At 39.0% G+C, this 288,358-nt stretch overlaps 1 protein-coding gene and 1 pseudogene across 2 annotated transcripts; both read right to left on the bottom strand.

Annotated features, from left to right (window-relative positions):
• Positions 1-14,136: 14,136 nt before the first annotated feature.
• LOC113262982 (L-lactate dehydrogenase B chain-like) lies at positions 14,137-15,106 on the bottom strand (annotated as a pseudogene).
• Positions 15,107-98,922: 83,816 nt separating this feature from the next.
• On the bottom strand, positions 98,923-236,286 carry KCNK2 (potassium two pore domain channel subfamily K member 2). 2 transcript variants are annotated; one of them, XM_057315548.1, is made up of 8 exons: positions 236,047-236,286; positions 232,765-233,075; positions 199,403-199,520; positions 162,197-162,357; positions 159,190-159,376; positions 136,603-136,742; positions 100,817-101,168; positions 98,923-100,304 (listed from the first exon to the last, which is right to left on the bottom strand). In XM_057315548.1, the coding sequence occupies exons 1-7, from the start codon at positions 236,090-236,092 to the stop codon at positions 100,851-100,853; spliced, it is 1,281 nt and encodes a 426-aa protein (XP_057171531.1). In that variant the 5' UTR covers positions 236,093-236,286; the 3' UTR covers positions 98,923-100,304; positions 100,817-100,850. The 2 variants fall into 2 exon arrangements, with proteins under 2 accessions (XP_057171531.1, XP_057171530.1); XM_057315547.1 differs by having other exon boundaries at positions 98,923-101,168.
• Between the last annotated feature and the right edge of the window lie 52,072 nt (positions 236,287-288,358).

Here is a 288,358-nt window from a genome sequence, read left to right on the forward strand (position 1 = left end):
GCAGAAACCAACCTGAGGTGAAGGGAAGGGAAAGAATGCAGAAATCAACCTGAGGTGAAGGGAAGGGAAAGACTGCAGAAACCAACCTGAGGTGAAGGGAAGGGAAAGAATGCAGAAATCAACCTGAGGTGAAGGGAAGGGAAAGAATGCAGAAATCAACCTGAGGTGAAGGGAAGGGAAAGACTGCAGAAACCAACCTGAGGTGAAGAGAAGGGAAAGAATGCAGAAACCAACCTGAGGTGAAGGGAAGGGATAGGTACATCAAGCTGTTGAAGTAAGAAAAATTATAAGTGCTTTATGATAAAGTAGAAAGATATATCTCAGTCAAGACATGGGGCAGGGCAAAATTTCCCACTGTAGACACACATTAGAATCATCTTGAGAGCTTTAAAAAAAAAATACCAATGCCTGGGCCCAGCCCTACACCTAGATAAACCAGATTGGGGACGATATTTTTATGAAGTTTCGCCGCTGACTCTGATGTGTTGCCAGAGCCACCAGGGTAGGAAAATGAAAGGAACACAAAAACGGGAGGGTTTGGAATGAAAGAATAAGCAACTCCTTCCTCAAATGGAAGGCTAAAAATGGGCCTGTCTTAATCTTGAGAGAAGGACTGAAATTCCTCTCTTGATTTTATAGGATCTCATATACTTCCTCACCAAAGAGCAAACCCGGAAGGTTTCCAGCATCTGAACAGGCCCTATGGGGCCACAGGGGACAGTTGGTTCTCCAGCACTTTGGGAGAAGAGCACCCCAAAGCCACCACCTCTTCTATTCACAATGGTATGATTCTTTTCCACCTTACAGGCATTTCCCCCATTGCCTTTTTTTTTTTTTTAAGATTTTATTTTTAAGTAATCTCTACACCCAACAGAGGCACAAGCTCACATCCCCGAGATCGAGAGTCGCATGTTCTACCAATTGAGCCAGCCGGGCACCCCTCTGTTCTAACATCCTTAGCACAGATGCAGGATTTTCATACAAGGAAGCGGCAGCCATAGCATTTCTCTGGTATTCTGCTTAGAACCTCATTCAGAGATCTTTTTTTTTTTTTTAAAGATTTTATTTATTTATTCGACAGAGATCGAGACAGCCAGCGAGAGAGGGAACACAAGCAGGGGGAGTGGGAGAGGAAGAAGCAGGCTCATAGCAGAGGAGCCTGATGTGGGGCTCGATCCCATAACACCGGGATCACGCCCTGAGCCGAAGGCAGACGCTTAACCGCTGTGCCACCCAGGCGCCCCCAGAGATCATTTTTGCTGTGTTGTGGCATGCGTTGCCTTTAGCTTTGCTGAAGAAAAAGTTTTCATTCATCAACTATTTATTGAGTGCGGACTATGTGCGGTACTGTTCTAGATGCTGAGGATATAGCACTGAAGAAAATACACAAAATTGTTATCCTGTAGTACTTACATTCTATTTATTCACTTACTGATTTGATCGACACAGGCAGTGCTTTTAAAGAGGTTTATATACTTCGTAGCTACCTTGAGAAAAATCCCTCAGGAGTTGCTCCTAAATAGTTTATGTTTTATTTTTCCTTTTTGAGATCAGAAAACTTAGTTTTGCTCCTTGATCAAAAAATAGAACAAAACAGTGTTCCCTTGTGAGGCGTGGACAGGAGCCACTGCACGGTTGCCTTCCATCCGTCCAGAGGCAGTAAGTCCGCAAGCCGAAGGAGCAAACCAGGTCCGCTCAGGCTGACTTGTGTCATTTCAAATATTTAGACAGGCCTTTCAGGGGGAATGAATTTCCACAGAGGAATTTTCCTAGAAATGTCATCGCTTTAAATTATACTTATATGCACTAGGCAAGAACTTGTTAAATAGCTAACAGACTTAGAAAAAAATTCTGGACCTAGTGCAGTTAAATGTGAACAGGCATCTTTTGAAGAAGGGTGATACCGTGTCTTAGCTACAGCAGGGGAACGCTTTGACAGAGAAATGGGGAAAATTAAGCATCTGAGATTCAGGGTTTTAAAACCTCTATGAAGGATAGTCCTCTTACTGGCTCGCAGCTGGAACGTTAGACCTGCTCCACTCAAATCCGTGGAAATCGACAGTCACGTCCGTTATGGACAAGGCACACCGTGCAGCAGGACAACCCCATTATAAAGGCGAGTTGACCGGAGCAACTCCTCTGTTGGTTCAAAACCCTTTTGGGAACTTCCCAGGTGTAATCTGAGGCTGGTCTCTACCCAGCGTGCAGGGAGAGACAGAAGAGAGAGGCAGGGCAAGACTCCAGCGTGGGAAGTGGCGGTTTTAATGAGCAGAGGGAACTTACGCACTAGGCTTGTCTTGGGCGGCAGTAAAACTAATGGATTCCGGCACCCACCTGCCCGATCTTGACAGTTTATAAAGAGGCCCTAACTGTACTCAGTCACATGTACCATGCGGTTTTCAACACCACATCACTATCTCAAGGCTGTGTCCTTGGAGCAGTTTCTGGAGCGGGAAAGACAAGGGGGACCCACATTCCCAGGATGAGGTGACGAGCCTCCAGCTGCCTGGGTCCAGATCATGAGGCAAACTACAGGTATATGTTTTTGATGATGTTCCCCAATATTCACACAGCAGTCCAAGTAGCAAGGGTGAGGACATGATTCTATAGGAAGAAACCAAGGATGTCACTGCTGCTGCCGCCACATGGTTGGTTCCTTATGATGGGGGAGGGTAACGATGTTAGAAGTCTGGGTGAGGTGGGAATTGTTCTGGAGAGAAAGTGTAACCTCAGTGTAACCACTATGGCAGCTTTGTGGAATGAGGGAGAATTGAGCTCAGAATAATACAGTGAGCTACAGATGGTGAAAAGTTTGAAGAGAGAAAAGACAGCAGGAAGAATAGTGGAAATAGTGCCACTATAAATGCCTTGAACTCGGGAGTCTTATTTATCTTTGTGGTCTTGCACAGTACAGAGCACAAATGCTCAGTTAAAATTTGCAGAATTGAAGGCAAAGTGAAAAGCCACAGCTATAGCGAAAGGAGCAAGAGCTGAAACGAGCTGGGTTCTTAAGATGGCATGGCATTTCTGCAGCTGGATATTTGGACATTAGAGTGAATGGCAAGCCTATGAAACATAAGTTGGGGGGAAGGGAGAGCTCAAGTCCTGGAGCGCAGGGAGAGGGAGGGAGGGGAGAGGCTGACATGTGGATACAGTCAGAGGACAGAAATAAGTAAAAAAAAAAAGTGACAGAAAGAGAGGGAAGTTGCACCATCTTATATTTAATTGATGAGAATTCAAGTACATGCATTCATTTAAAAAAGAAAAAAGAACAGTGTGGAAATTTCAGTCTTCCATTCAGCTCAAAGAGCAAAAGCTCTGAAGTGAGCCTGAGCAGGAAGCATGATCTCTCTTCAGATCTATTTTTTGGTGTCAGTTATTGCCTCTCGTAGTGCGAGTATCTTGCCAATCTTGGAGCATTTGTACAGCTTAAAAATACAAATTTTTTTCATACAACATGGCTCCTACTTCATCTGGTACCAAAGCTTAAAAAAGCCAATTGTGTTGGACCTGTCAAGAGAATGGCAGGATGGTTTTCAAGATGGTGCCATCCTAATGACCTTTGAGGGTAATTTAGAATATGTACACTTTTGGTCTTATTTCCTAGCCTAACTCCCCCTCCCCCACTTATGACATAGCTTGCCTGTGGTTCAGAAGTAAAACACCAACTTAATCTCCATGGTTAGAGTTCTCCTATCAAAAGATTTTCTTCTCTGATCTCCCAGAGAACCCTGAACACATCATCTAAATATTTGTCTGTGTTTCAAAGAAGATTCTAGGCCCTTTGAGTTGGAGGCCATATTTTATTTATCCTTCTCGTCCAGATATTTAGAGCAGTTTGGGGCACATAACAGGTACTTAAGGTATATTTGTTAAATGAATTAGTGAATAATGAATGACTGACTAAAACCAAAATGATGACTCTAATGAGCTTTTGTTGTTGTTTTTTAGTAAATTTTCATGTTTAATTTACCCACGGTATGATTGATTTTTCCTAAACAAATTCTTTGTTACTAAGATTTTAAATAAGTAGTCCTGTGGTATATTATTATAGAAGAATTAATGATTTAAATCCAGAAAGATCCATGTAAGCAGTTAGTCAAAATGCTGGCTTGCAATCACTAGGCTGAAAAATAAAGCCCCGAGGACCAGCTACGCAAAAGCCTCAACGCTAGGGACTCTCATATTAATAGCATCTGAAGAGCAGCACATTGTTTAAAAAGTACCTGTATTGGCTCTGCCTGCCCATTACCTACAGGTTACAACTTTGGAGATGCTTTATAAAAACTAGAGCTTCAATAGGAATGAAAAGTCAGAGTATCCTTTGCAGAAGACCCAGGATAGAGAAAGAGCTCAATCCTCATTTCTGTCTTCCATGTTTCCAGCCTGGGAAAGTACAGGCCAATTCAGAGAACACCAACTGCTGTAATGCCCTCTGGGGTAACTCTCGTGTATAGTGTGGTATGGTATGATGTAGTATGGTATAATATAGTATCCGTTTTCTTTCTAAATTAAGTGGAGGCAGGCGCTATTCAATCTTCTCTCATGGTCAGTATGTTTATGAAGTTAAGATTTTGACAAATTAGATAAATCAGGTAAAGTGCATTAGCTGTTTTTGTCTTTAGTGTGTCTTCTTTCTCAATATGGTTCATCAACATACCTAGCAGTGAAATGGCAGGAAAAAAAAAAAGTGAAGTTAGAGGTTTGGACTGATTTCCTTATTGGAAGCAATAAAAATGGGTATGGGTGTCCATTGCACACAAGACAAATAGGGGTAAGTTCTTCAGTAAAAGTGGAAAGCAAATAAGGAAATTCTTCAAGGAGTTGTGGATATCTTGAGGGAATACACCTAGAATCCATAACAAAAATTTAAGCAATTATAAGACGACGTATTCACGAATCAAAACAACACAGTATGATTCAAGTACGTGAGTATCAGGAGGCTTCCTAGTCAACACCTACTTGGAGAGATTTAGTAATGAAAGGCCTTGCTGGTAGAGACGGCCTATGGATCTTATTGTGAAGAGGTCGGGGCATGCATTAGGGAAGAAGGGCGGCATTATTTGGCTAACTAGAGGTATTTTGTGCACAAAGGCACAGAGAGGCACATTGCACACAGAAGGTGACCATTCACTGGAATGGAATATGTTGGGAAACAAGAAGAGATTGGATCCCATAGACATGTCACTGGGAAGACATTCCTCCTGAATTAGATTAATAATAGATATAAACCTTGAGGTAAATTTCAGGCATCGCTTAGTCATTTGGAAAAATAGAAGAGATTTTCTAAGCCAGAAAGAGCTCCTGCATTTCTTACGCCTGGCACTGTTCTATCCTTCCTGACTTTTACGCCACAGTTCAATGACTTCATTTCACAGTCCAATCCGTTTTGATTTTCTTGCCCTTTTCAAAGCACCATAATGGTTTTCCCTTACAGCTGCCTTGAGGAGAGACTGTACCTCCCATTACCAGGGCTCTGCCAGCCCTTGCGTCTCCTCACTGCAATCACACCCTCTGCAAAATAAGCAAACAGATGCCCTGGCTCTTTTGGAATAAACACATGTCAGAGACAGAACCATTATCAACTGCTCCAAAATTGCATTTTCACCTGCTTCTGTGGAGTGTGTTCTTCTTAGTTAGGAGGAAATTATTCTGAATGTTGTTTAGAGGCTGTCACCAGAACTAGTCTTTCCTTTCCTTTCCTTCCGCCCCGATGATCTCATTCATTACTTTACCAAGAATTCACCCCTCATAATTGAAAAGGTTACTGATCTCATCCTGTCTGCTTTCAATACGAGTGAGCAAGAGTCATTGTAGCTCAGACGTGAGGCCACGGCAAGGCCGTGGCTCCAACGCTCTTAGGTTGCTTGCTGGGTGCCCTAGAATATGCTCTCTCTGTGGTATTGTTGGGAATCAGGGCCATTCTCTTCACCAGAGGATTCTGAGTCGCAGCCTCCTACGTCATTACAGAGCATGCTGTTGGGGGAGGAAGGGAGCAGAGGATGGAAAATGTGGACTGGAAGAGCACTGAGCTGCACTCAGGCTCCTCCTCGTCCCCAAGTAGCCCCTGAAGCTTAACGAATTTTTAACTGAAATTCAGACAAACTGGATTGTACGCTTAGACAAGTCCCTTTATTTGTCCTTTCTAACGTGCTTCATGAAGATGTTGCTTTCTGATGATGAAAGTATCTTGTCCTATTGAAAATAAAGATGTTTCTTTATTTTTATAAAGAACAGATCTCTGTGAAAATATTATCTTCTCAGTGTGCTTGTCCAGAAATAACTGGCTTACCAGGATAATAGGAAATTATAAATATGGGTGGTAAAGTCAATCACTGTAATTGATTTTGTTGTATGTCTGTTATGTTATTATTATGTTTCATAATCAATTATAATTAGAAGCATATAATGAAGTCAACTGTAGCCATCGGGAAAACTGTACAGTATGAGACCCCAAAACAAGAAGAGCTGTAGCCATTTCTACTGTATGGCTTTCAAAATGCATATGGGAAATTGTTGATAAGGAATTCCTGGGGAAGGAAGAGGGCTGTGTCTTTGATTTTTAAGAACCTGAGTCCAAGAGATTTGGGCTTTTAGAGGTTCAGTGTGCTGTAGTACATTTGTAATGCGGATGATTTAAGGTTCTAGAAAAATGATTTCTCATGCATTTATTTTGAAGCAAGTGACGGGAATCTACCAGTCTGGTGAGAAAAATCATCCAAACTGTCTTTCGAGATGTGCCTCTTGCACCATCCTGGAGAATCCATACCAACTGGACATTGTCTTGTCTTTAGACAAAAATACATCTTCAAGTTCAAATTCGTGAGCTGGAAGAATAGGTTTATTGTCTTTGATGGAGCTACCCGCTGGGGACTTTCATTCTTAGGAGTCACTTGAGAGAGATCCTAAAGATACTTTTGAAATTAGATGAAAAACTTGCCTCTTACCTGCTTCTGCCTCAGGCCAAGGGAATCGGTTTGATCCGTTTGAATGCCCCCATCCTTGCTTATTCGCCTTGGAATGTCACTTTGAATTACTTCTTCACAAAAATAAATAAAATCTTTTATTAGTTTATTTTGCCTTATTCTACATTTACTCTTACATTTTATTGGTCATTTATTCTTAGATTTTATTTATCTGTCCTTCTGTATTGTTTCAGTTACTTTTATTGGTAATGTAGTTTTCTTGCTTTTTTATTTTGTACAATAATACTTTATATTATTTAACATTTTTATCTTCATTGTTCTTTGCTATTCTAATTTTTATTTTATTTTTTCCACATTACATTTTTCCTATTTTTATTTTGGCTTCTTTGATCTTGCCATTTTATATTTCTATTAGGCTTTCTTAGCTCATGTACTTATTTAATTTTAATAGTTTCTTTAATAATTAAGCAGGAAATAAAAGTAGGGACTTCTATTATTCCACATGTGACACTGCACTAACAATCTAAAATTATTGTTTTAACTGGTTGCCTGTCAGCCTAACAACTAATCAGACTAGCTCAGCAGGTATATATAAGTCTCACTTTTTTTTTTTAGATTTATTTATTTATTATTTATTTTATTTTATTTTATTTTATTTTATTTTATTTTATGACTTATTTATTTATTAGAGAGAGGGGGAGAGAGAGCAGGGGAGGGGCAGAGGGAGAGAGAAACTCCAGCAGACTCCAGCAATTCGGCAAGGAGCCTGACCTGGGGCTTGACCCCAGGACCCCACACCTCCACGACCTGAGCTGAAACCAACAGTTGACGCTTAACTAACTCGGCCACCTAGGGGCCCCTGTAGTCTCACTTTTTAAATTCATTTCTCAGAAATAACTATTTGAGGTAATTGAGCACTTGGAAGTTAAAAAAAAATGATGACAACCCAAATTATGATTTTCATTAAGTAATTGTTTTGGTGTATTGTTGTTTGCTTAGTACCATTATTCACACTGAAAAATAAATTTCAGTTTTGGAAATGTTTGAACATAATGGAATCACCCAAATAATTTGAGCCTATTATAATGATCTATTTCACTTAAAATAAGCCCTCCTTATGGAATTGTCAGCATGATAAAGTAGGGAAAAATAGTTGCATTGTTAACAAAATTATAATATTTAAGGATTTTCCACAATATTTAAAAATGGTTAATCTTATAGAAAGTCATGGAAACTATGTAGATAAGTTTCTTACTGGAGGTATTGAGGAAAAGCTTATGAACCAATTAAAAAAATAAGGACCAGCTCATCAAATTATCTCTAGTCTGCCTACATTATATATCCAGGAGGAAGAGGAGGAGATGAAGGACGACAGAAGGAAGGAAGGAAGGAAGGAAGGAAGGAAGGAAGGAAGGAAGGAAGGAGAAAAAGAAGGGAAAAAAGAGAGGAAGAGAAAGGAAGGGGAGGGAGGGAAGGAAGGGGGGAAAAGAGGTGGGAGAGAAAGAGAAAATCTAGATGTTATAAAACATAATTATACCAATTGCCAATGTCTTGTTACATCCGCCTCCTGCTTTTCTGCTGCTCATTTTAGATAACCTTACTGTTTAGGTACTTTCCCTTAGGATGCGTATGGTTGATAAGGGGTATGATCTTTATGACCCATCTAGAGACTAACCCTTGACCATTGCCAGCTTTCCATGGGATTCTGCTTGGCTTGCTCTTATTTGGGAAGTTATGAGGCTGAACTTGGGTTTTTAAAACATTTTAACAAGCAAAATCCTCACTGCCTGCCTGTATGAAGATCATTCTTCTTATAGTGCTTCCTACCTTCCTTAGCCCCACTATTGTTGCCCATCCTTCTTATCCATAAGAAGGCTCTTGTGTTTTTTTCACCATTCTCTTATTTTCCCCCAGGGTCCGGTTAGAAGAGTGAGGGTCTGATTATTATTGTCTGAAGAATTCTGTCTTAGGGTGACAGAATGAATAATTCTTAGAAATCTGATAAATGAATACAGAGTTACCCTTGATTTATGGTGTACTTTAAATCAAAATATATTCGACATCTAACACTAAATATGACTGGTGTGTCTTTCACTCTTCCTTTTCTAAGATGAAGTCCTTGAAACACTGTTTTGTGGGTACCTGTGCTCTTCTTCCACATCTTCTTAAGAGGAAATAAGATATAAAGCATTCGGTGGAGAAATAAGTGTAAGCCCCACTCCCCTCATCCCAGTCATACCGACTAGAACAGAGTTTTACATGAAATAATAGACTAAAAAGTGAAAACCTTAGTTTGGTAATTTGCCAGCATGTAAACAAAACAGATGGCTGGGCTGAATGAGTTTAATGAAACTGCTATGTATACTATGATACCATCTTTGTTTCTACCATTCTACTTTGAATGGATTTAAGTAGTTTGTACCTAATTTTAATTTATGTGGCTTTCTTTAAAGAATGCTTAATGAAATCTCACTCCATTCCTAGCCCCATAAAATTATTTTTGCTAAGGCTTTCTCAAATGAAGGCTATTGATATAGAAGGCTCCGATCTGCTGTTAATGGATGTCAAAGAGCTCCATTGATTGATTGGTTTTCTCATGTTTGCCAGATTGAAGTCTCTAGTGTCAGAGATGGCACTTGCGTGGATATCATATAATGATGTCGAATAATAATTTTATATATACATATAGCATTTTTCACTTATAAAATATTTATTTCACTCTGACAAAAGTCTTGGAATCAGCAGAGAATGTACTATTTCATTTGACAAGGGAGAAAGCAGACTAATAAGCACAAGGCTAGAGGTCCCTTGACCCTCATCTTTATTTGAATAAAACTTGGTATTTCCCTGCTAGTGTCTGCCCCATACTGTGGGTGTTCCTCAGAGACTTTAAGTTCCCCAAATGGACTTACTAGGAGAGAGTAGCCTATTCTATATAATAACAAAGATGGGGTAGCTGGGTGATGGACATTGAGGAGGACGTGTGATGTCATGAGCACTGGGGATATAAAACTGATGAATCACAGGGTGTACCTTTGAAACCAATAATACATTATATGTTAATTGAATTTAAATAAAATGTTTAAGAAAATTAAAAAAATAACAAAGATGACAAGCTCCAACATTCAATTAATAACTCAGAAAGCGTTTACTAGCTAAGGAGCAGGCAGTGGAAGTCGTTCTACAGAGAATAGTCAATTTGTTTTCTAAAGAACTGTACATACTTAGATTTACAAATAAATTTTGAGGTTCTCTAATCCAACATTCCTGGATATGCAAGAATACTCTCAAAAACTTTGCAGACAAATATTCAGTCTGTTGAATCTTGAAGTGATAGGGAGACTATTATATCCGAGGCAAACAGATTTATTGGACATTTTGTATATTAGAAAATTCTTCCTTAGTGAGCTGACACAGCCTTCTTGTAACTTTGATCTGGGCTCTTTCCTATAGAAGCACACAGAATAAGTTTAAACCATGTCATAAATGAGCCCTTCAAATATTTCTTAGAGTTTAAAAAAGTCATACTTCATAAGAGTTTTTTAACAGGTTTTTTGAGGTATGATTGGTATACAAAAGAAACTGGGCATATTTCCTAATTTCAAAATCTATTACAAAACTACGATAATCAAAACAGCATGGTACTGGCAAAAAGACATACAGACTGATGGGACAGAATAGAGAGCTCCCAAATAAATCCACCCGTGCATAGTGAACTGGTCTTTGACAAGGACAGTCTCTTCAACAAATGATGTTGGGAAAACTGGATGTTTACATGCAAAAGAATGAAATTAGACCTTTATCTTACACAACACAAAAATCAACTCAAAATGGATTAAAGAGTTAAACCTAAGACCTGAACTGTAAAACGCCTAGAAGAAAACAGGAAAAAGGCTTCTTGATATTGGCCTTGGCAATGTTTTCTTGGATATGACACCAAAAGCATAGGCAACAAAAGCAAAAATAAAGTGGGGCTTCACAGGAGTTTTAATGTTCCTTTAGCCAAACAGGAAATTGAAAAAATGATGGATCTTGTTTAGGGTAACCCAGCTATTGAAAGATTTGGGAGCAAGAACCCAGTTCTCCAGATGTTCTTTTTGTTATTTTTATATTATTTGTCTTCACCAAGAAGTCTCTGGATAAGTGGGTTGCTATCCTGTTCACCTAAAAGATTTTATATAGCAACATATATTAACTGAAATCTACAGAGACAAGTGAACAAAAAAAAATCAACATTAATAGTTCAAAGTCACTATATAACAGTGGGGAATAAAGTAACATGCAGATAAAAATATATAACAGTGGGCAATGAAGGGATCTGAATTCTGATCTGTTTTACCACCTAAAATCAGTTTAATAATTAATATAAGCATATCATTTCATGTTCCATTAACTATGTTTTGTGTTTTACTTAACCTTATGAAATTAGAAATCATAAATTTCTTTTTTGATACCCCACTCATAGAAAGAGATGAATCAATCCAGATATAATTGTGAACCATAACCTTGGTGTTTTAATATGTTACTTTGTATTTCTGGACTCCATTCCCTTAGTAGTAAGATAAAAGTATCCTACTTCAAATTAGTGATCTCTCTTTTCTACTAATTTTGGACCATCAGATTCTAATATTCTATGAGATGTTTATGCAGGCCGGATATAGTCTGGAAAATAAGATTTTACTATGGTTGAATGGAGGAACCAACTCTCTATTTCTCTTTGTATTTCCTATAGGTCTTCACATACTTATGAACAAGGTGCTCAATATGAAATGTTAATTGGCTAATGGAAGATTAAATAATCCAACTGAGGAAAATGTTTTATAAAATTATAGTAATTTTTTCGGAAAATTTAACGAAAGCTGAAATAAAGCCAGTTACCTTGCTTGCACTGTCATGGACTTATTTGATGCTTTACTGGTTTCATTCATTGAACCAGCCTTTATCGATATCCTATTTCTGGTAAACATGGAGGTAGATGTACTACCCAGATCCCATTCAGGGAAGGACTTAATGACCCAGCTGTCAGCTCTTTGGGGGTTTACTTTTCCTGAAGAGAGTTGCATGGCCTGATTCACATTCTTCCTGGGGCAGCTCACATCCAGTGACAGATTATGGTAGGGTAGAAGGGCTCAACCGGTTAATAGACAGTGGTATGTGTTGCAGGGAGAGACGGGTGTGGATCTGGGAAAAATCAGTTGTTTATCTTACTGTGAGTAAAGTGTCCATTTTGAGGGAAATGAGTTGTTGCACTTAAATGATTAACATATAATTAATTCCACATTGTATCTTCTTTTGAATAAAAACAATTGCTGTTATACCATGAATATTTTAATGTAACTAGATAGTCTGCATAACAGATTTATGGCTTAAATTCAACCATCCTACTTCAACTTCTAGACTCTGCTGCCATTTTAGCTCTGTTATAGGCTACTCTGTAAGCAAACCCTCGAGTTGTTGGTCTTTTCTATCCTTTTCCTCACTCCATTGGAGTTTAATGGACCTGGATACTGGTGAGCTTCACAGAGTTCCAGAAAATTTCAAAAAATGGTTGCATCCACTTGTACCTGGTAAGGGGTGTAGGAAGTACTTCTCCAATCACATTGCTGGGCAGTCTTTCCCAAACACCTTATGGGAGGCCAGGATGTCATCTGTTTCCTTTTCAACCAGGTTATTCTGGCACACAGTTTGCCCTAGTACTGATGTCTGAGGGTGAGTTTTGACGAAATCTTGACACTAGGAACTGATCGTTATTGCAGATACCTGTAATTCTCAGAGGGCCACATCTCCCCTTCCTTTTCTTTCTTCAGATTCTAAAGAAACTCTTGTATTACCCAGTTTGGTCATTAAAAACTCTGAACTCTCTCAGTGGCTACAACCATCATTACCCCTCTGCGAGATGAAAAAAGGCAAAACAACAACAATAAAACACTCAACAAAGCCTTCTATCACTAACCAAAGGGCCAGAAAATTGGCAGCCTTATAAAACAGAACGTTTTTAGAATATAACCACTCTATTCTAAACTAGATCACAGATCTTATCCCCACCCCACCCAGATCAGCAAAGGCTAAATGGGAACCTAGACTTCTACACTCACTGGGCTATTAGGAGAGTCGCCAAACCACACTCCTCCTGCCACGGGGGTAGTGTCCTAAAAAACTGGGCAGGGAGCAGGGAGCAGTATCCTCACAGGACACTAACAAGTCTCAACCCTCGGGCCAGTGGAGACCACATGGGGAGCCTGGACTTCCACCTTCACCCTGAAGTAATGAGGTGTCCTCTTCCTGCCCTCCCCAGGTTGATATCAGAAGAGATACTTGACCTGTCCCTGCCCCTGCCTCTGCTACTCAGCACTGTGGTCACACTCCATACCTTGATATTATCAGTTCTGTAAACTTTCCTTACATTCAATTTCATATATTCTATCCTCAGACCACCAGCTTCTACTTTTCTCTCAGCCCTTCCAAAAGCAAAACCTCAAATACCCTTTCATTCACCAGCACTTCAATTCATTGATTTAAACGCCTTTCCATTGGCTTCCATCCCCTTGACATTCTTTCTTCTTGCTCATCCACTTTGCATTCCATGGTTAAACATTATAATCCCTTCCTTGACTATAGCTTTAATTCTTTTGCTCCTCTCAGGTTTGTTGTTCTTGTTTGGTGAACCACAGCATGGGTTAAATAGAACCTCTGCTTACTCCATGCTTTGACCCACATAGCTGAGTATGAGTAGAAAAAACATACAGCCATCCTGAATGGTTATCCTTTAGATTCATGACCATGAATCTAATGACTGCGAGAAATTCATAAATGCTGCCTCCTGGCAATAATGCTACATTTCTTTCCCTCCCTCTCTCCCTCCTTCTTTCTTTCTTTCTTTCTTTCTTTCTTTCTTTCTTTCTTTCTTTCTTTCTTTCTTTCTTTCTTCCTTCCTTCCTTCCTTCCTTCCTTCCTTCCTTCCTTCCTTCCTTCCTTCCTTTCTTTCTTTCTTTCTTTCTTTCTTTCTTTCTTTCTTTCTTTCTTTCTTTCTTTCTTTCACACTATGATAGTTAATTTTATTTGTTCAAGGGCTCATATTGCAAGCATTAAACCAAGTATGGGCTTTGATTCTATGAGCCCAGATTCACATATTTAGGAAGATAAACTGTGATCCACGTATATGGATGAAAAACTAAAGGCTCATAGTTAATCACATTGTAGTTTTAAATATCTACAGCCGAGAAGCCAGAAGTCACCTGTCTTTTAGATCTTTCTGGATGTCCCATAAGGTATCTGCTCTTTTCTTGAGCTGAGGAACCTCATCATCCTTTAGCTTCTGGTTGATAACACTGGTTAATCCCTGAGCAATCAGGATACATGGAAGGCTCAGGAAGACTTCGTTCTCCATGCCATGCATTCCCTTCACCATCATTGACACTGGATGAATCCTGGATAGATTTTTCAACATGGCTTTAATAGGATCAACTACACTTAATCCAGTAGTCCAGTTGGTATATCCTTTTAGCTTGATGACTTCACACACACTTTCAAGCACCATGTTATGCATTTCCTTCCAATTTGCACTGTTGTTGTCTGTTCCTGTTTCTAGTTTCAATTCCTGGAGAGAAACACCTACCGCATTCACTCTACTCTACACAGCCACACTTGAGTCGCCATGTTCTCCCAAAATCCATCCATGGCAGCTGCTGGGACGAATGCCAATTTTTTCAGCCATAAAATAGTGAAATCTAGCAGGATCCAGACTACACTCACTTCCAGTCACACAGTGCTTAAATCACTAAGTCCACTTAGTTTCCAGGTAGCATATCTGAGAATATCTACTGGGTTGGAAACCACAATTATGATACAATCAGGACTGTACTTGACTATCTGAGGAATAATGAACTTGAAGACATTTACATTCCTCTGCACCAGATCGAGCTGGCTCTCTACCTCTGGCTGGTGGACTCCTGCAGTCACCACCATAATCTTAGAGTTGGCAGTCATCGAGTAATCTTTATCTGCCACAATTTTAGGTGTTTGAAGAAATAAGCTCCTATGTTGCATATCCATCATTTCTCCTTTGAGTTTATCTTCCAAAACCTCCACAAGGGCAAGTTCATCAGCCAGAGACTTTCCCAGAATGCTGATGACACATGCCATACCAACTTGTCCAACACCCGTGATAGTGATTTTATTGTTTGGGATGGTTGCCTATTTTTCAGCAACTGGTGCGATCAGTTTTTCCTTTAAGAGTTGCCATTGTGCCCAGAGAGAAACTGCTGTAAGTGTCACGTGAAGAAGACAGTGTCAGCTTCGTGCCAGTAATGCTACATTTCTTTAGTTCACTCATTCTTAGTGGCGGTTATCTTGTTCCAAGCAAGCAAAAATCGATTCTGGGAGGAGAAGAGTGTAAAAAAGTGGGGAAAAGAAAGTATGAGAAGCATTGGTCTATCCCATTCACTTTCACACTTTTCTGGAGATGACTTCTGACCTTTCTCTTTTGTCCTTCTGGATAAGCATTTGCTTTCAGGCTCTTTTACTGGCTGTCCTTTCCTGCCTGGCATGCTCGCTCCTGTAGATGTCCATGGCTCACTCCTTCTGTGTAAATCATCCTATTTTAAATCGCAATCTGTAATTCTCTCCCCAGCACTTCACATCCCTCCTGCCTTGCTCTGTTTTTTCCATAGCGCTAAGTGCCCTAGTCTATAATTTACTGATATATTATGTTTATTATTTATTGTCCCATCTTCCTTTTCTAAAGTATGAACTTCATGAGAATGAAGATTTTTGTTTGTTGTTTTTTTTCAGTGATATCTCAAGTATGTAGAGTAGTGCCTGGCATATGGAAGATGCCCAATGACCAAATAAATGAATTTCAGAAGTACTTCTCTAAAAAGAACATATAAACTTTGCACTTCCCGGCTCAACTCTTTCAATAGATTTCTGGTACCTACAAGATAAAGGCCAAAATTCACAGCATAATATTTGAGGTTCCTTATGAAGAGAAATCTTCTCTCTTTATTTTTTTAAAATTTATCTCTGTTCCTTTGCAAGATGCAGGATTGTATTACCTAGACACCCATTTGAACAAGGGTTTTCCAAGCGTAGATAGCTGTTGCAGCTCTAACCAAACCATATGGGACATGTGCCCTAGAGGAAATATGGTTACTTTTAACAGAGGAAGGAAAGGGGTTACTTGCAAGGCAAAAATGGCACATATTTGCTATGTGCTGTGATCATGGCCAAAGTTAGAGACAGAATTCTTTTGGGCTGATCTTAAGAATCTAGGCATTCAAGTCATTCATGTCCATTGAAATACAAGGTAGATTTCAAGTGGCTTGAAATGAAACTGAGGGAAAGTTCGCTCTTATAGTTTAATCAAGCACAGCACAACAGAGAAAATTGATGACACAATTGGGTTAGTGTTAACAAGACAGATGTTTGACTCCTTGAGTGAATGCAGTTTCTATCTTGTTGAGCTCTAGTGAATAAAAACAAAGAGAAATAGAACAAAATTTAAATATATAAATCACCTTGGTATCAGGCTTCTCTCTTGATTTATTGGCAAAGGAGTGTGATATATAAGCAGAAAGAGGGCTAAATATGGCAAAGAATAGTGTAAGAGCAGAAACAAAATTGGAGAAATAAAGGCATGAATGATAATTATGTGAGATTCAATCTGCTTACTTAATGAAAGTAATAACCACCTAAATAATATTCATCTGACTGATGATTGGGTCATAGTTTAGCCAGAATGTTAAATAGCATACTGTCATATATTTATGTTTATATATTTGATATATAATTAAATATGAATGAAAAAATGAAAGAGAAAATAATACCAGGAAGGCAATATCACACTAGTATTTAATCCTGTAAAACTCTACACACTGGCTATAGTGGAATCACAAATTTGACTCATGGCCTACTAGAAGTCTAGGATAAAAGGGAAATGGAATCCATTATACATCTCTTTGTGCCCCATTATTCAGAAGAAACATAAGCATTTATAACACTGTCACAAAAGCAAATCACCCAATCAACAGAGCCTATGTGATAGAGTAGTCAACATCCTTAGTGAGAGCACCCTTAAACACTCCATGTGACGGCAAAATTGTCTGCCTGTAGCCCAAGACTCACTCCGTGCCAGATAAGCTGACAACATCATGTCAAAACATAAATCTGTTGGAGTAATTAAATGGCAGTACAAATGTTGTAGGGCTGTGCAAAGCTGAGGAATAAGGAAATGCACCTGTGATCTCTTCAACAATCAGATAGAATCAGGGTAAAAGACCTAAGTGAAATAAGTCTTCTCAAATTACGTTCTCTTAAAAGAAGCCTGTGATAAGATGAATGTTTCTTCTTAGGATAACTTGGATCCTTAGATTGACTTTTTTTTTTTAAAAAAAAAAGCAAACATAAGATCATCTGAAAGAAGTAATCCTAGAAATTACTACAGAATCCTACAGAAAGTCATTTTTTTTAGGAAGAAAATAGCACACACTAACTTCTAACATCATCTTCTTCTCAATTTCTTCTAAGCATAAGTCAAGTTAAAGAAAGCAAAGATTAAAATAATCACTAGCTGTAAAGCAGGGATGAGAGTCAAAATATTTAACAGTCTGGCAGCGGCATGGACCAATCAGAACAGATGCTTGATGCAACCTCTTGTACTGGGATAGGATTTTGGGTGCCTGGGCCTCCTCCTGTGCAGGACATTCACCTTTTAGTTACTAGGTGGTGGTGGCAAAGGGCCAGCATGAAAGGACCCAGAACAGTAGCTGTTTTCCAGTGAGTATCTGAGTATTTAATATTTTAACACTGGCTCTTGAAGAAATGGCTGATTCTAGGTCTGGGGCATACAAGATGATGCCTGGAAGCATTCTGTAGTGCAGAGAGGAGAGAAGAGCTAATAAACAAAAAACAAAGCAGGCAAATGGAAAAACACAATAATAGTATGTCAAAGAGACAAATGAACCAACAGAAAGAGGTCTCAATGGCCAAAGCTGGGGCAATTTGAACAACAAAATAAAATAGTACTAGATTATAAAATATATATATATATATATATATATATATATATATATATATATATAAAATAAAATATCCATGAGTCCATGCTGATATAAATAAATGCTTATAAGCAAATAGATAAGAAACTGTAGATAAATATCTCTCACAGATAATTTCTAAATAATTTAGGGAGAGATTCCACATGTGAGGTGGACTATAACTCCCCAAATTTTAAGTATGACCTGCATATGGTAACTTCCTTTCCAAGAGAACAGCATGGAAGGGGTGGGAGAGTAACTTTATAGTGGGAAAATCTGATCCTCGTCAAATACTAATTTAGTCAGACAATCAACAACAACAGAGAAAAATTGTATTGATAGTATGATACCCTTGATACAATATGATGAGAACAGCATTTGCCTGTGTCGTCTTCCTCCCCAAAACCCATACTTTCGGTCTAATCATGAGAAAAACATCAGACAAATCCTAATTGAGGGACATTCTACAAAGCACATAACAGCACACCTCAAAACTATTGGAGTCATCAAAAATAAGAGAAATCTAAGACACTGTCACAGCAAAGAGAGCGCTAAAGAGACATGATGACTAAATTTAATGTGGTACCTTAACAAGGACATTAGGTGACAACCAAGGAAATCTTAGTAAGTATGGACTTTAGTTAATAATAATGTATCAATATTGGTTCATTAGCTGTGACAAATACTAATACTAATAGAAGTTGTTAATCATAGACAATAGGATTTAGAATATATGGGAACTCCGTAGTATCTTCACAACTTTTCTGGAAGTAAAAAACTACTCCAAGTAAGATTTATTTTTTCTTTATACTGAGATGTAATTCATATGCCATAATATCTACAACCTGGATTTAGTATATTCACAAAATTTTGCAACCATCACCACCATCTAATTTCAGAACATTTTTGAAACCAGAGAGAGAGACCCTGCCTTATCCATTAGCAGTCCTGTATGCACTCCTCCAACTCCCGGCGACAACTAATTTACTTTGTGTTTCTAAGAATTTGTCTATTCTGGACATTTTGTATTAAGAAATTCATCAATATGTGGTCTTTTGGTCTGGCTTTTCGTATAGCATAAAGTTGACAAGGTTCAACCATGTTGTAACTGGTATCAGTGCTTCATTCCTTTTTTATGGCCAAGTAATATTCTGTGGCATTCTATACCTTATTTTGCTTATCTGTCATCAATTGATGGATATTTGGATTGTTTTCACTTATTAACTATTATAAATAATGCTCTGAATATTCTTGTACACGTTTTGAATGCTCTTGATGATATACTTAGGCGGAGAGTTGCTGGGTCATATGGTAACTCTATGTTTAACATTTTGAGGAACTGCCAATCCATCTCCAAAAGTGGTGCACCATTTTACATTCCTACCAGCAAGGTGTAAGAGTTCCAATTTCTCCAGATCTTTACCAACACTTGTTATCATCCATCTTTTGGTTATAATTGGTGGGTGTGATGTGTTATCTCGTCGTTTTGATTTACTTTTCCCTAATGAATAATAATGTTAAGTATCTTTTCATGTGCTTATTAGCCATTGGTATATCTTCTTTGGAAAAATATCTACTCAATCCCTTTGCCTATTTCAAAAATTAAGTTGTTTGTCTTTCTGATGTTGAGTTTCAAAATTTCTTTATTCTATTCTTTTCTTTTTTTTTAAGTGTGAACAGTGCAGGGGTGGGTTAGAGAGAGAGGGAGAGAATCTTATGCCGACTCCTTGTTGAGTGTAGACCTGGATGTGGGGCTAAATCTTAGGACCCTGAGATTGTGACCTGAGACAGAAATCAAGAGTTGGATGTTTAACTGACTGAGCCACCCAGGAACCCCTATATATTCTTTACATCTTTGCCCAGTTCTTCATTTTTCTTGACTCTTGTGCATTAGAAAAAGCAGGTACCCCTCCCAGTCTTCACAGACTGGCCTTGTACTAGAGAAAGCTTTACCAATTAGCTCAACCAGAGATTCTGGGAAACTCTCAACCAGAGATTCTGGGAAACCCATGTTCTAGTCCAGCCCACTTTCTTTGTTCTTTGCAACTGCCAGGCATCTAGGGTATGCCAAGTTCTATCATTGCACCAGGACAACCAAGACTAAAGTCAATTCCTTGGGCATTTCTCGGGAAATTGCATTATGGACATTCACTCTAATTCTTTCCCTCTCTGGGAAGAAGCTGGGATCTGGGTTTTTTCATTCACTCACTCTGTGCTGAACTTGGAGGGGAGGTACTACAGTGAATGCCATCCCGAATCTCCAACCCTGTTCTTACTAGTTTCTGTACAGCAAGATTATGCCAGGTATCATCAGCACTCCAAGGCAGGCAAGTCAGAAGCCAGTCCTTTGGGTAGCCCCCAGAAGAGTTGTGGCATTAGACAGCAGAGCAACTCTTGCACTCCCCTGGAAGAAGCAGTCAGCTGTGGTTTTTGTCTGCTCACTCTTTGATGAGCCGGGGGAAGCAGCTATCTGTTCTCTCTCGGGCACTTAGACTGTGGCGGACTGTTTGAGATCCAAGATTGGCAAAACAGAAGACAGTCCCCTGGAGAATACCCTTAGAAAAATTGGGGCACTGGATACTCGCACCAATTCCTTCCCTCCCCTGGCAGAAGCTGGGAGTTAAGGGATCTCTGCCTAATTGTATGTTGCTGTGCCAGGGGTAGATATTCTGGTAAGATGTTCTGAATCTCCCTACCAGCTTTGATGAGTCTGGTTTCGTATTCCACTCAGGATGCCGAAGGCTATCAATTAGTTTCTGGATTTCCCTCAAGGGGAATTTTTCCATGCATTGCCGTTGAATTGATGTGTTTATGTAGGAAGAAGGGTCTAGGTCTTCCTATTCCACCATCTTTCTAATATCACTCCCTGTAGTTTTCTTTTCTTGTGATATTTTTATCTGACTTTGGTACCAGGGTAATGTTGGCTCCATACAAAGAAGTAGGAAGTTTCACCTCTCTTCTATTTTTTGTGAAGAGTTTGGAAAAGATGTGTTAATTCTTTTTAAAAATGTTTAGTAGAATTCAGCAGGGAAACCATCTGGTCCTGGGCTTTTCTGTTTGGGGGGATTTTTTTTTTTTTAATTCCTGGTTAAATCTCTTTGCTTATACTAGGTCTGTTCAAATTTTCTGTTTCTTCTAAATAACTTTATAGTTTGTGTGTTTCTGGGAATTTATCCCTTTCATCTAGGTTATCTCATTTGTTGGCATGCAGTTGTTCATAGTATTTTCTTATAATCCTTTTTATTTCTATAAGATCTTTAGTAATGACCTATTTCATTTTCTGAATTTAAAAGTTTGGGTCTTTTTTTTTCTTGTTCAGTCTTGTGACATTTTTGTCAAGTTCGTTGATCTTTTCAAAGAACCAACTTTGGTTTTGTTAATTCTATTTTTTATGTTTATTTCCTTTAATCTGCATTTTAATATTTATAATCTCCAACCTTCTCGTGCTGGGTTTAGTTTGCTCTTCTTTTTCTAGTTCTGTAAAGGAAATAGTCAACAAAACCAAAAGACATCCGACAGAATGGGAGAAGATATTTGTAAATGTCTTATCAAATAAAGGGCTAGTATTCAAAATCTATGGAGAACTTATTAAACTCAGCACCCAAAGAACAAATAATCCAATCAAGAAATGGGCAGAAGGCATAAACAGAATTTTCTTGAAAGAAGCCATACAAATGGGCAACAGACACATGAAAAAATGCTCAACGTGACTCAGCATCAGGGAAATACAAATCAAAACCACAGTGAGATACCACCTCACACGAGTCAGAATGGCTAAAATTAACAATGCAGGAAACGACAGATGTTGGCAAGGATGCGGTGAAAGGGGAAACCTCTTACATTGTTGGTGGGAACGCAAGCTGGTGTAGCCACTCTGGAAAACAGTATGGAGTTCCTCAAAAAGTTGAAAATACAGCTACCCTATGACCCAGCAATTGCACTACTAGGTATTTACCCCAAAGATACAAATGTAGTGATCTGAAAGGGTACCTGGGGTGCCCGATGTTTATAGCAGCGAAGTCCACAATAGCCAAACTATGGAAAGAGCCTAGATGTCCATCAACAGATGAATGGATAAAGATGAAGTATACACACACACACACACACACACACACACACACACACAATGGAATATTACTGAGCCATCAAAAAATGAAATCTTGCCATTTGCAATGATGTGGATAGAATTAGAGGGTATTATGCTAAGGGAAATAAGTCAGTCAGAGAAAGAAAATTGAATGATTTCACTCATATGGAGTGAAGAAACAAAACAGAGGATCATAGGGGAGGGGAGGGAAAAATAAAACAAGATGAAATCAGAGAGAGAGACAAGCCATAAGAGACTCTTAATCATAGGAAGCAAACTGAGGGTTGCTGGAGGGGAGGGGGGGTGAGAGGAGGGGGTTACTGGGTGATGGACTTTAACGAGGGCATGTGATATGATGAGCACTGGGTGTTATGTGAGACTGATGAATCACTGACCTCTACCTCTGAAACTAATAATACACTATATGTTAATTAATTGAATTTAAATTAAAAAACCCCTTTAAATAAAGAAAACCGGAAACAATCCAAATAAATACCCATCAGCAGGTGCATGTAAAAGTGAGTTGCATAACCCTACAGTGGAATATTACTCAGTAATCCAAAGGAATAAACTTGGACCACAGAGGATATTTAGGGCAGTGAAACGACTCTGAAGTATACTGTAGTGGTAGATACATGTCATTATATATTTGTCTGAACCCTTAGAAGGTACAACACTGTCAGTGAACCCTAAAGTAAATGGATTCTGGAGGATAAAGATGTGTCAGTATTGCTTCATCAGTTGTAACAAATGTGCCACTGTGGTGCTGGGTGTTGATTGTGGGGGAGGCTATGCATGTGTGTGGGGTGCAGGTATATGATAAATCTCTGTACCTTCTGCTCAGTTTTGCTGTGAACCTAAAATTCTAAAAAACAAAAGGTTTCTTTTTTAAAGGAAAAAAATTTTGTGTATTCTAAGTAGTGTATTGTTGGATCTTTTTTTTTTTTAATGATTCTGCTAATCTCTGTCTTTTAGTTGATGTGTTTAATTCATTGACATTTAGTTTAAATTACTGGTAAGGTAAGATTTACATCTGCTATTTTTGTTTTCTATACATCTTATGTCTTTCTAATTCCTTTGCCATTTCTCTTACTACATTTTTTTCAGTTACCTTCTTAGTGGTTACCCTGGAATTTACAATTGGCAATTTGTAACAATCCATGTAGGATTAACACCAATTTAATTTCAATATCATACAAAATCTCTACTCCTATATAGGTCCATTTTTCCCTTCTCTTTTGGATTTTTGTCATATTAATTACATCTTTACACATGGTGTACTTATCAACACAGATTTATAATTATTGCTTTATGAAGTGGTCTTTTAAATCAGATTAGAAAACAAGAGTAACAGAAAATACATTTATACTCTATTTTACATTAACCTACATTGTTACCTTTCCTATGGTCTTTATTTCTTCCTTTTTTATTTGAGTTAGTGTCTCATGTCTTTTTATATCTGACTAAAGGACTCTAGTATTTCTTGGAGGGAAGGTCTACTCGTGACAAACTTCTCAGTTTTTGTTTATCTGGGAATGCCTCAATTTTTCCATTTTTGGAGGAGAGTGTTTCTGAATATAGAGGTCATTGCTGGCAGAGTTACCTCTTTTCTTTCAGCATTGTAATTATACCATAGCACTGTCTTCTGTTATCTGTTGTTTCTTTTCTTTTTTTAAAGATTTTATTTATTTGACAGAGACAGACAGCGAGAGAGGGAACACAAGCAGGGGGAGTGTGAGAGGGAGAAGCAGGCTTCCCGCTGAGCAGGGAGCCTGATGTGGGGCTCGATCCCAGGACCCTGATATCATGACCTGAGCTGAAGCCAGATGCTTAACGATTGAACCACCCAGGCGCCCCTGATATCTGTTGTTTCTGATGAGATATTGTCTACTAATCTTATAGAAGCACTTTCTGTGATGAGTCACTCCTTTTTTGATGCTTTCAAGATTCTCTTTGTCCCTGTCTTTTAACAGATTAATTGTGATATGTCTTAGTGAGGATCTCCTTCAGTCTATCCTTTTTAGAATTTATTGAGCTGCTTAGATGTGCAGATCAATTTTTTTCATTGTTTGTGATGTGTAAATAATTTGGCCATTATTCAATCAAATATTCTTTCTTCTCCTTTTTTTCTCTCCTCTCCTTCTGAGAGTCGTGTCATTTGTATGTTGGTATGAATGGTATTGTCCCACAGGACTCTGGCTCTGTTTCTTTTTCTTCCTGTTTGCTTAGACTGAATAAAATCAATCTACTTTCACTTTGTCTGATTCTTCCCACTGCTCAAATAAACTGTTGAGCCCGTCTTGCAAATTTTTCGTTTTAGTTATTATATATTTCAATTCTAGAATTCGTTTTTTTATAATTTCTATTTTTTATTGCTATTTCATATTTAGTGAGACATAGTTCTCTCACTTCCATTTAGTTTTTTAGACTTTTTTTTTCTTTGAGATGTTTAAAAAACAGCTTATTTAAAGTCTTTGCCTATTAAACCCAAAGTCTTGGCTACCTTGAGGACAGTTTCTATTTACTACTCCCCCACCTTGTATGGATAATACTTCTTGTTTCTTTACCTATTTCTTTGTTGTTGTTGTTGAAAACTGAACATTTTGTTTATTTTTATTTTTTAAAAAATTTATTTGAAGAGCTAGAGACAGCCAGCGAGAGAGGGAACACAAGCAGGGGGAGTGGGAGAGGAAGAAGCAGGCTCATAGCGGAGGAGCCTGATGTGGGGCTCGATCCCATAACGCCGGGATCACGCCCTGAGCCGAAGGTAGACGCTTAATGACTGCGCCACTCAGGCACCCCCAAAAAGTGAACATTTTAAATAATATAATGTGGTAACTCTGGGAATCAGTTTCTCCTTCCTTACCAAGTTTTTTAAATTTTTGGTATATTGTTTCTTTGGTGAATTTTCTGAACTAATTCTGTAAAATCTGTATTTTGTCATGTGTGGCCAATGAAGTCTCTGCTTAGTTAGCTAACTAGTCAGCTAATGACTAGACAACTGTTCTTAAACACTTGGAATAAGTAAGTCTCCCAGGTTTAGCAAAAGTCACTGTGTACATGTTTGGAAATGCTTTCAGTCACTTGGGAGTTGAGAACTCTGTATTAACCTTTACATCCTGCTTGTGCAGAGCCTCAAGTTCAGCCAGAAGTGAGAATTAAGGCTTCTAGATTCCCAGGAATATGTCAGAGTTTTTAAAACCCCATTTGGACAGCTTATTGTGCTTTTCATTTTAGGCTTTTTGGTTAGCCTTTTAAAAATTTCTCTGTTATCTACCACTTTGGGCAGCAGTGATGTTAAACAATTGCCACTGATTATTTTCAGCAAATGCCCCAGAGAATAGACTGTTTACAGTAGGAAAGGTCCAAGTCCAGTCCAATAAAGACAAGACTTGTGAGACAAGAGGGTTGAGAGGGCTCTTCCAGGGAATGACCAGATAGATCAATTAATGACAGTTCTCTCCAAATGAGGCTTTCAGCGGGATCCAACCCCATTATTCCTCCTCCAGTGGCTGTAAGGCTGCTGATTTTCACTGTGATTTTCCAGTGTTGGTTTTCAAATACACTTCTGGAAGTTTTCATAGTAATAGGGGAAGCTAAAATCTGATAAAGCTCACTGATTTACCAATAGTTAGCCTTTTAAAAAAAATAAATGCTTCCCAGGTACCTTCAAGCCTTTGGTTAATTTCTAGAGTTCTGAAAATGTTGATTTTGACAATGTTTGCCAGTGATCTCATGACTTTTATGGAGGACAAGCTTTTTGAACTATTTTACTCTACTAGTACCAATGATATCACCCCAAGAAATTCATTTTTTAAAATATCTTAACACTTGGTTTGGCCATACAATGTTTTACAGCTGAATATCAGCCTGATTCTTTTAAAAAATTTATTTATTTATTTATTTTAGAAAGAGGGTGTGTATGTGTGAACAGGGGGAGGGGCAGGGGGAGAAGGAGAGAAGCAGACTCCCTGCTGAGCACGGAGCCTGAGGTGGGACTCAAACCAGGGTCCCTGAGACCTGACCAGAAACCAGGAGTCAACTGAACCACGCAGGTGCCCCTAGTATCAGCCTGATTCCTAAGCACAGTTGGCACAGTTTACCAACTGTGAACTAATCTAAACATTATTTTTCTCCATATCCAGAGAAGAGATTGATAACTTTCTTTTAACTCTAGTGTTGTCTGGAGATCTTTAGTAAATGTCTGGCCCTAAGCCGCACAGCTGGAAGGTGTTAATTATTTCCTTAACATCTTCCAGTTAGTGTGTAAAATTCAGCTGCTTTTATTTTTTCTGCTGAGATTACCCTTGACCCACTAGTCATAGCATCAAACAGAATTTCTATTGCTCTCTCTCTATCACACACCACTCCGGCTTCATTATATAAAGGCCCTATTCCTGATTTAGTACTAAATCACTTGTTTAAACCTGTTCTCAAAATCGCTTCATATTAAAAAATGCATCTTTAAAGAAGCCAGTCTGCTTGTATCACAATTTTAAAAAGTTCTCCAAACCAAGAACCATATCAAACATGGCTGCACATATTTTGCTGTTGTAATTTCAGTAGGTTTTATGCAGGAAAGTGAGAAACTGGGAAAGAAAACAGGGAAGGTGCAAAACTACTTAAAGCAGTGCATTTCAGCCCTGGCAATACCTTAGAATATACTGGAGAGTTTAAAAAATAGTCATACCTGGTCTCCTCCCCAGAGCAATTATATCAGAATCTCTGAGAATTGGAACCACACATTTGTATTTATTGAAAGCTTCCCAGGTGATTCTGAAATTCTATCAGGAATGAAAGCCACTAGCATAAAGCATGTGCTGAAGTACATTGCTACTCCTTGTCTCCTTTACAAAAATAGTTGGGAAACCCCAGCACTAGAAGATCTGCCCTTGAGACACTTGGAATATGGAGAGGAAGGATTACATTGCAGCAAATGGCCTGAGAAACTGCAAGTTTGCAGACAGAACTAGAAACGAAAGCACACTCTGAATATCTCTGTGTAATGTGTATGGAAATTAGTTACCAAGTTAGAAGACAGAGTCCTGGGTTCTATGCAACAACTAACACGTACTGAATATTTACCTGTGCCAGTCTCTATCTTGTAGTAACTAGCTTGGGTAAGTTATTGAACTAGATCTTGGGTAAGTTATTTGTAATTTCTGGATATGGGCATCTTCCAGTAGGCAAAGTTTTTAACTTAATAAGTATTTTGCCAAGTTCTACTATGATTATGTTCTTTCTGCTTTGGAGGTTTCAAATATAATTTCCTTTATAAAGAGGTAATGCTAGAAAAATAGGTTTTGTTTTTTTAATGCCCTTAGTTAAAAAAATAAAAGTCTGAAGCAAAAGTGTTCCCAATTGGGGGAAAAAAAAAGTTCAGCTGTCTATAAAATTTGGAAGTCTGGGAACCACTCATTTGGAAAATAATATCTGTATTTGATGACTAGCTTAAGGAACACTGATCTAAATTACTCAACACCAGTGTTTGTAAAATCTTATTTTGAAATGTGAAAAGTGAAATACCTTTATTTTTCCCATCATGGCTTATTGAAGAGGTGCATTTAGGATTTCCCTTGAATTTTTTATTTACAATTTTATTTTATTTTTATCAACTTTTGCACTAGAGCTTACTAAGAGAATAATAGTTTTATCTAGCACTGCTAATAGCAAATTTAATTTGTTTCCAAAAGATTTTTGCCTCTTGAGATCAAGCTAAATGAAAAAAAAATTACACATTTTCTTTGGAAAGCTCTAGCTTTTCAGCTGGAAATCTTATATTGATGAGCTGTTAACCTTTATCCTGTATCATTAACAATCATTTGAAAACATTATAATCATTTTCATAATTGAGGCAGAATACTCCAGCTGTGTCATTGTGTCATTTGGAGTCCCTGTATGAAGAAATCATCAAGTCTTTAAAGAATAGGTCCCCAGAGGGATGTGGGAGTGATTGAATCTGTTTTTTTTATTCTTTGTCCATATTCTTTTTCTCTAAGTGGGCCTATTTTAGTTTCAAAGATGCAGACTCCAAAGACCAAAGAATGTATGGTGTTTCCAAAAGTAATACCAATGGTTTTTCTCCCCTAACTCCTCTCTATTCTGTGTGCCAGTCTTGTCTGTCTAAGCAAAGCAAGGAATTAAAACATTGTCCTGTGTCTTCAATATATATACAGGGCAAAACTGGATGAATGAGATCTCAAACTTTAATGCTTAATCATGAAATCATCCGAGTAAACTTCAGAGATTAAAAAAATTCTTCATAACTAGAACAGCTGGTACAGAGTAAGTGCTCAATCAATATGAAAGAATGCATGAGTAGTCGTCAGATAATTCAATAGGTACCCAATGCCTTTGTACTCTTAATTGTTGCATAAAAACTTAAAGAACATTTCTCCAGTCCTGTATCTCTCCTGTGCATCTCAAGAATGGTTCATTTCTATGTGAGATAAACCACTTATCAAAACATTTCTATTGAGTTTTTCATATTTATTCAGAGGAGATAATTGTGTAAAGATATAGAAAGGAACCATTAATTCTTACTAAAAAATAGGAGCTCTGGCCAAGTCCATACACATGCCCAAATAGCCTAGTTTACCAGAGATGACAGTGTTACAAAAAATAGTATCATATCCCAGGTCTCCTGATTTCCAATACAGAGCAAATATTTGGACCTTAAAGCCTCTCCTTCAACTTGTACATTATTATTTTGTCATTTGGGTAGCTAGATGAGCAGATCAAATCATTTGTTTTGAAGATCAACCTGTTGAGAGTTAGTAAGAGTTATTTGTAAGCACATGTGTCTTTTGTCATGTTACTCACTGTATCTGAAATTGCAGTTTACTCATCTGGAAATAAGAATACATCTGTTCGTATGGAGGTTCCTCAAAAAGTTGAAAATAGAGCTACCATACGACACAGCAGTTACACTACTAGGTATTTACTCCAAAGATACAAATGTAGTGATCCGAAGGGGCACCTGCACCCCAGTGTTTATAGCAGCAATGTCCACAATAGCCAAACTATGGAAAGAGCTCAGATGTCCATCAACAGATTAATGGATACAGAAGATGTGGTATGTATGTATACATATATATGTATATGTATACACACACACACACACACACACACACACACACACACACACACACACACACTGGAATACTACTCAGCCATCAAAAACCTGAAATCTTGCCATTTGCAACAATGTGGTAGAACTAGAGGGTATTGTGCTATGCAAAATAAGTCAATCAGAGAAAGGCAATTATCATATGATCTCACTCATATGTGGAATTTAAAAATAAAACAGAGGATCATAGGGGAAGGGAGGGAAAAAAATAAAACAAGATGAAATCAGAGAGGGAGACAAACCATAAGAGACTCTTAATCATAGGAAACAAACTGAGGGTTGCTGGAGGGGAAGGGGATGGAGGGATGGGGCAGCTGGGTGATGGACTTTAAGGAGGGCATGTGATGTAACGAGTACTGGGTATTATATATGACTGTGAATCACTGAACTCTACCTCTGAAACTGATAATACACTATGTTGATTGAACTTAAAAAAAGAATACTTCTCTTCAATGCTGCTAAATATTAGTCTTTGATATATGTTATCTCTCATATCAAACACACTCAGAGTTCATTGATTTTCCATTTTTTCTCATCAGTGGCAATCTCGATACTATACTCATTGTAATAATAAAGTCATGACTTACTGAATGTGATAAAGAATTCTGGGAGGGGATGGAGCACTTGCTGTACTTAACAGCAAAATGTGAAATAGCTGCTATTTTGAAATTTGGCAGCAAATATTTCATAGAAATGAATTCCATGTCCAATCCATCAACATGTTCTATATATTCAACTCACGAAAGCTGTCCCAAATCTCTCCACTTCCCTCTGTACACCTTACTAGAGCCCTACACCAAGTACCCATCATCTCTGACTTGGAGCATTCTAACTGTAGCATCTACTTGTCCTCGCTTCCAATCTTGCCTACTCCTTTGGTATCTGTTACTCAATGCAGTATCCACAATGTTTTTTTGTAAACCATAGAACAGTTATCCAACACTGAAAATTTTCATTAGAATAAAATTCCCACTTTTTGCCGTGGCAACGAGCCCGCTTCATTCTCTGGCTTCATGTTCGTATTTGTTTCCTGGGCATGCCAAATGACAAGAAGCGTGGTGGTTTAAAACAACAGGGCTATGTTCCCTCACAGTTCTGGAGACTCAATGTCCAAGTCAGGGTGTCTGCAAAGCCACGCTCCTTCTGCAGAATGGAAGAATTCTTTTTTGCCCTTACCAGCTTCTTGTGGCCCCAGACATTCCTTGGTTAGTGGCAGCGTGACTCCAATTTCTGTCATCTTTATCTTTACAAGGCCTTCTCTCTGTGTGTACATCTTTCTCTATCTCTTACAAGTTCAGGCTCATGGATTTAGGGACTACTCTATTTCAGTATGCTCTCTTCTTGATCTTTACCTTAATTATATCTACAGAGACCCTGTTTCTAAATAAGGTACCATTGTGAGACTCTAGGCAGACACGAATTGGGCGGAGGGCACACTTCAACTCACTACAATCTTGTGGCTTGTTCCCTTTCAGTCATTACATTGTAGCTGCCTTGACCTACCCACTTCACTCACTCCCCAGGGCTTCTATATATCCCCTTTTCTCCTCCTGGAACATCTGTATCCCTGAAATTAGCATGGTTAGCTTCTTACCAGTTAGCTTAAATATCACCCCTTCAGAGAGACTTTGCTTGCCCTTGGCTCAGGAAATAAAATAACACAAGTTACTTGCTATTCCATTACTTTGTTTTATTTTCTTTGTTACAATTATGACTTTCTGAAGTTATCTTTTTAATTTTTTTATTAATCTGCTCTCCTTGCTTATTTTTAATCTTATACCATTAGATTCCAACAGAATATAAAATCCATGAGAACAGAAACTGTACTTACATTTTTCATTATTATATCTCCTGTATACATCTCAGTAATAGAAACATAGTAGCACTCAATAAATGTTTGTTGAAGGAATGAACAAGTAGGAGAAAGGGTATGAATTAGGGGTTAATTGACCAAGATCCTGGCCCGCCCTCTGTCACTAGCTAGCTATGTGACCTCGGATGCCACAAATAATCTTTATATTTTCAATTTCTCCATTTATTAAGTGAGAGAGTTGATTACTGAATAGTTTTCTGGTTAGAAGACTCTTTTACTACAACTTTCAATAGGTGCTTGACCAAATTTTCATCAAAGAGACAAAGTTTGCAAATAGAAATGTCCATATACTTTGAATAAAGCCTGTCCTGTGGCTAAATTAGCAAATTAATTGGAGAACTCTAAGTTTCAATATGATTTTGGGAAAGCAATCTTTTTTCCTTAACAGTTAGTTCTTTCTAAATGTAGTCATCGATTCTATTTTCTATCTTGTCAATTGGCTCTTGAGCATATTTCAGATGGTTTTGATCTCATGTAATAGCCTGGGTCAGAGACTCCATTGTTCTGGAGGTCGGGTTTTGATTTGCTTAAGCACACCATGTTAGAAAATTTCTGATGGCTGCAAAGTGGTGATGACAATAAGATTACTAACATGCTCACAAGTTCAAAAGAAGATAAAATTTGAATTTTCTTTTAATTCATTTACTTTAAGAGCAATTCAGATGAATAAATGACTTCTAAATATGCCTTCTAGAAGTTTTTTGGGTTTGTTTGTTTGTTTGTGTGAGAATTCTACACAATGAATCCTGCCTGAGTACAAATTCTGAAAATGTTTTCTAGAGAAGAATAGAAAGAAGATATTTTCAGCTTTAAGCTGACCTTTTCCTGGAACAAAACATCAAAAACAATAATACCTCAATACAAAGAAACATCAGCTTTCACTGGTGATTCCCACGTCTGCCGTTGTGCTTATTATCTGACTAACAGAACACATTTTGTTTCAGCCTCTGAGAGGATATAATATGTAGCCCCAAACACATGAGAACTGACCCTAAATCCAAATGTGTCCTGTATTCAGAGCAACTGCTACCCTTTTGGCTATCTCTGAGATGTATGTATTTGGAAAGTTTTTCTTTGAAATTTTCATCCCAACAATAACAGTTTATAAATATGATGCTTCAGATCCCTATTATAAGAGCATGCAGTTATTCAAGCTACGTATAAATAGTTTGACTTGCAATAAACCATTCATAGTCCTTAACCCAGTTCCTCTTTGGCCAATAGGGGTCAGCTGGATATTAGCCAAGATGCAAGGGTGGTATGTGATCAGACAACCACACCTCTCTCTGGGAGAAGTTGATGCAGACACACGTTTTCAGTTGTTCTCAGCCATCAGATAGCTGTTGATATCTTTTAACAGGATAACTAGAAATGAAGGACAAAGTTATATACAGACCTACTATTTCCAAAAGGCCTGTTCTCTGGCAGCTAGCATGGTGAATTTTCAAGTACTTTATTCTGAAAAGAAACATTCATTTCCTATGTCATTTATTTAATGATAAAAAGTATTCTTCATGAAGTGAGAACCATGAGAGAAGGAACATACAATTGCATATACTGAGTATATAGTTGAAACAAAACATGGTGTGGAAGGGAGGAAAAGATCCAAGGCATCTAAATCATAAAACTGTAACCCTATCTGCATTGGGGCCCCTCACCTCCCTCCTCATTTCTTCCTGTTTTCTATTTCTTGCCTTTCTTCCTTTCCTTTTTCTTCTTCTACATAGCTAAAGATTTTTGCCTACCCCTTATTATTTACTTGGGATATTTTTCTGGAAGTAAAATGACTGGGTCAAAGGAAAAACATGAACTTATAAAAATTTCTAGTAATCGATATTTACTAGTCTGGTTGGCAGCATCTGTGTTTATCAGCAATTGCATTCATACAGGAATCCTTCCTATATGGAAACTATATTAATAACAAAACAACTATTGAGAATTGTTAGGGATCTAACATAGTCAAGGCATTGTGGTAATACAAACAGTCTGAGAGGAATTTTGATCTGGAAAGTTCTGAATCAAGAGATGAGAATAGTACACAGAAAAAATTAGGAAAGTGCAGTGTTGACTTACCCGCACAGTCTTCTAACTCTGAAGATACAGAGATACTTCTATGCTTGGTGGAGGTGAAGTTCTGGTTAGCCTTTCTGTTATTATCATATTAAACTATAAAATTGCTCATAGCTAAGTGGGAGATCTTCATATCTGTATTTTCCCAGTAGTCAGAGTCATTAACCCTGATATTGACTCTCTATCCCACGGAACAAAGCACTCTAGACTGAATTTATCAGCTTTGCCCCACTTTTCCTCTGGAGATTTTCTGACGGGAAGGAATACAGTTCTCAAACCTTCGATCTCAGCTTTTGCCTCAGTTTTTTTCTCTCTTCCCAGTCTTCTTTGCAAGAACATTGAATATTGCTCTTCTAAATATGTTGCCTCCTTTCTACCTTTCCAGCCTCTGCTTCCCTATTTTTCTAATTATTGTCAACATGAAGACATTATATAATCAGGTACCACCACACATAGTAAAATATCATATTCACTGTAGATATGAAAAAAAAAAAAAACAACCCAGGACAAATCTGTGAAGGTTGGAATCATCTTGGAAAGCTTAACGAAAATCATGAGTCTGTCTCGATTCGGGTCTGATACAGAGATAATTCTTAAGAGCATTTAAGCAACTAAAAGCAATGAAAATTAAAGTAAATTGAGGGGGGTTATTAAAGGAGTGCTGCAAGTTTAGCACCTTGAACATTCTGCCTACTTTCGTCTCAAGATTGAGGAGCTGAAATTAAACGGCATGTACACTGTATCTACAGTGAAGCCGTAGGTACACCTATAATAAAGATAAAGATATAGATAGCGTTGATTCATTCAAATTCATTTTAAATCCATGCACAATTTGACTGATTAATACGTACACAAAATGTAATAAGCAATCTAGTCAAAATGTTGAAAAAGGCCAGTTTAATGCACAGACATAATCTTAATTTCTCAAGGGTCAGAGTTCTCATTTTTTCATATATAGTACACAAAATGCTTAACCTGCTTTTACGATTCTCAATACTACAGTAATCTCATGTAAGTATACAGAGTATGTTGTATTTTCAGATTGGCCACTGATAGTTCAAACAGATTTTTAAATTATTTTGCCTTTATTTTAATGTAAATTTTTACTGCCAGCTTGAGAGAATATTTGTTTTAGAAACAATTTGAAGTTGGAATCCTTGATTGCTTTTAACGTTTTTGGTCAGTTTCTTGGAAGTTTAATTTACATATAATAAAATTTATCAATTGTGGGGCGCCTGGGTGGCACAGCGGTTAAGCATATGCCTTCGGCTCAGGGCGTGATCCCGGCGTCATGGGATCGAGCCCCACATCAGGCTCCTCCGCTATGAGCCTGCTTCTTCCTCTCCCACTCCCCCTACTTGTGTTCCCTTTCTCGCTGGCTGTCTCTATCTCTGTCAAATAAATAAATAAAATCTTTAAAAAAAATAAAATTTATCAATTGTAAGCCTATAAATTGATGATTTTTAACAAACATACACCGTTGTATAACTACTGCCATAATTATTATATAAAGCATATCAAAAACTTTCCTTACAGTTTTTTTTTACGCAATCTTCTTAACACCTGCCAGTGACCAGTAATTTGCTTTCCATCATTCTAGTTTTGTGTTTTCTAGAATTTTATATAAATGAAATCATATGGCATGGGTTCTTTTATGATTGAATTCCTTTGCTGAACATTATGATTATGATGTTTATTCAGGCTGTGGTGTGTGTCAGTAGCATACTCTTCTTTCTATTGCACGAAGACATGAAAAGTAAGACCACAGAAAGATGTAAAAAAAAAAAAATTCTTTCTGATGACAATAAGTATTTTGGAATGGCTATACTAAGGAGTCCCAAAGAGTTAACTTATCACCCTACTTGCAACTAAATCATTGACAGAGAAATGAGCTCATTGGTATGGCAAGGAAATCACCAGAAAATTAATCGAGCCTAAACAAATTCATCTTAACTCCTATGACTCCTCCAGCATAGACATGTTTGTTTTTTTGGCACTGAATTAATTTGAAAAAGTCTCTGGTGCTTCCAGTATGTGTATGTTTTACTTCTAAAGTAGTTAAACAGCTTTTAAGAAATTCTTCCCTTGAACTGAATGACAATGTTCTTCTTGGGAATAATAACATAAACTTCATTCACCTTTTTCATTGTTTATCCCGCTGTTCTTGTTAATTAGCAGAGACATCTGTGCTTACCTACACTGTATTTTTCCTTGTACCATAATCTTTTTGCTGCTAATGACTTAACCCACAGTGATGATATACGCCTGGACTTTATAGAGAATGAAATTGTGAGTAAAGGTGCGCAAACACTATTAAAGCACAAACAAATATAAAAAGTTCTTACAATGAGGAAAAAATAGACAAGCTTCAAGTGTTCAGTAACCTTTTAGTTTCCTTTCTTAAGCTTAGCAACCAAGGCTGCTATACTTCAATGCTTCTTCCATGTTGTAGAGTAGAAGAAGAAAATATTTAGTTTTTTTATTTTTTGATGTGTGGTTTGGTTTTTATTGAGAAATATATTTTACAGAGAATGATGCATAGATAATATAAATGTATTGATTAAAGAATAATAGTAGAACAAATACCCATATTCTAACCACCCAGTTTCAGAAATAGAACATTATAATTCCTCTGTGTATCTCAATCCTGTGACATTCCCTTGTTTTCATTAGAGATTAGGGATGCATGTATATTCCTAAACAATACATTGCCTTTTACTCTCTTGGCCCTTTATATAAGTCTAAGCATCAACACGAATGAATCTCACAGACCAGTATTGAGCACAGAATAAAAATTACATCACAAAAAGATAATCACTATGTGATTCTACTTATATAGTGGGCCAAATAGTATTTAGTTTTGTTTCATATTACTAAGGCTATTATAAAATCCAGTTCCTCTCACTGAGAAAAACATGTGCTACTAAAAAGCCAGTGGATAAATTTAAAATGGAATTATACATTCAAATATACCAAAAGAAGGTAGGAAATGGAGGAACAGAGAAAGGAAAAAACAGAGGGACAAAGAGACATAATTCCAAACAAGTAATAAAATGGCAGACATAATTCCAAACATATCAATTTATTACATTAAACATTAATGGACTAAACATTCAAAAGGCAGATACAATCAGAATAGTTAAAACTGAAAAACTCCAGGGTGCCTGGGTGGCTCAGTCTGTTAAGTGTCTGTCTTTGGCTCAGGTCATGATCCTAGGGTCCTGGAATTGAGCTCCATGTTGGGTTTCCTGCTCAGAGGGGGGTCTGCTTCTCACTCTCACTCTGCCCCCCACTTGTGCTTGCTCTCTCTCTCTCTCAAATAAACTTTAAAATTCTTAAAAAAAAAAAACCTGAAAAATGCCATATAGTAAAAGTAAATGGTTGGAAAAACAATATGCCATACAAATATTAAGCATAAGAAGGTTAGAGTAGCCATATTAATATCTGAAAAAATAGGTTTTAAGACAGAGTATTACCAGAGATAAATAGGAATAATTCATAATGATAAAAATGTCAGTTCATCAGGAAGACATCTAGTCATAAACATGTATGCACCAAATAAGAGAACTTCAAAATACATGAAGCAGAAATTGATAAAATTAAATGGAGATCAGACAATTTTACAGTTACAGTTGAAGAGTTTAATGTCATTGGCCTGTAATGGATGAGACAACTAGACGAAAATTTAGTAAAGACATGGATTTTAACAACAGTACTAAACACTTTGATTTAATTGGTATTTATAGAGTTCTGTAACTATGGAATACATACTTTTTAAAAGTACATGTGGCATATATATCTATTTATTATAGAACATATGCTGGGATTGAAATGAAATAGAGTAAAATCTCTATTCAAAGCAGAATTAAGTAGAAATCTGTCTATCTATTCACACACACACACACACACACACACACACACACACCAAACTTTGACATAAACTCATTAGTGTTAAAAAATTCCCAGCAACTAATGACTGAAGAACTTTCTCAATCTGATGATGTGTATTTACAAAAAACCTATAGTTATAATCTTAATTAATGATAAAATATTGAATATTTCTCCCTTATGAGAGAGAACACAGCAAGAATTCTCACTCTCACCAGTTCTAGTCAACATTACACTAAAGCTTGACATTAATTTACCATGATTGATTTGAATCTATCTGAGCATATCATCACCACTCACAAGTTTTCGAGCCCAAAATGTAGTTGTTCTCCTTGATTGCTCTCTTTATTTCACCACCTCCACAACATTAATTTACCCGTAAGTGATTTAAATCTGTCTGCAAAATATTTCCATTCTTCTCCACCTGCACTGCTATGTCGTAGGTTAAGCCACCACCATCTCTTGCCTTGACTTAAAATAGTCTTCTCACTATTCTCCTAGTTCCCACTCTTGCATCGCCTATAATTCTCAACATAGCACCCAGGGAGGTCCTTTAAAAACTTTCATCAGACATTCTCTCTCTTGGACTTAGAATCACCCAATTTCTTACTTAGTGAACATTTCCTATGAAGGAGTAATTCATTTGCAGTGTAGGAAGGGACCAAATAGCTCTCGGAAGACATCAAATTATATAAAATGAACCATTTAGTTGAACTCAAGACATTGAAGCAACCTGCTAAAATGACCTGTTTTATGTGTATGAATAGCAATGTGGGGTTATGTGAGGTAACCAGTAGAATAGCTTTTTCTGCTGTCTCTTTTGGGATTTGGGATTGGATGGGGTGGTGGGGGTGGGTGTTGTATTACTACCACTGAAAGTAGCTTCAAACTCTGAAACAATACATTTGAAAAGCCCATTTTTTTCTTGGCAGCTCCCAAGTTAGAGAGTGTGGGTGGCAGTTGATTTCCCATTTTCACTTGGTGCCAAATTCCTCCAGGTTCGATTTGACCAAAATAGCAGGTAACTAACTTCAGTTGAATGATAAGAAGCTTAGCTGAGGAGGAAGGAGAAGAGGGAAGGATAGAGGTACCATTGACTTGGTGTGTTTTTGTTTTTGTTTTGTGGCAAATGTAGATGTCAAAATATTTATTTGACTAAATGTTTTATTTTTAGTGTTCTTAGTATTGGTGGTGCTTTTGTTAGATTCACTTACCTCTGGGATCTTGTGGGAAGCTGTTGGCTCCAATTTACTTCTTTGCAGCGTAAGTTCAAGGGTGATAGGTCATTATGTCATAGAGCAGAAGACATTCTGGTTGAATCACTTTTTATGTTGTGACAGTGAGAAAAGTGCCATGCAGGGATATTCATCATCCAGGAGATGCCATTATAAGAGATGGAAATAATAATAATAATAATAATAATAATAATAATAATAATAATAAATAAGTCAGTGAATTGATTGCAGAAATGGCACCAATTTTTTCACTACTTACAAACTTGCCCTTTGGTAGTGCCGTCCCAAAATGAATCATATGACTTATTTGGATCAACGGGATAGGCTCCAGCCAGAAGCTGACAGCTGACTACAAACACACAAGTGACTTAGATTGGCAGAATTGCAGAGCTGACCCCCAACCTAAATTGTTGATCCGTAAAACTTTGCATGATGCTAAATAGATGGTTCGGCCTCTAATTTTGGGAGTCGTTTGTTATGCAGCAAAAACTAGCTATTACACTAAGGCAATGATAACAGATCCATTCTAAGTACCAGAAAAGAAAACAAGATCCGTAGAATATTTTATCTACTATTGTAAAGCATCAAATTAGTAGCCATTCTCAAAACTGGAATCAAGAATTATCTCTAGGAACATTTCAAGTGCTTGAGTATTATTGTACACTCTTCTGTAGGAGAGGTCAGTAAACACGTCTTTATTGACTGTGTTTGACGCAGAGGAGCTGGGATAGTTTCAAGGTTGTTTTGCTAAAGTGCCTTTGTTCTTTTAAAGTTTAGTGAAAGGCTATTTGCCATGAGACTCTTTCCATTGTGGTCTCATTCTTATATGTCTTATTTTCCATAAAAGTATTAAAAAGACTCCCTAGGAGGGGAACCTGGGTGGCTCAGTTGGTTAAGCATCTGACTTTGGCTCAGGTCATGATCTTGGGGTCCTGAGATTAAGCCCCGTTGTGGGCTCCCTGCTTGGCAGGGAGTCTACTTCTCCCTCTCCTTCTGCCCCTCTGCTCATGCTCTCCCCCCCCCAAATAAATGAATAAAATCTTTAAAAAGAAGACTCCCTAGGAGACTTCACTACAGATTACAGAGATGGCCTCTACTGAGAGGAAGAAATGTTGAATTATAGCTTACTGTAATATTTATGAAGGACCATCATATTTTTTTTGTAAATTTAAGAAGCTAGGTTTGAGGTTATAGAGATAATTGGAGGCCAAAAAGTAGACTTTATTGCCTCTTTGAAATTTCAAGTACCTTGAAGCATGCCTTCTAGCAACACAGCAAAGCAAGGGCTGCTAAGAGAAAACCATGGCTGACAGACCAGCCTGGCACCCAGTAAAAAGAAATCCACAAAAGGGAAATAATATTTCTGAGGAATAATCTCCATGAGTCCAAGTAGTTATTTTGTTTTTTTTCAGTGAAATAAAATACAATAAAAAGCTATAAAAGGGTTTTAAAACTCATCTAATGCAGTCACACCCAAGAGAGCTGTTGTAGGCGTGAGATACTGTACATAGTACGTTTTACACGGTGCACAGAAGATAATCCAGAAATGACAGGTATTCGTCATTAACCCAAAACATAGAGTCTATAATATCAAAATAGTGGAAGGCAATGCCATGTAAAACACAGAACTGAATGTATGTGGGCTCATGAGACTTTTCATCCACATCTGCAAACACTGACGGGATAAAGTAAAATGTGTGAGGAAGTGCATTACTTATTCAATCCGGCAGCTGTCTGGATGATGACTAATACGAGACAGGAAATAGTACAACTGTCTTAGAGTCAACCTTTCTGTGGAGGGATTCTTCAAATCCAAACTTATGTTCAAAAGTTTCAGTTTTCAGAGATACGAAAATGACCCAAATCCCTTCCATCCTTCTCACATGCCACAAAAATTTGGTTCGTACCAATCACTCAGATGCTTTTCTAAGCCTCATGTGGGAAGGGAGTGATAGACATTCAGGAGCAATGCCTCTTACCCTGTCCTTTAACAACGAGCGTTTCATTTTACTGTCCGTTATTCTCCGGGTGAGTTTTGTTTTGCCAAACAATTTCTCAGTTTTTTGCTTTGTTTCTTTGCTTTTTGCTGTTGTTTTGTTTTGGTAATGCAGAATAGAAAGAATGGACAAAAGAGAATGGGCCACAATAGAGCTTATCCTTGTTTGCTTGCTGGATCTGATCTAAAGCTTGCTTAGTTTCGTATGTATTGAAAGGCTGGAAAGAAGGACAGAAGACAGGAAAGTTGTGGGTAGTCTAAAGAACTGGAGAGAATTTGGGGGCGTTTGCCCATGTTGAAAGGATGCAAAGTACCAAAGAAACTTGTTTAGCAGAGGGTTCAGGAATTGAGGGGAGATCAAATATTTTTTGAAAAGTGTCACTATGTTTTATAAGTTGGATATTTTTTATTTTCTTTGGGGGATGCAAGGACATTTGGGATTCCTTTTCATTTACATGAAATTGTGCCTCTTTGAAAATTACTTTACACAGTGACTGAGATACCCTGTACAATAAGGGTAGTTTTTGAGAGGCAACAAATAGGAAATGCCTTTAATTCTTTCTCCACGATAACTATTTTTAACCCATTTCTGCTGACTTTTATCTTACCATATTAATGACCCCTTAGGCTGATTCCATAGATTTCTACTCACTTACCGTTATTAAAAAAGTCTAGGCCAATTTTAGTCATGCTTAACATTTCCAACCTTATATCTACTTTAGGGTTAATTTTTCTCTTTTCTTTTGACATTTAGTTTCTAAAGAACGGGAGAATTAATTAGGAGGAAAAAAGTTGTATCAGATTCCAGCAGAAAACAGTTACCATACACAAAGTAGGATAATTAAAAGAGAGTTTATTCACAAGAGATATTTACAAAGGTGGGTTTAGGGAAACCCAAAAGGATAATGCTGTAGCATTGGGCTTCTTGGCATCTAAGCCCTTACTATACCTGTAGGGACAAAGGTCAGGTGTAGGCACTATGGTATGGTAGGAAAGAGTCAGTTAAAGAGTAAGGACCTGTGTAGCAATGACCCATGTGAAAGACATAGTTTGTTGAGCCTTATAGAAAGGGAGCTCTAACTTTACTTTTCTGTCTTCCTCCAGTCTCTTGCCAAAGACCCAACTGATCAAACCCACTGCAAGTCAGGTGTCAGTCAAGTATCCTGGTCAGAAAAGAGAATGAAAATGTGAAAAAAGGATCTTGACAAAACAACAAACAAACAAACAAACCAGAACAATACATATATATATATATATATATATATATATATATATATATATGAAGATATTTATCTATCATCTATCTATTCTCCATCAACATCTGCTTTTGTCCTTCATCTAAGTGAAAAATTCATGTCTCCAGCACAGAAAAAGCAAAAGTTTCTCTAGCTACCAAAACAGTGAGGGGTTGAATCAACAAAGTCTTAATCAAGCTGAAACCTAAATCTTAGTTGCCGCTAGCATTTTTCATAAAAGGAAGCATGAAAAAAAAAGAGAGAAAGAAAACAATCAAGTAATTAACATAGACGTGAAGTCTATGCCTTTGTACTTGGTCATGAAACCTAAGATGATAATTATTGTTGCCAACTTCCCCCACCCATTCTATATTTCTCTTGCCTTCTACCAGCCCCTCAGCTAGTGTGTCGTTCATTCATCGTTGAGTACTTGGTTGTCTTGTTTTTAGTGAATTTTTGAGTTTTTTCATTGAACAGACTATTGGGTAAGGGAATAATAAAAGGAAGACAGTTTAATTCTTTGAGTCCTAAACACAGCTTTCCTTGACTTCATTACACAACAGCACCCTGATTTCTTTCAGTGAGTGAGCTCAAATTCCAACCGTTAACTGTTGGTTCAACTTCATAAGGAGCCCCAAATGGCCAGACGTTCTCAGTTGCAAATATTTTAGGAATACGACTGTTTCCTGGTAACACTCCCTTGGATACTAGCAACTCCAAGTCTACCAAACCTCAGTGGATTAAAACACTTTGGTTATAACTTTCTTCTTGTAGTTCATTGTGGTTATTTCACCTGTTTTATCTTGGCAAGCACCTTCACCTATCTGAGAGGTCATTATTCCCATTGAGATCGGTGAACCTAACGCAGAGTAGCATCTTTCTCTGTCATTTCTAGTCTTCAGAGAAGAGCTAACACAGTGTGTGTCAAAGATATGTCGATATCTCACAAATACGTTTCATAATGCTGAATCTCTTCTCCAGGCTCACTTAGATGCTATGGTTGGGAGTGGCTGAACAAGTTGCACATAAAAGGTTCATTCAATGTATTCCTACTTCCTGAAGGCTCTGGACTTTTTTCTTTCTATAGTATGCAAGGAAAATGCTGGCAATTTCACCTCAAGAAGTGTAGGCCCTAACCGAGTCCATATTTTTATTATTTAACCCAGCAAACTGTTAACCTACTCCTTGGAGTTCAACATAAGTTAATTCTGAAACTCAGGTGGAAGGGACATATGACAATGAATCTGTCCCAGATAATTCTTTTGTTTGGTCTCCATTGGCTTAACACCATTGAAATTCCCTTTCACACACGCTCCTCAGGTACTTGCTGATACAGACTAATAATGTCTTATACTCATATTGATGTAAAGATTGTCTCCTTCCAGAATAGGTCTGTCACTCAGTCCAGGCTATGTCCTAATAGGTTAGAGGCAATGAAAGGTGGCAGGATGCGTCCAGACAAGAATAGGCATCAACTTGAGAACTAAGCATTAAAATATTACTTTTTCCAGAGGACAGTGGGGAGAGGATTTTTTCCCCCGGCAAAGGATGCTAAGAGGAATTTTGAAGTTTAAATTTTCCAGTCTCAACTTCCGGTCAAGATGGGGTAATGGGATTGTCCAGCTAAAAAAACTGCACAAAATTATGAAACAATGGTTTTCAGATATTGTATATCAAGAAGCAGCTGGGATTGTTGCCAGGAATAATGGAGTGTCCCTGAGAGTTGAGAAGCAAATAAAGTGAGTCCTATGATTGCCAAGCTTACTGCCTAGAGAATGTTTCCAGGCCATAGTGTAGGAAGTATAGGAGGAAGAGCATAGTAGCCTCTCAGAGATGAGAAGAAGGAGCTAGAAGCAGAGGAGAACAAGTCAGGTAAAGTATTCAGAGTAGAGTACTGGAGACGAGAGTGCTGCATAGATCAATAACTCCAGAAATCTTCAGAAGCCTCCTTGAATTAAATTAAAATTGATTTAGTAGTGATCAGTACATGCAGGTAAGGAAACCACCCAAGGTTAAGAGGAAGACATGCTGATAATAAAATTTTCCAGCTTTCGTATGTCTTAATCTTTATTTTGTCTTTGTTTTTTGAAAGGTATTTTTGCTGGGTAAGGAATTCTAGATTAACAGGTTTATTTTTTCTTTTTGTGTCTTTTTTTAATTTTTAAAAATTTTTAAAGATTTTATTTATTTGAGAGAGAGAGAGAGTGCACAAGTGGGGGAAAGGGCAAAGGGAGAGGGAAAAGCAGACTCCTCACTGGGCAGGGAGCCTGATGTGGGGCTTGATCTGGGGACTCCAGAATCATGACCTGAGCTGAATGCAGATCCTTAACTGACTGAGCCACCAAGGTGCCCCTCTTTTTGTGTCTTCTGATTTGTATTGTTTCTAATGAGAATTCTGCTGTCATCCTTATCTCTGTTCTTGTGCACGGGATGCTTCTCTTTTCTGTCTGCTTTAACATTTCTTCCTTCCTTCCTTCCTTCCTTCCTTCCTTCCTTCCTTCCTTCCTTCCTTCCTTCCTTTCTTTCTTTCTTTCTTTCTTTCTTTCTTTCTTTCTTTCTTTCTTTCTTTCTTTCTCCCTCTCTCCCTCTCTCTCTCTCCCTCCCCCACCCTTCTTTCCTTCCTTCCTCCTCCCTTCCTTCCTTCCTTCCTTCCTTCCTTCCTTCCTTCCTCCCTCCCTCCCTCCCTCCCTCCCTCCCTCCCTCCCTTCCAGAGAGTGCATTTGTGAGCAGGGAGGTGGAGAGGATGGGGCAGAGGGAGAGAATCTTAAGCAGGCTCCATGCTCAGTGTGGAGCCTGACATGGGGCTCAATCTCAGGACCGTGAAATCATGACCTGAGCCAAAATCAGGAGTCAGATGTTTAACTGACTGAGGCACCCAGGAGTCCCTACAATTTTTTTCTTAATCACTAACTTTAAGCAATTTTATTATACTATGTTGGTGTAATCTTTTTCTTCTAATTCTTCTTCTTGTGCTTAGGGTTTGCTTGGCTTCTTGGATTGTGGATTTATAGTTTGCATCAAGTACAGAAATTTTTTAGCCATTATTTCTTCAAATATTTTTTTCTTTCCCACCTCCTGCATTGAGGACTCCCTTAAACAAGCATATTTTGCTACTAAGGTTGTGCTCTTTGATGCTCTGTTAATCTTTTCAGTCTTATTTACTCTCTTAACTTTGGATAATCGCTCTGACTACCTCTACACATTCACTACTTTTTTTTTCTCTTACGAGGCTTACTCTGCAGTTGGTCCCACTTGGTGTACTCTTCATATCTGACATTTTTGTTTTCATCCTTAGAAGTTTGTTTGGACCTTTTATATCTTCCATGTTTTTGCTTAACTTGTTGAGTCTTTCTTCTAGCTTCTTGAACATACAGAAAATGGATATCATTTACTGTTTTAATATCCTTGTATCTCAGTTCTATTATTTGTGTTGTTCTGGGGTAAATTTCAGTTGGTTGGCTTTTCTTCTTATTGAGTTTTTTCAAGAGTTATAACTACACGTCTATTAAAATGGCAAAAATTTTGGGGTGCCTGTGTGGCGCAGTCTGTTAAGCATCTGACTCTTGGTTTCAGCTCAGGTCGTGACCTCAGGATTGTGAGATTGAGCCCTGCGTCCAGCTACACGCCCAGCACAGTCTGCTTGTGACTCTCTCTCTCCCTCTGTCCCTTCGCCCTGCTCTCTCTCTCTCAAATAAATAAATCTTTAAAAAGTGGCAGAAATTTTAAAATGTGAATCATTCCAAGGTTTGGTGAGGATATGGAGCCACTGGAACTCTTATATAATCCTTGTGGTAATATAAAATAGTGTATCCACTATGTAAAATGGTTTTTCAGTTTTTTAAAAAAGTTAAACATATATCTACTGCATAACCCTGATATCCTATCCTAGTTATTTACCCCAAAGGATAAAAACTTATGTCTACACATTGACTCATACACAAATGTTCGTAACAGCTTTATTTATGTATGAGGCAAAAACTGGAAACAACTCAAATATTTATTACCAAGTTAAAGGATAAACAAAATATGTTATATTCACACAATGGAATACTACTACAATGGAATACTATAATAATACTACAGTGGATTACTGGAAATAAAAATGAATGTTACACACAACCACATAGATAGGTGTCAAAACAGTTATGCCTAGTTTAAGAAGTCAGACAAATAAAAGTACATACTGAGTACATAGAAGTCAATTTATATAAAATTATAGAAAATAAAAACTGATCTAAATAGTAACAAATAGTTCAGTGGTTTGCATGGGGACGAGGCAGGGAAGGAAGTTGCGAGTGGGAGGGATTATAAACTTTTGCAGATGGTGGCTATGTTAATTATCTTGATTGTGATGATAGTTTCCTGTGTGTCTGTGAATGTGTGTGTGTATATATATGTTAAAATATATCAAGTTGTACAATTCAAATATGTGGAGTTTATGAAATCAGATCTCAAAGCTCCTTAAAATGTAAAAAAAAAAAAAAAAAAGCAAAAACGACAAAAAATTACAACGAATTTCTCTACCCCATTCGTTTCTGCCCAAGTGTCTCCATCCAGTGATGATTCTCAATCCTTCCTCACCTCTCATACTACTGTAAGAGAGACGTAACAGGGTTGATGCTGTACTTTATCCATTACAATCAGACCTGACTTTGATCTCAGTCATATCTGTCCTGTGAATGCCAGGGATGATGAACTCTTTGAAAGCCATCATAAAGGCCTTCTGGTTCTACTCATATATTCTTGATTGTGTGTTAATGGTTTTTAATTTCTCCTTTTCCCTGATAAACACACTCAATGCGGCTTTAAATGGAAGATTGGTGTCCCCACAATCTGTTGCCATAGAAAGCACGTGCCATAGCCATTAGTTTTTCTTACACTCTTTTATCTATTTGCATTTAATCTAATGTTACATTAGAAATAATTTGAGTAATTGGGAAGATTATCTGGCAATCAAGACTCCTGGGTAAGTTACTGTAATAATTGCTTAGTCCAGCTATGTTTTGAGGTGTTCACTTGATCAGTGACATTTTCACATATCTGGGGGCGCTAAATTGCTAAAATCAGAGTTCCATTTTTAAAGAATTTAATAAAAGACAAAAAGTGAAAAGTTGACCTAATTGCAAGATCTTTTCCTTATTTATCCTGAATTAGTTGATTGCGGCAGAGGGGTCAAATAATTTAGAATTAACATTCATAAACTATCTGGAAATTCTGAAGAGCTCGGCCTATGAAAATAAGTTAAATGCCAGCACAGAAGGTAAGTGAAACAAAACATTTAAGTAAATAAATGTAATTACATCTTAAGAGTCATTCCCAGCTCACTTCCAAGGCAGAATGATTCTAGACAATATGGATCATGAGATGATTCAGGCAATGTCTTAGATGTTACTTCCATAGGCAAATATGGGGCTCCTTTTAAGGATTGTTACAATAAGTTCACCTGGAGGTGAATGTCAGGAGGAAGCTTATTGCTTTCCAGAGTAATGAAAATAGAAATTCAAATTCCAGATGTTTCTGGAAAACCAGATAATGATCACAGATTTTGTGCTTCCGAAAGTGTTGTTCAGCCTCTGGTTTTGTGCTTTGCTTTTAAAACAGACATCCATGTGTTCAAACATACAACCTTAGCAATTGGCCCCAGATCAAAAGGAAGTATTTTCATTAGCATGTGTTCTCATTTAAGGCAAAGATTTGGCCATCACCTTCATGCTATGAGAATTCTCAAGGTGCCTAGAATTTCGTCGGGAATATAATAGGTTTTCAATAAATAATTATAGTTGATAAGGATGGCTGGCTGAGCAGAAAGATAGTTCTTGGATTTACACTTGAGGACTCCTGGATAATCTAAGCGGCCGTGCTGACTCTTTGTGTCTTCTGTATTGTGTGCTCCTGATGCTCCGGTTTTTGTGAGGTTCACTCATCTTCCTGCTGCAAAGGAACTTCAGTCACTTCTAAGTCCTTAGCACCAATTTAGTTCATCATTATGTCTGTAATCCCAGGAAAGTCTAATAATGGTCACCCATCCCTCTTTCTACTTCCTTCCTATCAAATCTCATTTAATTCATATGCCTCTACAGTTCCTACTGCTTATTGCTCATACTTGTAGTCAAGCATTTTCATTTTCTTGCCCACTTAGCATTTTCAGTTTGATCTTATAGTTCCCGTTATGAGTCGTCTAACTCACTAGATGGGCCATAGTGGAGGCAGTTGCATTACAATCTTGGCCTTTATAACCTGCTACAGCTTTTATTATCCATTTGATTTCAATTTAGCAACATGTTCCTTGAATTCCTTGGTCATTTCTTGACTTCTCTTAGATTTGGGTCTGTGACTCTTCACTCCTCCTCCATCTACTTTCTTTATCCTGACATTTCTCAGGCTACCATTTACTAGCCATATGTCTTGGGAAAGCCACTGTCACCTGTATAGCTTCATCAGTAAAACGGGGACAATGATACCACCTATTTCATAGACTTGTTTTGAGGATTAAATGAGTCAATATATGTAAAAATCATAGGAAGTTGCTTGTTACAGAGAGCTATATACATATTAACTCTATGTAAAAATATTTAAAACTTATAAATTAACATATGCGTATGTATGCTATGTATACCAGTACACACATGTATGTATGTGTGTGTGTATCTGTCTGTCCATCTCTTATGTAGCTCCCTCCTTGAACATGCAATTTTTTCCCATTCTTTTTCCTTTTTGCATTTTAGTTTGGGAAGTTTCTCCTAACATATCTTCAAGCTCCCTGATTCTTTTTTTTTTTTCTTTTTTTTTTTTTAGATTTTATTTATTTATGTGACAGAGAGACAGCCAGCGAGAGAGGGAACACAGCAGGCGAGTGAGAGAGGAAGAAGCAGGCTCCCAGCACAGGAGCCCGATGTGGGACTTGATCCCGGAACGCCGGGATCACGCCCTGAGCCGAAGGCAGACGCTTAACAACTGCGCTACCCAGGCGCCCCTCCCTGATTCTTTTCTTGTACATAAATAGTCTAGTGATGAGCCCAGTAAAGGCATTTTTCATTTTAGTTACAGTGTTTTCAATTTCCAGCTTTTCCTTTTGATTCTTTCTTAGAGTTTCCATCTCTCTACTTCCATTACCTGTCTGGTCTTGCATGTTGTCTACTTCTTCCATTAAAGCCTTTGACATATTAATTATAGTCATCTTAAATTCCCTTCCTGTCTGATAACACCAAAATTTTTGTCATATCTGAGTCTGGATCTGATGCTTCCTTTGTTTCTTCATATTGTGTTTTTATTTGCCATTTATCATGTTTCGCAATTTTTTACTGGAAGCGGGACATGATTTATTCATCTGATAGATAATAGAAATTGAGGTCAATAGTTCATTAATGTGAGCTTTCATGTTAATCTAGCTAGGAATTGGGCTGTTTAATTTTGCTGTAGCTATAGGTGTCCAAGTTTTTAAATTTCTCTGGTGTCCTCGTGTTTTATTTCTCCTGTTGTCTTTGGGCTTCTCTAATAACTCTTCCTTACAAGGAGGTGATGTCTTGCTGCTCTTTTAGTTGTAAGTCCATTGTTATCACACTGGAGCCCCACTGATGTGGTGTAAAATATTGGAGAGGGGGAAAGTATTCTGGTTTCTAACCTTGTGATTCAATTTTAGTCTTTCAGTGGGCCTGTGTCCTGCGCTGTGACCTTCAGAAGCTTTTCTTATATCTCCCTCTACCTTGGAAGAGACAGAAAGGCTAGTGGGGACTGGAATGGAGGGATTACACTTTCCTCAGGTGGGATAAGGCTCTGGTAGTCTTTTCCTCTGAATTGTAGACCTTGGTTATGGAGAATGCTGTGAGCATTTTTCAAATATGAGGTTACTTTCCCCCTCTCCTGCCAGAAATATAGGGAATTTTTTGGCTCTTCACTATGAGACCCTGATGTGTTTCTCGGATTATAAAACCCATGAAAATGTGGGGAGCCCCCTAAGACTGTGGTCCCCAGGGGTCTCTCATTCTCACACTAGCTTCTCATTCTCAGCCCTAATAATTTGACAAACTTAAGGTGTTTCTGCCAGTTTATGTCTCCTGCAGCTTTTGTTCCGGGTAAGTAGCTCTTAGTGATGATGCTCCGTATCCTCTTGTCTCTCCAGATGTCAGGGTGGCAGTTTGCCCTGTGACCTTACTTCTCTGATGGGCCCATTGATTTTCAGTTTGTTAACTGTTTTCTAATTGTAAGGACAGGAGTGACAACTTCCTAGCGCTCTATGTGTCAGGGTTTGATAAATGAGAATCCCATGTCAACAGAGCTTTGAAGGCTCCCTCCTTCCCCTTGATCTCAAGCTTTGTGTTTGAGTACTTTGTGATCCCTCTTCAATGGTAATGTCATAGTCAGTTCAACATAGGTCTCCTTGTGTTGTTTTCATGGTAAATATTTACTGAATATCCGCTGCATGCCAGGCACTGTTCTAGGTTATGGAGGCAGTGTGAACAAACAGGTGAGATCATCTACTTTTCTCTTTAGCCAGAATTAATTCCTGCATAATTCTGTTCTTTCTGCCTCCTTCAGGTTAAGATCATGCCACACTGTCACTAGAATATATCATTTGTTCCTACCATCTCCTTCCACCATGGGATTTCCTTTCTTGTATTCTTCACATCCTACCCAGACTTTATGGCTCAATTCCAAAACCTGCATTCTCCAAAGAGAGATAACTTTTCTATTCATAGCGACCTTTTTCTCCTTTGAATTCATACCACTTTGTGTTTATTTATACCATATCAGTGAAGGTAAGAAAGAGGGATGTCTATTGAGGACTTAATAATATAAAACTCTGTACTGGGAGTTACCTTTTTAAAATATATATATTTTGGTGTTCATATAATTTTTATTTATTTTTTATTTTTCTTAAAGATTTATTTATTTATTTTAGAGAGAGAGAGAAAGAGTGCAAGTGGGGAGAGGGGCAGAGGGAGAAAGAGAGAGAGAGAGAGAGAGAGAGAGAGAGGGAAAGAATCCCAAGCAGACTCCCCCGCTGAGCATGGAGCCGAACTCAGGGCTTGATCCCACAACCCTGAGATCACGAGTGACCCAAAACCAAAAGTTAGATGCTCAACTGATTGATCCACCCAGGTGCCCCCGGTTTTAACATAATTTTTAAACAATTAGGAAGCAAAAACCTGGTTGTCTTGTCCTTATTCATTTATCAGTTGAGGTCTTTCATTAGTGCAGAGGAGACAATGGAGTGCCAGTGAAGAATCCAGTCATATCCATCAAGTACAACCTGTAAAGACCAAAGGCAAGAGCAAAGACTTGATCTAGTAGGTCCTATGTTGCATGCTGATGGCCATAAAAGGGGCATGGCCAGTTTCTCAGGCTCACTTGATTTCTCCACAAGCATGAGCCTTTCATTTTTCTTTGAGAGCATGTACTTTTTCAGAGATCAAGATCTATACTTATTAAATCTTCTCATACATTTCCCAGTCCTTTGCCATATAGAATAAGCACTTGATGATTTAGCTATCAGTGGATATCTGAAAGTATGGATTATGTTGCAATCAATTATTTCATTTGTAAGACAATTTATGCATCTGCACTAAGCAACTCTCTCTTGTTAAAAATAACTGCATGTTTTGCAGGCATTTCTATAAATACATCCGATTTTATAATTCTTCCTGTAAATAACCAATGTGGTTTCTGCACTATTGACCACGGAGACACATATGTGTCCTGTACCATTGGCTTGAATTTGCCAAGAAATGTTCTTGATGAATGTGTGGAATGCCCTTTTTCCAGAGTCAAACATCTGGTTTTGGCACCAGTTTTCAGGCCAGCCTCATGCTCAGCACAAAAATGGAATGTACTGGATTTGCTTGGGTAGAAGTTGCTCACGCAACCCACATTTCCAAATGCCAAGTCTATTGCAAAATTCATTTAAGCTGATTTTAGGTGTGACATGGAATCAAGAACAATACTTTTTGCTTGCCCTCGATTTTTGCTAGTGTTACCATCCCCGCTTCATTGTATTACAAGTTTCTGTGTTACAAGGGAAGACCTGATTTACCAGCACTATCAAATAAGGGATAACCAGCAACTTCCACATCAACAATCAGGAGAACACCTGCAGACTTCAAAAATTGTAGCAGCAGTAAAGTTTGTGTTATTGTTAACCTGTGTTCAGATATGAAAATGGAAAAGGCAACATTTGGGGTTTGGGCTTAACTGTACTATATAATAGACAACTGTTCAGTTAAATCCTCACATTCTGACCACTTCGGCTTTTGCTATATTATAGTGCTGAACTGTGAGTCTCTGGAGGGGACTCTAACATTTCCTAAAGCTCCTGTCATATCCATTAGTGTCATCTTTTCTTTTTTCAACAAATATTTATTGAGGACTGTGTGTCAGTCACTATGGCGGATGCTAAAGATAGAGCCATGAACAGAATAAAGCCCTACAAAGATTGAGCAGAAGCAGGTAGAGACAATAAAAAATAAATGAACAGATAAATATGTAATAAATAAGTAATGTGACTTGAAATACAGCGAGAGGATAGTGACAGATGGGCTGACATCTGAGCACACACCTGAATCAAGTGAGGGAGTGAGCCAGTTGTGTAAATGATCTGAGAGAAGCCCGGTCTGTTTGGAGAAAGGGAGAGGGCGGAGCAAATGCTCTGAGGCAGAAGCTTGTCCAACCTGTTCCACCAGCCTGTTCCACCCGGAGGGCAGTGTGGCTGTAGCAGAGTGGGCAGGGGCAAAGGTGGTAGTAAGTGGTGGTGAGACCCTTGTAGATCATAGTAAGGACTTGGATTGTTCCTGTGTCTGATGGGAAGATATCGGGGACTACATCCCTAGAGCCTAGCAGAGTCAGTCTCATGGTAAATGTTTGTTGAATGATAATAATCAGGAAAAGATGGAAACACAATTACATATTGTATTCTATTCAGCAATCAATAAAGACTTCAGCAGGACAAAGTGAATAGGATAGTACTATCTCATTTTTGCCCTACATCTTCTCCGTCTATTTTTGAATATGTTTTTGATTTTCCCTACTTTTAGTAATGTTCACTGTCTGAATAGTCACATTAAATTCTTTCATCAGCTGCAACAGTGCGATAAGATTTCATCTGCATCACTCTGGCTGACTTGCTACGGAAGGGCGTGGACTATGTTGCCATGTGTGCCTTGACGCTGGCTTGTGGTTTGAGCTCATTATTCCTTGTCATTCTCTAGGACACAGCAGAAGCTTTCTGGAGTTAAAGAGAGAACAGGTTGTGTGATTTCCCCTTGCCCAAACCAGAGTGTTTGCCTGTTTCATTCATGTAATAAAAATTGTTTTTCAAGTTTTCATTCCATCCTGGGTCTCTAAGACAGAGCAGGCAGCCAAAATATATCCTGACATTCCTACCCAACCTGGAGAGTAAAAAAGCATTGGCTTAGAATTTAGACAGACGAGGCTGTATTTCTGAGGCTTGGCTCTAGTGTGTGGGGGGAGACAGTAAGTGGGGGGCTCTGCAGTTGCATGCTGCACTCACCACTTCTGTGATTTGGGGAAATTTGCTTACACTTTCTGTGCTTCAGCTTCCCCACTGGTAGAACATGGAAGATAAAAAAGTATTTTCTTTATGGAATTGATGTAATGATTAATGAGTTAATGCTATATATAGAAAGTGCTTAGAGCAAGCACAAAATAATCGTTATGGCTATAATTATATTCACTGCGTGCCTATAGAAATTGTTTAATGTCTGTGGCCCTCACCTGAAAATTAGGGATTATTGATCCCTACCCTACAGGTCAATAACAGAAACAAATGAGATAAGATATGTAAAACCAACCAGAATTTACCTCTGGATTGGGCTAGGGTCATTTCTAACTTACTCCTAGAAGAAAGTGGTAGACCCCAGAACAAAATCAGGGCTCTGCCCTCAAGGAAGAAAGGAGAATAGGAGGCAGAGTTGACATAGTTTTCTGCTATAAATGATCAACAAACCTTGTAAAACTACGTGTACTATCCTCTAAAATGAGCTCATGATAAGATCCTCTGGTTTTAGGAGTTCAAAACACTGGCTCACTGCTTGGACAGTAGCTATATGCATGTTTCTCACCCCAGACTATTACATAAGAGATGGTTCCAAAGCCTTGAATATTTTCAAAGCAACCCTGCCTTTTTACATACCCAGAGATAACCAGAAGTTGCAAAGGATCTCCCGTGAACATTTCAAGAGTTCAGGGTCAGAAACTTTTCTTTTGCCAGCTGAGTTGGATTTTGCCCTCAAACCAAGTTTCCACATTCCAGGATGCCAATGGAATGTAGGATGGCCAATGTAGAAGGTAGAATTTGTTCTCAAGCCTTTCCTTTTTGCATCTGTAGTAATACTGTTAGTACTTTAGGAGGACAGGAAAATGCTAGCTTTGCTCCTTGTTTATTAAATACAGCCTGCCATAAACTCATTTTCCTCAGAGCTGTATTTGATTTTCATCTGTGTTGGTGCCTCAAATAAATGTCTGGTAGGACCAGCTGGGGAGGATTTGATACCAACAGGAATCACTTTCTAAACAAGGAGTTGAATGTGAGGAGCAATGAAAAAAGGTTAGAAACTAAATAGCAGGGAATTCTTTTTTGTGGAGTGCAAGTTGTACCATCAGCACTGACCATGCACTGGGTACAAGAACATATTTAGTAAGGGAGTGACCAGGAAAAAGAACAAGCAAGAGAGAGCACCTCTAGTTGAAATTTACATTATAGAATCTTTTACAAAAATTGTTAAGATACTGAAGAAAGCCTTAAAGAAGTGTGTGTGTTTTTTTTAAAGATTTTATTTATTTATGTGACAGAGAGACAGCCAGCGAGAGAGGGAACACAAGCAGGGGGAGTGGGAGAGGAAGAAGCAGGCTCATAGCAGAGGAGCCTGGTGTGGGGCTCGATCCCAGAACGCCAGGATCACGCCCTGAGCCGAAGGCAGACGCTTAACACCTGTGCCACCCAGGCGCCCAAGAAGTGTGTTTTAATACTTAATACTCAAGTAGAGGTTATTAATACCTAATACTTGCTTATATAGGCTTAATTTCTATAAATGGAGAAACTCATTTTTCCTTATCTAATATAGTCTTCCTTATCTAATATAATCTTCCTTCTGCTATCAACATTTTAATGTCTTTTAAATAACCATTATTCATTACCAGATGCAATTATCCTTTCTCCCTTATCCCTTTCAGCCTTTCTACAGTATTGGATTTACTCATTCTTTCTCTTTACAAAACTGGCAGCTCAGATGAGTAGGAAAGTTCTGGAGGAAAGTCCTATGCCTGGGAAACATAAATGGTAGAGGGAACCAGGCATAGGGATTGTGCCCCATGGGTCACATGATACTGACCTCTCTTATTTTACTTTTCCTGTCTTTCTTGAGGGTTATTCTTTATCCCCTAATCTGTCTCATCTTCCCTCTTCCGTGACGTAATAGTAGGCCATCCACTGTCCCTTCTCTTTGATAATTTCATTCACTTTTCTGATTTCAGATTAATATATCTCGTCCCAACCGCACACCTAAGTTATAGTTTTGCATTCTAAACCACGAGTCAAATATCTTCACTGAGCTACTGTAATGTCACCAGCATCACCAGCAAGGTGAACTTTCCTTTTTCATCAAAGCCAAACCTTCTGATTCCCTCTTTTGTTGTTGTTGTTGGTCTCATCTTCTCAGTTACCAGTCTTGAAACCTAGCTAATCTTGGAATATACCTTTATCCTTACTTTCATGCAAGATCCTGCTGAATCCTAGACATTCTGACTTTTCCACCTCTCTCCTATCCATTTCCTCCTCCATTCCCAAAGCTATTACCCTTGTTCAGACCCTTACTTCTCACATAGTCTATTATTCCAGCTTCCAATTGCTTTCCTTTCCATTAGGTCCTATATAGCACTGTCATAGTAAATCTCCTAAAGTATATTTCTGATCCTTTCCACTACTGTGCAGAAATCTTCCCTGTTTCTTCATCACTACTGTTGATACTTGAGTCCAGGCCATCATCAATTCCTTGCCTGGATTACTGCAAGAGACTTTTTACAGATTATTCCATCTCCATTTACCCGGACTCTTAGTCAAGTTGGTAACCTGTGACCAGAGTGAGTGTTTCTAGAACCAAATGTGAACTCACTATTTCCTGCTTATGGTTCTCTATTTCCTTAACATAGTTTTAACATAGTCTTTCAAGATTTAGCCCCTATTTTTATCTCTGATCTCACCTCTTGCTATCAGTTGCCAACCCCTCCACTCCTCCAACCCTCTTAGGTTACAGAACAGAGAAGTAACTAATAGCAGATGTTTCCTCTTATCAGACAGGGCCGCTCTTGTGGGTAGGCACCAGTTTACTCTTTAGCAATTGGCTTGAAGCCACTGTGTAAACAAAGCCCGATGCTTTGTTTCCATGATTCCAGAAACCACGTTGGTTGAAAGTGAAAAATTCAGTCAATCATCTGGAGGTATCCCAAATATCCAGATGTTTGGCATCATGTAGACAAAAAAGCCAGATGATTTGAAAAGAAATTTTCACTTTTCCAGTTAGAATATGCTACAGTGTCTAGAAGTTATCTAAGGGGAAAACATGTCCAAATGACTTTCTTGAGAAAACGAGTTCCAGGTGGAATTAAAAACACCAGAATGTGAAGGAGGAGTGAGGACTGTGGTTACTGTACTTGTAAGACTCTAAAGATGATAAAACCATCTGAATTGTTATAAATTGTTTTTTTTTTTTTTAAAGATTTTATTTATTTATTTGACAGAGATAGAGACAGCCAGCGAGAGAGGGAACACAAGCAGGGGGAGTGGGAGAGGAAGAAGCAGGCTCATACCGGAGGAGCCTGATGTGGGGCTCAATCCCATAACGCCGGGATCACGCCCTGAGCCGAAGGCAGACGCTTAACCGCTGTGCCACTCAGGCGCCCCGAATTGTTATAAATTGTTAACAATAATCTGCCTTCTTACTGGTTGATGCTCCCAGCTTTCCCTGCGGCGATGGCTTCCATGTCAACAGCCTCCACAAATACTCCGGCGTGCCTACATATATCCCTCTAAAATGACCTGAGTGTCTTTTAGGTACAAGACTTTTAGGTACAACTTTTAGTTACCTGAAAGGATTAGCATTATATTAAGGCTATTGTGACTGCATCTCTACCTCATGGGCAAGACAGCATGAAGTGTTGAAGAAAGACTGACCCAATGACAAAATTAATAATATTGGTTTGGAGTCTTCTGAAGAAGAACAATAAAAAATGATTTAACTTACCTGTCAAATTAATAGTAAAGCAGGAAGGTGGGCATCAACTACCCTGAGTGCTATAGGGAAGAGGCTTAAGAATGGTAGCAAGAGCATTCATCCAGTGCAAGAAACACCAGGAAGTTAAATGCTAACAACCCCAAGAAGAACCAATGAAAATAGTTTAGAATTTGTGTCTGAGCCTATTAAAGATGACGTTTATTTAAAATTGAAGTGTTCAGTCTACTACTGAAGCCCTTACACATACTACAGTATTTGTTAATGATTTAACTTTACACAAATATACCGTTTTTTTTTTTTTAAGATTTTATTTATTTATTTATTTATTTATTTATTTATTTATTTATTTGAGAGAGAGCACACACAGGTAGGGGAAGGGAGAGGGACAAGCAGACTCCATGCTGAATACGGGGCCTGACATGGGGCTCAATCTCATGACCCTGAGATGAGCCAAAATCAAGAGTCAGAGCTTAACCAACTGAGCCACCTAGGTGCTCTAAATACACACTGTTAAGAGAGTTTGTTGTAACCATTTGCGGCCTGGATAACCCTTGGTTAAAAAAGGCTGCTGTCTTAGATCCGTGCTCTCCAGGCAATGTGTGCACAATCACTCAATGTTTATGAAAAAGATTCCATTGCAAAATTTATCACCAGTTGGTTGAAGTTCATGGAGAGAATATCTTCATCAAGCAACAAATGGATGGGACACTTCTTGAGGAGGAGACTGGTAATTTACATAATGTAAGAGATCAGCAAACATGGAGGAGCCTATATTACGGTTGAGCAGCCGTGATAACAACAACAATGACAAAAACTCATCGCAAAGTAGAATCTAAGCAGAAAAGTGGCAACTCATTACTTTTCCCCCTACTATATAAATGCTTTATCCTGTTAGGTTGTATAGGAAGTCACATCATTGTGTTATTTAAATGAATGTAATACTTATTTCCTTCATAGGAAAATTGGTTGAACGAAATTATCTTGTGTGTTCCTTGCACCAATTGCATTTGTAGTAACATAAGTCATATGTGCTCTGGCATTCACCTGGCTAGTAACAGGGGCCTGGATCCGAGGATGTTCTGATGTTCCTTCAGCTCTGCAATGCCTGATTACGGTGGAGGATTGGCAGATCTGCCTGATCTATGTATAGGAAAGAGCTAGGCCTCCTGGAAACAGAAACCTTGTTTTTAAAATCTTTACAGCCCTAGGTCTTGAAGAATTTTATAAATGTTAAGAAACAATATGTGGCTCTGTTTCTACGAGGCAGATGAAGGTCTTTTTATTATTTTAGAGGGAAGGCAGAAGTTGACGACTTCCTGTGGGTATAAGTTATTCTTTGGGAATCAGGATGTAACTCAGAGCCATGTTAATTTCCATAGATACATACATCCTGTCCACTCACGCACATGCATAGGAGTAATTAAGGTTTTGAGTGGAAAACTCTTTACCACATGGGATGCAAATATGTTGAGACCAACTATATGGAATACACACTCCAACATTTGGTTGTGATTAGCCCCAACTAGTATACAATAAAAATATATTCAAAAGAATGAGGGTGCGTGCTGAGCAGAAGACTGATAGTTCTTTAAAGTTCTGTTCTATTATTAAGTTTCTTCTGCTTTCATATTAAACTTCAGTTAAATAGTCTCATTGGTTCACTGGAGTAGATTTCCATTCAAAACGAACATTTGTCAACAGATGCATTTATAAACAGCTGTGGTTTTCTTTGGGTATATACAGTGTCATTATCCAGACCATCTGGCCATTCTCCTGATGGTGTTTCTTATTTGAGCTTTCACTCTGACAATTTATTATTTTTAATCTGCTTGATTTCTTCAGAGAGAACTTTTCCTTCTCTCACACTTCAAATGGAACAATAACAAAAGAAGTAAACTGATAAATTAAAAAGGTTAGGGGAGGTGAATAGACCTTTCCAAAGGTCACTGCATGACCTAGTTCTTCTTTTTTCTCTTTTTGCTATACAGCAGCCTGATTAGAGAGAAAGGTCAATTTAAAAATATCAATGCTACATTAATATTTTTAAGAGAAATTGTTTTCAAATATAAATATTTTCTGAGATTTGTTTGCTTGATTTATTTTTTCTTTAACTTTAGAAACGTTGGCACTTCTCAAATGACTAAGAAACAACAGCTTTAGTTTTCCAGGACTAATTATGCAAGCCCTTGCTTTTCTTTTCTTTCTTTCTTCTATGTTTTTTTTAAGTTTTTAAATTTGAGTACAGTTGAAAAATGTTACATTAGTTTCAGGTGTACAGCATAGCGATTGGACAAGTTCATATGTTATGCTGTCTCACCGCGAATGTAGCAGCCATCTGTTAGCATCCAAAACTATTACAATATCATTGACTATATTTATTATGCTGTGTCTTTTATTCCCATGACATGTTCATTCCATTACTGGAAGCCTATATCTCCCTCTCCCCTTCACCCGTTTTACCCCTGCCCTGACCCATTTCCAGTCTGGCAACCACCAGTTTGTTTTCTGTATTTATAGGTCTGATTCCACATTTATTTTTCTTACCAACATGTTTGGTCAGACTGATGATGGAAAAAAAGAGAATAAATGTGTTTGCTTTAAAAGCTCCATCCATGAACAGCATAGAAACCTAAAAGTATGTATCCTTTTCTTTTTTTTTTTTTTAAAGATTTTATTTATTTATTTGACAGAGATAGAGACAGCCAGTGAGAGAGGGAACACAAGCAGGGGGAGTGGGAGAGGAAGAAGCAGGCTCATAGCGGAGGAGCCTGATGAGGGGCTCGATCCCATAACGCCGGGATCACGCCCTGAGCCGAAGGCAGACGCTTAATCGCTGTGCCACCCAGGCGCCCCAGTATGTATCCTTTTCTTATTCAAATATAAGAAGTAAATTTTTAAAAATACAGGAAGGCATAAAGAAGAGGTATTTTAGGTTAATGTGAACCAGATATGTAACAAGCATATTTGTAGTCAAAGAACAATGTAGAAAAATTATAACTCACATCCTTAATAATTCTTTTATTATGGATATATAAATTATTAAACTTTGATATTAAAGTAATATATAAAATTTTATGCGAAATTATATTGGAAAACACAATGTTGAATGGGAAATAAAAACTCAAGGTGAGGACTGTGTCTATCAATGACCTAGGAAACACAAGATGGCTAGCCTAGTGTAAAAAAAAATGCAAATAACATTTATCCTCTATAATGTCAGTGAAAAATGTTCTGAATTAGAAAAAAATGGCAAAAGTTTATTTAAAAGGATAAATTGTTTTTTAAATTGATGTTATGGAAGAAATAGAGAAAAGAGAACATATTTAAAGGTAAATAAACTTTGTGTTTATGACATATGCATTCAAAGAACCAAATGCTTTGTTACCCCTAAGTTATGTAAATATGAGTATTCTTAAATTAGTTGTTAAATAAATATTTTAGGAGGCAAAGACAATGTCATAAGAAATAAATAGGGGAGTGTTGAACTTATTGGTAATTCTTTCAGAGCTTCCTGAGAGTAATTTAAATGCTGGAAAATTTGAGCGCTTTCTTGTGAATAATATGTTGTATAAGACTTATGACAGTGATCACCAATGGCTGCTAAAATCACAAAGAGACAACCAGACATTACATATGTCATAATGGAGCACAACACCACCTATGAAGCAGTCTTGTCTAAAAGGAAATTATACCTGACACTGATGAAACCATTCCATCTATTTAACATTTTACAGGACGTGGAGGAAAGAGACACATGTAAAATGACACCCATGAGGATGCAATCAGCAAAATGTAGATAAAGGGAAAATATAGGACAAAATATAGTCTCTTCAACAAAAAGTTGAAAGGAAAAAAAAATAGATTGAAGAAGTACCCATAGATTAAACGTTGTTTAGGAAATATGAAATATTTCATCATCAAATAATACGTCAATTGTGATGTATGGACTTTTTTTGGATTTAGAAGCAAAAAGGAAACTATAATAAAATGATAAGATAATTTGGGTATACAAGATTATGAGGGGATTTTAATTTTATTAAATGCAATAATGGTATTGTGATTATATTTTTTAAGAGAGTCCATATGTTTTAGAGATGTGTACGGAACTATATGATGTCTAGAATATTCTTTAAAATTATTTGGGGTGAGGGCTAAGTGAATAGGGAAGAGATAAAACAAGATTGGTCAGAAGTTGATAATTGTTAAAAGCAGAAAATGGGTTCCGTATTTAACATTCTGTCTGTTTTTATATATGGAAGACATTTTTCTTCACAATAAAATATTTTATACAAAAGAACAACTTGTCATATAAGTGAAATACTGTTACATGATTTTCAACAGCATAAAATAATGTAATAATATGCAATTATCCAAACAACATTACAGTGTTATTTTAAAGACCTTATAGGGACAGAATTTGCTCTTTTCCTTAGAAAACCAGTGCATGACTTGCTGGAATCACACTACTTTGAAATAATGACAAATTCGAAAAATGTAAAAAATAAAATTGTTTTGTTGTTATTGGTATAAAAGAATCAAAAGAAAGTTAACAAAAGATAGCGATAAGGAGCCAATAGTAATTTAATTATCTTCTATTCAGACAATAGATTTTAAATGGAAGAAAAACTTTTCACTCACTAGGGATATAACTCCGCACATCACTGAATTATTCTCTTCTGGTAAGGCTCTCTCCTGATACAAAAGAAAATCATGAGCTAAAGAAATGACCTGCAATCTTTTCAGGTCTCCAAAATGTTTTCATTTAGGCTGTGATATTGTGATTTATAATATGAAATATATATGTGGTCTTGCTCCTGTTTCTGGCATAGGAGCTCCTAAAACCCTTGACATTTTCTCAGTGGTGAGAGTAACCAAGTTGTCTTTTGCTGTGTTAATAAGGTGGGTTTTGGGAAGCACGTCAGGATTGGGGGGGGGGGTTGATAGGGGAAACAACGAAATGATCAGATGGTTGGAACTCTCAGTCTCACCCCAACCTCCCTCAGGGGTGGGAAGGGAAGCTGGAGGTTAAGTTATCACCAATGGTAGATGACTGAATCAAGCGTACGTATGTCATGATGCCTCCATAAAAACCTAAAAGGACTAGATTCAGAGAGCTTCTGGGCTAGTGAACCTGTGGAGATTTGGGAAGAGTTGGTGTACCTGGAGAGGATGTGGAAGCTCCTCGCCCTTTCTCCACCCTTGCTCTATGCATCTCTTTCATCTGGCTGTTCTCGAGTTATAGCCAATTATAGTTATAATCAACCAGTAATCTAGCAAATAAACTGGTTTCCTGAGTTCTGTCAGCCACTCTAGCAAATTAACTGAACTCAAAGAGGAACCTCTGATTTATAACCAGTCAGGCAGAGGTGCAAGTAAGAACCTGGGCTTGCGATTGGCATCTGAAATGGAGAGCAGTCTTACGGGACTATCTCCAGGCAGATAGTGTCAGAATTGAGTTGAATTGTAGGACACCCAGCTGGTGCTGGAGAATTTCTTGGTGGTGTGGGAAACCTCTCCCCTCCTTGGAGTTGGAGTCACAAACATTACTCCTTGAATTTCTTTTCTAACTCCTCCCCTGTTCTATCAGTGGCATCGCGATTCTCTTAGTACCGCAGACTTGAAACAGTGCGCTTATTTTGGATCCTTTCTTTTTTCCTTTTCTTTTGCAATCAGTTAACAAGTCCTGATGAATCTTGTGTGTCATGTGTTGCCCTCTCCCAACCTTACTTTCCAAACCTCACACCTGAGTTCTGCTTAATAGCTGAATCCTCACAGTGATAATATAGTCTTCCTAAATCGTGAATTTCACCACATCATCCTATACTCCAGAACCTCCAATGGTACGTTGTTGTTTGATGTCAAGCTTGTCTTTACCTGGCAATCCACATTCTCCTAAATTTGTCCCCCAATAATGCATAGATATTGCTTCTTTCACCCTACAGTGAAGTTTTGCCCTGTATTCTAGCTTTACTGTTCAACCCTCTTCACTCCGTTCTTGAAGCCTGCCTTATATAACCACCTGTCTGCTAACTGTTGGCTTTGGATACTGGGGGCACTGTCAAGGGATTTATGGATTAAATAAAACCTAAGGAGCTTCAAAGAAATTTGCCTTTAAGATAAAGCAGAAGAAATTCAAAACAAAATTGTTTTCCTTATGTACTAACCAGAATCTCAGTAAATTATATAGAATCTCAGAGTCAAAAGAGAACATACATTGTCATACTCCAACCCCTTCCCAAAGCCAAAGTCTTCTTTAAAGGAGTCTCCTGGCTTATGTTCTCTCTTTTCCATGGAAATTCCTTCCAGCCTTTAGCAGCTTTCACTTCTAGAAAATTCTTTCTTATATCAAACTTTCTCTCTCCTCAGTTACATCCATTGATTCTGTTTACAGCTCTGGACCTTTAAAGATAAAAACCCAGTCTCCCTCCTTATGATAACACTTCAAATGTTGTATGATAGTATTAATTTGTCTACTCCTTCCTAAGCTGTAAATTTCCAATTTAAAAAACTGTGTTTGAAAGAACACGTTTTTAAGCCCCACAGAGGCTGTTGATTGAGTCTTCCTTCTGTCGCTCACTACCTATGAGAGCTCTCTTCTGTCAGGTGCCTGTGCTCCTGTTAGATGCCTGCCTCTTCTCTTAGAATCGGTGGCTGTGTCCTATGCATCCTTGTATTCCCACTACATTGCCCCAGTAATTAGGACTATCATTTTTATTTATTTTTAAACAAATAATATGTTAATGAGCTCCTGAGGGTGGAGCCTTTATGATGAGATTAATTCTCTTATAAAAAGAGACACCAGAGAGCTTGCTCTCTCTCTTGCCCCACCACGTGAGGATTCAGCAAGAAGGTGGCTTCTACGAGACAGGAAGAGCACCCTCACTAGAAATCAACTATGCTGGCCCCTGGATCTTGGGTTTCTAGGCTAGAACTGCGAGGAGATAAGTTTCTGTTGTTTGAGCCGCCAAAAGTCTGTGATACTTTGTTATGGCGGCCCGAGGTGACCAAGACACAAAGTGTTTTAAATGAAATTTTTCGATGAATTAAGCCATTTCTACTCACAACACTCTCAGAATTTTTCTGCAAATGAAAAAGACTCAGTTTGACTTTTTAAAGACAATTGTACTGGAACTTTGGACATTATGAAGGCATAACCCGATTCTTAGATTTTATTGTGTATCATTGCAGATTTAGCCTGTTCGACCATAACAAGATGCCTCTAAATGGCTTTTGATGCACTGCACAAACTCATCAACAGAGAGAAAATAGTGGAAAAACACACAGCCCTTCTCCTTTATTCTGTAAGAAAATCCTTGAGATTCAGAACAGTGCCCAGAATCATAACTAATTAAATTGGACACGCCATTCTTGGAGTCTCTCATTTGAAATGCCACATATGCTCCCCTGAACTATGGCTGTATCTTGATAGGACATGATAGGAAGCTAAGTTGTGTAAAAGATTCTGAGGGCTTAGGAGGATGCCGATTGGCAGAGAACCAAACAAAGCCATTCTCTGAGTCAGTCAGATGTTCAGATTTCCAGTAAAGGTCCCACAAACAGCTAACCCGAGTGCATTGACAGTCAACTCCAGAACAACAGCTCCTCTGTTTTCCAAAGCAGTACTGTGTACAGTCGATAAACAAGCTGTCCAAGACTTCGTGCATCTGGATGACACAGTTGCAAAGTTAATTCTGGTCAGAGAAAACTACACCCCTGGTTTTAATTTGGGTGGAATTTTGATCGGAGAAAGAATCCTGTTGTGGGCATTTCAAATGTTTCTATGGAGACGTGCAACAACGCTGTAAGCTGCCAAACATAGACAGTGTTGATAGGTGACATGAACACTTGGAGTGAAGTCTAGGAGAGTGTGAAGGCTTTATCTTACGAGGTGTTTCACTCTGTGGACCAGCAGCCTGGGACACTCGCCATCACAGTACAGGCTTGGGATTTCAAGATTCATATTACAGAACTAACTATCTTCTTTTTACATGTTTTCCTAAAATTTAGGTAGGCTGGTACCAAGTGAATGATGCTTGAGCAGTCCTGCCTTATAGGACTGTGCTGTTTCTCACTCTTTGAAAAGAGCAACAGGCAGTGTCAAAGTAGTTAAGGGCTCCTAGCTCCTTCACTTGGAGTATTTAGGACATTAGACCTGTCTACTTAATTCTTCTCGTATTTCTGGTATTATTGAGGTCCATGTAGACCCGATGTCTCCAGGCAGTGATATCAGAGAACCAAACATCTCTTCCCATCCCAGTTCTTTTGTAAGTGAAAAATACGCATATTTTAATGACAGGACTCATTGGAGAATATTTGTAAGTGTGGAGAAAGAGGAAAGTGAGTAACTTTCATAACATGCATAAGTGAACCGGTACAAAAGTCAGATTCTTTCTATCATGCTCATAATCTTCCCTACTTTTCCCCTGAGTAGACTATGGTCAACTGCATAATACAGCTGCCTTCTGTTCTGTTGTTGCAGTGGACCCTTGATAATTTCCATCTGCAGTCAGGACCACCTCCGAAGCCTATTCAGTTCAGATTACCACCCGCAGAAGAGTCCTAGGAGCCTTCAACACTCAGCTGTCAGGGGTCACCCTGAACACCTACCTTAGCAGCTTTCATCGCCATTATGGCGGAGGGAGCCTTCCACTTCATGCGGATAGGCTAAATGTTTTCATAACTTGGGCTCAAGATGTTGCCTTTTTACATCTGAGTAAAGCCAACAGAGAACATTCAAAGTTATAAGTAGATGCATTTGAGAAACTAGTCATTTTTATAAGAGTTGAAAATTTGGCCAAAGAATTAACCACAACCACCACAAGTAATGATAGATCCCAATATTAAATGTATATAGATCTTGTTCAATGAAATTTTACCTGCACTTGTATGGACACAACAATCACCTTTTAGGTCAATATTTCATACTCTTCAAGTGTATTGATTCATATCATCTTAGTAACAACTTTGTAAACAATATGGAACGAGAGTGGTGCCAATTTTGTAGTTATAGAATCTGAGAGAAATTAAATGACTAATATGAAGTCTCCTTGATTGGGGGATTAAAATTAAAACCCAGATTTCAGTTTTAAGACCCACGTGCTTTCCTCTATACAGTGTCTACCTCTGAACCTTGCCACCTAATGAAAACATTCACGTGGGTTAATGCATGGTATCCGTTGCTATTTAAAGATTAAGGATCAGGAATCCTAAATATTAAGGATTATGAATATGAACTCATAATAATGATGATGCACTTGTGACACATTTTTTTCAATGTCATCGTAACTGTCTTGGAGCTCTACTTGTCTTAACTATACTGTAAGCAGAAGGACTGGCTCCATCCCCATCAGGGGAATATGGAGGCCTATGGATTTTAGAGTGAGTCAGGAGGCAAAATCTGCTGTTAATCTCCTATCAACCTGTGACTCTCTTCTAATAACTGGATTGCTGAATAAGCTACACTCATGACACTGCCCATGTTCCGAATCTCTTTCCTCTTGCTCAGTTTCTCCTCTTCTTCAGTGTCAAGCACTTTAGTTCCTTCTGTTTGTGGAAATTTTCTTGTCCTGGTTGGCCCTATATCTTTAAGCAGCACTCATCAGCCATGTCTAGGCACTTCTACTCTTGAGGCGAGACTTCCTTGATGCCTACATTCATCCGCATGCTGGGATCAGGAGGGCTACCTGGTAGAGATATCATGACTTTGGTGTTGGAACATGATGGGTCTGAATCTCTTTGCTTTTAGCCATTAGCTTCAATCTCTACGACTCTGTGAAGTATGTACTCAGTTCCCAGTTTATAAATTATAAAACCAAGGCAAGTCACTTCACTTCCTGAAGTGTCAGTTTCCTAGTTTATAAAATGCAACTGTTACTGTTGTTACTTAACTAGGGCCTCTCCAGTGTTGACCAGAGATTGAACTGCCCTCCATCATGGCTTTTCAGGCTTGGTGGATTCTCTACAGATTCTGGAGCATTTGTCAAGGCTCCAGGCCCCTTTTTAGGTGGTCAGCTCTACTTTATGACAATCTGGGCTTCCAAACACCCCAGGGACAAATATACAGTGACAAAGCAAAGTATAGCAGTTTAGATGAGCACTTTCTTTTTTTTTTTTTTTAAAGATTTTATTTATTTATTCGACAGAGATAGAGACAGCCAGCAAGAGAGGGAACACAAGCAGGGGGAGTGGGAAAGGAAGAAGCAGGCTCATAGTGGAGGAGCCTGATGTGGGGCTCGATCCCATAACGTCGGGATCACGCCCTGAGCCGAAGGCAGACGCTTAACCGCTGTGCCACCCAGGCGCCCCTAGATGAGCACTTTCTTGGCGTAAGGCTAAAACAGTAAGCACATGTTATATGCTGTGAAATCTAAAACGATGATCTACTGTAGTTCAGATTTCCATATTTTATTGTCCCTCTTTGCACCTGCTACAGTCACGTGTTTGCTTTATCTTGCCTTATTTTCCTTCCTAGTATTTATCAGTCATTGCTGTCTGGCATTATGGTGCAGCTCTGTTTGCTTAATGTCAGGCTACCCCTCAGGAACAAAGGCTCCTCCTCATGAAAGGAGGGTTACCTCTTTTTTCCTTGGCACATAGAGGAGTGCTTGGCACACAATGATTCCTCAATAATATTTGTTAATGAAGAAGGGAGGAAGGAAAGTAGGAATGAGCATGCTTGAGGGAAGGTTAGAAAAATAAGAATTTTAACAATTTTGATAATGGTGGTATATAAGATTTATCGAGGGCTTACTCAGTGTCTTATTCTTCTTTTAAGAAATTGATAGGTGTTAATCAATCTCATGATACCAATACATATTAAGGGATAGGTAAGACTGGGAAACTGAGACCCAAAGAGTTTAGGTCACCAGTCCACGGTCACACAGCTCATGATAAATCTTCAGACCCAGGCAGTTCACCTCCAGATTTCATGCTCTTGATCTCCTTGATACATTGCCTCTTTTTTGGAGCATATAATTGATGCACGGAATAAAAAAAAAAATAAGACTGAACATTTATTGTGTTAAAGCAATGACATAAGAGACTCAAAGAAGGCTCTCAGTAATTGTTATTGAATTCTATAAACTCAAAAAATACTTCTTATTTGGACGAATTTATGATGAACACTTAAGATGAAAGGGCTTGGAGAGAGAGAAGGATCAGGCTGGATCACACATTTCTTGTTCCAACTCACTGTAGATTAATAAATTGCAAACAATTGGGAGGACATCCTCATGCAGCTCTGAGGGTGTTTCAAGGAAGCTTCCCATCTGGAATCTGTGCTGATTCTTTTCATATTGTATTTCCCTAAGGATGACTCACAGGAAATTGAGGTTTCAGAAATATGTTGTGTTTTTTTTTTATGGCATTTCTCTGCCTTCACTGCAGACATTTTAAAGATAAGTGATTTTGTGGTTGTGCTTTTTTCCATTAAGTTGAAGGAAAGAAACTCGCTTTGTTGATTCTTTTCTACAACTTCTCTAATCTTAATAACATTTACACTTATGTCATGATAATGATGGTGATGATAGTCCTGTTGACTCTGGTACAAATATTCCAGTAAATGAGGGTAAAAAGAGAGCAGAAAAAAAAAAAACCTGGACAACAGATAAAATTGTAGTCAAAACCAGTTGTTGGATAACAATTTTGTGATGTTGTGAGGGGCATGAAGACGCATGCAATCACTCCGGCCTCAAAGAGTACATAGTGTGTTGGACGAGTCAGAGGTGGACCAGATGTCTCCAGCAGGGGCTTGGGGTGGGGGTCAGGGGAAATGTTAGGTGTGAAACAGACACAAAGTGCAATGATCACACATCCGCTGGGAAATGATTAATTTCGACTGGAGGATCATTACTGCCTTATGGAATGGTGGTATTTGAAATAGGTCTGGAAAGATTGCATAGACTTTCTTTAAAAAAACACCATGAAGAGTAAAGAAGAAGTTTGTAAAGGTGGAGATGTGGGGGGAGTATGTAGGGGAATGCAGCCATCTCAGGAGGCTTTTCCTTTTTTTCCTCCCTCTCATGCTGTTTCCCTCTCTCTACTGCTTCTCTTCCTTCCTTTCTTCCTCTCCCTCGCTCCCTCCCTTCGTTCTAATACCTTGCATACCACTAAGTGTGTAATGGGCCAGAGTAGAAATTCACAAACCTCTTCCCAGTACCCAGAGCAATGCCTGATGCATGTGATTCTCAGTACATGTCATTGAAAAATAAATGGGTATACTGTATACAAATGGGAGCTCAGATAGGCAAACAATTCTAATGTGCAGATTAAGGAAAAGCTTTTGTGGTAGATCACCTCACGAAAGTCAATTAAAAAAATTATGAGTATGAACATGAGTGATCCATCATGGAACTGCAAGAGAGATAAACGAATGAACAAAAATTCACCGAGTAGGGTTGGTTTTCTGACTCTCTCTCTCTCCTAATAGACTCTGAGAAGTCTAGAACAGGAGCCATGTCTTTATCATTCAATAGGCATTTTATTTAGTACCTGTGATGTATCAACCACTGTGTTAAGTATCATGGTATAAAAATGAAAGATACGGTTCTTGCCAATGCTGTGCTTACAATTGATGAGGAAGAAAGATAATGTAAGCGTATCCTACTGCTGATCACTAGAGAGTATCTGCCGCCAGGCCCCGTGCGAGGCAGTGCAAATACATTATTTATGTGGTGTACCCACGCTCTAGGGAGAGTATTATCTCTGTTTAGAGATGAGGATTGAAAGTTTAGATAGGCTAAAGCAACTTGCCTAAGGCCACGTAGCTGTGTTAAGTGGAAGAGTTGAGATTAAAACTTCCAGACTCCAAAGCCTCTGCTCTTAGCTGTTCATGATACAGCTTTAGGGGTTGAGAACAGTCACTTCCTGTGTTGAGTCTAAATAATGGATTAGGAATTTATAAAGAAGGGAAGGAAAGAAGAGGACCTCTGAGGCAATAGAACAAGTGGTTTATTAAGGCTCAGAGTTTTGAGACGAAGGGTTGGAAGCTATGGTTAGCGAGATAGAAATGCACTTAGAAGCAGCCCTGCGTACTGGGGCTCACGAGTGTTTCACCCTCCTGGCTGCACATTAGAATCACCTGCAGAATGTTTAAAGAATATAAAAGCCCGGGCCCCTGCCCAGACCCGTTCAGATGAAGTCTCTAGTGGTAGGGGCAGGCATCTGTATTTTTTTAATGTTCCTCTGGTGATCCTGGCCCAGGGTTGGGGGCTTATCACCGGGCTGAAGTGATAGGAACCACTGAGGGAGTCCAAGCAGGGTGGTGTGCTGACGGATTAGAGTCCTGGAGCAGAGGCAGGAAGATCATTTAGAAGCAGGCTAATGAGTAATGACAAAGGCCTAAATAAAGTCAGGGGCAAAAGGGAAGGAAGTGCGGAAAGATACATGAGAGGCGATCAGGGAGCAAGGAGGACGCATAAGTTTCAGCCTCGCTCCGGCGGGCTGCATGAGAGTGGGGCGTGACTCTTCAATATCTAGCTGGGGTGACTGTGGGAAAGTTAATGGCCTTTACTGAAATGGCAAACACAGGAGGAAGGACAGGAATGGGGGAAAGATGGTGAAGCCCAAAGCTCACGGATGAGACTGAGACGGGAGGGTTAGAGAAGTGGTAGACAAGCCAGGGGAAGAAGAGCAAGTTGTGAGTCGTTCCAAATGCCCCTGGAATAAGGAACAGGATTTTATTGAATTCGTTGAAAACAGAATGTGAGACTGATGTGGGTTTTTCTGCCTATGTCTACCTTCTAAACAGATTCCTGCTTTGGATTTATAAAGCAAAAGAGCAGAACTAGAAGAGGACTCGGCTGGTTTTAGCTCCAATCTCACCCTTCTACCCTCTGCTTTGTGGTCCTGGGGCTGCCAGTTGTTCCCTATTAGGCTCTGCCAGTGAGGGGCGCTAGAGGGAGCCTGCCAGGCTGCAGGAGAGGCCGGCAACCGCCAGCAACTTTATTCTTCCCCAGGGCGGTAACTGTGAATATCGCTTTAGAATTGTTTCTTCTCTCTGCAGGAACAGTTTCTTTGCTTCCTGTAGCTGCAGCTGAAACCAGTTTGTAGTTCTTCCTATACTTGCAGAACCAGCTTCCTCGTGGCTCCCCCCAGAGACCCCCAGCAAGAATTGTCTGGTGTCTCCTCACCAGAGACCTGGGTCCCAAGCCCACAAGGCCCTTTCTCTGAGCTTAGATACACAAGCACTAGCCAAGCGGCATCTTTTCCTCAAATATCTGTGTTTCAGCTCCACAGAGCCCCATCTCAGTTCTAATAATTGTAACCACTTTCCTTTGTTGCCTTAATCCAAGGGGTGGTAGCTGTTTTCCGCAGTTGATGTCCTTGATACCTTCAAGTTCTTTTGTTATGCTTTCCATTACCTATTTAAGAACCTTATAACTAGTTAACAATTTTTTTTAAAGATTTTATTTATTTGTTTGACAGGAGGAGAGACACAGCCAGCAAGAGGGGAAACACAAGCAGGGGGAGTGGGAGAGGAAGAAGCAGACTCCCAGTAGGGAGCCCGATGCGGGGCTTGATCCCAGGACCCTGGGATCATGCCCTGAGCTGAAGGCAGACGCTTAAAGACTGAGCCACCCAGGCGCCCCATAGTTAACAATTTTTTATATTAAATTTTCATGGTTCAAATAGGTACTGTGGTGTCTGTCTCCTGAATGAGCCCTTACTTATAGAGAAATTGGTTTCCAGGGGTCATTTCAGGACACAGATCCTCAAAATTATTTGGGGATTAGTTTAGTCATGTTCTTGAGCTTAAATGCAATATTGATCTCCTTTCCAATGGGGAATGGGATTCTAAAACCCATGGCATGTAGCCTCATTACAGTTAATCAAGTTACTGCCTGTGATTGATTTTGATGAAGTATTTACTGAAACAAGTGCCTTGGGGACTCAAGTGGCTACTGCACTTAATGATGGTGGGAAAAGGGTGCCTAGAAGGATGGTGGGATGGCGTGGATTTTGATGGGTGCATTAGAGTGCTTACAGAACAGAAATGATGAACAAGTCTTTATAATTTTAGCTCAAGTCATGGTCAGAGAACCACAAAGCTTCCATGGTAACCCTAAATCAATCTGGGTTTTTTTGTTTTGTTTTTGTAGTCACAGGACCAATATTTCAAAAATCAAACTCAGAATATTATGTGTGCAGAATTATGGTATGTGTTGGACTCATAGTCTCACCAAGTCTCTCATGAGAAAGTTGGGGCCTTGATTAGGAAGGATTAAGGACTCAAACTTGAAATGGATACATCAAGTTTCAATCAGGTGAAGCTTAGAATCTTAGACCCAAGTCATTCCGAGCCTGCCTTGTCAGTAGAAGCTGGTTGCCTCTGTGTCTGAAAAGGCAAGCCTTCCCTTGCTTGAAAACTTGCAAACATTAACTAGGGGATGTTGCCGTGCAAGTGGACCACATTTCACTCAGGATTAACCTCCATCATCTCTTGTTGCCCCTAGGCTTTGCCAATAGAGGGCGCCAGAGGTAGGTTATAAAACTGGAGAGAGACTTGGAAGACCTTGGGTCTTTCCTGTTTCCTGTGGGCTGTCTGCTCCTCATCCCTGTGAGAGTCACCCTAGCAAGACTTCATCCCAGGGTGGGAGTTTCTTCCTAGGAACTCAGTAGCTGAACTCAGTTTGCAATTCTCTCAAGACTTTGAGGTTTTTTTCAAGATCATACCTTCCCTCAGAAACCCCAGCACCTGCCAAGCAGCACCTCCTCCTTAGAGGTGAGAGTTTCAGCTACATGGGCTCCTTCTTTCAGTCTCTAAGTTTTAAAAATCCCACCATCATCTGTTTTCTTTGTCAGTGCTGAGAGTAGTGACTTCTTGTGGTTGCTGTCTCTATGATATTATAAAGTTCTCTTTTTATACTTTCATTTTCTTAGTTATCAACTTTATTCCTAGTTAACAATTTATGTTAAATTCTCTCTGTTCTTGTTTTTCTCTCTTGGCTAGACTTTTAATATGAAACCATAGAAAGGCTACGTTGAATTCTATTAGGAAGGGCGGGGAACCATTGAAAGGAAAAGAAAGAAAAAAAAATAAGAGAAGCAGAGAAAGGGAAAGAACCATATTGGGAGAGATTGGGAGAGTTGGAAGAGAGAAAGAACTGAGGGAGGGTGAGGGGTGGATATCATACTGTGGAAAAAAGGTATTTGAGGAAGTAGGTGGGTATATCGCTTTGCTGCATGGTATGATCTGAAATCCTCCCTTTGTCCTTTCACACAAGGCTGCAGTAAAGATTTAATTAAATTGGTTTACAATTTATTTTGGACGTTTGGATATGTACTTCTGAATGCAACACTCAGCTGAGGCCAAACCCAGATAATACAGCTTTATAATGGTTACGTTCGGAGCTACGAGGTGGCTGTTGGACCCCAGGTCTAGTATTTGCAACATCCCAGACACAATAATGATCCCAGACCTGAGCCAAGAGGGAACTTTCACCATTACTCTTTGGCTCTTGGACTTGTGGTGCAGGGGAGCAAGAACTAACTCAACATGAAATGGGATGGTCCCCTGAATGCTAGTGGCATATTGCAAAGGCTGAATTATTGCAAGTCAGGGGTTACATGACCTGCTAATGGTGAAGAGAGAATTCAACTTGTCTAGTGTGAGTTCAGTAAATTGAACATATCTTGAAAGTCTGATGTAAATTTCCTGGTTAGTTTTTCACCCAGGTTTAACTGATTTATCTGTTTCTTGAGAAGTTAATCCTCTCTGGAGGGGAAGAAAAGATTTGTGGCAAACATGTTTTGACTAGGTGATTTCAAGATTTTTCCCTGTTCTACCATCTGAAAATAGATCTCCTTGATCTGTACAGGTAGCCTAGACTATGGTATGGATCAAACTTTGGATTCACTGGTAGAGGATGGTTGTTAGTAAAATATGACAAATGGAGACATACAACACAGGATGTAAATAAAAGATTGACAAGTTACAATGGGCATAACATGAGGTTAGAAAAATACTAGAGTTTCAGTACAGTGTTTTGATGTCCAACATTAGGAATTTCTGCATCTTCAAAGTCATAAAAAAATATTTCAGTGGTGGTTGGCCTGACCATCTTTGGAAGAGCCCATGACTGAATGGAGAGTCCATAATTACAAATCAAATTAGATGGAAATGGTCTACAAGTTTTTTCTGGCATAAAGGAATTTTGGAGAGAGACATGTAACAGGAAGCTGGTCATTGCGGCCTGCCCTGTGGAACGTACCCAGCAGGACGAGATATTCTGACTGGAGTTACCAACAGAATTACATGGGATGGGGGAGGAATATTTCTCCAAAGAAAGTTGGGATGCTGACATCAGAGTAAGAGTGGAAAATGTTCAGGACACACAAAAGTAATGGATAGCCACTGCAAAATGGCATTAAAATAATTATGGGAGTCTCCCTTAATTTCACTGGGAGAGAAATTTACAGAACATTTAATTCAGTTAGTACTATGGATTAAGAAAATACATTTCTTGTCCTGTGTTCTCAGTTCTGACATTTCCTGGGAAATAGTGTATTCCTGGAAGTAACTTTAGACCAAACAGAACCTAGCCTAGGGTTAACTGTAAATAGTTAAGAGTTTCAAGTGTTAATTTTGGAATAAACTAGAAGGAATATAATTATTAGAATTTTATTTAGACTTTGAATTAAATTAAAGCAATCTACAGATTCAATGCAATCCCAATAAGATACCAACAGTATTTTCCACAGCAACAGAATAAACAATACTAAAATTTGTATGGGAACACAAAAGAACCCAAATAGCCAAAGCCATCTTGACAAAGAAGAATAAAGCTGGAGGTACCAATTTCAGATTTCAAGATATGCTACAAAGCTGTAGTAATCAGAACAGCATGGTATTGGCACAAAAATAGACACATAGATGATTAGAACAGAATAGAAAGCTCAGAAATGAACCCATACTATATGGTCAGTTAATCTAGGACAAAGGAGATACAAATATGCAATGGAGTGAAAAACAGTCTCTTCAATAAAATGGTGCTGAGAAAACTGGACACCTACATGCAAAATAATAAAACTGGACTAGTTTCTTACACCATACACAAAAGTAAACTCAAAACGGACCAAAGTCCTAAATGTGAGACCTGAAACCATAAAAATCCTAGAAGAGAACACAGGCAGTAATTTCTTTGAAATTGGCTGTAACAACATTTCTCTAAATATGTCTCCTAAGGCAAGGAAAAGAAAAGCAAAAATAAACTCTTGGGACTGTATAAAAATAAAAAGCCTCTGCTCAGCAAAGAAAACCATCAACAAAGCAAAAAGGCAAACTTCTGAATGGAAGAAGATATTTGCAAATGATATATCCAATAAGGGGTTAATATCCAAAATATATACATAATTATACAACTTCAACACCAAAAACACCAAGCAACCCAATTAAAAATGGGCAGAGGACCTGCAGATATTTTTCCACAGAAGATGTCCAGATGGCCAACAGACACATGAAAAGATGCTCAATGTCACTCATCATTAGGGAAATGCAAATCAAAACCACAATGAGATATCACTTCACACTTGTCAGAATGGCTAAAATCAAAAAGACAAGAAATGGCAAGTGTTGGCGAGGATGTGGAGAAAAAGGAACCCTCACGCACTGTTGGCAGGAACGTAAACTGGTGCAGCTACTGTGGAAAACAGTATGGAGTTTCTTCAAAAAATTAAAAATAGAAATACCATATGATTCTATAATTCCACTACTGGGTATTTACCCAAAGAAAATGATAATGCTAATTCAAAAAGATATATGCACCCCTATGTTTATTGCAGCGTTATTTACAATAGCCAAGATAAGGAATCAACCTAAGTATCCCCTGATAGATGAATGGATAAAGAAGATGTGGGGTGTGTGTGTGTGTGTGTATGTGTGTGTTTTACACAGCCATAAAAAAGGATGAAATCTTGCCATTTCAGACAACGTAGATGGACTCAGAGGGTATTATGCTAAGTGAGATAAGTCAGAGAAAGACCGATGCTATACGATTTCACTCATAGGTGGAATCTAAAAAAACAAAACAAATGAATAAATGAACACAAAGCAAAATCAGACCTATAAATACAGAGAAAAATCTGATGGTTGCCAGAGAGAAAGGAACCTAGGGGAGAGGCAAAATGGATGAAGGGGAGGGAGAGATACATGCTTCCAGTCATGGAAAGAATAAGTCATGGGAATACAAGGAAGGAATAAAAGTTACAGTATAGGAAATATAGTTAATGGTGGTGTCATAGCATTGTATGGTGACAGATGGCAGCTACACATGTGGGGAGCATAGCATAATATATAGAGAAGTTGAATGACTATGTCATACACCTGAAACTAATATAACATTGTTGTGTCAATTATACTTAAATAGAAAATTAAAAAATAAGTAGGAAAAGTAATATTTTAAAAAATTCATACACCTCCAGACCTTACAAGAAAAACTCATAAAGTTGTTCAGAATCGCTTAAAATCAAGCAATTTCTGTGATGAGGCACTCCAACTAAATGGCATGACTCCTGGCAGGGCAGAAAATACCCAGCAGCTAGTGACAATCCTTGAGGATTTGTACACCTTTGGTTTTTTTGTTTTTTTAAAGATTTTATTTATTTATTTGACAGAGAGAGAGACAGCCAGCTAGAGAGGGAACACAAGCAGGGGGAGTGGGAGAGGAAGAAGCAGGCTCCCAGCGGAGGAGCCCGATGTGGGGCTTGATCCCAGAACGCCGGGATCACACCCTGAGCCGAAGGCAGACGCTTAATGACTGAGCCACCCAGGTGCCCCGGATTTGGAAACCTTTGGAAAGAGTAAATGTGAAACAAATTAGAGAGGAAACCAAGGGAACAGTAGCTTGCTCACTTTCCACACTCAGACCTCAAGGTAAATATAATTTGGAAAAGAGAATTCATCTGCAAATCCGGGCTGAGAATATGCTAACCAAAGCCTGCTGAGGTCCTCCAAAGTGCTGAAGATGAGTGGTTATTTATAAATACAATAAATTGACAGGAGAATGTTATACTAATATCACCTATGGCAGAATCAATTATAGAAAACTGGAAATCCTGGCATCTTAATAGAACCAGTGAAGGACAGACCTTTAAAAAACCTGTCTCATTATGCTTCCTCTTCCGTCTCTTCTTCGAGATTGTAATACTAAAAAGGTCTAAATTTTAGATAAATCTATAATACACACACATACACACAATTAATGAAGAACAAAAACTGAGAAATAAAATTCTTATTAACCTATGAGTAGATATCCTGTATAAAGTTGATTCTTATCTGAACCCATGCTCAAACTCTGTATTTTGTTTGGAAAGCAGGCAGTGGTGAAAGGAACACATTCTATAGTTCAAGGACCCTTGGGATAGAATATCAGTTTTCTCAGTTATTATGTGTATTATCTTAAGTAAACTATTTGATATAACTAAGAGACATACTTTCCTTACATGTAAAAAGGAGACTAATAAAATCCACTTTCTTGGATTCTTGGGATTATTAAATGCCAATATTTATAAAGCCCCGGATGATGTGTTTGGTTTTTTTAAAAGATTTTATTTTTAGGTAATCTTTACATCCAACATGGGGCTCGAACTCACAACCCCAAGATCAAGAGTCGCATGCTTCACCCACTGAGCCAGCCATGCACCACCCCGCCGCCACCCAATGGTGTCTTATACGTAATAAGTGTCCAATAAAATTTAGTGCCTTTCTCTGGGTACAGAGGGAAACAAACAAATAAATACAGCCCAATGTCCCCAGGCAGCTGATTTACAAAGTTTTACAGCTGATCAAAGGGGTAAGATTTTATGTCTGCAATTTATTTTTTATTTTTTATTTTTTATTTTTTTAATGATTTTTTATTATATTATGTTAGTCACCATACAGTACATCCCCGGTTTCCGTTGTAAGCCTCGATGATTCATTAGTTGTGTATAACACCCAGTGCACCATGCAATACGTGCCCTCCTTACTACCCATCACCGGTCTATCCCATTCCCCCACCCCCCTCCCCTCTGAAGCCCTCAGTTTGTTTCTCATAGTCCATAGTCTCTCATGTTTCATTCCCCCTTCTGATTACCCCCCCTTTCTTTATCCCTTTCTTCCCCTACCAATCATCCTAGTTCTTATGTTCCATAGATGAGAGAAATCATATGATAGTTGTCTTTCTCTGCTTGACTTATTTCACTTAGCATTATCTCCTCCAGTGCTGTCCATGTTGTAGCAAATGTTGAGAACTCGTTCTTTCTGATAGCTGAGTAATATTCCATTGTATATATGGACCACAACTTCTTAATCCAGTCATCTGTTGAAGGGCATCTCGGTTCCTTCCACAATTTAGCTATTGTGGACATTGCTGCTATGAACATTGGGGTGCATATGGCCCTTCTCTTCACTATGTCTGTATCTTTGGGGTAAATACCCAGTAGTGCAATGGCTGGATCATAGGGTAGCTCAATTTTTTACTTTTTAAGGGACCTCCACACTGTTTTCCAGAGTGGCTGTACCAACTTGCATTCCCACCAACAATGTAGGAGGGATCCCCTTTCTCCACATCCTCTCCAACAATTGTTGTTTCTTGCCTTGTCTATTTTTGCCATTCTAACTAGCGTAAGGTGGTATCTCAGTGTGGTTTTGACTTGAATTTCCTTGATGGCTAATGATTTTGAACATTTTTTCATGTGTCTGTTAGCCATTTGTATGTCTTCATTGGAAAAGTGTCTGTTCATATCTTCTGCCCATTTTTTGATTTGTTTATTTGTTTCTCGTGTATTGAGTTTGAGAAGTTCTTTGTAGATCTTGGATACCAGTCCTTTATCTGTAGTGTCATTTGCAAATATATTCTCCCATTCCGTGGGCTGCCTCTTAGTTTTTCTGACTGTTTCCTTGGCTGTGCAGAAACTTTTAATCTTGATGAAGTCCCATAAATTCATTTTATCTTTTGTTTCTCTTGCCTTTGGGGATGTGTCATGAAAAAGGTTGCTTTGGCCGATGTCGTAGAGGTTGTTGCCTATGTTCTCCTCTAGAATTTTGATGGATTCCTGTCTCACATCGAGGTCTTTCATCCATTTGGAGTTTATTTTTGTGTATGGTGTGAGATAGTGGTCAAGTTTCATTCTTTTGCATGTAGCTGTCCAATTTTCCCAGCACCATTTATTGAAGAGACTGTCTTTTTCCCACCGGATGTTTTTTCCTGCTTTATCAAATATTAGTTGCCCAAAGAGCTGAGGGTCCATTTCTGGGCTCTCTATTCTGTTCCATTGGTCTATGTGTCTGTTTTTGTGCCAGTACCATGCTGTCTTTGTGATCACAGCTTTGTAGTACAGCTCGAAATCCGGCATTGTGATGCCCCCAGCTTTGTTTTTCCTTTTCAACAGTTCCTTGGAGATTCGGGGCCTTTTCTGTTTCCATACAAATTTAAGGACTGTTTGTTCCAGTTCTTTGAAAAATGTCCTTGGTATTTTGATCGGGATAGCATTGAAAGTGTAGATTGCTCTGGGTAGCATGGACATTTTAACTATGTTAATTCTTCCGATCCATGAGCATGGAATATCTTTCCATCTTTTTATGTCTTCCTCAATGTCTTTTAAGAGTGATTTATAGTTTCTAGAATATAGGTCCTTTACATCTCTGGTTAAGTTAATTCCAAGGTAACGTATGGTTTTTGGTGCTATTGTAAATGGGATGGATTCCCTAATTTCTCTTTCTTCGGTCTCGTTATTCGTGTATAGAAATGCAACTGATTTCTGAGCATTTATTTTGTATCCTGCCACGTTACTGAATTGCTCTATAACTTCTAATAGTTTGGGAGTGGCTTCTTTTGGGTTTTCCATATAGAGTATCATGTCATCTGCAAAGAGAGACATTTTGACTTCTTCTTTGCCAATTTGAATACCTTTGATCCCTTTTTGTCGTCTGAATGCTGTTGCAAGGACTTCTAGTACTATGTTGAATAATAGTGGCGAGAGTGGGCATCCTTGTCGAGTTCCTGATCTTAAGGGAAAGGCTTCCAGCTTTTCCCCATTGAGAATAATATTTGCAGTAGGCTTTTCATAGATGGCTTTTATGAGATTGAGAAATGTACCTTCTATTCCTACATTCTGAAGGGTTTTAATCAGGAAAGGATGCTGTATTTTGTCAAATGCTTTTTCGGCATCGATTGAGAGGATCATATGGTTCCTGAGTCTTTTCTTGTTGATATGATGTATCATGCTGATTGATTTGCGAATATTGAACCACGCTTGCATCCCAGGTATGAATCCCACTTGATCGTGATGGATAATCCTTTTAATGTACTGTTGGATTCTATTAGCAAGTATCTTGTTGAGGATTTTGGCGTCCATATTCATTAGGGAAATCGGTCTGTAATTCTCCTTTTTGATGGGGTCTTTGCCTGGTTTGGGGATCAAGGTAATATTGGCCTCATAGAATGAGTTTGGTAGCTTTCCTTCTGTTTCTATTTTTTGAAATAGCTTTAGGAGAATAGGTATTATTTCTTCTTTGAATGTTTGGTAGAATTCCCCAGGAAAACCGTCCGGGCCTGGAGTTTTGTTATTTGGAAGGTTGTTTATCACTGACTCAATTTCTTCATAATTAATTGGCCTGTTTAAGGAATCAATTTCTTCCGGTTTCAATCTTGGTAGTTTATAGGTTTCCAGGAAGGATTCCATCTCTTCCAGATTGCTTAGTTTATTGGCATATAGCTGTTGATGAAAATTTCTAATAATCCTTCCAATTTCAATGGTGTTCGTTGTGACCTCTCCTTTTTCATTCATAATTTTAATAATCTGGGTCCTTTCTCTTTTCTTTTGGATAAGTCTTGCCAGTGGTCTGTCAATTTTATTGATTCTCTCCAAGAACCAGCTTCTAGTCCTGTTGATCTGCTCTACTGTACTTCTGGTTTCTGCTTGATTGATTTCAGCTCTAATTTTGGTCAACTGCTTCCTCGTGCGTGGATTAGGCCTGTCCCTCTGTTGCTGTTCCAGCTTCTTGAGGTGAGAATATAAAAACTGCATTTTAGATTTTTCTATTCTTTTGAGTGAGGCTTGGATGGCTATGTATTTCCCCCTTAGGACTGCCTTTGCAGTATCCCATAGGTTTTGGACTGTTGTATTTTCATTCTCATTGGTCTCCATAAATTGTTTAATTTGATTTTTGATTTCCTGGTTTATCGAGTCATTCCTGAGCAGGATGGTTCTTAGTCTCCAAGTGTTTGAGTTTCTTCCAAATTTTTCCTTGTGGTTGAGTTCCAATTTCAGAGCGTTGTGGTCTGAGAATATGCAGGGGATAATTTCAATCTTTTGGTATCGGTTGAGACCTGTTTTGTGTCCCAGAACATGGTCTATTCTTGAGAATGTTCCATGGGCATTAGAATAGAATGAGTATTCTTTGGTTCTGGGGTGTAGTGTTCTATATATATCTATGAGGTCCAACTCATCGAGTATGGCATTCAAAGCCTTTGATTCTTTGCTTAGTTTTTGCCAGGGTGTTCTGTCTATTTCTGATAGTGGAGTGTTGAGGTCCCCTACTATTAATGTATTTTTATTTATATGTCTCTTTATTCTGGTTAAGAGTTGGCTTGTGTATCTTGCTGTTCCCCTGTTGGGGGCATATATATTTATAATTGTCATATCCACTTGTTGAATACTTCCCTTAAGAATAATATAGTGCCCTTCTGCGTCTCTAACTATAGTCTGTAGTTTAAAATCCAATTTATCTGATATGAGAATTGCTACCCCAGCTTTCTTTTGAGGTCCATTTGCGTGAAAGATGGTACTCCATCCCCTTACTCTCAGTCTGAATGCATCTTTGGGTTTGAAATGAGTCTCTTGTAGACAGCAAATGGATGGGTCATTTCTTTTTATCCAATCTGCAACCCTGTGGCGTTTTATGGGATGGTTCAAACCATTTACATTAAGACTGATTACTGAGAGATATGATTTTAATGTTGCCATGTTGCCAGTAAAGTCTTTGTTTGTATTGGCTGTGACTTTCTGTTCTGTATCACTCTTGGGGCCTTTTTACTTTTATAGAACCCCCCGTAATATCTCCTGTAGGGCTGGTTTCGTGGTTACAAAATTGGTTAGTGACTGGCGATTCTGAAATGTCTTTATTTCTCCATCAATTCTGAATGACAGCCTTGCTGGATAAAGGATCCTTGGCTGCATGTTGTTCTCTGAAAGAGCTTTAAATATGCTCCCCCAACACTTTCTCTCATTCCAGGTCTGTGTAGACAGGTCTGACGTAATTCTGATGCTTTTGCCTTGGTACGTGAGAAATTTCTTTGCCCTGGCCGCTTTCAATACTGTATCCTTGCATCTAATATTTGCGAATTGCACTATGACGTGACGTGGCGTAGGTTTGTCATGGTTGAGCTTGGGAGGGGTCCTCTCTGCCTCTTGGACACGAATGTTTGTTTCCCTTGCTAGATTAGGGAAGTTTTCAGCTATAATTTGTTCAAATATCTCTTCTAGACCTCCGTTTTTCTCCACCCCCTCGGGGATGCCGATGATTCTGACATTGGATCGTTTCATTGAGTCAGTAATCTCCCGTAACCTACATTCGTGGGCGTGGATTTTTTTAAGACCATCTTCTATTTTCATTTTTTCCTCTATTAACCCATCCTCCAATTCACTAACCCTTTCCTCTGCTTCGGTGACCCTGGCCGTCAGAGCCTCTAGTTTTGCCTGCATTTGGCTCATAGAATTTTTAATTTCTGTCAGATTCGCTCTCATTTCTGTCCTTAGGGATTCTATATTCTCAGTAACCTTTTCGTTAATAGTTTTTTCAATCTACTCATCATTTTGACCATCGTTACTCTGAATTCCATTTCTGATAATTTGGTTACATCCATATCCATTATTTCTGTGGCAGAGGCCACAGAATCACTGTCTTTTCTTTGCTGGGGGGGGCTTCTCCTTCTTGTCATTCTGATGAAGAGAGGTTGCGGGGTTTCCAGAGCCCAAATTATTGACTGGGTCCCAGGCCGTGCCCCTTGTTTTATAGGGATCTTAGGGACGTGGGCTTCTTCTTTAAAGATTTTATTTATTTATTTATGTGGCAGCCAACCAGCGAGAGAGGGAACAGAAGCAGGGGAGTGGGAGAGGAAGAAGCAGGCTCCCAGCGGAGGAGCCCGATGAGGGACTCCTTTCCGGAACGCTGGGATCACGGCCTAAGCCGAAGGCAGGCGCTCAATGACTGCGCCACCCCGGCGCCTCGGGTTGTGGGCTTCTTGATTTTTCAGCCTGCCTTCTGTGTTCTGGGGGAGGGGCCTGCCGCGCCGATACTCAGGCAACCCTGTTTGGGTAGAGTCTCGGCGTCCCCTGCGAGGGGGGATGGGGATGGGCACTCCCTGAGCCGGTATTTCCAGGCTTTTGTTCTCTGGCAGCTTTCCCTGGCGGTTTGCTGTGCCTCTTCTGAGAGTCAGAGCAGCAGCGGCCGAATTTCAGCCTCTGTCACGGAACAGAAGGATTGCGGCCCGTTCTCTACTAATGTTCTGGCCACTTTAACTCTGTTTCTGTTGGTGCTGCTCAACCCTGCAGCGTCCCGGGATGTGCGCCCCACACCCGGCGTCCCAGCCCTCACTTCCAGGGCCGGCGCGTCTCTGTCCTTTGTGTTTCTAACGCCGCCAGCCGCCCCGCGCGCGCTCCGGAAGCTCCCGGTCTCAGTCTGGATCCAGTGAGCGCACCGGGATTCCGGTGTTCCGCAAGATGCCTGGTGGCGCGCGCACCCGGCTCACGTCTCAGTCTGCTGTTTTGCGGGTGCCGACCACGAGCCCCGCCCGCTCCCCCGTGCAAGTGGCTACCGCTTCCCGGCGCCCGAACACGGCGGCTCCCTCCCCCTTCCGTTTATCTTCCGATATCTGTGCACAGTTTCATGGCTCCCCGCTTCGTACCTCAATACTCAGCGCTGGAGATGTTCATTTGTAGAGATCCAGATGCGTCTTCCTGCGTCTCAGGCTGGTTCCGTGGTTGTTCAGGCTGGTCTGGTACCTATCCAGCTCGACTCGGAGGACCGGCTGAAAACGGTGTCTCCTACTCCTCCGCCATCTTAACTCCTCTCTCTATGTCTGCAATTTAGTATGAAAACTCTTTTTGTGTGAATTTGAGTCTTGGTTACAATTTTATTTTTTTATTGTTATGTGTCTTTTACTGTGAGCTTTGTCAATATTTTTGGAATAGAATTTAGATTTGGAATATAAAACACAAGGAGAATAACAATCAAAATACATTTTCTACAAAGTTGCTAACGCACTTCAGTATAGTTGCTAATGCTGCTCTCTGCGGGAAATACAAAGTTTCAAAATGCAAGCAACTTGCAACTTGTAAGCAAAGCAAATGTCTCACTGTAGAGACTAAATAACATGTAGCTGCACTATGCGTACTGTGGGAAAATTATATTTTATTAATTACGAGCTAACTAGTCATCCCACCTCCGTTCAGTAGTGGTTAAAGTCTCTCATCTGTTTTTGTTCTTGCTCGTATTTATGCCCTGAGAGCCAGTTGGTTACTTGGTTCTAGGAGTCTTTCTTGACTCTAAATTTGTAATCTGCTTTGGAGCCGTTGCATTTAGAATTGCCCTGGAGACAGGTAAATAATTACTGCACGGGAAATTAGAGGAACAACTAACTCTGGCACTTGGCAGTGTGCCAGCAGGCTTTCTGAAGCTTTGCTATAGGTCAGTGACAGCTGAGACGTGCCAAACATGTGTACGGTCGCCACTGAATGAAATGCCACTCAAAAGAAAACAAATGTCATGGCACCTTTTGTCCCAGACATTAATGACCAGAGTGGCCTGGATTTTTCTCTCACAGCCTTGAATGGAAAGATCTTGCTGGCCTGAAACGGGGTTGAAATGAAAATAATTGAGTTCTTCTCTTTCGATACTCATTCCTTCCACTGGAGACGTGAGTCTTTGCCACGGTTCATCTCTGGATGGCTGAGTTGATTGGTATGCCCTTGGACATTTTCATTTCCATTCCTACTTCTTGGCATGATAGATAGATTGTAATGGCTCAGGAGTTTACAAAAGAAGGCATAATAGTATCAGATTTTTTTTTCTTATAGGGATTATTCGGATGCAGCTCTGTATTTGCAAGATAAGAAAAGTGAAGTTTCTCTTGCTTGCTGTTGCACGGTAGGAGCTGGATTAGGACTAGAACCCAGACTAGGACACAATTTCCATATATATATATACACACACATATATATACCTGATGTTGGAGGATGTGTGTGTGTGCGTGTGTGTGTGTATATATATACGTATATATATATATACGTATATATATATATTCTGGTTCAGGAAACAACTACCTTGATTACCTTTTCACTAGATCCACATAACAGATTCATCTTTAGCCAATTACAAAGTCTGGGGGTTGACTTATTGTGTGCGAAGAGCCCAAACATGTTCTCACTTCCATTCTGTGTCCTAAAATACATTTGAGGGGCGCCTGGGTGGTACAGCGGTTAAGCGTCTGCCTTCGGCTCAGGGCGTGATCCTGGCGTTCTGGGATCGAGCCCCACATCAGGCTCCTCCGCTGGGAGCCTGCTCTTCCTCTCCCACTCCCCCTGCTTGTGTTCCCTCTCTCGCTGGCTGTCTCTATCTCTGTGGAATAAATAAATAAAATCTTTAAAAAAAAATACATTTGAATCCCTCAAGCACTCAAAATACTTCCTAGGTAAGAAGCCTTTTCCAACCCTTTGGTGTGCAGAGATACTCATCAGTCAAAAGCTGTGTAAGGTGTCAGCCTGCTGAGCCACTTATGAATGTGCCTTTACTTGCATGACATAAAAAGTATGGACCACACAGTAGCAAAGAAAAACTGCTGCATAATTTAGATGTTACTTCAATTGCCTTTTACTTTGCAGAAAATACTCAGTCATATTTTTTCAGAAATTCAAGGATCTTCCTACTCTGGCCTCAGATATAGCTGGAGTCTAGAAGAGATTCTGTCTCTTCCCCATGGACCATTGCTAGAGTACGTTTCTATGGGGGGAGGTTGGGTTGCAGGTGACAGTGAGTTTGGGAGGAAGCAGATCACACTGAGCTGCTCCCCAAACACACATTCTCCCTCCTACTATGTATGGCTGCTCTGGTAGCCCCCATGCTGATGACACGTGATGAAACAGACATGGGGAAAAAGGAAAGGATGGTCTCAGAGCTAAAGGCTGAGGTTGAAAACTGAGCTCCTTCTTGACCTAGGGCAGGATTAAGGAAGTGGCAGTTAAGCTTCACTACGGTCTATGTTGAGTGGTCCTTATAGGTCTAGAAGGGCTGTCCTCCAACATCAGGTCTACAGTCTGTTAAAAGAGTAGGAATCCTGGCTCAGGACAGAGCTGATATTTCCCCGTGGATGGTTCCCCTGAAAAAGGAAAAGTGTTGCTGGCACCCACTGAGACTGTAACTTACTATAGGAACCCTGTGACTTTAGGCAGTAGGGGTGTCTGGGATGCAGCTTAGCATAGCAGGGAAAAAATGTCTGCTGTGGAATCTCACAGATTTGCCTTTGGTGGTGGTTCTCCTAGTACCATTGGGGCATTACAGAATCATTACTAGCATAACAGTAGCTATTAGAATGACCAGAATGTCATCCTGGGTGAGAAGGGGCAAGACTCCGCAGATACCCAGGCTGTGGCTCACCAGGGAACCTGAGCTGTGGAATCGGATGCTTATTTATACACTGGACTGTTTGAGAAAATATTCAGCCCAACAGGCATTTGAGGACAACCCGCTTTGGGTGCAGACCCCTTCCAAATCTCTCAAGTAGAACAAAAATTAAAAACGCGTGTCACAACCTTTCCCTTCAATTCATTTTTAGAGTCTTCTAGATCAGCTTCTCTTTCCCTCCTCTACTTCCTTCACCTGCCTGCCTCCCTCCCTCCTCCCCCCTGCCCAAACACACATTCCATATGTAAACAGCTTACGTCACATCACTGTGCGTTATGAGTAGACAAAGTAAAACAAAAACAAAGCACCTGTCTTCAGAGAACTATGATTCAACCAACACCGTAAGAAACATTGTATATGAATTCCCAAGTAGAGAAAAATATGTTCTATGTGAGAGGGTTAGAAGATATTCCTATCTCCCGCCATCACAGGACATATGTCAATAGACCAATATTGTCTCCGGTCTTTTTCCTTTCATCTTTGTATACCTCAGATATAAACATCTTTTATTCCCAGTGATCAATGACTTACAGAAAATCCAATCAATCTTGACTCTGTTCTTTAGACACGGTTTGAGGGGTATGATACGCATACTCTGCCCCTAAGGGCACCCCGGAGCGTACTGATAGGCATGTCTCCTTTCACTTTAGGATGGAGTCACTAACATTTATGCTAATTTTTAGCGTGCCAACTTTTCCATTCAATAGCCTTGGGTCAGCCTCAGGTTTCCCCCTAAGATTTCAGAAAGATTTAAGGAAGCCTTGTACCTCCAGAACTCAGTGAGCAGAGATGACTTGTTCCAGTTGTTTTGATCAAATGAACTGTTAGATTTACCTCTTACTCTTATTTCAACATTTTTTAGAGAGTGTGACCTAAGCCAGACTTTTGTAGTCGCTCTCATGTCGTTTATTAAATATAATGACATAATTGCAGTATGCTGTACAGCTGTAATGAACAGACAGGTATTGAAAGGGGAAAAGAGTTAAAGCACTGAGAAGCTCTGAGGTTTAAATGAGTTCAGCACAAGGACAAAAATCGATATAATTTTAAAAGTTTGTTTTAGCTTCTGAATAAGGCCCCTGGCCCTTTCGTTATGACACTGTAGGAGGAAACAAATATTGAAGTCCGGGTTAGCCCAAAGCAAAATCAAAAGGAGACTGATGAACCATTGGCATTTTCCTTCCATGATCAAATTTACCGGTGCCCTGTTGTTTTCCCCCATAAGTTGAAATTCGTGCTGCCCCAGGGTCATCCCCTAGGGTGGTCTCCCACGCTGGGCAGCCCCCATTCTCTGAACCTGAATTACTTTCTAGGCTTTGACAGAATTTCCGCCTGCTCTCCCTTTCCCTTAGGATCTTACTGTGTTCTTTAATGAACTTTTAAAGTGTTAGTAGGTTACTATATATATTTCTTCCTGCTCCACCCAATAATTTTTATTTTCTTATATATTTAAGAAAAATTATATATTATATAAATAAATATTTTTATTTATAAATTATATAAATCATAAATAAATTATATAAATATATATTTATATATTATAAATTATGAATTTGTATAATTTAAATATCTAAATTATATAAATAATTTTATTATATCATAAAATTATATATAAATATATATAATTTATATATTTCATATAAAATCATATATGTTATATATATTTTATATATACATATGTATGTATATATAATATCTATATATTAAAAGTACAACATACAATATATGTTTTCACATGGCATGTTTTTTCATATATGCTTATTGCTATAATCTCTGGGTATATGAAATATTGCTAAATAATGATTTTTATATGTAACACTAGCGTCTATACACCTCTATGCATTTCCCATATATTTGCAATGTTTTAATATTTAACATAATGACATCCTATTGGACTGACGTCTTCTGCTGTAATCTCTGAGAACTCACTGTTTCTAGTTTCTTAATAACCGAAATGTCGTGAAGATTCAACTTTAAGCCTCAGCTGAAATTTAGATAGATCTAGGTAGATAGATCTAGTCCCGCTAACTGATGTTCTGTGCCCAACACAAGCCTGTCTGGATGGGGACCTAGAAGGGAGGTAGGGTCCGATGATTTTAGTCTAGCAAAAAAATGTCAGGACCAGAAAGGAATACTGATACGAGATCGGCATGGTGGCAGCCACTCACAAGCTACACATGGTCCAACCACAGCTACATGTCCATATATAGGGAGCAAAAGGCTGTAAGTAAAAACTAACATAAGTTTTAAAGATTTCAATTTCTCAGTAAGCTATTGAAATCACGAAGCAAAATTGCTTTGGGGTATACTGCTTGTTGTCACCAGTAATGGCATGGCTTAAGCAATGGAGAAGTCACAGATACTGGAGGATTTCCTGAGAGCAGTAGTGGTGATACCTATGGGAGATGGCGGTCTCTGGTGAGAAGCACAAAGCAAGAGTGATGCCCACTGGGAGACTGGTTTGTGGCTACATGGAGACACCTCCGGGACTCCTGGAAGTACCTGGGGAAAGAGCATTTGCCAGAAGGTAAGGAAAAGATGCCCCAAGAATTTCAGGTTCTTAATAATGATGTGACTCCAGTAGTTCCTGTGATCTAATGATGACTGGGGAATTTGGTTACGTAATCAACACTTCTAAAGCATCTTTGTATTTACAGATTTTTTTCCTCCTCTCTAAAATTATTTCCTTGGGACAATATCCCAGAAGTAAGAAGAATTTAAAAGCACTGGGGTAATATTTATGTGTCTTTTGAAAATATCTTTTATTTCTAATGGGGTTTCAAGCACAGTTCCTTTAGGAGAACATTTGGGGGCAAATGAGACTCCTGAAACCACTAATATTTCAGGCTGTCTCAATGTTCATATTCTCCATTCTCAAAGGGCTGGCACTAATTAAAGTCTCCCCTTATTAATTTTAATTGATGAAAGAAAGAAAGAAATATGGCTTCTGAGTAGATGTAATTGGATATGCTGTAGTTATACCAACTTATTTGAGATGATTACATCTAACCTAGTTTCAGAGTTAGACATATATATAGATATGTTTAAAAGGTAAAGAAAGATTTCTTGGTGTATTTCATTTACGGTCAGCATCACCCCCTGGCTATTCCAGAAACTTCCCTGCCTCTGGGTCAGTCCTGTCATGTTCAGTTTTTTTCTTTTCTGATAATCCAGTCTCTTGGGATCTGAATGGTAAACAATTTCTTTTTTTGTAACTGGGCAACAAGATTGAATAGAATGTATTTACCTACAGAAATGATTCTTGGCAGCAGAAGCAAAAGTATAAAGAGTCACACAGATTCTCACTCAGATGCCCTTTAAAAACAATAATGAAAAAATGTATATTTTCTTTTATGCTTGATATTTTTTAAAAATAGGGCATCATTTCTATCCCTGTTTCCACAGTGAGGTGCAGGTATGATTTATTGCCTTTGCCACCATGCTTCTGTTTCACTAAAACTGTGAAAATTCGTCACTTGTGAAGAACCAATGCAACCCATAGTTCTAATAGCCAATTCTCCTTTCATACTTTTAAAGTACATAGAATGGATTATGAATTATCTGAGAAGTAATGATCCATCCCCAAATTATTAGCTCACATAGTCAAAAAGCTTAAACTCCTATCTGAAACCCAAAATGATTTTTTAAAATATGCAGGCAAGTTTGGTTGGTTTAATAGGCCGTATCGGTGTCTAACAGATCTGTTCATCAGTGTACCTTCTACTTCCATCTTGAAAGTTCCTATACTTACAAATTCTCAACAACTGTCCAAGGGAATGCTCCCAGGGGCCATAATCATCACTTTATCCTTCCCACAATGGTTATCATTTTATATTGAAGCTAGGGAAATCCTTTTGTCTGAATAAAAGTGTCTCCAACCATAACAGACTATCCACAGAATGAGCATTGTAAATGTTATGCAACGAGTAGCATTTTTTAAAGCATTTGTATAACTTTTTTCAGGACTGTTAGTTAACTAACTTCTCTCTAAAAATGTCCAAGATATATTTGCCAGCTTAGAAAAGAAGAAAGCAAAGATGATACTTTGTTGACTTACCAATTTATATACGTAACCTATGTATGTTTTCATTGTCTATATTTCCTTGAGTGAAAATCAAGAGCATACCCCAGCATTTCCCCAATTATCTTCCATTCCATAAGATTATTAGCCATAGCAATAAGTAAGAGAAACTTCTGCAGTGAAAATAGAGAACATGATGGGTTAAACCATACGTGGTGATTCAAAGATGTCCACACGTTGTTTGATGCTCCCTTCAAAGTGCAGAGCCTAGTTGCCCTCCCTTTGTTAGCCTGACTTAGTGATTTACTTCTAGCAAATAGAATAAAAGTGGAAGTGACTGTGTGTGACTTCACAAGCTAGATTATAAGAAGCACTGTGGCTTCCTGCTTGCTTTCTCTTTCTCAGATCACTCAGTCTGCGGGAAGCCAGCTGCCATGTCATGAAGACACTTGGAAGTGCTGTGAAGCAGTGTCTGTGGTAAGGAACTGAGGCCTCCCGCCAACAAGCGTTTGAGTGAGCCATCTTTGACATAGATCTCCCTGCCCCAGTCAAGCCTTCATATGATTGCAGCTCTGGCCAATGGCTTGACTGTAAACCCATGAAAGACCCTGGGCCAGACCACCCAGCGAATCATTCCCAGATTCCCAATCTTTCGAAACTCTGTGAGAAAACAAATGTCTGTTTCAAGTTGCTAAATTTGGAGGTAATTAACTAATACAGATTCTTTACTGTAAGACTTCTCAAAGCCATTAGCTTGCTGGTGCTTGCTGTGGGTCTGCAAACTTTTTGACCACAAAACATTCTTTTGTTTCCCAAAGAATACCAAAGGGTAGCGCTTAACTAAGTTTTTTTTTTTTTTTTTAAGATTTTATTTATTTGACACAGAGAGAGAGATAGCCAGCGAGAGAAGGAACATAAGCAGGGGGAGTGGGAGAGGAAGAAGCAGGCTCCCAGTGAAGGAGCCTGATATGGGGCTCGATCCCGGAACCCTGGAATCACGCCCTGAGCCAAAGGCAGACGCTTATGGACTGAGCCACCATTAACTAAGTATTTTTGAGAAAGGCTGACCTAGAGCTTTGATTCCTCGCAGTCACATTAACAAGAGATCAGATCCATCTAGTTAAGTAACAATGTCAGAGCAGTCAACTTAAAGAAATTTTGAAAAAGCCCTGAGACACGCGGTTAAGTTGGGTGCAGAAGTCAAAAGCATTCCAAGTCTTTGATCTTCGGTGCATTTCCTGCAGTGTGCAGAGGGCACCGCTATGATTACATGGCAGAAAATGATCAAGTTCTGATGAAATATTTTTCTGCGAAGAGCCATTGCCAAAATAATTCATGAAAATTGGAATACCTCATTGTAATGTTGGTCATGTTCCATAGCTGATTGTAAGAAATTATCAAACTGCAAATGTTAAGCAGCCTTTAAAATTCAGCCATGTCATGGGAACAGCATTCACAAATTAATAGGAAATGTATTTTTTAATTCCTACATTGAAACGCCAAGAGCCTTATTTTGCTGAAGGAAATTGCTACTTGGATTCAGATGAGATAAGACCTTTTCAAGGGAGACTATATACCATTGCAGCAGGCTTCCTCAGAGAACACACTCGGAAAAGCTCAAGGAGGATTTACAGGACTCTCAGGGTAAAGGGGTTTTGAGAAAGTCTTATTCCCTAGGCCACTAGCCTCCCAAATGCAGACCTAATTAATGCAGGCTTGCAGCAGGCATAGCATGGAAGGACTTAGTATCTGACCACTTACCTTGGTTACAGTGGCTGCCCACAGACGGGCAATGTAAGAATTGTAGACCACAATGTCAAAAATGGCTTTAATTCTCCTTAATCTACACCTGATCATGGAAGGTCTCTGTTCAGCACTGAATCAGGTCAAGTTAACTCAGGAGAAATTTCAGGCAACTTAGCTCTTCTCATTCACTGGTTTCATTCCTTTGGTTTGAACAAATGCTCCATCTGTACCAATTCTTTTACAGCATTCCCCAGTGTTTGAGAATTTCTCAACTGCTTACATTTAATGAAGTGTCCACCTGTTTCTTTTCTTGGAGTATGTGATTTCCTTTTGGTTGCCATTACTGAACTCTTTACTACAATATATACAATGTGGGTAGAGGTCACTAATGCTTCCAAACATCCCACAGTGTGTAGAACAGCCCCACAACAAAGAATTATCCAGTCTAAAATATCAGTAGCACAGAGGCTGAGAGACCGATCTAGTTGGAAGTCATACTGTTATGTTTTCCCTAGGGGTGAGTTGTATTTAGCTGTTAATCACTCTCCCTGAATCACAGTTAGTATGTGTTCGAACTTCCCTAATTCAGCTCTTTTATGACTGGTTTACCCAGCTCGCTTCACCTTGCAACCTCTGTACCTATTTCAGGAGCTTCTCGAGTGATGGGACTCAGAAATTTGCCTTTTAAAATCCAATTTTTCTGGTTATTCTTAGAGATAACTGAAGTTTGTAAAAACATTTCTGCTATGGAAATTTAACATATTACCAAGGCAGATACCCGAAAGATGTGCACGAGTCATATTATTTTGACCTATGCCGAAGAGGGACCTTCACTAAACTAACATCAGTGCTCTCCCATTATCTTATATCTAGAACTAATATGAAGAACAGTCATGGAATCCACTGCAACATTTTTGTAGGGATATTGTGTTCCGTTTCTCCTGCATCTCTCCCTCTTACCTTATGCAGCCCCAAATAAAACTTTCACTTTTAGAACTCAGCCCTAGAAAGGCTTTGTTTTCATGAGACATGGATATACTTTCTCATCGTGGACAGTGAGAACCAAGTCATTAATAAGGGTTTCCTTTTCACTTGGGCTGCCTAGAAACTGGGAGCCACTAAGTGGCTCCGAGTCCTCACCTCTGTATTAAAATTCTTGCGTTTAATTTCTCCTTACCCTGGATCTGACCTTCTATGCCAATAGAGAACTTCGAAAGTTGTCATGAAAACCGAGTCTGAGACAGGGATTCAGGCGCATGTGCTATTTAGGAGTGTGCCCTCTAGAGAAAGGGAGAGAGGGAAGCAGGAGAGGGCAGGGGAAGGTGCTAAGCAAGAATGTGGTCTCAGCTGGAGACTAGCCTCAACGTGGCCCCACAGAGAGCTCTGGAGTATAAGCTGCAGCACGGACTTAGTCCCACCTTTTGCGATCCACCTGTCCGTTCTTAGCTGGGTGTTGCCCACATTGTGGTGGGGTTGGTGCTGGGTAACCTCCCAGTGGTGCCTTCTGATCTGCAGAAGGTTACTCTCTAGAAAAGGAGGCAGTGGTGAGCTGTTAGCATCTAACACTCAGAGCATCGGGACATGGGGCCACCAGCCTGGTAAATGGGAATCTGGCTCAGGCACCAACAGTTGTCATGTCTGTTTTCGTTTGTATTTTTGTATTTTAATCCATGTATTCATTTTATTTCTCCTTTTCAAGATAAGAGGATATCCTGGCAACACATGTTAAAATTAGCAGAACCAAACGAAGTAGTGTAGGCATGGCTAAAATAAAGTACAAACATATATGCTTTGCTGATGAACACCATTTACCATAAGGAAAAGGATTAATGTAGTACTAAGCCGAAAATAATGCTTGATTAACGTTTAGATTGGAAAGGTTCTAAGACCTTCTTACATAATTCATATGAGAGGGTTTTCTGACCTGCGATGAACTACCCCTAATATGTCATTCCAAACCGGGTTAGCATTTGGAAGGCCTTTTACTTAACGCCATTAACTATGGGGAGTAACTTCAGCTTCTCACTATTAATATGCAGCACGTCTCACGTTACTGATTCCCACATTCATTTCTCTACCTGGGATGCCTGACCCGAGAGCACTGGAATATTCTAATTGCCCGCTGGGGGTTTTCACTTTGGTGACCCCACAGATACAAACATCAGTCTCCCCGTTGAAACTTCTCCCTCTTTCTCCTAGCCCCGTATTCCTCATCCTGGGCAAAGCTGGTGGGTGCAGCTGCATCTCCCAGTGCCCCTCACATGGTTTAGACCAGAATCCCTTCCTCAGGGGCCACTGCAGATTCCTCCAACTTCCTGCCCTGCATCCCAGCTCTACCCCACACCATTGCCAGAGCGAGCATCCTAAAAGTACAGATCGAGCCACATCACTCCCTATTTTAAAGCTTGAAATGTCTTTCCAGCGCCAGATCCAAAATTCTCAACTAGGCATTGCCGTGCCTTCTGAGGAGTCTGGCTCCAGGCTAAATCCTGTGTGTCGTCCTTTGGGCCCAACCACGGGCAGATTCAAACTGCTGCCTGGCGGCCAGTGTTGGGGAAGCTGCCCTTCCCACAACCAGCCCACTGTGATTCTCCCAAGGGAGTAGCAGGCAAGGACTCAGAAGCAGGCACCTCCGTCTGGAGGCCTCCTGACTGGGGCCTCAGTTGAGCCCTTTCTCCACCCTGACTCAGTAGCTTCCCACTGTAGCCCTTCCCTCTTCCTTAGGCGGCCTCCCAAGTCCATGAAAAGGCAAGAGCCTTATGGTTAGGGTCTCCAGCATGGAGAAGCTTCCCTCTCTCTATGCTCTGTGCCCTCTCTGACCCATGGACTGCTATCTCCCAGACAGGAGACATTTCTTTGGCTTAGTATTTCCAGTAATTGGCCCAACAAAGGCTCTTGAAGAATGTTAACTCGGTAAACCATGAGCAGGGTAATATTTTGTTTGTACATACAACATAATCATTGAAGAGATTCATACACTTGGCTAATCTACTGGTATATATTTGGACTTTGGCAATATTAAACTTTCTCAATGCATGTGTAAACTCTGAATTTCTGCACCTGACTGACCGAGAAACAGGATGGGTTAATTAAATGTATTGACAGTATCTTGATGCTTTATCTTTCCAACTCTGACATACTTGGGCGATGATAAAATTTGAATCTGGACCAGACATTGCCACTGATGCTCATTTAAAAATTTGTTTTATAAAAATCATGAATAGAGGCTGGTGTCAATAATACTAAAATGGATAAAATATTTTTTAAAAAGTAGAAAGTAGGATAAAAATCAACTATATGCTACTCCCTATGAATTGTACAGTGTAAGAAGAAATACCATCTGCAAAAGTCAAGCATCAACTACATGAAAACCAATGTTTATTCTGTGAGTTAATTTCAAAATTATACCATGTAAGTGACTAATATTCTCTATTGGATATAGTTCAAAATGTGCCCAATAATGGATTTCTTCCCAGACTGCTTATAAATTTAAGCATGAGAAAGCTGAATTTCATTTGGCAAAGAGAAAAAAATGTGTATTTGGCTTTCTACTAATAAGAGGCATCCATTTACTAGTATTGGCAAACATGTTTTACAATTAATTTCTAAACAAATTTTCAAGATTAAATTATAACTGAGTTTTGATGGTATCTATTGTGAGCCAAAATTTGGAAATGAAAATAATGAAACCCTTGCTTATAAAGAGTAAGTGTATGGCAAACTGAAAGTCTCTCTGGTTGAAGAATTGGCTTTGATTTTTCTTCTATACAATGAGTAACTAGTACCAGCTTGTAAGTAAATAGGAGAAATCGCCGCAACCTGTGCCCCATTTACTACTAACCCAGTGGAAGAGGAGAGATGTTGGTGGAGCTAGGAAAACTTGGGATACTTAGACACAAGTATACATCAGAATGTTACCATTAAACCCCTGTTTTTATGTTATTTGTTCACCATGAATTTTTGGAGCGCCGATTACGTGTACTTGGCTAGGATCTGGAAATAAAATAGCGGGTAGCACAAATGAATTCTAGTTGGGAAGACAGATAAGTAAGAATAATGATGAATATCTAATCGTAAAACGAAGGAAAAGAATAGGATTTTATACGGTATATTATACTGTATAAATTGGTGTCAGGGAAGGCTTATCAGAGGAGGTAATACTTGAGCTGGGTTCTGAAGGATGAGTAAAAGCTTGGTAGGTGAAAAAGACTGAGATGTAAAAGGAGAGCAAGCATTCTAGGCAAAGGGAACAACAGCAGTGTAATGTGGTCAAAGAAATCCAGTGGGGCTGGGATACAGAGAAGTAGGGAGTGGTACAAGATGACTTTGAAGATGATGGCTTACAATAGACCGTAAGAAAGCCTTATAGGCCAGGTGAGGGATTCTGGTCTTCTATAAAATTGAAAGACAATTAGTGGATTTAAACTGGAGAGTAACATAATCAGATTTGCATATTAAAAAGACCACTCTACCATCAATGACAGGAGCAGAGAATGATGCAAAAGCTGTCGTACAAGGGGACTTATATGGCGATCCCTTGGATAAAGGTAGTGGCTGTGTACAAATTCAAGACATTCAGGATGCAAGTCTGTAGGGCTTTGGTGAAAGGTGGGTGTGGAGTTGAAGGGAAGAGGACATCAAGGATGATGCCCAACCAGATGGATGGTGGTGCCAATTGTTGAAATAGGTGACACCAGGGGGGCCAGGTCTGGGGAAAGATCAGGAGAGTCTTGGATATGTTGAAATGCCTTTGAGAAGTGGAGATATCCAAAGGGAACTGGCTAGATGCTTATGTGGCTTGGAAAGAAACCCGAGCCTAAGAGTGCAAAAGAGAAAGAATAAAGACGAGGCAGTAGGAAATACTTTGGAAAGGAATGACAGACAAGAAAAAAACATTGTAAATTGAGATAAGCATGACATAGTGAAAATATTTTCTAGTACTAATACTAGGGAAAAAATCAATGGTTTTATGAATATTAGAGTAAAAACTGAAGTTTAGTGAACAAATGGTGTTGAGTCAAACAAAAGAGCAGAGTCAAAACTCCTGGTGCTTGGAACTAATCCCTGTCTTTTGGGAAGGCATAGTTGAGATCTGGGTGGGGAAGTGTCATGTGTGAAACGAAAGCTGGATAGACCTTTGTGGTAAGGCGGGATGAAGGAAGCACATGGAGGTTATGAAGATTTCCCCTTAAGAAAACCGTAAAATTGAGTTACCCTCAGAAGTCCCCATTAAAAGTAACCAGGTTCCATCCTGGAACTAATACCTGAGCATGGGCAAGACCAGTAAGTTTCCCTATAAAAGGATGTTTACGTCAACTCATGCTGGAGCAAAATCATATATTAATTTTAATGGAATTATGAGTATTCAAATAGAGACATCTTTTACTTTATACAAAAGCAAATTTATACTCGTACTTTAATAAGGAATGCAAACCACAAATAAGTCATGATTTTACTAGAACAGCAAATATTTTTTTAAAAAAGAAAAACCATATAAGTTGATCTAGGTCTGTAGTTCTTAGGCATAAATAGCTATCTCCAGTCTTCAGAATGGCTGAATTTGTTTTTTGTTTTTGTTTTTTTTGTTTGTTTGTGTTTTTTGGTTGTTTTTCTTTTTATTTTTTCTTTTCTTTTTTTTTTTTTTTTTTTGGTATTCCATCTAAAATTTCCCTTAGTCTGCTTGAAACTCTAGCCTTAAGAATAAAAAAATTCTACAGATTTTTTTACACAAAGTGAGGTGGGATTTAGTCTTTCTTGTATGTCACATGTTCCTTAGAATTTGAGGAAGAAACAAAGCCCTACATACACACTGCTTCTGATTTATTGACGGTTAAGAAACAAATTATTCAGTTCTCTCTTGGCTTTAGAAGTTTCATGTCCTCCTGTATTACAAAAGTGGAATACTATTGAAAAAAGGGTGGGTGACATTAACCAGGTAGCAAAATATATAGATTTGAATAAGAAACTGAAAGAACTCCAAAATAATCACTTTTACATTTAATAGCTATAATGTAGAGGATTCTTGTCTAGAATCCATGTCTAAGATTTCATATCAGAGGGTTCCTGAGCCTTGCTTGTTCTAGTACTTAATTTTTTTTTCAGATATTCTTCAGGGCAAAACTGCTCGTTCTTAAAACTGGCCCTGTGAAAAAATAAATTCACTAGAAAATTCTAGACTATGTCAAAATCCGTATCAAGGTTCTCTCCAGTCAGTAAACACATCAAAGCTTGAGGAAATAAAATTGATATAATACACAGTTTTTCTTAGATTTTCCCCAATTTTGAGGATAATGTTGGGAACCAGGTTTAGGATATTTACTGAGCATCAAGGTGCTTGGGGATGAATCAATACATTATGCAAGATATTGATAATGTATGTTGTTCAAATATTTGGGGCATGAGGTCTAGGAGATGAGTTGGCAACTGACTTCTTTGGGCTTCGACACTGCCAAGATGTTTGATTATTTTTTTGTAAGGGAAAAAATATTTAGGTGCCTGTGTTTGGCGTTCAGATTATTTCAGTGTCAAGAGAAGGTCTAACAATGATAAAATAAGACATTACTATGTCATAATGTAATAGAAACAATCTTGAATTTACATGCTGTTTAAAATATCGTATTTCCAAAGGGAAATGTCAGGATATTTACTTTTGATTAACAGTCACCAAGAAGAACATTCTGCACATATTTAACAAGGGTAGTAATACTGCATCAAAAATATTTCTTGAATATTGTGAACGAAGGAGCCACGGGAAACTCAGCATGAAAAGTGACATACTAGAGTTCTCGGCTAGAATCCCATCTCCATTCTCAGCAGCAAGCAGGAGACTCAGAAAATGCTGACTTTAATTACAAACTTTATTTGTCAATACAATTCACAGTTTATACATGGTGCATTCCACCATATGAACTTTCAGAACAGTTACTGAGGAAATGGGTGTAGCTTTCTTTCTAAAAGAGCCTGACTTGCTAAAATTTTGGTTAGAATTTTTTCAGTTTATAAAAGTACCTTCAACAAGTTAACTGAATATTTACATTTCTAGCTTAAATTTTAATTTTGGAAAATAAGCATTTATTTAGATATGGTTTTTTTAAGATCCTCGGTTTATTTTCTAAGACCCTAATCTGAATGCCACTTATTCAGATATTTCCACCACCCTTGCCCCCCAAAGAAAAGAAATGTTTTGCAATTGTATTTGGGGCAGTCATCTTCATTCTGCATTTGAAAAATTACATATACAACGTACAGCAGATCTAAGTATGAAAATAAAGGAGAGTAGCAATCTACTAGGTGCCATTAATGAATTTCTTCTGAATCTTGGAAACATCCAAAGAGTTACAGGATATAAAATTCAACTAAAAAGGGTTATCAGCCTTTTCTATCTTAAAAAAAAAACTCTCAAGATTTAAATTGTGCTAGAAGAGCTTTTTCTCTAATGTCAAAGATGAATTATGCCTGCAATCTGCATTTTTTTTTCCATGTGCAATATCACAGTGATCCCAGTTTCAGCTTCTCTCATGCTCTGTCACAGCTCCAGAGGGACACCACACAAGGTGAGGCGGTGCCCAACTCCGACTACAGCATCACCTCCCCTGTCTGGCAAAAGTCACCCGGGGAAAGGAAATCGGATAAGCCTTCTACACCAAAAAGCAAATAGGTGCTGGCAGTATGATGTTTATTAGCAAATGGTCAAACACATTATTGTGCTATCTTCTTTTCCTCAGAACAGTAAGTCACACCAATTGTCTCAAATCACCTCCAATAATATCCGTGTTTAACAGCTTCCTTCTGTCAGATCATATATATATATTTTTTTCTTCTGCTTCCACCTTTCAAAATGTGTAGTTATGAATAAATGATAACTTCCAAATACTGCCAGGAAAAAAAGGGACTCTTTGGAGCAGCCAACGTTACCGGGCTGGAAATAATTACACTGTGGATGTGTACCATTGGTACCTGAGTCAAATAAATACTCAGAGGGGCCATCTGTGCCCTCATTTCTTTGCAGTGCCTTTAACGCTAGAATTTCTGAGTGTTGCTTCAATGTCCATCTAATTTGGCATCTATTCCTTCTTCGGGCATCATCACTTCAGTTTACACACTGTTCCCAGCAAGGTATGGTATTCAAACGGGAGTTGTGGGATAAAGGGCTGCAGAGGTGAGCCTAGGGGTGGGGCGGGGAAGGAGAAAGCACACATTAGCTAGAGAGGGTCTGTTTCTTCGGAAGATAAGGCACGGACAGAAAATTTCTTAGGTAAAAGGCTGCGTAAGAATCTCTTGCCATTTACAAAACGAAACGTTGTCATCCATGAATGGTCCATATCTAGGCTCAGATAGGTAGACCCTGAAAAGTTAAGGACTGATCCCTCGAAGCTACATCATTACCAGAAACAATTATAATTCATTCTGAGGCCTTATGGCACATTACGAAAAGAGGGAGGAAAACAGTCTGGGCACAAAAAGGCATCAGACATTGCTTGTTTTTCCACTTGTCAAAGAAAGTGGACCGCCCAACAAGCATCATCAAAAAGATAGAGTGCTGGCTCAGAATTCCAAATTCTCTTGATGGTAGATGGCCATGATGGGTGTATCTATTTTTTTTCCCCCTTGGGAGCTCATGCACAATTTAAAAAATGCTACCAGCAACAGTCATAAAGGGCATAGAGAAGTCCTCACCTATGGCTACGCCTAAGGCTCTTCAAAGAGAGGGTTATTTCATGTTCTCGATAACAGCAATTTCCTCGCCTGCACAGTGTGGCGTCAATCCATTCAAATAGATACTCTCAGTTTTCAGTAAGGGAGGCAAGACGTCCCTCTCGCTGGCTAGGTGATTCACGGACAGGGTCCTCCTGCACGGAGTCAGCTCTTGGTTGTGGTTCCCGGCGAGCTCCGCGGACAGCTTCCGTTTAATGGAGGTGGCGCGTTGGAACTTGTCGTAGATCTCCACGCTCAGGCGCCTCCTGGTCTCCTTGAACTCGGCCGTCACGTTGGCCGTCCACTCAGCGGCATGGGCTCTGAACTCTCCCACCTGGAGCGTCACGCGGACAAAACACAAAAGAGACACCCACATGACAGTCAGCATTTTGTGTGCTTTATCTTCGGATCGTTTTATGGTCGTGCTGTAAACAAGAAGATGGTAGCCCTTTGTGATACGGGAGGTCTGAGAATTGGTGGAACTCGGCCCGTTGTGCAGGGTGACACTCCGCTTTCTATGGACAGGGCTCTAAAAACTGATCTGTGAACTCGCAGCTCTCTGACCCGGACTGTATTAGCGGCACGAGATGTGCTTATTTTGCACACGGATCCTGCCATCGAAACTTCTGCAGCTGTAAAATGGCAATCTCTAACCTTTTTCAACGTTCTGTTTTTTGTTTTTTGTTTTTATCCGTAATTTCAAGAAAAGGCAGGGAGACACAGTAGGAGCAGCAAGCCTGAGTCAAAGCCTGGAATGTGAACCCAGGTGACCCAGTTGGTTCTGGAAGCCATGCTGTGTGCTCGGGAGGCAAACACAGGTTTGAGAGAGCGGAAGCGGTGTGTGCAAGAGCTCTGTATCCGACCCCACAATGGTCAGCGGGGAATTCTCTGTTTACTAAATAAGCAGTAAAATATTTTGTTTCTGCTTTCAGGGAAAGCAAAGGAATGAGAACTGGCAAGCCCACTTGGAGGCCCGTTTGGAGAGTAAGTCCAAGGAATAGTTTCTCAATGAATGTTTGTGGAATCAGTGAAGTTACTCAACCTGTCGAGGCCGCCACTTCCTCGGGTGTAGAACAGGCGTCTTAGGGCACACACGTCTTCTCCGTATACTAACTGTACTTTCTGCCTCCTCCATTTTGATTATCATTAATATCCTTACAAAAATGGTCTTACGTTAAACACTGTTTTGCAAATGGCTCTCCCCCACCCGGCTTAGCCAATTTGAGTCATTTTTCCCTATTACCATCCATTATTCTACCTCATAGTCTCTACTAGCAGCTGATAAAACAGAGGGGATGTAGGACAGCCTCCAGTTCCAACTCTATCACTCACAGCCTGTGAGCCCACTGGTGAGCAGGTTTACCTTTTCTGAGCTTCAGATCGCTTATCTATAAAATAAGGATAATAATAATCTATTTCACAAGAGAAACAAGTGATATGTGTGTGTGTGTGTGTGTATCGTTAAAATATAAAGGACTACCCAATGACTAATTATGACAATGAGGCTTGTGATGCTATAGCTTGCCAAGGGTACTTTGAGAGCTTAAAGGAGAATACCAGATATAGACTAAGTGACACAGAACTGAAAACATGGGACATTTCCCCCTGCAATATAATTCACAGGTTCTAAGCATCCAGTAGCACCATGGTCTGAGGTCTCTTTGCAGCTCTCCCCAGAAATGCAATGGATTACTTAATCCCTGAATTATATGGATCTTTAAGTCATGAGGTGCTTGGGACATGTTGAGGGCATACATAAAAGATGCAGCTGAACAGGGGCGCCTGGGTGGCTCAGGTCATGATCTCAGGGTCCTGGGATCAAGCCCTGTGTCAGGCTCCCTGCTCAGTGAGGAGCCTTCTTCTCCCTTCACCCCTCCCCCACACTCATTCTCTCTCTCTCTCTCTCAAATAAATAAAATCTTAAAAAAAAAAAAAAAAAAGATGCAGCTGAACATTCCTGGCCAGATACACTGGGTGATGGAGTTCATCAGTCAGAGGAAGGCCAAGGCAAGAGTATTTATGTTTACCTTCTACTCATCATTATAACTGGAATAATATTTTAAAATATAATGATGCATTCAGTGTGGAACTCAATAAGCATTACTCATAATAAAAAGGAGTCTCATTATTAACACAGGTCTAGGTCATGGGATTGTGTAAAATTCTCTATGTATGTATATATGCCTACTATGCTAGGTGTCGCTCTTTTTAAAAATGTTAACTCGATGAGGATGATTCTGTTATTTCCCCCATTTCACTGAGGCTAGGAAGTTAAAAAAACTTAAGATCCAGTAAATATGTAGCGAAGCCAGATTCAAACTTGGATGTCTAGCTCCACCCTATTATTCTGCCTGGCCAGTACAATCTTATTAATTCTAAGGACTAAACATCTTTTGGAAGAGCACAGGGCAAATTCACATTGTATGGAAATCCACTCTGTAGCAGGTTATACTGCGGTGAGGACAGACTGCCATAATTTCCTAAAGATACTGGGACAACAAAAGTTTTTCCAGTATCTGCGAAAGAGCTACTTATCTAAACCAACAGTGGTATCCATTCCCTCTCTATTGTGCCCTGATCTTTCTACTATTCCTCATGATACTAGATTTAGGGAACAAAGCCATTCAAACTCAAAGCTTAAAAACGAGGGGGGAAACCAAGAGAAAAATAAAAGAGAGTCCCTCAAAAACCAACCTAAGGCTGTCAAAACAAAGAATTCCTTATTCTTGTTCCTTAAAAAAAAAAAAAAATCCTGACCTTATAGAATTGTCCACAGCAATGTATTCGTTATTGATGAAAGAACAGTGTCCTAAAGTACAGACCCATTTCTGTTAAAGAGGATAAAATTGCATATTCAAACTCTGAAGGTGCTTTTTTGTTTTCAACGAAATTAGAACATCACATTTATGTAAGTCCAGCTTTCCTTGATTGAAATGTTAATGCTTGTGGCGCTCTGGATAATTACAGTTACCCCTTATGCACTAGAACATTTTTGTTTCACTGGATTTTTATTAAAAAAAATCTTTCAATAACTTAAATAGTATCTCATCTCCCTAAAACTAAGCAATCTATACCACTTAGTAACAAAGCGGAGGACCAAAAATGAGCAAAAATAGCACCTGAAGGATCACGGCTAATATTCCTGAAGCTCATACACTTGACTCAGGGAACAGGTCTACCACCCCCGCCCCCAGTTCCATGAATTCTTAACTTTTGCACAGTGCGCACAGGTCTCGTGAGCTGATTTACAAGAAAAAGAAGACAGTGAGGGGCGCCTGGGTGGCCCAGCGGTTAAGCGTCTGCCTTCGGCTCAGGGCGTGATCCCGGCGTTCTGGGATCGAGCCCCACATCAGGCTCCTCCGCTATGAGCCTGCTTCTTCCTCTCCCACTCCCTCTGCTTGTGTTCCCTCTCTCGCTGGCTGTCTCTATCCTGTCGAATAAATAAATAAAATCTTTAAAAAAAAAATAGACAATGAAGAGACAATGGAAGTCACTTGCCCTCTAACCTCGAAAGGAGCTGTTCTCATCCTTGTGACTAAATCCAGCCATGGTTCTCTGTCCCTATTCTGCCTGATCGTCACAGCTGCTAATGGTTTTGCTGACTCTCCTCCCTCCCTCCCTCCCTCCCTCCCTCCCTCCCTCCCTCCCTCCCTCCCAAGCTTTGGTCCTAGTTACCAAGTCAGAGCCCTCTCAAGGTGTTGCTTTACCATTCAGGCTAATTCTTCTCAGTCAGCTTGGAGGCTCCCTTTCTCTTAGCCTCTTCTTGACTAGCTTTGTTCCGCAAGGTTCTATGCTTCTAATATCCTTCCAATGGATGACTCCCAAATCCATATTTCTAGGTCTAATCTCCCTACTGAATTCTGTATCTGTATAACTGACTTGGTGAACACCTTCACTTTAGATGACTTCCAAGCATCTCGAACTCAGCCCGTCTCCAAATGAAATCCTCTAACTCCTCAAACCTGTTCTTACCTAACTTCTTATCACAGTGAACAGCACCATTAACCACTACGTTTCCCAAGCTGAACTTCAATATAATCTGTTCTTCCTCTTCCTCAATCAGATCAGGCTCGAGTCTTGCTGACTTACACCTCCTTTTCTCTCAATTCCTTTCACTTCTCTCCATTCCCGTTGTCAAAACTGTGGTCCTGTCCTCCTAACCAGTCTTGCTGACTTAGCCCAGCTCCCTCCACAGGCGTTATCCACACAGCAGCCAGAATGTGCTTTAATAAACACATTATCGACCAGGCACTTTCCCTTGAATAAAATCATTCAATTGATTCCCGTTTCACTTAAGATGAAGTCCAAACTCTTTAAAGTGGCTCATATGGTCTAGGGTTTACCTGTTTCAGCCTCAATCCTAAGCACAATCGTTCTCAAAGGCTACTCTTGGGGGCCATTCTGAACATTGATTTCCTTGAACATGCCACTCATTCTTTAGCCTTTATTCGTTCACTGCTCATTATTTTCTCTGTTCAGAATACTGTTCCCCAGTCCTTCTTAGTGCCTCCTGCATTTCCTACCCATCCTAAACTAGACTTCTTCACGGAGCCACTCCCTGCCCCCCCCACCCCCCGACTATGTCAGGGTCATTCCAGCGGTCTGTACATCCCTAGCATTACTGTCAGCACAATGTATTACAACTAATGGTTTAATTGCCCTCCTGGCTTCATGGCAATAGAGAGGATAAGTCTGCCATGTCTTGTTCAGCTTTCCCAGAGCTTAGAAGAGTGTACATAGTTGGAATTCAGTATTTGTTGGATAAATGAATGAATGGATGGTAGAAAAATCAAACATGTTTGGGAAACATGCTCCAATAAGAAGAGTGTACTGTGCCTCTTGGTTGACTCTGATGGGAGAAGCCTGTTCCTTTCAGGAGAGCGATGCAGCTGGGTCTCTTCATAGTTAAGGTTCAAAGTATGTTTCCTCAAACTTTTTAGTCTTTGTAAAATCGCCTCACCATTCTAAGAAGTCTGTGATGCCACTAATATCTTCAACATGAAGAAAATCATGCCCGTTATAACAATCATTTAAATCAATTTCCTTCCCCCCACTCACCCCCTAACCTTTGTCATTCTCACCACTTTGCATGACAATACTTGACTAGGCCACCCCACAACCTAGGCTTCACCATCCTTGTGGAATGTAACCTTTAAACTTAAAGAATGCTTTTACATTAGAAGAATCACCAACATCTTTGTCAGCAACTATGAACACTTTTGAAGCATCTACAGATTTCTAAGGTAGCAAAGTCTCATGATTACAGAGGTATTTGCCTCCTCGGGAGCAGTTTCAAGTCCTACAGTTCAGGTCCTCTAAAGCATCTCAACTAATACCGAGGAGGCCCTTAGAATGGTAGCAACATAATTTAAAACCAAGCACTTGCCATATATTTCAATGCTTTTAGAGCAATTTTCCTAAATCACTTAAGGTTGATAGGATGGCCTAAGAAAGATGGAAGTTCACTATTCTAGAAACTGGTAATTTATGAAGTTCACAGGAGGCTCATTTGTAACCATAAAGAATATTTATCATCCCATTGACTCCAACCAACCAACAACAAGGCAGATTCTTTGAGGGTAAAGATTACTGGCTAACTTCTTAGCAAGCTCAGCCTTTCTACTCACCCAATTCCACACTGCAGCATTTAGGACAGTGCTTTGGATAGAGTGACTGAATAAAGTTTAGTTTCCCAACCTGGATAGTAAGCTTAATGACAGAGACTATGCATCCTATTTATTTCTTCTCATAAAAGTACCCAACAGGGTAATTTGAACAAACTAGACTCTTGCATACTTTCTGACTGACTAGTGAGAAGTCTGTGACCAGTGACTGACACAGCCCTCTTCCCATAGGAACACTCTCAGGGGCTCTCATCTAAACCTGCTATTTGCATAAGTTCTTTATCAGTGTGTGTGGGTACAGCCTGAAGAGAAAGCAATTTATCAACCAATTTTACTAATCACTAAAATGTTCATAGCCTTTGATAAAAGTCAATTAATCCATAGAAATTTATTCTGGGCAAGAATTTTCACCAAAGGAAAAAATACGTATGAAGAAATTCTCTGAGGGGCGCCTGGGTGGCACAGCGGTTAAGCGTCTGCCTTCAGCTCAGGGCGTGATCCCGGCGATCTGGGATCGAGCCCCACATCAGGCTCTTCTGCTATGAGCCTGCTTCTTCCTCTCCCACTCCCCCTGCTTGTGTTCCCTCTCTCGCTGGCTGTCTCTATCTCTGTCGAATAAATAAATAAAATCTTAAAAAAAAAAAAAAGAAATTCTCTGAACCCTATATATATTTTTAATGTTTTTAAAATTTATTTAAGTAATCTCTACAGCCAACATGGGGTTTGAACTCCTGATCCTGAGATCAAGAGTTGCATGTTCTTCCGACTGAGCCAGGCTGATGCCCCTGAACCATATTTTTAATAGCATAATATTGAGATTAATAAAGGCCATTTAAGAAGACAGTGTTTACGAGAAGTCCTCAGCTATAGAAACTCTTTTCTCCTATGATGATATGTTAAAGTGATAAAGAAAAAAATTATATGTTTATTTTGATTACAACTGTGCAAAATAATGAATGTATTAGGCAAGGGTAGTAAAAGTAACAGTATACAAAAATGGAAACTGTAGATTTCAACAATCACGTATGGAATACCTATTACGGACCAGGTCCTGGGCTTCACGCTTTCTTGAGTTGCGGAAATTTTTGAGCAGTTGTTTTCCTTCTACATCTCGCCTTACTGATGTTACTGTGCTACCCGTGCGGTTTCAGTGTGCAGCATACCCAGCCCTGAATACAGCTTGTGAGGACAGAGCTCTCTCTGGAATGCTTTTTATTTGCTTGACAAATGCATCAGAAGTGGATTGCAATTGCCACTGGGAATTTTTCTTATCCAGATATCAAAGTGGAAGAAAAAAATAAACCTTGAAGGAATCTTTAATGTTGCAAAGAAATAAAAAAATGACTGAGAATCAATAAGAAGAAAAGGCAGCCCACAGAATGGGAGAAGATATTTGCGAATCCTATTATCTGATAAGGGGTTAATATCCAAAATACATAAAGAACTCATACAACTCAATAGCAAAAAACTAAATAATCCAATTAAAATAATAGGCAGAGTATCTGTACAGACATTTTTCTTTTTTTTTAAAGACTTACTTAGAGAGCATGGGGCGGGGAGGGACAGATAGAGAGAGTCTCAAGCAGACTCCCTGCTGAGTGGGGAACCCGATGTGGGGCTTGATCTCACAACCCTGAGATCATGACCTTAGTGAAATCAAAACCGACTGAGCCATCCAGGCGCCCCTGAATAAACTTTTCCAAAGAAGACATATGGATGGCCAACATGTACATGAGGTGTTCAACGACATTCATTGTCGGGAAAATGCAACTCAAAACGAAAATGACATAGACCCTCAATTGTTAGAATGGCTAGTACCAAGAAGATAAGAAATAACAGGTATTAACAAGATGTGAAGAAAAGGGAACCTTGTGCACTTTTGGTGGGAATATAAGTTGCTGCAACCACTGTGGAAAACAGTATGGCGGGTCCACAAAAACTTAAAAATAGAACTAGCATATGATGTAGCAATTCCACTTCTCAGTATTTATCCAAAGAAAATGAAACCACTTACTCAAAAAGATACCGGCACCTCCATGATCACTGCAGCATTATTTACAACAGCCAAGGCATGGAAACAACCTAAGTGGTCATCAGTGGATTAATGGATAAAGAAGCTGTGATACACACGTGCACACACACAGAATGGAATATTATTCAGCCATAAAAAATGAAATCTTGCCATTTGCAACAACATGGGTGGGACCTGAGGGTATCATGCTAACTGAAATAAGTCAGAGAAAGACAAATATCATATGATCATATGATCTCACATGTGGAATCTAAAACACAAACACACACCCCAAGCTCATAGATACAGAGAAGAGATTGATGGTTGCTGGAGGCAGGGAGTTGGGGGTGGGCAAAATGGGTGAAAGGAGTTAAAAGGTACAAAATTCCAAATAAGTACCAACTTAGAAATGTCATGGGGGTGTAATTACACCATGGCAACCATAATTAGTTACACTGTATTGCATATTTGAAAGCTGAAAAGAAACTAGATGTTAAAAGTTCTCATAGATTAAAAGAAAATTCTGTAACTATGTGTGGTGATGGATATTAACTAGACCTGTGGTGATCATTTTGCAATATATATAAATATTGAATCATTATTTAGTACACATAAAAGTAATGTCATGTTGTATGTCAATTATACTTTAATGAAGAAATTTAAAAATTCCAAAAAAAAAAAAAACCGACTGAGAATGTTTGAGTCATTATTTTTGAATCTTTACCTCGTTTACTAAAGTATAATCCATTTTACTTTACTGTACATCTGGGTGTGATGACTTTCATATTTGTTAATAATTTTGCTTCTGAAAGCTTCCTTGTCTCTACCTCAGGTCAATTGTCACCAGAGTAAGTCATTTCCTTGTAATAGAAAGTGTAATGACCTAAAGAGAATTTTCAGTATTCTCATTTTAAATTACAGGTCTTTTAAATGTCTTTATCAACTGCATTTCTAAGGTTATTTTCCTTCAAGCAATTCTGCAAAATGCTAGCCACATTTTTTTCCCAAGAGAGCAAAGCTGATTTATGAAGGGCAGTAACTCCTTACACTTTCTTCTCCCTTCCGATCTGTTTCCGAGCCATGCTTCTGGGACAGGAAGACACAATCCTAACCTGACCTCTGATAAGAGAACAGATTCCAGGGTTCATGTCATCTAAGTATCCTCTCGACATGGCAAAAGTCAGTGTCTCCCCACCAGCTGGAGTTACCTGAAAAATTGCTGTTGAATTTTAGCTAATATGCAAGGGGCTCTACAACTTTCAACCATGCTGTTTCATGACTTCATTTTTTTGTTTTGTTTTGGGGGGGTTGGTAAAATTCAACAATCACCAAGAGGTTAAATATTATTTCATTTTAATCTGCTTAATTTATCAAATGAACTTGTGAAATTCCTCAAATTTAGAATAATTCTAACCTGAATTATTTACCTTAACTCTCCATTTGACCAAACAAGTCTTTCACCCTTCCATACATTTCTATTAAATCAGAAAACCCAGCATTCTCTGTTCCAACTTTTCACCCAGAGTCATAACTATCCTACTTCCACCTACCCATGAGCTTTGAAATTCTACAACATTCTTTATAGAGTTTTGGTTTTCAGATCATTAATAGATGACTAATAATAAAAGAATTTGCTAATATTCTAAATTGTCCAGTTCCAAAGACTGAATAGCTCAGCAACATTTTTTCCAATTACTTGCAGGCAGCTACTTTAGAGTGGAAATTTGTGGTATAATTTAGAAATTTGGCAACAGTGACTCCACCACTAGTCCTTTGTGGTACGATTACAATTTAGATTTTCTTTCCCTCAAATTTCTTTCCACCAGTCATTTCCCTTGAATGACTCCCTTCCACTCTCAGTTCACGGACATGGCCAGGTCTTGCAGTCCTACAATCTCTGCTAGTCAGTTTCTCCCTACAGACCTTACCCTACCTTATCTCTATTTTTCTATTCTAACTGGCGTTTTCTTCTCGTGTATACTCAATTGACTATGAACAATAATCACTCATTATAGGTAAGCCAGTCCCTTTCGTAGACTCATAACTAGATGAGAAATTTCTGTCTGAAACTCTGTGAGGTTTTTGTAAGATATTTTCTAATTAACAAAAGCTAACTCAAGTACTGGGTAGTACTTGGAAGAACTTCAGCTTTTCTTTAAAAAAACATTTTTTTAATGTGCAGATCTAACCTTTAAAGTTTTTATTTAAATTCTAGTTAACATAACAGTGTAACAATAGTTTCAGGTGTACAATATAGAGATTCAATCCTCACAAGTGCCCTCCTTCATCCCTATCACCTATTTTACCCATCTGCCCACCCACCTCCCTCCTGACAACCATGAGTTTGTTCTCTATAGTTAAGAGTCTGTTTCTCGGTTTGACTCACTCTCTCTTCATTCCCCTTGGCTCATTTGTTTTATTTCTTGAATTCCATATATAAGTGAAATCATATGGTATTTGTCTTTGACTTATTTCACTTAGCATAATACTCTCTAGGTCCATCCATGTTGTTGCAAATGGCAAGATAGCATTCTTTTTTATGGCTGAGTAATATTCCACTGTAGCATTTTTGACATGGGCAGAATAATATGGATAGAGAAACTTCTCCTTAAGGGATTTTTTAAAAAGAAGATATTATTTTTCTTTTCTTTCATTCTTTCTTTGAGAGAGAGGGGCAAGCGCAAATTGGGGAGGAGCAGAGGGAGAGGGACAAGCAGACTCTGCACTGAGCGCTGAGCCTGCGGGGCTTGATCTTGAGACCCTGAGACCAAGACCTGAACTGAAATCAAGAGGTGGGTGCTTAACTGACTGAGCCGCCCAGGCGCCCCCTGAAGGGATGTCTTCTAAAGAATCTAAAGCAAAGCTGACCATTTAGGATTGAATGGCCATTAAGCAATTTTCTTCACCAGGAATAAAACCAAAGAGATTTGTCTTGTCTTTGTCCAATGCATTATCCTGTCCCTTTTACAGTGGGATGTTAACTTCTTGTTCTCGGTGCTCAAATACTTACAGACCTTAATGACATAAGGAAAGTTACATACAAAAAGCAGGTAGCCACGTTGAAAGCATTCCTCTGGTTAAATGTGTAAACATAATCTGAAGCCTACTTTGCATTCCAGTTTCAGAGGTTGCCTAGACTATAATTCCTGACAATTATTACTAATTCATTTTCTGAAGTATTGACATTTCATTGTATTGTTGAACTGCACTGTTAAAAAGAACAATTCAAAGTATTCTCTTTACCGACCAGGTTAAAAAAAAAAAAAACACAACTAAAAGGATTGCTAAGTGTCACATTATCTTGACAGAATAGTACATGATGTTTTTCTCTGGTTTTCAGGAAAGTGTATGTAATATTCATAAGGCCTCTTTGAACTACTTTTTTTAGTGATTTCTCCACTTCTTAATACCACACATATTAACATAATTGTGCAAAGATTAAGTACAATAGTTTTAATAAAACAATGTCAAGGAAAATAACAATACTAATATTATTACCATGATTTTCAATATCTTTCCTGTAAAAATTTGCAAGTATTATATATAATGTTAACTGCTTTAATGATAAGGTAGGGCTGCAAAATCAGACACTTGTACAGTAGACTCAACTTAGGTGTGACATATTGTTAGTGAATCACTGAACATTCTTTTTTTTAAAATTATTTATTTATTTGATAGAGAACGGGGAGAGGAACAGAGAGGGAGGGAGAGCAGGCTCCCTGCCGAGCAGAGAACCAGATGTGGGGCTTGATCCCAGGACCCTGGCAGCATGACCTGAGCCGAAGGCAGACGCTTAATCGACTGAGCCACCCAAGTGCCCCTATCACTGAACATTCTTGAAATTCTCCCCTCAGGTCTGGTATTAGAGTTACTTTAACAATCTGTATTATGGAGCTCATCCAACTTACAGAACATCTTATTGTACTTTAAAGATAGGGATATCAAAATTCATAAAACAATATGAAATAATCTGTGTACCTTTTATAAAATTTCGCATATTCATGACTGAGTTATAGTAGGTAGATATTCATCTGACAGCGCAATGTGGAAACTCTATGATAGGCTGATGGGGGGGTAGTGCTGTGTTTGTTGCTTTTCTTAAAGGTACAGAGCTGTGTGACAAATACCAGTCGAAAGTAATAACTGAACGAAGGCTGATGAAACTTGATAAGCATTCTCCACAAAACATTCATTATATATTTAATAAAATCAAAACAGGGGCGCCTGGGTGGCTCAGTCCCTTAAGCCTCTGACTCTTGGTTTCGGCTCAGGTCATGATCTTGTGGTCTTGGGATCCAGCCCTGCATCAGGCTCCATGCACGGTGTGGAGTCTGCTTTGGATTCTCTCTCTCCCTCTCCAATAAATACATAAATACATAAATAATCTTAAAAAAAATAAAATCAAAACATTTGATGATGTTTCAAAACTCTTTCAAGGAACCTGGATTTAAATGTAGCTCACTTATAAGAAAAGGGCAGTTTATGGTCATATGGCACTCTGAGACCTGTGCACTAAAAAAATGCGTTTGCTTCCTTTCATCTTCTGTTTTTAGAAACTGTGTTTCTAAATACCATTATCCGCTAAAAGAAACCATGGCTCCTTGAAGACATGAATGATTCTGAGGTCGGGTAGAGAAATTTTAAGTTGACCCTGGAACATATTATTGTGCTAGAAAGTAAAGAATTGCTCAAAGAATAATGGGGATACACCAAAAGGCACAGAAGACAGCTTGTGGGGGCTCCCACTGGCCAAGTCTGGGACTACTTGAGGAGCAAGATAAATGATGTTTGTAACAGATTATAGCTCATTGATTATAGCACACTGATGTACATACATACAAACATATATGCATACATAAATGTGTGTGTGTGTGTGTGTGTGTGTGTGTGTGTGTGTGTGTGGATGAAGGGGACAACCATAATATCTCAAAGTACTTCCCCGCAAAACATGTATTAATTACATGGGGGAAGGGGTGCCTGGTGGCTGAGTTGGTGAAGTGTCTGCCTTCAGCTCAGGTCATGATCTCTGGGTCCTGGGATCGAGCCCTGCATCGGACTCCCTGCTCAGTGGGGAGTCGGCTTCTCTCTTTCCCTCTCGTGCTCTCTCTTGCTCTCTCTCTCAAATAAACACATAAAATCTTTAAAAAACTGATTAGGGAAAGGAGTAACTTTATAGTGGAGAAGCCTGACAGAAACTACTTTTTGTGATCTTAGTTAGCATTCAGATAATGGGACAAATCAACATTGTGTGCCATCTAAGAGGGTGGAATGAAAAGAGCTTTCTCGTGCGTTATTTGGACTGATTGGGTATCAGTGGGTATCACTGACTGTGATATCTGTATTTCACTGGTACACTGGAAAAGATCGATCATCATTGTAGCTGAATGTCAGTGTTTAAGTTCACTGAAAATTATATCCTTTAAAACCGTTTCACCTAAAATGAAGAATTTTAGATTTCAACATAAAAATATGTGTGGACAGACTTCACTTTTCAAAATGCTTTCAGGGAGTTCACACACAAAAAGGGTGAAGACCACTGCTCTGAACCAGTGTTTCAGCTCTGGAGTTGGTCAGCCTGCCCACCCCCTTCTCTCACTCCTTTACTCTCCCCTTCATCTTTTCCTCTTCCTCTATCCCAGAGTTCTGCGAAGAGAACGTAAATATTTTGGTACTCTTTCACATGATTGATTTAGGACATGTCACCCAACCATGAGCTTCAGGGACCATGTGGAACTCTTGCAACTGTATATACACTATGAGGATTTGTGCATTTTTTTTAGTGGGGAAAGGGATCAGAGCTCTTCACAAACTCAAAGAGCACGTGACCCAGAAAAGGTTATGAACCCCTGCTATGTGAAATAAGTTCAACGATGATGTTAAAGTGGAAGACCACTCCTATGTTTTGTAAGTTTCATTTTATGTACTATTTATCTCAACTGCTAACCCAGCAGAGGCACCTTGTAGGCACTTAACAGAGCTTCCTCAAATAAATGTCCCAGGAGCCAGAGGAATTTGGGGATGTCACAAGGAGGTTGGCAGATAACAGACAAGAGGATGGTCGAGAGTATTATGGGAGAATGCCATCAATTTCAGACATTAAGTGTCATGATACAAAGGCCCATTGGGATGTGTTAGGAGAAAACCTATTGCCCTCATAAGCACTTACTGGGTGAGACAGACACGTAATTTCACAAGTAAATACATAATTGTAAATCATGATTAAGTATAGTTAAGCCAAAGTAAGGAATATCAGGAAAGCATATAAAGAGGAGGAAGAATTAGAATGGTGGGGTCAGGTGGACGTCCAGAGGGATGTGACATTTGACTTCAGATCAGAACGATCTCTGTAGTCAGCAAGGTGATGAACCTGGAGAAGAGCAGTCAAAGCCAGGGCAGAGCACGTGGGGTGGGGTGGGAAGGGAAGGGAAGGAAGGGAAGGGAAGGGAAGGGAAGGGACACGTGGGGAAAAGAGCTTGGTGCAATCAGAGAACCGAAAGAAGGCCCATATGGCTCGATTCTAATGAAGCTGTAAGATGAGGCTTGAGAGGCAGGCAGGGCCCAAATTATGCATGACCACAGAAGTCATGTTAATTCAAAGATCTTGAATTTATTCTCAGAGCAATGCAAGACAACTGAAGAATGTGAAGCAGAGAAAAACAATGTCAGGTTGGGGTTTTGGTTTCTGTGCATGCACCACATATGTTGACAAAAGTCCTGAGAGTGCAGAGACAAGAACAGGACTTCAACTTTTATTTATTTTTGTTAGGCTGCTACTAATATTTATGGAATGGCACTGGGGTCCTCCCTTGGTCCCGTGGACCTTGGAGGAATGACAAGGAAAGGGCGGCTTTCGGGGCGCCTGGGTGGCTCAGTCGTTAAGCATCTGCCTTCGGCTCAGGGTGTGATCCCGGCGTTCTGGGATCAAGCCCCACATCAGGCTCCTCCGCTATGAGCCTGCTTCTTCCTCTCCCACTCCCCTGCTTGTGTTCCCTCTCTCGCTGGCTGTCTCTATCTCTGTCAAATAAATAAATAAAATTAAAAAAAAAAAAAAGGGCGGGTTTCGACGATGGGTAGGTTAGCAGGGCTGCCTCACTTCATTGTCATCAGTGTATTCTGGTGTATTCGAATTTACAGGTTATGGGCTGTCAGCAATGTGGTTACTTTTATAAACTCAAAATCTTTACATAGAATTTCTGTAGTACTGAGTAATAAGATGGGATGTAACCATGAAAATCTTACGCATGGACATACAGTTGCCTCATGGTATAACACTTAAAGATCACCTATGCATTTTTCTTTCTTAAAATTTGATGAGCCACTCTGGGATGACCAGTGTTTCTAGTGGATGTCACAGGGCAGATATTTTGAAATCAACCCATGTACTCTACCCCTTTAAGGGATATAGGATATATATAAAATATAAAAATATTTAAAAATTTTTAAATATGTACAATGGAAGAAGAATTTTTTTTTAAAGCTTTATTTATTTTAGAGAGAGAGAAAGAGAGGGCACATGAGCAGGGTAAAGGGCAGAAGGGGAGGGAGAGGGAAAGGGAAAGAATCCCGAGCAGATTCCCCATATGGGGCTCAGAGTTCTATCTCACACCCCTGAGATCATGACCTGAACAGAAACCAAGAGTTGGGCACTTAACCGACAGAGCCACCCAGGTGGCTCCCAGGAGAGTTTTAAAAAAAATAGGTGTTTAGAAATGTCATCATTGTTATATGGGATGCCACTTATCAAATCACGTGTCTTAATACTTCAGTAAACTTGGAAGAAGGTCTTTACAAGCTGTTGAAAAGTCTTCCAAACAAAGCATTTCAGTGGATATTCAACATGGACTAGCCTTAAAAATAGCCATCTTTACTGATGTTAAATGGTTATTTCCTAGCTCAAGAAAGCACAATCTGTGAAACGACACAGAAAAGTGAGTAGTGTTCAACAGGCAAAATAAAAAAAAGTCCTCCTTTCATTTGGATCTGTCTATATGAATTAGCTTTTCCAGACACAACAGCCATTAAATCAAGAACCAAAATAAACTGCACTGTGAAGTAGAATTGGAAATTACTATAATGTGGTGTTAAATCCAAGATCTCAAAAAGTAATGGAACATTCAAATTGTACTGTTCTCATTATTAATAATTTTTAGTGAAAGCAAATTTTTTTTATTATCAGTGAACACAAAGCATTTTTAAATGGCTTCATTTTCATCTTTTAACATTTCTACCTTTGCATGTGTCTTAAATAATATCTAATATATTGGTACAGGAACATGGTAGTACGTATACGTAACTTATAAATAAACATGCACACAGTAGAGGCACACGCTCGATTTTTTTTTTTTCAAATAATGACTCATGATAAAACTTTTGGAGACCACTGGAGAAAGGAAATGGATCACTGGGAGATGGTGAGGGAAGGCAGATATCTAGGTAGGATGCTGCGGTGGGGGTTCAGGCAGGCTAATGTGGTCACTTTGGAGCTAAAGAGACAGAAGAGGGAAGCACTGATGTGCTTTGATGATATATTCCTAGCAGTTGTGATGTATGAGCCATGGCGGTGGGAAATAATAAAGTATCCAGAGTGACTGAAAAGACTTTGGCATGAGCAAAAGAATAGGTTTTAAGTAAGATCTAGTGTGAACTGGAACATGAGAGACGACGGATATTTTGGGGACTGGGGATATCACAATCCCATGTGGGTCATGTTAAATTTGAGATGGTAAAATAGGTAGTTAATTAATCATAAAGTATCCCTTGCACTGCAGCTCCTTCCACCATATTGGGGGAATCCCAACCTCCGTGAATGACTCACTGAGCACACCAGCCTCGCCAACATCTACCTCGACCATTTCCAGCTCTGTAACCTTTGCTGCTGGTGAGCACCCATTCACCTGTCCCTTTCCTGGACCTCATCTCTGACCATAATTCCAATCTCTCTAGATATTTACTCTCTGACCATCATTATTCTAAACTGTGACTTCCCTGAGCCTCATAGACTCTTGGTCCATTAACGTCTTAGCCCATTAGTCCCCCTCGACTCCTCCTTATACTCTCCCACCCCCCCAAACCCCCTCAAACAATATTCGTGTACATACTTTGATGGCCATGTATTGTACTGTGGCTACTGGTTTTTGTCTGTCATGTTTCCTACTGGACACTGGTCATTGAAGCCTGAGAGAGTGTCTAACTGTGTCATCGTTTTATTTCCAGATCCAATCTCTGCCTGAAGCACAGTGGCTGCCCCAGAGAGCTTTAAAAAACGAAACAGTGCAGAGAGTATTAATTGCTTTTTCTTTAAGCTATTTATCCTCAATTTATGAAAATATTTAAATCACACATATCAGTCTTATTCAGTAGGTAAGCTGAAGGTGATTGTTTTAAAATTTAAACCCATTAAATTAATTTTGAATGGAAGAACATTGGAAATTTTATTCCAAGCAGTGCCAGATATGTATTTTTTCCTATGAATAGTCAAAGGAAAAAGTTATTTAGGTTTCTGGGGTAAACCAGTCTCTAATCAGGTATATTACCAGAATCACTTTCAGTGTAACTTATAGGTGAATGGCTGGAGAGTTACAGAGCCTGAAAAAGAAGATTAGACTTCAGTATCGTGAAGGCCATACAGGAAAGACCCACAGCTAACACCATCCTCAATGGGGAAAAACTGAGGGATTTCCCTTTATGGTCAGTAACAAGACAGCCATGTCCACCATCACCACTGTTATTCAGCATAGCACTGGAAGTCCCAGCCTCAGCAATCAGAAAACAGAAAGAAATAAAAGGCATCCAAACCAGTAAGGAAGAAGTCAAACTTTCACTGTTCATAGATGACATGATACTCTATGTAGAAAACCTGAAAGAATCCACCAAAAAACTGCTAGAACTGATATACAAATTCAGTAAAGCTGCAGGATAGAAAATCAACATACAGATATCTGCTGAATTTCTGTACACCAATAATGAAGCAGCAGAAAGAAAAATCAAGGAATCAATCCCATTTACAATTGCACCAAAACCCATAAGATACCTAGAAATAAACCTAACCAAAAAGGTAAAAGATTTGCACTCTGAAAACTACAGAACACTTATGAAAGAAATTGAAGATGACATAAAGAAATGGAAAAATATTCCATGCTCATGGATTAGAAGAACAAATATTATTAAAATGTCTATACTACCCAAAGCAATCTACACATTTAAAGCAATCCCTATCAAAATACCAACAACATTTTTCACAGAGCTAGGACAAACCATCCTAAAATTTGTATGGAACCACAAAAGACCCTGAACAGCCAAAGTAATCTTGAAAAAGAAAAGCAAAGCTGGAGATATCGCAATTCTGGACTTCGAGTTATAAAGTTACAGTAATAAAAACAGTATGGTACTGACACAAAAACAGACCCATAGATCAGTGGAACAGAAGAGAAGACCCAGGAATGGACTCACAACAATATGGCCAACTAATCTTCAACAAAGCAGGAAAGAATATCCAAGGGAAAAAAGACAGTCTCTTCAACAAATGGTGTTGGGAAAACTGGACAGCTACATGCAGAAGAATGAAACTAGACCACTTCCTTACACCATACACAAAAATAAATTCAGAATGGATGAAAGACCTAAATATCAGACAGGAAACCATCAAAATCCTAGAGGAGAACACAGGCAGCAAGCTCTTTGATATGGGCCATAGCAACTTCTTACTGGATATGTCTCCAGAAGCAAGGGCAACAAAAGCAAAACTGAACTAGTGGGACTTGATCAAGATCAAAAGCTGCTTCTGCACAGCAAAGGAAACATCAACAAAACTAAAAGGCAGCCTACGGGATGGGAGAAGATATTTGAAATGACATATCTGGTAAAGAGCTAGTATCCGAAATTTACAAAGAACTTATCAAACTCAACACCCAAACAAATAATCCAGTTAAGAAATAGGGAGAAGACATGAATAGACATTTTTCCAAAGAAGACGTACAGATGGCCAACAGACACATGAAAAGATTCTCAACATCATTCATTATGAGGGAAATACAAATCCAAAGTGCAATGAGGTATCACCTCACACCTGTCAGAATGGGGAAAATTAACAACACAGGAAACAACAGACGTTGGTGAAGCTGCAGAGAAAGGGGAACCCTCTTACACTGCTGGTGGGAATATAAATTGGTGCAGCCATTCTAGAAAACAGTATGGAGGTTCTGCAAAAAGTTAAAAATAGAACTACACTATGACCCAGCAATTGCACTTCCAGATATTTACCCAAAGGCTACAAAATTACTGATTCAAAGGGGCACATGCAACTTGATGTTTATAGTGGCATTATCAGTAATAGCCAAATTATGGAGAGAGCCCAAATGTCCATCAACTGATGAATGAATAAAGAAGATGTAGTATAAATATATAATGGTATATTACTCAGCCATCAAAAAGAATGAAATCTTGCCAATTGCAATGACCTGGATGGAGGAAGAGAGTATTACGCTAAGCAAAATAAGTCAATCAGAAAAAGACAAATACCATATGATTTCACTCATATACAGAATTTGAGAAACAAAACAGATGAATGTAGGGAAGGGAAATAAAAACAGAGAGGGAGACAAGCCATAAAAGACTCTTAACTATGGAAAACAAACTGAGGGTTGCCGGAGGAGTGGTGGGTAGGAGATGGGCTGAATGGGTGATGGTGTCAAGGAGGGCACTTGTTGTGATGAGCGATGGGTGTTGTATGTAAGTGATGAATCACTAAATTTTACTACTGACGTCAATATTACACTATATGTTAACTAAGTAGAATTTAAATAAAAACTTGAAACACATACACATATAAAAGAAGATGAAAAGTGAGTAACAAGAAGTGAGAAAAGCACAAATCTTCATGTTGGCATTATTTTCAGGGGTTAATAAATTTTTCTCTGAGTATATGCTCTATTTGTTAAAAAATCTTTATCATATTTAAGCAATGCAAAATGGAATGTGAGAAAATATTCAATACGGTCTAAGTGGAACCAGGAAAGTAATATTTCCAACATTTTTTCCAAAGGAGATATTGCTTCCACAAATTTCTCTCATAAACTCTCCTAGGGATAATTGCATGGCTTTGTGTGGTTGACATTTATGGAAATCCTCTGAAAAAAATGATGTAGAGCTCTTCACTTTGACACATCAGACAAAAGGCAGAGGTATCAACAGAAATATGGAACTCAAAGATATTCTCCAAGAATCCCTTCAGGCAAGAGAAAGAGTAATTTACACATTTGTGTAATGTGGAATAAACACTCTGAATTTACATATTTATTTCATTGTCCTGCAATTTGCCTTTTACTCTTCTCCATTCTAAAGCGTTGAAACGATATTAAGGACACTACATTTTTAGAAGGAAAAACACAATCTATACCATTAGCACAGAAGAAGCAGCTTTGTTTGAAAACAGGTCACTGATAGAGATTCTTAGTCTTTATTCCGTCATATAGTCTACAGTCCACATTCTGATCTTAGTCCACAGCTGTGCTGACCACTCCACGGACAGCCACCATTCTGACTATTGGGCACTTCGAACATGGCCAATCTGATTTGAGATACGCCGTAAGTGTTAAATACGTACTTGATAATGAAATTATTTTGCAGACAACATAAAATACCTCATTTACAGATCAAAAGGATACAAGTTTGTATATATTGGGTCAAATAAAATATGTTATTAAAATTTCATCTTTTCCTTTTTACTTTTTTAGTGAGCCTATTAGCACACTTCACGTTACACACATGGCTTGCATTTGTGCTTTGCGTTATATTTCTATTGGACAGCGCCGTCCATAGAAAGCCCTTTCATTACCATCTTTAAACTTTAGCCATCAGGGAAATTCAAATCAAAACCACACTGAGGTACCATCTTACGCCAGTTAGAATGGCAAAAATTGACAAGGCAAGAAACAGTTGTTGGAGAGGATGTGGAGAAAGGGGATCCCTCTTACCCTGTTGGTGGAAATGCAAGTGGGTACAGCCACTCTGGAAAACAGTGTGGAGGTCCCTTTAAAAATTTAAAAATAGAGCTACCCTATGATCCAGCGATTGCACTACTGGGTGTTTACCCCAAAGATACAGACGTAGTGAAGAGAAGGGCCATATGCACCCCAATGTTCATAGCAGCATTGTCCACAATAGCTAAATCGTGGAAGGAGCCGAGATGCCCTTCAACAGATGACTGGATTAAAAAGATGTGGTCCATATATACAATGGAATATGATTCAGCTATCAAAAAGAACAATTTCACAACATTTGCTGCAACATGGACGGCACTGGAGGAGATAATGCTAAGTGAAATAAGTCAAGCAGAGAAAGACAATTATCATATGGTTTCTCTCATCTATGGAACATAAGAACTAGGAAGATTGGTAGGAGAAGAAAGGGATAAAGAAGGGGGGGTAATCAGAAGGGGGAATGAAGCATGAGAGACTATGGACTATGAGAAACAAACTGAGGGCTACAGAGGGGAGGGTGGTGGGGGAATGGGATAGACTGGTGATGGGTAGTAAGGAGGGCACGTATTGCATGGTGCACTGGGTGTTATACGCAACTAATGAATCATGGAACTTTACATCAAAAACCAGGGATGTACTGTATGGTGACTAATATAATAAAAAATATTATTATAATAAAAAATATAAATAAATAAAAAAATAAACTGGGTTACAAAGAATCATGCCTTTATTCTTAAATGAATGTGTAAAGCAAACATTTAGGAAAAAAAAGTGACCATGTTGTTTTGGGACATAATGCAGGATTAGAATTCTTTCCTTCACTCTCTGTTTCAGCCAAAGGAGCAGAGGGTCTAATAGTGCAGTGCTCACTACACATGAGGCAAGCGCTCCCAGCTGCCTTTCCCAAGCCCAATCTAGCGTTGCCAAATTAGCTCTACAGAATGCTGTTCACTGCGCAGGGCATGCTCTGTCTTACAAGCATGACACCGTATTTCAGTTGATGCAGCCAAACCGTAATGAGGCTACATAAGAAACAGGAGGAACAGACAGAACATAAAAGAAAAGGCAATGGAAATATTGAGGGCATGACAAAAAGGCGTGGCGAGCCTCTCATCCCAGAAGAGTGCAGGGGCTCACCCTGAGTATTGTGCATAGAGATCAGAAGTCTGTCAGCCTGTCCCCCCCGGCGTATCCACTGATGGCTTACGGATTTAGAATTTAGGGAAAAACCACACCACTGAATGCAAAAATAAAATATAGGAAGCACTCATTGTGAAAGGAAAGTCGAAGAGCTTGACTTTAATATCTTTTCAACAAATGCTTCTAAAGAGTACATGGTACTTCTAAAGGTAGCACATTGGGCACAAACCCCACTTGCCCGTGGCAGTCAGAGCTGTCCAGAGCATTTACTCGTACTCCATAAAGAGTAAGGAACTCTACCAAGAAAAAATGAAGTGGAACCCATTCTCTTCCACCGCTTATCTCCTGGGGCAGGCTGATTTCAGATACAGCGTGTATGATACCACCTTATGCGTTCAAGAGCACAATTTTTTAAAAAAGATTTTATTTATTTATTTGACAGAGAGAGAGAGACAGCCAGCGAGAAAGGGAACATAAGCAGGGGGAGTGGGAGAGGAAGAAGCAGGCTCCCAGCGGAGGAGCCTGATGTGGGGCTCGATCCCAGAACGCGGAATCATAACCTGAGCCAAAGGCAGACGCTTAATGACTGAGCCACCCAGGTGCCCCTCAAGAGCACAATTTGACCCATTTTTGTTGGTATCCATTTAACAGAGCTGTGTTATAATGGGTCTCTATTATACCTTGGTCTGGTTCTTTTATAAAGCCTGTATTACATCAAGCACTAAAGGGGCAAGGAATATTCAAGAAGGTTGAGAAACAGCAGAGGAAGAGCAACAACAAATCCAAATGCCTCTCCAGGCACCTTGCCAGCATTTGATTTGATATTGACTAAGGAAGCCTTGTTCCATTACCACTGACATTAAACGAAAGCTCAGAGAAGAGGGGCGGGGATGGAACTTTTTGCCTGGGTCTGATCTTAACATCTTGCGGGCTAATAACAGAGCTGTTAAAGGCTTTAATTATTCCCAAGTCCTCCTCTCACTAGCTTCTTACCTGCAGATGTAAAGTTGTTTTCTTGTGCATTTTAAATAATGGAAGTTGGGAACTTCCAGGAAAACTTCCATTTTTCTTTAGTTTAAAAATCTCTTCAAATTGTCAGATTGTCCAACAGGGGACAAGCCATACATATGATTTCTTTGTGAGACAAAATACCCAGCTACCTGAGAGCTTAGTAAAGGCAAGAAAACCATGCTACTCATGGATGCCAAATGTGGACAAATGGGATGCATCTGTAATAGTAAGCAGGGTCAAACAGCAATGACACAGGTATCTACATTTCAAGTTGTTTCTGGGTCAGCTGGCAGTGAAATTAGGATGCATGCAAAGACCCACAAATAGACAACAGGAGAAATAGGTTAAACAGAGAACATTCATTAAATATTAAATTCTAGAACTTTGACATTGCCCAAGAACTTTTGGAACATTCTTGGGTTCTGTGATTTCAACCTACAGAACTTACACTTTTGATCATAGGATTTATTTGGCAAGGTAGGGGTTCCTGAAGCAACTTCAGATTTGTATTTCTACATTTCCTCTATTGTAAGGAAGTATTTTATAAGACCCAGCTTTAACGTATGATTATTTAACAGTAACCAACATTTATGATAATGCCGTACTTGCACTTATAAAATTGGGGGGACTCTTTTGTATGGTCAATCTGCTTATTTAAATAAGGATCTTTTGGGGTGCCTGGGTGGCACAGCGGTTAAGCGTCTGCCTTCGGCTCAGGGCGTGATCCCGGCGTTACGGGATCGAGCCCCACATCAGGCTCCTCCGCTGTGAGCCTGCTTCTTCCTCTCCCACTCCCTCTGCTTGTGTTCCCTCTCGCTGGCTGTCTCTATCTCTGTCAAATAAATAAATAAAATCTTTAAAATAAATAAATAAATAAATAAGAAGGATCTTCTGACTTGCCATTTTTTCATTAAGCTTCCTACAGAAACCCATTAATAATGGCATCACCCTTCCACTTCATGCAAAGACTATGCGAATCCTGTGAGCTTTCCCACCGGTCAAATGCAGGGTAACGGAGCCTTTGTCTACCTTGGATATAAAACTCTGTAAAGCATTTTTGAAGCCAGCCTCCATCTTGTCACTTCAGATGAAAGAATGAACATGAAAGGTCATATAGTCCCCAGGTATGGCCGGACTGGCCAAGGAGCAAGTCAGAATGCAGCCCCACTAGCTTACAAGTAGTTAATTCATACTACCCTAAAGATATAATCGCCCAATGTACCTAATGAAATCGCAAACATAAAGAATAAAGATATCTTTTAGATTCCAAGTCTCTTGGGAGGGAAAAGACCTCTTGGGGACCAGGTGAAGCAGCACAAGGACACCTGCTAGCATGACCTCATGGGTCGCCAATCAACGGTGCCCGCCTTCTCAGGAGACCCCTGCCTCAAATTTTGCCTTTAATAACTCTCCCTTGCAAGCCATCAGGGAGTTCAGGACTTTTGAGCATTAGCTCCCCATCTTCTTGGGTGATGCCTAACCAGCAAACAGCCCATCTTTCTCCTCTGCAAAAGCTTGGCGTCAGTGGCTATGACCTGCTGGGTGCTGGGCTGGTGAACGCTGCTTTGGTTTGGTTACATTTTCACTTTTTGATAGGCTTTCCACTACAGGTCATCTCAAAGCCAGGAACACTTTTCTTCCAGTCAACTAGGCCAAATATTTCCCTCTCAAATTATAAAAACTACAAAATATTTTATTTTACATGTAGTCATGAATGAAGCACAAATATAAAATATCTAATTTAGCATGTAAGTGCCAGAAATGGTATCAGTGTTCTGAGGATTTTTTTTTTTTTAAGAAGGAGAGAGAAAGCATGAGTCAGGGTGGGGGGTGAGGAGTAGGGGGTAGGGGCAGGGGGAGAGAGAGAATCTTAAGCAGGCTCCACACTCAGCCTGGAGCCTGACTCAGGGCTTAATCTCACGACCCTGAGATTATGACCTGAGCCCAAATCAAGAGTCAGATGCTTAACTAACGGAGCCACCCAGGCGCCCCTGTTCTGAGGCTGGTTCAGTGTCTAAAATTGTTGAGGGGAGGAGAGGTGGTACTACTTCCTTCCCACAGCTGCTCGTTCAGAATTCCCAGGTGGATCAAATCGAATCTCAGGTAAACCATTTCCAATAAAGAATATTCTTACTAGTTCTAATGGGAGAAGAAAATCTGTGCTATTTGAAATTAACAACTATTTTGAAGACAACATTTTTGAGCAAAAGTTTTCTAATTAAAAAAACAGACCCTAGATTATTTAGCATGATGCATTAGAGGTAACTATGTTTTCCAATTAGAGATCTTGGAAAACATACCAATTCCTCTTTTAGAACACCATATTAAATCAATTTCATGTTAAGAAAACAATTTCTCTAAGCAGTCTCTTCACTTTATCCAGTACCATTATTATGTGTATTGTTCTCTAGAAATGGGTCAGCTATGCACAAATCTCCCTTCCTGCCTGCATTTTTCTTCACTCATGCATACATTTCACTTTTCAAATAAAATAAGTGACCTTCAGATCAGCAACTTTGCAATTTTACATAGCATAGAAAATTTAAAAATATTAAAGTCTTCTGGAAAAAGTTCCTGGTGCTTAAAATAAAATCAACTGCCTATAAGCAATATTTCACATGGGCAGGGGTGGGAGTGGAGGGTACTCGCGAAGGTAGCCGCAGGGAATAATAAGGACCAATTATTTTTAAATAAAACAACAATAAAGGTATTCAAATTGCCAAGAAGCTTCCTGTCATAACACCATCACATCAGGAATAAAAATGAAATTTTCCTGACATTTGATTGCAGCTAGCGACTAACTTTTGAACTAGCTTCTAGCTTGATGGTATCAAACTTTGTACTTTGTACTGTATCTTACAAAGTAAGATATCTTACAGTCATTGCTCAAGTTTTTAAAATTGAAATATGAATAGTTTTAGTTCATTGAAACTTCTAAGTAACTTATATGTCAAGCTATTTAATCATGAAGTTATTCATCCTTTAAATATTAATTATAATTTATTTGTATCTGTAAGCAATAATAGAATGAATAAAAGTAACCAAAATAAGTACACTTTGGTTCTACTGAAAATGTAAAAAATGAACTAAATTAAAATAGCATTTCTGACTTGACAGGAAAAACTAGCCCATTCCCCTTTTATCACTGAAGAAGTACAAGACACGCATTTATTGAGTGTCTATTATATTCCAAGGATTGCTTTACCTGATTCTGATGAAATAAAAAAAATTCCTTTTCTTATGAACAAGACCTTCTAGGATGACAATCGGGCAATAAACAAAGAAATCTAATCAATGAGTACATCACGTAGAATGTTAGAAGTTGGTAAATATGATGAAAAAATATAGCAAGGCAAGGAGAATCAAGAGTCCTGGGGTAGAGCAGTTTCAATTTTAAAAAGGATGGTCAAGGTGTAGGTCACAAAATGGTATGTGATAAAAAGGTGAATGTTCTCTCCCAAGTCCTGGTTACTGCAGCGGCACTTTTAATGTGTAAAAGGAGAAAGACCACTAAAGCCAAAGATGAAAAAAATCATCGAACAAGTTCTTATGTTAAGTGAACCTATCAAGCATTACTGTAATATTGCTTTCTCTTCAATATGTGATGGTACAGGAAAGATCTTGAACGGAGGGGCAGTCTTGCAGGGATTATTTTAAAGGAGTGAAAAGCTATAATATTTGCAATTTTGATCGTTTATTTTAATGGGGAAGACTTTTCTCCCTTAAAGTTGTTTTCAGAATGGCAAGTTGTTTTCATGACTAAACACTGCAGTTGTTTTACAAAAAAAAAAAAAAAAAAAAAAGGCTTGGGGTGCCTGGGTAGCTCAGTCGGTTAAGCCTCCAACTTCGGTTCTGGTCACGATCTCAGGGTCCTGGGATCGAGCCCTGTGTCAGACTCCAAGCTCACTGAGGGTCCTGCGTGAGGATTCTCTCTCCCTCTCCCTCTGCCCCTCCCCTTGCTTGTGCTCACACGTGTATGCGTGCTTTCTCTCTCTCTCTCTCAAACAAATAAATAAAATCTTAAAAAAAAAAAAAAAAAGACTTGGAAATATCAGTAAGTTGGGGCGCCTGGGTGGCTCAGTCTTTAAGTGCGCATATGCACACACACGTTATCATTCAATGGAAGCCATTCTTTGGGTTCAAATCAAGTTTAGGCAGGAAGAACTAAATTCCTTTACTACAATTAGGGTGCCATCCACTGAACACTACACAAATCACCACACTTTATTGCAAAAGAGGATCAAATAATCCCTGATTAAACTTCAAAGTGGGCCCCCTACTCAGCTCCAACCAACCACAAACAAACATTCTTTTAGGAAGAGCCATCTAAGAAGAGGAACTAAAAACAAATTTATTTTGTTGATCCATCTTTGAAAACACACTTGCTGTGTTCTCAGCAAACACACGCTTGATGTTTTGTAAAATTTGATTGATTTTAGCTCTGAATACAGGCAAGCACAATCCTTTGGTTTGACGAAGAAAGTCCAAAAACAATTTTGAAAGCAAAGTTCATCGTGACCACTTTTCCTAACACAAATTCTCAGAACAGATGCTGGTATCAAAACAGTCAAAAGAGGTAACATTATATCTTGATGCATTAAATCCCCATAATATGCTCTCTAGCGAAAGAAAATAAAATTACTTATAAAGTGCTTTGAGGCAAAAACTATTAAGTTATTTTCCTATTATGTACAAATGAATAGAAAAAAAATTACTCTGAATTTCCATTACGAGATGACATTCTGTGAAATACCTGGAGCAAAAAGAAGTCACAATTTAAAAACAGTGAGGGTTCAATCTAAAAGAGAAAAGAAGAGAAAGGAATCTTCCTGCATGTGTGGTTGTTTTGTTTTTGTCTTTTGTTTTTTTTTTAAGTAACAGTTGAGCTACTCTTTGCCGGTTTAATAAAAGGAAAAATACTTAAAATAAAGTCTACCTCAGTCCATACATCAAGACACCAGAAAATTTGCAGCTCTAATTCAAGAAGAAAATTAAGATCATGCTAATGTGGGTAGATTTAAGGAACATTTAAAGCAGAACCTAGTTTTCAAGTCCATAGAGCATCCAAAATACTTGAAATCCTTGCACTCACTTTTCCCTAGACTTTTCATATGGACTCTGGGTTTGTGATTAAATTCTAGCAATATACATAACCTTAATGTTTTCTCGTTTACCTTTTCTTTTATGTTTACTTTTTATTTCAACCAGATGAGGTGTTTAGAGATATAAGCATTCATAGCATTTCCAAATAATATATGATGATATCTAGGTGATAGTTTTAGTTTTTGTCTTTGCATTCTTTGATTTGGGATAGTAATTTGATACTAATTTCTTCAGAAACCCAGGAGGAAAAGAACAAGCATCTAGTAAGCACTTAGCCACATCCCACTCTCTACCCACTGAATCTTTATAAAGCGGTCTCATAAAGGAGGTTAAATCTCACTTTATAAGAACATGGAGACTCAGACAGATTAGGTATTTTGGTGAAGTTTGGTAAATAGTTAAGATGGTATTAAACCTCAGTTCTAGGGGCTCCAAAGCCCATGCACTTTTTAGAAATCGTACAAATCATTTCCATTCATTTAAAAGAATGTTAAAACTTTAGATTTCAAGAGATCACTGACTTGTACCACAACACAATCAGTGACCAAATGAAATTCACAAAGCCCTTTGCTATAGCTACATAGTAACAGACTGGCCAGATTTGGGTACTGATTTGTCATGTGTTGATATTACCTACGTAGAAAATAATAATAATTAAAAAATAGCAATAACAATAATACATACCTAACTCTTTTAGGCACTTGGGAGGCAGCATAGCAAAAATAAATAAATAACTAAAAATTAAAAAAAAAAAAGACCGCTTAGCAAAAAGGTTGGGCCACGGCTGTAGTCACGCCATCTGGGTTGATTACTGATTCTACCACTTCCTAGCTTTATAACCTTAAGCAAGTCATCTTCCCTCCCTATGCTTCAGTTTCCTTATTAGCAATTATTATTTAACAACTGAGCACTTTGCCTCATTTATTAAAAAAGAAATAAAGTATATTCTAGAAGAAAAGTACTTCCATTTTTACTACTCTCAAATCCTATTTTGTTTTTAGCATATATTTTGACTGGTAAGAACTTCCTAACACTGGACCTGCAAAAGGTTCATAGAATGCAATATAATCCTGGGATGATCTAGAGACAGAATTTGGGGTCTTGATTCTACAGAAATGGCTGTCCACAAAATTCATTTAGAAATTCAGACACATACTGGTTGGTGTGCAAAAGTTACTGTTGCCTCAAAGCCTAATTTAAGTTTTACATTGTTATTTGTTCTTTTATTTATCTTTATTCTCCTTTCCAAATTCCTATTTACTAATACCAAATAGGTAATAACTTGTCCAGCGGAGGCTGGACCTGGAACGAGAAGGACCTTTCTCCTCGGCACAACCAAGCAGAGTCAAATACAGACCAGCAGAGAAACCTCAAAGTCTGGTTACACTGAGCTTTTCCCTACAGCAGTGAGGGACACCTCCCTCCCCACGGGATAGAAAAGAAGGGCCCTTTTTATATGCCTTATTCTAAGTAATACATCGTGATACCACCTGCCTCGATTTTATTTTATTCTTACCCTTTAGCCAAAGAATTACATGCACTGAAATATAAACCTGCGAAGTCTTCTGATCACTGTATATCGCGCCCACAGTCCTGCTTCAGTTATTCCCAACTACTTCAGCATCTCAACAGAGAACAAGAAAAATATGCCGAGAAAAAATCTGAACTGAACAGTAATGCCCCCCCACTCCACCCATGTTGGAAATCAAAGCAAAAACTACAAAGTCTGGTAAGATGTTTGAAGGTTAAAGAAAGGTGGGAAGGGAGGGAGGGTGGGAGGGCGGAGAAGAGAAAGGAAAAAAGTAAAAGCAGGCTATTTTAGGAACTAATCAAAGACTAAGTGCCTTCCTAGTCAAAACTCCTTTTTCCATCTCTAGAAGAGAAGTAAAAGCCAACTTTACAAAGACCAGTTAGGAAATGCACCACCTATGGAATCCTCCCAATAAAGACTTCAGCCTCAAATTAGCACCAACGAAGTTACTCCCAGAACCGAATGCAGCACTCATCATATAGTACTTAGGACGTGTTTTTGAAATGAATGATTTAGGAATGAATTAGATGTTAAATAATCTCCCAGGTGGTCTCCACACCTCCAGTTTCTTCCCGGTCCTGCCAATCTGACACTGCCATTCCACAGCTCACCTCCCACCCCCTCACCGTCCATACTCACCACGTATGCATGCCCAGCAGTACCCAGGATCAGGGCTGCTAACACGGCTCAACCCCACGCAGCACCACGCACACAGCTTTCTGGCTCTTGTGCTCCAAGGGCTCCTATATCCATAAAAAAACCACTGACAGTTGGCCTTGGGAATTGTGCTTGATGTGCCCAAAGAACCATGTTAGAATATAGCCACTGCATGGCACAATCCCAGGAGGCAATGTTTACCCTTTTTTCCCTACAGGGGTGGCACCCCTGGAGCACAACCTCATAGGGAATTCTAGTGACTTCTCTGTTTAATGTTCAATTCCTTTTCTTCCTCACTGTCTTTAGCTAATCTGATCCATCACTTCAATTATCCTGTCTTCAAAACCTCAACTCCTTTGTCCTTCCAACAGACCCTACTGTGAATCAATGTATTTGAATACATCATTTGCTGAATAGTCCTTTAAAGTCTCTGCGTTCCAACCCCGACCCCTTAAATGAAGGTCTTACGCCAGGTTCCATTTTTAGCTCTATTGTTGACTTCCTTGACAAATCTCGATTAGGTGAATTTATCTGTACTCACAACTTACACTGTCATTTATGTGGTGATGACCCCCCCAAACTATTTCTCCAGCTCCCATCCTTCTAACTTTGTTTACACTTAGCCACCTGATATCCAACACATTGTTCCATCGCAACATGTCCAAAATGACATCTTCATTCCTCCCTCAGAAGCTCTCATTTTCCCGAGTTTTGTAATTCCACCCAAAGCCAGAACCATGGATGCCATCCTTCTTTTCTCTTTTCTGCCCAAAGCTAATGGGCTACCAAGTCCTATTCCTTCTGTCCCCCATATAATTTTGAACCCATACCTTCATCTCCATCCCACTGCCACCATAGAGCCTTGATTCTGTGGTACCTGGATTCCTGCACTAATCTCTCCCGAATGACTGCCCTGCATCCAGCTTTGTTTCTAATCCCATCTTCCTCGCTGTTGACAAGGTCATTCATTCCACTTACTTACAATCCTTCAATGGCTCCCTAAGGTTTTCAGAACAAAGTCTAACCTGTTTCAAAGGGCATATGAGCCTTTCCTAGTCAAAGCCCTTCTTCCGTAAGAAATAACAGCAAGTGGTCTGCAACTACCTTTCCAGGACTCAGGCTGCAAACGCTCTTTAACTGCCCAACCTGGACAGGAAAAAGGGCTGCCAAATCCCAGTTCTTTCACAGAAGGGAGGCCTCACTGTCCCGAAAGAGGTTTGGGAAAGACCAAATGCTGCCACCAGATATGCAGCAGAAGAAAACCATCTTCCTCCATATTCTCAGGTCCCCTGGGGCAAACTAGTTCCAGGCACAGTCTTGCAAGCCTTCTGGCACCACAGCTTCCCAACCAAAGGCAGTTTTCTGACTATGACGTAAGGCCAACCTGCTAACATGAGCACCTCCCTTAGCACGAACTCCACTGGAGAGTAATACAACACAGGGTGTTAGTAAAGACGTGATGCTTGGCTGTCCACTCACTGTGGCCAGCTGCAGCCCACGTGGTCAGACAACACTGGCATGCTGGGGAGGGGGGCCGTGAGGGTGTTCGTCTCCCATACGGACAGGAACACTCCAGACACGGGAACGTATACACCAATCAATACAGGAACTATGCAGAAATCACAGGCTTTTCAAACGCAAGGCCTGTAAACAGTAGAAAACGATGCATAATAAGGAGGCACTATTCTGTGCTTGCTTCAAAATTTCCCTTCTGACTTTTGTGGTCACATCTTCTTTTTATTACACCTGTCTCAGATAGTGGTTTTATTGTATTATCCAGAATACCTAAGTAATCTTTATTTTCTAAATGGAAACATCATTTCCTCAGAAGAGGGTACATGGCTTAATAGGAAGAGATAATTAGTCATACCAATTCCTCTCGTTGAACATGTGCCTACTCTCCATTAAACTTTTAAAAATAATGAGACAAATAAACACTTTTACAGAAACTCATGTGTCTCCATGGAAAAAGGATTGAGGTCATTATTTCCCTTGAGGAATGCAGATCAACTATAATTATATGCGACATTTTGAAACAATGCAGTGTTGTTTCAACTAAACCATTTCTTGTGCAAATATTTCAGGTGGATTAGCTATACCAACATATTTTATTTCAGCATGTTCGAAGACGATTTTTCCTTATTTCTAACAATATTTTTATTAAAATTAGTCCTCATTGGAAACAAAATATACCTTAGCATTAAAATAACCCAGAAATAAGGCCACATATGATTAGGTGTATATATTTATACTCAGCTGATATGGTTTAAGAACACATGTTTTTAAATTCGTAACCGGTATTATTAGGCAAAATATTTCATTCAGGGAAAACGTGTTTTAATATTATCACTTGCAAATTTAATGCTATATATTATTTTGTATATTCTATATTACATTTTTAATAGAATTTCAAGTTATCAAAAATACGTAGCATTTTTATTCATCAAGACTGAAAACTAGATAGAAGCTTGTTGCTTCTGAACATGGAGGAGGTTTGTAAAGGTTGCAGTATCCGGAATGGTTTAGGGACAGAAGGTAAGGAATATGCAGTGAACAGTCACCCGGCATGCACGGTCCATCAACTAGAATGTATTTAGTTGTATTTTATTTAATTATGCCCCTTTGTGAATTATTTCAAAATAAAACAATCAAATAATTCTTCCATCACTGTAGACATTTTTGTAGTATTTCTGTTTATAAAAACTTTGTCTCTGATCAACTATAAGTTGTCCCTTTCTTTCTTCACATTCCTCTTTTGAACCTGTAACTCAATTCTGTCATTTCCCTAAACTGCATTATAAATAAATTAGAAAACACACATCTGCTCAAACTGGCGGCTCCATTTTAATTGGCTCAACGGTCCAGAGCAGCTGCAGCCGCAGCTCCAGGAGGGCTCGCGGTAACTTTTGCTCGTGGCCTTTACTCACACGAGCTTTCTACAGACACTGTCACCAGAAACCACATGTGACTCTGAAGGTTGGGGAAAGCTCAATGACTAATAGTAAGAAGAAAAAAATGTTTACTGCTTTTCAGGGTTTAAAAGCATGAAAACACAGCGAGGTGGATCTCATACTTCTGTTTGAGAATCATGAAGATCGCGCATAGAAAGGCACATGAACTTGTTTTTCATGGTAAATAAGGCAGGTAATGTAGAAATTTCATTTTATTTCAAAGGATGGTGTTATGGCCCAAAATGTGTCCCCTAAAGATGCGTAAGTTGAAGCCCTAAACGCCCAATTTGACTGTCTTTGGAGATGGGCCTTTAAGGAGGTAATTAAGGTTAAATGTGGTCATAAGGGTGCATCCCTGAGTCAAAAGGGCTGATTGATGTCCTTACAAGAAGAGGAAGAGCCACCATAATTCTCTCTCCAGGCAGGTGCACAGAGAAAAGGCCACGTAAAGACACGGGGAGAAGGCAGGATCCATAAGCTGAGGAGAGACATCTGACCAGAAACCAGCCCTGCCGGCACCTTGACTATGAACTTCCAGCCTCCAGAACTGCGAGAAAATAAATGGCTGTTGTTTAAGCCCCTCAGTCAATGGTATTCTGTTATGGCAGCCTGAGCAGACTGAGGTGGGTTGTTATCTGATTACTGTGGAGAAGAGTGTTAATGCTTTCTACCAGCCAGTCCTATCACAGAAAGCACTGCTTTTTAATAGCACAGGTTTTAAACTTTGATCAAATGATCTTTACCAGGGTCATAAAAATAAAATTTCCCACTGTTCTTAGTGGCTTTCACACTTTTTGACTGTGATCCACAATATTCTTAGTATTTATATATATGTATGTATGTGTATAACACATAGAGTATTTATAATATGGGTAGGTGTCTTTCACAAAACTTTTCCTATCTAACTGTAGAAGATATGTGCTGTTCAATTCTATTTTATTTGCAAAATAAATGCTTGTCAGAATCAGGCCCATAAATACAGAGAACAAACTGGGGGTTGCCAGAGGGAAGGGGGGCAAGGACATGGGCACAATGGGGGAAGGGGAGTGGGAGGTACAGGCTTCCAGCTATGAAATGCGTAAGTCCACAGGGATAAAAGGTACACCATAGGGAATCTAGTCAATAATATTGTAGTAGCGTTGTATGGTGGCAAAGAGTAGCTACACTTGTATAGAAATGTTAAATCACTATGCTATACACCCGAATCTAATGTAACATTGTGTGTCAACTATACACAAATTTCAAAAGTTAATTAAAAAATAAACACCTGTGTATGGTTTTAAAATCCATTTAAAAGCCAGTTAATAGCTAGATGTTTGAGTTTTCTTTTTAGCTATGTTATCCAAAACATTTCCTTGTTACAATTTTCTTTCTTCCCTTAGCATTTCAAGATCCTTAAAAGTACACCAAAGTTAAAACAATTACAATATTCTCTCTCTCTCTCTCTCTCTCTCTCTCTCTCACACACACACACACACACACACACACACACACACGTCTAACTAAGATGGAGGTGAATCATTTGGGGTCCTGTTCAAGCAGAACTTTTCACATGATTTAAACCAGACTATTAAGCACATTGTCTTGCTGATTTGTTTTATTATAAAAGATTTTGGTTTTATGGTGCAACTAAGATATAGATTAATGCATACAGACTATGTGAATTCCTAATTGAGAAATATGATACCCGTGAAGGCAAGTGCTGGACAATTCACGTTCTAATTACTAAGGCACCTCGGGTACTGATAAATTCTATGACTGGATGAGTTTCAAAGAAAGTATTTATTTGTAGAGAGAAGCTAATTTTATCATTTCCTATGTTATTCTATTTCTTTCGGGTTTATGTTTAAAAAACCATGCTTGCTGTGTCAAAGATTTTGACACCGGTGTCCCCTGGCATATGAACACCACCAGATAATGAAATGGAGAGATAATCAGAGGAAGACAATAGGTATAAATAGTGCAGATTTGTTCTCTGAAAAAATTGGTAAAGTTGGCTAACACCAAGAAACCAAAAATACAGAATTCATCATAAAACACTAATCGGTCACACTTAACTGATAATACTTCTGGGCCTGTAAATATGAAATCCAAATGTAGTTTCCAAAGCATAAAATTTCAAGAACAAGATTGAAATTTTAAATTTTCCGAAACGTCATGGGTCAAAATTCTAATGTTCATTTCTATATGTATAGTTATATAAAATGGGTAAAACAGTATGTTTTTGAACACCTGAAATCTGTACCCAGGGAACTTGGCCATAATGCATACAGCTTTGGGCACATATGTATACATACTTGTGTGTACACGCACACATGTATAGGGACATAAGAAAGAAGGAAATAATTCAATATAGTAAAAAAAATTCAATATTATATGATCCATTCACTTTTCTATGTTATTGACATTCTGACATAAGTATTTTCTATTGTATTTCTCTTTATGGAATAACATTTACCTTGTGCCCTTAAGGAAAAAAAAAAAAAAAGAAATGAAACAGAAGAAAAAGGAAGAAGAAATAGGAAAATATTTTAAATTACATCTTTTTTCATTATAAATTAGCCTCAGCACCTAGTACATAGGGATGTTTAGCAAGTATCTGTTAACTGAATTACACTTAACATAGAGTAAATTCGCACCAAACATAAATATTAAAAATCTTAAATAACATGTATTTTAAAAAATAAATGTCAGAAAGATGAAAAATAACTTTTACTGAATTAGCTAAATAGGAGTGTTTTTTGCACACTCCTTAATTCTTACCTCTTCCTTTGTCTTTTTTGATATCACTCGGAGCCAGTCTCCAATCATACTCAGGACAGCAGCAAAGTAAGCAAGCCCCACGAGGATCCAAAACCATACGACAGGCTTATAGAAGTCCAGATACTCAATATCGGATCCACCTGGGTAGGAAATTAAGCAGAACAAAATAACTTCATATTCATGTGAAAGTGAACCATACGGATATTTGCTAAAACTATCAACTGAATTGTGGCTTACACAACAGAAATCTTGTCAATTGATGCACATTATTTTCTTCATATGGGATTCTTTCCTGTCCTTACCTATTTTTCAAGGACCAGTCATTAGGCTCTTTTTTTTTTTTTTTCAAGTTTTTATTTTAATTCCAGTTAGTTAACATCCAAGTGTTACATTCAGTCAACTAGGTTCTTCTTAATGAGATCTTTCATTACATCTCCAGGTCATAACGATTTTCCTTTGCTCTAGGTCTCTTTTCTGTTTATTATAATCTGCCTCAACTAGTCTAGTGCTTAAGTATTCCACGTGTACTAGTTTCTCTTTCCACCTCTACTATAACAAGTAGAAGACAGAAATGACACTTTTTTGGGTGTGCATTTAACTTAACACATTTACATTACTGCCAATCAATTCATTACCCAATCAATTAAAAGTCAGCCCAGACAGAAAGTGGTTCTTATTCTAAAATCACCAATACAATGGACTGATAACAAATGCCTGAGACAATGCCTTGGTGGGCTAATCAAACAAACAGTAATTTGCAGATGATGCTGCCATTCATTATTCTCTGACTTTTCAGAGGAATTCCCACATATGTCACATATTTAAATCCTTGGCTCTCAAGAAAAAATTAGCAAAGGAGCTCTTCTGCTTTACTCTAACCTTTGTTGCTTCTCCATCCATTTGATGCAGAAACTTCACATATGAGAATCTGACTACATTTCAACACATCTCTTCTTCAGCACATATTAATGGGGCACTTAGTAATTCCCAAACACTGCAACAGTCACTTCTCTTTGGAAGAGAGAGAAACAAGTCTCTCTCTTGAGAAATTCATAATTTACCCTGAGAAAGCCTCACACAGATAATTATTCATAATGGGGTAGATCAAGTGACAGCAAAAAAAAGAATTAAAAAAAGTACTTATGAGAGGACATGGAAAAAAATGATTTTTTTTTTACTTCTGGAAGGTGAAAAGTGAGAAGGAGAAAGGGAGTCTTCAGTAATGAAAATCAAAACAGAGAAAAATTCAGTATAAAAATATATGACATATTCACAGGACTTTTGGTAGCTAAGGCTACATATGGATGCGGGCCAGGGTGTAGATGGGTAGAAAAGAAGAATCTAGAAAAAATGAGTTGTGTCAGTTTGTAAAAACTTGCTCCTGACACAATGGGACATGGGTGAAGTTTATAGGTGATACGTCTTCTACTCATGTTTGACCCTATGCATGGAAAGATCCAGCAGCAGAGAAGAAAGGTTGACAGGAAAGTCCCATGAGAAACTTTTGTTCTGAACTAGCCAAGAGTTTACTGTGCCTGCGTTAGGGCTGGAATGGAAAGAAAAGGCAGTAGAAGTAGCATCATCAAGGAAGGGCTCTAGGATGACCAGCGGCCCTCTGTTGGGAGATGGTACCAGCAACTGAACAGGAAACACAGGCGAAGGAACAGGGAATTAAAAAAAAAAAAAAAAAAAGAAGAAGAAGAAGGGCTGGCTGGCTCAGTCAGAAGTACACTGACTCTTTTTTTTTTTTTTTTTTTTTTTGCTTATCTCCACAATATTTCCTTTCATTTTTTTTTTTTTATGATTTTTTATTATATTATGTGAGTCACCATACAGTACATCCCCGGTTTCCGATGTAAGGCTCGATGATTCATTAGTTGTGTATAACACCCAGTGCACCATGCAATACGTGCCCTCCTTACTACCCATCACCGGTCTATCCCATTCCCCCACCCCCCTCCCCTCTGAAGTCCTCAGTTTGTTTCTCATAGTCCATAGTCTCTCATGTTTCATTCCCCCTTCTGATTACCCCCCCTTTCTTTATCCCTTTCTTCCCCTACTGATCATCCTAGTTCTTATGTTCCATAGATGAGAGAAACCATATGATAATTGTCTTTCTCTGCTTGACTTATTTCACTTAGCATTATCTCCTCCAGTGCTGTCCATGTTGTAGCAAATGTTGAGAACTCGTTCTTTCTGATAGCTGAGTAATATTCCATTGTATATATGGACCACAACTTCTTAATCCAGTCATCTGTTGAAGGGCATCTCGGCTCCTTCCACGATTTAGCTATTGTGGACATTGCTGCTATGAACATTGGGGTGCATATGGCCCTTCTCTTCACTACGTCTGTATCTTTGGGGTAAATACCCAGTAGTGCAATGGCTGGATCACAGGGTAGCTCAATTTTTAACTTTTTAAGGGACCTCCACACTGCTTTCCAGAGTGGCTGTACCAACTTGCATTCCCACCAACAATGTAGGAGGGATCCCCTTTCTCCACATCCTCTCCAACAATTGTTGTTTCTTGCCTTGTCTATTTTTGCCATTCTAACTGGCGTAAGGTGGTATCTCAGTGTGGTTTTGATTTGAATTTCCCTGATGGCTAATGATTTTGAACATTTTTTCATGTGTCTGTTAGCCATTTGTATGTCTTCATTGGAAAAGTGTCTGTTCATATCTTCTGCCCATTTTTTGATTTGTTTATTTGTTTCTCGTGTATTGAGTTTGAGAAGTTCTTTGTAGATCTTGGATACCAGTCCTTTATCTGTAGTGTCATTTGCAAATATATTCTCCCATTCCGTGGGCTGCCTCTTAGTTTTTCTGACTGTTTCCTTGGCTGTGCAGAAACTTTTAATCTTGATGAAGTCCCATAAATTCATTTTATCTTTTGTTTCTCTTGCCTTTGGGGATGTGTCATGAAAAAGGTTGCTTTGGCCGATGTCGTAGAGGTTGTTGCCTATGTTCTCCTCTAGAATTTTGATGGATTCCTGTCTCACATTGAGGTCTTTCATCCATTTGGAGTTTATTTTTGAGTACACTGACTCTTGATCTCGGGTTATGAGTTCGAGCCCCACTTTGGGTGCAGAGATTAATAAATAAAATAAACTTTAAAAAAAGTAATTCAAACTGGTACATGGTAGGTTTGAAGTGCTTGAGATACCAGCAGGGGGAGGAACGCAGCAGGATCCTTAAATACAGATCTAACGCGTAACAGGGCAGAGCAGGAGAGAAGGGTTGTAGAAAGAATGACACAGACACGGGATGCTGAGAGGGGTCATGGATGTACTCAATTCACAAAAAATCCAATCCGTACATTCGGAAGAATTGCTAATAAATAGCAAGTATACATTAAAGTCAGACCTAAAATACTAAACGTAACATGACTATAAATTAGACTTTGAGTTGCCTGCAATGACATTTTCAAATATCAAAGGGTCAGAGTAAAAAGAGAACATTTTTCTATCAGGCAAGTAATAGGAATAGATACAGGTTCAGCTTGCTTTTGGGACAAAAAATAATTTTAAAAACACAGTTTCCGAAGTAAATAATGTTACTTTCAAAATACTGTAGAAATTTTACCTTGTATAGAATTTTTAAAAGTATCATTTCTGGGAAGGATTGTGGAGGCCAAATGCATCTCGTGATGGTTAAGACTTGGCCCAGGGGGGAAAGCAGCTCTACAAATTCACAGAAGTGACTTAAGAAGTGTGTGTGGAAACTTGTTATATGATAGGCTCACTAGTGAATTCCATTTTTCAAATGTTTCCATTTCAATGAAACCAAAATGACATTTTTTTCCAAGTACTTTCTCTTTCAAAACCAGAAAATCTTCATCCAAATAGTTGTGACTCACTTAACACATAAATTCACCAACATGTTGATTTTAAAAGTTAGTTCATACAAGATGACTTTTTATAAGTCTTCTTTCTTATAAACAGGATGTCACAGTTTTAAAAGAGTAAATTAGCTTAATCACCGAAAGGTCTATATTTGGGTAAAATGTTCATGCCACAAGTTTCAGTGGATTCTAAGCCTGAGCGTGGGGGTGGGGAATGTTTCCCCTTCTGCACTGCCGCTCTTAGGGTAAAAGAACAGCCGTCAAAGGATTTGGGAAAAACTAATGTGCACAGCAATGTTGTCCAACTACTCACAAGTCCTATTCACTTTCTGATAGCCAAGATTTATGGAATTAATTTCTACCTCATTTCATTCACTTGATCCAAGAATCCAAATTAAAATATCTCTTATATTAAGATAACTCACTTAAAAGGAGCTGTTAGTCTTATTTTTAAATCTGAAAATGTCAACAAAAATCTTTTTGGCAGTTGTAAGCATCAATTTTAATCTAGCTAAATTTGGGAAATCTGACCATGGGTGGGTCTCTCGCTGATTAAGAACCTAGGGTAATTCCTCTGTCCTGACTCACTGCCTGTGCCCCCACCCCCACCTCCACTCGGCTACTCTGTCATTTTCCCCTCCTTCCACAGACTCCTGAGATGCAGCCTGCAGGATGCTACGATCCACTTTCCCCTCCTAGGTTCCTCACCTGGTTGGCAGGATCAGTCACCTCACAGCTGTTTCTTGCTACTGAAAATAAGCACCAAGTCCTTTCCATTTTCAGACCTTTCTAGCTAATCCTTATAGGGGAGCAGACCAGTGGCAATAAAAATAGCAAAGAGGGGTGGAGATACAAGAGTTTCAGGAATCTTACAAACTGTTCCAAATAGTAATTAAAATAAATCCCTTCCCGCCATTTTTCTCTGGATTTCTCCTTAGTGCTAAAATAAGGAGATCAGTCAGAATCTAATTTGATCTAGCAGATTAAACTTCTAAAAATAAAGCTCAGGAAAGGTTTATTATTATTATTATTACTATTATTATCACTTACGGCATTATTGCTAGGAACCCATTTTAGCAATAGTGGGTTTCCTAAACAGTTGCTTGGAACGATCCTTCTATCTAGAATTAACAAAGCCATCGCCTACCTGGCCCCAAAGAATCACTATTTAGGGGGCAGAACAACCCATGAAGCTATAGCAGGCACATACAAGTTTTTTTGTTTTTGTTTTTTTCTTAAGATTTTATTTATTCGACAGAGAGAGAGACAGCCAGTGAGAGAGGGAACACAAGCAGGGGGAGTGGGAGAGGAAGAAGCAGGCTCCCAGCGGAGGAGCCTGATGTGGGGCTCGATCCCAGAACGCCAGGATCACGCCCTGAGCTGAAGGCAGACACTTAACGACTGCGCCACCCAGGCGCCCCACATCCAAGTTTTTTAAACAAAGGTCCTGCTAGTCCTATTTAGCCCAGTCTATGCTCATGTCAGCTGATTTCCAAAATATTCAAAATCTGACTGAGAGAGAAGAGCGAAAAGTAAGACTTCCTGATCGTCCACCTAAATGAAATCATTCCATCCTAAAGCCCTGGGAGGCAAGTGTTGAGGGTCGTTGTATTCCCACTCCTCACATTTCCATTGACAGGCCGCTCACTATAGATTTAAGCCACATCTCCGGCTGCCTTTATCAGTAACTAAGCTGGTAACTCAATTGCCATCCCTCTCCTAGTCTGTTCAGAACTCAGGAGTAAACGACCGTTTTTGTATTGGCTCCTAGAAATCCCAACAGTAAGTAGCTCCACTTACAAGAGAAGTCACAGTCTCAGTAGGTAAAAGAGCATGTGTCAGGCCACACAGGAAAGGAGGCAGCAGACTAGAATTCAAACCCAGGGCTCCCTGGCTCCAAAACACAGGCTTTTTCCTCATTGACCAGGTTGTCTACACCCCCAAGATCTCAGCTGCTGTCCTTCCTATCATTTATCCACCAGCCCTTTGTGTCCATACTGCCTGGCAGACCCTTAGCTAGGGCTAGGAACACTAAGTCAGACAAGGTGTGCCTGTTCCCCTCCATCCCCTCAATGGTTATACCTAGAACCCAGGTGGGTCTGAAGGTAAGTACTGTTGGATAAGGGACAGATGGGGCTAGGTAGGGAGAGATAGGTAGGGGGCCATGGGATCAGGCTCACAAAATTCAAAATGTGGGAGATGAAAGGAAACCAGAGATAAAGGAACAAACCAGACCGTCCTGTCCTAGGCGTCACAGGTGAGGTCTTGTTATAACAGCTACTTGTGACCAACCAAGAATTACCGGACCCCAAAAAGGGAGTAAGCCATTGACGGTGTTATCACTAGTCCTTTCTCAATGGTGATATCAATAGAGATGTGAAACAGATTTAAGTTCCCTGGCTAGCTTTCTATAAAAGACCATCTCTAAAAGCCCTTGGTGGCAACGCTGTCGGGCACCTCTCACTCCTGAGAACATTTTTTCTGTATCCTTGCTTAATAAACTTCTTTCACTTTACTCATTCTCTGTTGTCCGCAAGATTCATTCTTCATCAACTCCGTGAGACAAGAACCTAGCTTTCCCACATCATTTTGGTGCCGAAACCCAGGATCACTCCCATCGAAGGGTCAGTAAAAGTGGACTCATCTTTTCTTTCCTGGGAGAAGTCTCTTCTTTATATGACCCCTTTTAACAAACAACAAAACCAGGCACCTGTCGGCCAGTTAAAGTCCAATAGCACAGCTGTTGGTCTTAAGTCTCAGGTCTTAAGTCTTCCAGATAGGCTTCTGGAGACAGGTTTGGTCAATCCCCCTTTCTCAAAAGAAGGGAATGTTGGCCTAACCCTACCCCGCTCTGCTTTCTGTTCATTGGCTTTTCTTAAACGGCTTTCTCTCACCTCAGGGGCTTTGCCTCAAGTCCTTCCAATCTCGGATGATCAGTATGCCCTTTTAATCAGGGATTCATTTCAGGAAGAGTGTTGCCTAGGTAGATGTAAGACTTTTTCATTTAAAAGTGTCTTTTGTGAGAACTTGGTTCAGGATGGACAGGAAAAGTGCCCAAGGGGTAAGGAGAGAAAGCTTAATTGAAATTGGCTTATAATAGGCCTGACTCTTAAGGCACCATGGGGCTAGGAATGCGAGTGAATTTACAGGACCAAACAGTGAGGGCTCAATCCAGAGAGCTTCAAAGAATGGGGTCATTACAAAGATTCCCTACTTTGTTTAAGGGTCATAGGGAGCACATGTAAGGACTGGCAATCCAGAGCTCTGAACCTGCCCTTTGACCATGGGTGACCTTGGGGTCTCCAAGACACGTAAAAGGATAGAGATCCCGCTCTGGGGGTCACACCCCAGGGAAGCCTAATCTGGAAGCAGCACATGCCTCCCACTAAGAGACCCTAACTGTTTCGCTCACATTCTTAGCCTTCTAAAAATAATATCGAAGTTGGATTTCTGGTGGGGGTGGAGGCGGGGGGGGGGGGGGAGGTAATCCAGAGGAGAAAAGGAGGGTCAGGGGACAGAGAGGTAAGAGTGGCTACTCCTGCCGGCCTGAGCCCTACTCAACCCAAGATGCTAGGCCACTCTTTCACCTTGGGTAGGAAACCATGGGACTCCTTGGTTCACAAGGGAGAGCTGGTATGGCTTCATTGTCACCTCTCCGTAGCACGGACAGGGTAACTCCTACCGGGATCACAAAATGGGAAACAAACCATCCTCTGAGGGGACTTCTTGGGATTGGGTAGTGCAAAATTGGGTAATTTCCCCTCATAAAACTTTTCTAGTGTTTTCTATGGGTTGAACACGGCGGGTTCTTCAAGGCAAGGTAAAATAAGGCATGGCCACAGTGGGATCTATCAGTTAGATCTCTTCTGCAGGAAACAGGGCGAATAGACGGAGGTACCCCAGGTCCACCCAGGCTTTCAGGGCTCTCAATCAGGACCCAGACCTAAGGGCCTCTTGCAGAACGTGTTTGGTGGTAACCAGACCAGTAAGCTCCCTTCTGACATACTGGATAATTGTCTAAATAGGCCTCTAATAAACATAGGTTGCTGGAGGAAACACAGGCCCTCCGTAGCAAAGGGGACACTGACTCTTACTCTCTCTCTCTCTCACTGTTCCTCCTGACAGATGTGGGGCCTTCTCCCTCACTCATTTCCCAGGTTAATGGCTATAAGTGGAGCCAACTGTGGTTAGTCTACCTCAGGATGGGGACTTTCAGGAATATTCCGAAGCAGCTGACCAAACTCCCTTTGTTTTGGGGAAATTCTCTGTCTTCTCTGGCCTGACATGGACTGCCTATTCCCCCTTGTTGGTGGAAAAACATGGCGTTTACTCATCTGTCCAAGTGGGTGAGCTTCAGAACTGGGGACCCTTTTTCTCTGCCTTCTGGCTGCGCTTGGCCTCTCCTGTCTACCCCTCCTCCCCACCTGTTTCTGCACCACCTTGGGTGTGTTCTGCATGCACTGCTCACGTCAGATTTCCCCACCAGTGTCTCGGGTAAAATTGACAATGGGGAACAAACGGACTGACTTTTAAAAATGGGCCCAGGTGGAACATAACTTGGTATTTAAACGAATTTAAGTTTGTTGGTTTAATTAAAATAGACATGTCTTTAAAGTTATCAACATCAAATATGAAACTTCTATTCCACCAAAATCTATTGAAGGCCAAATAAGTTCATGTTGTCTCTGCTGCAATTTGTTTGCAAAAAGATGACTTAAAATGATGCTTATTTGTCTGTCTCAAAGTTATCATGGGTAATTGTTAAGGTAATTGTTTTCAAAGTCTTTAGTAACCTGAAACTTTAGAAGTTTTGTTAGGATGACAAATGGGATTAAATTCATTGACCGTCTAGGTCTTTCTCAAATAGGATAAGGTACTAAATCATTGATTACTGGAGTACGTTTGTGCTTTTAACTGCTTATTGCTAAGAAATTAAGGATATTTAAGTCTGTTGGTAAGCATGCTCTGTGCCTAACTGATTCACAGATTTGCCATCTAAAGGTTTGGTGTGTCAGTTCACAACCGGTTACTACTTAGTTTCTGAAGACTAAGGTTTCTAAGAATGCAAAATTCTGCTAAACGTAATTAAGGCTGATGGGAATAAGGGAAATAACTCTGTATGTAGAAAAGTAGGAGATGTGTACGAAAGATATAAGGAATGGGAATAAATTTTGTTGAAGGTAAAAGAAGGTAATTTTGTCCTAAATGAGACTGTTTGTTTGGAGAGAAATGGCTTGGGACAAAATCTGAATGCAAAGGAAAGTTGCAGAAGGTTTGCGAAGGGTAATTTTTGGAAAGGAATTTTAAATGTGGTCAGGATGGAATAAGATTGAAATAAATGGATTTTAAAGTATACTCGTATAAGATTAAAAGTCTGCTTTCTCTCAGTTCAAAAGATGGTTTTCTTGAATTAATTTATCTGCTCTTACAAAAATAAACAGTTGTTTTCTCTTTGCCTGTCCAGAAAAACCAGTTTCTATGTTTTGCCTCTATCAGGTTTTTGGGGCTCCCTAATCCTGTTTAAGCACGTGCTTTAAAACTTCCTACGGTTTACTTTTCCAAGATGGAAACTGTAAATGAAGTCTCTTTAACTCACTAGGCCTTTTATGTGGTGTGTTAAGTTACTCCAGAAGTAACTTATGTTTAACTTATTGTTAAATAATAAGCCTTAGGTTATGTTGTTCGAGTAAATGCTGTAACTATTCTAGAGATGATACGCAGTTCTTCAAGTTTTACTATGTTTTAATCTTTTACCGTATCCACTCTGATTTCTTGTCATTTATAATTGCTCTTACTCTCTTGCAAAAAGAGGTCCATCTTCAAGGAGATTCATATAAAGGATTTTTAGGACAAAGACAGGTATTCGATACCTTTAAGATTAAAACAGAAATGGGTAAGAATTTCTAGAACTAAGGCTGAATTCAAACTGAACAAGAATTAGTAACATGGGACTAAATGAACTAGAAGCTGATTATAGTTTTGTGACTCTTTTTTGGAACACTGCTGGTTCTCTAATGTTTGCTTTCCCAGATTAAGGAAACTTTCTCTTAAGATATCTATGACTTACAAAAGTGTGATAAAGTACTCATGTGTAAACAACAGCATTAAAGCATTTAACATTTCTCTCTACCTAAACCCTCTGAAATTCAAAAGGTCTCAATAAGCTTTCTTCCATGATAACACAGTCATTTGCATAAGTCAATAAGAATCTGTTCTTCTTGTAACAGGACACCATTGGAAACATTGGTTATTTTACCAAGGCTTTGACTGGAATGTCAGATTTGAGACAGACATGCATAGACTCAGATATGAGCAAACAGTTCTAAGGAACTAAGATTGGCTTTATGAAACCTGGAGCTATAAAGCCCCTTGGAAATGTTGGCCTGATACCTTGCTTACGGAGTTCCCAGCAGTCTCACCAGGTGAGTAAAGACTGTCACTTCCTGGCAGGTGCAGGAACTCAGGATATACTGGGGACCTCATGAAGAGGAATCTACCCCATCTACAGGGATTGCAGGCATGTCTGATGACAAGCACTTGGGTTGGCTTCTGGCCTGGAGAGGCTACTAAAAGTTCAACCTAGAGATTCCTTATAAAAGTTTCAGCAAAGCAGATTCTAAAAGATAACTCTATTTGATCTTTCATTATCATTGCTGAGCTTATGTAAATAATTAGGCCAAGTTTGTTAAAACCGGACTTGTTTTGTAAACATAGTAGTCCCGATTTGGCTACCTCTGATTAAAAATGAGGTGAGGTCTTGTAATAACAGCTACTCATAACCAACCAAGAATTACCGGACCCCAAAAAGGAGGTAAGCCATTGAAGGTGTTATTACTAGTCATTGCTCAATGGTGATATCAATAGAGATGTGAAACAGATTTAAGTTCCCTGGCTAGCTTTCTATAAAAGACCATCCCTAAAAGCCCTTGGTGGCAATGCTGTTGGGACCCCTCACTCCTGAGAGCTTTTTTTTCTGTATCCTTGCTTAATAAACTTGTATCGCTTTACTCACTCTCTTGTCCGCAAGATTCGTTCTTCATCAACTCCGTGAGACAAGAACCTAGCTCTCCCGCTTCACTATTTTATCAGGAGCCTCTGCACCTTGCTTCTGCCCTCATTCCAACAGTTTCTAGTGGTTGGCCCTATTCTGCTCCAAAGAACTTGAGTATGCGATGCCCTCTCCCACTTTTAATTTTCTTTCCCTGAGATGCTTCTGAACCACAGAATATTTATAAGGAAAAAAAAAAAAAAGAAGATATATTCTGGATTTAAAGAATCCTCTAGCTATTCTGAACTAAAATCATTAATGCCATGCCCCCCTCTGGTTTAAAATATTTGTGTTATAGAATATAGATACAGACATAGAACTTTGTTCTAAAGAAAATGGGCATCGATGAGGGAGCAGAAGGCAAGCCGAGGACAAAGCTGAAACTAACACCCCGCAACCCCCTCCCCCCACCATGGGATGTAAGTGACATTCCTCAGGCACTCCTGGCTGCCCTAAAGGACAAAGAAATAGTTAACCTATAGATATCACAATCCTGCAAGACTTAAGTCTCCCTCAGTTTACAAATGTCTTTAGCAGTTTACAAGAACGAAGCATTTCTATCAATAACCTAGCTTCCGGAAGGGAATGTAGATACAATTAAATGTCCTTATAATCTGCAGCCTCCAGGAAGTTCCCAACCATCTTAATGTTAATGCCTTGCTAGAGGGAAAAACAACCTTAACTTGACATTCGCCTCTGGTATCCTGCGAATCTTCTTTAACATATGAAACTATTTTCTCAACCTCCTTTTTTCCTCACCTTCCCCAACCCCATGGTATATAACAGCCACCTCTCACAACCCTGGGGCAGCAGCCCTTTCTGCCCACGGGTCCTGTCCCTGTGTTTTAATAAACCACCAATTTTGCACCAAAGATGCCTCAAGAATTTTTTCTTGGTCATCGGCTCTGGACTCCATCCCACTGAACCTCACCTATAGTCCACAACCTCATCAGGTATCATTTCTTTATATTGGTCTTTAAGTATTTTAGATATCAAATATTGATTTTTTTGTGTTTAGCTTTACTTTTATTAAATAAAGCTATCCTGCTTTAATATAAAGGGGGGAACTTATTTTCTGCTTTATCATGCTTCTCTTTGTTATAGTAAAGCAATTTAGCTGAATGAAGAGTGTTCTCAGGGCTTCAAGACCTAAGAGGCTCTTTCGTAATGTTGCAAATTCTGCTTTCTTTCTTACAAATGGAAGGTATGACTTCAGTATTAAACCATAGCTCACCTACAAAACCAAACTTCTCATATGCTATTAAGTCAGGAAAAACAAAAGACAAAAATATGGTAACTAAAGCTCTCTAGCATTTGAACCTGTATTTTTGGGATTTTTAATTTCAGCATTCAAGATGTCCATTTCCTGCTAGGTACTTGGTCTAAATTTAGGAAAACAGCCTTTAGAAGAGTAGGAGTTTCATGGTCACAAAGAAAGATCAACACATTGTCACTCACTCATCCTTTACAAGGGTGGAAACCTATAGTATTTAAGATGTGCATAATTGTTATACCTAGAAATGACTGTTAAGAGTCTCAATATAGAGCCATTTGGAGCCTTTTTCATTACATTTAGTAAAATTTACTGCCTGTCTCACTAAGCCGCAACTATGAATCACTGAAAGTTTTCCTTCTCATTTTTTTCTGCACGTTTCCACAATGCTTCTATATATCCATTTCTGAATCTGAAAAGTTAAATAATTTCTTGGTTTGTCCCCGGATCCTAAGACTTCTGGGCCATTTGGATCAAATCCCATTTAATTAATCATGCAGACACTATCCATTCTCTTGTGAGTTCTCTGAGAGTCACTGGCTGAATCAGGGGGTGGCCAGACTCCGCGGTGTTTTCCTGTATTATAAAACAGAATGACTAGCAGGAAGAGAAGAAAAGTTCCCTGTTGAATTTAATTTTTGCTCCCGGATTTCAAACGTTCTGTCCCAAAGGAAAAGGAGCTAGAGCAGTGATTATCACTAAGTGCTAAACAGACTATCTAATACACGGTATGTGTTGGCTAAATATCTGAATAAACAGAAGAATGATGAATACAATACATCTCCCCGGGAGTCACATAAACCGTCCCTTTCTGCTAAAAGCGATTTTTCTGAGACATTGGGGTGGTGGTGGTGGTGGTGACCTCATTAGAGGTGGTGACCTCATTAGAGGTGGTGACTTCAGTAGACCTCACTCCTCATCAGCTACTTTTTTTCTTAACTGCTGAATTCCTGGCAAATGTTTACAGTTATTGATCAGTTCAATAACAGCAAGTTTAAGAACTGGCCGCTGACACAGTTGCAAAAGCTTTAGGCAACATCAGAAACTGTTTTCTAGAGGGTCTCTGCTAGAACTGTTTGGAACAAAAAACCTGCCATGATTTTCCAACAGAGATTTATATGTTTTCATGATAAAATTCCCCTCCATTAAGCAAGCTCTAAGCACTCCACCGAATGAGTCATGGTTTCAGTTATAAGGAAAAGCAGTAGTTTGGTCACTAAAAACTTCATTTCCGATAATGACTTTGAAAACATAATTCCAAGAAAGCTTAATGCTTAATATGAGATATACAAATATGTTCTTCCCAAGTTAAAAAAAAATATGATGACAAATGATTATACAACTGCGAAAATTAGAAAATTTAGTAAAGGTAAAAGTAGCAGAAGAATTTTACCTTGTAAAGTCCTAAATTGTATTTTCTGTATAGAGGGGCAGAAGGCACTAAGCATAAAGCCTGATTAACTCAGTCAGCTTTGGTCGGGGAGGAAGACCTTCCTCTGCCCTATGGGCCTTCTAGCTGGACTTAGAATGAAATTGACATGAGACAGATTCAACAGAGGAAAATCAAATTTAATAGGTGTGGGCAGAGAACCCATACAAATATGAAATTCCAAAGACAATGAAGCAACATGAAGCTTTTATGAGCAAGGAGAGGGGTAGGGGTGTGAGGACACAAAGGGGAGGTAGGCCATTACCAGAAAGGTGAGAGAAGATATTTGGAAAAGCAAAGGTTGCTGTATTATGCAGGTAAGTTTCTTAGGTAAAAGGGAGTCTCTGTTAAGCTCTCTTCCTGGTGTAGACTCTCCTTTCCAGTGTATTCAGGCAGCTGTGGGGGAGGTAGAGAGCTTTTCCTGCATCTGTTGGGTTTTGATTACTTCTCACTCGAAATAATCCTTGTGCCAAGGTGGCCCATCTTGGGGGCAGCCTGCCCTTGTCCCCTACACCTTCAATAACTACCTGTGAGATATGGAAAATTGTCATCATTCCACTAAATATACTGAATTTTGATGATCCAAATTCCGAGAAGATACATTTGGATGGCTAAATAAATATATGCTCTGATGGAAAATGTATTTTCATAAGATCAACCATGAGGATTTCTTAGAACATCTAAATTTTTGGCTAAAATTTTTGGTTTTTATTAGAATAGGTAAGGGGAGGACACTGCTTTGTGAAACTATAAATTTTCATCCAGCTTTCACTCATTCAAATGATGCCTTATGAACAAACCTGGTTAATGAAAAGGGGTGTTTTTTGAGGACTTTTTTAGGCAGCTTCTAAACAAAATGTGGAAATGTTTTTCTTGGCTTGCATGACCCACTCCTACCCTAAGAGCATATATTAAGGAGATACTAGCCTTGGAAAAGAATTTTAAATTGCATTAAATTTGGTAATTATTTGATTTCTCCCCAGATTTGAAGAATTACCATTAAAAAAAAAAATCATGGACTTGGAAGACTAGTCATAGATGCAAGGCTGAATAAATAGAATTCAACCTGTCACACATTTCCACATAATTAATATCACTGCTTAGCTTTTAACGAAGCGCTGATTCAGCTCTCGGTCTACAAGGTAAGCATGACTTAACAACTTACCACCAGACTTCTCGTCAAATGTAAAACAAAATGGTAAAAGTTAAGACACAGAACACAGGAAATTAACAGTTAATTCTCAAGTATATTTTTTACCATTAACTTTAACTTATCTGTGTACTTTGACTATAAATTACGGGCACTGCTAAAATCAAGTAAATGGACACTTTGCTAAATAATTGACTTTGTCTCTTCTCACCTTTTAGGAAGGGTTACTGTGTGCGAGCACTAGTCTTAGTAATAGGGGTCTGTTCATTCATGTGTAAAGTAAGTGTGGGAGTACCCTGTGGCCTCCTGGGTCCTTTTTAGTTCTAGAACATCCAGAGCTAGTGAAAGAACAAAAAAGTCCCACTAAAACACCTTCCTTGCATAAATATAATTATAAAATTAAAATTTGCCAGGTCTTTTCTTGCAGAAAAACTATTAAGTGCTAAATTCCTACTTTCAGTCACATACACAATGAGACCTGAACACTGTCTGTCTTCGCTAGTGATTTGTAAATGCTTTTGATTCAATATCACAACAGAGAAAAGGTTTTGCACACACAAATTTAAGTGCGTGTTTATTTATGAATTAGAAATCTGTTATGCTTGGGGCGCATGGATGGCTCAGACTCTTGATAGTTGCTCAGCTCATGATCTCATGGTGATGAGATTGAGCCCCACGTTAGGCTCTTTGCTGAGTGTGGAGCCTGCTTAGATTCTCTAAGATTCTCTCTTTCCATCTCCCTCTGCCCCTCCTTCCCACTCATTCTCTCTCTCTCAATTTAAAAAAAAAAATCGATTATGCTCTTATATATTGTATCATGAACACTATGACATATAAAGAGGAAAAAGTAAGGAATGAGGCTTAAAAGTACATGGAAACAGGAGTTGTCCTATTTGCCTCCCATGGCAGAAAATATACCTGGTGTGGACTTTCTTGCTTATACACTAGAGACGAGCTGTTTCAGAGTTCTGGTCTAAAACACCACATCTTTCTTTGTTGCTTTTGAAATACTTCTAATAATCACACCAAGATGATAACTTGTATCCTAAACATTTATACAGCCCTTGCTGAAATTTACTTATTTTCCTTTAGTAACATCAGTTTGAAGAGTATGTTCTTTAATTGGTCTTCAGAAGAGTTCAATACCACAAGGTGATTGAACCTTCATCCTATTCAGAGAAGGGCTGGCAGGTGTGAGAAGGGCATCAGATGGTGAGTCGCGTTACAGGAGGTGTATCTTTGTGTTCTTGCGAAATTTACAGCTCAAGAGAAAGGCGAGAAGATTCAAGTTGGAGCAATGCCTCCTGCTTTTCCTTGGCGAAAATACCAAAATTAAGTGAGAATACTATCTGTAGTGACATGGAACTTCAAAGGGGTATGTTCTGCAAAGTAAACAACTGGTATTTCCCTGATGGGAGACTTGCCTTTGCTCAACAGCTGACTTTTGCTGCACAGCCACAAGGTACCCAGAAAAAAAAAACTACGTGTACTCTATTGAATTAAGTGAGGCAATTCTTTTCCCGGATCCTTAAAAAAAGAACTCAAGATTTTTGTTTTTCCAAAGACTCTTGCAAAGAGTACACATGTCCTACCAGCCTTTGCTGCTCCTTCCAAAACCGCTCCCTGGGCACAAGGACCTGGTATGTAAGGATTCTTCTCTAATTTATCTTTCTCGGCATTTGTCACTTTAATCCCATCACATTCCTTTGCTAATTTTTAGCAAGGCATATTTCTAGTGCTTTTTATTACTTCCTCTGCAAAATAAAAATAAAATCACAGTAACGGATTTAGCAAGGGGCGCAAAAGAATAAAATCCTAGTAATAATAAAGATGTTTATTAGATGACAGTGTCACACAAATATCATTTTGTGACCATGTTCCCCTGTGGTGCTCTGCCACGACTCTGAAATCGGGGTCCCCACTCATACACACAAGACGTTCTCCCTGAACTGCACTTCTAACAGAGTGGCTATGAAGAGACCCACTTGATCTAACCAGTTTCAAAGTGTGGATCTCTTAAGATTTGTTTAAAAAAAGAAAGGATGGGGCGCCTGGGTGGCTCAGTTGGTTGAGGCTCCAACCCCTGATTTTGGCTCAGGTCGTGATCTGAGGGTCATGAGGGGTTGCGAGATGGAGCCCCTCTCAGGGAGTCTGCCTGAAATTCTCTCTCTCCCTCTCCCTCTGTCCATCCCCCCACTTGTGCACGTGCTCACTCTCTCCCTCTCTCTAAATAAATAAATAAAATCTTTTTTTAAAAAGTATTTTTTTCATCTTCTATGAAACCACAAAGTAAAAATATTTGTTCTTTTTTTTTTAAGCCATTTTATACTGTGGCCACAAATACAACATTATTTTAGGATTCCACCCACTTTTTTTTTTTTAATTTATAATCTTTGTTTTTTTTTTTTTTGTTTGTTTGTTTTTTATGAGACCAGGACACATACTGGACTGACAGAATTTGTTAATTTCTTAAAATAACAGGTGCACTGTATTGTATTACTGAAATCTGGTAGGAGTAGAACTTAAATGTTCTTACCACTGCTCACTCCCTCAAAAGATAAATATGTGAAGGGATGGATATGTTAATGTGTTAATTAACTAGACAGTGGGAATCCTTTTATAATGTTTACTTATATCAAATCACCATGGTGTATGCTTTTAATATCTTATAATTTTATTTTCAATTACATCTCAACAAAGCTGAAAAATAAATAAATAAGCAAATAAAATGTTGCACTACTATTAAAAATTAAAATAACATATGCAATGCAAGGCTGTTGGCCTCAGACTCCTCACGAAATACCTATAAATTCCACAGCTGCTATAAGACCTTATTAATGATATTTATAAAGTGGTGCAAGAGGCCAAGGTTAACATATCAACAAGTCTAAATCTTGTTATCATCTCACTGTGGCTTACTTTCTCCTGCATTAATGCACTTTCCACTTCTACTTAAGCCAATCATATACCTTCACAGGTAGAAAAATGGGTGTTTTAGAGCAGAAGTTTGTCTTCTTATAAAGAGCTACAAATAGAGAGCAGTTCCAAGATGGCGGAGGAGCAGGAGCCCTAAAGTTCATCTGGTCCCAGGAATTCAGCTAGAGAGCTACCAAACCATTCTGAATACCTATGAACGCAACTGGAGAATGAAGAAAAGAGTAGCAGAAACTCTATGAACAGAAAAGCGACTATTTTCTGCAAGGAGGAGAAAACATGGCAGAGGAGTAGGGGACCCCTTTCTCAGCTGGTCCCCTGAGTAGAGCTGGATAGGTACCAGACCATCCTGAAAACCCACAGAATCAGCCTGAGACATAGGAAGATACATCTGGATCTCTACAAACGAACATCTCCAGCACTGAATATTGAGGTACAAAGCGGGGAGCCATGAATTCACGCACAGATATCAGAAGATAAATGGAAGGGGGAGGGAGCTGATGTGCTTGGGCTCTGGGAAGCAGTAGCCACCTGCACTGGGGAGCAGCCGGACTCGTGGACCGGCACCGGTGGGAGGGCAGACTGAGACCCTGGGCCTGGGAATGCACGTGTGACCAGACTGAAAACCAGAGCTCTGGAGCGCTCACTGGAACTGGACTAAAACCGGGAGCTCGGGACTTCATCAAGATAAAAAGCTTCTGCACAGCCCATAAAACAGTCAAAAAAACTAAGAGGCAGCCCACAGAATGGGAGAAGATATTTGCAATTGACACTACAGATAAAAGACTGGTATCCAAGATCTACAAAGAACTCTCAAACTCAATACATGGGAAACAAATAATCAAATCCAAAAATGGGCAGAAGATATGAACAGACACTTTTCCAATGAAGACATACAAATGGCTAACAGACACATGAAAAAATGTTCAACATCATTAGCCATCAGGGAAATTCAAATCAAAACCACATTGAGATACCACCTTACGCCAGTTAGAATGGCAAAAATTGACAAGGCAGGAAACAACAAATGTTGGAGAGGATGTGGAGAAAGGGGATCCCTCTTACCCTGTTGGTGGGAATGCAAGTTGGTACAGCAACTCTGGAAAACAGTGTGGAGGTCCCTTAAAAAGTTAAAAATTGAGCTACCCTATGATCCAGCCATTGCACTACTGGGTATTTACCCCAAAGATACAGATGTACTGAAGAGAAGGGCCATATGCATCCCAATGTTCATAGCAGCATTGTCCACAATAGCTAAATTGTGGAAGGAGCCGAGATACCCTTCAACAGATGACTGGATTAAGAAGATGTGGTCCATGTATACAATGGAATATTACTCAGCCATCAGAAAGAACGATTACCCAACATTTGCAGCAACATGGACGGGACTGGAGGAGATTATGTTAAGTGAAATAAGTCAAGCAGAGAAAGACAATTATCATATGGTTTCACTCATTTATGGAACATAAGAAGTAGGAAGATCGGTAGGAGAAGGAAGGGAAGAAGAAAGGGGGGGTAAACAGAAGGGGGAATGAACCATGAGAGACTGTGGATTCTGGGAAACAAACTGAGGTCTTCAGAGGGGTGGGGGGTGGGGGAATGGGATAGGCCGGTGATGGGTATTAAGGAGGACACATATTGCATGGTGCACTGGGTGTTATATGCAAATAATGAATCATGGAACTTTGCATCAAAAACTGGGGATGTAGGGGTGCCTGGGTGGCTCAGTTGTTAAGCATCTGCCTTTGGCCTAGGGAAAGCTGGGGGCATCAGAATGCCGGATTTTAAGCTGTACTACAAAGCTGTGATCAAAAAGACAGCATGATACTGGCACAAAAACAGACACATAGACCAATGGAACAGAACAGAGAACCCAGAAATGGACCCTCAGCTCTTTGGGCAACTAATATTTGATAAAGCAGGAAAAAACATCCGGTGGAAAAAAGTCTCTTCAATAAATGGTGCTGGGAAAATTGGACAGCTACATGCAAAAGAATGAAACTTGACCACTCTCTCACACCATACACAAAGATAAACTCCAAATGGATGAAAGACCTCGATGTGAGACAGGAATCCATCAAAATTCTAGAGGAGAATATAGGCAGCAACCTCTCCGACATCGGCCAAAGCAACCTTTTTCATGACACATCCCCAAAGGCAAGAGAAACAAAAGATAAAATGAACTTATGGGACTTCATCAAGATAAAAAGCTTCTGCACAGCCAAGGAAACAGTCAAAAAAACTAAGAGGCAGCCCACGGAATGGGAGAAGAGTTTTGCAAATGACACTACAGATAAAAGACTGGTATCCAAGATCTACAAAGAACTTCTCAAACTCAATACACGAGAAACAAATAAACAAATCAAAAAATGGGCAGAAGATATGAACAGACACTTTTCCAATGAAGACATACAAATGGCTAACAGACACATGAAAAAATGTTCAAAATCATTAGCCATCAGGGAAATTCAAATCAAAACCACACTGAGATACCACCTTATGCCAGTTAGAATGGCAAAAATAGACAAGGCAAGAAACAACAATTGTTGGAGAGGATGTGGAGAAAGGGGATCCCTCCTACATTGTTGGTGGGAATGCAAGTTGGTACAGCCACTCTGGAAAGCAGTGTGGAGGTCCCTTAAAAAGTTAAAAATTGAGCTACCCTATGATCCAGCAATTGCACTACTGGGTGTTTACCCCAAAGATACAGACGTAGTGAAGAGAAGGGCCATATGCACCCCAATGTTCATAGCAGCAATGTCCACAATAGCTAAATCGTGGAAGGAGCCGAGATGCCCTTCAACAGATGACTGGATTAAGAAGTTGTGGTCCATATATACAATGGAATATTACTCAGCTATCAAAAAGAACGAATTCTCAACATTTGCTGCAACATGGACGGCACTGGAGGAGATAATGCTAAGTGAAATAAGTCAAGCAGAGAAAGACAACTATCATATGATTTCTCTCATCTATGGAACATAAGAACTAGGATGATTGGTAGGGGAAGAAAGGGATAAAGAAAGGAGGGGTAATCAGAAGGGGGAATGAAACATGAGAGACTATGGACTATGAGAAACAAACTGAGGGCCTCAGAGGGGAGGGGGTTGGGGGAATGGGATAGACCGGTGATGGGTAGTAAGGAGGGCATGTATTGCATGGTGCACTGGGTGTTATACGCAACTAATGAATCCTCGAGCTTTACATCGGAAACCGGGGATGTACTGTATGGTGACTAACATAATATAATAAAAAATCATAAAAAAAAAAACAACTGGGGATATACTGTATGTTGACTAATATAACAAAATAAAAATTATATAAAAAAAAGAGCTACAAATATCTGAGATTTTTCTCTCTACACTTTGCTAATTAGAAAACTAGAGGATCTCCAGCAGAGTGATGTATCCCCCCCTTCGGGGGCCTCCATCCAGTCCAGAGCTGTGTGCACAGGATTTTTGACCAAAAGCAAAGCTTCCTGTATGAAAACATGCCCGTCTTCAAGGGGAGTATGGGCTTTGCCAGATTAAACCATAATTAACAAATCAATAGAAACAGATGAACTCTCAGCCTTCTCTGAGATTTTATAGAACTGCGCAAAATATTTTTTCTCTGAAAACATTTAAGAACTTTGGGACAAGAAAGAACAGTGAACAGCTAAAAAGTATAAAAGCTAAATTAGGCTGGTGAGTTTATCCTGCGAAGTTCAAGGGCACATTCCTACTAGAGTGTTTAGCATGTTTTTCTAATACTTGAAATTGGTTTTTCTAAAAAAGAAGGGTTTAGATTTTCAGGAGCTGGTCAAAATGATCCATGATAGAACACCATCACACTTACTTTTACCACCATTATTATAATTTATTTAAAATTGGAATCAGAACAATACTAATAATTGGATAACTGAAATGGTAAAGAGGGAGTTAAAGTAACATGAAGTTAAGACCCAAGAAATACAACAAAAAAGCAAAGTGCAATTGTAATAACGTGTAGAAGAGAAAAATATCAAAAAACATGAGTAAAACGTGTGGATACTGGTTAATGTAAAAAATACTGTCCTGAGAACTGAAAATTAAATGAAGTAAATATCTTAGAGAAAAGAAGGTTTTAAGTAGCTTAGAACATCTTCTAAGTTTGCAGGTGTTTTTCAAACTGAGATATGAAAACACCTAAGTAAAAAGAGCAAAGATAAACTCGAATTTGTCTAACAGTAAAAGAAAAATAAATAAATACATAAAAAATAAAAATTAGAGGCAGATTGTCTGGTTTCTGAAATTAGGGTGGGAATATACGATTCTAAACAAACAGCAACTTAATTTTCTTTCCTAGAATGAAAATAAATGTTCAACTGCACCCTTCTGCTTCCCTCCACTGTCACAGAATGCTTTTTTTTTGTCTCTCTGTTACTGTTACAGATTAAGCGGTCTCCCAAAATTGTATGCTCAAGTCCTAATCCCGAGCACCTCAGAGCATGTGAAGATGTAATTAGTTCATCTGGACTCATACTGGAGTAGAGTGGGCTTTTTGTCCAGTATGATTGGTGTCCGTATAAGAAAAGGGAAATCCAGACACAGTGACAGAGACACAGAGAGAAGGAACGCCATGTGATGTCGTAGCAGGGATGAGAGTAATGGAGCAGGGTGGGCAAGGGCGGATGGCCTCCTCTACACGCTGGAAGAGGCAAGGAGGGATTTCACTTAGAGTGTCAGAGGGACCATGTTCCTACTGTTCCCTTGATGTTTGAAATTCTGCGAGGCAATGAATCTCTCTTGTTTAAAGCCACCCAGTCTGGGGGCACTTTGCCCATGACAGCAGCCCTGGGAAACTAAGACAGACACTGTGTTGTGCTGTGTTAGAAAAGTCTAACTAAAGGGCACGGGTTAGGTGAGTAGGGTCAGTGCCAGGAAAAACTTACCTGCAACATAGTCGCCAAATCCAATGGTTGTTAAAGTGATGACCACGAAATAAATGGCGTCTAGGGCACTCCAGCCTTCTATGTGCTTGAATATGATCGCGGGCAAGGCAACAAAGAGTACACAGCCAAACAGTATAAATATGATCGTCGAGATGATGCGAATCTTGGTCTGACTAACATTCCACTTCTAAGGATGAGAGTGAAGAGAGGAGGAGAGAGAGACACTGATTGAGATTTATTGATTATTGGCATAGTTAGTACACTGTTCTCAGAAAATGAGCAGGTGAGGATGTTATTTTTTTCCCTTTTATAATTAATTTTCAATTATCTTATAAAAATTGGGTATAACACAAAGAACTCAAAACAATCAATGCTAATGATGGTGCTACTTTACTCTTACACAGTTTTACAACAGGCAAAATGCTTTCAAAATAAATTACATTTGCTCTGAGAATACAATTTCAGATGTACATCACTCTTCGTTTACCTGAATTACTTTTGAAATATTTTTATTCTATAGGCATACTACTGATTATGGGCCAAACATAATCTAGAAATACATGAAAATAGACAAAATTGAACCATGGACTAAATAGTTTAATAACTGATAAAATTATTAATTTTATGAAAAATTTCCCCCTCACTCCTGTGTTTTCCTATCATCTTCCAACTGATTAAACTGAAATACTAATAGACTTAAAGTCCACAGTGGATTTCCCTGTGAACCAGATGAATTGTCTCTCTGTTCTATGGCCTTAAACTGTACAACTAAATAAATCAAACATGACACGTAGGCAAGGATGAATCTTCAACACTCTTACACTACAGCTGTCTTTCACCCTCTTCTCTTTTCAAGAATCTCTACAGTATCCCATATTACGTTTGTACATACAGCAGTTTATCTCCAGATCTTCATTTGAGGCTAATCACTGTATATTTTTCATCTGTAACTGGATCTGTCCTATCTGCTATGAAAATTATAGGTCACATCCCCACCATAAAAAAACCATGAGTTTTAGAACTTGAACATTTCCCAGAGATAAAGATCTATGAAACCATAGAATGGAAAGTGAAAAAAAAAAAGTTTCTAGTCTACCATCCTTATCACATATGTGAAATTTAAATGAATTCATGTCTGTAAAGTTCTCACATTATTGTTTAGTACTAAGCATGGAATCATGACCACTGAATGGATTCACCACAAGGGTACAGGATGTGTTTAAGCACCGACATAGATGCAGCATGGAAAGCATTACCTGGCATCCAGTAAGCACCCCAAAATTTGTTGAATAAAATAAAACAAATGAATAAACAAACAAAAAGCAGAATCAGAACTATAGATACAGAGAACAAACTGAGGGTTACCCAAGGGGAGGGGGAAGGGGGAATTGGGCAAAATGGGTGAAGGGAAGAAGGAGATACAGGCTTCCAGTTATGAAATGAGTAAGTCAAGGGAATAAAAGCACAATGTAGGAAAAACAGTCAATGATATTGTAATAGCAATGCAATGGGGCAAATGGTACCTACACTTGTGGTGAGCATAGCATAATGCATAAGCTTGTCAAATCGCTAAGTTTTGTACACCTGAAACTAATTTAACATTGCGTGTCAACTATACTCAGATTAAAAAAAAAATTAAGCAAAAAAAATTTGTTGAATGGATGAACAATTCAGCATTGCCCTCTTAATTCCCTCTTAATTAATATAAATATAAGATACTTTTAATATCAATATAAGAAAAGTATAATACCCAGAATAGGATGAAACTTGTATTTTAGAATAATCATACCTACACCATTCCAATTGTAGAAATATCTGAGAATGAACTTGGAACTTAAAAACAAAACATAACTAATGCTAAGAAGTGGAACTATAAAGTGAAATACCAATACTCAGTAGTCTTATTTCATCAATAGAATTAAATGTAAAATACTTAATTGAAATGTTTGTGAAAAGATGAAAAGATTATTGAAGAGTAAGTAAAATGTATTTGTAATACTGGTGACGGTAGTAACATATCCTTTATAATCCCACCCACTCATGCAACTATTTTCTTGGTAAGTTTCTTCAGGAATAGAAGCTTGTAATCATAGTGGTATCACTACTATTTTTCATTTACCATTCTAGTAAAAGCGTTTTCATTTTACTTATTTTTTTTCTATTGAGTATACTATAGCCATGAACATCTTTGTGTGTATTACTTTTGGTCCTACTGAATTACATCCCTTGGATAAGTTTCTATCAATGACATCACTGAATTAAGTTACATGATCACCTTTATCGTGTTTGCTAAATAGGATGTCCTTCACAAATGAACAAGGTACCAAAGCAAATTTTAAATTAGAAAATATTGTCAGCTATTTACTAGCTATGTTAAGCTTTTACTTATTTATTTATTTATTTTAGATTTTATTTACTTATTTATTTGAGAGAGAAAGAAAGAGTGCATGCACGTAAGTGCGGGGGGAGGCAGCAGGGGAGGGAGAGGAAGAGGGAGAGAATCTTAAGCAGATTCTGTTCTGAGGGAGGAACCCAACTAGGGGCTCCATTTTAGGACCCTGAGATCATGACCTGAGCCGAAACCAAGAGTTGGACGCTTAACTGACTGAGCCACCCAGGCGCCTCAAGCTTTTGCTTATTATCTCTTAACTTTTAAAGTGATGTCTCCATTGTCAGTACCATTATTCACATTATATAAATGACAAAATGGAGATTTCAGGGTAAAATAACTAGCTTAAGAGAATACAGCAAGACAAGACGTCTGGAATTGGAGCTTGGTTTGTCAGATTTCTACTTCATTTCTGCATATTTTTTGGTTTTTCCCATGTATTAATTTACTCATTCAAATTAAGTATGAAAATAACTATGAAGTGAGTTACATGCTAATAAAGGTACATATAAGAGGTTATGGAAAACCCAATAACTTGATTATCTGTACCTGAGACGATAGAAAAGTTTAATTAAAAAAATTAAAAAACATGTGTAGCTAAAATGCTATTATACTTACAATAAACGTATCTTCCACTTTTGCAATTCCTTTTCCAAATATGGTCCCTAGTTGATCACCAACTCCAGCCAACAAAAAACCAAAAAGGGGAATTCCCAGTAAGGCATAGATGATACAGAATATCTTTCCCCCTTCTGTGCGCGGTGAGATATTTCCAAATCCTAAATACAAAAAAAAAAAAAAAATTGTTTTCAGTTGTTTACAAACGAGTAATAGTTTAAAACATATGACCTCGTTAAAAAGAAAACGAAACAAACTGAAAGAGGGCTTGAGCTATTTCCATTTTGACCTCAAACCTTCTGCTTGGGTTCTTCTTTCCAGCCTGGGGCTTGGCGCAGGCAGGAGACGGACACTACCTGCCTGAAACCATACCCGCGCCAGCAAGACCCTGCCCGTAACTGACTCCAAGACAATGATTGGTTGAACTTCCACTGGCTCCCTGTGAAGGCCTACCCGCCTTTGCCCCACGATTTCCTATGTAAACCTGGAAGTATTATTGGCTTTTTTTTTTAATAATAATATTTTTTATTATATTATGTTAGTTACTGTACAGTACATCCCTATTTTTTGATGTAAAGTTCCATGATTCATTAGTTGCGTATAACACCCAGTGCACCATGCAATATTGGCCTTTTGGAGACAGTCTTTGAGACGCTAGTCTGCTGTCTTCCCGGTGTTGACCTCACTGAAATATATTCCTTTCTAGCTTCACCACCACTTGTTTCTCTGCCTTCGGATTTTGTCAGCGGCAAGTGTCTGAGCGCGGTCTGTTTGGGACCCCTGGAGCCAGGTGCTCTCCCCTGTGCCCCAGCTATAAAACCATAGGCCCAAAATGACACCACTTAGGCTGAATCCCCAAACTGGGGATTAACAACTAATCTAATTGCAGTTTCAACTTCACCCAGAAATGTAGTCTCAGTCTTAACCTTAACCAGTCAGGAATTTTCCTATTAGAGGCAAAGTGTCCGCCACATTGGCCCTCTCCATCACCCCCTCCCCCAAAGGAAGATGAGGCGATCTGTCTGAGAAGACCTATTCTTCCCTCTCAGGGAAATCTACCTTGCCCTGAAAATCCTTTTCTTTTTTTCTTGCCCCCACCCTTGTTCTATAAAATTGTTGCGTGTTGTACAATTCCTCTGAGCTCCCCTCTGCTTGCTAGATGGGATGCTGCCTGATTCATGAATCACTTAATAAAGCCAATTAGATTTTCATATTTACTCAGTTAACTTTTGTTTTTTAACAACCTCGAGGGTAATTCAGAAATTCCCCAATATTAAAAGATATTAATCACAGATTTCAACTAGATAAGAATCCTTTTAAAATATATTTTAATACACAATACTTTAATAAGCAAACATTCCAATAATCTACAAAATACAGCTAATGTTCCATTTAAAATAGATGATGAAAACCAAGGGGGTAACACAGCAATAAAGCCAATATTTTCATTAAATTTCCTTCTGTCTCTCTATACTGATAATACTGTAAAATATAGAGCTCTCATTGTCATTTATGGAAAAGAGCATACTTTCTTAATTTAAGAGAATTTAAATATGCTAACGTTATTTAAAGATTAAAGTTTAATATAACAACTTTAAAAATCCTGTTTTCATTCAAGCACATACCAAAAAGTAAAAACTAAAACCTTGAAATTATTAAACTTTTTTAAAGTTCTGAGGATTTAGAAGGTATTTTTGCCACCCCAAGATATGTCTCTTTGGCGCACTGATTATTTTAAGGTGGTTATTTTTAAGAAACTGAGGATACATGAAAAACTTTGAAAACCAAATATAGGAAACCAAATATAGGTCACCCTTTTGCAGGAGACATTTACAAGGTAGAAGGGAAATCTCCATTTGGAAGGGTGCCCTCTCAGTACACCAGGGAGGTGGGGAGGTGAATAAATCTCTAGAAAATGTTATTTGTGGAGAACGCATAGACTGAAATCTGCCTAACAACTTCACTTCTTCGCTGTGCTTTCCCTGCTAACCTCCCAAACTGAGAAGTTGTAGTCACAGCTTTATTCTGGAGGCGGACTGGAAACAGCTACTGTACAAGTTAAGATGAGTGGTTCCATAGAACTTTGATTAATTTACAGGCTTTCGGCCATGGGCTCACTTCTGCTTCTAATTTTGGTGACTTCAGGAAGTTCCCTTAGAAAAATTTTCCTTTTAGAATCCTATGTTTTGCTTGTACCCGGGATGTGGGCTCCTTACTCTGAATTTCATTGTCATCTGAATCCATACACTTCATATCATCCCCAAATCCATTCCTATTATGGTTTCCTCAACACCTTCCCTGCCTTCAACGCACTATGGACTCCCCCTCCCCATTAATTTCATGTTTTCTGTCATCTCAATGCAACTTTTTGGTGAGGGGAGATACGTGCATGTTTATATCAAACAGCTTATAAGATAAATTCATGTTTATATCAGATGGAATTAGATGTCTGGATTTACCAATGTCTTTTAGAATGTTAAATACTGATCATCTAATAAAAAGTCCACAGATTTATAGTAAGGTATACAAACATCATGGCTTTCAAAAGCATTTACTTTAAAGTCTAAAATTAACTGATTAAAAGAAAGCGTCTGCCTTCGGCTCAGGTCATGATCCCAGGGTCCTGGGTTTGAGCCCCGCATCAGGCTCCCGGCTCAGCGAGGAGCCTGCTTCTACCTCTCCCTCTCCCTCTGTTCCTCCCCCCTGCTTGTGCTCTCTCTCAAATAAATAAATAAATAAAAATAAAGATAAATACTCTGTAAGAGTTTGGCAATATATTACAGCCCTTCCTGGATTCATGACTCAAGAGATACGTGGCCTTCAGTAAATTATATCCTCATTTGGTAAAGGGTATATTGCTATTATTATCTACTTTGTTGAGTTAGGTATCACAGGAAAGGTGCCCAGGAAATTTTTCCATATATGTGCTCAGTATATGTTAGGTGCTATAATAATAATTATTATAATTACTATTAATCATACTATTGGTAGAAGTAAAGATTAGCAGATCAATGTATTTAGCCTGGTCAGTACGCAAACTATTTAACAGATAGATTAATGGGGTCATGATTACACAGTGCTTTCCACTATGTTCTATCAAACTGTGGATGCCATTCTTTAGACCGAGCACTGGTAAAATAGCATGCATAGAGGAAAGCAACTTTTCACATATGGTGTCTACACATTTAACTCATTTGCCTCCCATCTGTTCTTACCTACTAATGCCTTGGAGTGCTGAACACCACAGCACCATGTGCAAAGGATACATCCAAGGCAGGTGGGAAAAGGGCCCAGAAATCTTGTATGAAGGTAATTTTAAGGGAAAACTTTAAAGTTGAACTATTTGGGACAGTGCACCATTTCTGAATGCTATCCAAGAATGGAACTCAACAATCCCAGCCCTGTCTTGTATTCTTAACATCAATAACCAGAGTCGCAAGAACAAGAAGGCTATGCTAAGTCAGCAGGGTGGACTCTTTTGACATAGGTTCTTTGATTATTCCAGACAGTCCTGCTAAGATCCAACAATGTTCTTTATTGCCTCTCCAGATGAATAACGACGTGGTCTGAGGTAGGGCTCAATTCTGAGTCAACCTATTCCATCCCATTTTCTCTTTTTGATTAAGAGGACAAAGGTCTCCAGAATTATATCCATAAGAAGTAACCTACCACCAGGAAGGACCAGAGATGAAAAATAAGGTACACTGTTAGTGAGCCCTCTTGCTCAACTGTAGACTCCAACAGTTAGAACCAGAAATAGAACCAGAAATAGACAAGACAGCTTAACTCATGCTCTAACTAAAATCCATTGTGCTTAGTTCTTACCACACTTTTTAAACATTCCAACCACCAGACCACAAAGCAATGATAGCAATGGAATGCCTAGAAGACTTCACCCACAAGTCCCCTTCCCTGCCCATGACCATGGGCTGAACACCTACTGACCCTCACCCATGATCACACACTCTCTGCCTGCTCTCTTGCACGTAACCCCCTGCCCCTAATCTTTCCTTATAAAACTCTAGGTGTCCATCTTACTGTGGAGAGGTCAGTTGTTACGACTTGAACTTGCCACCTCCTCTGGCTGCCGGCACCTGAAATAAATTTCTGCCTTTCTCTTTTCCAAACCCTCATCTCTTGAGTTATTGGCTTCTCTTATGATGAGTTTATCTGAGTTTGTTGGGTGGCAGTGTTGACAAACCCAGTCAGGAGCTTTGCTTCTGATTTGTCCAGGCCCCTGGGGAGTCCTTGGGACAGAGCAGTGGGCTGGGGCAGCACACCAGAGCTCGCCCATTCATTTCCCGAGTTAGCAGCTGTGATAGATGGAGAGATAATAATACAACTTTTTAAAAAATTCTGACTGTGGCATTGCTATAAATAGGCTCTAATGTTCAAAAAATAAAAGTCTAGCTGTCAGAGAGCTCAATTTGATCTGCTCCACACAAGTTAAAGGGGCATAAGAAACAAAGGCTTCAAGTTTTCATCCATCATCGACTCAGAATCAGCCTGGAGGCCACTGGAACATCTTCAGAAAAGCTGAGAGAGGATTTCCTCAGAAAGCCTGTTTACCTCACCAATGCAATGACCCAAGATCCAAAGAGAATTCGAGATATAAGGAAAGCCAATCTACCTTTCATTGATCAAAAACTTGGAGACCGGTGCCTTGTGGTATCTCCGTATTTCGTTTTTACTACGTCCAAGTCAAGGTTAGCAGAAGAGAGACCAGGGGAGTAGGAATGAAGGATCCTGATATAACTCTTCTCTGAGCGTCTTTCTGTTTTGCCTTCCAAATATGTCTTTAATTATCATTACACTGAGCATTATGAGGAATCTATGCCTCCTAGGTGACATCCCTCATGCACTCACCACTTCTCGTGGACAGACACACAGTGACCCAGCAGTTCTCGGACATAAAGGAAATGCCTACAGCTCCCCAAAATCTCCCTGGGTGAGAGAATGAAATGGCTGTTCAGAGGATGGTTCCTTATGCTTTCTCCCCTCTCTTCCCTGAGTAAAATAAGAGGAGACTTCCCTCCACAGATTTACCACATGTTTTGACCAACCAATGGGCATTGGTTAAATGACTTGGTACTATCAATGGATTTATGAAAGGTATCCATTGATTCTAAGCAGTATGCTAAGCTTTTAAAATAGTAATCCTTGTGATTGTCTGAATTTCCTGACTCTTTTCCTGGTCAGTTAGCAGCATCTTCATTGCCTCAGGGCAAAATGGATTGTTAAAGCAAGAAGAAAAGGGAAAAGAAACAGTATTAAGTTTTGTTTTTCTTTTAAGTCCTAAATTAAGGTGTTCGCAAGCAAAATGTATCCCCTGAGGAGAGCAGAGGTCAGTTTATGGCATAACATACGCAAAATAAGAGAGTAAAAGGAGTGCCTTCCAAAGAGCTTGAGGGAATAGACAAGACTGACCAGGGATGGGGCATCACTTTGGAGGAGGTGGGGTTAGGCAGAAACCAGAGGACAGGACCTTGGGGTGGGGGAGTATACTGGAGCTCACTTGAGAGATCAACTATTAAATCTTCAGGAGTTTTACAAGTCAGCTAACTTCACATTAGTAGCCTGGAATCAGCTATAGGAGGAATATTTATGCCACATAAATTGGCAAGCACTATAATTTAGGGCCACCCCCTCCCGCCGCCTAGTATTTACCAATATGCGACAGAATAAAATACAGTGAAATTTAAGAGACTGTATGTAGTCTGTGCCAGAGATCTGGAGGGAAGCCAGGCTGACGCCTGTGAGCCAACCCTTGATATTTATGTGAGGACATCACTAGAACAGCTATCACTGCTGCTTCACATTCCTCTACGGAAGGGCCTTCCATGGAAAGCTACTATAAGTCCATTGTAAGCACATCGTCTAGCAGGAGACCCAAATGTGTCACTCTCATTTGAATAGTCTCAAGTGAACAGGCCGTTTTTCTGGGATCATTTATTACTACTACAAATAAATAACCCCCTCTTCATGCACTGTGCATGCTTGGCAATTATTTAATTATTTGTAAGAGTTCATTTAATGTCTATATTCCCCACTAGACTATGAGTTCCATGAGTGTAGAGGTTGATTTATTATTTATATATATATATTTACAACTATAATTCCAAAACCTTCCTGACTTATTAACTAATGCATAATTGGTAATCAATAAGTATTTCTTCACTGACTGACTGACCCATATATCTAAAAAACTCACAATACTTCAGAAGGAGGCAAAGAAAAAAATTCAGAGAAATAGAATATCTCTGTGTGGGAATTTACAAAGAAAATTAAATTTCTCCCCCACTAATTAATAAATTTACTATCTTTGCAATCAAAGTCTCATAGTTTTTTTTTTTTTTTAATTTTACAACTTAATGATATGATTCTAAAATTCATCTGGAATACAATTAACAATAGTCAATAAATACTTTAAAAGAAGACCAATGTGAGGCAAAGTTTACCTACAAATTAAAAAGATGATCTCTATAGTTTTAATTCTTAAAATTATGTGGCAAACTAATGAATGAAAACAATAGAAAGCATAGAAAAGGACCACAGCACGTAAATGAAAATTTGGTAAATATATTTCAAATCAATATAGAAGGAGTTGATTATTCAGTAAGTAGTGATGGGATAAATAGTAAGCTACTTGGAAATAAATGGTGTCCTTGCCTCACATTATTCACTAAATATTTTTGAGTGGATTAAATCATCAAATATAAAGAAAGTATGACCATAAAATACTACAAAAATAGGGCAGGAGAACAACTTTTTAAGCACAACTTCTAGGACAGAATCATAAAGAAGTTAAAGATAAATATGGGTATGCAAAAAATATAATGATGCCGTATGTCAAAAGAAGAGCATAAACTCTATGCTGAGGCCAAACGCTTTTCCAAGAAGCAGTGAAGAGAGAGTCAAACACCTCTGTTGTGGGTCTTCCTAGGGCTCCTCTTGGTCAAAGAGCCAAGCTTTCATTTCATTTGCAGGCCTGAAGTTGGATTGAGTCTACCATGTTTGCATTTGTGATTTGAGGTGTTCTAATTTAGCCTTCCACCACCATTATATAAAACGTGGATTATTAAAGATATATCTGTTATGGGGAAATACAAATATTCGTAATGGTAAGTTGATAAACCCCAAGTACATTTTTGGCTTTGTGTACTTGAGATTTACTGAAAGCCTGTCAACTGGCCAACTTTAACAAACAAGTTCACTTCCATTGAAAAATGTCAGGCTAAAAGTGTAATAAGAATACTTCTGGATAATAGTAATCTTTCTACCCTCTGAGTGAGACTTACTGGTAGTGAGTAACACAGTTAAACTATTTGGACTTGTTGGCTGCAGTGTACATATTCCAGATTTAAGAGTTTTATTTGACTAATAGGTAGTTCATGAAAATCTTTGCTCTTTTAGCCAGCATTCAATGTGGAGACTGTAGTTTATGATTACATTTACTGACAATAGCAATGACAAAAGCAAGAATAATCTGAAATTGCATTTATGTGGCCCCTTCTAGAGTTAAACACATTTAAAAAAATCTAAGTAATTCTGACCAAAAATTTAGGAGGTGAAACTCTATTATTCCAATCCCATGGAGAGAAAATTTAGGTAAGAAAAATACTGCATACTATTACTTTACTCTGACCAATTCTATATGACAAAGCACTAAGTTGTATGCAAAAAAAGAAGAAATCAAATATCACCACAGCAATCAGTATGATTTAATTCTGTTCAATGACAAATTATTCATTAATAACTACATGCCATTCACTGTGCTAGACACCCAGGACAGAAAGATGAGGAAGACACTGCAATTCAGAAAATTCCCAATTGTTAATAAAATCAAATAAATATGCTATCTACCAACTTTAAAAAAAAAAAGATTTTATTTTTAAGTAATCTCTATATTCAACATGGGGCTCGAACCCACAACCCTAAGATCAAGAATTGCACGCTCCACCCATTGAGCCCACCAGCCACACCTACCAACTTGTCTTAAATATTAATGAAGGTACATAAATGGACAAAGACTGGCTACACAAAAAACCAAGGATGGCAGTATGTATATGTGAAATGTCCCCATTAAAACACTGTACTTAAAAAAGTGTGTAGTGGAAGTTTGGTTCCATGTTGACTTTGATCTCTGAAAGGAAGTTAGGTCTGTTCAAACGCTGAATCTACACAACGGCTCTCAATATGCAGCGTTTAAGTACTGATAGTAGAATAGACCCAAGGAGAGTCTGGAAAAACTCCCTGCTGGGACAATAAATGTTAATGTACTATATCAGGAAATTTGGCAAGGACCCCAGGACAAATGAAGAGTGAGGAGTAAAAAAAGAAGGAAAAAGAAGAAGGAATAGAAACCATCCTACTCAACATAAGCCTCTGAATAAGTCCATAACTAAATTAAATGCTAAGAAACACAAACACAAGCAACGCCTGCAGCAGGAATTTGTTCCAAATGAACATAATTTCGGGGGACGGTCCAAACTAAATTTTGAAAGAAGTAGATTGGAATATCCAGAGATTTAAAAAAAATAAAATTTTTATTAAAATTATGCAATAAATAGGTACAAAAATATAGACAGGTAGAAAAGAAAATGGAATAAATAAGAAATCTTGGAAACAAATCATATTAACTATTTTTTATGGAAATAAAATAGATGAAATGGACTGATAATAGGTGAAGAAAGGACTGGTGAATTTGAAGGTGATTCTGAATAATTCACGTAGAACTTGGCACAGAAAGGAAAAGGGATTTAAAATAAAAACATAAAGAAGTATTAAGGGGCAGGGAGGACTAAGAGACCTCAACAATCATATATGAGTTCCTGGAGCAGAAAATGGAAAGACTAGCAAGGAGACAATATTTAAAATATTGTTAGCTGAGAACCCAAGAATTGTGGACTCATATTGAAAGTGCACTCTTAGTGTTAAGTATGATAAATAAGTATATACTCATGCCTTGACACATCATAAAGAACCATAGAACATGGAAATAAAGATAAAATCTAAAAAGCTATCAGGGACAGAATTATTTATTTACAAAGGAACAACACATGAGTAATAACAGTCATTGGTAAATAATGGAGTCCTGATATCTTCAAAGTGCTAATAACCATCACCCTGAAATTTTATATTTAGCTCAACTATCAAAGAAGAATGAAGGGTCCTATTTTAGCCTTTGCCAGACATACAAAGTCCAAGAAACCTTACCTCCCCCAGAAAACCCTCACAAAATCACTATCTACATATGCTTGAGCAATTATGTACATCAGAAAGAAGAAAAGGAACCCAGAAGGAAAACATAAGAGAAACAGAAGTGGGCATGGAAGTGGAAAAAAATGTCAGAAAATATAGTCAACTATTAACTGCAAAATATGTGCACATACATGAACATGCACAAAACACTGAAAGTAAATAATGGACAATAATAACAAGATGGATGGGAGAATGGGAAGGTTCAATAAATAAGCAGTTTGGCTAAAATGCTAGAAATATAAAGCAGTAGCCAAAAACGTGTTCAAGAACAATGGTAACCACTATCATCCCATCAAGAGTAGAAAAGTAGTGAAAAAAGGATCAAAGAGGATGACATAAACAAGAAAAAAGTCCAAGTACATAAACAATCACAATTTATGTAAATAGATTAAATACAGAGATTATTAGATTTTCTAAAAAAATATCACAGATCATATGAAAATAAAGGGATGAAAAAGCATTTTTCAGCAAATTCTTATCCAAAGAAAGTCAACATAACAACATTAATGCCAAACAGAATTTTAAGTCTAAATGTACCCTTAAGGAAAATGAGATTGAAAAATTATTGGACCAGAGGGGGTCTGAGTATAACCTGGAAGGCCTTACAGATATAAGAATGCAGAAAAAGCACTTGATAAAATTGAATACCCATTGTTGATAGAACTTTTAGCAAACCAGAAATGGAATTTTATTAACATGGTTTTAAATTTAAAAACTAATAGCTGACTTATACTTAAGATGAAGCTTGAAAACATTGGCTTTAAGATAAGGATCACGACAAATAGATCATCCTCATGACTTCTCTATTATATTCTGTTGTAGGTCAATGCTACCGACTTTTATTTTTAAAAAAAGATGCAAAATGAGAAAATAAAAGTTGAAGCCATTACTGATTTTTAGATGATATACTTGTCTATATAATAAAGCCAAGAAAAAAAAAAAAGCCACGAAGAAGTTTTCTAGATTCAAAATGAATAAAAACAACAATACAATATATTTATATGTGCTTAGTACGTGCTAGGTACTCTTACAAGCAATTAAACATATTAATTCACTCAATTCTCACAATGAGGTGTAGGTACTAATATTCTCATTTTGCAAATGAGGAAACTGAAGCACAGAGAAGTTAAATCATTTTCCCAAGGATACACAGCTAGTGAAGTGGGAGAGCTGGGAATCAAGCCCAGGTATTTTAGGCCCAGTGTCTGGGCTCTAATCACACATACCACAACACTCCTATACTCCTAGAAAGAACCAATCAGCAAATGTAGTACAAAATCAAAGGATCGTAATAACATTAGCAACAAAGATAGCTAAGAACACATATCATAAATAACATGTAAGTATTTTATGCATAAAATTACCCAAAAAGTTGTAAAATAAATGACATAAAAAGAAACCTGAAGAGACGAAGAGATATATGTGTTAATTTTATGCTAAATACAATAGATATTTTGAAAGAGTTTTCAGTGGAGTTTTATGCACTTTTATAAAAATCTGTAAGAAACAGGACCAACAATAGCTAAGAAATATTTGAATATTTGGGGAGAAAAATGAGGTGGGAAGGTTTGTCCTACATGATATGGAGACCCGCTATAGCTATTAAAAACAGTATGATTAAGACAATGGGGTACTGGACAGGGAGAGGGAGACCAATCAGAACAGAACGGAGAGCTCAGAAACAGACCTAAACATATCTGGAAGCGTGGGTATCTGGAAAGGGGGAGAGAAGATCAAGGGGTCAGTGAATGTTGATGAATGGGTGTGCAGAGTTGGCTTCCTGGTGAGACTGGGAAGGATGATAAACGGCCTTCAACTTCCTGTATTGTTTCATTTAAAAACAGTAACAACATAAACAGCATGAAGCAATGTTACAATGTGATGGAAGTGGATGGATAGATGGTTGTGTGCAATATGGTTCTTTGTAGACATTTCTACTATTTGAAATATTGCACAACAGTAAAAGAAGATCTATAAATACACTTATAGATAAAAAAGACATTGGACGATATTCTGCACCATTTCTTATAGAAACAGAAAATTGTTGTCTTATCATGACACAGAATTCTATCTCAAAACATTCAATATCGTACTTAATATTAAAGCACAAGAGGTATCCCCTTAAAATCCAGGGAAAAAAGAACATCTATTTTATAACTATTAAATAGTATTATTCTGAAATTTTTAGCACGTGTAATGGCAGTAAACATATAAAAGGAATAATGATTATTAAAAAAAGACAAATATATTAGTTGTGGGTGGAATTAAATATCCAGTAAATACAGGGGACTACTGAACATCGTATAGAGAAAAGCTCAGGAAAATATCTGAAGGCATGATAAATATGCAGTAACCAATGGCATTATACTATTTGAGCACTACCTCAAATGTGCTAAGTGAGATGGCAAATGACTTATTTACAATATTAAGGGAAGTATGAGATACCTGTAAGTCCTCTGATCAAGACATACACAAGAACTTAGAGAACAGCTTGAACTACTGTAGAATGGGATGGAACAAAACAGAAAAGAATAGAGTAAGGGCAGGAATAACACATATTGTTTTCTTTAAAATATTGCACGTAGGTTGGAAATGGAATAATTATCCAATTGAAGTGCTGAGTAAATGGATTACTCTTCTGGAGGGACAAACATTTCACCCTATGTGAAAATCAGTACCATGCAGATGAAAGATACAAATCAGTTAACCGAACTCAATTACTTCCTTACTGAGCTCTTCTAGACTATGTTTCTTCCTTTGCCTCAAATGCACACCCTCCCCCACCCACTCTTCACCTGGCTCACTCCTAAGAATCCATCATTCCTTAGGTTAGGTATTAATTTCTCCAGGAAGCCTCCCTTGAGTGCTTGCTACTCACTGCCAAGACTGACTTTGACCTCTATCCTACATACACATTTCCCTATCTTAAGACTTATCTCACTAAATGGTAATCATCAGTTCTGTAATCAGAAGTTCTATAAGGTCAGGCCCTATGTCTTAGTCCTACTACAGCCCTAGTGCATTTCCACTGGATGTCTAAACAAACACATGCTTCCCCAAAGCTCCCTTCCTACTGTCTCCCCTTCCTGGTAACCCTCTGCATTCTATTCTGGCAGTTCCTCATCCTAAGGGCTGAGGTTTTCAAGAGCACCTGATAAAGTTTGAGAGCTCGAATCTAAAATGTTCTCAAACAGCTCTTTGCTTGTGGATCTCACCGAAATGGTGGGGTTATGAAAAGATAAGACCGGAAGCTATCCCTCTACTAACTCTCTCTAGCCCTTAAAATTTCTTCTGCACACAGGCTGTATTCACAGTTCTTATTTATTTATTTGACTTCTGGATCGTATTTTTCCTTTAAAGATAATCAGACTGGCAAGTGTCGTCTCCTTCCCAACAGTAGTTGAAGGTTTTGTTCTTAGTGGTGACTAGCAGACTTTGTCTTGCTGCTCTCTTTTAGTGACCTTTTTTTTCAATACCTATGGACTGTCTTATAAAGGCTTTTCTCATGGGGCATTTTTCATAGAATCCTGTGCCTTCTCCAGTCCCCACTTTCCCACATCGAGGGTGCTGAGGGGACCTCTGAACACTGTCATCTGGACAATACCTGGACCCAACACTAACAGCCTCACCACTACCATCTTGTTAGAAGTAAATCAATCACCGTGCAGCCAGAGTTCTCAAATCCCTCGTGCCTAGGTCCTAAAGCCATATGGTTTTGTAGGCAGCGAGGGGATCCCTTCAACACCACCCTTTGATTCCCTTCCCTGATGAAAGACTTCCACTGCCACTACCTCAAGGCACCAAAACAGCCCGAATGTGGCCTTTTCTCATCCAGATCCATCTCAAAATAGTTCATTCTCCCCAAGGCACAGCAGCTTCAGTCTTGAGACTCCTATTAAATGCTAGATGTTCCAAGGTCTTCATGTATAAGTCACCCCGCTTATTTCCCAATATTCCTTGTTATAGAATTGTTCTACCTTCCAGTAACACCAGAGTCATAATTACTTGTTGAAGAAAATGAGTGGACGTTTCTGATTCTTTACGTGGTTTATGTTGCTTGCTCAATGGTGACACCAACTTGGCCCTTCAGTTATCATGTTGAAATCCTGTCTGTCCTTTCTCTTCCCCCTTCCAACACCCAGCCATTCCTCACCTTCCAACGACATGGGATCCTGCTTTCTTTCAACAAACATAGTACTTTCTATTGCCTTTGGAGGAATTACATATTAGTCTAACATGAATTCTTTCCCTTTAGTTACACGCTTTTTCCTTTCTTCTTAGTGATAAACTTCTTGGGATTCTGTTTTAAAATTTTTTCTTTCCTTTCCGTGTCTTGTGTCATGCTTTGCTTACAGCAGATGTTCAAGAAAATTGGTTGAATTGAAAATAATTATCTATGGGCTTTCATTAATACCTCATTTTAATTAAATAGACTTCTCAGATCTAAATAGTTCTACAGTATGATTTTTTTTTTTTTACTGCTTTTAATTGTATTCAGGACTGACAAGCAAAAGAGAAGTTCTTGATCTGTGCAAACTGTATTTTAAAAATTGCCTCTAAAAATAACAATTAAAATATTACTTTAATACAAAACAATTTAAACTTTTAGATGCAGAAAAACATTAATATTGTAGGGCATAAGAGTAAGATGTTAGAAGTAGGTGAGAAAAAGAACAATATAAATTCAGCGCATGCTCACTTGGCAACCTAAAAAAAAAGGGGGGGCAAGCCTTTCAGAAACCGAAGTGAAATGATAATCATAACATCTGGTCTTTTTTAAAAAGCTAGTCAAAGTCATAGCTATGCTATATAGCAAAGAACCTAGCTAAACGCTGAAGAAAAAATATGGCTCCGGAAAAATGTGATCCTAATTAAAAGACAATTAAATCATGTTTTGATAAAAAGATGTATTCATTTCAGAACTTTCACAAAGTTGTACATGGTTCTTCCAGATCACTGGTTTTAAAACAAGGGTGCACATCAGAATCACACATGAAACTTAAAAAAAAAATACACCCCAGAACAACTAAATTATTGTCTTCCACTGGGAGGGGAGGGGAATGCGCACATGTATTTTTAAATATCTACAGAAGTGATTCTAATTTATACCCCTGTGACAGGGGCAGGGTTTATGGGTCTAAAGCTATACAATGTGGGGGAAGGGGCTCTTTAGGAAAAAGAATACAAAATTAGGGAGTAAACCCATGTCAGTGGGGAGAGGGGGTCCTGAAGCTTAACTCTCATCGGTCTCAAATAAATCTGCCTCCGTCCCTCTGTATTTAGGACGACCTCGATCACCTCTTCTAGACTGGCTATGGTATTACTCTATTACTGTTTTTATTGCCAATAATAAAAAATAATAAAATAATTTTCATTACCAATAAAAAATAATGGCCAACACTACTGAACAACGCACTCTCACTCTGTGCTAGATACAGCGCTCATCCCTTCATATGGGTACTTAATTAACCTTTCACAACGCGATGAGATTAAGCGCAACTGATTATCCCCACTCTCTGAATGTGGAAACTACAGCTTATTGAGGTGAAATACTGTGTCAACCTTAAACAGCGAACCGTGAAGGCTGAGATTTAAACTATTAACTCAATTGCTTAGAGCTAAAAGTATCTGGGATCAAGACTATAGATACTGTTTCTCAATCTTAAGAGTTCTCAGTTATAGAACCACGGAGTACGGATTTATACCTGGACATGCCTTTCTGCCAATATTTGCTGTTTTACCTACTTAGACTGGAAAAGAAAGTATAGGTGCCTCAAAACAAATGAGTCAGTCAAAGTCACTAAATCTAAGGACTGTTTGACATTTTGTTTTAAGTTCAACATCAGCACACTTTCACTTGGCGCAGAAGCCACGGGCCTGCAGTTCAAACTCTATTTCACAAGATGGCTCCCTTGCTATCCTCAGTTGCAACTTATATAATAAAATCCTACACCACAATTGTAAAGTTGCAAATCTGTAGGAAGTTACATAGTTCTTGTTGGTTTCTGAACCTTTCTAAAATCATGAATATCTGATTAATGCTACCAAGCATTTTTTGCTACCAAGATTCTTTTATATAACCTACATCGAAAGCTAAAAGTTGAGAGGAATTCCCTTTGCAAAGGAATTTTGCCAAAAACAATAATTATCCTCCTGCACATTGTTTCCTAACTCCCCCAGCTTTTTCTTTGGTACATTGGAAGTACATCTCACCCCCTTTTCACCCGGGCAAAGAGGTGCTTGGTGAGAGGGCAGGAGGAGGGAGAGAAAGATCCTGCAGGAGAAATAAGAGCACATTTACTCCTAGGGTGCTGCCCACCATTCCCTAGTGAGAAGAGCCCCATGTGAGGACGATCCAGGAGAAGGGAAACAGCTTATCTCAAGTCCTTCTTAGTTTCCACATGCCTCTCACAGACAGTGCATTGAACTGTCTTAGATTCGATTCTGAATGTTTTTAAAGACATGCATTTTTTAGCAGATTTATTTATTTTAGAGAATATGTGAGCATGAATAGGGGGAGGGGCAGAGGCAGAGGGAGAGAGAGAATCTCAAGCAGACTTCCTGCTGAGTGTGGAGCCCAATACAGGCCTCGATGGATCTTATAACCCTGAGATCATGACCTGAGCCCAAACCAAGAGTCGGTTGCTCAACCAAAGGAGCCACCCAGGAGCTCCATAAAGATATGCTTTTTTGATAAAACATGACCACTAAATGTTGGCCAACTATTTTATCTGAGGCTCAAGCCAATAAAAGAGATCTCACTCAAGGCGTAATAAAATATTTCCACAAATGGCTGCAAATTCATGCGCTATTTAACTGCCTCTTATCGGATTCTCCCTATATACCAAGAAAGGAGAAAAATAACCCAATAACACTAAGGAAATGGGGAATCATTTCTAGCAAAATACGAATGATGAGTTTTCCCATTTGTTTTTTTAAAGAGAGAGAGAGAGAGGACTCAAGCACACATGGGAGGGGGAGCAGACATGGACAGAAAGAGAGGGAAAGAGGAAATCTTAAGTAGGCTCCACATCCTGTTCAGAGTCCCATGTGAGCTTGATCTCAAGACCCCGAGATCATGACCTGAGCCAAATTCAAGAATTGGATGCTTAACCCACTGAGCCACCCAGGTGCCTCGAGTTTTCCCATGTTTTGAGAGAGATTGTAAGTCAGGAATCTGCTATGATAATAACACATTTCCTGGAAATCATACTTATAATGGTTATTGTTAAAAGAAATTTCCTATAGGAACATCAGCATAATTTAATGTCATATTCCTGACCAAACATGGTATCAAACAATAAACTATAAAAGCAATAAATAAGGGGGCCTGGCTGGCTCAGTCAGTAGTGCATGCAATTCTTGACCTTGGGGCCATGAGTTCAAGCTCCATGCTGGGCATAGAGTTTACTTAAAAAACAAAAAACAAAAGAAAACAAGCAATAAATAAAATCATACCATCTATTGGTAAAGAGACTCTCACTGACCAGAGTTTGGTCAGGCTCTTCCATTGTTCTAAATATTTTATTTATTTATTTGGCAGAGTGAGAGCACAAGCAGGGGGAGCAGCAGGTAGAAGGAGAGGGAGAAGCAGGCTCCCCACTGAGCAGAGAGCCTGATGTGGGGCTCAATCCCAGGACCCTGGGATCATGACCTGAGCTGAAGGCAGACACTTGACAAACTGAGCCACCCAGAAGCCCCATCCTGTGTCCTTCCTTGTAAAGTCCAGTTCTAGCAAGAATCCTGCTAAGTCAGTTTAGACAGAAACCCCCACCCTAAATATCTGATCACTCTCCATGTCTGATTGGGTTCCTCATCTTCCACCATTGCCAAGGTGATATCTGATCATCCAACAGACCTTCAGCAAGAATCTTTTTTTTTTTTTTAAAGATTTTATTTATTTATTTGACAGAGATAGAGACAGCCAGCGAGAGAGGGAACACAAGCAGGGGGAGTGGGAGAGGAAGAAGCAGGCTCATAGTGGAAGAGCCTGATGTGGGGCTCGATCCCAGATCGCCGGGATCACGCCCTGAGCCGAAGGCAGACGCTTAACCACTGTGCCACCCAGGCGCCCCTTCAGCAAGAATCTTGATAGTAGTTTTAGCTCAAATTCTCCCTTACTCCTAATGTGTTCTCTTAGTAATTTTCTATCCACTGACACTTTCCCTGCTCCTTGGCTATAAATTCCCACGTTGCCTTGTTGTATTCAGAGTTGAACCCAATCTCTCTCTCCTACTACAAAAGTCCACGGCAGCGGTCCTTATACTTATCACAATGGTCCTAAAGAAAATTTGTCTTACCTTCTTTAACAAGTGTCATTGAATAATTTTTTCTTTAACACTATAAGTGGTAAAATGATAAAGCTATACAATTCATCTATCATCAAAGCTCTCTAAAAGTAATACAATAGAAACAATAAATGCAAAAAAATTAAAATTTTCTGCATTTTAAAAAGTTGGACCTTGGTCGAGATTAATAATCGGAATTGCCAAAAAGCTACACTATCTTTGATTTGCAATCATTTTCCTAAAAGAAGTCAAACACATTCATTCGAATTTCTTTTCTTTTCTTCTTCTTTTTCTTTATTTATTTTTAATTTTTATAATAATTTTTTATTATGTTAGTCACCATACAGTATGTCCCTAGTTTTTGATGTAAAGTTCCAGGATTCATTACTTGCGTATAACACCCAGTGCACCATGCAATACGTGCCCTCCTTAATACCCATCACCAGCCTATTCCATTCCCCCCACCCAAAGACCTCAGTTTGTTTCCCAGAATCCATAGTCTCTCATGGTCATTTCCCCTTCTGTTTACCCTCCCTTTCTTCTTCCCTTTCTTCTCCTACCGATCTTCCTACTTCTTATGTTCCATAAATGAGTGAAACCATATGATAAGTGCCTTTCTCTGCTTGATTTATTTCGCTTAGCATTATCTCCTCCAGTCCCGCCCATGTTGCTGCAAATGTTGTGAAATCGTTCTTTCTGACGGCTGAGTAATATTCCATTGTATATATGGACCACATCTTCTTAATCCAGTCATCTGTTGAAGGGCATCTCGGCTCCTTCCACAATTTAGCTATTGTGGACAATGCTGCTACGAACATTGGGGTGTGTATGTCTGTATCTTTGGGGTAAATACCCAGTAGTGCAATTGCTGGATCATAGGGTAGCTCAATTTTTAACTTTTTAAGGGACCTCCACACTGTTTTCCAGAGTGGCTGTACCAACTTGCATTCCCACCAACAGGTAAAAGGGATCCCCTTTCTCCACATCCTCTCCAACATTTGTTCTTTCCTGCCTTGTCCATTTTTGCCATTCTAACTGGCATAAGGTGGTATCTCAGTGTGGTTTTGATTTGAATTTCCCTGATGGCTAATGATGTTGAACATTTTTTCATGTGTCTGTTAGCCATTTGTATGTCTTCATTGGAAAAGTGTCTGTTCATATCTTCTGCCAATTTTTGGATTTGATTATTTGTTTCCCATGTATTGAGTTTGAGAAGTTCTTTGTAGATCTTGGATACCAGTCTTTTATCTGTAGTGTCAATTGCAAATATCTTCTCCCATTCTGTGGGCTGCCTCTTAGGTTTTTTTGACTGTTTTCTTGGCTGTGCAGAAGCTTTTTATCTTGATGAAGTCCCACAAGTTCATTTTTTTCTTTTGTTTCTCTTGCCTTTGGTGATGTGTCACGAAAAAAGTTGCTGTGGCCAATGTAAAAGAGGTTGCAGCCTATGTTCTCCTCTAGGATTTTGATGGATTCCTGTCTCACATCGAGGTCTTTCATCCATTTGGAGTTTATCTTTGTGTATGGTGTGAGATAGTGGTCAAGTTTCATTCTTTTGCATGTAGCTGTCCAATTTCCCCAGCACCATTTATTGAAGAGACTGTCTTTTTTCCACTGGATGTTTTTTCCTGCTTTGTCAAAGATTAATTGCCCAAAGAGCCGAGGGTCCATTCCTGGGTTCTCTATTCTGTTCCATTGGTCTATGTGTCTGTTTTTGTGCCAGTACCATGCTGTCTTGGTGATCACAGCTTTGTAGTATGGTCACCAAACAGGTCTCAACCGGTACCAAAAGACTGAAATTATTCCCTGCATATTCTCAGACCACAATGCTTTGAAATTGGAACTCAATCACAAGGAAAAATTTGGAAGAAACTCAAATACTTGGAAACTAAGAACCATCCTGCTTAAGAATGATTGGGTAAACCAGGAAATAAAATTTAGAATGCAGTTTTTATATTCTCACCTCAAGAAGCTGGAGCTGGAACAGCAGAACAGGCCTAACCCACGCACGAGAAGGCAGTTGATCAAGATTAGAGCAGAGATCAATGATTTAGAAACCAGGAGCACAGTGGAGCAGATCAACAGAACTAGAAGCTGGTTCTTTGAAAGAATAAATAAGATCGATAAGCCACTGGCCAGTTTTATTCAGAAGAATAAAGAAAGGACCCAAATTAATAAAATTATGAATGAAAGGGGAGAGGTCACAACCAACACCAATGAAATAGGAAGGATCATTACAAACTTTTATCAACAGCTTTATGCCAATAAATTAAACAACCTGGAAGAAGTGGATGCCTTCCTGGAAACCTATAAACTACCAAGACTGAAACAGGAAGAAATTGATTATTTAAACAGACCAATTAATTATGAAGAGATTGAAGCAGTGATCAAAAACCTCCCCCAAAACAAGAGTCCAGGGCCTGATGGATTCCCCAGGGAATTCTACCAAACATTCAAAGAAGAAATAATACCTATTCTCCTGAAGCTGTTTCAAAAAATAGAAACAGAAGGAAAACTACCAAACTCATTCTATGAGGCCAGTATTACCTTGATCCCCAAATCAGGCAAAGGAGCCCATCAAAAAGGAGAATTACAGACCGATATCCCTGATGAATATGGACGCCAAAATTCTCGAATTTATTTTCAAGTATACTGAGGTCCGTATGGCATAGTGGTTAAGACTCTAGAGCCCAAATATCTGGGTTTGGATGCTAGCTTTGCCCCTCTAATCCCGGAGAAAGTGACTAAAAAAATCTCTGTGCCTTAGCTTCCCCATTTGTAAGACAGTAATGAGGATTATGTGATGTAATACACATAAAAGTCTTAACATGGTGACTGGCCCACGGTGGTGAGTAGTCAAGGAGTATCAGCCAGCTGAAGTCCCTTTCCTAGCCGTAAAAAGTCCCTTTCATGGCTCAGGTACTGCCCTCGATGCTCAAAATCAGTGCCGGCTATTGATAAACATCATGGTGTGGTGACACTGGAGATGATTTTGCTTTTTCACTGGAAACATGTTTAAAGTTAGAAGGAGTTGAGCCCACATTTTCTTTGCCGGTTCCTCCCTTTGCAGATTATGCAGTGGGATAAAAACAGCTACTCGAACCAATAAAGTAATCCCTGAAACGACGTCCTGGAAGTTACTGCAGTTCTCCATGCACTGACACAGCCAAGCAGGCAGTGGCAGCTCTCAGCATCTCCGCCTTCAAGAGCCAGTGGTAAACTTCGTAACTGTCACCGCAGAGGCTGTTGGTTTGGAAGAACTACTTGGACATCTCTCAGAGTACTGCTAGGCAGGCCCTTGTCCACGATGACCTGGTAGTTTTCTATATTCACAACATAATGTGCCATGAATTGAGGGAGAAAAGGCATCTGAAGTTTTTTAAAGCATCTGCATTTTTTTTTAAAACAAAACTGGGAAATTGAAGAGTTGAAACGACCAACAGAATTCTAACTGCATCATTCATTAAACAAACATGGAAAACTGAGACCAAGAAAAGTCAAGGTCACGAGGTAGCATACGCTGAAGACATAAAATGCAAAGTTTTCAAGTGCTGAAGGTCTATATTTAGTACAATTTAACTTGAAATTAAGGAACTCGCTTGCTTTGCCTCTTGCCTTGGGGCGGTAATGCAAAACTCATCAACTACTTCCTGTGTCAGACGGAAGGGAGAGTGTAACAGCCAACCTACCTGAAAGATGCAAATTACCCAGACAGTGACCCTGAGTGTTGACAGCTGAAGTCCAGTGGTTGAGATGAAAGAACACATCACCAAAACCATGAAGGGGCATTGATTAAATTCACTTTAAATTCAACAGCCACTGGCATCTTTAAGATTCATCTCTGCTATGAGATTAGATTCCCATGCACTCTTTGATTTTGACAAATTAAATTCCCTTGAACTAATTTATTTGTGCATCTCATTTTTTTTAAGATATACTATACAAGAAAACCAAGGATGTGCATTTACATGTTTAAAAACTATATTCTCGACATCAAAACAGGAAGGCCGTTTACCTGAATATCATACAAGGTTTTCTCACACTCATGGTAAAGGTAGATGGATATACTTTTGCTTAATTCAGAATTTATTAGTAAAAAGAGTGTTAAAGGGCACATCAGACTCCAGTGCTTTTTAAGCTGATTTTCAGGCCAATTACTTATAAAGTTTCCGAAGGTAACAATGGCATAGCCCGCTTACCTACAAAGGTGGAGTCTAGAACTAAGTCCTTAACCATTAGGAGAGAAAGATAGACAGTTATCATCAGTTCACTCACAATTTATGGTAAAACAGATCTATTCTACTTTTTTCGACATAGGATGCAACATATAGGTCAGAGATTCCAAGTGCCAACACTGTAGCTAGATCTGTGGGTTTAAAATCTCACTAATGCCATGTACTTGCTGCATGATTTAGGCATGTTATTTAATCTCTCAGTGCCTTGGTTTGCTAATCCAAAAATGGGTATCTTCTCAGTTGATTCCAAAGTAACATTCTGGAAAAGGTGTTTTAAGACTTATTTGTATCAAGGCTCAGAAATGTTAAGTAAAACACATAAGGGCTAATCAAAAATCACAGCCAGTGTTTACATGCGTATCTGTCTGACCTTCAAGTCCTGCCCTGCTATTGAAACACCACCCCGTGCCCCACCACAGACAGGCTCACACACACACACACACAGATAGGTCCACTTATCTGTTTCAGATCTGCTTGACATTCATAAGGTTTAACTTAAAGATGATTCCAGGGGGTGGGAGGTATGGAGGGAGTATCAAAACCACTGATCTGCACCATGCAGCATCCTTATGTCTTAATTTCTTGCACACCCTCATTGGATCTTGAAGCGAAGCATGAATACATGCAAAAAGGGATAATTAGGAAAAGGCCTGACCTTGCCCTAAACGTGGACTCTTAACACATTTTCCCCTTTCTGTAATCTTCACAGTTACGAAGACTACCTGAGGTTAAGTCCTTTGCCCTGAATTCAGTCTATTAGAAAAGCCCAACCCTGGAAGGTAATAGGACTTTCTCAAAGACAGCTCAGAACAAAAGCTAGAAAAAATACTATTTCCTTGTTTCTACAGCAATTCAGAGCCTATAGAAGGAGAATATGGGAGGATTTTCCACTTGGGAGAGGGAAATAGACTGAAATGCACTAACTGGTGGCTAACTCTACTGTTATCCTGTTACTAAGCCCAGCCACATGGAATTAAGGAGAAAGAACTTCTGGGCCTCCATCTCCACTCTATGTCCACTGGTTAGAAACACAGATTCAAAGTGAAAGCAAGTCATATAGAAAACTGAAAAAGAGATATCATCTTTTAGACTCCTTTAAAATTATACCTCCCACTCCTAGTCTATTTTCCTAGTCTATTTTTTCCCCACAGCTATATAATTAACATGTAACACGCCATATAATTTAGTTCCTTGTTAAATCGCTCACTAGTTTTTTGTCTGTTTGTTTGATGTATTCCAACTATCTAGACCCTACTTAATAGTTGCTCAATAAATATCTCCCAAGTGAATGAATGAATAAGAGGAACAGACAATCTCTGAAAGTGGTATACTACAGAACCCAGAATACGTCTGGAAACCACGACAGAAGAGAATAAAACATTAGATCTATAAATCTGGAGCCTAAAGCCACCAAAAAACGAATTCACTGGGATCTAAAGATGAAATTAAGTAAAGAAAAAGAGTGGGTAAGATAATATAATATTGAAAGGGAACTGCAATTGCAAAATTAAGATCTGTATTTAAGATAAGTAAGGAGAACTGAAATAGTAGAAATTCTAGCCATTGCTGCAGCTCACAGAACACAACAGAATGTCCAGAATTACAGAAAAAATAAAGGCAGAAAGAATTTCAAAAGGCAAATAATATATAGAGAAAACTGAGAGCAAAGAGCAACACAAAAATTGTCAGTGTCCCTGGAGGTGGACAAACTTAATCATTGGAATAGAACAATCAAAAATATAATTAAACAAAGGTTTAAAAAAACCTAACAAAATAAATGAAACCAGTTGCAAGATTAAAAGAAAATCTTCAATTTAAAAAAAAAGACAGGGAAAAGAGGTTACCAATAAAGGAAGGAAAATCAGGCCATTATCAAACTTCTCCTGTCTAACAGCAAATGCCAAAAGACAATACACAAACATCTTCAGGGTTGTGATGGAGAAAAGTTGTGATTCCAGAATTTTATACCAGACAAAATTATCTTTCACGCAAGAAAGCTGTTTGCAGACATGCAAATATTTCTTCCACTCACGTAGCTTCACTGAAAAAACTCTCTCTCTGACGACTTACATACGTGAGTAGTTGTGAGATAAATCCTCATAATAACAAGGTATTTATATGGTATGCTGAATTCTTTCTCTCACAGTTTGAGTGACACATGTTGGATCTTATGCTGGATCATACAACAATTTAGATGACTGGATCATGTTGCCTAGAGAATAATGAACAATTAAAATTGTTTTTTCCCCTTTACAATGGTAAAGCAGCCCAGTATATAACAAGTAATCATTACAAAAGACAAGTAGATTAAGGAATGACTTTCTGGATCTTCGAAGTTCATATTAAAAGATCTGAGCTATTGTTTTGTTTTTAGTTTTTAATTCGGAAGATTAATAACCTACCCGATGACAGATATCTTACTCCAATCAGATCAAATTTATAAAATCCATAAGGATCATGTTAAATATCTCTAAAAAATCAGTGATTATGGTACGATATCAACTATATCAAATAAGCACACACAGGAACATGACTATAATGAAATGTAGTCATAGCTAGTTACTTTCCTTTTTTATACATTTCTGCATTTTTCTATTTTTCTATTAATCATATGTTACCATACAGGAGAAAAGATCAATCTGTATCTGCAATTTGATCAATAAAATAGTCACAATCATGATTTTTTAAAAAACAAGCATAACAGGAGGACTGTTTTTTTTATAATAAATTTTATGTTATGTTAGTCACCACACAGTATATCCTTAGTTTTTGATGTAATGTTCCATGATTCATTATTTGCGTATAACACCCAGTGCACCATGCAATACGTGCCCTCCTTAATACCCATCACCGGTCTATCCCAATCCCTCACCCTCTTCCCCTCTGAAGCCCTCAGTTTGTTTCCCAGAGTCCACAGTCTCTCGTGGTTCATTCCCCCTTCTGTTTACCTCCCCTTCATTATTCCCTTCCTTCTCCTGCCGATCTTCCTGCTATTTCTTATGTTCTACATATGAGTGAAACCATATGATAATTGTCTTTCTCTGCTTGATTTATTTCACTTAGCATAATCTCCTCCAGTCCCATCCGTGTTGCTGCAAATGTTGGGTAATCGTTCTTTCTAACAGGAGGACTGTTAAAAAGTGGTATTGGATCAGGGAAATGTGAAATCATAGATATATATGTACACACACATATATACAAATACAGATATATTCTCTATATATCTATATACATATATAGATATGTTATATAAGATTTAAACACCCAGTGTTGCACTGTTCCTAGTGACAAAAAGCTAATGACCATCAAAGGGGTAGAGATATGATGTATCATTAAAATGGGATATTATGCAGCTGCTAAAACAATAAAGCAAATCTTTAGGAAGTGATGAGAAAATTTTTTCAAGACCGTTATTACACAGAGATAGCAAAGTAGAGAACAGCTTTCACTTGTAAAATAAAGGACCGTGTATATGTTAATTACACACATACACATCCCCACACACCCAAATGATGCTCAGAAAAATAAGTAACAGTGGTTGGCTCTGTGTAGAGGATGAGATTGGGGGGTAGCTGCAGGCAGGACCCTTAGCTGTCACTCTATAATTTTTATACTGCTTACTTGTTTCTCATGTGTGTAGTCATGCGCATGTACTCCTTACTAAATTTTCAAGTAAAGGTATACAGCATTTGATTGATGTGAGCGTACCACTAATTCCTCACTATTTTCATGCCCAATGTTGCCACACAAAAGATTATTTCTTTACTATACTGACATAAACAAAATCCCTATCTTGAGTTGCCTTGATTTGTACCTTTCCTAGGGTTTCTATGAATTTCGAAAGGCAGTTAGCATGGCACATCATTAGACTTTCAGCAAACATTTATAAAAGCCAAGCAGGAAATATTGCAGAAAGATGAGTTTTATGCAACGTAATTTATAATCAGGTCTATGCTATTTTTTTCTTTCGAATATTATCCATATGAAGATTATCTGTATTATAACAACCTCCTTTCTATTATCATAGATCTACAATTTCCACCCCCTACTACATTCCCCTGAAGAATATATAGGCTCCTTTTCCTGGCACTTAAATTTCATTTTCTTAAAATTATTTCCCCAAGTCTGGATTTTTGAAATACAGAATGTCATGGATTGCGATTGGTGGCACTCTAGTCTTCTAAAATAGAACCTTTCTTATCATGTTTACAGAAAACAACTCAGAATATGCTGGAGTTTGGGAGAACTGAAAATATCTGACATTGTAATATCACTCAGAGCTCAGCAATAGAATAAGATTTCCTTATTTTGAGAGCTGTAGTTTCTCACGGTTTCCCTCTGAGCACAAGCCTTGGTTCTCCAAGCACTTATTTAGTGTGCTAGCATCTACACGAACATATTGTTGCTATGTTTCTAATATGGTGTTTTCCCTCAATTTTTGAAGTACCACAAAATTTACATTTTACAGCCTGAAAATTAAAGTAGAAATTATCTAAGCCAATGGTTTTAAACCCTTTCGAGGATTGTGGACCCCTTTGAGCATTGATACACACTGTGGACCCTCTCTCCAGGAAGCATGATCATAAACCCTTAAAGCTTATCCACATACCTTCCAGAGGTTCATAGAACTCGTGTCACAAGTTTTTTTTTTTTTTTTAAAGATTTTATTTATTTATTCGACAGAGATAGAGGCAGCCAGCGAGAGAGGGAACACAAGCAGGGGGAGTGGGAGAGGAAGAAGCAGGCTCATAGCGGAGGAGCCTGATGTGGGGCTCGATCCCGTAACGCCAGGATCACGCCCTGAGCCGAAGGCAGATGCTTAACCACTGTGCCACCCAGGCGCCCCTTGTGTCACAAGTTTTATGTCAAACTTCATTGGACAATGAGGGGAAAAGCCAGCGTATTCTTGAAAAATGATCAAAATTTTGTACATAGTTGTTAAACATTATTAAATATACTATTCTTTGAGTTTTCATAAAATCCTGTGAGGTAGCAAGTACATTTATTATTATTCACTTATGAGGAAACCATTTGGATTTTCACATGTGGAAACAACTCAGAAAATTTCAATGATGTAGTCAAACTCACACGGTAAATAAATATTAGAACCAAGTCTCAAATCTAGGGCTTCTCTTTACGAGCTCTATCCTTTTTCCTTGCTTTACACTCTTTCCTTTAGTCCACTGTTGGCAAACTTTTTCTGTAAAGTTTGATAGTAAATACTTTCAGCTTTGCGGGCCATATGGTCTCTGTTATAGCACAAAGCCAGCCAAAGACAATACTAAAATGAATGGGTGTGGTTGTGCTCTAATAATTACATAGCAGGTGGCAGGCCGGATTTTGCCCACAGGTCATAGTTTGCTGACCCCCGCATTATTTCGCCTCTACATCAAAAATAACTCGGTCTTTTAATTTATTTTCCTGGTTTTAGTGTTTTTATCATCATGATTTTGACCTTGTTACATGATCATTACTAAAACACTCTACACGCTAATGGAATCCCTAAATAATATCACCAATAACAGCAAAATCTCTGCCTAAAAGCTAAAATGAGAATTTTACATATCGATTTTTATTTTTATTTTGAGATAGTTTCACTGTGAAACCATTTTATAGGAAGGTGGTTGGGGAACACAATCTCCTTCAATAATGCAACAGGAGCCAATAATACATGGAAAAAATAAAAAAGTCCTATTCTAGTGATGGCATTGAGGGAGACAAAGTTTGGGAAAGCAAATTAAAATATAAAATACATTTTCTTATGATGTTTAGTTGGTTTGAATATCAAATAATCTTTAAAGGAGAGGTATTCGATGAGTATATTTGTTTATGGTATTAATTAGGGCTATCACCAAATGTCTGGGTTTTTCTGAGCACAGGGTAGGATTGCATTTCCCCACTTAGGCTCTTGAAGTTAGTTTGGCCGATGTCACGTGAGTGAACACTATGTGTGCACTTCCGTGAAACTCGCTTAGCCAGCGTGCAGTTTCCCAGGCTTTACTCCCTAGACCAAAGTGATCAGGAAAGGACACTGTAGGAGGAAGAGCTATTGCCCTAAGTCTCTGAGCAAGAACAATGGGCAGGGCCCTCCTGTCAATCCACATTGAATATGCAGTATGAATAAACAATAACCTTTTATTTTGTAAAGCCACCAAGATGTGGGGATTGTTTGTTACAGAAAATGACTTAGCAAATCCTAACTAATACAAAGGCATACATTTAAAAAAATCCTATAGAGAACAGATTTACACAAATATTAATTTTTATTATACCCAGCTAATAGTAACACCTCAAGGTTACATTATATATTATTTTGATGATCACACTTTGGATTATCTATAGATCACTTAAATAACCAATCAACTCATTTCATTAAATTAACTACATGAAGTTAACTAACAATTCCGTTCGCTACATGAAGTAACTAGTCAAATCTGACACTTAGCACTGTGAGAATAACTGGTTTGAGCAAACCTTAATAAGTTATGTGAAGGCAAACATTATATGTATTATTATAAAAATGAGAATGTATGCATTCGAGGTTTAAGAAAAAATGTCTTTCTTTCTCTGTTAACGTTAGTAATACAAATAAATGTGCAAAAATAATATTGGCTTATTTTAATAATAAAGTAATAAAAATTACTCCAATAAAATCAGCTTACTCTAAATTAATATACTGTCATTCAGAATGCAAACTATTTTCATGTACATAATCTTATTTAACATTCCCAACAACTCTGCGAGAAATACTAGCCCCACTGACATACGAGAAAATTAAGGATAATAGAAGGATGACTGGCTGAAGAATACCACCCTAGCTAGCGGCAAAAACAAAACCCTGAACTTAGATTTTCTGCAATGGTATCGGATGTTCTTTCTACTATATCATTCCTTTAAAAAACAGGGAGAAATATTTTCATCCTCAGCTTTCCTATGTGAGGAAAGCTAAGTGAAATGTCTGCAGAAATATGTTCTGCACAATATTTAGTTGTAGTACAATGTATATTAAAAAGTCATGCCCACATCTTTTCTTTTATTTAAAGCATAGCTTCCATTATCTGCAGATGCTGCTGAAATTAACTATGAAAACATGCATTCTTGGAGTAAGCTAGTTGGGCAGATTATGACTTATTTCACACACCTTCTTTCCTTTTCTCTTCTCTTGCCACTTGCCCTTGGAAATTCCACTTTGTTAACAAGCATCTTCAAAGAGGGGAACCTAAGCTTAGAAGGGAGAGGTACAGCATGTCTCCGAAATTTGCCCATGTATTTGTTGTTTTTGCTTTAACAACAAAGTTGGAAGGGGAAGAAGTTTAAGATTAGTAATTAGTGCGCCTTTTTGGATGAACTGTGACTTTCAATTTCTCGTATGATCAATATTTCCCCCAATGGTATGTTAGAACCAAGAGTTGGCTGCATGAAATTCCAATCTGAAGTTAGAATTAGTCATATGTATAATGCACTTCAGCTGCACCCAAACCACCATACTTACACATGAACCTTATCTGGCCCAGGTACTTCTTTTGTAAATACCATGCTACATTTATTGCACCACATAAATAACAAAGCCGATTGTCCAGAGTAAGTTTGCACAAGTCTAAAAAATTTCACACACACACACACAGGATTGGGAAGACAACAAATATGTAGCATAATTACTAGCTGAAAGTAGACAGGCCCAGACAAATGCTGTTACGTTCCTTCTTTATCAAATGAAATATCTGAGACAGTTACAAAAAGGTTTTTTTTTGATACTCATCTCACCTAGTTTTAATCCCATTCGGAGCAATACTTGCATATTTGGTGGTCAGTCAGATACTCTATAAAATCTATAATCCATGACAAACAGTGCTGCATGTCAATGGTTGAGAAGGGGGAGAAGACAAGAAAGAAAGAGATTCTGTAATTATTCGGGGCATGAACTTCATGGCGATTGCTTTCTTCTAATTTGGGGGTAGTTTCTTGATCACGTTTGATAGTGATAGCTTTCCAGAAGATTAAAAATATGTTATTGCAAACTTTTCAAAGTATGCAGAAATATATAAAAGTGTTTTGTTTGTTTGTTTGCTTGTTTTTTCAGAATACAAGCAATTCCTGACTTGAACATAGCCAAGAAATGAATGGCCACTACACTGATACCACAGCCAGCACCCGCCTCGCTCCTCCAGTTTCTGTTAGATCTGTACTTACTACCTTGCTATGGGTTTTCCTACTACCAAAAACAAACAAACAAAAATGCTGCCTCACTCCTGCGAAGATTATATCCCTAATGCTGCCCGATCCCTTTCCAATCAGCACAGGATTCTGAGAACTAGGGCCTCTGAATTGAACTTGTGAATGATGTAACATACATACGCCATGAGAAAAGATGACTATTTCATTATTGCTTTGGAGTCTACAATATATTTATGCCATTATCCTGCTTTATTGTCTATCAAATGCAATTTTGCACTCTGCAAACTTAATTACCATTCATAAGGCATTTTCTCTGAGAAATACATGTTAACTTAGAAAATAAACCTACGTGAAGATTTCAAATGGCAGGAACATATGTTAATATCCTGAGATAAGCTTTATTTTCATTAATTTAGGTAGATGGGAAGAGAAACAGAATCAAAGACCCCAAAAAAATTTCTTAATTTCAACGTCTGCATTTCAAATGCACAATGCCAGAATCACATATTTTGGAAAAATAATCATCCACTTTAACAAACTGGCACAAAGAAAATGCAAGGAGATTGCAGGGTCAGTGCGAGAAGTCACCTCCCAAGACTATTTGCCTGTTAAGCTGCCTGAAAGCAGTTTAACTTTCCTTTAAAATGGGTTTCTAGTGGCGCCTCGGTGGCTCAGTCAGTTAAGCGTCTGACTTGATTTCGGCACAGTTTATGATCTCAGAATCCTGAGATCGGGCCTGGCGTGGGGCTTTGTGCTCAGCTCAGTGGGGAGTTTGCTTAAGATTCTTTCTCTCTTCCTCTCATTCTGTAACAGCCCCCCCCTCTAAAAAATAAATAAATAAAATTATGGTTTCCAAAATCCAATCTGCAGTTCTCTGAGAACAGCAAAGAGACTAGTGAAATGCCACAGAATTATGAGTGTACTAAATTAATAAGATAACACTCAACACCCAAAGTTGCAATGACATCATCCCCTGGGAGAATGCTCTCTGTCAAATTCTACACCAGTGCTTTAAGTCTATTCATTTCCAAGTTCAGATAGTAGCTTCATGAAATCACAATATAGAACAGAAAATACTCTTAGAATTATTTCCCTCACTCTTTAAGTTATAGTTTCCTACCATATCCTACAGAAATGGTAGAGTCCCTGCTGGAGGCACGTGAAAGGCTCCACCATTTTCAATATACCCTCTCCCTTTCCAATATTGACGTTTCTGTTATTTGAAACTGCTTGTGACAGTTCCTCTAAACCTTTAATTTTTTCCTCTTTTTTTGGTGGTTGTTGTTTGCTATTGTTCTTTCTCTAATCAATTAAGCATTATGTTAAACAAGCAAAATACAGGTTTGCGGGAAATCTGTGACCATTGCCATAACAGCTTGAGCAATTCAATATAGGTTAAAGCAAATCGAAAGTTCTGGTGGCTGGTTCAAAATACAGGAAAAATAAACATAGACGTTATGTAACTGATTTCAATCTCTCCACTCACGTGGTAGAAAACAAGGGCCCTTTGTAAACAGGAGAACCGCTACTCCAAAAACAATGTCTTCCATAAGTCTCAACGTGATGCTTTGGGATCATACAGTTGCTAGAGACCATAGTGGTGCCCTTGTTATCTGCATTCTGACGCTCAGAGATCATGATTGAGTGATAAGCTTGGGCAAATCCTGGCTCTGGCATTCCAATTTACTTTCCACTGGGGATAATTTCATTATATTTTAATGCCTCCAGGTAATTAAATCATCTGACATTTTATTCTGATCTTTAAACTGAACTCAAAATAGAATACAGTTGGCCATTACATCATTTTTGCCAACAGCTTGTCCTGGTGTATAAGTGATTTCTTATCAGCTTTCAAATAACTTAAAATAGAAGACACGAATAGTCCCCCTTTGTCACTATGCTCAGGGATAAGTATATTTCCATGTAAACTTTCTTTTTTCAATCATGTATCTCCCAAGGTGGCAGTGAGGAGGATAAAAGGTGGACAGATACATGATTTACCCTCCTCACTGCCGCTTCTTTAGTTCAAGGCAACAACTTTGCTCATAGGGATTAATGGGATAACCTTCTTCATTTTTTGTTTTTTTTTTTAAGATTTATTTATTTTGGGGGGGGAGGGGGAAGGGCAAAGGGAGAGGAAGAGAGAGAATCTTAAGCAGGCTCCTTGTTGAGTGTGAAGCCCTATGTGGGGCTTGATCTCAAGACCCCGAGATCCTGTTCTGAGCTGAAATCAAGAGTCAGATGCTCAACAGACTGAGCCACCCAGGTGCCCCAATGGGACCTTCTTGCTTCCCCACAGGCCCTCCAAATGACAGCTGAGTCACATCTTCCCTCTCTTATGCTTAAATCTTTCAGTGGCTTTCCACCGAATTCAGAATGCTGCCATGACTTACCAAGCCCACATGCCCTGGCTCCTCTTAATCTTGCTAACCTTGCTTCTTCCTCCAGGTCCTGCCACAGGGACTCATCTGTATTGCTTGAATATACTCTCATCGGTCCCACTCAGGACCTTTGCTATTGCTGGCCCTCTGCTCGAACGCATCTTCGCACTCTTCTCTACCTAGCTGATCTCTTCTCATGCTTCTGGGCTCAGCTTCAATGTCACCTGCTCAGAGAGCCCTTAAATCAGTCTTCGTTAGAACCTCCCGCTCCCTGTTCTGGCTCCTCTCTCTACTCTCCGTCACCACACATGAACTTCTTGGGTAGCATTTATTGTCATCTGTAATGGTCTTATTTTTTTGATGTCCTGATTGATTGTTGGTCTCTTCAGCCCTAATGAGAGCTTCAGGGGTGGGGCTACTAAAATGAAGCTTCCAAATAGAACGCAACATGAAATCTTGGCCATTTTTTTAACTCTCTTCTCTTCATAGGCTAGACTAGCCTGTTGATGGGTTGCAAGCCTGCTGCTTAAATATTCATTTCAATGCTCAGCTTGTATTAGTCACCAAGGCCTGTTGCTTCTCGCATCTAATTATTTCAACATTTTGTCTTCCTCTCTTCTTGCAACACCAACTCCAACCATCCCGGTCAACCATCCCATTCCCCTTCCATGGGTCACTGAGATGGGCTCCTAATTGCTCTTCTCCACCATCAGTCTCCACGCGTCCTCTTCTTAACAGATGCATCTTCTAACGTCACTTTTAACCTGTCACTTCCCTTTCCAACAACAGCAACAACAACAGCAACAACAACAACAACTAAACCCAAAACCAACCCGTGTTCTATCTTATTATAGTAGGTCTCAAAAATCACATTATATTCAACCATATCCTTCCCAATGGAATCAGTCAATAGTATTTCCCACTACTCTTTAAACAACTTCTGTAGTCTAGTCAAATACTTTTCTATTCTCAAACTGAAGCAAGCTCATACCTCTCTTTGTATTCTTGTTCAGCCATGTCACAGACTTGGAGGCCCTTTCCCCCTCCATCAATCTAAACCAAAACATTTTCTTCAAAACCATAGTTCAAATCCAACTTCTCTCATTAAGCCTCACCTCCCAGCTCCAGCCCACATGTACTTTCCTTTTTCTCAATTCTTAAACCATTGTTTAAACCACTGTTCCACATAACATTTGATTACCTAAGACTTATCTCTGTTATCCTTCAGTTATTTCTTTTTTTTTTTTTTAAAGATTTTATTTTATTCGACAGAGATAGAGACAGCCAGCGAGACAGGGAACACAAGCAGGGGGAGTGGGAGAGGAAGAAGCAGGCTCCCAGCGGAGGAGCCTGATATGGGGCTCGATCCCATAACGCCGGGATCACGCCCTGAGCCGAAGGCAGACGCTTAACCGCTGTGCCACCCAGGCGCCCCTCCTTCAGTTATTTCTTAAGTGAACATTTTATCTCCCTAATTGGATTGCATCCTTTCTATCCCAGCAGTGGCAGAAGTAGCACTGATCCAACAGGAGCCACTTACGCGGATATACTGATTTACATGGTCCTGACGAGGAATCCCTTCAACCACAAACACCAATTCTAGATAACTTGCAATCCCCAAACAGAACATTATGTTCCTTGGCCCTCATCTCTCCCACACGAACTCCCAACGCCTAGAATATTCCCTTTCCACCTTCATTCATCTGAAAACTCCTAATTCTGTCTCGGGTCTCAACTAGGACAACATTTACCAAGAAAAGGAAAGTATTGTCCCCTCCTTACCCATCTGCCTATTCTGGTATATACCTACGGTATAGTTCCTATAGATTCCCATTAAATACTCTTAACCCGTAGCATGTGGCACTCTATATTATAAATGACTATTTGTCCGCTGGCCTCCCTGACTGGTCTGTGCACAGCTTAGGCTCAAGTAATTTATCTTTTATCTTTATAGTAGCAGAGTGACAGTGCTGTATTATTTGTTGAATAAATAAATGAACAAACTCGCAAAAAAGCTGGCACTAAAATCTGTTGAAAGAGCTAAGAATGTGGTGTAATAGGTATCAATCTAGTGTTATGTAATTTACAACAAGCCACAGTTCATACCATCAGAATGCTTGTTTGTTATTAATTCCAGTTGGTAAGCACCCACTGTGGGTCAAGCACTGGGGACACAGAAAAGACTCAAACACGTAAAATCCCTAACCTCATAGAACGTGCTTCTTACTAGGTGAAACAGGCAGGAGTACAGTGTTTTCTCCGAGGTGGAGAGCACAGAGATGCTCTCACCAGAAGGCCCTTTCTGCAAAGATGCTGACACTGAGACCATGCAGGCTTGGACCAAAATGGTGGAGGCTTGCATGGTGAGTAGTGGTTACACAATGGATGTACTTTAAAGTCAGAGCCAACAGAACTGATTGATGGACTGGAAGTCAGGTCTGAGGGAGTGCGAACAGTCAAGATTTTAGTCTGTGCAACTGTGGAATAGAATTTGTGCAGGGTTTGGAAGCATATGATTCTGGAAAGAGTGTGTAGATATATGAAGAGAGTCTCTAACATTAGGCCTTAAGTTTTAATAATCTATTTTGTATAATAGAACTTCCCTTGGGCATATTTCCAATGAATAGTAAGAGTCCCTATGGCTTCTTAGACAAACTGATAACATCAAAGAGATGAATCTTGGACAGCTGCAGCTAACGCAGCTCTGAGAAGCACCGCCTGTACCAGGCACCCCATAAAAGCCACTGCAATTTTTCCTCCAAAATGGTCTCAAATTCTTTTTTTAAATGACTGATGCAATGCAGCTAGTGCCAGAGGTTACAATTTCTGTGATTGCTAGAAACCACTTCAAAGCTCACACGATTATTATCATTATGAAGATTAATAATTATACTTGGAATTTTACCTAACGGTGATTTAGATGTCAAATGGACACTTACGAAAGAGGGCAAAATTTTTATCCTGTCCTAGACCAGAATCTAGTAAGGTCAGAGGAGACGACCTTGACCTAGATGTAAAAGGACGTGGAGGAGATGTGGGTGACCTGGAATGACTTAATCCACCTAGGACTAAAGTCTGAGATACAACAGCAGGGGATTTGGACTGTCGGGCAGCTACCTAAACAACCAGAATCATCAGCTCCTGGGCTTAATGGCTATAATTTGGGGTAAGGTTGGTAATAATGGTTTATTTTTTTCTTGTGTGGAAGTATAGGTCTGCAAAACTTACTGAATTTGGGATTCAAAAAATGAGACTGTTTACAAACACATGATGCAACCTAAGTCAGTATAATGACTAAGTCTCTTGCAGAACAATTCAGCGGTGGTCATGATGAGTTCGAACTTGGACTTTTGAGTTTTCATTGGGCAGACACAAACCATTCTCACTCAGTCTGTGAAGTTGTTTTCCCCCTCTTCTAGACTCTAAGTAGTTTACACAATAAACAGTTATTTCCATAGTAGAAATGGGCCAAGACGTCTAAGCTCCAAAGTTAACCTGTTATTATGGTTAGAAATCAGGGTTGCCGTTTTTCCAGGTTTTCGCAGCCACACAACTTTTGACCTAGCTGGTGGAAATGGAAGAGTAAATATAGTTCCTTGACCTCTTCACAAAGGTAAAAATCAACATGTCCAGGTATTTATTTCACTGGCAAGTGATTGGGCACAAAGAGGCATTGCAGTGGGTTCGGATAATGACAGGACTCTACAAACTTTTTTCAAAGGAAAATTTTAAGCAAGAGTTCATCCATACACTGTCCATGTCCTCTTAGTTAGGAGTTTGATATAAAGTACTGATGTGAAAACCTTATCTACTTCATAATTTATCAATGGCATCACATGATAAAATGAAAACTTTTAGAATCATAATTCATATCCCAAAATCAGACACCAGGCCCATGAGAGGAAATCTCATCACAAGCATATGTAGAAGGGAAGAATTCTTCTTCCACTTAAAATTCCTTCATAACTGAGATGAGTCATTTCCTTCCCTATGTTGAAAATTATGCTTTAAACCCACCTCCTTCCATGAAAAAGACAGCTGTAGCCCTTCCCAATCCCCACAGCATGGCAAGCATGGTTTTCACTATGGGGTCTGTATTTATAGCCTCTGGATATTTCTTAGGCATTGAATGACTAACTACCAGAAAAAAAGTCATGTATATATACCCATTCTGCTTCCTAGAAGGCACTGACTATATGCACAGTCAACCCAAAAAGAGACCGTGTTCTATTATGTGGTCCTTTTTAACATTATAACAAAGTGAACAGAAGCAAACAGCAAGAATTACAAAAAATTCTTTTTGGAATCCTCATATTTCAGTGTCATTTTTTTTTACACATTTGCACTATTGCAAAAACAGTATATTTTTTAAAAGACCTGAAGTAATCATAACAGACAAGCATATAAGAACAGGAACAATCTGTTGAAATGTAGAGTTAAAATTTGCAAATTGAAAAAGGTCATATCAAATAAGAACTTCATGAACAGAATGTCAAAACCCTACTCAAATCTTTTCTCTCTACACTAAAAAAATCAAAGATGCAGGAAAATTTGAAACTACTCCCCTCCCCCCCCGCCAAATCATCATTTCAAGCCATTTCTTGACATTACTATCCATTAGTCAAACGACTCAAATGCTCTGCTCTCCGGGTTCATACGCATTTTAAACTTAACTTAGTATTCTGGTACAATTACTAATTCATTTCCATTTGTTCAAACCTTTAAACCCTCTTTTCAAAATCAATTTACTAAAATCTAGCTTTCTACCTTCTATAGACCACTTTGACCAACTGTAAAAGAAAAATTCAAACATGAAGTTTAGCTCACAAGCTGTACCAAAATTAAAAAACAAAATAAGTTGTCTCCTACCTATAGTTGTTATAACAGTGCCAGCAAAGAAGAAGGAACTTCCCAAATCCCAGTGACTGATTTGATTGGAGGTGTTTCCTAAAGGTATAATCCCTGCATTTATTGCTGCCACTATTTGCTGCAAGTTTAAAAAGAAATTTATCAGTACACATGAATCACATGGAGGCATCAAACAGTGTATATTTCACCCCAGTTGACGAATTAGACAAAGAGAATCAATTCTAAGGCATGGTTTTCCATTTGAAGTATACAATATAGATTAAGGCTTTATACCAAAGAATGTAAAAAGATAAATGATAAGAAAATTGTATTGGATATCAAGTGAATGGATCTGTATGGAGCACATCATAGTGTTCCAATATGCATTCGTATCTCATCCGTTAACATACGCAGTGACTTATTTGAATTAACTACTAAATACAGCCATGTTTTTTAGTAAGCACCACAGAGTTAAAATGCCAGACTTCAAACTTACAATTTAAATCATATATAAAAGCTTCATCAAAAAGCAAGTATTTCCAAAAGTGCACATCATTTTGAATGTTAAACATATGCAGCCAAGCCTGGGTTGTGTATAACTGTACAGCGTTATTTATCAATAAGGTCCAACAAAACAGGCTAAGAAGGAAAGGCAAGAGCAATCTTCTATCACACTGCTGTTAGTTCATGTATATCTAGATTCTTAGAATCTCTGCAGACTTTTTATAAATTCTATGACAATATCACAGCATCACCAAAATATCACCAAAGACCCATAGATGACAATTACTCAACAATATTCATATAGGGACACTAGGATCTGGATGCTGCCTGGAGTAGTTCAGAGAGACAGACAGAAAGATGACATTATAATCCCTTCAATCATCAGATGCGGAGCAGAGGATAGGACTATCCAGAAGCACAAAACAGAGAAGAGAATATGTGAGGAGAAAATTGTGTAGTAAAAGAGAGACATACAGATTGTAGGAAAAGATGTTTCCACATATAAACGAATAGTTTTAGAAATCGTTACGATTTAATTTCCAGATTTTAAAATTGGAAGGAGCGTCATTTGATAGGCAAGGAAATTAAAGACCAAGAGAGGTAAAGTGACTTGTTTAAGGTTAGTTTACTGGCAAATGGACAAAAACTACACTGTAAAAATGGAGGGCACGACCCCAGGAAGTTACTGTCAGAAGGAAAAGAGCATGTAATCCAGAACTGAAATGCAATATAAAGGGGTGCCTGGGTGGCTCCCTTGTTAAGTGTCTGCCTTCGGCTCAGGGTGTGATCCCAGGGTCCTGGGATCGAGCCCCTCATCAGGCTCCCGGCACTGCTGTGAGCCTGCTTCTTCCTCTCCCACTCCCCCTGCTTGTGTTCCCTCTCTCGCTGGCTGTGTCTCTCTCTCTGTCAAATGAATAAATAAAATCATAAAAGATGAAATCTTAAAAAAAAAGAAATGCAATATAAAATTTCATTTGTCTGATTTGTTTTACCCTATAAATTAAAACTTCAATAGTTCTGTGTAAAGTTAATTGAATGGTAATGCTTTTTAAAACTTTTAACAATAACATATATTTATTGCAGAAAAATTAGTAAAATATAGAAAGGCATAACAAAGATAATAAAAATTATTCATAATTCCAGAATCCAGAGATAACCACGGTTAATATATTAAAGTATCTACTGCTGGTATTTTGCTATACTTCTTACATGGTTGGATTTATGAAATATATGAAATGTATTCTCCTTTTTATTTAATATTTTTCTATATATAGATTTTCTTTGTCATTACCATATTAACTTAATCATTGCCAGATATGTAGATGCATACGCTGTTCCAAAATTTCTTATTATGAAAAGTGCTGCTGCGAACATATTTAGGTATAAATATTTTTTCATTTCTGAATATTTCGTTGAGAGAGATTGTTAGAAATAAATTTGTCACGTTAAAGATTATGAATATTTTAATGCACTCAATTTACAGTATCAAGTAGCTATCCAGGAAGGTTGTTACAATTTACAGTTGCCCCCCCCAATGATTTACAAATGCTTAGCAATGCTATTACCTCTAATACTAACATTTTATCTTTAGTGAACTGATAAGAATTGTTTACATTTATATATCCTTTACTGTGAGTGAAGTTAAACAATAAAGCTTTCTTTATTATACATTAAATGCACACAAATATAGATAACGCATATATATGCACAGCACACAATGAAGCTAGTTTTGAGATACTTGATTTTTTCCACCAGACTCTCTATTGTAACTTTAATATAGATAAGGCAGACCTCCCTGACTATTTTCTTTAAAAATGTTTTTTGTAGTTACTAATCTATTATTCTTGCATGAACTTCAGAATCATTTAATTAAATTTTACAGAAACTTTCATTCCCATAGGTTTAACATATTTCCATTATTTGGTTATGTATGAAATCCATAAGTTAATTAAGGAAACTGAACATTATTATAATAGTGAAACTTCCTGTCACAGAACATGGTATGAATCTCCATGTATTGAGTCCTCTTTAATATCCTGAAATAGGATACTTTTATATGCTTCACACAGGTCTGTTAGGTTATTCTTAGGCATTTTACTTTTTTCCATTTTGAATTATAACTGCTTATTGCTGCTGTATACACAAATATATATTGCCCGTTCTCTACACTCGCAACTCTCAAATTTTATTTATCTCAACCACTTTACAGTGTCAAAAATTATTGAAGATATCAAGGAGCTTTTGTATACATGAGTTATAACTATTGATATTTACTATATTTACGAAAATTTGTAATTTTCAAAATGTTTTGATTAATCCATGTAAAAATGACAAGAAGGCCTTTATATATTAACATAAGTAATCTACTTTTATGGAGATAATTGTTTTCCAAAATCAAAAAATTATTTAGTGAAAAGAGAGGCACTGTTTAATAATTTTATAAATCTCTTAAATTTCCAGGGGCACCTGGGTGGCTCAGTCGGTTAAGCGTCTGCCTTCGGCTAAGGTCATGATCTCAGAGTCCTGGGATGGAGCCCAGTGTTGGGCTGCCTGCTCAGCAGGGAGCCTGCTTCTCCCTCTTCCTCTCCCTCTGCCATTCCTCCCACTTGTGCTCTCTGGCTCTCACTCTCTCCGTCAAATAAATAAATAAAATCTTTTAAAAAGTCTCTTAAATTTCTGGATTAATAGAAAACAGATTCGAATATATGTTTCTGCATTCAACTTACTGGAGAGCATATCACACAACCTCTGAAAAACTCATGAAACAAGGGGAGTGGAAAAGGCAAAATCATCTTAGCATTTTCAAGAAAATAGCTTTGACCTCCTCAGACCCCTGAGAGGGTCTTGGGATAACACCTTGAAAACCACTGCTGTATACTGAACTTTTTTTGTTTGATTTTTTTTTTGTACCTAGAGAACCAAAGTAAGCAAGCTTATAGCTCTACAAGTAAAGGCATTTTACCCCTGTATCTTCCAAAAGCTATGCTTTATTACCTTTCATGTCTTGTTACATTGGCCAGTATTTCCAGAGCAACGTTAAATAAAACTAACGAAAGCAGACTTCTTTGTTTTTTTGTAGCATAAAATCCTCAACGGCTTTAGCGTTTTATCATTAAATATACTGACCATTGGCAAGAAAATGGTATTTAGTTATATAATTATAAGAGCAAGCAAATAAAAAGGACTGATAAATGAAACTTGAAAATCTAAAAATGTCTTTGGAAATATTTTCAGATAGCAATAAACACAAGGGAGGTGCACATAAACGTTGTAAGCACAGGCTAGTAATCTCTAGTTTTGCAACTCCCAGGAAAACTAAAGCTGCCAGTAAAAATATCCAGGAAGAGGAGGGTGGTTTTATATGCATTGTAATTACATCCAAAGTGTATTTTTATATTTTTTAGACATTTCTTCAACACATTCATTTATTGACAAATATTTTCCAATTGCTTATGATGCTAGGCAATGGGGAAACAACAGAGAAGTAAAAAAAAAAAAAATGGGTGACATAGTTATAAATGAGGAAAGATAAGGCATGTCTTTAGACTCCACCCCATTAAAAACAATTAATTATTTTATTGACTAGAAGCAAGCTAATTTCTCCAGCAATTGACTTGAAACAGCCTACAAGGTCAGCACCATTATTTTAGCCCATTCTTTTGTTGTCAATGATGAGGTGCAATATTACCCAGACACTTGGATAACATCCACAAATTATCTAAATGCTAAAGAAGCAAAAGTAGACTTAGGAACAGTCATGTTTGGTAATGTGTGCATTGTAAATAGTTATCACAGAGCTGTGATGATTGCAACAGAGGCTTGAGATGGAACTGGGAATATGTCAAGTCACTACGAGAATGAGTCTACCATGAGGTTCTTTATTTGGAATATTCTTGTGAATTTACTTTATATTTTTGTACAAGATCTCTTGGTCAATGTCCACAGGAAACTGGTTGCCTTTAGCAAGTGTACTGATATAGATCTAAGAGTCTTGCATTTCAACAACAATTCAGGCTATCAAAACACATAACAAATGCCTTCATTAGAACTGTTTCTGTAGGTGCCGTATCATGTGACTAAAGTAACAATCACTTCATCAATAATAAAAATTCACTTTTCCATGCAAGGTAACTTTCGTAAACAATCAAGTCATGTTCGACAACTTACAAATAAGTTGAATTGTTTAGCTTAGAGTAAAGAAAATTTGGGTCCTCTGCATCTAATCCTAACACATGATTACTTAAGTGCGATTAAAGAAGGGCTTCCGAACTTAAAATCTACAAAAGTATAAGATCATCTTGTTTGGATTCACATTTAATTTGGGGTCTTTAGTATATAGACTATCATAGAATGTGCATTAAGAAAAGGAAGTTGAATATATGGTTCTAGTCAGGAGCATGAGCTGAAACTTCAGAAATAGAGCTCTAAGAGCTTTGTGCTCATTGAGATGATAAAGGTAATTACTCATAAAAGTAATGATGAACAATCTGAGTTTCCATGACAGTGATGTCTTTAGAACAGAAGTTCACAGAGTTCTACTGTGATTTTGTGCATTCTTGAATTGTAAGAACTTGTCTCAATGTCATTTGGCATTTCGGAACTATATTCAGCTTTGACACCAAACACCAATAAGATACACTTATTTGTAATTGTATGAGACTAGCCTTGGAACCCAAGGCAATCACGGACAATCATGAAAATGTTTCATGAGCCCAGTGCCTAGAAGCAACTTTTTCATGTGTTATAAAGTACTTGACCAGCTATTGTGTCATTGAAGGAAAATGTGTTGAAAATTAAATAACGCCAGGGAAGACCTGAAGAATATATTGTTTTAAAAGTAGGTTATATCATGGATCTTAAAATACTGTGATACCAGAAGTTCTAATTTCACTTTTTTTCCCCTTTACTCAGAGGCTCAGATGTTTATGTTCATCAAAACAATACAGAATGTTCTGAATGCCTTCCACAAATTCCTCCTCTGTTCATACTGCAAACATGATTTCATTAAAATACATTTTCATACCTATAATCCTAAAAGTAAAGTCACAATAATTTGAGTTTTAAGTGATGTGAAAATTCTAAACTACAGGTATCATGTATTAGTATTTGAGTTACACCAATGATGTGTGCATAACTGGTCCAATCACAACTTTTTTTTTTGAGTTTTATTTATTTATTAAAGTAATCTCCACACCCAGCATGGGGCTGGAACTCACAGAGATCAAGAGTCATATGCTCTTCTGACTGAGCCAGCCAGGTGCTCTGGCAACTTCTTTTAACTTGGTATTTAAGTTTGATCTCATTTTTTCCCCCTCATTTGGAAAAGAATACTATTTCTAATAAATTGATATAATAACCAAGTCCAGTTATAATTACACTGACACCTGTATTATAACACATTTGCTTAAAGAAGAACATAAGTATTATTTTGCCAAATTTCTGTAAGGAAGAATTACACATCTTTTTTTTTTTTGGCTATCAATTTCCTTGTGGGGGAACCAGTTTCATCGTGAGAGGAAGCTAGTCTTACAAAAAGAATCAAATCACACATTCAGAACACCACATTTGAACACTTGAAGCATGTAAGCAAGATTATTTTGAAATACTTGTAGAATGCATAATGAGAAAAGCAAAATAATAAACGATGTTCTCATTGCCAAAGAGGTTTGTGAAAAGATATAATGGTAGATATTATTACTATTTATTGTTATACAACAAAAAGAATCATCATCCATCAATCATATGTAGTAACATATGAGTATACTATTGCCAAAGGCTATCATTTGTCTCATTCTTAACCTTCTGGTTATACATCAACACCATGATCACCTAATGTCGGATGATATGAACTGCTTTGAAAGGTCCTGCTCATAAAACCAGAGGTGATCTCGAAATGGCCTTTTCTCTTACAGGCTCATAGTTCACGTACGGCACTGATGGAGCCTAGGCAACCTTGACTGGTGTATCTGAATCAATGAGGAGTCACGTTTGTTTATCCATTTCCTGAGTGTTGTTTTTTTTTTTTTAACTTTATGGGCCATATCTGTCTGAAATGTTACTTATAGACATCATTTGCTCAAAAAGCTTCTCCTCTACTGTCAGTAACATGTAGTAGTCTTAGTCACTGGGGCTGCTTCTTCAACATATCAAATGAGGCTCAACAGAGAAGCAGCATCATAGAACTTTATTGTCAACTTACATACAAAGGCACCCCATGGTACATCCTTCCTACCACTAGGGCACGTGCCCAGAAATCAAACCTATCTTCTTCACTTTTTTGTCCTTCCACGGTATCCTGGAAAGTAAAGTAATGACCTTGGCTTTCTTGTATGAGATAATATTTTGGTCAGAATACCACTTGGGACCACTGACAGTCCAACAAGGGAGCAAACAACTTCTTGAAAACCACACTGTATTAGCATATTGCTCCACAGGACTATTCCAGGGGCAGCGATCAGCTAATGACAGTACTAGGTTGAACCATAGAAAATTGCCAATATCTAAGCCCTTTTTGGTCTAAAAAATGACAACTTCATATTAGCATACAAAGGAATGACACTTATGTTTTCATGAATAGTATGTAATAACATGCTAACTCTCATTTCAGTGTGACATCTATTACTTTCAGCATGAAGGCCAATTCCCATTAGCAGGAAACTGTTAATACCAATCAATCTATTATGGTCTTGCTTACAGTTCTACATGAAGAATATATACTTCTCAGATTAAATAAAACCCTATATGGCTGAGAATTCTATTCTGAGAAAACATAGAGTAACTCCTGAATTCTTACTGGAAATTCAAGTTGTGTCCAACTTTTGCACACATCTGAAAAGCCAAGGGATATTATCTAATATTTAAGATGTTTATATTTTGTAGAAGTCAATTTATATATTCATCATTTGATATCAAATATTCCATACTAATACACATTCTAGCCTCCAGTTTGATAAGTGAACTTGAGACACGTTACATGTAACTTAGTTTTTCCGAAATTCTATAGTTATATGGAGATGACGCATGTTTTGTTTTGTCTAGGAAAAATAGAGGAATCTATGTAAATTCTAAAAGGAAAAAGAAAACCCAGAATTACATTCTACAATTAAATAAACTGTTTTAAGAATTGAGAAAGGTTAGATTTTTAAAATCTAACACCAATAATCTTTTTCCTTTTAAAAAATATATTTCTGATTTCTGTGAAGAAAAAAGATGGAGTAGTACATTTGCATATTTTACACAGAACACAGCTGATTAAATCATTCTATATTTAGAGTCTGGTAAAGAAGCAAGTTTTCACAGTTTCTCCAGGGTATATCTTTTAAGTGGGAAAGGTAATATGCAATGATGTTTTTAATCTATTGTTCTTGTTGAAAACAATTTGAATCAAAATATATTTCATGTTTTCTTTAAAAGGCTTTCGAAATCCTTGGCTGTGTTTCCAAGTAATCCATTACTTATGTTTAATCGCACATTAATTAGAAACTTTTTAAAAGAAACATGCTTAGAAAAAAAAAAAAACCCTTAATTCTTTTTTTTTTTTTTAAAGTAAGCTCTGCACCCAACATAGGGCTTGAACTCACGACCCCAAGATCGACATGCTCTACTGACTGAACCAGCCGGGCACCCCCAAAAACTTAATTCTTATAATCTAAAAAAGACAGTATTTCCTAAGGGAAGCTGTTTCCACACACCAGACTTTAGAAAGCACCTCTAAAAGTAAACATCTTGCTTACCTTCCCATGTCTTTCCTTCTATTTAAGGATTATGCCACTGCATGTCGAAGCTATTTTATACACACTAATGAGATGTACGGCTTTTTTTTTTTTTTTTGCTCTTTTGAAAGTGTAAATTTATTTCCTATTAGTAGAAACAAAGCTTAAAATCCTGAGTAGGAAAGAACAGAGAGTTAGAGATGGATGTCACCCACAGAGCCCAAAGCAAGAGGCAAACTGCTTGGTATTAGAATTGTCTTCCCTGATTATATTCACTTTGGAAGATATTTTTAATCCTAACATGAATATAAAAATTATTGGGCATTTGGAAAAATAAGAGTAAAAATGATCACTCAACAGGCCCTAAAACGGTTTTTGCAACATGCATATATTCCAATTTTGGTTCTGTTAATAGTTGTAATCAATAAGTGTGCTTTCAACTATTTCCCTATAACTTAAACATGTTCCAAGGTATTTTGAAGCCATTAATACCTTAGTTCTTAGTCATCTATACATCACTGAGTAGCTACATGTAAAATAGTTTACATAACCAACCCTCTATTAATGAATAAATTTGTATCACTGTATCCAAGGTCAAAGTTATTATAGAGATGGTTCATATATCTGACAAGGACTGAACATGAAACACTAAAATTCCGTTCTTCTTTGAGCTCGGTGTGAAATGCCACTGTGGTGTAGAAAGGATAAAATGTGCTCAAGACCCTTGAGTCCTTCCAACGCTGGAAAGCCAGGAAAATACATGTGAAACAAGCATACCGAAACCTGCATTTCTCCAGCTGTGCATTTTTCCATGTTTTCCTGGATTCCGTATTATTCTATGGAATATTAATATTCTATTGGAGTATTAGTCTCTGTCTCTCTTTTTGACCCCTTCCACCTCATCTCAGCATTGGTGGTGGAAAAGAGATTAAAGAAGAATAGGAAAATATGGAGAAAGAAGGGGGTAGAACAAGAAGTCGACAAGAAACAAAAGAGCAAGTAGAGGGGAAAAGATAAATGTTAGTTAGGTAACAAAGAAGAGACAGTTCTAGAAAAATCAGATAGGAACTTAATTCAAGTCACTCTATCTAGGAAGCTCTTTTAAAAGAGGTGTCCTTAAAATAGGATTTGAGTAGGCAGAAAACTGACATCAAGAAGACACAGCATCTAAGACAATATTTTTGTACCATTTTACCTAGGGCACATGACACTAACCAGCCAGCATTTATTTATGCACTGTTTTAAAGGCCTGAAGTTCTAAACTGATGAGAAAAAAACAGCCCAAAATGGAGCAAAGGGAGTTTTCCTCTGTCAATTACATGTATCCACAGAATTCCCAAATTTAGAGATCCTGATGGCTTTCTCAGTAAAATGCCACTGATCTCTATGAATTTGATTTTTCCAGTATACTAAAGCCTAGATTTCCATAACAGATACAAATTTAAGCTAAAAAATGCTTTATACCTACATAAAAGTAATCACAGGGGAAATAGGGAAATTATTCAAGTTTCAATAGAAAGGCAACTTTTTTTTTTATCACAGGTTTTAAAAAACAAGTGATTTCTTTTTCTTGCCCTTTCTGAATTTGTAACTAAAAGATCATAGCAAGGATTGAAAATCTCTGTACACACACACACACAATCAACAAAGTGGTCAGCTAATCAGATTTGTGTTTGAATAAATCAAACTTCCCATAACCCAAATCAGCCATCGGTAAAGGCAAAATATCACAATTCTAAAACATTTCAGTAACATTCTGATCAGCAATTCCTCTGTTTCAGGCCCCTCCCCCCCAATTTATGTATTTCTTACTTCAACTGAGTTGACTCATTGCCATTAGTAGGCTAAAAGAAATTGGTACGCTTTCAGGTTCCAGACAAAATTTTTTAATACGCTGCAGAGTAAGTTTACTAATGACTCGCTAACATTACACAGAGAAAAGGAAGTCTGGCAAAACTGCTTAATATGTTTATATTTCTTGGCTCAATGTCACAAAATCAAGACGGCAAAAATAGTATATGAATAACTTCCCAAAACGTAGTGATTCATACCCATCCTTAGCTTTCCTCCAAGTTTTCCCCATATTTCTCAATTACACACCCATACACTCACCAGTCATAGCAAATATTGAATTAGTTGAAATCCATTTTCTGGAGAAACAGGAACCTGATAGAATTTATTATATTTTTCTAAGCCAACTGGAATGACAGAGCTACCCTGTGACACCTGTCCAGTAGTTACACAAAAAAGCAACTAAACCCTTCCCTCGGGCATCTCTCAGACTGATTTAAGAGTGTCACACCACAGCCATCAGCACTGAAAATGAGCCTGGCATCTTTCCTCCTGTTTTCTACATTAGTCATTCACATATGCTGTATTGTTCATCTTCATTCACACAAGGGTATCAATCTCAAGAGCATTTCAGAGCACAGCTACCTATGAAAGAGAAGGGGCTCCAAAATCCACATGATAAGCACGAGACTGGAGGGTCTTCTCTGCTCAGAGTATGAAGATGCCTTTGCCCCCATTTAGTGAGGGATGGGTCAAATGCCTGGAGAGGTATCCATTTGGCCCAACATCCTTAGTGATCTTCACTTCTCCTGCCCCCAAACTCTTTCCAACCAAGCATGTGTTTATGCTGGTGGAATGAGCGTGATAGGTTTAAACAGGGCGGGAGAGAGAGAAGTGCATAATCACATTAAAGCAACATGCAGTCTCTGGAGGGTCCAGAGTGTTGGCATCAGGAGATGAATGAATACACCTGAATATCACTCACTTTTTATTTTTAGTCACCTGCTGTGCATCTAATGGATGACCTGTGGGTAGCTTTGTCTCCTTAAGTAACTATTTGAAACCAGCAGGGCAAGACCTGAGGTGCTTCACCATTTCATAAAATTAACCCTGTGAACATTATCAATATGGTATCACTTAACGGGAATCACATATGTATTATTTACCTTCCACAAAAGCTGAGGCATAGAGAGGCTGAATGGATCACTAGTTCAAAATAAGTAAACACAACAATTAACCCGGCAAACCAGTCTCTCATCTTGGTGATACAGTTTAGCTGTATTGTAGCTTTGGTTGCCTAGCGTTAGACATAGTTGTCATTTACAGTGTTATTTTTATGTGAAAACATATGGGAAGTCCCAAGCAATAAATACATTTATACATAATTTTTTAAAAGAATCCATTCATAAGCTTGAAGCTGGGTGAACATCTTATCTTATCCGTATGTGTATAAAGTATCCCAAATGGTCATCGGGCCTTGTCTTCAACGTACATGTCACACACAGTCTCTGTGTCTAGTGTAATGCTAACTGCTCAAGAATTATCTGTGGCACATTTTGTTCTTACTGATTTCTAAGTACACAAATGATCACTATTGTGAACTGATAGGATAGAGCACTAACTGCATACTACAGGTCGTGGTGAAGAAAGTAAGACTTTGCAGTAGTACTTGATACAATTAATCTCTTCTACCTTGCAACATGCCTTCACTTGGCCTACAGAACACCACACTCTCTAGCTTTCCTCCAGTCTCCCTGAGTGATGTTTCATCCCCCTCACCTTTGAGCCTATGGTTCTGTCCCCCGTCCGTCCACACTCCTAAGTGATTTCGTTTAAACTCAAGCCTCTAAATATCATCAATATGTGATAACTCTCAAATATATTTCTCATTCTGGACTACTTCCCTACCTGGATGTCTGAAAGGCAGTTCAAACCAATCATACGCCAAACCGAACTCCCAAGCTCCTCCCTGAAACCTGATTTACCTGAGTTTTCCTCTTGTCATTAACTAGCAACTTTATTTTTCCAGTTATTAAGGCCCCAGCCCTATGAATCATCCTTCACTTCTTTCTCTAACACTCATAACAAATCCCATTAGCGTTACCTTCAAAACATCCCTTGACCACATCCACTGCTTCTGTCCTCATCTAGACTATCAGGTTCCACCAGGGTTCTGACTTTGCCCACCTACATCTATTCCTCACAGGGTAACCACAGTGATCCCTTTAAGTCATAAGTCAGATCATATACTTGCTCTCCTCTCTACCTGTAATGCCTTCCCCCACGTGCATATACATGTATGCACAGGTGACTATCTTTCAAGTTGTGCTAAAATACCTGGATTCCTTCATTTCCCAATTTAATTTGCCGAGGCAGTAATTCTCTATCATGTAACCTATATTACTTTTTCAAAACACTTAGAATTGTTGGAAATTATCTTGTATGTTTATTAGTTTACTTATTTTTTGTTTCTATAATTATAAGAACCTTACTTGAGTAGCTCATGGCTTTAACACCCATAACCTCAAGAGGGGTGATATCAGCAAAATGGTGAAAGAGGAAGCCCCAGAACCTCCTCCTCCAACAGAGATACTGGTTTAACAATGCACAGACCAATTCCCTTAATGAGAAATCCAGAAATCAGTTAAGAGGCTCCTGAAATTCAAATGAGCACAAAACCATTCATATCAAAGCTGGTAGAAAAATTCATGGCCCTTATTCACAACAGTCCTTCCCCGGTTCAGCATGGTGCAATAGGGAGAAAACTCCCAGCCCCCAGCTTCTCTCTGGGGAGGCAAAGAGTTGGAATATGCATCAAATGTTGGGGGGGCACTGCCCATTGGATTGTTTTTTGCCTTGCCTATGTCAGAGCACACTCTAGATGCCTGGGGGACAATGAAAACACAAGTGAGCTGCGCAGCTTGCGTCTGCTCCAGAGGACCCATGGTGTAGCAGGCAGAGCCCAACAGAGATAGCAACCTCTCCCTCAGGGGAAAAGGGAAGAGAGGAGCATATGTTCAACATTCTGATTTTTGGAGGGGCTACCCAAAGGATTGGTTTTTGTCTCGCCCAACTCAAAGCACAGACTGATGGGGATGCAGCCTCCTCTAAAAACCTAAGGGCCACTGAGAATAACAAAAACCTGGCAGGTTTGCAGCAGCTCTGGAAAAACTGCAGTACTGCAGACAGGCACCAGAGGTAGCAAGAGATTACAAGCTCCTGAAAAAAGAAACTGGCAAATCCATGTAACTGGGAATTTACATGCACAAGTCCAGAGAAACACATCCACAGAGAAGGTCTGAGAGGCCTGCAGAATCTGAAGCTGGGCTGACTGGAGAAGCTTTTCCCTGTAGAGAGTCAGTTTGTGAAGACTGAGAGAGGTGACTGCTTTATCAAATGGGTAGATCACAACATAAATTTATAAGGCATATGAAGAAACACGGAAGCATGGTTCAATCAAAGCAACAAAATAAATGTCCAGAAACAAAGGTATATGAATTACCTCAAAGAATTCAAAAGAACCATCATAAAGATGTTCAATGGGTTCAGAAAACAATGCATGAGCAAAATGAGGATATAAACAAAGTGATGGAATATATGGCAATGAACCAGTTAGGAGCTGGAGCCTACAATAACCCAACTGGAAAATTTCTAGAGGAATTCAACAGCAGACATGATTGAGCAGAAGAACCAGGGAACTCCAAGGCAAGACATTTGAAATTATCCAAAGGAACGAACGAAAAAAAGAGAGAGAATGAAAAAGAGTGAAGAAAGTTTAAGGGATTTATGGACTACCAACAAGCACGCCAATATACACCCAAAGTCCCAGACGTACAAGAGGAAAAGAGGCAAAGAGCTTATTTGAAGAAATAATGGCTGAATACCTCCTACACCTGTGAAAGAAAATGGACATCCAGATTCAAGAAGACCAAAAGACTCAAAATAGAATGAATTACAGAAGTCCACACCAAGACACATATAATCAAATTGTCAAAAGTCAAAGACAAAGAGGGAACTTTAAAAGCAGCAAGAGGAAAGTGACTCATCACTTGCAAGCGTGCCCCCATAAGACTACTGGCATATTTCTCAGCAGAAGACTTGCAGGGCAGAAAAGAATGGGAGGAGATACTCAATGTGCTAAAAGAAAAAACTGCCACCCAAGTTTACTATACCTGGTAGCACTATCCTTCAAAAATGAAACATAAATACTTCTCCAAATAAACAAAAGCTAATGGAGTTCATCACCCCTTGACCTGCCTTATGAGAGATGTTAAAGGGAATCCTTCAAGTTGAAGTAAAAGGATGTTAAAGAGCAACGGAAAGCACATGAAAGTATAAACTTAACTGCTAAAGGTAAATAGGTTGACAAATAGAGAGTACTGCTGAACTGTAATGGTGATACATAAATCATTTTTACTACTGATATAGAAGTTAAAACATAAGAGTATAAAAAATAACTATAAATAAAAGATATGTTCATGGATACAACATAAAAAATGTAATTTGTGACCTCAATAACACAAAGTGGTGGTGGTGGGGGGGAGAAGAGTTTGGTATGTAATTGAAATTAAGTTGCTATCAGCTTAAAATAGTGTTGTAATGATGAGATGTTTTATATAAACACCATGGAAACCACAAAGAAAATACCTATAGAAGATTTTCAAAAGAAAAAGAGAAAGAAATAGAAAAATATATATCATTACCAAAAAAAATTAGCAAAAACAAAGATGACAGCAAAAGATGAAAAGAGTGACAAAAAAGTTACAAGACAAACAGGACACAATTAACAAAATATTAATAGTAAGTTCTTTCCTATCAATAATTCTCTTAAATGTAGATGGATTCAAAGATATAGTCAAACGATACAGAGTGGCTGAATGGATTTTTTTAAAAAGATTCAACAATAAGATTCTGTCAGTAAGAAACTAAATTAGATTTGAGGTGACACCTAGACTGAAAATGAAAAAGTAGAAAATGGATTTTCCATGCAAATGGTAACAAAAAGACAGCATGTGTGCTCATACTTATAACAGACAATACAGATTTTAATTAAAAAACTGTCACAAATGACAAAGCATGGCATTATAGAATGAGAGAAACGGTCAATTCCCTAGGAAGATATAACAATTATAAATATATATACACCCAACATCAGAGTGCCCAAATATATCACACAACTACTAACAGAACTGAAAAGAAAAATAGACAGCAACACTGTGATAGCAGGAATTTTCAATGCCCCACTTTCAATAGTGGATTGAATATCCAGACAAAAGATCAATAAGGAAACAGAGGACATGAACAACATTGTAACCCAAATAGGCCTAACAGACATATATGGAACATACCACTCAACAAAAAGTATAAAAAACCAAAAAAAAAAAAAATACATGTTTTTCTCAAGCACACATGGAACCTTCTCCAGAACAGATCGCATGTTAGGTTACAAAAAGAGTCTTAACAAATTCAAAAAGACTGAAATCATACCAAGTATTTTTCTGACCAAAATGGAGTGAAACTAGAAATCAATAGCAGAAGGAAAACTGGAAAGTTCACAGTTATGTGGAAATTAAACAACACACTCCAAGACAATCAAGGGGTTGAAGAAGAATGGATCAAAGAAGAATCAAAAGGGAAATTATAAAATGTGTGGAGACAAATGGAAATGAAAATATAACATAATAAAACATACGGGTTGCAGCAAAAGTAGTACTAAGAGGAAAGTCTACAGTGGTGAGCTATATTAAAAAAGAAAGATCTCAAATAAAGAACCTAACTTTACACTTCAAAGAACCTGAAAAAGAACAATCTAAACTCAAAATTTCCAGAAAGAAGGAAATAATAAAGATTAGAGCAGAAATACGTGAAAGAGAGAATGAAAAATCATAGCAAAAATAACAATTGTTTTTTTGAAAATATAAAAGAAATGGACAAACCTTGTTAGACTAAGAAAAAAGTAAGAAATCTCAAATCAAATAAAATCAGAAATAAAAAAGCAAACATCACAATCAATGCCACAGACATAAAAAGGTTAAAAGATATTACTATGAAAAATTATTCTCAACTTAGAAGAAATAAATTCTTAGAAACAATCTACAAACACTAAATTATGAAAAAACAAAATATGTGCATACCTAAACTAGTTTGAAGATTGAATCAGTAATCAAAACTTTCCAACATAGAAAAGCTCAGGGCCAGAGGATTCACTGATGAATTCTACCACACATTTAAAGAATTAACACAATTCCTTCTGAGACTCTTTCAAAAAATTGAAAAAGAGGGAGCATTTCCAAACTCATTTTACAGAAGCAGCAGTACTCTGATACCAAAGCCAGAAAAAGACGCCATAAGAAAAAACTACAGGCCATTATCCCTGATAAATACAAATGCAAACATCCTCAACAAAACACTTGCAAATTGAATTCAACAGCACATAAAAAGGATCATACACTGTGACCAAGTGGGATCTACTGCTGTGACGCAAAGATGTTTCAATACATGAAAATTCATCAATATGATACACTGCATTGACAGAACAAAGGAAAAAAATCACATGATCATCTCTAGAGAAAAAGCATTTGACAAAATTCAATACCCTTTATGATAAAAATTCTCATCAAACTAGAAGAAGAAGATTACTTCAACATAATACAGGCCACATATGAAAAGTCCACTCCTAACATTATACTCAACAATGAAAAACTGAAGTTTTACTTCTAAGATCAGGAACAAAACATAAAACTCACTCTGACTACTTCTATTCAATATACTACTGGAAGTCCTTGCTGGAGCAATTAAGCAAGAAAAAGAAATACAAGGCGTTCAAATTGGAAAGGAAGAAGTAAAAGTATCTCTGTTCAAATTACATGACCTTATATGTTAAGAAATTAATTCAGCAAAGTTACAGAATATAAAGTCAATAGATGAATCAGTATGTTTCTAGACTAACAGTGAACAATCCAAAAGGAAATCAAGAAAACATTTCCATTTCCAATAGCATCAAAAAGAATAAAATACTTAAGAGTAAACATAACCAGAGAAGTGAATGATTTGTGTAATAAAAGTATTACGTTTACTTAAAGAAATTGAATAAGACAATTAAATAGAAAGGAATCCTATGTTCATGGATTAGAAGACCTTATACTGTTAAAATGCCCGTATTGCCCCAAATGATCTACAGATTCAATGCAATCCCCATCAAAATCTGAATGGCATTTTTGGCAGGAAAAAAATCCTAAAAATCATATGGAACTACAAAGGACCCCACATAACCAAAACAATCTTGAGAAAGAACAAAGCTGGAGGCCTCACACTTCCTGATTTCAAAATGTGTTACAAAACTACATTAATCAAAATAGTATGGTACTGGCAGAAAGACACATATAGACCAACATTACAGAACAGAGACCAGAAATAAATCCATACGTATATGGTTAAATATGGTCAAATGATCTTCAACAAGACTATCAAGATTACAAATGGGGGAAGGATAGTTTCTTTAGCAAATAGTGCTGGGAAAACTGAACATCCGTATACAGAAGAATAAAATTAGACCTTTATCTTACATCATATATGAACATCAACTCAAAATGGATTAAAGACTTAAGTGGAAGACCTGAAACTACAAAACTCCTGGAAGAAAACACAGGAGACAAGCTTCATAACACCGATCTTGGCAATGTTTCTTGGAAATGTTGCCAAAAGAACAGACAACAAATTAAAAATAGACTAGTGGAACTTCATTAAATTAAAAAGCTTCTTCACAGCAAAGGAAACAATCCATGGAGTGAAAAGGCAGGCTACAGAATGGGAGAAAATATTTGCAAACAATATATCTGAAAAAAGTCTAATAATATCCAAAATATATAAGGAATTCCTACAACTCAATAGCAAAAACAACAACAACAACAACAACAACAACAACAACAAAAAACCAAATAGCCTGAATAAAAAGAAATGAGCAAAGGACTTGACTAGATATTTATTGGAAAATAATATAAAAATGGTCAACAGGTATATGAAAAAATGCTCAACATCATTCATCATCCTGGAAATGCAAATCAAAACCACAATAAGATATCACCCCATATCTCGTAGGATGGCCATTATCAAAACAAACAAAAAACAGAACAAAATAAGTGTTAGCAAAGACTTGGAGAAAGTGGAACACTTGACCACTATTGGTAGGAATGTAAAATGGAGCAGCCGCTATAGAAAATAGTGAGGATGTTCCTCAAAAATTAAAAATAGAACTAGCTTCTGGTACAACAATCCCACTTCCAAATATTTATCCGGAAGAATTGAAAACAGGATCTCAAAGAAATATTTGCTTATTCATTACAGTATTATTCACAATAGTCAAGAGGTAAAAAGAGCTGAAATGTCTATCAGTGGACCAATGGATAAAGAAAATGTGGAACACACATACAATGGAATATTATTCAGCCTTAAAAAAGAAGGAAATCCTGTTCCATGCTACAACATGGATAAAGCTTTGAGGACATTAGGCTAAGTGGAATAAGCCAGTCACAACAGGACAGACGCTTAATGATTCCATTTACGTGAGGTATCTAAAGTAGTCAAAGTCATAGAAGCAGAAGGTAGAATGATGTCTGCCAGGGGTTGGAGGAGGGGGAAATGCGGAGCTGCCATTGGGGTATACAGTTTCAGTGAAGGAAGATGAAAATCTACTGTAAAATATTGTGCTTATAGTTAACAATACTTTGCTACACACTTAAATTTTATTAACAGGGTAGAGCTCATGTTATGTGTTATTTACCACAATGAAAGAATGAAATAAAAGATAAAATCCCTGACATCAAAGAATAGTTTTAAAGGACTATGGTACTTCCATAAAATGGCTTACTACAAAGCCTTTGAACAGGACTCCAAAAATCTATAGTTAAAGAGAAAGACAATTATCATATGGTTTCTCTCATCTATGGAACATAAGAACTAGGAAGATCAGTAGGAGAAGAAAGGGATAAAGGAAGGGGGGGTAATCAGAAGGGGGAATGAAGCATGAGAGACTGTGGACTCTGAGAAACAAACTGAGGGCTTCAGAGGGGAGGGGGATGGGGGAATGGGATAGGCTCGTGATGGGTAGTGAGGAAGGCACATATTGCATGGTGCACTGGGTGTTATACACAACTAATGAATCATGGAACTTTACATCAAAAACCAGGGATGTGCTGTATGGTAACTAACATAATATAATAAAAAATATCTTATAAAAAATATGAAATTAAAAAAAAAGAGATAGATGTATAACATATTGCAAAATGAGACAATAAGGATATAAAATATGTATTATAAAATATAATTTTGAGAGGAAAAAACACCCATAGTCTAATACAGTGCCAGGTACACAACAGTAAGAATTCAATATTCATTTAATGGGTGGAATTCATGGAATTTCCATTCATTTATCAGACAAAATTTAAAAACATTCTAAATTGTCTTGCTTCTCTTTTCCTAATGCATTTTGGTTTATTACCCTTTCAGTGAAAGACTTGATCTTGAAAAAATCCATGTATAACTTCATCTGGCAACTTTGTGGCAAGAAACTTCATGAGGACACTGCTCACTTTCATTTTCCTCCAGATTCAGGATTCCCCTAATCCTAAATTTCTGAGATTTTCATTCATGCATTCAACATAAAAGACAGCAAAGCAACAGTAGCAGAAAAACCGAGATGATAAATACAGAATCATGAGTCATATCTCTGTGGGTCCCCAGACTGTATGCAGACTGAGGCTCTGGAGGGCAAAGAATAAAATATCTTGATTACTTACTTCAACAAATCAAAAATGTTAGAATAGCAGCTCTGATCTTAGAAATATGCTTGTATTTACAAGAGCAAGGAAAAAAAAAAGAGAAATTGGTGGAAAGGAAAAGTTTGGTGAACTAGAAATCATGGACCCAGTGGTTGTTCTGTCACTAACTAGTAGTATGCTCTTAGGAAAATGATTGAATAGCTTATTTTCTTAGTTCTAAAATGACAGAGTTTGACTAGGCAATAGGTACTGTAGATTCCAAGCTCTAAATGCAATGAGTGTATTTCTTAAAATGTTATATGCCAATAACTCAAAATGCATTATGATACAATTTCGTTGAAACTTTCTATAACTCCCTACCTTTTAGATACTATTACCCCTTGTGCTGCTTCTTTGCATTTTCTTTTAGACTCTAAGACACACATCTCACCCTATAGATGAGATTAGCTAATTTTTTTTTCTTCTCCCTCAAGAAGAAGAGAATCTCATTTAGGTCCCTATCAAGAAGGCTACCTGAAACAATGTAATCCTGTATCAGGAAAGAATCACAGGGAATGAAACAGAAATGCAAACACCCAAACATACACACAAGCTCTCTGCGGATCAAGAAATAATAAGGTCACGAGGTGCTGAGTAATGGAAAACAAGGCAGGAGTTCCTGTCCTATTAAAAGCACAGTATAGCCTCTAAGAAAAATATGCCTCAAGAATGATATCATTATTATAAAATAAGATAATTGACAATTTTAATTAAACCAAATCATTTAAAACTAGCCTCATGAAATAGATTTTCAGGCCAGCTCAAAGCAAGAGCCAAATGTCATCATCTGATAAAACATCTTCCAGAAATGAAAACATTGTGAAGCTTTGGAACTTGTTAACTGGGGAAAAAGAGGGGAACTCTATATTTATTAAAGAAAAAGTAATTACCCAATCATATATAGTAGCATGTAAGCTGTAACATGCCCCAAAATATTAGTAGGGTTATGGAAGGGTTTAAACAAAAAAAACAAAAAACAAAACAAAAAAAAAAGATTTTAAAAGATAGTAAAATAAAAAATCTTTTATCTTAAAATAATTTATTTTGAGAAAATTAAAATAAAATAAAGCACTTCTGCAATACAGAGCCCATGCAAAAGATTCATCTAGCAATTATCTGTGCTTATTAAAATTATCTTCTTCTGAAGGAATCTTAGATACACTGAATTGAATATCTAGTACCAGCTTCAGAACTCAACCGGCCACCTTCCCTCTCTCTTTATCCTCCCCCAAAGTACACACATTACCTGGATCATCACCCTTGAGCGCCTCTTCCTGAAAGTTGAAAGGAGGGGAGAGTCTTCTCCTACTAGCCCAAACCCTGTCTGTCTCCTCTTGGCCTACTTCTTTAAAATTCTTTCCAAAAATCAACTTTCATTAAAATGTCTTCAACTAATCTTCCTATTTTTATTTGATCTCATTCCCCTTCCAAGTCACCAGAGTATTTGCCCAGCACAAGCGTGACATACTCTGTTTCCTTCTAAAATGTTCTGTTTGTGGATCTCCCATTGCACGTAAAACCTAGACCACTTATCAAGGCCTGCAAGGTTCTAGCCTGCTTCTCTCGCACCACGAATGATGGCCCAACCACACCCGTGTTTGCGTGGACTCTCGTACACACCAAGAATGCTCTCACCTCTGCATTTGCTGCCTTCTCTTCCTGGAACACTTCTCCACACCCCTAAAGATCTTCACCTGACTGACTCTCCCTCAACCGGATTTCATCCCGAATGTCCCTCTCCAAGAGAAAGCTCGTCTGAACACAGCCCAGCTAGAGGAGCCCGCCCCATCATTCTGTCTCGGGAGGCCAGTGTTTAGTCTTCAGAACATCTGCACTTTCTGAAATTATGTCGTTCAGATGCTTCTTGGTTTGTAGTTACTCCTGGCTAGCATAACAGCTTCATGGAACAGGACTCTTGTCAGTCCTGCTGTGTCATAATCTGTGAGGATTACGCCCCCTGCTTGGAACAGTTTCTTTCAAAACGTATCACATACAGAATGAATAAATGAACCAATGTGTATTTTAACTACTTCTTCCTTTAGAGGACTAGACCTTCCCACCAACTGTCTTACCTCAGGTCTCTACAAGTGCTAGTATGTTATCTGAATACGATAGATGAATACATAAATATTTCTGAGTAAGGGTTCAGAAAAAGAACTCGGAATGTCCAGTGTGTGGCCAAATGTCCAAAAAAAAAAAAAAAATCAGATTCAGAAAACTATGTCACAGATCGATTCTTTTTTTTTCTTATATGAATGATAAGCTATTTTGTCCCATGATGAAATGTAACTTTGTCGTACAAAATTTTGTTTTGCGACGGCTGGGAATAATGATCTCTATTTTTGTCCTGCATTCAATGAGTTGTGCATGGACCAGGAAAAATGGAAAACAGCAGCAGCCTACCTCCCCGCTGGAGAAGCAAGGGTAAATCAAGTGTGCTGAGAAACGGTCATCAGCCCCTAGTGCAACAGGAATGTCAGAACCACACCCAGGAATATTTACATTCTCTTATGGACTATTACGCAATTAACACTGTAAATTTTATTTTACCTAAAAGAAGCACAATCTCCAAAGCAAGCTCTAACGTCAAGGGTCAGAAGACTTCTGCCATATTCACTAGCTTCTTTGCTCAAGAAATACCTAGGTCCTGATCATTTTACATGCTGTATGAAAATACGCTGCCCATTAAAGATCCCAGTTTGTAAGCATTTCCATGCTGCCCATTAAAGATCCCAGTTTGTAAGCATTTCCATGCTGCCCATTAAAGATCCCAGTTTGTAAGCATTTCCACGACCAGTTAAAAAAGGTTTTAATACTTTTTAAGGAAAATAAGACCTTCCCTTTATTCCCCATGCAAAATAAAATGTAAGAACTCTAAATCCATGCAATAACTCTGCTTCTCCTTTCTAGTTCATATGGGTTCGCCCTGCTTGAAAATCTGTTCGTGAATCCTGACCACATTGTCACCCTGCTGGGAACACACACAGCCCCACAGATCCACATTGTGGTGACTCTTGGGTTAACACAAAACCTCCCTGAAAAGTCCCCTTCCAATCTGGAGGAGAAGTGAGGTATCTCTGCTCTCGGGGTTAACACCAAAATATCTAAATGGACACAAACCAGTGCTTTTTCACCTATAAATTCCAGAATCCAATTCCCTGGTACCATTAATATCACCCTGGTGCTGAAAGCATTTCGTATCCAAGGAAAGAGGAGTTCAGTCCATTGTATCTGTCACTTAGATCAAATATTTTCTAACCACCTCTATAGTATATGAATAATAGTGACAGGAAGGGAGACTTTTTCATTTGCCCAAAAGGAACACATCCTGTTTTAGCAATTACGAGTTTCTGATGAATCCCCATATTCCTCTAAGTGAGTTTTAGCAAAATAAGAACAGATGCATCCCTGTAAAAAAAGGAACTTTACAATAGTCAAGAAACTATGCTGGGAACCTAAAAATAGAAAATTTAAGAATTAAAAGCTCTTTTCCCTGCAATGTGCATCAATGTAAGCCATGTGATCATGTGATGGTGTCTATGGAGATTCATCTCCTTTTTCACAGTCCTGACATCCATTGCTTTACTTATTTCTCAAAGCTCCCTTCACTGCTTCATCACCAGAGAACACATATTTTACAAGCATCTGGGAAATTCCTTAGATACCCCTAAAAGGAATATATACTTTTTAACTTAACAGTCTTTAAATATTGGCATTTTCACTCAACATGATTATAGACTGAAGACACGCTGATTAGAGCTCTCTCACATATAACAATAAATTCTAAATAAACTAGCATTTTCCGAGAAAAACTAAAGGCAATATGAAGTGAAAGCAATAAAGGAGACTTCTGAATTACATTTGGCAAGCTAACTGATCATAGGGGGAAAATACAGCCATTCTACATAGAGAAAGTATGTTTCACCAGCCAAATAGGTATTGTAGGAGGGTACATAAAAACATAAGAAAAATGAATTCATGAAATGTTAAGTAGTCATAAAAAGATTATCTACTGAAGACTGATAAAAATTGATCCATTATATAAAATTGTTTGGTTACAGGGGCGCCTGAGTGGCTCAGTCGATTAAGTGTACGACTCTTCCTTTTGGCTCAGGTCATGATCTCAAGGGTGTAGGATCAAGCCCTGCATCGGGCTCCAGGCTCAGTGCGGAGTCTGCTGGAGATTCTTTCTCTCCCTCTAGCCCTGCCCCTCCCCCGGCTCGCACACACACACACACACACACACTCTCTCTCTAAATAAATAAAATCTTTTAAAAAAATGTTTGGTTACAGATATTTAAAAAAAGGTTTTAAGACTTTTTAAAAATGTAGATTAAATAAATATATATTTAAGGGGATCAATATAAATCTAGGTATCTACTATGCAACGTTTTAACACTAAAAAGGAAAATAGCAAAGCGTGGGAATACCATCACGATCCTGAAGACTGTGAAATGCCCAATGTTCAATTAAATTTTTAAAACCTCACAAGCCTGGGTGGAAAGGCATACAAAGTACAAATGAGGGTGGAGTTTCATCCTCATTAAGTGAAAACTAATGGATTTGGGAGAAAATAAACTAGGCTCCCCTTTTCAGATAATGTTTTCAATAACCTAGAAGAAGCCTCTGGAGCCCCTGGGACTCTGCCTGAAGACATCATCCAACAATGCCGACACAGAAAACACCAGCCATCACCACAGAGGTAACAATGAAACAGCGGGGAGGAAAAGGAAAGCGAAAGAATTAGAACAGAAAGCCACTCTTGTGCTAAAGTATGATCCCTCCTTCTCTGGAATACTGCTCACCGCTCAAATCAGCACTTATCAAAGTTTTAACTGAGCAGAAAGCAGTTCAAAAAAAGAAAAGTAAAATAATCAAGGGGCCGCACTAAGTGCTAAGGAGGAGATTACAAAGCAAGACTATTAGGAAAGCAGAGACCCAAGACACACATCATGGCAGGTTATCAATGCCCGAGGAGCTGACTGAGAATGAATTCTACATGTGGTAGGGGATAAAAATAAGAAAGATAATGTCACCATCTTTAGAAGGGAATTACATGACTTAGTTCACAAAAATCACCAGGCAAATGGCCTAAAAATTTATAAAGGACATGATTTTATGAAAGATCAAAAGAAAAGAGAAACTTTATTGAGAAGCATGTATGACACATATCAAGAGAAGGTATAGGCTGAAACGTGGTCAAATTCAAGCAGTCCAGAGAAATGAGTTTATGAATATTAGATCCACGCCAGATTTTTCATAATGTCATGATGTCATTTATAAAGGGGAACTCTGGTACTGTTTTCAAATGTCCCTTGGTAGCATAGTTAAGGGCAGAAATACTGAGCTACATGAACTACTGTTTACTGTTCTTGATGTAGCAAGATATTCAAATGTTCATAAAAATAAAGGGAAGAGTAATAGCTGAAAGAGATTAAAAAATATCATCTCATTCTCTTACTGACCTATGTGGGTATTTAAACAATATCTAAAGTCAAGACTTGGAATATTCCTGAAGCATCCCCTACACAACAGTGAGCAAAAAATGGAGGCGGTAAGATGACACATATACGTGACCCTGCATGTAAAATTCTGTGTGGAAATATGTATGTGTGTATGTATGTGTACACACACACACACACACACACACACACGAGAAGTCTTAGCCACTAGGTGAAGGGATTTCAGGTATTTGCTTTTTTCTTTGTACCTTCTTGTATTACTTGGATGTTGTATGGGACACTTGTTACATTTTGTTACATACTTGACACATTTTGTAAATGTCAGAAAGCAAGTAGAGGGTAAAAAGTCTTGTAATCCTACAAGCAGACGTTAACTTGTTGTGTCCCCGCAACTATTTCCCTTTGTTCCTCCTCTTTCCGTCCCGATCCACCTCTTCCTTCCAGGTAAGAATTCTCCAGCTTGAAATCGCCTTCCCTGACTTACATCACCGTTCATGCCTCAGCACGACTAGCGCCCGCCCTACAAGTCTAAGCATAATATTTTAGTTGTTCGTTTGTGGCCTCATTATTGGGCTTTAGTTTTCCACAACTATATACTTTGCATTCACAACTACAGACCTGCTGCGCCTTCCGCTGCTGACCTCTGCTAGCAGGAGCCCAGAGCAAAAAGAGGCACGGGCAGCTCAAAATGCAGAGAGCGTGTCCTCCGCACACGGGTGAGAAATCTGATTTGCTTGGTAGGAATACAATAGGAGCCCGGGGTGAGAAAACACAACAAAATAATATAGTTTCTAGAGCAGTCTTTCGGTACAGGGGAGACACGCTCTAGAGTCACCTGAACAGCAGTCTGCCACTCTAATGCTTGCTATGCCACCCGGAGCATCTCACACTAAAAAGGCTAAAGAGGGACTTGAGTTAAACATTCTGTGCTTCAGTTTACCTACCTGCAAAAGGGAGAGGATGAAGCCTAACCTGCTTCCTGACCAAACAAGAGAGAATGTATATGGCAGGACTTCTAGAAAGATTCAGACTTGGACTAAAAATTCATTGGTTAGCTATTATCACTAGACACGGTGTTGCACACATTCCTATCTATGAGGAAGACACTGGAGATGGAGTCAAAAGAAAGAATCTGATCAAGGTGCCATTTTTGTCTCTTGCTGAACATTTCACAAATGTGAACCAAAAAAATATATATCGAAGAGATGTGGGAATTAAATAATATAATATACCCTAGAGTGTAAGACAGAGTACAAATCTATGATTGAATACAAACACGGTCTAAGAATGTTAAAGCCAGCATCATAATAGCTATTAACAGATCTATACTGGTCAAATTTCACTCTGATACTATTGGACGGAGCTTTACATTTGAGTCCTGTTTTTGGCTTAGACTAAATAAATCCTCAGTCAAAAAAAACTCTTCAGTGTCTTCCAATGTATATGGAGAGTACTTTCTCTCATTCTCAAACAACCATTGCAGCCATCAAATAATGTTCTGGCCATTGTTTTAAGTAATATTCCTTTTTAATCAAATGAGTTTGAGTAGTATTTTATTAATATACAGTACTCACATAGCACTTTTTCTTCCTTCCTTCCTTTTTTTTTTAAACCAGTATAAACTAGTTAATCTTCATATAGCCTTTGGAGATAAAATCATTTCCTGATCAGCTACTTAAATGCCTTATAAAAACCTAAGTATAATTAGGAAACAGTGTATAAAAATATTTCATTGTTATTTGATGGTTTTATATATGACACTTTGCAAATCAAGATAGCATGAACATATGGGCAGGAAGGGGAGGCAAACATAAGTTTGTTCACTAAGACAGTAGTACGTGGGAGAGGCCTTGGGACCCTGGAAATGGACAAAGTTTTCTTAAGACTTCTGTAGCTCCCTTGGTACATAAGTCCCTCTTGCAATTCTCAAGATAGCACTCCTGAATAATCGTCACCATAAGAGCCCGGTCTTTTAAATGGCTCCTAAATAATCTGCTAAAATAATCCAACCTACTATGTTATCACACATCCAAGAAGTTTATATATTCTCTTATCTGCAGTGCTTTTTTCCAGAGATGAAGCCACAGGACAAGAAGCGTAAAGGCACTGATAAAAAAAGAAAGCACTTTTAGAAGTTTTCTGGACGACAAGTTATTGGCATCTCAAATTTAACATGGCTGTGCTGGCCAGAATTTGCCGAGGCTGTTTTGCCCAAGTCCCTGCACGGAACTGTCCCCTGGTAAAAGTGTGAGACACGTTGACCCAGAGTGTTGTTTTATAACCATGGCTGGTAGCGTGTCTGCGAGGTTAGGACCAGCTTGTCACATTACTTATCGAGAACAGCATGATGGATGATTTGCACCTGGTCTTGGTGACACTCTCAGAAGAGCTCTGCCACTGAGGCTGGCTGCTGGGCAGGAACCTGCCTTTGTGACCAGCAGGGTGGCAGGAATCCCGGCCAAGACATCACCTTGAGCTCCCTGGTTCTGAGGGTACCACGCACACGTGGGTGACTCTGGATCTAAGAGAGAAGGATGTCCTGGCATGGCCTGGCAGAGGGAGGCCTAGGCTCTTATGCAGCCTTTGCCTATGATACACACCTTTATTGGGTGCTGTTGGTACATTTTATCATTTTCCTGCAACGGAGATCTGGAAGTCCTCTTATTTGGGGTCCTGTGAATCTTCTTCAGTAATTGAACCCTGTCTAACTGCCACTCTTAATGCAACGTCCCACATGAAGTGCCTGACATCATCCCCTCACCAGCGCCTCCTCTGCTCTTCCTCATGTCAAGGAAGTGGGAACTGTATTCTTTTAGTTGCTCAGGACAAACTTTTGGTGTTTTTCGTTGACTCCTCACCCTTGCACCACAAGTCTTGTCCATTGGTAAATCCCATTGGCTCTCCTTCTAAAATATTCCCCGACTCTGACCATGTCTCACAGCTCCCACGGTCACCACCTTGGTTCAAGCACCCCTTATCTATCGCCAGGATTATCACAACAGCCAAATAACCGGTTCCCCCTGTTTCTGTCTGCGACCACCTGCGGTGTCTTCTCAACTCAGCAGCCAGAGTGACCCTGGGGAAACAAGCCAGCACAGGACACTCATCTGCACCTGAAAGCCAACTCCATACTCTAACTTACAAGGCCCTACGGGACTTGGCCCTTATTACCTGCCTGATGTCATCTTCTACCACTCCCTCCTCGCATCCTTGCTGCTCCCGTCCCTGCCAGGGGTGCTTTCTCTTCAGGGAGGGCCTCTCTGATGCTGATCCCTCTGCCTCAGTGTTGTTCCCCAGACAGCCACCGGGCTACTTTCCTCACTCCCTTTACTTAAACGTCGCCTTATCAGTGAAGATTCCCCAGTGACCTTCTGTAAAATTAATCACCAATACCACCCAACATTTCCTATCCTTTTTCACTGCTTTATTTTTTTCTCCTGAGACTTGCCACTATCTAACATATCATCTTCCCTCAGTAGGATCGAACCTCTCCAAGGGCAAGAACTTTCATCTGTTTTATTCTCCACCGTATTTCTGTGCCTGGAACAATGCAGACAGCAGGAATTCAAGTCATAGTTTTGGATGAATGAATGATTATATAATTAATATAAAACAACACTTTTGGTTTTGTTTTGAAAGTTCACTGGATTCTAGGAAGGCATGCAGTTCCAGGTATCCCCTGGAAAACAACCGGGTGTCCCAATGGCACATCCACCCCAGGCAGAGAACAGGCTCAGGAGAAAGCCCGCCTCCCTGGTACGGGTACAGTAGGGCCCTGCTCTACTTTGTTAGACATGCTGATGCCCCTGCACCTTCAGTTCCTGGACCACATCATGCTCCTTCTGCCTAGAACATCTGCTGATCCCCTTGCCTGCCCCCTCCCCGAATATTCTGATTCCACACTTAACATCCAGTCTCCCTTTAACCTATTCTCTGTGTCTTCCTATCTCTCATTAAATGGTTCCTTTCTTTCTCAGTAGTCTAGCTCCAATCTCTAAGAACTTCTAGTAGCTGTGTGTTTTTTGAAGATTTTATTTATTTGAGAGAGAGAGAGCAAAAGAGAGCATGAGCAGGGGGGAGGGGTAGAGGGAGAAGTAGACTCCCTGCTGAGCAGGGAGACTGACATGGGCTCAATCCCAGGACCCTGAGAACATGACCTGAGCCCAAGGCAGAAGCTTAACCGGACTGAGCCCTCCAGGCGCCCCTGTAGCTGTGTTTATGATGGTCTTCTCTACTTGACCTTAAGGAGGGAGGGAGTGCCTGAAGCGGGGAGTCCCTGAAGATGTGTTTCCTGATCGCTTTACTTGCCTCAATACCCAGCACAAAGGTTAACACCCTCCACTAAACAAACGCCACTGAACAAAGGAATAAAAGCCAAACTGAGGAGGAAGAGCACAAAGAGAATATAATCCCCTCAGGAGGAGGACTCCAAAAATCTACACCTGACACCACATGACCTCATGCAAATGCGTCCGTTTTTTTCACCCAAAACAGACAGAATACCTTCCCTACCTACCTCACAGAGGGTATGTGGCTCAAATGAGAAAATAATTATTATCCATGTAGACATCATAGGTTTTCCCCTACCTTTTGAATCCCAGAACTGACTCAGCAAACATGGAAATAACTAGATTGACGACCAGATACATCCAGCGTGACCGTGCCTCTACTGGTTTACCACGTTCAAACAGGAGAAAACCAGGAAGTGCTCTCCAAAAAGAATATTAAACCCAGGTTATTGGGGTGCCTGGGCGGCTCAGTTGGCTAAGCATCTGACTCTTGAGTTCAGCTCTGGTAATAATCTCAGGGTTACGAGATTGAGCCCAGCATTGGACTCTGAGCTGAGTGCGGAGCCTGCATTGGGATTTAATGAGTACAAGAGTAACTTAAATGTAATGGATGTCAAAAAGCAAAGTGTTCAAAATACTTTAGCCCTTTAGATTCCTTTGTCTTGATATCTCTTTCCCCACCTCAATCCTCCATCTTGCCTTGGACGGCTGACGTCATCACAGTGCTCAGAAGGAGAGCAGAGCTGGGACCATGTAACAGAAGAAGCACTTGCTCTCAGGAGCCTTAAGGCTCTGTTTTCTTCTCTTCCCCCCTCGCCTACCCCACCCTGTGACGCAAGCACAGCTTGTTATGAGGTTACCAGAATCCATCCAGAGGTGTAATTAATAACCTGGGGCCTGGGGCCAAATTAGATTAACTGTACCTGACCTTACAGTCTGACTACCCATTTCCTCCTCCTTCCCCACTCTTCATAAAAGGAATCCAGAAGTCCTTCTTTACCAACACTAGGACTGAACGTCTCACTTCTCCAACTGGCTCCCCCTCTCAGCACTGAAAAACGCTAAACTCAGCCGAGACTCCTGGGAAGAACAGCAGATCAAGGTTCTGAACACCTGAACTCTCATCCTCATAATGCCGTCTGTCTGGTATAAGTCACTGGGACTGCTGTGTGTTGGCTCCCTAATCCTTAATGCTGTGATATCACTGCCTAATATACCTACTCATGAAGTTTTAAGGGATGATTACATGGGAAAATAAATGTGGGAAAAACACGTGCAAATTTACGAGAATCATACGAACGAAATATAATTCTAATATAAGATTACTGGCTCATTTGTCTTCCTCCCTATTTAAATACTGACCTTGATCCTTGAAGCCATGCCATTAAAGACATTTTTTTTTTTATCAGAAGAAACCTTATTCAAAGAGAGTAAGATAATTTATTAAAGCTGTGGGGTTATAAAGATGAGTGTTGGGTGCACTGGGTGTTATACGCAACTAATGAATCATTGAACTTTACATCAGAAACCAGGGATGTACTGTATGGTGACTAATATAATATAATAAAAAAACATTAAAGTAAAAAAAAAAGATGAGTGATAGGACAATAAATAAGAGACTTCTAAATAAGCACAAAAATACTTGAGATTTTTAAAAAGCAAACATTCTCATCAGCAGTGACTATTAATAAAGCTAAAACGGGGTGGAAAGAAAAAGATTAGGTCATTGTTGAGCTCTGTCTGTATCCATTACAAAAACAATAGAACGAAATGATCAGTCTCCACCTTCAGATCGTCTCCACCTGCCATGACCTTCAAGTTATTTTCACAGTTATGAATAAATCTAGGTAGTACTGAACAGTGGGACCATTTCCAAATTCACACCGGGTTTCTTCCAGCATTGTCTTGAAATTCCAGGCATTTCCTCCCCCCTGCCCCAAGCCCGCTATACCACTTAAGATGCTAAGAACGCTCCTGCCTGAATCAGATACTTCAACCCAATAAGGGGATGGCGTAGGGGTGGGGGAAAGAAAGCGAATACAAACAACAGCAAACAAACCTAACACTTTGTGGCATCCTAAATGCTTTATAGGGATTATCTCTTTACTCTTCACAGCCACCCTGTTGGATAGATATTCTTTCCGCATTCCATATAGATCACTGAAGGCTTAGAGAGCAAAATTACTTGTTCAGGATGACAACCTCTAGAAAAGTGTTCAACTGGAGTTCAAAACACATCCTATCTGATCCCAATGTTTAGGCTCTTATCACTACCGCACGCTACTTCCAAGACAACCTAGAGTTCTTCTTTTAAAACCCTAGGGAAATGGGAATTCTTTAAGATTTTTTAGTACCTCTTAGAACTCTGGCACAAAGACAAGAGTGAAATAAAAGTGATCTTATGTAGGAACAGGCAAGGCAGTAGCTGGGACAACAATATCTGTTGGCAGGTTCACTGTCAATACTGAAAATATTGCCATCATCTAAAAATAGTAGAGAATTCAGTATATAAGTATCTGAGGAGTCTTTCAAAATGTAAGTCAAATAGTTGAGATGCAGCAGTGTCTGAATATGGTAGGAGCTAAATGAGTTAGAGAATGCTATCTTTGCTAGCTTTCAGTAAAACCTAAATATGGACTTGTGTGTGTAGTCTACAAATAGAGGGGGGCATGAAGGGCAGAGGTAGCGTTTGGGGTATCCATGGCAGAAGGGAAATAAGAGAGCAAAGCTCTCTGAATAGAAAACTGGATTAAGACCAGTAAGAATTTCCTCCCTCAATCTACTATTCTAACTCATTCAAACGATGTGAAACCAAATATAAGATGAGGAAGAACCCGTTCAGATGACTCAGACAATTTTCAGTCCAATCTGACTTACACCACTTAAGAAAAGTAGGTTCTACAGGAAAATGAGTATCTGTACAATTAAACTGTTTTCCACAACCCGTCAGATCTCTCCTTGAAAGAACATTCTAGCGCTTTCTTCTGACCAGACTCTTGGTTTGACCACTGAATTGTTTTATGTAAAAGAAATCTAAAACAAAAATACATCCATCTCCAAGGAGCCTAACTGAAACATTTAAATTATTTTGTGACTAACTTTTAAAACAAGGTATTTTCCATAAGCACACTGTTCCGCCATGATAGGGTACAAGAAAACGAAATTATTTTTTAAAATTCAAAAACTCGATTTTTCTGTGTAATAATAAATTGCTTTTAGTTGGGGTTTAGAGAAGCAAGGATGAGTCATTTCTCTAGGCACCTAAAAATACAGTCATCAGAGGTAAACTTTTACTAGGTTAAAGAGGTGAGCTACAACTGGTTAATCATGAGGGCACCCATCTCAAGAGGGTCACACCACAAACACATCTCTTCTATCTTTTGATGGTCCCTGGCCTGATTAAACCACTTTTCTGCCTTAGGTTTTCCTCTCACTTGCCACAGCAGTGCTTCTCAGTCGGCAATGATAATTGGATCACAAAAGCCTCCAGCAACGCAACCCCATGTCCACGCGTGTGCACTGGCAGTTCTAAGAGAGGGCAAAGAAAGACAAATCCGGGAGACAATGGGACAGAAGGAAGAGAAGAGGATAAGAAGGAACAGAAGGAAGGAGAAACGAAGGAGAAGAAAGGAGAGAAGTAAGAAAAGAGGGAAGAAGTGCAGAAAGGAGACAAGTCAATGCTAAAGTGAAAGTGGAACAGGGTCCCCACAGGCACGCCATTGTGCTACGGGGAGCCTCCTCCTGCCTCCTGCCATTACTTTCTTTCCCCAGAGAGGAAGCAGGGTAACAACTCCTCTGTGCCATTATTACCTGGATGAGTTCGTCCAGCTCAGTCGAATTGACACAAGAGTGTTGGGAAATGAATGTCTGCTTCTGGATCACAATGGTGGTCCTCTGTGAAATCTCATGAGGCTGCTCCAATGCTTTGAACACGGTGGCTCCGATGACCAGATAGAGGACAACCACCAGGAAAATCGTGGAGACCGTCTTCCATTTCATAACATTAATGGTCGTGTCACTCTCCACCCGGGAAGCAAGCACTGTGGGTTTCGTGGAAAACGAGAGCCTCGGTTTGGAGTTCTGAGCGGTAGATTTAGGGTCCAACAAGTCAGGTGCCGCCACTGACAACAACAGAGAACGAAGGTTAGGCTGGAGAAGAGTAGAGGGGTAATGGCTGGGCTTCCTTAGGGGCTGAGCAAAGGCTGATTGAACACCGCTGCTCTCCTGGTGGAAGGTCTGGAACCAACCAGAGTGCTCCCACTAGCTCGCATCCAGGACCTTATACGTAGGTTCAAGGGAAAGGGGCTGGGTCTCAGCTCTCTGCTGCTATGGGGGTTCCAGACGGGAGGAAGAAAACAGGAGGTGGACCAAGAAACTTAAAAAAAAAAAAAAAAAAGAATAAAAGAATGCCTGAGGTCTTCCTAATTCATTTTTAAATTTACATCTATCTGTTCACCGTGCTACTCAACAAAGACTGAACTCCTAAGAGTTGATAGTACTATCTCATGAATACTCATGAAGAAGGTTCATGGATGATTCCTGTTCTCAAGAACTTAACCCTCTATACCACAAGGAACCAACATAAGGAATATTCTTTATTTTTATGGAAAAATTCATTGTAGTAAAGGGATTGCATTATAAGTGAATTTGTGATCCAAACATTGTTGCTCAAAGTAAAATATTAGTCATTTTCTGGTAAAACATGATGGTAAGTAAACCACTCAATTGCCCAATCATTTCTTTTTGCCTGCCCTCTAAAGAGGTTCATGATTGAACATTCTCTATATCTTGTTATACAATCTCTGAAAAAAACCAAAAGTATTGCTACCTTTTCTGGCACAACCCTAGGTGCAGCCAAGACATGACAAGTTCCTCCCATTTCAACAGTGAACATTATCCAGGAAAAAAAGTAAAACCTTATCTTACACCTTAGACCCTCCGTGCTCTGTACAAAGCTAATTGCTCCATTAGAGTGGCTTTCTGTGTTCTCTTGCAAATTCCCATATACTCTGAGGTGACTGTAAACCCATTTATTATTTATCTCAGCTGTTCAAAAGTATCATTAATGGATTTCTTTTTAGAAAATACAAAGATACTAGACTTCCACCTGTTAAAGGGAAAATAAGCCATCTACTACAGAATGTTTGATTGGAAAGGCAACACTGAACCAAAAAGGTTAACAGAATAGCCAAGAAAAAGGACTTTAAAAAACCACCAACTCAACCAGAACAAAGAATTTAGAGTCCACAATTTTTACAGATATAAGTAAAATTACTCGGATATATAAACTACAGGTTTGATATAATAATAATCTAACCTAAAAGACACTTTAAGGTAAGTATATGAGAAATCCCAAATACCCTACAGGAACCTGAAATCACTTGAGGATAAGAAGAGAATGGAAAGTGTCGATTTTCACAGGGTTAGATACCCTGCCCTCCTGACTACCACTATGAGTTAAACGTAGGACCACCGGAGTTTGAGTTCAGAAAATAAATCATCAGTTGCCCATCACAGAGAAGCTTTGCAAACAAAGCTATTTGAAGCTGGAGACCTAACTAAGTAGTGTTTTACAGTGACGGCCGATAACGGAGGGCTCCTCAAACCAGCAAAGCCCCAAATGGCTTTGATTTTGAAGAGATGAAGTCAGAGCTCCAAGGAAGTAACTGTACCCAGGGCTCCAAGTGGAGGTTCCACATACAGATGGAATTGCTCGTTTCAGCGATTTCCAATGGTTCAACCTGCTGGATACAGGTGCATACACGTTTCTCTCCTGAGACACTCACCTGCTCAGAATAAAGCCACAAACCAGTAGACACCTTTGTCATGTAATCGTTATATAGGCAACTTTGCTCAAAATTAGCACTGGACATGTGTTTTAATGTTTTAATTAGAAAAACTTTTTTAATAGACATGCTGATAACAGCTGATATCACTGTCATCTGCTGGCTAGCTACGCCACCCCACCGCCAAGCTATTTAGTGTGTCTTGAGTGAAAAATAAAGGTCATAATCTAAAGTCAAGCCATCTTTGGAATAAAAATAACAGGAAATCCACATTATCTCTCTGAAGGAAGCTTTCCAAGCCTTTCCTTTCCAATTCTCTGTGCTCTCATATTTCTGGTTTCTCACATCAGTGATTTCTAGTCTGTAGAAGTGGAAAACACCAAGACTGTTTACCTTGATGCATCCAAATCCCAATCCAAAATCCCAATGCCACCGAACACATTATAATTATATGCTTTTGGGGGAAAGGGACAGATACTTTTTTTTAAAAGATTGTGTGTGTGTGTGTGTGTGTGTGTGTGTGTGTGTATTAAGCTAATTCATTTCCTGATGAAGTTTAATTCTTTTAAGCTAGTCTCTTATTTTTTTAATTAGCAGAAATACATATAAATGCACATTTGGCAGACAGAATGGACAGCAGTTGGTAAAATACCAAAATAAACAACAGCCTTTTCTCTCAATCTAACATGGGGAACCTCTGTATTTCCATCTCCACGTCGTTTGATGTATGATCAGGCAGAGACGCTCCTCAGAACAAGGAATCAAAGAGTCGTCCCTTGCACACACTGTCATCACCATCACTACCTCCCTCCTCTGCCTCCAGCACATCACAGTCTCCTCTTAATCCCGGTCTCCCAGCCTCACGCAGGTATGCCTTCTATGCTCCGGGCCGCAGCTCACGACTCAATAGCAAAAGAAACGAGCCTTTTTTCAGCACCACTGCCTGTCCCACCACGCAATGGGCAACAAGTGTGACCAGGGTCACCATGCGTCCTGCCGGTCGGCTACTCCCAAGGGCTGACCCTCCTCCTCCTTCGGAAACTCCCCCAAGGTGTCCCAAACCCACACCCGACGCAGATGCAAAAAGCCCCAGGCACCAGCGAGAGAGGGGGGAGCAGCAGCCAGCAGAGGAGCCCGGCATCGGTCTGCCTCCAAGGCGAGATTATGACCCAACACCTTGGACGGGAAACGAAGGTGGAGGACGTCCGCTTGCGGCCAGCGGGGCATTTGCAGCCCTCCCAGTCCAGGCAGGGGCGGGAAAGCGCGGGGCGGGAGGTTGGGGGGGAGGGTCACCCGGGGGTCTCACCTCCTGCTCTATAGCCGGGTCTCTCCCGCGAGGCGCTGGGAAGCATGAGGCATGCAGCATTCAAAATGTTTTTTGAAAAAGACGGACTTGAAGCTTTTACAAACACGCCATTGTACTCACTTCTTATTCAGAGTCGGGCTGCGCGCTCCGAGCTGCACGGGCAGGCATTTTCCCCGGCTTTGTTTTACAAGGTGGGGAGAGCGGGGCTGGACGCGGGAGGGGGTGGGGGGGAGCGTGAGAAGAAACGAAATCGCGGGAAGGAGGGGACACCGGCGGGCTGGGCAGAGGGCGAGGCCGAGGCCAAGTTGGGCGCGGGCGCCGCCGCCCCCGCACGCGCCTGCGGCCGGGCCCGGGTCACCCGGAGAGCGCGGGCGACCCGGGTCCCGCGCCGGCCGGCAGCCGCCGCCGCCGCGCGCTCCGCCCCGGGTTCCGCGCTGGCCAGTCCCCCGCGCGCCGCGGCGCGGGGGCGGTCGGTGCAGCCCGAGCGGCCGTGCGCCCCGGCGTCTTTGTGCGCGAGCCTCGCTCTGCCCCTCTTCGCATGTCTTTGTGTGTCTCCCCCGGCAAAGCCCTCGGGCCCCGGGGGGCGGGGGGTGTGGCACGGGCTCGGCGCGCCGGGCGCCCTCCTGCCCGCAGCTCGGCCGCCCTCCGCCGCTCTCCCTGCCAGGCTCGCTGTTCTAGTCCCTCGCCCGCTCCTTTCCCTCGGTTCGGAACTCCCTCCCCCTCACCTCCTTCCCCCCCGCCCCGTCTCCCCGCCTGGGCTCGCCTCTCCGCACCCCCTCCTAGCCCAACCCGCACCGGCGTCGCCCCTGCCTTCTCGCGTGGGGGCACTGCCCTGGGGCTCACCTGCTGCCTCTTCTCCTCTCAGCCCCTTCCACTAGCACTGCCCCCTCCCCACATGCCCATTCTCGCTCTCTGGCGCACAGAGCTCCAACCTATCTCCTTCCAGGGCGGGGTGCGGGAAGGAGCTCTGGGGCGCGGGTCCCAGGACCCCTGCACGTGAGCATCTTCCGCTCCACTGGCCCACCCACCACCACCACCACCACCACCACCCGGGGTTGTACGAGAACTGCCCCCATGGGCGACCTGAGACCCTTGGAGTGGGGTCGATAATGGGGCTGCGGGCTTATTCCAGTCTACGCTTGGGGAGGTGTTGTCGAGTCACCAGCAACCCCCACCACACCCCACCTCCTTGGGTGCTTGACCTGGGCAGCCGAGCTCTGATCAACAGAAGGTTCTAAACCAGAAAGGATGGGGAAAGCACCGGGAGCTAGGGTGCAGAAGATATCTAGGGATGCAGAGGGAATGGAAGAAAAATCGGAAGGCTCTCAGGGCAAGACCCCTTTGCTGCGGACAGGGGTTGCGGATGTTCTCGGCAGAGCAGCGGACTGGGAGACCTGGGACATCAGTCTGAACCCGGCGCTCCGGCACACCTCCGCATCAAGATTCCAGCTGGGCGGATACCAGACCCCGCCCAGACTCGTAGACTGCCGCCCGGGGGCTGCTGAACGAGTGGCTGCAGGGGTGCGGGCACCGAACCTGCAGCGGAGGGGAAGAGAGCGCGCCGAGTCCAGGCTGCAACTGAACTAGGTTAGTCCCATCGCCTCACACGTGATGCAACGGAACTTCAGCCTGAGTGTAAACTCTCTCTTCCTTCTCACTTTCGCTGAGGGAATACCCCGCTGACCTCCACCCTCCCACCTCCACCGCTATGTTAGACAGTTTATCTTCCAGAAAGGCTCCTGGGCCAACTTGAAGTATTTTGCCAGCTACAAGGAGAACTTCCTAGTGAAAACTGTAGATGTGAGAAACTAGCGAAAGCTATAGACCTGAAGGAGGTCAGGCAGAGCAGAAACACTCTTGAGGGTAAAAAGAACGTTGTAAATCTTTTGCAGAATTGTGGCCAACAATGCTTAAAAAATGCCAAATTATTTTTTAAATTCCAGAATAGATTCAGCACCTCTTTCACCTATTAAAAATGTCTTCCTTATTAGGAATTCCTTCCTGCTGGAACAGAAACATGTTTTTCTCCACTCCTGCTCTCAATATAATCGGATGTCCTTTCTGGAATGTGAATTTGATCCTCTCACTTAAAACCTTTTCAAACTCTCTGGGTGACATATAATTTGCTTCCTGATCTGGCTTCTCTTTTTCATTCCAGGCCTTTCTGGGTACGTTGATCTTCCCTCACACACCTTCCCCCAGCTTTACATGACTAAGACATTGTATTAGTAGGGTTCTCTAGAGAAACAGAACCGATAGGGCATGTGTATATGTGTGTGCAAAAGATTTATTTTAAGGAATTGGCTCACACTGTCATGGGGGCTGGCAAGTCCATCTGAAATTCCTAGGGCAGCTCTGGCTGGCTGGAAACTCAGGCAAGAGTTGATGCTTCTGTCTTGAATTTCTTTTTTTCTGGAAAACCTCAGTTTTTGCTCATAAGACCTTCAACTGATTATATGAGGCCTACCCACATCACCAAAGGTAACCTTTCCTTCAAGTCAACTGATTATAGATTGCAACCACACGTACAAAATACCTTCATGGCAAAGGGTTTAACCAAATAACTAGGTACTGTAGCCAAGCCACCCAGAACTAATCATCACAGATATTGTCCTTCAGATCTCCCAGCAGTCTGGAAGTTTCTCCTGAATCCTAGCTAATCAGGTGTCTTGCTGTTTGCTTCCCAGGCAACTTGGGCTTCTATTTTTGCACTTGTCACATTGTGTTGTGCTTCTTCTGACTACACTGTAAGCTCAGTGAGGGCATAAGCCATATCTGTCTATTCCCCATAGTACCCACATTACCAGGGCCTGGTACCAAACAGGTGTTTGATAAACATCTGAATGGAAGTGTGGATGTGGACCTCATTCACCTGGCCTCTCTTCAGGTATTTGGAACCAGGGTATCCAGCATATATAGGACATGAGATGAATTCACCACCTTCAGAATCATTTCTACCCTGTCACAGGCTTTTTGTTCTCCAGGTTAAGTGATCCCAAACACTTTGAGCTTCTCTTGTTTGTTAACTTCTCTCCTTTCCTTTAACAACTTGGTGATTCTTTCTTGTTCTTTCTCAGTCTTTTGCAAATTTGACCACACCTTGCAAAGCACTGGTCCTCTGTCAAACTGGCTTGTGCTTACCGCAGTGGGGGATTAATTCAGAGTTTACAGTCGCCTGCATGGCGCTCCCCTTTCCCAGACTCATGGAACGGAGGACTCACGCCAATCCCAAATGCTGAATTGTCCTTTTCCCTCCTTTTCTCCATCAGTGTATCTGTAGTAGTTGTCTTCTCTCATCCTTCTTGCGTTATTCTCTCATTAGACACATATATATGTGGGGGGAGGGGGAGCACAGATTTACTTTATAGAGACATTAAAATAAGATCAAAAGAAAAATTCCAAACTGTAGCATCGGCAGGAAATGCTCCAACAAGCCAGCCTCAGCCTCACAAATAACTTGAAGGAACCAAGAGACCAGTCGGCACACTGACTTGAGCTCTGCTTTCCCCTGCGGCCCCCACAGCCTCTTCAGTTAAATACTCCTACTGCTTCAAGAGCCTTCTGGTGCCAAACACATACTTACTCACTGTGTTTGAAGTAAGAGGGAGAAAAGGAAGTAGACTAGTTTGTGTATCATCGAAGCTGGAAAACCAGGAAAGGGGATGGCTTATCCTGTTTCATTTTATGCCTGTGTTTCTTAACACATACAAATCGCATTAAAAGTGTAATAGAAAGGCTAGGTGGACTTGATTTCTTTCATGCCGCAGGACTATTCAACACCACTTAATTTTACTTCAGTGGACAGGAAAATCTGAAATATGTCATAAAAAGATTGAGCTCCCCAAAATTCTATACTCCCTTCATTCCAGTGCTTTCAGAGTTGTTGTTCTGTTCTAACAGCATGAAATCTACAGGACGTCACTTTTAGGCTTATTTTGCTTTTTGACCTTGGCCTACTCACAGTTACACAAAAAAAAAAAAAAAAAAAAAAAAAAAAAAACACATGCCACTGTCTTTCCCATGATTCCAATCAGACTTGTGAGTTTAGAGTCCAAGTGACCTCTGTGGGTGTCCTAACTCTACCATTTGAGAACCATGTAAGTTTAAGGGTGTCCCTTTACCTCTTTGACCGTCAGTTTCCTCATCTACAACATACGGAGAGTGCACTGAACTCACAAGAGGTTGTCCTAAGAATTAAAGTAAGACCACATATATGGCTTTATCATTGTTAAGCCTTCAAGAGAATTTATTCTCTCCTGTGCTTGACTTAACCCCATGAACCAGGTCAAGCCAGACGACCAAAAAATTTAAACTCTATGGTAACTCCTGCCATTTCTTTAATGTTCTGGATAACATCATTGCATAGATCTGAGATAAGGAAGGATGTGATTCCACATCTATCAAATATTTATTGAATGCCTACTGGCTGCCAAAGAGGAGCTCTGTGGGTATAGCAAGGTTGCTGCCTTCATTAAACTTCTTGTCTAGAGAGGGAAGGTGCTAAACAAGCCTAAAATTAAAATTCTGGTAAACGCAGGCTACCATGAGAGTATCTAACGTTGGAGGGTCAGGGAAGGCCTGTCTTAAGAAGTGACATTATAGTTGGGCCCTGAAGATGGAGAGGGTGGAGAGCAGGGGTGGAGGGGGAGAGCCACAGTGTAAGGAAAGAGCTTCCTCAGGAGAAGGAGGAGCGTGTAGAGAGACTGGGAAGGGCAGAAGCATGGCAATTAGAATTTGGGGAGCTCAGAGAGGGAGGATTGGTGGTAGACAGTGACCAAGCTGCAGAGCAGGCAGAGGCCAGGTCATATGGCACTTGGGTTTTTATTAATGGGACTTGGACAAATTTTCCTCAGAGCATGAACTTCATCAGACGGCATTTAAAAAAAAAAAAAAAACCGGGGCGCCTGGGTGGCACAGCGGTTAAGCGTCTGCCTTCGGCTCAGGGCGTGATCCCGGCGTTGTCGGATTGAGCCCCATGTCAGGCTCTTCCGCCATGAGCCTGCTTCTTCCTCTCCCACTCCCCCTGCTTGTGTTTCCTCTCTCGCTGGCTGTCTCTATCTCTGTTGAATAAATAAATAAAATCTTTAAAAAAATAAAAACAAAAATAAATAAAAAAAAAAACCCTATTCTGGTGGCTACATGGAGAACAGACAGAAGGCGAATAAAAGCGTAAGCATGTAGGCAGCGAATTCAGGTGTTATTGCTTGAGCCCAGGTGAGAGATTCATGGGATAGGAGATGGGAGGTAGCAGTAGATCAAGAGGGCTCTATGATCCATGGGTGCAGGGAGTGGATGATGAGGGAGAGGGTGGGCATTTTCCAGGAGGTTCTAGTTCACTACAAATTCAGAGGAGACAACTATATAGAAACAGTACTTGAGTGCAATGCCTGCCTGATGCGGTCCCTCCTGAGGGCACTTACCTCCCTCTCTCATAGTTGCTGTGTTTCCTGTGGGGCTCATCCTACTTGCGGGTACAATGTGTGTCCTGGGTCTCAACCAATACAGTCATGCTTCCTCAGCCTTTCAGCTGATTCAGGCGTGAGCCTGTGACCCACTCAGCCAACAAAATTTATCCCATGGTTTCTGAGAGAAGAGACTTTCACACTATACCACTGACCTTAAACCCATTAACCTTGTTATTAATTTTTAATAACCTTGTTATTAATCCAATAAGAGAGGAGAAGGTACCAGAGAATGGAACCAATACAGAGCAAACAAAACCAAGATGACCAGGTCCAGGTGACAATGTTTGATGGATCCCATAAGGCACACACGTTTTCTTTTTACAATCCAGTTTGCATTGAGACTTCTGACACTAAAATCAAAGTCCACATTGAAACATTGCAGTGCAAGGAATTGGAGAAATTGGGAAATAACTTACCTATATGGAAGTTTCTAAGTTGACCCCCAATGATTCCTGCCTCTTGGTGTTCATGTCCCGTGCTTTACCCTCCCCTTGACTGTGGGCTGCTAATGAACAGAATATAGTACAAGCAATGGGATGTTCCTTCCAAGGTAAGGTTATAAAAAGACCATGCACTCCTTATTCTCTCCTGGGATTGCTCCCTCTGATGGAAGCCAGCTTCCAGGTGATAAGGCAGCCCTGAGGAGAGACCCGTGTGAGCATGGAAGTGCATCTCCTGAGGTCTTCCAACAGCCAAGTAAGTGAGTCAGCTTGGAAGCGTGTCCTTTCCCAGTCAGACCATGAGATGACTGTAGTCCTAGACAGCACCTGGGTACAGCCTCTTAAGAGACCCTGAGCCAGAACCACTCAAGTAAGTTCCTCTGAGATTCTTGACCCTTGAAAGCTGGGAGAGCATAAATGTTTCCTATTTTCAGCTGCAAAGTTTTGGGGTGACTTGCTATGCGGCCACGGATAATAGTTAAATTCCAAGTAAGCTCATAAAGTGTCAGTCAGACCTGAGCTATGCAAATTACTTTAAGAAGGCAATTCCTCAAAGGCCAAAATATATTCACCTGAAGTATTCATAACCCTAAAATTTGACTGTGTTAATTAGAAGGAAAGTTGGACATCACCAGAAGAATAGTAAAGGGTTTCTAGAGCAGTGGGTCTTGAACCTGAGCATGCATCGGAATCCTCTGGAATGCTTAGAAGACACGGATTCTGAGCCCGCCCTCAGAGTGTCTGATGCATCACACCTGGGGGAGGGAGGCTGAGAACTAACATGAAGAACAAGTTGCAGGTGATGTTGACGCTGCCAGTCCTTGGAGCACACGTTGGGAATCTTGGGTGAAAAGCGAGATTTGGGTACACTCTGCTCTGATAGCTCACGGTCACAGAGACCGTCTCTGCAGTGGTGAGAAACGGGGCTAGATGGCAGCTCATGATTTAGTGGACATATCATGGCAGGCATGAGCCCATATCACCATTCACCTTCATTCTCAAAGGTGTACAGTTTAAACGTTCTTTCCACCTGCAACACCACCTATATGGTCTATGTCATTTATGGTGCAAGAAATGCACTTATTCACTCATTCAACGATTTATTTACTTATTTGGTACCATCTGTGCAGCAGAAAGGCATTTTTTCTAGCATTTGGGGATATACAGGAGCAAAGAAGTTATGCCAGATCTTTGTAATTTGGAGTTAAAATAAGAAAAGAATGACACTTGTGAAACCACGTCCGTGTCACTGAGTTGCTGTGAGGGTTTCAGATTAAAGTGACATACTCTGAAAAGTGAAAAAAAAATGTCATTTTCCCCTAAAATTTTGAAAAATTCATCAAAATCAGGATGTTCATTTTGCAAAAATAAGTCACTCTAAAATATACAACACTCAGCAATATTTTTAGTGGATTTGTATATGTGCTTACTTTTAAATAAACACATATGCACAAAAAATATGAAGAAAGGTCAGTTTTTCTAATGCACACAAGAATCTCTTTTATAATGGTAATTCTGGTGTGATTTTAGTTTCGAAAATTCATGTAAGTCAATACACCCATTTTTTGTATATAAACATCAGTGTTTTAATCATGTGTCCCCACCAGTGTTAATTATTAAATATAAACTAATATCGATATATAATTTTGCTCAACTGGGAATAAGATATTGAATAAGGGCATTGCTAAGTAAAGAAAGCCTTATAAAAGGGTATTCTGTTATCATAGAATAAATTAAGAACCCATTAGAATTTACTGAGTTTACAAAGGGGAAATTCTGCTCTAGATTTTCTTTCCCCTTGTAAAGCTGAGTATCATAAGCTATCAGTAGGAAATGAACATTTAGCTGATATGTATCTAGACTTTAACACTCTTTACCTCTGGCATCACAGGTAAATCTTCCACCAACAATGAATTCATTAGGTGATTTTTTTTTAAGTCTGCCAATATTAGGCAAACTAATTATATCAAATGTGATGCTTTTTATTAAAATCAGCCATAAATCCAGAGAGAACTAGAGCATTTTCAATTTTTCTTGATGGCTTTCATTACCTAATGAATTTTTAGCACATCTAGTGCTTTATTTAAAACTTTTATTTGTTATGAACATTTGCCAGCCCAGCTTTTTGCCTTCACCTGAGATCACAAATTCTGACAGCAATGAAGAACAAATCAATTTTTTTGTGTGTAAAGAACAAATCAAATCGATTTCTCTTCTAAAATGTAGTCGAAGACATAAAAGCAATAAAAAAGCAAATAGAGAATGTGAGTCCTTGGAATCTCCTAAGGATATTTTTTAATGTGTTCAATAACCAAAGATCTTAATTTCACCCTATGGAGATTTCAAGAATCTAGCTTTCCTTTATACCTTTTTGTGTCCGTGAGTAAATGAGCACATACAAGGCTTGCTCATGGCCATCTACTAAGTTTATGGCAGAACTGAGATAAACAACCCATGCATCACCCAGGATGTGTTTATTCTATAAGAAAGCTGTAAAACAAAGAAGAAAGTAGCTTTTGGTAGAATAATTAAGGTGGCTCTATAGATCTCTCCAAATCCACAAAGCCATCATGGTAAGCCCGCCGCCACACCACCCCGGTCCCCAGGACCTTTCGCCAATGGCCTTATCTCCGCATCTCCCATCCATTCTCTACACACTGCAGCCAGATAGATGTCTTGAAAATAAAATCTGGTGAAGTTGAAGCCCTGATTAAAAGCATACACTAGCTTCCCATTGCTTTCAGGATAGAGACCCATACACGAAGGGTATCTCAGTGTTCTGAATACCCTTGTCCTGTCAATAATAATGGTAACAAGAACAGCAGGAATGGTAACAATAAGTAACATCTATCAAGGCCCACGTGCCAGCCATTGTTTTAAGACTATTTCATTTATTATCTCATTTAATCTTCATACTAACTGTAGGAAGTAGCTACGTTTGTTACCCCTGCAGAAACTGAAATAACTTCCCCAAAGTAACATAGTTAATGAGTCCATTTCCAGTTTCTTGAATAACCCCCACCTTTCCTTTCCTTAGAGCCTTCACACACATCAGTCTTTCCAGCCCAGACTGTGCCTGTTTCCCTCACTACTAGAAAATCATTTCTACTTGTCTTTCAGACCTCGGCTAAAACACACCTACTTCAGACCAGGCTCCTAACAAGATCAGCCCACCCCTACATGTGCACTCTCCTCATTATCCTGGTCATCATCGTTATTAAGCTACTTGTTTAAGTCATTACTTCACGACTGCCTCTATTATTGTCCTTGGGCTGCCATAACCAAGTACCAAAAACTTGGGTGGCTAGAAACATCAGAAATCTTGGTCTCAGTTCCAGAGGCTAGAAGTCAGAAATCAAGGTATCACTGGGGCCCTGCTCTCTCTGACAGCTCTAGGGGAGAATCCTTCCCTGCTGTTCTAGCTTCTGGTATTTGCTGGAATCCTTGGTGTTCTTTGCTTATATGTATATGCACCACTCCGGTCTCATGGGCGTCTTCTCGTGTGTCTTCACATTGCTTTCCCTATGTATCTCTCTCTGTGTCCCTTCGCCCTTCTGAAAGGACACCTGTCAAACTGGATTAGGGCCCACCCTACTGACCTCATTTTAATGTGATTACCTCTTAAAGGCCCTCTTTACCAATAAAGTCACATTCTGAGTTAGTGGAGTTAGGATTTTAATATACAGATATCTATGTTGTTTTGGACAAAATCTTTCAATTTTAAAATGGGGGCAACCAGATCAATTTCCAAAATTAACAGTGCAAAATTAGGGGTGCCTGGGTGGCTCAGTCGGTTAAGCGTCTGCCTTCGGCTCAGGTCATGATCTGGGGGTCCTGGGATCAGGCCCGCATCGGGCTCCCTGCTCAGTGGGGAGTCTGCTTCTCCCTCTCCCTCTGCCCCTCCCCCTTGCTGGTGCTCTCTCTTTCTTTCGCATGTGTTCTCTCTCTCAAATAAGTAAGTAAAATCTTTTTTTAAAAAACAGTGCAAAATTAACCATAAACCATGTCTGTAGGCTGCACATGGTCCTGAGGTCCTCTGATTTAGCCTCTGGGTTAAGGTAGCATCAGATGCCCTGTGAGGTCACATCTGTAATAAAATGCAGTGATTCTGTTTTCTAGGCTACCGTAAGTGTTGAAACATCTTACTGCAACCACAGTCATGCAAGGCTGGCAGGGTGAGGCCAGTGAGGCACTCCCCCTGGGTACAACATTTAAAGGAGTGTCAGAAACAGTAATCAAGGGCGCTTGGGTGGCTCAGTGGGTAAGCGTCTGCCTTCGGCTCAGGTCATGATCTTGGGGTCCTGGGATGGAGCCCTGCTTCAGGATCCCTGCTAAGGAGGGAACCTGCTTCTCCTTCTCCCTCTGTCCCTCCTCCCTCACTCATGCTCTCTCTCGATCTGCTCTCTCTCTCTCTCAAATGAATAAATGAAATCTTTAAAAAAAAAGAAACAGTAATCAAGATAAGTAATATTTTAATACAATAATTTAAAAATCGATAATAGTATAAAAAATCCGTGATGATCAAAATTTCAAAATTTTAAATAAAGACCAGATCCAACCCCACATTTGAATGAGTTGGCCTCACTCACCTCACCCTATTCCTAGCCCCTGCTCTCTTTCAGCAATACTCACCCTCGCTGCGAGATCACGTATGGGAATGCTCTCCTATTGCCTAGGTTCTCCTGTCCTGGAGCTCTAGCCACGTGCTACGCTACAGAAGCAGCAACCCCGCACCTACCCCAAATTCTGTGCCCCAACATGCACTGCACTGCAAATCTGATGAGGTAACTAATACTTCTGCGGATTTTCTAGTTCATCTTCCTCCTTTGAAAGAATGAATCTCGAATGCGGTCATTTCTTCTCGGGGATAGTAGTACTTGCTTCTGATGGAATCTCTTTAATTATATTTTTCTCCCAGACTTCGGCTTAACACCTGCTTACTTCTGTGGCGCTGTTAGTGCTTCAGATGGGAATCTGACTCTAGCCCTGCAACTAGAGTTGCTGCTGGAGCCCAGAAGATACAGGTTAGTTACCATGGAATGCTCTTATGTTAGTTCAGCTTTCAGCTTGGAAATCCCATCTGAAGTGTTTTAAGGCTAGATATTACAGAGAGCTCTTTTGACCTTCCCAAGCAGCGACTCAAAAAACAGACCTTCTCATCCATCATCACCACAAACCCTCTGTGAGATAATTAATGGGCATGATTAGGTAATAGGTGAGGGCAAATGTTAATTCAGAGTTGTCACAGTCTCTACAAGCTTTTCTCAGATCCTGAGAGTCACAAGACATGTCAGCATCACAGCAGGACTAACATAGCCAATTATGTAAATATATTTATGAACTGCCAAAGCACCCATTGAGAAAACAATTGGAACCAGGAGGGAAACTTCAATACTGCATAATTCCTATAACTATACTTTGAATAAGAACAAAATATGAGGAGGAAAGTTGAACTTGGCCCCAAGTTCCTGTGAAATCTCCTTCTTCAGATGTTACAAGATAAAAAATAGAATTACACAATTAATTTAATTGGTGCGGGACAGTTGCCTGATTATGTATCTGACTATTCTTCTCTGAGAAATCTCCCCTGTTCTTTACTTGTGGTAAATTTGATCACAGTCGCCCATGTGTCCTGATAGACACTCATAGCACCTTTTACACTTGTGTGTATTTATCTTTATGTCTGGCTTCCCCTAAGTGACTAAAAGCTCTCTGAGGTCAGGTGTCTTACCTGAATTCTCTTCAATATCTTAGAACACATAGTAGGTATTCAAATGTTGTTGAATTGGTGTGACAGAAGACCACCCCTATCCCAATGCACACAAAATCATCAGCTCTTACGGCCTTCGAACAAGTATTTCATGGTAACTGTGACATTTATGATCAAAAAGCATTTAATTAACATCAAGGTATCTTTGGTACATTGAGAGTCACATCTTTCATGTCTTTCATGATCTCATGTAATTCTGTTATCACACAGATTTATATGAAAGTCAGCGTAGCCCACTGGTGCAGATTATGAGCTGCCTAGATTCAAGTCCAGCCCCAGCCACATATGAGCTGTGCTTTGTTTTCTCTTCTGTGAAATGGGGATGAAAAATATACCAACCTCAACTTTTTAATGAGACCTAAATGAGCTGATTCTTGAAAATTGTTTAGAACAGTGCCTGAAATATGGTAAGAACTCAGTAAACATTAATCACTATTAATACTGTTACTTCCACTGATGGCACTGAACCATGGAGAGAGGAAAGAATATATGGATCTGAAGTAAGAAGTGAAACCAAAAAGAAGAGGTCAATTACCAACTGGGGCTTGACCCAGCAAACACCTGGAAGCTGGCTTTTAGGAATCAAATGAGCAATTGGGATTCAGGAAGGAATCAGGTAATCGAGGCTGCAAAAGACAGAGTCAGATTCCAGACCTGCTGTTCCAGGCGGAATTCAGGGAGCTCCTTTCTAGGGCAGGGAGCCTTTCCTATCTACCTGATGGGAGCGGAGTCCTTACCAGGATGCAGCCAACAAAAGACAGCGATCCAGTTAAGTTAGGAAGGAGACAGCAGGTGGGTTTACGAGGCGACTCTGGGAGCCCAGAAGCAGACCTGAAAGTCTATTCTAACCATTATAGACCTGGTGGTGCCACTTTCTTTACCATGTACATACTCAGATTTCCCTTTGGCTTTGCCCCAACATTTTGGACTCTTGCTATCTGAAACTTTAATTGTATTGACTTGACTTTATATCTCCTTAGCAACCATGATTACTTCAAATGCTTCTGGGCTTGCTTGATTTTTTCCCCCTTTCATTATTATCGATGTTGTTTTCTGGACGCAGATAAAACTCTTCTTTTCCACAAACAGGTTTTTAGTTAAAGTAAAACTTTTATATCCCCAAGTTGTTGGTTGCTAAGGGGACCAACGTATGCAAATAACTTACAAACACAACAAAGGCCCCAGGAATGGGCCAACAGGTGTAATGTGTATTTACTGCTGTGACTCAGATTTTGCACCTGAGTTTTTTTTCTGATTTATTAGGGATTTCTATTTTTCCTCTCACATTATGCTCACATATTACTATACACATATTAATGTATCACGTCATGCTCAGTTTAATTAAAACTAAGATGTGAGTATTTACTGTTTTATTTTTAACAATTGTTGATGAAAATCTGTTGGCCATCAAGTACAGCTGTGAACAAAATAAACTGCCTTTTTTTTCACTTTGCTATCTACCCCAACAGTGGAATGCTAAGTTTTGTGGTAGTTTTTCTTTGGAAGAAAGTTGGGTGGAAAAAAACTTCAGTGTTTTCCATTGATATTTTCTCAAGAAGGGAGCCAATAGTGCATTGTTGAGATTCCAAAATGCCTTGCCAATCTTCTTGGTAATTAATTGTAGCGTTTCCTTTGCCTAAAGTGATGGATATCATTTGCACGATTTTTTTTATGTGGCATTATATTCTTCGTATACTATATCTGCATATTTGGGGCAGTATAGATTTTAACCTCAAGTGTCTTCCCTGCTGCACTTGGCCTTGAGTTCTGAGTCTGGGGTTAAGTACCCCTTTACTGTAATCCTATAACAAAGTATGTGTTCAATAAAAATCAAACCGACATTATTGTTTATAAAGGATTATACTAAAACTCCAAAGACTGGGTGATAAAAATATGAAAACTGGACAGCCGTCTTTGTAAAGATTTGATTATCTAGTTGGGAAGACAACATGTCCATGAAAAAAACAAAAATGAATTATAAAGGCGCACTTGGAATGGACCACGAAGGAAACATCTGCTAAGGTACATAATAAATATTTATTTAAATTAATTATGATGGGAGCATTTCCAGTCCTATTTCGAGGACCTCTCTTTGAGAATACTTTGTTAGCAATTTGTTTATAATATTTAGTATGAAAGTAAGTTATTTTAAAATTCAATTCATGATGATTTTTTGTCATTAATCTGGTCTAGGTTTCCTCAACATTTTCCTGGTGAAGTCATCACAGAGTGAATCATTCTGTTAGACACCATGATGCCCACCTGATTGCCCTCAGCGCATTTGATTGTATTTGTACATCTCTCTTCCCCTTTTGACGGTGGGTCCCTTAGGGTAGGGACTGTGTCACCCTCGTGTTTGTGTCCCTAATGCCTAATACATAGTAGCTTCTCAATAAAAGTTTGTTGACATGAACTCAAGTATTTCAGCAACCTCAGAGACTTTTATTTATATAAATTTCATAAATTTTTAATTATTAAATATTCCAAAAGAACAGAAAATAGCATAAACCTGGATTTTAAAAGTACTAACTTTTCCCGAATTTGCTTTAGTTTTTTTTTTTCTTTTTTGAGGAAAAATAGATTACAGCTAGAGTCCCAGTGAACTGCCCCCCCCACCTCCTCCGCATTCCTTTCTTTTTCCTTCCCCCAAATAGCCATTCTTCTGAAGTTGGTGTTCATCCTTCCTGTGCTTGTACTTATGTCTTTCCAATGTATGTATGTAGCCATAAAAATATAAAGTATTTTAATTTTTCCACAATGGTATCATATTATATGAATTCTTTTCAACTGGCTTTTTTTTTCATTCAGAATTTGTGTTGTTAAGATCTATCCATATTGACACATGCAGAGTTTTTCAGAGTGATCCATTTCCCCCGATCAGATTTAGAATAAAATTCTCTATCATCTAAAATCTAATAGTTGGCCTCAATTTATATAATAACGAAAGAAGGTCCTATGAATATGAGGCAAAGAGAAAGGGGTCAAGAATCCCTTCCCTGCCTTTCCATCCTGTCAGACTACCTTGGCCAGCGCTCTCTACTGACTACTGCATCAGGGCAAAGACTCCTGAATGAAGAGCCAGAGCTTAGAAAGGCCAGGCAAGGCAGGAACTGTGCACACTGGCCCACACATCCACATCAGAAACAGTCCAGCGGTCACCAAATCCACACCCAGTTTAGAGCACTGGCAGGGAAAGAAGGTCAGAATCTCTCTTCTGAAATTTCAGAAGAGACATCTTCCCTACCCTGCATCTCAACTTTTCTTCCAAAGACATATGACTTGTTAATGGCCAGACCCACTACATGGGTTGCTAATGCAAGTTATCCAAATTTTCCCATCAAATGAGAATGTATACAGTATTTGTGAAAACAAAGCAGTTGCTTAGAAAAAGCGGCTTGCTCGTGAATTACATGCACAATTTCCTAAAAGCATTTGCCTAGACAAAGTCCCTTTTATCATGTGGCTCCTGGGTAACTAATTCTCATTTAATGTGAAACTGAAAGATTAAGAAGTCGTAATTTACCTCTAGTCCGTTGCCAGATGACTGCTGCTAAGGCCTTTGTCTCTGAGATCTTAAATGTTCCAACATTTGATGCTAAAGTCCATTTCTTGCCTTTTATTCTTTTTTCTTCCCTGAAAATCTGGCTAAAACGAAGGATCAATAAAAAAAAAATCTCTCGAAAAATTTTAAAGAACATGTAAGTTTCTCTGACGCTTCTGGTTCACACATCTGTGTACTTGAGGATACCCACGTACAAAATCTAAACTTTGAAAACAGATAAAATAGATGGTAGGTTCTGGCTTCGTACAATTTATCTTGGGGCTTCTCTAAAAATCTTGTTCCCTGGGGCACCTGGGTGGCTTAGCTGGTTAAACGTCTGACTCTTGATTTTGGCTCAGGTCATGATCTCAGCCTTGTGAGACTGAGCCCTGCATGGGGCTCTGTGCTCAGTGGGGTGTCTGCTTAGGATTCTCTCTCTCTCTCCCTCTGCCCCTTCCGCCCCGGATGCGTGCTCTCTCTCTCTCAAATAAATCTTTTTTTTTTTTTTAAATCTTGTTCTCTTTCCAAAGTTTTGTTTACCTAATAACATTTTACAAAGATTTGCTTGTTTAGGTACATCTCTATGTGTGAGAAAGCAAAGCCTTGATAATATAATGTCTAATTCCTCCAATTAAAACTACTTTAAATAAGTGGTATGCAATATGTGCAAATTTGTAATCCCTTATCACTTTTCATTTCCAGAGGTTCCCCAAATCAAATAATAACCTAATCTGATAAGACACAGCTAATATGTAAACACTGCTTCACCATGCTGTACAGCCCACAAGCACAAGGATTAAAGAAAGCATTCACAGGAAGAGGAAGTTAGACCTTTTCTATTTGAAACTGCAAAGGAATTTAAGTATAAGTAATGCAATTAACCAGAGAAGGACTTCAGCGTGAACACCGGCATAGTAAACAACTCTGCCCTCAATGAAGCTTGGCCTGATGTTTAAGAAAAACAGAGTGGCCTCTGTTTCCTGGCTCCTAGAAAAGCAGACTCAGCAGTAGTTTTGTCCTCTTCTTCCCGGACCCAGGTTCCAGCTGTCCCTAGAACAAGCCAAGGCTTTCCCAGTTACCTGTATCCCTTTATGCAGCAGCTCAGTGTCAGAGCGGTGAGGTCCTGAGAAAATACTGAGCAAGTCCAAGCCTGCTGGAATCACCCAGGGAAGCAAACACTGTTCTAGATATTGGATTCTGCAGCCTCATCACCAAGGCGATGTGGCCAAACATCCTGTGTCTAGCATTGGGGCAGTTTCTAAACTTTCTAAACTCTGCAATCCAGTTATTTCTTTTCTTTGATTGGATCCATATTACACACACACACACACACACACACACACACACACACACACACGAGACAATTATCCATAGCACAAAAGCTTTTATAAAATTGATGCACTTTTGTCTCAATTATCAGGATATTTCAAATATTTCAGGTAAAGGTGGTACGTTAGCTTGAATGATTTATGTAGAATCTCATTTCTCTAATTCTCTTTACACGAGTACATGTGAACCAGCATAGTTGACTTAGATTACAATTAAAATGCTAATAATCAGATAGGTAACAATATAATTTTTCTCTCTCATGTCATCCCCCACATCATGTTACTTTTCACACTTTGGAATGACTCAAGTGGATTCATCCATAAGAGCTTCCTAGATACATTCTAGAGGCTACATGCTATTCTGTTTACCTTTAAGCTCTCACCTTTACAGATCTAACCAGCTGTTAATTTAGGTTTTCCTTTGAAAATATTGTGAAGGGAGAATTTTCTAGTGGCTCTTGCATTGTGGGTTTTTTTTTTTCCATTTCCACTTGGCATCCTATCTGCCAAGTTTCTAATGCACCCCAGGACGCTCTGTTATGATACTCCATCAGGGAAATGAAGGCTAGTCTGTCATGCATCATACGCCTCCTCTGTTCTCCTCTCAATCAGAAGTAACCTGTTCTGCATGCCATTTTTTCAGAGGAACCTGAGTAAGAGCTGACTAGCTAGCATGGCTTGTTAGTGGATGATGGAAACTTCTTCTAGGCAGCATAGGTGCATTTAAAGGAAGCTTTCTTCACAGAGTTTAATGACAAAAATTTCAGTCATCATAACAAGTTAATAAAATAGTTTATTTGCAGAGACGATTTTTAGAGTCTTAGCAATCTTAAAATACACAGTGACAGTCAGTGTTTATAAGACTGGTTCAAATACCTAGTAATTGTTTGTGAAGAAAAGTATCACTAATTCCAACAAATTGGGAAAAGATACAGGTCAAATTAAAGAAAAGTCAGTCCTATTTTTAAGGTAGTTTAAAGATATACTCCCTTCCCTTTCTTGGCTTCCAGAATGCTGACAGCAGGCTTAAATCACCTCCCTAGGCCAAGTCTTAGATCATTTATGGAGAAGCTGACAGGCTTAAGAAGACAGGTCTATTGCTCACTGTGTGCCTGATCCCTACAATGAGTCTGCCACTGAGAAACTTAGCACTCCACAAGATATCCCCACCTTACTCACATACTGTTATTAGTTCTCATAAATATAAATGGACCACCAGGGATCATCAAATGTAAGAGGAAATACTTTAACACAAAAAAGATCAAAACAATAGAAAAACAAAAATCTCAGAGAAACAGAGACAATCCAGAGACTGAAAGAAAATTTCAGAGAAACCATAGCTATTATTCTGAGAGCTAAGAGAAGTAACTAGATGAGATGATGGACATATCAATTAGTTTGATTGTGGTAATCATTTCACAATGTATACATTTACAAAATCATCACTTTGTATATACTTTGAATATACACAATTTTTGTCAATTATATTTCAATGAAGCCAGAGTAAAGAAGTAAACTTATCTTTTAAGAGAAAATCCAGTAAAATTAATTAATAATCAAAAAAGAGAAAATCTTGCATCCACAAAATAAAAACAGGAGAACATAAAAAAGGAACATTCAGAGAACAAAAAAGATACTCTTGGAAATAAAAATATTGGTAGCAGAAATAAAATAATTGCAAAAAAAATTTAAGCAGATACATTTAGGGATATTTTCCCCCAAATATAACACAAAGCATGAAGAATAGAAAATAGGAAAGAAAATATAAGATAGAGGTTTAGTTCAAGAGCTCTCCTGTTAAAATAATCGTGGTTCCACAAAAAGAAAATAGATAAAATTTTACCAGAGAAAATTATCAAAGAAATGCTGCAAGAAAAATTTCCAGAACTGAAGGCCAAAAGTCACCAAAACTGAAACAGCTCACAGCGTGTACAGCTCACTAAATGAAAAGGTAGAACCTGCCAGAACATTGGAGATAAAAAGAAGACCCATAAAACCTCAAAAGAGAAAAAATAAATCACAGACCACAAATCAAGATTCAGAGTGATATTGGACTATGAATATTAACACAGAATTTGAAGACAATTTAGCAATAACTTCAAATTTCTGCGTGAAAATTTGCCAAATGAAAATTCTATACCTAGCCAATCTAATCATATGTCAGAAAATACAGTTATTTTCAGACATGAAAATTCTCAAAGTATTTACCTCCTATCCTGAGATGACATTCAAAACTTAAAAACCAGCATGACATGGCACTTCCAACTAGGTCAGAACTACAGTAGAATGCATGTCCATTGTTAACATGTGAAGTATAATGTGGGTTCTGCCCAGTTTCCGTAAACTCTTTCTTGGCAGTTGTGGGATGATACGCTCCAACAAAGCTAAGAAATAGAATAAGAAATTAGAAGACATGGAGTACAGGTTATAGAAGTGAGGCAAAAGCAATTCATAGAAACATGGCTGAGGGAAGCCCCAGGGCTTCAGACATCGGATAGGCTTACGGAGCAAATGATCTGCATTGGAGCCAAGTGAAGGAAGGCCGGAGAAATGTCTGCAAGTAAAAAAATGAACTTGACAGATTTCTTGGTGGGTGATGCACTGAGAAAATGTTTATACTTCTGTCAGAAACTTGAGGAACAATATAGTGATAGATACATAGGAAACTGAGCAAATAAAAAGTAAAAACAATTATTTACTAATTCTAGAGAAAAGACAAGTAGTATTAGAAAGGAAGTACACTTGCATTTTCCTATATGGGTCCCAGTGAATAATGCTTTTTAATCATAATAATGTAAACATTGAATATTGACTTAACCAATAGTTGTGGTATAACATCCTTGTGCCTGTTGTCTCCCTAACCCAATACATGTAATTAGTCAACAAATCCCACAGATCGTAAGTCATAAGTGGTTTTAAAAGTTCCCCTTTTGGGCGCTTGGGTGCCTCAATTGGTTAAACATTCAACACGTGATTTCGGCTTAGATCATGATCCGAGATGTGAGATTGAGCCCTGGGTCAGGCTCTGTGCTGGGTATGAAGCCTGCTTGGGATTCTCTCTCTCTCTCTCGCTCTGACCCTCCTCTCTCTCTCTCTCTCCCCACCCCATGCCCCTCAATTTAAAAAAAAAAAAAAAAGTCTCCCTTTCTTCTCTATCCCACTACTTAGGCTGTCAAGTCTTAACTGGGGGCAGGTAACTCCAGCTGGGGGATCAACCCAGGGTCCTGACAGGGTCAAGCCCAGGGGCAGAAACTGGAACACTGAAAGCTCATTAAACTAAAACAAAATCAAAATAAAGTTGGGGAGAATAACCAGGAGAGAGGAGAGTAATTACCCAAAGAATTATGTAATTGAAGACAGCGATGAAAACAAAGAGACATATGGCAAATTGGTCAAAAACAGACTCTGAATCAAGTTTCTGTCACTTATTTGCTTTGTGACCACTTTGTTCTTTTCTTTTTCTTCATAAAAATAATACTAATATAATACTAATATATATTGTATAATATATAATAATATTAATATATTAATAATAATAATGCTTTCCTCACAGGGCTGTATATGAGAATTACATAACTTGTGACATGTAAAGGCATAGAATTATGTCTGGTGTATGGTAAAAGTTCATCAGATATTAGCTATTATTGTTGGCACAGTTACTCTCCAAAGAGGCAGGGAAAGCAGCTTTCAGGTGCTCATGAAATGTTGAATAGAGAATCCAAAATGCAAGCACGCACGGAGATGTGGATGGGGACTGGTTAAGCACAAGGGACGTGTTACTTCGTCATTTTTACTGGGATTACTGCCATAGCCCCTGAGTTGGTGTCCTTGCACCAACCCACTTTCTAATCTTTTCTCCCTGCTGTGGTCAGAATAAAACCCTGCTGAAAGCTTTCCAGTGGCTTCCCATGGCTTTCCGGATAAAAGTCAAGATACTGGCAAAAAAAGAAGGCTCTACAATCACATATTTCTTCAGTTTCATGTTCTACCTTGCTGCCACGTGTTATCACCCTAGTTTCCAGCTTTAGTACTACTATCTTCCCCCCAAAAGCCAAGCTCTCCAATGCTCAGACCCATCTGCATAAAATCTCAGTCCTTGACCCAAATCTATCTGGCTAACTTCCACTCATCTTTCAGGACTCCTTCTAAGATTTAGCATGACTTTCTCTCTCTTGTCTTCTCTCACAGAACCTTGTTGGACTTCTCCTTCTAGCACCAAATTTATCTCTTTGATTGTTGAGAGGTTTTTGATTACCAGTTCAGTCTTCTTCCTAGTCATCAGTCCATTCAGATGGTCTGTTTCTTCATGATTCAGCCTTGGTACATTGTATGTTTCTGGGAATCTATCCATTTCTTCTAGGTTGTCCAATTTGTTGGCATACCTTTTATAGTTCTTATCTCACTGTGCTGTATTCATTGGTTTTTTGATGTGTCTATCCTTCTTTTAAATCAGGGTCTATATCTTTTACTTCCTGTATTCCCAAATTTTTGACCGATGCCCAACACATAGTAAAAGCTGTAATAAATGTTTGAAGAGCAAAGAAAGAGTTTGGGATTGGTAAAACTTGCTTAAAAATACAAAAGATTTTCTTTTAAAGATTTTATTTATTTATTTGACAGAGAGAGAGGCAGCGAGAGAGGGAACACAAGCAGGGGGAGTGGGAGAGGGAGAAGCAGGCTTCCCGCTGAGCAGGGAGCCCGATGTGGGGCTCGATCCCAGAACGCCAGGATCACGACCTGAGCTGAGCTAAAGGCAGACACTTGATGGCTAAGCCACTCAGGCACCCTTAAAATATACCAAAAGATTTTAAAAGCAGGCCTTTGGTTTAAACAAATCTTCTGTGGTCTTATCTGCATAACTGTCTAACCAATTATCATTTGTGCTGAATTAAACTTCATCCCATCCCATGACTAACTGCGAATATTAGTTTAAAGAGTTTATTATGTATTTCTAGCTTAGGGTTCTTGCAGATTCTATGTATGTCTTACCTTCCTCCTTAGAATATCCCTTTCTGAAGCTGGACACCATTATTATTTTCCCTCTGTGTTCCACCTACATGTAAATATCCAGTGTTGTAGAATCGCTAAGGCATTAGCCACGTGATTCAACAAGTTTGGCTCATGAGTGGACCACGTGTCTTGTTTATATCTCAAGGGGTTTAAACTAATGGTACTGGTACTTTAAAAAAAAAAAAAGATGGTAGCTATTCAAATCAATACCGACTGCCTTTGTTTATTGCCCGGGACTCACCTCTTCTCTTTAATTTAAAGTCCACACTCTTATCTGTGTCTTTGGTTTCCAGCATAATGTTTTGATTCCCTGAGAGCAATTTCTGGCCTTTTGAACAGGCTTACACAATTAACTTTGTCAGACACCTGTGTGGTATTTAATGAAAGCCATGTATTGGCTGGAGTATATGGTGAGAAAGGGAGAACGTTACCATGAAAATCATAATATTGTGTTGAAGATTGTTAGCCTCTATTATTACACTGTAAAATTACTTCAAACATCTTATAATTTATCAATAAATTTTAGAACTTAAAGTCCATGTTTAATGAAATCTTCTAACACTTCAAGGTTATTTCCTTTTAAAAATAAAACAAATACTAGTAATTCCTTCTTGATCCAACCTACCCCTCAGCTATTTCCTAAATAATCTGTTCCCAAGGAAACAGCCTGAGCCACAGTGTCTCTGGTTTAACCTCAGTAGGTAAAACTAATTATAGGGACAATCATTTTTTTGTTAGAGAAAAATAGTACTTCCAGACTATTTTTAAAGAAATTCGCTTCCCATTCAGTTATCGAAACTAACTCTAGGAATAGTTTTAGAGAAGTCCCCAAGAGTTAGTGTTAGTGAATTGATTAAGTTTTAATCCGCAAGACTACTTGTATATTTGACAGACTATCATAAGTTGTTTGGTTTTTTTTTAAGCAGCACGAATAATCTTTGAATCACAAAAATCTCACATCAACAAAACAATGAAAAAACTCATTCTTTGGAGTTTTAACTTTTAAGCATAGAAGCATATGATGTCATATTTCTGAAAAAAAATTTTTTAACAAGGACATTGAAGCTTAATTTGAAACATAAATTATATAAATAATGGAGACACATTTATAGCTAATTTTGAAACTTAAAGTATGTTAAATCTCATTCCTTTTACATGGAAGCTTAAAACAGATGCTTCAAAACATTTTGGGAATAAGCAAAGGCCATATTGTTTGAAGGTGACAATAGGTAGTAACAGATGAATCCATTAGCACCAAACTCTGAGTCTCTTGTAAGTTAGTTAACACAGTACCATATTCTGACTGGGTAAGACACACAAAATTTTATGTATAAACAGAAGATTTCCAAGAGAAAAAAATGTTCTAAGTTAATTGTCCCTCATTAGAGCTATGGTTAAATAAATCATAATACATATGCTTTATTGAATTTTACATATACCTCGAAATTGTTTTTGAAGATGTTTCGCTGGAATGAAAAAATGTTCTCAATATGATTAAATGAATATTTAAAGTGTTTGGAAATTGGGACACCTGGGTGGCTCAGTCGGTTCAGCATCCAACTCTTGGTTTCATCTCAGGTAAGGATCTCATGGGTCATGAGATCAAGCCCCACGTCAAGCCCCATGTTGGACTCCACGCTCAGCCCAGAGTCTGCTTAAAGGTTCTCTCCGTCTGCCACTCCCTCCCACTCTGTCTCTTTCTGTCTGTCTGTCTCTAAAATAAACAAATAGATCTTTATAAAATAAAGTGCTTGGAAATTGAGCATAGTGCATAGCATGATATGTAAATCACCTATTATAATACCAAATTTTAAAAAGAGGTAAAAAATAGAATATACAACATGCTAACAATTTTGTACTAGATCTATTTCTATTACCACATGATTGTATGATCCAAATTTTTCTAATATTTCTAATATACAGATTATTTCTGTAATCAGAAAACATATTTAGAAATTCATATATATATATATATATATATATAGTCTTCTAGTTGCATAATCATATATTCTTAAACTGAATAGTTAGCTGAAATAGCTAAATCTCTTCCTAAATTTATTCTTTTATATTTTTTTATCCACACAAATAGTGCTAAATTTAAGATATCAGATTTTGTGCTAATATTATTGGTCATATTTTCTAGTGAAGGTAATTTATAGTCAGTGAACACCCAAAGCATTAGGATGAGGAAGAAGTTTTAGTTCAATCTTGAGAATGGGTTACAAAAGTCATTCACACTATGTAGAGAAAATATAGATTCATAATTTTGTCTGAAACTACTCTGATTTTCCCCAAATCTGTCTCCTGCTACGTGGCAAAGGAAAAAGAATGAGAGAGAGAGGGAGGGAGGGAGAAAGGAACAAAGGAAGGAAAGGAGAGATTGAGAGAGAGAGAAAGAGGGAAGGAGGCGGTTCGACATTAAATCCAAGTCAGTCAAAAGTCCATCTGAGCCAATAATTTATACCAGGCATCCAGGCGTTACCCAGTCTTTCGAGAATACTTGTTCTGTCCTTCAGATTCTTCTCGTCTCCTTACTCCTTTTCGAGTTGGAACCTGAGGCACAGGGAAACGTCCACATCATCTCTTGGTGTTGGAAGAAAAGAGGCCACCGAGGATGTGCTCCTCCTTTGTTGTGGATTCACTGGTCCTCCTGAGGAATCACCAGGCTGGTCTCTCCCAGAGCATTCTGCTGGTATCAACTCTTAACCTGGCTGGTCAATACACCTAGAGTATTTTTTCCCCTCCTTAGTTGGGGCTCCGACCCTGCTTGCTTACTCTATCTTGCTGCCTGGCACTGCAGACCTCTAGACCCCCCAGACCCTAGTGAAGTCTGGGGGCCCCCAGGCAGTCCTGTCTGCCCTCACCTCAGAACCAATGCCACAGGGAAGCTGAAGCCAGGCTGTATGGAGCGATGTTGGCATCCTGTATGTGTCTAGACTGCAGTATCCTAAGGCATGCTGACCCTGCTTGCTGGCCTGTCCATCGTGTTAGAGGCCCCAAGCCTACCTTTCTGTTACCTCAGCACCTCCCTGGGCGAGGATCTCATCAAAAAAAGGGAGCAGAACCAGAGAAGGTTTGCCATGGGTGTTGCCTAGGCTTCTGTAGCCCTGGGATTTAGACCAAAGAGAGAGAAAAGGATGCATGTCTGACTTTCTACCCCCCCCCCCCACATCTTTCTTTCTTTCTTCCTCTTCTCTAGGGGTAGATTAGACAGACTTTTCTTTTACTTACCCCTTTTGTCTAGCACACATTGCCCATATCCAAAATTCTGGGATCTAGTTAGTTAGGTCTGGCATTTTGAACAATTAAACGGGAGCTATAGTTTTTTAGAAAATCCTTTTTCTTTCAACAGTGTTTGTCTTTTAAAGCCACTGATATGCTGGGAGATTTTGTTTTGAAAGTCATAACATGACATTTTTTTCTTTCCCTAACAGCCTAATCCCCACTTCAGCACAAGGCAGGTGGATGCCTTGAGCTGTTTATGTGTTGGAAATTTTTTGAAAATAAAATCATATTAATTTTTTTCTAAATAGCCTTTCATGTCATTTTTATCACTGCTGACTTAGCAAATTTTACTCATCACCAAATTAGGAGAGGCATGGGAAGGCTTTCTGAATTAATGGCTTGAATGGAATGCTGATTACTTATGAGGAATTTGAAATACTGGCAAGGTATCTGTACTCACAAGTTGAATCATTAATTTAACAGATTATTTATTGAGTTCCTATTATAAATCGGACACAATTCTTGGTACCAGGAAAGATTTGTGAGCAAAACAGGTAAGGTCTCTGCTCTCTTGGAACTTAAATTCTGGGGACAAGGAGACAAACACACACACACACACACACACACACACACACACACACATACGCACACCAGAAAGACAGAAGTGAGAACGTACAGGGTAATGTGATCCAGGAGATTGGTTGACTTTTACACGGAATGGCAATCTGCAGCTGCTTGGAGAGTGAGTTTAAAGCTAAAATCAGAATGACAAGAAGGAGTCTGGCACATGAAGATAAGAAAGAAAAGAAATCACCATTCAAAAGGCCCTAGAGGGGAACAAATAAAACTTGGCAAGCTCAAGAATCAGGGAGGAAAACATCTTCAGTGTGGCTTGAGGGTAAATGGCAAGGTGAAAAGTAGAATGAAATTGGAAAGGTCAGTGGGGGCAATTATGTAGGGCTTCGTAAACAAGGAGAAAGGGTTTGGGTGTTCTACATAGTGCAAAAGGAAGCCATTGGGTGGTTTTAACGGAGAGAATGATTTTATCTTTGGAGAGACACTGAAGGAGACAAAAGCAGAAGCAAAGATTATGATAGAGATCTTGGTAATCACCAATGGCGGTGGGAGCTAATGAGTTGTAGCTTAAAGACGGTGGGTTTTAATGCCTGTTTTGGAGGTAAAATTAACAGGACTTATTGGTGGGTGAAAGAAAGGGATCGAGAATGATTCCTTTGCCTTTGGCATTTTCTGCAAACATCTAGGGTGAGCATATATTCAGTCCCAACCATGCGCAACTAATGGTCCTGGATTCTGTCGTCAATTGTCACTTTCGGTACTGAAAGGCACAGTGTAAGGTGTAATTCTGTCCCTCCTAGAAGGGAAAGAAGGGGGCAAATATCACAACTGTCAGTGAGTACCTCTGCTAGCCCCTGAATGGGTACATGAGAAGTATTTATGTGGTGGGGGCTCATGACTGTGGGTAAGGGAAAGAGATGGGATTCCTTGAAGAGGGCGGGGGCAAAGCTTCAGTTAGGTCCTCCTGGCATTTGAAAACATCACTCCTTTTCATGTCCATTTTTCCCCTTTTTATTCTCCATAGTCTACTTTCCCATTCCCAGGCTTCTTCTCCATCTCTTTATTTTTCTTCTTAAACTTTGTTACTTTTGTCCTTGGTCATCATCGTTATCACCATCATGGCCACCATTATTTATTGAGTATTAAATAAATACATGCGTACATCGATGGTCCGAGATACTTCTTGCAATCTCCCTGGGGGGAGATATGATTAAGCCTCCTGAAAGGTACCCTGGGGCTTGGCGAGATAAGGCAGCTTGCCCAAGGTTCCCAGGCAGGGAAGTGGCAGAGCCAAGTGTGAAAACAGGTTTGTCTGGCTCTGCCTCCTCTGTTCTGTGGCTTCTCCCTCCTTCCTTCAATTCACTGCCCTTTCTCTCCATCCCTCCCTTCTTCTCCTGTCCCTCTCTCCCCTCCCCTGGTCTGTTTCCCTTTCTTCCTTCGCTCCTCCTTTTTCCTTCTGCTTTAGTCCAATTGCCCTGCCTGGTCCCTCACTTCTGTCTTGTTATTACGAATCTGAAATTTGGTGTTATTAAAAATAGAAAAAAGAAGTCCTAGACTCTCAGAGCTGAAAGAACTTCAGTTGAAGCCCAGGCTTCAAGGCAGGTTGATAGGGCTTCTACTCCACAAAACGGTTGTTCCTAACATATAAATATGGACTGAGGAAGGCACCCTCTTTTGGCATTTGTCACCTGTGTGGCTTCTGCTTCGGCTCCCCCACTCAGAACTGTGCTGTCCGTGGAGACTACGCTCTGTCCTGGCCTCCCATCCAGTCCCTCTGCACTTGTGGGACATTTGTCACCTGCCCAGCCAGGATTATAAGTACTTAAAAGATCATTTTTCTTCTCTCCCTATTACCCACCATGTATAATTCAAATGAAAATACACTGAGCCAAAAAGAACAAAAATGTTCCAAAAAATCACAATTATTCTATAATATTTCTACGTTTAAATATGCAAAGCTCAACTGCATTCCAAAAAAAGTATCTGTACCTCTGGTTTACTACTGTCAGAAGCACAGTCTTCGTCTGACTATGCAGGAATCCAGCTGCATTAATGCAGGTAGCAGGAGAATGGGCTAAGGGCAGGATAGGAAATGAGCAGCAGAATATAAATCTAAAAAGGGGTGCTATAGAAAATAAACTTATATATTACTTGCTCTGAGCTAGGCAAGCAATAAACCATTTACATTTTGTTCTTACAACAAGCATTTTGGATAATTGCCAATATTATTCTTATTCTACTGGTGAGTTTCCAGGCTAGTAACAAAGTTTCCAGGAGCAGGATCTGGTTCTGCTGTCTCTACAGCCCGAGTAAGCTTTTAAAGCACATTCTGTCTTACAAACATAGTGTGGATACCGCTCTTTAAAATAAATATTTTATGCTTTAAAACATTTAGATAACTATGGTATTATTGTCTTAACCTGTTTCTCTTTTTCTTTTTTTTTTTTAAAGATTTTATTTATTTATTTGACAGAGATAGAGACAGCCAGCGAGAGGGAACACAAGCAGGGGGAGTGGGAGAGGAAGAAGCAGGCTCATAGCAGGGGAGCCTGATGTGGGGCTGGATCCCATAACGCCGGGATCACGCCCTGAGCCGAAGGCAGACGCCTAACCGCTGTGCCACCCAGGCGTCCCCTGTTTCTCTTTTTCTGAACAAACTTTCAGAAAGTCATTATGTCAGGACTTCATCAGTTAGCACTTTTGATAAACACTAGTAATAGATATCGTTGCTATGAAACAAGTTATTCTAGATATCCTTATGCTCCTAGCTGTCCATGTTTTTTAGTATTTTTATAAGCCATGCTTTCAGGTAATATGACACATTTTAAGAAATTAAACACGGAGTAATTTATATTTGAAGGGGCCTTAGGCTTTATGTGGGCTTTGGGATTTGTAACCTGCAAGCCATGATATAGAAAAGAGAAATTTCCAGCAATTTGCTATGTCACTAGACAGGAATCCTTCAAGGACAGTGCAATGTATTATCACTGAACGTAGATTTCTACATGAATTGGCTGTAGTCATTTCTCAGGTATATCAGAAGATGTGAGGGCAGGTGACAAGAGTTCCTACTATAGCCCCAATGAACATTCCTGCCAGATACAGATATTCAGCCACAAGGTAAAGGGTTTAAACCCCAATGAATGGAAGAAGAGAAGGAAATTTGCAAAGAACACAGACTAGAAATATTGTCTTTCTTTATTCAAGTGGGGAATAATGAACCCCAAAAGAAGATAGGAAATTTGCAAAGGGCATTCTGGGAGCCTATTTTACTTCCTCATAAGAAAAACAAAATTCTTCCAGTGGTAGCTGGAAGAGCATGTGCTTTTCCTCGGCCGAGCCACCCAAGCTCCTGAGAATATGCCTGTAGCTGCAAGGGCAGCCCCTCAGGACTGCCTTGTTGTATCTTGTTGAGAACCAGCGAGCAGTGCAATATTCATTTGTTAGTCTTTGTTGACAGCTTGAATGTCTTATTCTCTCTGAAACGTAGAGACATTCTGAGCATGGAGAGAGGATTTCTAATCACAGACAGTGATTGTGGAATATAAAACACGTGTCTGGAGGTGGTATAGAAACACCCAGACACTGATAAATCCTAAGTCTTGCTCTGCTGTTTGCTCAGGCATAATGGTAATATACTTTAAGAGACAAAGTGCCATTGACGTTTCTTAGCATAATGTTAACTAATTATTCAAGGTCAAACTTTCAGAGTTCTGGGGTATTTTAGATTTAATGATAAATTACGATAGTCACGTACTGTGACTAAACAGTTCATTTAATCCAATCATCATGGAATTTTAATTCTATGTTCGTATTTTTCAAATTATAGGCCTGCCTCATTTTATCACACTTTGCTTTTTGCACTTCACAGATAGTGTGTTTTTTACAAATTAAAGGTTTGTGGCAACCCTGCATCAGGCCAGTCTATCAGCACCATTTTTCCAACAGCATTTGCTCACCTCATGTCTTTCTGTCACATTCTGGTAATTCTCGCAATATTTCAAACTTATCTTTATCATTATTTCGTTATGGTCATCTGTGATTGATGATCTTTGATGTTACTATTGTAATTGTTTTGGGATGCCACAAACCATGCCCATATAACTTAATAAATATTGTGTGTGTCCTGACTGTTCCACTGACTGGCCGTTCCCTCCGTCTCTCTCCCTCTCCTCAGGGCTCACTATTTCCTGAGACACCATAATATTTAAATTAGACCAGTGAATAGCCCTACAGGGGCCCCTAAGTGTTCAAGTGAAAGGAAGAGTCACATGTCTCACATTCAATCAGAAGCTAGAAATGATGGCGCTTAGTGAGGAAGGCATGTCGAAAGCCAGGATAGCCCGAAAGCTAGGCCTCTTGCACCCAATAGCCAAATTGTGAATGCAATGGAAAAGTTTCCAAAGGAAGTTAAAAGTGCTACTCTGGTGAACACACGGAGGATAAGAAAGTGAAAGAGCCTTATTGCTGCTATGCAGAAAGTTTGAATGGTCTGGATAGAAGATCAAACCAGCCACACGATTCCCTTAAGCCAATGCCCAGTCCAGAGCAAGGCTCTAACTCTTCAGTTCTGTGCAGGCTGAGAGAGGTGAAGAAGTTGCAGAAGAAAAGTCTGACGCTAGCAGAGGTTGGTTCACAATGTTTAAGGAAAGAGGCCGTTTCCGTAACATCAAAGTGCGAGTTGAAGCAGCAGGCGCTGATACAGAAGCTGCGGCAGGTTACCCAGAAGATCGAGCTAAGAGAATTCATGAAGGTAGCTACATTTAACAACCGATTTTCAATGCAGACAAAACAACTGTCCTTTTTCCACTGTATATTCTTGGTTCCTTTGTAAGGAAATTATGAGTGGGTTTATTTCTGGGCTTTCTATTCTGTTCTGCTGATCTATGTGTCTGTGTTTATGTCAGTATCATACAATTTTGATTACTATGCCTTTGTAATATAGATTGAAATCAGGGAGCATGATGCCTCCGACTTTGTTCTTCTTTCTCAAGATTGCTTTGGCTATTCAGGGTCTGTTTTGGTTCCATACAAATTTTAGGATTGTTCTAGATCTGTGAAAATATGCCATTGGAATTTTGGTGGCGTTTGCATGGAATCTGTAGATTCCATCTGTAGTATGGAAATTGTAACAATATTACTTCTTCCAGTCTATAAGCATGGAATATCTTTCCATTTATTTGTTCTTCTGCAACTTCTTTTGTCAATGTCTTATAGTTTTTAGCGTATAGGTCTTTCACTTGATTAAATTTATTCCTAGGTATTTTATTCTTTTTCGTGTAATTGTAAGTAAGATTGTTTTCTTAATTTCTCTTTATATTTTTAGTATATAGAAATGCAAGAGATTTCTGTATATTGATTTTGTATCCTGCAACTTTACTGAATTCATTCACTAGTTCTAACGGGTTTTTGGTGGAATCTTTAGAGTTTCCTATACATAGTATGTGATCTGCAAATAGTGACCGTTGTTCTTCTTCCTTTCTGATTTGGATGCATTTTATTTCTTTTTTTTTCTTGCCTAGTTGCTCTGGCTTGAACTTCCAATTCTATGTTGAGTCATAGTGGCAAGAGAGAGAATCCTTTTCTTGTTCCTGATCTTATAAAAAAGGCTTTCAGCTTTCACCCTTGAGTATGATATTAGCTGTGGGTTTGACACATATGACTTTTATTGTGTTGAGTTACATTCCCTCTATACCCACTTTGTGGAGAGTTTTATCATAAATGAATGTTGAATTTTGTCAAATGCTTTTTCTGCATCTATTGAGATGATTATATGATTTTTATCCTTCATTTTTTCGATATGCTGTATCATGGTGATTGATTGTGGATGTTGAACATTCCCTGCATCAGTGGAATACCACTTGATCATGGTGGATGGTCCTTTGAATGTAACGTTGAATTTGTTTGTTTGTTAATATTTTGTTGAGGATTTTTGCATCCATGTTTATCAAAGATATTGGCTTATAGTGTTCTTTTCTTGTGGTATTCTTGTCTGGTTTTGGTATCAGGGTAATTCTGGCCTTATGAAATGAGTTTGGATGTGTTACCCCTCTTCTATTTTTTGGAAGAGTTTGAAAAGGATTAGTATTAATTCTTTGAATGTTTGGTCAAATTAGTGATTTAAAGATATAGTTTCATAAACATTCCTAGTACCTGGTCAAGACAAGTAAAATCATACCTAGTGAAAAAAAACATATTAGAAATATTGAAAAATGGTCTAAAGTCCACATGCACTGAGAATAGTCTTTCTAAACAAGCCTTGATTGGTTTGCATGAAAAGGCCAAAAAAAAAAAAAAAAAAAAAAACAAACCCTCTCTTGTAACTGAAAAAATACCCCCAGTCGGGTAATAGTTTTCTTGTCTCCACGTATTTCTTGTGGTTTGTTTTATCACTGCTATTTATAGAAAGACACACCAGCGACCTTGACACAGAACAAGCGGACTTTTTCTCACACACACTAACTCACAGTTGGTGCATTCTTGTTCCTAGCAAATCTCAACCCTGGAGGGTGTGCAGCACAACCTAGAGGAGAACCAACCATTTCAAACATGCATTTGGTACATGTCTGGGAAGCTCAGTTACGCTGAACAGAATACAGTACCATTTATACTCATGTGATGAATTATGTGTCTGAATTCTGTGTGGAAGGATGGTGCTGAAAACAGAGCAACCTTTGAGACCTCTGGAAAGTTTTTCAAATTGGCCTAAGGGCTTCAGCCATCAGAGCTAACATTTAAAAGGAGCCTTTCGAACTTGGAGGAGGAAGACTCAGAAGTCCTTTTCACAGTCTCTTACCATCCAGCTCCTCTCCACCAAGAATGTGACGTTGACAACTCTGAATAAAGGGAAATCCCTGCAACCATAGATTTCCTTAATCATGGAATCAATACTAACAGACATAACAAAACTCAAAAAATATAGGCGCAGCTCAAAGGTTACAGACTGGGTGGTGTTTATGCTATCATTTATTTAAGGTGGAGGGCCATTTTGATTTACCGAGGCAGCTTCGAAAAGTCTTGATAAAAAATAGTCACAATATATGAAAGCAGAACACAATAGCCAGGGCTGTATGTAGCTCACAAATCTCTTTCTACCTTTGTAAGCTAGAAATAGAGTGCAGAAGAGCGAGAGTATTCACTTATTTTTCCATTTTCTAGAATTTCTTGGTTAAAATTGTGGTTTGAGTTCAGGCATTGGAAACATAAATCTTTCAAGTGAATTTTCTATTTAAAAAACCCAACAACACACATTTAACAGCTTCCACAAGCTGTTCTAATTTGCCTTGTCTATTTTACCTCTCTCTACCTACTTGTTCTTTTATCCATTTATTCACTGCTCATTCAACACATTTTTCAATGTCTGACCTCATGTCCTCATACTTCCTAGGACTTCAAACATTTGTCAGTCCATCAATTGATTTCTGATACCTCTCTAGCCATCACCCAGAATATCTAGGAAAGATACCAAGTCACTATCACTACTATCCCAGGAGAATTTCTAGGAGACAGCTAGCATCCTCCTGCCTGAGAGTTTAGTTTTCCATGTCTCTCCCCTGATTTGTTCAACTTGTTTCCACTTTATGATGAGAGCCTCAAGCTCATCATTAAATGGCTGAACCCAGAAATGCAAACACCAAAAAAATCCTGCAAGTGAAGACGTGGGAAGCTCACATCCCTCTGGGTTTGGGGGAAGCAAGTAACCTATTGCTTATCTCCTGCATCTAGCCAGCCGACTCTAACATAGCTACCATTTGCAGAAAGGAAAGAGAAGAATCTAGCACCATGGCAAAAACTTAAAGAGCTGCCTACAATTATCCTCATCTATAGTATGCTACTTAATTCTATGTAATAGTCATGATGGAAAATTGTTTCTCCCCCCTTCCTCTTCATCACAAAACACCATTCATTGCTGATACCCCAAACCTAGGGCACTATCCGTTATCACGGATTCCTCTCCCACAGCATCCAATCCAGGGAAGCTCAGCCTCGACACCATTACCATTTTGGGTTGGAGAATTTCTGTGTTGGGGGGCTGCCCTGTTCACTCTAGGATGGTTAGCAGCTGGCCTCTAGATACTAGTAGCACTTCCCAGTCACGGCAACCAAAAATGTCTCCAGACATTTTCAAATATCCCCTGGAGGGTTGAAAACCATTCCCAACCGAAAACCACTGAATCTAACAGCAAGCCCTGCAAGCTGACATCCCCCAATTTATCCGGAATCTAAATGTCTCCCACAAAGCCCACATGTGGCCCAGGTCTCAGCCCTCGGCCCTCGCTTAGGCCATTACAATGACTTTTCACTACATTCCCTTCGGCGCTTTTTCTTCTCCACATTCAGTGTGATCTGTGTAAAACATCAATTGGATTCTATCACAGCTTTTTTAAAAACCTTCCAGTGGCTTCTCATTACATGGGAACTATTCTCCATATCATCTCCTAGCACTCTCCCCTCATTCACAGATCTCTGGTTTCTTTCCCCAGCTTTATACCACTTTTTGAACATTCCCGGTTTCCTCTCTCAGGACATTTACATGCACTCTCCTGGGAATGCTGATTGTTTTGTCATACTCCAGGGTTTGTTCCCATCTCTCTCTCTTTTTTTTTAAGATTTTATTTATTTATTTGCAAGGGAGAGTGAGAGAGAGAACACAAGCAGGGGCAGAGGGAGAGGGAGAAGCAGACTCTCCGGCTGAGCAGGGAGCCCGATGTGGGGCTCGATCTCAGGATCCTGGGATCCTGACCTGAGCTGAAGGCAGAACCTTAACCAACTGAGCCACCCAGGCACCCTTCTGCCCTTATCATTTTTTAGTGAGTTCTTCTCAGACCATTCTATGCAAATAATTCTCCTCTTCCCCAAATACTGTATGCCATTACCTTGAATTAATTTTCATTGCAGTTACATCTGTCATCTCTGTCTGAAATTACATAACTTTTCATTTCTCACTTGTCTCATCTACCATAATGTAAGTTCCATAACAGGAGGTATCTTGTCCCTCTTGTTTACAGCTATGTCACCCGAGGCCTAGAGCGGGTACCTGGAACGTAATCAGTACTTAAGAAATATTTGTTGAGTGAATAAATAACTGAATGTCATAAATAATAATAAGTGTTTTCTGTTTAAAGGAGAACATATCCTTTATTTTAAAATAACGTATAGTATTTATATGATTAAACCTACTCAAAGCAATCCAAAGTCTTATTATCTCACCCAGAGTTAAAGCAAAAGCCCTTCCAATGCCCTGCGAGCCCCCACAGGATCTGGACCACTCCTATCTCCCCAACATGACTTCCTATCACTTGCTTCTCAACACTTTGGCCTTCTGCTGACATTCCTTCTGTTCCTGAAGTACGCCACGTACAGGCCCATTTCAGAGTCTTCGCAACCCACTGCTTCCCCAGCCTGAACGCTACGTGCCAGACGTCCTGGGACTCACCATCTCACGTCCTTCAGGTTTTTGGTCAAGTGTCGTCTTGTTAGAAGGGCTGGTTCTGACTACTTTACATAGAAGAGTAAGGAAGAAAACACAGTCTTGTCAGTCATCAGCTTGGAGCTGTCCTAGCTCTAGCAAAAGCATTCTCTTTGGAATATGAACAATTTTATAGAACACCAACGTTAGACAAGGCTACTCTGGGATACGATAGATCAAGATATAAACACGACTACTCAGTAATTGTGTGTGAGCAGAGAGAGAAGAAACATTGTCAAACATTCTCCGTGTTCCTGTTAATCATGAGTGACTGCTCTCTGTTCAGCCTTTGCCCCACTTTGTTCCCTCTACTTTACATATAAAATTAAGATTATTAAGGCAGTCACAGAATTGCTTCAACTTTCTGACAGTAGCCAATCAGAAGCAAAACCACATTTCCTCGAAACGTCCTCAAAACCACCCAACACAAGCTGAAATCCAATAATAAGCCCATCTTAATTAACCACCTTTTAACTGAGATATTCCACCGTTCTCTGTGGTGTGATCTCCCTCACTGCAAAGAGTTAACAAACCCAACTTTGTTCAACTACAAGTGTCTTTATGGTGGATCTTGCCTGGAGGGCATCAACAATAGCTACCTCCAACCTCAAAGAGCATTTAAGTAAAATGACCATATCAGCCAGTTTGCTGGGAGAATCCAAGTTTATAACACCTCTTGTTTAATGTGTGCCATTAGGTCAGTGCCATCTTCCATTCTCAAAAATGTTCCAATTTGGAAGGTAAATTACGTAGTCACCATGCTTTTTATCTGCAATTTTTCACAATAGTGTTTATCATCATCCAGAACATTATACATTTATTTTTCAATATTCTTTCCTTCTTCCTAGCCCCCTTTTAAAATGTCATAAAATGCCGTAGTACAAGAACTTTACCTATTTTTCATTGTTCTATCCCCATCACCTAGAACAGCTCTTGGCACACAGATGCCCCCAGTAAATATCTGTTGAATGAATTAACTAATGAAAAATTATAATACTACAAGAGATTTTTTTTAAAGATTTTATTTATTTATTTGACAGAGAGAGAGAGACAGCCAGTGAGAGAGGGAAGACAAGCAGGGGGAGTGGGAGAGGAAGAAGGAGGCTCCCAGCAGAGGAGCCTGATGTGGGGCTCGATCCCAGAACGCAGGATCATGCCCTGAGCCGAAGGCAGACACTTAACAACTGAGCCATCCAGGCGCCCCTACAAGAGATCTTTGAACTAGGAGCAACATTTAAAAAATCATCCCAACACACAAAACTCAGTCATTTCTAAATCCTAATATGTAGAAACTGAAATTAAAACATAGTACCATTTACTCTTACTCCAAAGACAATGAAAGCTTAGATTTACACTTAACAATATATGTACAAGGTCTGCATGTTGAAGATTACAAAATGCTGATGAAACAAATCAAAGAAGACTTAAAAACTGGAAGTTCATGAATTGGAAGGCTCAATGTAGTAAAGATGTCAGTTCTCCCCAGATTGAGCTATAGGCTTAATTAAAATTTCTATTGAAATCTCAGCAAGGTTTTTATAGACATAAATAGGCTTATTCTAAAATTTATGTAGAAAGGTACAGGCTTTGGAATAGCAAAAGCAATCTTGACACATAGGAATAAAATAGGAGTCACTCTAATCTTCAGGCCTATTGTGAAGCTACAGTAATAAAAACAGTGAAGGTCCATTGAACAGAATAAAGAATCAAGAAACAAACTCATGTAAATATGCCCAACTGATTTTATACCAAGGTCTAAGAGCAACTTAATGGAAGAAGGATAGCTTTTCCATCAAATGGAGCTAGAATTGGACTTCCAAGGGGGAAAAAAAAGAACTTAAATTTAACCTCACACCTTTTTCAAAAATTAACTGAAAATTAAACACGGACTTTAAAATAATATCTAAAACTGCACAACTTTTAGAAAAAAAAATAGAAGAAAATCTTTACGGTCTTGGGCCATGCAAACAGTTCTTGGACTTGACATCAGGAAGCACAGCCCATAAATGGAAAAATTAATAACCCAGATGCTCAGAAATGTTTGTTCTGTGAGAGATCCTGTTAAAGGATGAAAAGACAAGCTACAAAGTGGGAAAAAATATTTGTAAGCCACAAATCCAACAATGGACTCTTATCTCGATATATAAAGTCCCCTCAAAACCGCAGTTCAAAAAAAAAAAAATCCAATGTGAAAATGGTCAAGGGGGTGCCTGGGTGGCTCAGTGACCGACTCTTGATTCGGCTCAGGTCATGATCTCAGGGTCATGAGATCAAGCCCCGCATCAGGCTCTGTGCTGAGTGTGGAGCCTGCTTAAGATTCTCTCTCTACTTCCCCTGCCCCTAAGGAAAGAAAGAAAGAAAGAAAGAAAGAAAGAAAGAAAGAAAGAAAGAAAGAAAAAATGGTCAGAAGACATGAAGAGACATCTCACTGAAGAGGGTATACAGATGGCAAATAAGTACAAGAAAATACGATTAACCTTGTTAAAGGTTATTTGGAAAATCCATTAGGAAAAGGCAAATTAAAAACACAATAATACAATGAGATATCACTATCTACCTATCAGAGCAGCTGAAATAAAACTTACTGGCAACATCAAATGCTGACAAGGGGGTAGAGAAACTGGATCATTCATGTATTGCTAATGGGAATGTAAAATGTTACATTCACTCTGGAAAACAGTTTGGCAGTTTCTTATGAAATAAAACCTATAATTATCATATGACTCAGCAATTATTCTCTTCAGCATCAGAGAAATAATAACTAGGTGCACACAAAAATCTATAATAATGTTCGTAGCAGTCCTACCCATAAGAGCCAAACAGTGGAAACAACCCAGGTGCTCTACATGGGTGCGTGGTGCAAACTGTCGCTCCTCGCAGAGGAGAATGCTACCCAGCAAAGAAAGGTAAAAACTGTGGATAAACATAAAAGTTGGTTGCATCTCCAGGCCTGGAGGAATGTTTCCGGGCTGTCACAGCTTGACCAAGGCGCATGGAGTTTGGTGGACCAGCTAGGTGGATTTCCGTCTCCCCAATGCCCTTGGTTGAGTGGTCAGTGGTAAGTCACAGCCCTAGCAAAGAAGGGAGTACAACAGCTCTGGGTAACCCACTAATGGCCCATTTGAGTTGACTAGAATTTGAATCCAAATCATGCAAGCCTTCTCAAGTACCAAGAATGCGTGGGAATTCTGTTTTATTTGTTGTTATTGTTTGTTTTGTTGCAAAGCAGGATTCTCTGCAGCATATAAGATCAGTCAGTGTTAGAGATACGTTCAGGAAACCACAAAGGCTATGGAAATGTCATGCGCAACTCCTCTTTGAATCGCTAAGCATGTCAAACAGCAACAACAAAACCTCCTACTACTGGAGAGTCTCATGAAGTCTGTGGCGTGAAAGTTACCCACACTTTGCTTGGAAATGAAACACAAAAGACTTTTCAGAATCTTTCTCCTTCATTTCTAGGTTAAGTGCTAAACTGAGACTTAGAGTCGACACCAAATTCACTATTTACCACCCCCCCCGAAAAAAATCGCCCCTTTTTGCAACTAATAGTGATGTATCCGTGGAAGAATAATTGTGCTCAGCTCTGTGTTCATTCTCAGGATGGAAGAGAATCTCCAGGAAGATCCCTAGAAAAGCCCAGCAGTATATTTGAAGGTTTGTCAAAATTATTTAAAGTGAATAAACTGAATTGGAAAAGATATTATTGGAATGTTGTTCACTGACATTACTTCAAAAATTCTGGGTTTTGTGATCAATATTCTTGGTAAAACTGAATGAAGAAAATGTAATGTTTTGGGGAATTCTCTGCATTTTCATCTGCAAACACTGGCCTCCAACCGCAGTGTTTATTGGCCTTCCCTGATACAGATCTGACCACTGTTCACAAAATTCTTCTGTCAATATAGATAAAAAATATATCTGTATTGTGATATTTAACTCTGTGGAGTGATCGTTACAGGAAAATATATTTGATCAGATCTGTGACCAAGAAATCTGCAGTGTCTGCATTGTTAAAGCGAAGAGAAAAGTTCAAGTAAGCCAAAATGTACAAAGTAATTTTTGAAAGAGCTTGGCGAATTTTCCAGAGATAGCTGTGGCTTTAATGCATTAATAGAGAGCACAAACACAATATCATTGCTTAATAGTATTGATTGTGTGTATTGTGAAGTTACGATCAGGATCAGGGACTCAAGAATCAAAGAGCTCTAGGGTCAAATCTGGCTTCTGCCATTTGCTAGATGGGTGATTTGGGGCAAGTTAGTTAATCTCTCAAAATCTCAGTTCTTATACTTTGCTAAACCTCATTCTGAAGTAAAGATAATAATTCTAACTACTTCATTCGGTTGTTTTGCAAATTAAGTCGGAAAATCCAAAGAAGCCAAAGTCTCTTTCAAAATTAATGCAAAATGCTTAGCAAAATGGCCACATGGTAAGTGTTCAATGAACTATTATTTTTATTACGATAGTGCAAACCAAGTATTACTGTAGGAACTGGTGTTAATATATCTGCCTGTATTCTGTGGAAAAAAGTCTTCTCAAGGAGAACATTAAATTATATTTAATTTTTCTGTGAATTGAACCCAGGCAATATTTTCCTATCATGATGCTGAAATTTCTCATTTTGAATTCTATAAGGAGCCATATTCTTAGTCATTTTCAATCTTTTCCAGGCTCTATCTAAAAATTTTGAAATCGAGTTTGACTTGTTCATCTTAGATAATTGCTAGAAAACCACTATAAAGAGAGATATTAGTTTCTGTTTTGCCACAAAACACTGAAACTGACCTACCCCCTGCTCAAACTTTCTACTTCCTTGGATAGAAAAGTTTGTGACAATCAAGCAAGGTCAAGACTCAAATTTATATCACATGGTCAGGTCATCAAAAATACATCTTTTGATGTAAAATTTATCTTACCATTACCTTAATTTTTAAGCCGTGTTATTTATGTACTTTTAGATTTCATATAATATAAAAGGAAGAAACAAAGCTTTGTTTATATAAAAGAGTATAGGTTTTAAAAGGCTGAGAAAACCGATCTGAGCCTATGAATATGGTAAAAATTCAACCAAACCTGTATTTGTTTATTCTAAGGTCAGCTTTTTTCTAAATATTCTACATGTAGTAATTTGCTTATGATCTTTCAAAGTTGAAAGATACAGAATTTGTATTCTGTATCAGAATATGCAGTCTCCCTAAATTCCATATTTTTATATAAGATCATATTTGACCTTAGTCAAATATAGATCACCTGGAAACCATTAAATTGATATAACGTTGAAAATTACAATGCATGAATATTTATATATTTAATCTCTTAAAGATTTTTCTTAGATACATATATATACATACATATATATGTGTGTACGTGTGTGTGTATGTGTGGGTGTGTGTATTCTATGCCAAGGGCCATCTCTATAAAATGTAGAGCTGTTGTACTTCTCAAACAGTATTTTCCAAATCAAAACCATTTGTTAGCAGAGATTTCTATTCACCCCAGGGGACAATTCCATTAGGTTCTATTTTCCTGGCTATGACCTAGAATTTACAGCGTGAGTATAACTTAAGATCTAAATATTTGTGAATCACTCCTGTATTGTAACTAATTCTTGTTATACTAAATTTTTCCATGATTACTATTCATATGTGTAATCAATCACACAGAAAGCTGTAGAATCCACTTGTTACGTTCTCGAGCTGTTTTTACGACATAATGGATGTGTGTGTTTTGCCAATAGTGAGTCCTTCCACAGGGCAATTACTACGGATTGACTGTGCCAATGTTAGCGTCGAGGGTATATTCATAGAACACACAACACTCTCACAGAAGTCATACATTTGCTAGCACGGCAAAACGAGGAACAACCGAATGGAAATTTTATTTATAGGCGAGTGTCCAGGAAAACCTATTGAAAACACATAGAACACCTTGGAAAAGTATTCAAGGGCATTTTTTATTTTAAAAAATTATTCAAGGCCAAACTATACATAGATGGAAGAACAGGACTTGCAGATAATAATTCAAGGACAGATTTTCAGATGTTATCTATCAAATGAAGCCAAGGTGATATGCATATTTTGAGTCATTTCATATGCAATTTAGACAAAAACCCAAGATATGCATAATCCTTAAACATTTTTATCTCGAGTATTACTCACAAGGTCATCCTTTGATGAACAGCAACAAGCAAGATTACAGTTCTCTTTGAATTTTAGTTTGCAAAGGAAAATTGTCACATTCAGAAAAGAGATTATATCCCTCCAGCAGCTTAGGCAGGGACATAATTAATGGTACAAAGTCATGGACAAATTACTCCACCCAGCCAGTATTAAGTTTCATATGTGACCACTGAAGTTTATTTTATTTGTAGGAGGCGTTACTACCTCATAGTTAAACTAATCCCAACTTGGTGCTTCGTTTTTTTTTTTTTTTTCTTTCTGTGGAGCCCAGCATGGGGCTTGAACTCAGGGCCCTGAGATCAAGACCTGAGCTGAGATCAAGAGTCAGACACTTAACTGACGGGTGCCCAGGTGCCCTCTATGCTTCCTCTTTTAAGAAGTTCTTGCCAACTCACTATCAACACACACACACACACACACACACACACACTCTCTCTCTCTCTCTCTCCCAGGTATCAGGATCCCCAGTTATGGCCCAATTGTCATATCTCCTCATCAAATTATGTCTTTTTGTTGTCCTTCTTCAGCATACTACTTTTTACTGTATGGGTATAACAATAGGTGGTAATTGGTTATCAATTAAGTAAGTTGACTAATAGGTTACTTTGCCAAGCAACCATAACTTTTAGTATTCTACCTAATGAAATAGATATTATCATGCTCACTTTTGTAACTGAGAAAACTGGGACTCAGAAAACTGGCCTTCAAACCAGGTCTCTCAGCTAAAAAATCGCATCTATTTTCAGTTACGCCATCCTTTCCGAAGTTGTGTTTTAGGATATCAATAGGTGTTTTCTTCAAATAAACCTGGGAAATGCTAATGCGGTTTACAAATCACTCAACTGAGGTTTATAAATCACTAAGAGAAGGATACTGCTTATACTAATTCCAAACTTTATTAATATGTAGCTAACCTTTCTCCCAACTCAGACTATATTTTCTTGAATTTACTTTGGGGGAAACAGCACTGAAATATGTGTTTTTCTGTATTCATTGATTTATCATACTCAAAGAGCATGTACGGTTTGCAAACTTGTGTTCTTTCTCAACTTAACAAAATTTTCTTCTTTTTTTTTTTTAAAAAGATTTTATTTCTTTGAGAGAGAGAGAGTGAGAGAGAGAGCATGAGAAGGGGAAGGGTCAGAGGGAGAAGCAGACTCCCCGCTGAGCAGTGAGCCCCATGCGGGGCTCAATCCTGGGACTCCTGGATCATGACCTGAGCGGAAGGCAGCAGCTCAACCAGCTGAGCCCCCCAGATGCCCTCTTTTATTACTTCTTATTCATTATCTTGACGTATCCTCTTATTCTCTCCATATTTTGGGAATCCTTATACATCTAACTTTTATCTTGTCTTTTTCTTTTTTTTAAAAAAGATTTTATTTATTTACTTGACACAGAGAGAGAGAGAGAGAGCACAGCAGGGGAAGAGGCAGGCAGAGGGAGAGGGAGAAGCAAGCTCACTGAGCAGGGAACCCGATCCCAGGACCCTGGGATCATGACCTGAGCCGAAGGCAGACACTTAACAACTGAGCCATCCAGGGGCCCCTTATCTTGTCTTTTTCATAATATTAATATTTTTTGGCATCAGCATGGATTTCTTGAATCTGTCATCTACCTTGTTAACTCAACTTTGGGGACTATCTAACGTGCTCTCTACTACCCAATATCTATTTCATTTTTTTATTGTGGTAAAATATATATAATGTCACATGTACATTTTAGCATTTTTAAGCATGCAGTTGTGTGGCATTACGTCTGTACGCGTTGTTACGCAGCCAACGCCACCATGCATCTCCGGAACCTGCTCATCTTCCCAAACTGGAGGTTGGTACCCACTACATACTAACTCTCCATTCCCTTCTCTCCTGACCCCAACCCCGGAAACCACCCTTCCGCTTTATGTCTCTGTAAAGTTGACTAATCTAGGTACCTCATATAACTAGAATCATAGGGTATTTGTCCTTTTGTGGCTGATTATTTCACTTAGCAGAATGCTATTTTGGACAAGAATGTGCTCTTCTTCCTCTCCTCAAACCATCGGCTCTTTCGTCGCCATCACTGACCCATCTTACAGAACTCGACCTTCTACAGGCTCTTTCCCAAGTTTCTTTTCCTTTGTTTCCTAAACCAGTGTCTGCAATAAAAGAGCCTCTTTGCACAAGCCATGCCCACAAATGCAATTAAATGATTTCTTCAGTATTTGTTCCTTTGTCCTTATGTCCTCTCCATGACTTTATTCATAAATACTGTTTGTGAAACTGTGAACTCCCACAGAAAAACAAAACAAAACAAACACACACATTTTTTCAGGATGCTTCTGAAAAGCCCCAAACCTGATACTTTAGACAAAACCATTTTTAACAGGTTATGCCCCCTCCTAATTAAATTATATGTCTCAGAATAGACTTGTAAAATCCTTGATTCATCTGAAATTCATCAATGGTGGGACTGATATTTTAATTCTCTCCATCTCCCCAGGCACATCTAAACTAATCAGAACACAGGGGTTTTTGTTTTGTTTTGTTTTGTTTTAAAGATTTTATTTATTTGACAGAGAGACAGCCAGCGAGAGACGGAACACAAGCAGGGGGAGTGGGAGCAGAAGAAGCAGGCTCCCAGCGGAGGAGCCCGATGCGGGACTCGATCCCAAGACTCTGGGATCATGCCCTGAGCCAAAGGCAGACGCTTAACGACTGAGCCACCCAGGTGCCCCCAGAACTCGGTTTTGAAAACAAATAACCGAGTTTAAAACCCAACATTTTCAGCAAAATGACATATTAAAATTTGACTGTATATGATTTATTTTTTTCTTTTCTTTTAATTACGCTATGTTAGTCACCACTACATCAAAAACTAATGAAGTACTGTATGGTGTATATGATTTTCTTGGGTGTCCATATTAATGGTAGATGGGGACAGCATGAACCACAGAAAATATCCAAATTCCAATTTAAGAAAAAAAAAAGTTGACCTTTCTTCTCACCTTGAATCAGAGTTGCTCGCAAGAAACAAACTTTATATTTGAGTTTCACCTCATTTCATAGTCTGTGAGCTCTTCCCACCAGCTAACGACCAGTTAGCACACACTATAATCCAGGCTCTCTGTTAAGCACTGGTATGTACTATCATATTTAATTCTACTATCATATTTAACTTTTGCAAGTGGCTTTTATTATCCTCCATGTACAGATAAGAAAAATGAGGAGAATAATTTACTCAGAGTAAAGCCCTAAGAAGTGGCAGAGCTCCTTACCAAAGCTCCCAAAATATAACAAAATGGAAAAATGGAACGAGGCCTAATCTTCTCACGGAGCATTTGGCTCCTGAAGCATAGACCACTGAAGCTGAACATCGAATGGTTTTGCTCAATCCAGCTAGAAATAAGACGGTAGATGAGGAGGGAAGAGTGAAACCTAAAATATAAACGTTGAAAAGGGAAGGCAAGTCCTGGGTCAAAGGTCGCAGGCTTGCCCAGGCCTGTTTTGCTTGGCTGGCTCTGAGTCGGGGAAGGACTGTGGAGCCGTCCACACAGAACACAGTCCCTTCTTGTCTGCGGAGCACAGATGCTATGCAATCAGCAGTTTCGTGTCAAATGTTTTATTTGATCCTTCAACAGCCGTTAGAACTGACATGTCTGGTGGATATTATTCTCACCTGGCGTAGGGCTGGCGGGCACTGAAAATTGATAGCTGGCTGAATCCCAGTTGGACGTGAACAAACTGGTTTGCCTAAGACCTCACAGCTAGCAAGTAGCCACACTGCCTAAGATCCCACCGAGCCTCCCGCTGTATCATTCCACTCACTTCCAGTGACAGCGACTTCCTCACTTCCTAAGCAGAGACTTCCACGAGGTGGGTCAGTCTTTCTGTTGATGTGAAGCTCCGGGATCCCCAGTAGTTGAACAGTTGTGCAGAAGGAGACTCTGAAGGGTTAATTACCTTTCCCAATATCACATAGTTACTTGGAAGCGAGCCTGAGCTCGTATCATCATAAAGAATGATGTCTTTACAGTGAATCAGGTCCAGGCTCCGATTCTGATCTTGTTACTGAACGAGGACTGTGAACTTGAGCGAGCCATGTGAGCTCTCGAACCATCTGCTTTGTCATCCGGAAAATGCAAGTGATAATAGTACTATCTTACTAGGTTTATTTTTAAGAGTTAAAGGTAAAGGCAGATATTATGTAGCACTGGTTTTGTGCCATGCGACAAGTTTTAAGGTGGATAGAGTACTATTTTTTTTAACAGATGAGAGCAAAAGGCAGAGAGAGATAGGTTAAATAACTTGCCCGACATCCCATGACAGTAAGTGTGGGGAGTGCAGATTCAACTCAGATTATCTGGCTCAAAAGCCTGTGATTCCTATATTACTGTCGTATAATGTATAGTACATAGCACAGGGGGCCGAATATAATAAACACTCAACTCAGAGCTCCTTCTCTTACACCATGCTTATCCTTCCGCATTTCTAAAAATGCCCAAAGAATGACATTCCGTAATGTTCTGCAAAGTGGCACAATCAGGTGGCTCAGTCCCTGGTTTATATCACAATGCGTGGCAGAAAATCAACTCTCCTGCGAGGCAAGAAACAATAATGGGAGAAAACCTTCATTCATCCTTCTCTGTCCAAAACACTCCAATCACAAGAGGCCTGGAGTAGATAAGTTCACCAGAGGATAGATAAAAAATTATTAGAAAGCAAATTGTATGTAACGGCAATAATCCAAGTACTGAACTATCCATAATGTCTAAAAGAAGAAAAACATTTATAGAGGGAGGGGTTGTAGAGAAAAATTCCAAAAAATCCCGTTAAATAAAATTGTGCTTGGTTTCTGACAATCATTTTAAAAATATCTTGAGGAGCGCCTGGGTGGCTCAGTCGGTTAAGCGTCTGCCTTCGGCTCAGGTCCTGATCCCAGGGTCATGGGATCGAGCCCCACATTGGGCTCCCCGCTCAGTGGAGAGTCTACTTCTCCCTCTCCCCACTGCTTGTGCTCTCTCTCTCTCTCACTCTCATTCTCTCTCTGTCAAATAAATAAAAAAACTTTAAGAAAAAAAGCAAAAAAACAAAAAATATCTTGAAGTCATAAGTTTTCCCTACGCTGCCTCAACTCCAGGTTAAATGGTATGATTTTCCTTTCCATTTAAACCGAGTCCTTTTATCAATTTACAAAATAGCTTATCTTCAAGTTACTTCTTTTCAATATCCAATACTACGTTACCTGACAATTCTTTATTTCTAGCTTAGAAGGTCATAGAATAAACAATCATGGATGGTTTTATGGGAAAACTGGGGGGAAAAGTTCTCCCAAATGGAGACTTTAAGGAAAATACTGTATAACTGAGTGGCTTCTGTGGTAAATAGCTGATTAAGCTACCCTTTATCTTTCAAGGTTAATTCTGTTTAAGTGAGAAGTTTTGTAAACAGGGAACAGAACTGTCTCTGCCTTGCTGGAAGAATCGCAGTGTGAGTTATGGGTTAGCTTGTTAAAACAGGAGTATATTCAGGTGAGAGTAATTTTTGTGCGTGACTCAGTGCAGTTGACAATGATTAAAGACCAATCAAGGCACATAATGATACTCTTTTTAGTTTTACTGTATGGGCAAAACTCACACAAATGGCTCCAATTTTGATTTTACATTCTTACAGATAGTCTTAAAACAAAATGACGGATTCCTATCTAATTTATCTCTTGTTTTTCTTCGGGTACAAACAGTAGGCACCTTTCCATTTCTTCAACATTATCTGTCCAACCTAATTTCTGCCCTAACTGAAATCTTAATTCTCTTCTTTTGATAGCATAATTGTTTCCATGGCAACAACAAAAGACATGCGCGCATTCTCGGCTGCAGGTGAAAATAATCATAACATATTGATAAACCATCTTAAGATACTATTTTCATGTAAATGACCTTATAACAGGAGAGAGGGAAGAGAAACAGAAGCAAGCAAAGTGGCATTCAGAAAGCAGAAGTGCTTGGAATAAAACATTTTTTGATGGTTTCAGTGATGTTAAAGAAGGGTCATATTAAGAGAGAATGTCAGATAATCATACCTCTTGATTAGATATTGTAAATAAGGAATATCTCTTTAAAATTCACTGAGAAACAAAAGGAAGAGAGCTCCCTGCTCCAGGAGTACAATCCATTGATTCAGTGTGTGTACCTTTTTGCAAATTCTTTGGGGACAAAATGAGATATATGGAGATAAAAATAAGTGATTCTGGAGCTTGTCTACAGTACTAGAAGTGCTGAGTGAACCTTTTATTTTTATTTTTTTTATTATGTTCAGTTAGCCAACATATAGTACATCATTAGTTTTTGATGTAGACTTCAACGATTCATTAGTTGTGTATAACACCCAGTGCTCATCACAACACGTGCCCTCCTTAATACCCATCACCCAGCTACCCCATCCCCCCACCCCCACCCTTCTGTTACATGAGAAACTCTGGACTCTGGAAAACAAACTGAGTGAATCTTTAGATAGACCTTTCTAGACAACGCTCACAAACTTAAATTTAAAGAACACAGTTTGGACTCTGAAATGGAAAGGGTTATCACCTTGACAGGAATGAAGTCCAACACTTTCCACTCTTAAGCAATCATTCATCTCCTGAGGTACCAGCAACTGTTGGTACCAGGAAGCAAAATATGCCTGGACAGCATGAATCAATGAGTTGTGAATCTGCTCCACTGGGGCCTGGTTTAAGCTCAGAGGAAAACACTACCCGAGGGCAAGGAATTGAAGGAGGTAGATTCTGGAGAAGGTTTGCCTTTGAGAGACACTCAGAACTCTGAAAGGGCTGGGGGGGTCTGTGATGTCGTTAGTGAGATGCAGGGTCTCTCTAATCTCTAAGGTTTGAAGGAGAGATAAACAGGTGGATTGAATTTTTTTCTGTCCCCAAAAGGAGAACACAAGGAGACTGGGCAGCTAACATGTCTCTGGCATCTTCTCATGTCATAGAGGAGGGTTAACTATCTACCTATGGCTGTATCACTGAACATACATAACTGCTTTCTACCACTTCGGTACCTCTCAAGAAAAAGAGAGAGAGAATACAAATCACCAATATTAGAAATGAAAGCAATCACTATAGAGTCTATAGACCTTAAGAAGACTTTGAAGGCATATTAAAAAAATTATGATGCCAATAAATTTAATAACGTAGATGAAACTGACAGATACTCTGATAATTTGACACAAATTATCAAACCTGACTTAGGAAAAAAAACAGACTATCATAATAACAACATCTGTATATTAGATGTTAACTGTTGAATAATTGAACTAAAAACCTTCCCACAAAGAAAACTCTAGGCGTGGGTAATTGCCCTGGTGAATTCTATCAAACATGTAAAGAAGAACTAATACAACATTACACAATTCTTTGAAAAAATTAGTGAAGAGAGGAATACTCACAACACATTTACAAGGTCAGTATAAACTCATATCAAAACCTGGCAATGACATTACAGCAAAGTGCAAACTACAATATCCTCATGACGTAAGCCTTGAAATCCCTAACAAAATCAACAAGTTAAACCGCAATATGTAAATAGTCAACACATTGGAGTTTACCTTAGGAACCTATGACTGGCTTAAATTTGAAAATTTGTCAGCATAATTCACCACATTAAAATAATAAAAGATAAAATAAGAATCATAGAGTCATCACGGTAGATACTGAAAAATCATGTAACACAATTCTTACCCATTCATAATAAAAAGAAAAAGCTGATGGCAACTTGGGAATAAAAGGTAACTTTCTCAACCTGATAAAAACTGGCTATGAAACAAACAAACAAACAAACAAACAAACAAACAAGAAGTCCCTACAGCAAATAGCATATTTAACAATGAAGCAACAAATGTTCTGCCCTCCTAAGATCAGAAACAAGGTAAGGATGTCCATTTTCACCATTTCATTCAATATTGAACTGGAGTCCTATCAAGTGTAATAAGGCAAGAAGAAGAATAAATGGCATAAGGAATTGAAGGAGAAATAATCTCTATTTACAGATGACATCATTGCCAGCTTAGTAATAGACAGGCCTCCAGAAAGCAAGTATTAGAACAAATAAATGAATTTATCAAGGTTGCAGAACAGGTCAGTGCACATAATCAGTTGCATTCTTATATATTAACAACAAACAATCGGAAAGTAAAATTAAGGAAAACATGTATAATAACATGCAAAAACTCTGGCATAATAAGGGATACATTTAATGAAAGATTTGCAAGGTCTATACATTAAATACTGCAAAATCTTGTTGACAGAAATTAAAGACATGAAAATTGAGATTTATAGCATGTTCAAGGATTAAAAGATATACTTTTGCTGACATGCAAATTCTCCACCAAATCATGTATAGATTCAAGACGAACAAATTCAGAATCCAAGCAGGCATTTTGAAGCAATTAACAAGCAAAAGCTAAAAATTTGAAAATACAAAATAGCTTTAAAAAGTTGAAAAAAACAATTTTGGAGGACTTAAATGTTTCAAGACTTTTTATAAAAGCTGTTGTTATTAAGAAGATGTGATGTTGATGTAGACATAGCAAACTAGACCAATGGAACAGAATAAAAGGCCAGATATAGATCCATACATATGTAGAGAACCATTTTTCCACAAAGGTACCAAAGCATTTCAATGGCCGAAAGCAAAGTCTTTTCTACAAATGCTGCTGGAACAACCGGATATCCATATGGAAAATAAATGAACCATGATGCTTATCTCACCATACGCAAAATTAATTGTAGGTGGATTACAGGCTTAAAAGCACACTCTAAAATTATAAAATTTCTGGCAAAAACAACATACAGGAGAGTCTTCACAGACTTGAAGTAGGCAAAGATTCCCTACAGTTCACAGAGCACTAACCATACACATTTAATAAATTGGAATTCATGAAAATTAAAATTTTCTTATTAAAATATATTGTTAAGAAAATGACTAGACAAGCAGTGCAGTAGGAAAAACTATATTTGTTTTTGCATGTATCTGCAAGGAACTAGTGTCCAGAATATATAAAGAATTTCCATAAACCCATCAACAGGCCGACAATACCAAATGCTGAGAATGCAGAGTGATAAGAAGTCTCATTTACTGCTTCTGAGAACGTAAAGAGTACAAGCCATTTTAAAAAGTAATTTGACATTTTATGATAAAGTTCAACATACACTTACCCCAGAAACCAGCAATTCTACTCCTAAGTATTTCTCCAAGTGAACTGAAATCATACAAAAACCTATACACCGTTTATACAGGTTTATTCATTATCATTAAAAAACTGGAAACCACCAAGATGTCATTTAACAGGTGAATGGGTAAGCAAACTGTGATACATCTATATAATGGATTACTACTCAGGTGACTCATACACTGACACAGATGAATCTTAAATGCATTTTGCTAAGTAAAAGAAGCCAGACCAAAAATCTAAATATATAAGATTTCAATTATATAACATTATGAAAAAGGGCAAGACTATAGGAATGGCAGATGGATAGTGGTTTCTTGGAGTTAGGAAACTGAGAAGAAATTGACAACAAAGGAGTTACATAAAGGAATTGTAGGGGGATTGAATTTTCTTCTTTTTTTTTTTAAGATTTTTTAAATTTATTTATCAGAGAGAGAGACAGCCAGCGAGAGAGGGAACACAAGCAGGGGGAGTGGGAGAGGAAGAAGCAGGCTTCCCAGTGGAGCAGGGAGCCCGATGCAGGGCTCGATCCCAGGACCCTGGGATCAGGCCCTGAGCTGAAGGCAGATGCTTAACGACTGAGCCACCCAGGGGCCCCATGGGATAGAATTTTCTGTATGGTACTGGGGTGATGGGTTCATGACTCTATGCATCTATGCGTCACCCCCTTAAACTATACAACACAAAAAGTAACTTTACTATATGCAAATTTAAAAACTCACCCAGATGTCAGGAGATGACAGGATGGAATGTAGACTATGACAAAGGGGTCTAACTGTATTAAAAATGTATGATATACATCAAAAACTGGGGATGTACTGTATGGTGACTAATATAACAAAATAAAAATTATTTAAAAAAATTTTTAAAAATTTAAAAAATGTATGATACAACATCACTAAAGGGGATATGGAAAAAAGTTGTTGACCTAACTTTGGAAAACAGTGTTTTTACTAGACACTGTAGGTACAAAGACAAAATGATTTGTCTGAACATATTAACTCAAGCTGGCAAATTTGTTTCTCACAACGGTACAGGTTAGCAATTCTGAAACTAAATGTATACTAGAAGTTGGGAAAATAAGTAAATAAATTGTGGTAACAGGAACCGGGTTTCTATCTGTCAGAGAAAGGAGTGACAAATAAACAGGGGGTTGGGGAGGATTAGAATAAACTCCATGATGCTGAATTATAATCATCAATTTCAGTATGAATTCATGTATATTTAAAAATATATATATATATGTAAAGCATCCTTTATATAAAATGTATACATGTATATATGTGTGTATATATATTTATAATCCTATCTCATGTCATATACAAAAGGTAGATAAAGTGTTAAATATAAAAATAATTTTAATATTTTAGTAGGACTTCTGGGCAACACTTAGAAGCTAATAAAGAAGTATTGTGTGGCAAGATACTATAAATAAAGAAAATAAACAAATTTAGAAAACATGTTTGCAATGCAGATGCCAGATAAGGGTTTAAAAGCTATGATTATATGAAAGGAGCTTTAAAAACTGACAATAAACAGGCAACGGACTAAGAAAAATGAGAACAGATATCAATAGGCAATCCGCAGATGAGCAAATCCAAATGGCCAGCAAATACTTAAAAAAAAATTCGCTAATAGGGAAATGGAAAGTGAGCTAACAATAAACCACCACTTTCAACTTATCAGACTGACAAAAATTTTGAATAGTGGTAACATCGTCAGTGGGGATATGTGGAAAAAGTATTTTCTGCACTGCTGGTGGAAATTTAAATGGGTACAGCTCCATTAGAAAGTAATCTGCCGCAAATAATGAATCATGGAACATTACATCAAAAACTAAGGATATACTGTATGGTGACTAACATAGCATAATATAAATTATTATTAAAAAACAAAAGAAAGTAATCTGGCAACATTTATAAAAATTAAAAATGCATAAACCTTTTGACCCAGCAATCTCTTTCCTGGGTATATATCCCATAGAAATATAACCACCAAAAAGTAAAGATATGTGAGCCCGGATGTTTATTGTAGCACTCTTTGGAGTGGCAAAAATGTGTGCACAAAGAGGTAAATTATAGTAATCCACAAAACACAATCTTA

The sequence above is a fragment of the Ursus arctos genome, unplaced genomic scaffold, assembly GCF_023065955.2.
Source record: "Ursus arctos isolate Adak ecotype North America unplaced genomic scaffold, UrsArc2.0 scaffold_2, whole genome shotgun sequence".
NCBI lineage: Eukaryota > Metazoa > Chordata > Mammalia > Carnivora > Ursidae > Ursus > Ursus arctos.

Excerpts from the sequence above, each read along its gene's own strand:
- KCNK2 (XM_057315548.1), bottom strand. The coding sequence starts at position 236,092 with ATGCTTCCCAGCGCCTCGCGGGAGAGACCCGGCTATAGAGCAGGAG. Across the intron at positions 233,076-236,046 it reads ACCCGGCTATAGAGCAGGAG|TGGCGGCACCTGACTTGTTG; the intron begins GTGAGACCCCCG and ends TGTTGTTGTCAG. Across the intron at positions 199,521-232,764 it reads AGCTGGACGAACTCATCCAG|CAAATAGTGGCAGCAATAAA; the intron begins GTAATAATGGCA and ends TTAAACTTGCAG.